General features: G+C 39.5%; 1 protein-coding gene and 1 pseudogene across 1 annotated transcript; both read right to left on the bottom strand.

Annotated features, from left to right (window-relative positions):
- Positions 1-65,826: 65,826 nt before the first annotated feature.
- Positions 65,827-251,859, bottom strand: LOC103287812 (dual specificity protein phosphatase 5-like; annotated as a pseudogene).
- A 7,481-nt stretch (positions 251,860-259,340) lies between these two features.
- On the bottom strand, positions 259,341-287,216 carry LOC129150793 (protein FAM200C-like). The gene is given in 6 exon segments (XM_054723503.1): positions 259,341-259,696; positions 259,699-259,993; positions 259,996-261,158; positions 261,466-261,574; positions 284,218-284,355; positions 287,157-287,216. Coding segments are annotated over 6 exon segments (2,121 nt in total).
- Between the last annotated feature and the right edge of the window lie 1,142 nt (positions 287,217-288,358).

Genomic DNA, 288,358 nt, shown 5'->3' with positions numbered 1-288,358 from the left:
AGTACTATGTTCAGTGACAGATGGCTGGGTCACTCAGTTACTAGGGGATATAAATATTTCAAACTGATTATATATGGGCCTTTAAATAAGAAGATAAGATATTTTTATAACCTAACATCCCTTGTATTATGCAACTCCCCTTAAATGTCCATAACTAAATGTATTCATCGAGGACATCTAAGCCCATTTATATTGCAGAAGAGTCTCACAAAATAAAAATAAAGCCACAATAAATCACTTTAATGGGTGATATTTTCAAGAGTGTCTCTAGAATAAGACATCATTTATTGGCACATTATAGGTGCCTACAACTATTCTATTGCTATACTATGGAACTTGAAAGAAAAGCAGTTGAAAAAGTTGAATGCAATGATGATGTGAGAACTGAGGGGAAAGGATTCAAGATTAGAGTCCCTTTCCCCACCATGGGAGCTACAACATAGTCTCTTGGACTTTGAGGTAACCTGTTAGTGAGTAGCTGTGTGTTGATGTGTGAGGGGTTCTGATAATATAGAAAAGCTTCTTATGTGGTTAAATTTGTAGGCTAAGAATAATATCAAAGACAGGTGTTTAGAAATACCTTGAATCTCAAGTCTCAAAGACTATTTTCCAAGTCCAGCGTTCCACCTGTTGTTTTTGCGCCATACACAGGGTCTCTTCTCCTTCCTGATGCTCCCTCCACTGGACCACATAAACCATCTACTCTCAGATGGGTCACCTCTTTGGGAGTGCTCTCTTCCTCCTCAAAGTGCTGGCTTCTCTTTGCTATAAAACCACAACTAGGTAACTATGAAAGACAAAAAGAGGCATCATCTTTAGATCAAATTCTTCTTTCAGTCCTAAAACAAACATTCCTAAGGATGAAATAAAGAGTCTTGCTTGAAGTAGGAAAAAAGGAAGACATATGGACAAATACTTTAAACTATTTATATTGTTACCCTACTGGAGTTGGATATAAGTTAAGGGAAATGGTAGGCTCAAGAGTGTTTACCATATATCTGGGTTGCGAGTCTGGTTGAGTGGCTGGGCTTCTACTAAGATGAAGCAGAGTAGCTATGAACCATATTTGGAAAAAATGATCAATTTTATTTTGTATATGTTCAATTTGAGATGATAGACAGCTAAAGGGAGATGCCAAGATGGCAGCTCTGTGATTGTGTCTGGAGCTCTGGAACAAAGTCTGGACTAGAGATCAATTTATGTCAGGTTTGCATTCGTAATGGTGATGGAGATGCCAATGGAAGCTTTGGGGAGTAGGTGAGATTATGTAGAGAGATGGTATATGGTGAAGAATGATTTAAAGGCTGTGTAAAAAGGGGTAACATGACAAAAATGATGAGTGCAGTCAGGCCAGTGTGGCTGAGCGGTTGAGCATCAATCTATGAACCAGAAGGTCACATGCACAGGTTGCAGGCTTGATCTCCAGTAGGGGGTATGCAGGAGGCAACCGATCAATGATTCTCTCATTATCGATGTTTCTATATCTCCCTTCCTCTCTAAAATTAATTAAGAATTTACTAAAAAGATGATAAAAGTGCAGAGAGTTAGAAGGAAAGTGAGAAGAGTATGATATCAGAGAAACTAAGGAGATAATATTTCAAGAAGAAAATGGACACTGGCATCAATTATTCCTCATAAGTCAAGTAAGGAGAGAACTCTAACCCATTTTAACCAGCTAGGCTACTTTTCAGGGATGCATTTGTGAGTTTCCTAAACATGCCATGATCTCTTTCTTCTCTGAGTTTCACACTGCTGGCTGCTCAGTATGCCAGAAGTGAACTTTCTCTCCTTATCACTGGACTAGTCATTATTCAGCCTTCAAAGTTTTGACTTAAAAGTTACTTTTTCATCTCTCCCCAACGTAGGCCAGGGATTCAATTTATAAGCTCATGTTATACTTTGTATTGTATTATTATTACTTAAAAAAACCCACTTATTCCTTCCCATTAAACTATAACCTCCATGAAGATTGGGATCATGCTTATTTTGTGTACTACTATATGTTCAGGATATAACAAATGCTTTTTAAATGTATGCTGAATTAATAAATAAATAGAAGAAAAGTTGTTTTGTGATTGTTGCTTTTTTTAATTAAAAAGTCATTCATCTTGACTTCCCCCCTCCACCCCCGCCCCCCCAGGCTTCTCTGATTCTTCTCTGAATGCTCCTTATTTTCTTTTGAGGCACCTGTAAGTCTGCTTTTAAATGTTGGTCTTCCCAGAGTTCAGTTCTTGCCCACCTTCTCATGTTAAACAATTTCCATACCCACATTTATGCTTTATTTACTATACTCTGATGAATAATATGTATTCATCTTTGACCTCAGTTCCTTCTTATGATCTTACCTAAATATCCTTCTGTTTATTAAATATTTTATTTTGGTATTTCACTGGCCCCTGGATTCAATATAACCAATAATATAAGAATAAACTCTGACATTCCTGTCTTAGTGCACCCTCCCACCATCATTACAAAATTGTAATTCCTTGAATGTGCATGTTGTTTTTATACCATTATGACTATGTCACCTACTTCCCCTCCTTGAAACAGCCCTTCCTGTGACTCTTGTCAAAACCAAACAAACAAAAACCTGAAAGAGTGATCAGGTTTTAATTTTTGTGTGTGAAGCATGCCACTCCCATATCCGGACAATAAGTCATTTCTGAGATAACACTACTTTCTAATTAGATTTGTTGTTACATTTTATCACTGAATTCTCATGGTTTCCTTACCTTTGTCTTTTACTTCTCTACTATATTGTAATCTCTTTTGCATTCATGGTACTAGAGCTAACTTCATATTTTTAAGGCCTACCACAATATCTATACACAATGTTTTATAAATTTAAATTAATCAGCTTCTCAAAACATAATTGTTAAGAGTTTTGAAACTGATTCTCATCCTGTTAAAATTCTGGTCTTTCTAAAATTAGTCTCATTTCTAAAGCAACCAAGCTACTGTATTACCACACTCAAAATTAATCAGTGTTCAATTTAGATCCATTTATGTCATAAGATATTGGCATATAAGTAGGAAGTATTTGTGTTGTTGGTGGTGGTGTTGCTAACTGAATTGATTATCTTGTTAGGAAAATATTAGAGGCATCATGTTTGTGCTAAACTAAGTAAAAATTTAGGAGTACATGACTTGCATTATATGTAAAATATTGGAAATAAGAAGATAATGCTAAACTATCAACTAGAAAATTATTTTAGTACTGTAGCATATCATCTTCTCATGCATGAATTCTATAAAGTCACTTATGAAAAATACTCTATAAACCTCTGTGGCAATGGGGAAAGGAATTAAAACTCAAGTAAAATTAAATTCTAGAAGATTAATATTGACTGTTTTGTTTGATGATAACAATAAACATAATGCAAATTTAACTTGCTTCTTTAAAATACTAGTTGATAACTACTTGTGTTTGAGTATCCCAAAAGGTAACCTGAATTGCAGTAATGAGGTGGTGCTTAGCTCATTGATGTTTTATATAATGTCTAAAGTAAAATTATAATTTTACTCTAAAGAAATTATTAGAGTCCCTAGAATATTCAGTGACTACATAAAAAATCTATTATTCATTTCAGGCTACTTTTCAGTGATACATTTTTTAGTTTACCTACACACCTATCTTTAATTTTATCTTTAATTAATTACTATTTCCTATTGGGGTATTAAGAATATATAAATAAGTCTTCAATTACACAATAAGGTCTCATAAGCAGGAGATGTTTTTGAAGATATGTTATGTTCACAAATATTGCTCAGTAAGGAGGGGGATGCCCACTCACTTAAATGAAGAGCCTTCCTTTATTTACTAGTTGAAATCAGGTAAATTCATCCTCCATTAACATGACAATTGTGAATCTGGTGTTATTAAGTTGAGCATCCTTCTGTGCGCCAAAGGGTTGCCACTTCAATTCCCAGTCAGGGCACATACCTGGGTTGCAGGTTCGAACTCTAATTGGGGCACATGCAGAAGGCAACTGATCCATGTTTTTCTCTCTCTCCCTTTCCTCTCTCTAAGCATGTCCTGATGTGAGGATTTAAAAAAAATTAACACTTTAGTGGAATCCTTCTGTATTTGTTTCCAAAACATGGTTCCTACATATACTAGTACATCAGCATCACCTTAGAACTTGTCAGAAATGAAACTTCAGAACTTCAAATTCAGAAATTTTGGGTGGGGCTCAGCAACCTGTGTTGTTTTTGTTTGTTGGTTTTTGTTAATCCTCACCTGAGGATAGTTTTCCATTGATTTTTAGAGAGAGTGGAAGGGAGGGGAGAAACATCGATGTGAGACAGACACAATATTGATTGCCTCCCACAGGAGCCCCAACCAGGATTGGGAATTGAGCCTGCAACTGAGTTATGTGCCTTTTGACTGGAATCAAATCCAGGACCCTTCGATCTGAGGGCTGATGCTCTATCCACTGAACCAAACCAGCTCGGGCAGCAATCTGTGTTTTAGTAAGCCTCTTTGATGATTCTGATGCAGACTAAAATTGAAGAAGCTCTACCTTCAAGTAGATGGGTTCATGGAATTTTGGAGTCTAAAGGAAACTTAAGGATTATTTCATTTTCTAAATGATGCCAATGGTGATAAAAAAAAAAAGAAAGAAAGGAAGGAAGGAAGGAAGGAAGGAAGGAAGGAAGGAAGGAAGGAAGGAAGGAAGGAAGGAAGGAAGGAAAGAAAGAGAAAAGCTCTAGACAGCTCCATAGCTAATTAAATTTTTAAACTCCTGGTCCTATGCAAGCTTCTAATCCTCAGGAGTCAAGCAAGCATAGAAGTACTCCTAAAACTGGAGCATGCACACACACACACACACAAACACACATTCACACACACTCATAGCTGCATGCATAAAGTAATTCTAGCATTTACTTCTTCAAGTAGTTTTTTAAATTTTTATTAACCTCTCAAATGAATTAGACTTTGTTGCTTTATAAGCAATAGCCAATTATTTCATATTTTAAGAGCTAGGTTTAATAAGGCTTAATATTCTGAGCCATAGATATGCCATAAATCTAGAAACAGCTTGGTCAATATCAATCAAATTCATTAAATGGTTTATATGTGGAGAAACAGTTAAGACAGAGACAGCAACTAGTCTCTTTCATCATAAATCATTCTCAAAATATATTTTAAAACAAAAATTTGCCTTCTAACCCATGTATATTTGATTAAACTCATCTATTTAAAGCAGAAACATCAAAATTTTGATTCTTTTTTTAAAGGCTTCACTGCAGTTGCAATCGTTATTTTATATAATAACTTTTTCCTAGTGCAGTCATATATAAAAGTACTTTCTTAATTTGTATATCTGTGTGAGTAGACATGCTATTCTTCAGAAATTAAAATGTTCACAGTGCAAAAGCTTTGTTTTCCTAAAGAAAAGGTAGGAGAAATGAATGGAGACAGATCCCCTATACAGAGTTGAAATTGCGCCAAAAGGAAATTGCATTTTCCAAAAAAGGTCTCATTGTTGGGGAAAACACAAGACACGGGCTAAATAAATCAAAGTCCTATTTCAATGAGCCCATCTGAACAAAACCGCAGCCCTAGATTCATTACCTTGGAAGATAGATCAAATCCATGGGGTTTTCCAAGGAGTTCAAGTTTGATTTTCAGTCTTATTCTGATTATTAATATGTTTGGACAAAGAGGGACTTTAAATATCTGCTTGAGAATAGTCAGCAATATGTATGTTATTGAAGGGGAACTCACTGAGGTGCTATATGACTCCAGCAGCAATGGTGCCTGGGAAATGTTGGACTCAACTCTCTGTCGCCTCAGGTTTGGCTGACTACCCAGAAATCGGAAAGCCGCCCAAACACAAATGCCATGCTCCCAGAAAGGAGGTTAAGATTTAATTAATGTACAGAGTGTGATCAATGCTGATGTTATCTGTTAACTTAGAAATGCATTGTCACTTCTGGTGACTGCGCACCGTAAGCTTTCACTGTTGACCCCTGTAGAAAAGAGACCCTGTCCTGGGAGGGGTATGCATTCTTCCCCGCTGGCCACCACTGGGAGCAGCTGCTTTACCAGTGTACATTGGTTTCTCCTATTAAAGCTCCTAGGAATCTGAATAAGGCTATGTGTCAGCTCTTCAGAATCAATCCTGAATTTAAGACTCTTAGGGCTTTCCCCCAACAGTTATACTTAAACCTATGGCCACCTCTTCACCCACTACCCCCCAAAAAAACTTCCAGTAAACAACAGCGTGAGCAAACTATACCGTGTTTTTGCATAACTTGCCATTCCATATCAAATCATATACATACAGGCTGTAGATAGAATGAGCCAGATAGTTTCCTAGAATTAGGTTAAATAACGCTGGAACTGCCAGTAGTAAATTAACACAACTTCTGTAGGGCCTACTTTGCTTTTAATTAGGTTAGCAGCTGTAAATCTGACTGAGAATGTTTCTCCTTGAGCCCAGTTAGGACCTGTCACAATATCCTAGGATTCTAATCTGATTTTTATTTAACGAGAAAGGAGTAAAGGGAAGACTAGATAACATAGGCATGCCATTTGTACAGCTTTTCTAGAAAGCTTGAGGTTAACACTCTCCAAGTCTGATCCCCACTGATTGAAGGGGGAAGGGACTGGACAAAGATAGTTTAGACGCATGCCCATTAAGGTCTGAGTAGCATGGGAAGGCACCTACCTGCCTGTCAATCACACCCGGGAGCAAGTCGTTGGCCAGAATGGGCGTGGCCACTGCGAGGATGCAAAACCTGAATATTTAAACTTCTGAAGCCCCATAATGGACTAATGGACTTTTAATTATGCCAAATGCTGAACTGGACCTGGCTGCAACATGGAATAGACCTGGCTGGCTTTCCTTTTGGCTCTGCTGAACTCCGAGCTGCTCCTTTTTCAGGACTGGTTTAAGGGGCATGGCACTTTGCAACCCAAGTAATGTAACTCCACGCAGATAAAGCCTTTTACCACATCTCATTCTCCCGTGGGGGCTTCTGAAAAGCCTTATTTCAGCAGCACCCCAAGAGCCACCCCACTCCCATGGGTGAGGCAGGAATCTGATTCTCCGGTAACACTGTGACTGGGCTTCCCTTTAGTAAACCATGATGGGAAAACTCTCTAAAAGTTTTCAGAAAATTTGAACCACTGTTTTCTACATCTAGTAATGCACAGCACTGCAACTAAAAATAGTTTGAATTCAAGTATTGAAGTTAGAAGTCAATTATGTCCCACTTCGAGATCAAACCCTTAGGATAATAATATATTGGTCTGATGTGGGATTAGATCTTGTCATTCTTAAGACTGATGGGATCTATAATATTATAGTTTCTCATGTAGTGTAACACACCTAACTGAGTCTATCTCAAAGGCAGACTTTGTCTAGTACCTCACAGGGCTGCAGATGTTTGAACAATAAAATAGTATGCATTAACTGTTTACAATGAAACTTTTAGAATTTATATCATGTATTAGATAGAAAATATGTATAAAGAAAAACCCTGTATATTTCCTCTTCTTTAGAAAGAATGTAGTAATTTAAACTTTCTGCCTGTATATGGTCCCATAAAATTTATAGAGAAAGAAATTAAATGTATAAAATGATTTATAGGTGGATTAAAAAAGCTTGCAAGTTTGGGATTCCATACATCTTCATGAAAACTGTTATAAATCTCTGTAACTTATATTGCTTATTTTACCTCAACAGAAGCAGCATAAATAGAGCAAGCAATTATCTGTAATAAACTTTTTCTTTAATATTGCAGCAATCCCATTTTTTAACACATTTGTCATAATACATCTTGTGCTCAGAAACTGCTCGTATCTTTTGCAGACACTGTAGTTACTGTGGGTAAGTCAATGTGACCATAATGTTGACAGCAGATTATTAACAGGCATGAAATCTTAGCTTTTGAGAGCTAACCTTTTGCATGAACCAACTCTTAGTTTTAGCATTTATAAAAAAAAGTCAAGAGTAATATGTTGTTTACAGTTTTAAGAACATTTGTTAAATAAGTTCCAGATTCTATAGAGCATTGTATACAATCTGAGATATTAAATGAGTTGAACAATATCATAAATATGAACCAGTGATAAAAGTGTACAGCCTGTGTTGCGAAAAATTAATAATAATCTATTATTTTAAGTTTGAAATTTAAAAACATTAAACTATTAAAATGACACTAATTTTAATGATAAAATTCCATTGGCCAGTCTGCAACAAAAGTTAGAAAGTAGAGGGTTAATCTAACCACATACATCTTTTTTTTAAGGAGTACAGGCATACTTGAAGATAGTGCAGCTTGCTTCTGGACCACCACAATAAACTGAGTCCTTATCTTTTTGCTGATGAAAGGTCTTGCCTTCACTTTGTGAAAAATGCAGTATCTGTGAAGTGCAGTAAAGTGATGCTCAGTAAAATGAAGTATGCCTTGTGTTTAGGTAAATTTTAAGGAAATTTAAAGATGTGTGCAAGGAGATGATATTTAGTAATGGAGACTAGATTTTTCAATATTCTGGAAAATTTAAAACTCCATATTTAAGTTGTATGCCATGATTTTCCAATGTTCGCTCAATTTAAAAACACAATAAAACAAAACAAAAAACGTGTGCTGGCCTAACAACAACAAAAATTCTACCTATATTTTCTAGTCTCTGAGCTAGTCTCAGCCTCCTTGGGGCATACAAGTGACATTTTTCTGGCATTGTGCACTGTCATTATATTCTAACTAGAAGCCCGATGCATGAAGATTCGTGCTAGAATGGGCTTTCCTTTCCCTGGCTGCAGGCGCCTCCTTGCCACTCTGGCCCAGCCCCTTTCCACTCAGTCCCCGGAGCCGCCTCTTTCTGCTCCAGCCCCACCTTCCCACACTGCCCAGAAGCCCTGAGAGACCAGGGGTGGGGTAGAACGCCCCCACCATCTTTGTTGGGTTAATTTGCATGTCACTCCTGATTGACCGGTGGCATTACGAAGTTACGGTCAATTTACATATTTGTCTATTATTAGGTAAGATGAAATTTCCTTTAGATCAATACCCATTAGTGTATTCACACTCATACTGAGTTGGCCCTGAATCTAAAGGCTCTTTAACAACAATAAGCACTTACTGTGTGTATGACGTGATTCTTGGTGTTATAGTTGAGAACAAAGAGAAGCTTTAGTATCTGGCATTCAGGTTGAGAAGTTTAATGCGTAGCTGTGAGCCATAGATCAATATATATGTTTTACGATTATAAATTATACACTAAATATACCAGTACATGCAATGTCTTTTCCCCTTTTTCTTTAAGTGGTTGCCTGTATTTTATAGATAGAGTATTATCTTTGGTTAATCAAAACACAAAATACTCTGTAATCACACAATAATGTATATGAAGTACCTGCTTTACCTACTAGCAGCAGTTTATCTATATTTAATAAACCATTTTAGCTTCCACAATTCACATAATAATATAGAAGAAAAGTAAAGAGTTTTGGAGTAAATGATTTATGTCACTATTTAAGACTGCTGTGTGACTTTGGGCAAATATATTCATTTCTGAGCCTTGGTTATCTAAGCTCTTAGGTGAAGCCATATCTCTCTTTCCTAATATGAAACAGTAGAGATGACTATTATTTGTCAAATGTACAAAACTATGAAAATATCCATTATTATCTTAAATAAATCATTTAACAAAAACTCTAGAGAAAACAAAAATTGAAATGAATGTGTCCATTGACTTTAAAAAGATAATCTCACTGGAGAAGAATCTGCAAATCTTTCTGTCAATTGTTTTCATAAATATATTTTTATTGATTTCAGAGAGGAAGGGATAGGTTGAGAGGAGTAAAAACATCAATGATGAGAGAGAATCATTGATTGGCTGCCTCCTGCATGCCCCCAACTGGGGATCGAGCCTGCAACTGGACCTCTACCCTTAACTGGAATAAAACCCGGGACCCTTCAGTCCCCAGGCTGATGCTCTATCCACTGAGTCAAACCAGCTAGAACCTGTCAATTGTTTTTTAAGTATAATTAGCTTTCTGATCTGTCCTATGCCATCATTTTGGGTAACTTTTTAAAATCTATCCATAATTCTTAAAATTACTCCCTCAATATTGACTAAATAATTTTGTGGAATCTTCACATTCTCTAAATTATTATCTAAATGTATTTACTATAAATGACCATTTTTTTTACATTGAAGAGAAGAAAATTAACTGAGTTGAATGCACTACATAATCCTCAGGCTTTTTCCCTTATCTCTTTTTGTGACAAAATTAATTAAGTTCTTATTACTCTGCTTTTATAGGACCATTTTAATCTACTTTATGCAGAACTTGGCTTCAGATGTATGAAACTGATTTGAAAAGCTACAGTATACAGACTGCTATGGCTCATTCAGATTCAGCAAGATGTCAACTCAAAACCATAACAATTCATACATCATTGCAGACAATGTTACTGACTCCATATGGAGTTTAATAGGCCTTCACTCTTAGCCTGCAAATCACTGACATCTATCTTCTCATGTTTATAACTTTTAAAAAAAGGAAAAATTAAATTGAAAAAGGTGTTTGAAATCATTTTTCTTTCACCAAAGTGTATAACAGAATAGAAATTGTGCATGACAGTTTTAGTTCAACAAAAATTAATATTGATATGTGATAAATCACTGCAGACTGGAACCTTCAATAGAAAGCAGTGAAGGATTTACTATCAGCTCTTGGCTTTGTATAATTAGAGGACTAACCCATCCAAAGGTGGATCTGGTAGTTGTCAAAGTCAGTAGCTACATGACCTGAGAATATCTGGAGATGATGGATTGTGACTGTTTTTCAATTCAGGTGTTTGGTGTTAGTTAGGGAGCAACAGAAAGGTTTTGAAAATATACTGAGTTCTTCAGGCTAGAATTTCCTGGGTGATTCAAATCAATATTAGCAAATTGTTCACCCTAGACGCCTCTCTACTAAGTGAGGAGAAATTACTGGTGAAATCATGTGTAGATTTTAGCTACTCTCGCCTAAAGAAAGCAGCCTGGTTTAGGTTCCCAAAGCTGACATTTACCAGCTACAAAACCATGGATAAATAATCTCTCTGAACCGAAATGCCTTCAATTCTAAAAGGGGAGAATAATAATAATAATAATAATAATAATAATAAAATACATAGCTCAATAGGCTATTTAGACTTAACAATATAATTTGCAAAAAGTGTCATTCAATAGTGCTGGCTAGCCGAAACCGGTTTGGCTCGGTGGATAGAGCGTCGGCTTGCGGACTCAAGGGTCCAAGGTTCGATTCCGGTCAAGGGCATGTACCTTGGTTGCGGGCACATCCCCGGTGGGGGGTGTGCAGGAGGCAGCTGATCGATGTTTCTCTCTCATCGATGTTTCTGGCTCTCTGTCCCTCTCCCTTCTTCTCTGTTAAAAATCAATAAAATATATTTAAAAAAATAGTGCTGGCTATATGGCAATGTATTATCATTGTTCTTACTCCCAAATAGAGCCAATAATTAGAACTAGTCCTAACAAGTTCTTCATCATAATTTACCACAATTACCACAAAACTCAGGCATTTCAGTTCACTTTTGTCTTTATGACTCTGTCTGTATATTTTTTAAATTGATTCAAACTGCCACCAATTGGACTCTGGCAGTAAATGTTCCACTGAGCCTTATAGAACCCATGGCCTATCATGGACAAAATTCCCTATATCATCAGTGTAATGAGCATCTGAATTCATTGTTAATGTTCACTAGCCTTCAGGAGCCACACCTCTGCCTTTCCCTTTGCACCACAACTGACAAGATGGAGTAGGGCCCAGTTGCTCCTTCCCCCTGACACCAGCATGGAAATGCAGACCACTCAAATCCCCACCCAGTGTGGGCTCTGTCGGCCAGTCCCAACCCCCGCACTCCCCTCAGCCCCCACCACCCACCACCACAGTATATACCAATGTCATCACCTCTCTCTTCACTTAAGTTGCTAAGGATCTGCTCGCTCCAGAAAGTTCCATTTGATAAGCAATAAAAAGTTTTTAAAACTTTTTGGTGCATGCGTGGCATAGTCTTGGCATTCAAACAAATTTATTTTATTTTTTTTGTTGTTGTTAACCCTCATCTGAGGATATTTCTCCATTGATTTTTTTTTTCTTTTGAGAGAGTGAAAGAGAGGGGAGAGACAGAAACATCATGTGAAGGAACACATTGATTGGTTGCCTCCTGCACGTGCCCTGACCAGGGCCTGGGATTGAGCCTGCAACTGAGGTATATGCCCTTGACCAGAATCGAACCAGGAACCCTTTAATTCATGGGCCAACACTCTATCTACTGAGCCAAACCTGCTAGGGCTCAAACAAATGTTATGTGTATGTTTGGGGGATGTTGATCCTGCCCTTCATGGGGCACCCACAAAATGCTCAATTGCCTCTTTATTGTTCCATCATGTTTTTGCTCTAACTAAAACTTGGCAATTCGTGAATCCTAATTCAATAAATCCTTCTCAAGTGGTGGCTGTTCTTTGCCTCACAGTGTCTTACCACTGGAGATGGAATTGTGTCGTAGATACGCTTCAGTGCCTCATATAGAATATTGTTTCTTATCCTCCCTAAGAAGAAAAGGAAGAAAAAATAAACAAAGAAACTAAAATCCCTCCAGATCCTGTCACTTATCTGGCAAAAATTATATCAACTTTTTTCCTACCACTATCTCCATCAATATTTCTTATTATGTTAACAGTAAAAGGTATTATCCCTTCGCATTCAATGGCACCTATAATCACTCAGTGGCTCAGGTTAATAACATTGGTATTACTTGCACTCCTTTATAACTGTCCATCAACATCTACATCTATTCACCAAAGAATGCACTCCACATTCCAAAAATAAGTTGCTACAAATAGTCCCCCACCTCCTCCACTATTTCCATTTGACTTGGACTTCCGCAATAGCTTTCTGAGAATTTTATTGTGGTGGTCTGTATAATGGCCCCAAAGATATCTATGTCTTCATTCCTGGAACATGTGGATGTTATCTTAGATGTCAAAAAGGACCTTGCAGGCATGATTAATGAAGGATCTTGACATGGGACAGTATCTTGGGTTTTTCAGGTGGAATCTAAATATAAGCACAAGGGCCCTTGTAAGAGAGAGACAAGAAGATCATAGGAGGAAGTAGGAGACAATGGAAGCAAGAATTTGGATTGATGTAAGGAAATGGGCTATAAACCAAAGAATGCTGGTGTTTTTAAGAAGCAAGAAAATGGATTCCTTCCTTTTTATTAACCCCATGGAACTGATTTTGCATTTCTGGTCTCTAGAACTGTGAGGATTAATTTTTATTATTTTCAGGTGTCAAGATTTGGCAATTTTGCAGCAACAATAGAAAACTAATACATTTGCCTTCGTCGCACTTCTACCCTACAATTCACTGGCGGTAAGTTATACAGTGTGTTCCTTGTAACATGCAGATGCTGTCATTCCACTTCTCTGCTCAAAATGCTCCGATAACATTCCATTTCAGAATAAGATCTGAAGCCCCTACCATGGCCTTTAAGGCCTCAGATGGTTTGGCTACTTGTCTTTTATTACTCTACACTCTTTCAGGCCACTCCAGCTACACTGGAGTCCATGCTATTCTTTGGACTGGTCAATACTGTGCTCCTGCCTCAGTATTTTTTCTTCATTTCATTCATAGCTCAACTGTCTCTTTCTTAGAGGGCGCCTCCCTGACCGGACATCCACACAGTAGCCTCTATCACTGTCTTTGACCAGCTTTCTTGTGTGTCATTTCCTCTTTTATTTTTTAGCTTAAGTTGCTATTATATTACTTATTAATTTGTCTGTTTTCTTCTTTATCTTCTAGAATGTAAAACTCTAGGATGAGGTGAGGGGCTTCATTTTTTAACACCTCTACCACCAGCACTTAGAATAGTGTTTATCTTATAATAGGCAATCAATACATACTATATGTTGTATGAATTACTTAAGCCCTTATAGTAACTACTGTCTGTATTTTTATTTATCTCACATGCTCCTTGTGATGTTCTACCAGGGGTGGGGAACCTTTTTTTCTGCCAAGGGCCATTTGTTTTTTTTGTTTTTTGTTTGTTTTTTTTTATGACGAAAGCGAGACTTTTAATGCGTTCTGGGGAGTGGGTGTCTGTCTGGTTGTACAAGCACGCCAAGGGCCATTTGGACATTTATAACGTCATTTGCGGGCCATACAAAATTATCAATGTAAAAATTATGTTGCTATGAAAAAAGTTCCTAAATGTATTGAATTTCGAGTCCCATCTGTGGCAGGGCCAGACCAAATGATACAGCCTAAGGGCTGGGTATTCCCCACTCCTGTAAACACTGTTTATATGCCTTAAAAATGGAAGATTATTTAATCCTCATATGAACTCTATGAGGTAGGTACTATTTGTTTTTTATTTAAATTCTTTTTTTATTTAAATTCTTTATTGTTTAAAGTATTACATGATTCTCCTTTTTCCCCTATTGACTTCTCCCTGGCCACCCTCAGCCCCCAAGCACATGCACTCATCCCCCTAGTGTCTGTGTACATTGGTAATCCTCATATGCATGCCTACAAGTCTTTTGTTTGATTTCTTACCCCCTTACCCCCACCTTCCCTCATAGGATGGACAGTCTGTTCAATGCTTCTGTGTCTGTGGTTCTATTTTTGTTCATCAGTTTATATTGTTCATTATATCCCACAAATGAGTGAGATCATGTGATATTTATCTTTCTCTGTCTGGTTTATTTCCCTTAGCATAATGCTCTCTGGTTCCATCCATGCTGTTACAAATGGTAAGAATTCCTTCTTTTTTTACAGCAGTGTAGTATTCCACTGTGTAGATGTACCACAGTTTTCTAATCCACTCATCTGCTGATGGGCACTTAGGCTGTTTCCAAATATTAGCTATTGTAAACTGTGCTGCTATGAACATAGGGCTGCATATATCCTTTCTGATTGGTGTTTCTGTTTGTTTTTTTTTTTGGAATATATTCCTAGAAGTGGGATCTCTGGGTCAAATGGAAGTTCCATTTCTAATTTTTTGAGGAAGCTCCATACTGTTCTCCACAGAGGCTGCACCAGTCTGCATTCCCACCAGCAGTGCAAGAAGGTTCCTTTTTCTCCACATCCTCAACAGCATTTGTCATTTGTTGATTTGTTGATGGTAGCTATTCTGACAGGTGTGAGATGGTACCTCATTGTCATTTTGATTTGCATCTCTCTGATGATTAATGTCTTTGAGTATTTTTTCATATGTCTCTTGGCCATCTGTACCAGTATGTCCACTTTGGAGAAGTGTTTATTCAGGTCCTTCACCCATTTTTAAATTGGATTGTTTGTCTTTCTTTTGTTGAGTTATATGAGTTCATTATATATTTAGGAAATTAATCCCTTATCAGATGTATCATTGATGAATATGTTCTCCCATACAGTGGGTTCTCTTTACATTTTGAGGATGGTTCTTTTGCTATGCAGAAGCCTTTAGTTTGATGTAATCCCATTTATTTATCTTTTCCTTTGTTTCTCTTGCTTTAAGATGAATTGGTGAAAATTTTGCTATGTGAGATGCCTATGTTTTCATCTATTATTTTTATGGTTTCATGACTTACATTTAATGATGTGTAGGCAAATGATTCAGGTTGAAAAGCTGTTCCTCCTTCTTAGCTCTACAACTTCCCTAAGTCATAAGGCCTCCTTATACACTGATACTTGACTTTGCTTTTCCTCTCACTTTTTAGAAAGTGGTTATGCCAGTCTCCAGGAAGCTATGGCTTGTTTGCTTTATAAATACTTGTTTATTTTATCTCTATGTCGTCAAATAGGTGTTACTCTTCTCCTCAGCGAGTTCAATGTCACTATCATTTTACCTAGGCAGGACACCTCTCCTCGATGGCTAATAGAGCCTTTTCCCTTGCTGTGTGATATTTCCAAGTCGTCTACATGTGCAGCTCATAACCAAGAAGTGAAAATATGTGATTCAATATAGGTGGTCACTTAGTGACATGTTAAAGATTTTGACAGAGGATGTTTCTCAATATGGGTACTTACCCACTGACTTCACCATTTATGTCTTTGTGCATAAAAAAATGATTACCTTTAAAATATTTAAAATGCAGATTTCGCTGCTGTGCATTCAAATATTTATATTCAGTACCCCGGTGTTGGGTTGGAGAAACTGAATTTTTTAATTAGCATCTGGATGAGTCAAACTTCCTATGAACCTCTGCCAGGAGTGACTTTTTCCTTGCAGTCCCAGGATGTGGGCACAGCTGATGAGCATGAATGGGGACAGCTAATATCCCTCTGCAGGTACTGATTCTTGAAAATGTGATGTTATCAATTTGAACCAATTGAAAGGATTATAATTGAGATTCCATTAATGATCTGATCATAAACTGGATGAGCTGTTTTGTTATTAGCAAAGAAAGAAGAAATTAACCTTCAAATTATTTTCATTTTGGTCTATAAGGTAGATGTCATTCAACTCATGCTCATTATACCTGATTTTTAGATAAAAGCTAACATTTCCCCAAAAGATATAAAAAATGTTAATTTAATATGTTCAGCAATGGATAATGCAAAGATGTCAAAATATCCCTGGAATAGAAAAGTAACTAATGTGTATACCAGAAGTATTGAAAATAAGAGGTGATTGCTAATGGAAATTTGCATGAACCTGAATCTCAAATAGTTCTTCCTGTGCTAAAGCTGCTCTCTAAAAAAGGCAATATGAGAACAGAGAACAGGGCCCCTGTGAGGTCTTATGCTAAATTAAACTAATTAATCATTAATTTTAGAAACACAGATCCAAGATAAATCCCTTATTAGAGTAGTACTGGGTATGAAAACTTTGTGACTATGTATCAATCACCAATTGCTCTGCAAATAGCCACTTACAAATTAATGGCCATTCAACCAATTAAAAATTATAATTAACATTTTTCAAATATAGTCAATCCACACATTTTATCATTATTATAGCTAGACATAAATTTAGAGTTTAAAAAAAACCCTTTTATGAATAAAAAATAAATTAATGTTCTTACTTTGAGTGCTGTGAAGAACTGAATGAATAACTAATATGAGTTAAATAAAAAATAACATTTTTCTCCTTTCAAGTTTATTTTAGAGCTATGTTTTTCTTGTGTTGATTTCTGCAGATCAATTATGTACAATTCCACAGTGATTATAAAATATATTTCATAGTCTAGTTGGTTGATGGATGAGAGATTTAATGATGGTTTTTGTTCATTTATTTATTTTTAGAATTTTAGAAAGAAATTATTTTAAATGAAATAAAAATCATTGCTATGGAGACTATGAAATAAAAATATACATATAACATTTAACCACATTTTTATATGCTAAATGCTTTTTATTACAAAAGTCAAAATTCCCCTTTTTTAATTTAAATACAATTATCAGAATACTTCATTCAATTAAAATGTAGACTTAAAAAAATTGCTGTCACTCCAAGGTAATAGGGCTTTGAAGAAAAGTTATCACTAGGGAAAAAGAATTGCTCAGTAGGTTTCAAGGATAGCAAGTCAGTAAAGCAGGACAACAAAACAATTAGAAATAGGAATAATAATACTAATAATTAAATGCTTTGCCAATACAGTGAGCAGCCTATGGTATTATACTTAGAAAAATCATTAAAGGAGCTATTCTCTATCTGATCTAATTTCTTCATCTAATCTCTCAACAAACCTATTATTATTTCCATTTTTCAGATAAGAAAACTGGAGTCCAAAGACATTACCTAACTTTCCCAATTTAACTGTTAATTTGTGAGAGAACCAAATGTTGACCCATATTTATCTGATCAAAAAGTTCACATTCTTTTTTTTTTTAAATATATTTTATTGATTTTTTTACAGAGAGGAAGGGAGAGGGATAGAGAGTTAGAAACATCAATGAGAGAGAAATATCAATCAGCTCCCTCCTGCACACTCCCTACTGGTGATGCCCAAAACCAAAGTACATGCCCTTGACCAGAATCCTGTCAGGGCCAGCCTGACAGGTTGAACTGGGCTGAGGTAGGGAGGTGGGAATTAAGAAAAGAAAGAAAGACAGGACAGCAGGGTTGGGAGGTCTGCAAGCCCTCGAGAGACTGCAGTGAGTTTATTAACTGTGTAAATACTGAATAGGAGTTCTGTGAAGAGGACTGTATTCTTTGTTCCTCTTAATCTCTAAGGGAGAGACAGAGCAGAAGGACAAATTCTTGGTACATTCTCAGTACAGCAAATCAGGCAGATTCTCAGTACAGCAAATCTCAGTAAATAGTTACAGACTTCTTGGCAAGCCATGAATGGTTGCTCTCATTCTACTGATAACTGCCATCCAAACAGGCCTGGGAAAACTGTGTGGGTAGGGGGCCAAGCCTTGCTAGCCCCTACAGGTGCAAGGACCGTGTCAGCTTACACCCAGCTCCAACAGATCCCCCTTTTTTGTTTTTTAGGCTACTAATAATAAAAGTAAAATTTAAATATTAATAATAAAGCTCTAATATTAAAATAATTGTAAACAATGCCAATGTAAAATTAAATTACATACATGTTATCATTTTCAAAACTTGAATGTCAAGAGTAAAACTCTGGCTATTAAATAATAACAAAACAATAAGAGAGAAATCAAAACTATGGACATGTTAACATTTTTAGCTACTAAATGAAAGAAAGTCTCTTGTGCTGCTGGTGTATATTTACTTAGAGTCCTTGGACTTGGCTGCGCAAGACTTTGCAGAAGACTGGCAGCTAATAGATGCTAGCATGAGCAGGAACATGGTTGAAGAAGTAGCTTCAACTTCTTGCTTTTCTATAATCTGCTGCACCTGAGTCGTTAACTTCTTTAGATGACTCTATGTTGGCACCTCAGTCCCTTGCGTAGCTTTTAGTTTTCTTCTTCCTCTACTTTGCTGTCATTAGGGCAGTACTTAAGTCCTTTTGAGTGAAGGGACACAGGAGCTTGTCTGAGTCCATTGTGGTGATACACATAATGCTCCGGCACCCAAATTGGCTGTATTTCTCCTTCTGGAAAGATATAAAACACAACCTCTTCCCCACATTATTACTGAATCTGATAAAACTCTTTTCTGGTTTATGCTTCCTTCCACCTACCTGACTTAGTGGAGGCTATTGTACAGGAGGCCTGATGCCTTTCACCTGCTGTACGATCCTCTGCATCACAATTTAAAAAATATTTTTAAAGTATAAAAAGCATGACTGAGCTTCTCTTGAGGTGACACATAACAACTGTCTCCCCCTTTTATGTTTTTTAGTAAATGATTTTAAGAGTATGATTGGTTCTTTCTATAATTGAGTGACATTTATTTTGCCAGATTCGATTAGGTTTAAGTTCTCGGGGATATACCCCTAAAGTTGGTACAGGAAGTTGGATAATATACTGAGAATATTGCTTCTAATAAAATATGGAAATTTGTTGTTCACAAATAACATTTTAAAGGCTGAAAATTAAATGAAAAGTTCCTCTGAATTAGTGTGCCCTATAGTAGCTGTCTTAATAATTTTTGCTATACTTACTATATAAGTACTATTACTATAGGTTGATGGGCTCCGTAGTAAAATCTGTTAAGGTATAAATAAGAGCTTGTATTTCTACTGAAATATAAGGGGTCTGAAGGACCTTTGTTCCTATGCTGTAGTAGATCTAGCTTTTCTAGAACTGGATCTATCTGTAAAAATGGTTAATGCCTGAGGTAATGATTCTTTTAATGTGGTAGTTAATATTATTCCCTATGTTAGAAATAAAGTAAGTCCTTAAGCCAGGGGTCCCGGTAGAATACAAAATATTAAACATTTTGACTTTTAGGTAGAAGGGTGTGTACATATGATCTGGAAGCATGTATACTGACCTTCCTTGTCCTTGGTCCTGGGCAACCTGTAGTAATGTACAGGTGCTGACTGCTAGTATGGCAAGGTGTCTTTACTATATTTATTTATGTACTATTTTACCTTTGTTCTTGTGGGCCACTGCCCACTCTGTGGCTGGAACAGTTCTATTAGGTCCTCTTTGGGATCCATTGTTGCAGGAATCTATTTGGGCTTTTCTGGAAATATACAAACATATTCTCGACCAAAGGTTAATAAAGAAATATTTTCTGTAAATTAGATTTGGGATCCTTTTGATTTTTGTCTAAATGATTTTCCTTTGACTTATTTTGATACTATAAGATTTTATGGGTTTTGTGTTATTAGTATTATAAATGAAAATTAATATTTGAGTACAAATTTTAAAGTAATTAAGGCTTGATGTAATTTACTTATAGGATATTTCTTTTAAAATATTATTCTATTAATCTCTTTTTTGTATTATTATGAGGTTTTTGTAAAATTTTTAATGTAGTCTTGATAATCTTTTATTTTTAATTTTTGTATAGAAATATGATTGCTTTGGATTCACTGTATGTTAAGTAATTTTACTATGAGATGAAATATCAATAAAGTTTTGTTAATACTTTAGGAATAGTTTTTTGTCTAGTACAATTAAGTTTTTATGAATACTTACTTATTTTAATTAGCTAATTTAAATTAATCTGAAATAAAGCTTAATTTATTTATTAACTTTACTTGTCCTAAATTATGGACATTAAATGACATTAAGTTTCTGCTATTAATCTTTAATTTTATATAAAACTCATTAGAGAGGAAAAATATAAATTATTTACCTTAGTTTAAAAGGCTAAACATATAGACTTTTAATTATAATTCCTATAACATTTGAAGGAAACCTCTTTATTTTCTTCTAGAAATAATTTTTAGGCTATAGAGAGTTTCACTTAAGAATCTTTGTCTTTCTTTTTACAATAGGTAACCTGTGGGGCTGTAGTTTGAAGGTTAAGCCTATAAGCGACTAGCTAGCTATAAGTACTTTTATAGTAAGGCTGACTACTAATTTACTTTTAAATTTAGTATTTTAACAACAATCTTAGTTTACTCTGTAAATATTAATGCAAAGAATTATTTGCATCCCTGAGAAAGCCCTGAGCATTGCTGGTGTTAGGCTGGATTTAGATATAGGGCAGCTGCTGTTAGCCACGTCTCTGTTATCTGGGTCCCGATCTGAGCTGGGCCAAGTCTCTGTCTGTTACCTGGGTCCAGATCTGAGCCAGGCATGGGAAGCGCGAAGCAGCCATGGGGCAGGAGACCTCCCTCAGAAGGGGCGAGGGTTTAAGCCTCTGCAATGTTGGGGGGTGAGGATCTGTGCCCCACCTCTGTTGACCCCCAAGTTCTCTCCTGATGGCCCCTCCATGACTGTGCCTGTCTTAGGTTGTTCCTTCCCTGAGGAATCTTAACTGTCTCTGGCTAACCAGCCATCCTCCAGGGCCAAGCAGGGTGATGTGAGGTTCAGTTCTGTCTTCTTGGTATTCTATGCCCCTGTGGACTCCATGACTAGCACCTGCCTTGGGATCCCCTCACCTGCTGGTGGGGCCCCGGCATTGATCCCATATCTTGGGGAACCCAGGTTTCTTCTCCAGGGAGGACAAGCTCACGCCATTGGGCGAGAGACAGATCTATGGTACCAGCCACCATGAGGCTTCAACCTCAGTATGAATAGAGAGCTCAGGTAACAGCTGTGGGCAATTGGATTGTGAGAAGAGGATCCCTCTTGGCAAAAAGGGCAAGAGAGGCCAATATAGAAAGATCAAGTGCCCTCCCAGGGGGCCTTCCACACAGTGGACGGGATTAAATCCTTTTATGTCCTTTTAAATTGCTGCTAAATATTCAAAGAATTAATTTGTAAGTTTGTTTGGGATAAATGTACAATATGCTGTTGTAAAATATCAAAAATAATAATGACATTGTAGAATAATATTATGTAAAGATATTCTTTGCTCTAGGTATGGCAATTCAATTTCAAACTGGCTGTTTCTGGTCTTTATTAGAATTGTTTATAAAAATATTGGCTTTTTATTTAGCTGAAAACCTTGATTATAATTTAATAAGCTAATTTATTTAAGTAATTAAAGTAGGTATCTTTATTTAAAATAAAGCAATTTTACGTCTGATTTTATAAGCTGTAAATGTTGCCCCGCCTCTATCTTAATGCAGGCGGCTATATAAAGTCAGGTAGTAAATGATGGCTTCAAATCTGTTCCTAGATTTTACTTGGATTTAATTATTTAAATATTGGTTTCTTATGTAACTTAATTTATATGAGAGCTTGATTATATTTTAAAAGGCTAATTTATAAAGTAACTTAAATAGGTATCTTTAATTAAAAAGTAAAGAAACTTTTTTAGTAAAATGTATAGGTCTGATACTTTATTGGTCTGATCTAAAAGTATGGCTTTTGTCTTTTTAGAAATTCTACTGCTGTTGAAAAATTTGGCTATATTTAAGAAATATATTGTTTTTGCCCTTCTTATAGGTGAAAACCTTTATAGTATTTAATATATATGTATAAGTAAAATATATTAACTTTTATTTGATAAAGCTTTCTATGTGATTTCAAGTATTAATCGGTTTAATTAAAAAATTTATTTTAAGAGAGAACAGACTTTTGAACATTTCGGGGCCCATGAGATGCTCAAAAGTCACTCTCAGTCTTGAAATAACTTGGAAAGATTAAACATATATATATGCATATATTTATATATATATATGCTTTAAAAATTATATACCTAAATTATCTTAAAGAATATCAATTATATTTAAGCTGGATTATAGAATTAATCCTCTTTAAAATTAGACCAATAACTAATATATTTTTAATTCCTAGTTATTAGAGAAAACATAACTTTTTATTTTCTTAAAAATAAGTTCTTATACTTTAGGTATATGATTACTATAACTATATAATTTCTCCTAATTTAATATGTACTTTGAACTTTTAAAGCTGGCAAGTCAAATATATTTAGTAGTTTTTAGATTAAGAACACTTTATATTTCTAAGAAAAGTACAAGACATAATCAATTAATAGATTTAATTCTGTCCTCTAGATTTTTATGAGGTAAATTTAGATTAATATTTTAGTATATATATATTTTTTATTTTAAAATATCTAGATATTCAATAAACTTTTATTATGATATAATTAACGCAGACCTTTAAAATTTTAAGCTGCCAACCCTTCTTTTCTTAAAGATGGTAAAACAGGTTTGGTTTATTTAAATGTAAATTACTATATTCCTTAAGATGGTTACTGGCAGGAAACTATATTACCTGTCTGCTGGGGGGAGGGCATCTACCCCTTCCTCTATTAACAAAGGGCGTAGCCAGTTACTTGGGCTACTTAGATCTTTATAATTAATATATTATTTATCTATATTGTAACAATTTCTTTGAGATTCTAGAGTCAATTATAATTATTTTAAAGCATTACTTTGGATAAATTCTATGACAGAGACAAATTTACTTATATTCTTGTAGGCTTTAAAAGTTAACTTTGTAACACCCTTTATTAGTATTTTAAAAACAACTCTTTATTATGGAAATGTGAATCCTGTTGCTGGAACCAGCTTGAATTTCTTTCCTTTAAATTAAATTCGCCATTTTATTCTCTCTCTCTCTCTCTTCTCTTTTTTTTTCCCCCCCTTAGGAAAAAACTAGTCTTGGGTTTTTCATTTCTGTAGCCCTTGTAAAGAGTTAAGTCTAGTTCAAGACCTATCTAATATCCGAAATCGGACCGTGTGCACATCCTGTCTTATACTAGCTTTCTCTTTACATGTGTACAGATATCCCAGACGTATTTCTAAATTTTTAAAATGTTTTTATGACGAGAAAGAAAACTTTTAATTTGTACACTGGGAGAGTGGGCATCCATATTGGATCGTCACGTGTCCCTCTCTTCCCCCACATCCTGCTTACTTCAGGGGAAGCATTAGCAATAGATCTGGCCGAATTTCTTTTCATGCTTAAAAGATAGACAGATCTTAAATTTTTTCTTTCTTTTTCGCTTTCTGAAGTAATAACTCATACCCAATTTGGCCAAGATTTGCATTTCCCTCCGAGTTCTCTTATAATTTTTAAATATAACCTTAAGTAATCTTATTGCAAGTAATCTTATTGTGGGAGAGCAGATAGCCCTGCTCCCTCCTGACACCTTTGAATTTCTCTGCACCAGAGGCAGTTTCAGCAGTGGAGTTCCACTTATTACAAATTTTAAATTCCATAGACACACTAAGATTCTAATTTGAACAAGAAACAACATTATTTTGTGATCACATAAACTTCAACATTTGCCTCTAAAGGGCATTTTCTCTTTCTCTAATTTTCTCTAATTGTCCCATGCTTTACTCTCGACTATCAATAAATTGCTCGTCCCTTACCTTATCGAGTGCACTCTTTATCTGGAGGAGATCCTCACCGTCTGCTTCCCAAGTCCTCAGGTCCCTGGTTTCGGGGGCCAATTTGCCAGGGCCAGCCTGACAGGTTGAACCGGGCTGAGGTAAGGAGGTGGGATTTGAGAAAAGAAAGAAAGACAGGACAGCGGGATTGGGAGGACTACGAGAAAGTATAGTGAGTTTATTAACTGTGTAATGCCTTTTATACACAAATACTGAATAGGAGGTCTGTGAAGAGGAATGTATTCTTTGTTCCTCTTAATCTCTAAGGGAGAGACAGAGCAGAAGGACAAATTCTCGGTACAGTAAATCAGGCAGATTCTCAGTACAGCAAATCTCAGTAAATAGTTACAGACTTCTTGGCAAGCCATGAATGGTTGCTCTCATTCTACTGATAACCACCATCCAAACAGGCCTGGGAAAACTGTGTGGGTAGGGGGCCAAGCCTTGCTAGCCCCTATAGGTGCAAGGACCATGTCAGCTTACACCCAGTCTCTAACAGAATCCAACCTGGGACCCTTCAGTCCACAGGCTGATGCTCTAACCACTGAGCAACCGGCTAGGGTTGTTGTTTATATATATATATATTGCTTTCAGAGAAGAAGGAAGAGGAAGAGAGAGAGATAGAAACATTAATGATGAAAGATCGGCTGCCTCCTGCAAACCCACAACCTGGGCATATGCCCTAACCAGGAATCGAACCATGACCTCCTGGTTCATAGGACCATGCTCAACCACTGAGCCATGCCGGCTAGGCTAAAAAGTTCACTGTCTTAATCACTAGAGGGCAATTGAAAAAATCTATTCTTGAACATTCCTTAAATCTCTTACTAAATATACTAAATTGGAAGTCAAAATACCATTTTTATTTATTTATTTATTTTAATCCTCACCCGAGGATAATTTTCCATTGATTTTTAGGGAGAGTGGCAGGGAGAGGGAAAGGCAAAGAGAAACATCTATGTGAGAGAAACACATGAATTGGTTGCCTCGTGCAGAAGCCCCAACCAGGGCCCGGGCTGGGGAGGAGCCTGAAACCAAGGTATATGGCCTTGACCGGAATCGAACTCGGGAACCTTTGGTTCATAGGCCGAAGCTCTATCCACTGAGCCAAACCGGCAAGGGCCAAAATACCGTTTTTAAATACTAACAGCCAGACAGTATTTCCTTTGTATTAGATAAGAACATCAATCATTTCTTTTGTGGTGGAAGGGGTGGGTTTCTTATTGGTCTTTCTCCTAGATAGACAAATAGATATATCATCAAAATTAGCTAGTTTATTAATATTAATAATAGGAAAAGAGCAAAGCGGAGCCCCGACATTATAAGCATGGTCACTGGCCAGCTTCACCAGGAAGCTGCAACTGCATACTCCCCAGGGAACTACCAGTCCATTCCCTGAAGATCACTGGGGGAGATGGGCACAAGCATAGTGAAGTCCGGGTGATATAAGGAAGGTGCTAGCCTGTCAGTTTAGCCTGGGAATGATGGATTGCCTAGAAAGGTGGAGCCACTGGCAGCATGCAAAATCTTAGAAGGTTAAATTCCCCAAACAAAGAGTTCCCTCTCTTTTAATTCTCTCTTGTTCCATGAGCGCACTGGCCGTGTGCTATCATGTACTCCCTCCACAGCTGTGTGGCCTTAAGCAGTCGCATGGCCCAGGGCCATGTGAACCTTATATCCAATGGTCACAGCTGGGAACACAGGCCAAGCTAGCCAGATGCTTAAATATGGAGCAGGAATTCTGGGCAGTGGCCTTAATTCTGACCTGGCTGAAGACATGGCTGGACTTCTTCCATAATGGATGAACATAGATGGGACCTTAAAGGGGAACTTCCTTAATTTTACATCATCAATAAAGCTTTCCACAAAACCCATCCTCCCATGGGGACCTCTGGAAATTATTTTCCTTGCAGCACCCCAAGAACTCCACTTCCAGAACTCTACTTCCACTGATAACAGATAGATGATAGATAGATAGATGATAGATAGATAGATAGATAGATAGATAGATAGATGATAGATAGATAGATAGATAGATAGATAGATAATAGATAGATAGATGATAGATAGATGATAGATAGATAGATAGATAGATGATAGATAGATAGATAGATAGATAGATGATAGATAGATAGATAGATAGATAGATAGATAGATAGATAGATAGATATAGATGATAGGTAGATGATAGATTAGATAGATATTTAGAATCACACACTGTATAGCAAAATGTTCACATTCTGGGAGTCAAGTGCAATCTGAGGCAAACTATAGGAATCACAAGTGAACATCTCCCATCACATGCTTATTCTGGGGTTGAATGCTCATTAAGTGCTTATCAAGAGAATTCACTGGCATTAAGTAAATACTTCCTTCTCTCCTTAATACCAAAATCCATTTGTTTCATTGGCATACATTTTATACCCATATAAAGTATTTCTACTAAAGCCTTTATTTGGAGCACAATACAAAGCACCAGAAATAAGAGCATGCGAGAAGAATCTCATGCTAAGGCAAAGCTCTGACTTGCCTAATATTTGTAAGAAGCTCAACAATACATTAACCAACTTCTGTATTCTAGGTAATGTCCAAGGTACTGGCAATGTAGTCAGATAGTCCCTATTTTAAGAGACAACTTAGTTCAAGTGACAGCTAGATAGAAAAGATCATTTCAAGTTCAAAGTAGTAAAGTCTATAATAGGAATCTGTGCATGGTACTAAGAAAGTACAAAAGAAGATCTCTTTTATGTGGGGTGCAATATGCCTTCCAGAGTTGAATATCACCATGAATATTTCAAAAGATAAAGGGCGAGAGGCATGCACTTTCTGTTAGGACAAGAATCAGTCCTGAAACTCAGGTACTTAGTGATTATATTGATTGTACTTTAATAGAAAGGTATATAGGTTGAAGCTGTGGGTAGTATGGGTGTATGGAAGTTAGTGATTAATTCTGACTAAAAAGTGATTAAAATATTATTTCAAATTACGTTAAAAATAATATTTTGAACACATTATTTTGAACATAATTTAAAAGTAATAATGTAAAGTGGATTGGGAAACACATCCAAGTGCTTGGGAGGGTATCCAGAAAGGGCATGAAAGTTCCACTGATCCCTCTCCCCCTACACCTTGCCCTATATATATCTGCCATTTGGCTGCTCCTAGATTCTTGTTTTGTTTTGTGTTCTTTGGGGAGAGAGGAAGAGAGAGGGAGAGAGAGAGAGAGGGAGAGAGAAACATCCATGTGAGAGAGAAACATCGATGGATTGCCTCCCACATGCGCCCCAACCAGGGATCAAACCACAACCTGGGTATGTGCCCAACTGGGAATCAAACCAGAGACATCTAGGTGCTCAAGTAACTGTGCCACACAATCCAGGGTCTAAATTGTATTCTTTATAATAACGGTAAGGGGAAGTTTAAAAAACTCTCCTTAAGTTGCCAACCATATGAAAGTATTGCTTATGGAGTTTATTTTGATCAGAAAGTATCAGTGTCAGTATAGACTCAATCTACATGCAGAGTATAGTACTAGCCCTGACAAGAGGGGTCAAAAAAACATAGCAGTAGAAATGCTTCTATTTATTCAAGTATCAATGAGGGGGAACCTCTTATCAAAGAAAAGTAAAATTCCCAAAACTGTGCTACAGGAACCAAAGCCTAGTTTATAGTAAACCACAAAATTGCTTTGGTGTGTCACTGACTGGAGAAACAAATGGAAATATAGGTTTCTTCTTGCCAGTAAATACATACTGTATATATTATGTATTTACCTATCCTATATATAATAAAAAGCTAAAATGCAAATGGTTGTAGCGCCCTTGCACCCTCGTGCTCTCGCGCCCTCGAGTCAGGGCCAGGGGACCTGAGGCTGTGCCTCCTGCCCTGCGGGGCTTTATGGGGGTGGGGCCAGCCTGGTCTGGGTCTCGCACAATTTCAAGGCGTGCATTGGTGGGTGGGGACTTGGCTCTGGGTGCCGCAGCGCACCCCAGACTCTGACAGGAGGGAGATTTTCATATACATTTTACTAATTTTCTCTCATCTCTGTCACTTCTATTATAGAGAAAAGGCAAATAGCAATATTAAAATATTTCCTCTAATTAATTCCCTTTTAATATGCACAAATTTCATGCACCAGGCCACTAGTATATATATATATATATATATATATATATATATATATATATATATATATTAAGTATATATATATATATGTGTATATATATATATATATGTATATATATATATATACTTAACATATATGTTAATTTACTTAGCTGTATTTGCTATTAAATGGTACCAAACTAGGCAAATTTTATAAAAGATATTTAATGGTTAAGTTCTATTGATGCTTTGGCTTTCTTTATTGTTTCTTCTCTCTCTATTCCTCTGCATCCCCAAACTAATGCTCTCTTTGATGACTCAATATTTTATTCTGTAACTGAAATGGCAGTATTTTTCTGCCAAAAATGTAGTCAGTGGGCTCATTGTGGATTAAGTAGCTTTCGAATTCCAAGATTAATTAAGAATGCAGTCAGTAATCAGTTTCATTCCTCCCAGCAGTGTCAGCTTCTATCTCTACAGAGGCCCAAATCCTACAAAATGAATACTCTCTTCTCTCATTGCCTTTACAGATTCATGACAGCCCATCCTTATCTAGAGCAGTGCTATCATACAGAAATATAATGCAAGCCACATAGGAAATTTTAAATTTTCTAATTGTCACATTAAAAAGTAAAAAAAGTCATAGGTGACATTCATTTAAATAATATATTTTATTGAATCCCATATAGCCAAAAGAGCATCATCTCAACAGGTAATCAATATAAACAATTACTAATGAGATACTTTCCTATCTTTTTTTTTTTTTTAACTCAGTCTTCCGATTTCAGTGTGTATTTTTCCCTTCCGGTACATCTCAGTCAGACCAGCCATGTTGCAGGCACTCAATAGTCACATGCGCTGATGACTCCCGTACTGTACATCACAGGTTCAGAGCAGCCTCATATTCTTGGAGAGCAGTATTCCCATTAATTTAAGAAATGCATGAAATCCTATATTTTCAAATCATCTATATATATAAAAAGCCAGCAACCAGAACGCAGTAACAACTGGAAAGACCAGTCGCTATGACTCCCACTGCAGCCAGTGAACTGGCCCAATCGGGGGTGGGGCCGGCCAACCAACCTCCCAGGGCCCCTCCCCCCAGCCACCTGCCCCTGATGGGCCTCTCCCACTCTGATTGAGGGCAGAGTGCAAGCCAACCTCCCACTGCCCTTCCCCCTAGCCCCCTGATCTCCACCCATAACCCAATAGGAGGTGGGCCAGCCAGACAACCTCCTTCAGCCCTGCCCCCCAGCCAGCCCCACCCCTGATCACCCCCCCACCCCAATAGGGGGCAGAGCTGGCCACCCAACCTCCTGCAGCCCCTCCCCCCAGCTGGCCCCACCCCCAATGGGCCCAATCCATCCCGATCAGCCCCCAGCCCTTCCCCCCAGCCAGCCCCACCCCTGATCACCTCCTCAAACCAATAAGGGGCAGGGCCAGCCAGCCAACCTCCTGCAGCCCCTCCCCCTGGCTGGCCCCATGCCAATGGGCCCGACCCACCCCATAGGCCCACAGCCCTTCCCCCTGGCCAGCCCTGAGCCAGATGGGCCCCCACCAACCTGATCAGGGGCAGGGCCAGCTGGCCAACCGCCTGCGGCCTCTCCCCACAGCCAGCTCTGTCTCCAATCAGCCCCGCCACTCTGATCAGGGAAAGGGCCAGCCAGCCAACCACCCATGGCTCCTCCCCCAGGCCTCTGGCTCCCGATTGGCCCCCCACCCCATTCAGGATTGGGGCCAGCTAGCCCACTGCCCACAGCCACTCCCCACAGCTGGCCCCACCTCCAATCAGCCCCTACTACCCTGATCATCCTGCAGCCCCTCCCCCCAGCCGGCTCTGCCCCTGATCACCCCTCCCACATCAATCGGGGGTGGGGCCCACCAGCCAATCGCCCATGGCCCCTCCCTCCAGCCAGCCCAGCTATGATCAGGGGGGCTGACTGGCCAGACTCCACCTGTGTACAAATTCATGCACTAGGCCTCTAGTCTTCCATAAAATTATAGAACTTAAAATAACAGCAAATCAGATTTATTCTATATATCTAGTACATGCCCATATGTATAGGGATAAGTACCAAAAAGTGTTCAATAATTCAATAAGAGAAAAAGAAAATAAACAAAAAAACTAAACCCAAAGTGCCATTCATTTTAAAAAATATATTTAGTACAAAACAATAAAAGTAATAGCATTATGTTATGATATGTCATCTTTCTCTCTCAGACTTTGTTAATTACTAAAAAATTGTAAATAACACACTTTGAAGTTAATTGTTATAAGGCCACATGTACTTCTATTAAAAAAAATTTTCCCTCACATTAAACATTTATTCTTTCCCTCTCCTGACTCTAACCCTTCTGCCACCACTCCCTGTATTATTTCTGTTTTCCTCAAGCAGCAGTGTGGGCCCAGAAGATAAGGAAGACAAATTTGCAATTAAGTCTTTTGTGAAATGGATAGCCACATCTGTGACAGAGAGAGAGGGAGAGATGTTGGTACAGAGTTGTTCATGTTAGTCAAAATAGATATTTTGTTTGCATTGGAATTCCCTGGTAATTACTTTTTAAATGCATATAATTGTTTTAAAGCGGTGCTACCACTCATTCATGGAGAGAGTAGTAACTGCACAGGATGCATGAAGCGTCTGAGAGCTACCCAGAGCTAGCTCAAGAGATGCTTTTATCACATGAATTCAAAGGCTGTTTCTATAAGACCCTGAAGCAACTAATCTGTTACTCCCACTGACCAGCCAAGTCAGTGGGAGGGGAAGTCAGTTAAATTAATTGTTTGACTGAATGGAGTGAGTGTTCATAGGCATAATTATGGCTTCAGCTATAATGTGATTGACAGTATCCACAGGACAGATGCTATGGAAAAGGGGAGACAAGACACAATTGGATAGTTCAGATTTGCCAATACATTCATTGGAAACATTTGGATAACTGGGTTAGGATGCCCACGTAGGTTTGTGGGAGGTGGGAGGGGTGGGAGGAAGTATCCAGGGGGCTGTGAACTTCAGTGAAAGAGGAACCAAAAGCCAACAAAAGAGCAGAAATGAAAATACATCAGCGCAGAGAATGAAAAGCAAACAGAATGGACCAGAATAGTTTAAATTGAAGGAAAGGTCGATAGCATTGAGGTGACTGGTAGAAAAATAACATACCTGTTTCTCCAAATTTTCTCTGCCTCTTTTCTTTTTTCATATTATTTCCTTTACTTTCTAGATTGTCCATAGGATATATAAGGCAAACAATTCAGATACAACCTCCAAGCCAATAATTTATGCTAGAGTGATTAGTATTTCCCAAGGTTTTAGTTTTAATTCTGCCCGAAACAGTTTTAGAGAAAAATTCTATAAATGTTCACATATAGATATTCTATTAATAATTAACATTTTGAATAACAAAAAATTATATCTATCCATCTGCCTATCTTTCTCCTCAAATGTAAATATTGTTTGATAAAATAGCCACTTCAGAGGTGTTTTATTTAAGAGAGAAAGAAGATAAGTCCACTTTGAATAAACTGATTCTCAGTTTTGGTTGCTTTTTCCAAATGTTAAAATTAAGGACCACACACTTCACATCAACTATCAAACCTTCATTTCTTCTAATAGATTCTACTCTCCCATTAATATATGGCTTAAATATAAACAAACAGTTTGTTGTTATTTTCATAATTGGAAATAAATTAATTTTGCAAATCTCATCCTAACTATATGCAGGACCTTTTAAAATCTTTCTAGACCTCAATTTCTTTACTTGTAAAATGGAGGAAATATGTACAATACAGAGTTGGGGTCAGGACTTGGTGATATTCAGTAAAAAACACATACAATTGCATGGCTATTTACTGGTTTTTGGTGCTCACATGAATCTGGAACATTCTGCCCTGTGCTATGATTATTTGTTATGTGTCTCATCTTCCCCACACATAAGCTCCCTGAGGGCAGAGACTACATCTCAATGGTGTGTTTGTGCTGTATGCATTTTCCTAGTATAATTCCACAGCCTAACTGTCTCCTCTGCCTAGAATTGCTTCCTCTTACTTTGCATGTCAAACACTCCTTTTCCTTACTCCAAAATCACCTTCAGCTCCTTTTCTATGAAACTCTTAATTCTCTCAGCAACTGAGGCACTCCTTGCACTATGCCTCTATTTTACCTCGTCTATACCTCCATTATACACATTAGCCATGTGATACATTGGTACAATTTTCCCACAGTCTTTTAAAGCTATTTAAAAAATATTTTAATAGAATGCTATCTAATAAAAGAGTAATATGCAAATTGACAGTACCCCCGCTACACCCACAAGCCACGCTCACCAGCCAATCAGGAGTGAGTATGCAAATTAACCCAACCAAGATGGCTGCAGCCACTGAGCAGGAGGCTTGGGTTTCCCCAGCAATGGAGGAAGCCAAGCTTCCTGCACACCTTGGCCAGCCCTGGACCCCACTCAAGTCTACAAAGTTTCAATTATAGAAGATAAATAAATTCCAGATACCAGGGCCTCTGCTTGGGTCACTGGGGGGGCGTGGCCAGCCTGCAAACCACCACAGGCCCCTTGCCCAGGCCACCCCATGCCCCAAGGGAACCCCCAGCCTTATCCGGGACACCCTTCAGGGCAAACCAGCCGGCTCCCACCCATGCACCAGGCCTCTATCCTATCTAATAAAAGAGTAATATGCAAATTGACCATCACTCCAACACGCAAGATGGCTGTCCCCATGTAGACACAAGATGGCCGCCACAAGATGGCTAGCAGGGGAGGGCAGTTGGGAGGGACCAGGCCTGCAAGGGAGGGCAGTTGGGGGTGATCAAGCCTGCAGTGGAGGGCAGTTAGGGGGGACCAGGCCGGCAGAGGAGGGAAGTTGGGGGCAACCGGGCCTGCAGGGAAGGGCAGTTGTGGGGGACCCAGGCCTGCAGGGGAGAGCAGCTGGAGGGGACCAGGCCTGCAGGGGAAGGCAGTTAGGGGTGACCAGGCCTTCAGGGGAGGGCAGTTAGGGGTGACCAGGACTGCAGGGGCGGGCAGTTAGGGGCAATCAGGCTGGCAGGGGAGCAGTTAGGCATCAATCAGGCTGGCACGGGAGTGGTTAGGGGGTGATCAGGCTGGCAGGCAGAAGCGGTTAGGGGCAATCAGGAAGGCAGGCAGGTGAGTGGTTGGGAGCCAGCAGTCCTGGATTTTGAGATCGGGCCTAAATGGGCAGTCAGACATTCCCTCGAGGGGTCCCAGATTGGAGAGGGTGCAGGCTGGGCTGAGGGACACACACCCCCATGCACGAATTTCGTGCACCAGGCCCCTAGTGAATTTAATAATACTAAAAAATTAATAGCTAATATTTACATAGTGCTTGCTAAGTACCAGGTACGATTCTAACTTCGCAAGGTAAATTACTTATTCCTAATGCAACTCAGTGATATGAGTATTGTTATTTCTATTCCTATTGCAGAGATGAGAAAACTGAGGACTAGAAAGATTAAGTAACTTACCCAAGACCACACTGTGAGTAAGTAATGAAGCTCATCTCCATGGTTTGGATTAGGAGCCCTGGTTTCCTACCTCCTCAATCTAATGTTTCTATTTTTTTAGTACCTGTTACATAAGATGTTTTATATATTTTTTATTGAAAAAATAAGTCAAAGCAAGGAGTTATGAGTGTTTTGGCACAGCCAGCTAAAAAAGAACTCTGCCCTGATATGGTGAAAAAGTCCAGAAAAACATGCTCAATATGTGGTTGAGGCAAGACACAACTGATTTCATTGTGCCTTGCCAAACGTGTGGGAGCATATCTAGGATGTCATATGGTCTTTCTGCTGCTTGCTAAAATCAGTTCTGACAAATGGAAGCTCAAGAATGTCAAGTTGAGGTGAGCCAGGAGCCAACAGTGATACATACAGAGGAAATCTGGTTTATTGTTGTATAATATTGAATCTGAATCTCCAACGATTTCTGATGGTTGTGTATTTATGCCTGTTCATGTACTTTACTATACAAAAGTTTTGTTTTTCCTGTTCTAGACAAAAGAAGAAAAATTTTGTTAGAGACTATTAATCCATTAATGTCTATCATTGACCTAAAGGGTTTTATAGTATAACAAGAAAGAGAGTAAATCATATGAATCAATTGAAAAATAAATTAAACCTACAGCTAACTTACGTTATGGAGTCTGATTACAAACACAGAAATAGATCAGAGGAGAGATGAGTCTTCTAGGAGAGATAGTTTTAAACTGTCCCTTAAGGATGTGTCACGCTGGGTCAGGGAAAAGGTTGGTGGGGACAGGTGAGAAGGAAGTAGTGACAAGGTTGCTTGACAGGTTTCTGAAAGGAAGCAAAAGCACTCATGAAGGCAGAATTCTATTAATTGAGGGCTACAGGTATTGGAGTCTGTGTTTGATAGTCAGTAGCCAGACTGTTTTCATGACATATTTCACAGGTGTTTCTCAGAGAGAGTTGCAAAGAGGTTGTCTATCACCATTGATGCTAATTATAATAACAATTCTGCATAAGGCCCGCATTTTGAACCCAAGTCACTACATATGTATTTCCTTTCCATCATTTTGAAATGCTTTATTTCCTTTCTCTTACACTCAGACTTTTTAAAGCAGTTATTAAATGAATACAGATGGTGCAGGCAGGTTCCTGAGTGCTTGTGAACTAGATGGCAATTTTAAAATCTTCCTGCAATCCAGCCAGTGAAGGGAAAGGAGGAAACAGTGATCAATAGTGACATAATTTTACAGAGGCCTAACTAAAAAAAAAAAAAACAGACTAGACATACAAAGACATTTCTTGATGGCCAGGGAAATTAGACACTGAAATAGATATCAGTGCAGCTAGTGGAATCTCTATTCTGGGAACTCATTGAATACACCATATGCTCCAAGGAGTTTGTTCACTGAGTTGCCTGGAACAGGTGGTAGACCTCTTGGAAGCCAAGCATCTGTGGTATGACCAGATTTCACATATTGGCTGAGAGAAGGTTCATCATTTTACTTAGTATAGATTCTCACATATTCTGATTAAGTAGCAAAAACTGTGCCTGATTGTTTCATTTTAAACAGAGCTAACTATTATATAAGTATAGATGCAGATATCCTAATATATAAAAATCCTGGATCAAAATGACCAGTAATGACCGGAGGCTGACCAACTGGAAGTCAGTGCTGGTCCCGCCCCCAAGCAAATGGTAAGGGGCAACCAGGCAGGCAGGCAGAGGAGTTAGGGGTGATCAGGTAGGCAGACCTGTGGTTAAAGGTGATCAGGTAGGCAAATGGCCCCTCGCTGGGCTGGCCCCACCCCCAAGCAAGTGGATAGGGGCAATCAGCCAGGCAGGCAGAGTGGTTAGTGGTGATCAGGTAGGAAGACCAGCGATTAGGGGTGATCAGGTAGGCAAACAGCCCCTTGCAGGGCTGGCCCGCCCCCCAGCAAAGAAAGAGGGAGGCCCAAGCCAGCCAAGCCATTGCACCCCAGCCTGTTGCCTGCAGAGGGAGGCCACCAGTGGCAGGAGAGGGGGGGGCAGCGCTGCACAGATGGCAAGCATGTAGTGCAGGGAAGGAAAGCCCCAATAGGCCCTGATCTCAGGCCAGGCCTAGGGACCCTACCCACGGGGTCCCAGATTGTGAAAGGGTGCAGGCTGGGCTGAGGGCCCCCCCCCCCAGGTGCACAAATTTTTGTGCACCGAGCCTCTAGTAGATATAATAAAATTATACATACATATATATATGTGTATATATATATGTATATATATTCATACACATATATATTCTTTTGAATGAACAAAGTAATATTTATAACACAATAAATATTAGTTTATTTAGATAATTTATCATAAAGCATAATTTCAGACACCTTCAACCTTGGTTTGTGTTTGAAAAGATTGAATAAGTATTTAACACCTACCAAGCTCTCGGGGCTAATGGAAAAACAAAATATGACATAGATCCTGCTTTAAAGAGTATTTTAGACAGATTCTTACAATGTTGAAATGTGTGTATATCAAAATGTTTAAATGTAAGTAGTTATATTTTGGTTCAACTTCATAAAACCTAATGAAGGGGAAGTAAGACAAACACACCCAGAGCACTTAGTTCATTTGTGATAGAAGAGAGCACATGAGTGAGCATTCTATTGAGTATTAGAGACAAGAGTGCTCAGAATTTGGAGAAGGAAGAGATCCATGTGGCCTCTAACATTCTAGGTAATAAATGCTCATTGGTCTGAATTGATTCAAATTGTTTGTCCAGTTCTGCTAAAAAACAAATCTCTCTTTCCTCTTTGGGTCACTATCTCTCCCAGCTCAATGAGGGTCATCTAGATCCCAAAGTGAGTAATAATGTGGCACTTGATTCAGTGAATTCTTCAACAAATACCCATGACTAAATACCCGGGAGAATATGAAAAGCAAAATAAGGTCTGATCTCTGCCCTTGAAGATCTTACAATTCTGTTGATTAAATAAGACTGAATATATGGGTCTAAGTAAAGAAACATTTAAATACTGTTGAGCAGTGTGAGTCAGAGAGTGATGCTGGAGTTTAGTGGGAGAGAAATCATTGTGGATTAACGTGATCAGGGAAGGTTTCCCAGAAGTTTGATTTATCTGGGTCTTGAAGAATGAACATAATTTAATTGACAGAGTGCAGGCAGCAGTGCCCTTGATAACTGAATGACGACAAATTTGACAATAACCCTTTTCTTGAAATAAGCAGCACATTTTCAAATTCTCATTATTTTTTACAAAGGTTGATGTAGTTGTACCATTTTTTTCCTATACAGATTTCTATGCAATATTCATTTACCCAGCTGTGCTGCAATAAAATTTAGTCAAAGTTCAGTCACACTTTTTAGTGAACTTAATTTTTTGCAGTGCTGTGCAAACATAAAAGTTCAGGTTCCAGAGAATTAGTTTTTGATGGTATTTTAAAAGTAATGGTATAGGATTCTGAATAAAGGTTTGTAGTCAGTAATGAAGAAGGATATAGGGACTACCAAAAACCAATTATGAAACAGCAAAGGAAAATTGGACAACTGATTAGATCAGGGGTCATGAATCTACAGGTATCCATTCAGGGCTCAAGATTGATACTAAGAACCTGGTTAAATCGTTGGTGACTATTATTTCAAAGGGATTCTATAATTACCTATGTCTCACTGAGGTTGGTCAGGACTCCACTGAGACTTAAATATTCAATTACATGAAGGAACAGAACTCCAATTAAAAAACAAAACAAAAAAAAACCCCACACACAATCAAATCAAACAAGAATTTCAAAAATCAGGAGGTTGGTAAGTGAGAGTTGAGTCCATGTTCCCTATTGAGGAAAGCCAGGAATCAATGCCGTCTGTGTGGCTCAAGTGAGTTTTTTGCTACTGGTTCCTCAAGGGCCTTCCACTTACCTGGGTTTCACGAATAATCCTGTAAGCCAGTTACATTTCAAATTCTAAGTGTGTATATCATAATTGCTTTCAATTTTACTTTTCTGAACCTTCCCCATGTTCTTTCCAACCATGCAGATTTCTTTACAAACACGTGTTATTTGCAAGCTACTCTCTTAGGAAATCCTTAGAGACAAGGGCCCACAGAATGCATCTGTAATCATGATTTTTTTGTTAAGTCTTTGTACCAAACAGTCACCCTGCGGTGCACACATACTGTTTATTGTATGTCCTTGCATATTTTAAATTAGTGCACATCCCCATGAATGTTTCTAAGACACAAGTTAGTTTCCTATTCATTTCAAAGCAGATGTAATTTAGAAATACAGAACTCTATTAAAGGAGTAGAATATTAAGATTTTTCCCCATTTTTTAAAATATATTTTTTATTCATTTCAGAGAGGAAGGGAGAGGGAGAGAGAGAGAAACATCAGTAATGAGAGGAAATCATCGATTGGCTGCTTCCTGCACACCCCCCAGTGGGGATTGAGCCTGTAACCCGGGCATGTGCCCCCGACCAGACTCGAACACGGGACCCTTCAGTCTGCAGGCCACACTCTATCCACTGAGCCAAACCGACCAGGGCCCCACTTTTTAAGGGTGAGGAAAATATGCTTTAAAAATGGTCTGGGTCTAACATCCTATACGCTATAATTAAAGGGCCCCAGGAATAAAGGTCAAAACACGGCTCTGTAGGCATACTGCCTGAGGATGTATGCAGCCCCTCCAGTTATTAGCTGTGCCTCCAGCTAGTTATTTAACCTCTATGTGATTTTGTCTTTTTATCCATAAAATGGGCTTAAAAGCTATATTACCTGTTTCACATGGTGATTAAAATAAGAAAATAGAAATAAAATACCTAGATTTTCTTAAAGTGCTCGGAATAGAGTAAATACTGACAAGTTACCAGTTATCATCGATGTCATTCAAAGTGCTGCTACTGTGTTTAGCAACTCCTCCTAGTTCCTTAGTCTTCAATGTGCTTTCAGAGTGGAGGGGCTTGGGGATGAGGTTTTGGAAACTGAAAAAGTGACAAGGATTAGAAAATCTTTTGAAAGAGTTAGCTATCAATAAACAAAAAAGGATTTGTGTTCCAATGCAATTTGTATCCTTCAGCATCCCTTAGGACCAAGGCTATGAAAGCACAGGCAGGTAATTATTAATAACACTGCAGTTGCATAGTGCTTTGAACTCTTTTTCCCAAGGAACCTGTTCAATTTTCCAAATGAAAAGTTATGAAGAGCCAGGCTGGCATGGCTCAGTGGTTGAGCGTCAACCTATGAACCAGGAGGTCACAGCTCCATGCCAGGTCAGGGCACATGCCTTGGTTTCAGGCTTGATCCCCAATGGGGGTCATGCAAGAGGCAGCTGGTCAATGATTCTCTCTCATCATTGATTTTTCTATCTCTCTCTCCCTCTTCCTGCCTCTCTGAAATCAATAAAAATATACATTTTTTAAATGTTATGAAGAAATAATAGAGTACACAATATTTGCTTCATATTTATATAGTGTTACAATGTAGTTCTAAATATATTACTTCCTTTGCATCTAACAGGTGATATTAAATGAGGTAATACATGAGGGAATACCTAGCACAGTGCTAGTTACTAAGTTCATGCTTTCTATGGTGATAGTTTTCTATATCTCTTTCTAGATGGAAGTCAGAGCCCAGAGCTCACACAGGAGGCACTGCACTTCAAAAGGCTTTTGTGTATGGAGGAAGGATAGCATGTCCCAATCTGGGGCCTTGTAGACATTCTAACTGTGCAGATGGTGCCACAGGTTTATATTTTTCATTAAGAAACTGAAGTTTAAATTTTATTCTATAAAAAAAGTCTCATGATTTTTTTCCAAAAGAAATCCCAAACTGAATTAGAAATGAGTACCTTGTGCATACAGCTACCTTATTATATTTTGTTATTTTGCAAGTGAAGCAACCGTGGTCCAGAATACTTAGAGAGACCCAGTAGAGTTGAAAGCTGTTGTCAAGAGGCACATGCCCTTCATTAGTTATTTGTATATTCAAACTATTCCCATTAATTTTGATGAATTAAAATAATTAGCTACTCTTAAAAATATACTATATAGCCCTGGCTGGTTTTGCCCACTGGATAGAGCGTCAGCCTAGGGACTGAAGGATCCCAGGTTTGATTCTAGTCAAGGGCATGTACCTTGGTTGCAGGCACATCCCCAGTAGGGGGTGTGCAGGAGGCAGCTGATAGATGTTTCTCTGTCATTGGTGTTTCTAACTCTCTATCCCTCTCCCTTCCTCTCTGTAAAAAATCAATAAAATGTATTTTATTAATATTATTATTAATATATATATATATATACATATACTGTATATCTGTGGGTATGAAATCCCTGTACCTTGTGGATAGAAACAACAAATAGTTATGTAGTAACCCAACATAATTCTCAATGCCACTATCTATGAATAAAAACAATATTTTTAACAATGTATTTTTATTTTATTTTATTTTATTGTTGACAGTATTACAGATGTCCTCCAATTTCCTCCCCACCTTCAGCTCCCTCCTCCCATCTCCTGCCCACCCCAGGCCTTCACTATTTCTGTGTCCATTGGTTATGCATATAGGTATATAGTTCTTTGGTTAATCTCTTCTGGTCTCCCCTCATTCCCTCTAAGATATGTCAGTCTGTTCCATGCCTCCATGCCTCAGGACCTATTTTGTTCGTCAGTTTAATATGTTCATTAGATTCTATTTATAAGTGAGATCATGTTCTAAAGATGTATTCTTAATTGTTATCAACAACAAATACAAATGTTTTTTGGGTACTGAATATATTAGAAAAGTTGCATTGTATGCCTTGACTTTGGGTGGTGGGCATACAGTGCAATATGTATCATGTATCATAGAAATGTACACTTGAAACCTACATAATCTTATTAACCAATGTCACCCCAATAAATTTAATTAAAAATTTTTAAAAAGAAAAATTATTTTTAACTAACAATTATCTTTTTAATCTATTTACAGATTCAAAACACTGGTCATATTTCCATATAGTCCTGCTACCATAAGATGTATCATAATCGTGTCTTGTTTCATCATAATGTAGGCTGAATTTCCAATTCTTGAAAAGTGTTCATACATTCATTTATCTGGTTCACATTCTTTGACTCTTCACCCTATACCAGGCATAGTCTTTTTTGAAAATGTTTAGCCATTCAGGTCAGAGCCTTTAAAACCCTATTTCAGTAAAGTTATTTCACAGAATAAATTTGTTCACTGCTGTCTTCTAGAGAGTGTTTGCCAGTAATATCAGGTCTTATCAAGTTAGTGCCTAAACTTTCATATCAGCACACCAGTGTATCTGATAGCAGGTAATGAGGGGATGACCTTGTTCTGCTAAGACTTCCTGAGGTGCCTATGCTGAAATAAACTGTAGCTTGGATACACATTTCCTTTAGGCAAAAACAAAACAAAACAAAAAACCCAACCTAGAAACAGATCTAAGTCTTTGGAGGCATGAAAGGAAAATAACTTGAAAATAGAGGTCAAAGAGTAGATTAAATATCATGAGAAAGACCTGACAGAGTCGCAAAGATGAAATACACCTGTGATTCCTTAAGACCTGACCTAAGGCTAGGTAGATTTTTGAGGCCTGGGGTATCTAACACAGCTATACGAAGTTGAGGGCCATTTCCAAGCAATGTCTCTCACAAGATTTTACTGTAAAGTTGAAATTTAGAATTGCAGGGGAAATCAAGCTATTACTATGTTGAACAATTGCTCAAATCCTGCTTATACACGAAAAGCAAAGATGTGTTGTTAATCATATGTCCTATTTATTCCACGAAGATTTATGATGAAGCAGTAGTTCTCAATAGTTACCATGCATGAGAATCAAAGAACTTGGTAACTGCAGATTTCTGAGCCCCATTCTGAGATTCTCTGACTCAGTAGGTCTGGGGAAATAGGGAATTTGACTTTCTAGCAAGTTCACAGGTGATGCTGACTCTGCTGGTTCAGGGAGGACACTGAGAAATACCAAAGTAAAGTAACAAATAGATTTCTCTAGAAATTGATTTCACAAGAGTGGGGAGAGTAGACATCCTTATCTTGTTCCTGATTTTAGAGGAAAAGCTTTCAGTTTTTCACCATGGAGTATGATATTGGCTGAGGGTTTGTCATATATGATCTTTATTATGTTGAGGTACTTTCCTTCTATACCTATTTTATTGAGTGTTGTAATCATAAATGGATGTTGTATCTTATCAAATGCTTTTTTTTTTTGCACCTATTGATGAGACCATATGCTTTTTATCTTTTGTTTTGTTAATGTTCTCTATTTCATTGTTTGATTTGTTTATGTTGAACCATCCTTATGCCCCTGGAAAGAACTTCAGTTGATTGTGATGTATTATTTTTCAATGTGTTGTTATATTTGATTTGCTAGTATCTTGTTTAGGATTTTTGCATCCGTATGCATCAGATATATTGGTCTTTAGTTTTATTTTTTGTGTGTTATCTTTGCCAGGTTTTGGTATCAGGATTATGTTGACCTCATAAAATGTCCTAGTAAGTATTGCCTCTTCACTAATATTTTGGAAGAGTTTGAGAAGAATAAGTATTAAACCTTCTTAAATGTTTGGTAGAATTCACTAGTGAAGCCATCTGGTCCTGGACTTTTATTTTTTAGGAGGTTTTTGATGGTTGCTTTAATTTTCTCACTGTTTATCAGTCTATTTAGATTTTCTATTTCTTCGTGATTTAGTCCAGGAAGGTTATATATTTCTAGGAAATTATGTATTTCTTCTAGGTTATTGAATTATAGTCTTTGATAGTATTCTAGTAGGACCCTTTGTATATCTGTGATGTCTGTGGTAACTTCTCTTTCATTTCTGATTTTGTTTATATGAGTCTTTTCTCTTTTTTTCTTAGTGAGACTAGTCAGGAAATTGCCAATTTTATTAACCTTTCAAAGAACAAGCTCTTCGTTGTTTTATTATTTTTTTTATATAGTGGAAGTTAGTAAAGGGTAAAAGGGGCCAAATAAATGATGACAGAAGATGGTTGGTCTTTGGTGGTGGGCACACAATGCAGTATACAGATCATGTATCATAGAAATGTACACTTGCAACTTATATGATCTTATTAACCAATGTCACCCCAATACATTTAATAAATAAATAAAATAAAAATGTAAAACAAGAAGTTAATTTCTACCATAGTAGAAATCAATCTGAAAAGTTGGAAAAATCATTTATTCTGAAGCCAGAAGAACCAGAACTAGATTTGTCATATTTCAGTTGCTGATGACCTTGACTTCAAAGAATGACAGTTACCTCACTGAAAATTAAGATTGCAGTGCAGACATGCCTTGAAGATATTGAAGGCTTAGTTACAGACCACCGTAATGAAGCAAATGTCACAATAAAACAAGTCACACAAATTTTTTTGATTTTCCAGTTCACATAAAAGTTATGTTTATAGTATACTAGTAGCCCTGTGCACGAATTCATGCATCAGTAGCTCTCTGCAGGGCCTGGCTGTTCCACGCCTGCTGCACAGAGGCTCTCTGCAGCCCAGAGGCCCATCCACAACCAGGCTGAGAACACTTGCCTCATTGCCAGGGCAACAAAGCAAGCATTCTACCAGGCCACTCACACTGCCCGCTCCTAGCGGCTGCTCCCCCAGGTCTGGGGGACTCCAGCAGGGCTAAGAGGACTGGGCACTGCCATCTTGTGGCTATGGGTGTCGCCATATTTGTGACAGAGTGATGGTTAATTTATATATTACCCTTTTATTAGACAGGATTACAGTCTATTAAGTGGACAATAGCAAGGTGTCTAAAAAATGTACATATGTTAATTTAAAAATATTGTACTGCTAAAAAATGCTAACCATCATCTGAGCCTTCTCTTATTGCAGATAGAGGCCCTTTCCTTCAGTTTGTAAAAAAATGCAGTATCTGTGAAGCACTATAAAGCAAAGCACAATGAAATGAGGTAAGTGGGTATTATAAGAATTAATTATATATTATTTTCAAAATGCCTGACATATATCAAGTGCTTAATACATGGTAGTTATGATTATTATGGTGGTTGTCATAATATCATTTTTATAAAATATGCATTAATCAGTTTGAAAATAGGTGGACCTTATAAATTTATGAAGAATGATTGTATCCTTTGCTACAGGTACAATAGGGCAGAGCCTATGATCCCACACATGCTGATGTCTGCCCTACCTACTGAAGGCTGTTACCTCTTATATATTTGCAACCTCCTAACATCTCCAGTCTGGAGGATCATGTTAGTCATAATGAAATCTTCTCTCCTCTTGTTTTTACTAAAAGTGGAGGTAGGAGGTCCATTGTGTTATTAATAACTTCTCTCCTTTCATCCCCATCTTCATGCAAAGCCCAAGATTCCTAGGTGTTCAGTCATCACATACACATTTACTCACATATGGCTGCGAATGTTATCTACTAAGACTCATCTACTCTCACCTTTCCTCTCCACACCTGTTTTACTATATCCTGAGGCTATATGTCTCTATAAAACAAATTCTGGCCAATTTCAGAACATATTCACCATCTAGGATCAACAGACTTCTCTACATCTGTAAACTGTTCTCTAAACATCTCTTTTCTAACTAATCATTAGGTCATTTCCTGAGATCTGAGCTCCCCCCCCCCCCCCATTTTTTTTGTTCCTTCTCAGACTCACTTCATGTACCTCAAGGCTTAGGCAAAACAGTTTTATACTTTCAGTTTTTATACTCAAATTTTCCTCTCATTTTCACAAATTCTTACTTATTTTGCAATATGTCCTCAGAATTTGCCAATGTTGTTACATCTGTGTCCTCTCCCAAGATTCCTAAGTATTTTTTTCTACAAAATCCTATAATCACTCAGCTTTGAATCACATGGTTTAAGAAGTAGATCTCTTTTTTTTTAATCCTCACCTGAGGATATGTTTTTATTGATGAGAGAGAGAGAGAGAGAGAGAGAGAGAGAGAGAGAGAGAGAGAGAGAGAGAGAGAGAGAAGCACTGATGTGGAAAAGAAACATCCCTTGGTTGCCTCCCACACATACCCCAACCTGGGATCACACCCACAACCTGGATATGTGCCCTGACCAAGAATAGAACCCGTGACCTTTGGGTGTACAGGACAATGCTCCAACCAACTGGACCACACAGGCCAGGGCTATATCTCCTGACTGCCTTAGAATAAGGCTTATTTCCTCTACTCCCACCAAGTCACCTGCTCACACGATGGCACCCTAGATCTTGTCAACACCAACAATGGCACCACACACAGAAAGTGTTTCCACCTTTTTATTTACCACCTTTTCATCATCCTCTCTCTTCTGTCCTGTCCATTTACTCCCATTCGTATTCAGCACTGAAGTTCTGTAAAAATAAATTTTATAAAAAACATTAAAGCTTTCTGAAGATAGAGCCTGTCCCATCTTCTTACTTAATGTTCCAACTGTGGAAGGAATTTGGGGGAAAAGCCAAGTTAATATGCAATGAGCTGACTTTACAAAACTCTTCTTAGTATTTTATGGGAGAGGTTTGAAAATCAGAAAATTTGTTTATGTTTTTAATAATAGAAATCAGGAAATTAGATAGTTTTGTCTCTGACTGTAAGTCCCTGCTTTGTTAAAAAAAAAAAAATTGCTGGCCAATTTTAGAACTTCTAGGGGAAAACAAGCAAAATAAATACTACCCATTAATTCTTCCTCTCTCCTTCCCTCTAACCCCCAACAGTAATAGGCCCTGACTGAATTAGATCAGAAATATCAATCACATAGGTGACTTTTAAAGGGAAGTTAAAGTAAATATTTTAGTTTCTTAAATTTCCACAGCTTACTTTTTTCTTTCTTTTTTTTAAATTCTTACCCAAGGATATGTTTTTTATTGAGTATTTGCCCTGACCAGGAATCAAACCGGTGACCTTTTGGTATAAATGACACTTGAACTAACTGAGCCACACCAGCCAGGATTCCACAACTTCCTTTTTTATACAAAGCTCTCAAGACTAACCATGGATATGATGGAAATCTTTACTGATTTAATTCAGCAATAGATCTTTAAATCATATAATTTCTTAATTTCTGTGACTAAATTAAACCATTCTACACATGGAAATGAGTTTCAGGGCTCACAGAGGAAGGTGTTCTTTCTCTTGCTGTTTATGCCAAGTATAGGTCCCATAGCCTTGAGCCAGAGTAAGTGGTCACAAAGATTTGCCAGAGAAAATGACAATGACTTTTCCTTTGTTTGAACATCTGGTTCAGACCACACACATGACCAAAGAAGAGACCAGCACTGCTTCTGAGGTTGCTGTGGAAGGAGGCTTTGGCGCAGGCCCAGAGGGTGGGTGATTAATGACTGGACCGCAGCCTCTCTTATTACCACCTAACCCCTTTCTACTTTTTGGCAAGAAAACAAACAAGAACAAAGACTATAGAAAAAAAAAATGACCTTAAAATGACAGTTTGGGGCAGCTAACATTTTAAAGCTGTATAGTTTCCTCAGGAAAAATTATTGGAAAAGAAAAATAAAGTTGTTTCTTCTTTATAAGAAGGGGTAGATCTGGGAACAGACTTTAAAGCGACCTCACAGACATACCTAGGAGGACAGGTTCCTAGTGGGAAACCACAAACCACAGCTCTGGCAGGGATTGATAGACCAGGAAGGGTATGTGGTGGTAGGTGGGGAGTGGTGGGGGGTGGAGGCCTTGCCCAGAAAGTCATGGTCAGGACTGAACCAAGGTCCTCCCTCTTTTTTTTCTCCCTGCCCCAAACACCCTGCCCCCACAAACCCTTAAACTTGGTTCCAACAGGGGAAAAGCAAACATGCACCACATCATCAGACACATCGCACACTCCTCTACTCCAGCTTCCCCATGCCATACCGTTTGGCCGCCATAAAGATTTCTTCCCTCTCCTCCCCTTGCCTCAGATTTGAGTCTCTGCCAAGTGCAAGCAGTGGGACGGGGCTGTGGCCTACTACAGAGCCTTGCAGTCAATCAGTAGTTCTTGTTCTCCTGTGGGTGATGTTGGTTTAACTCCTCACAGGTTATTTTGTGTGTGTGTGTGTGTGTGTGTGTGTGTGTGTGTGTGTGTGTGTGTATGGTGTTCGGGGAAAACAAATAAAAAAACAACAACACTCGGAATAAAAATTAAAAAAAAAGAAGAAAAGAAATACCTAGGAAGACATGCTTGGTGATCAGATTTGGTTTGGCGGACAATAGATTGTCTGGGTATATGCTAGGAATACTAAGTAGAACTCACTGCTGCTCAATAACTATCAAATACTTCACTGGACTGAGGGAAACCATACTGAAGAAATTCTAGAATCTATTACAGCTCATCTTAGATCTTCCAAAATAACCCATCCTTGAATTTAGCTGAGAGCAACAAAGAACTGTGCACCTGCATGGTATGACATCGCTTTTGCAACCTCCCTCCCACCCCACTGCTCCCACCACACTGCCTGGGGGAGCAGCCATTACCTATTCATGCTTTGGTACATTGCCCTTTTTCTCTGTTGAAAAATGTGAAAAGATGTAACCCCAAAAACATAGAATAACATCTAGTGTGAGGACACTGTTCATAGTGCTAATTATGAATATCCTTGGGAAATAAAAATCTTTTATCTCAGTGCCAAGAAAAGGTTTGCTTGTGTTGAGTCACTTATATTGTTTTTATATTTTGGATGTTATGGATCATGCAATGGGTTTTATTTTCCTTTTTACATAGCCTGCTAAAAAGCTTAGAATTAACTTTGATGCCTACCTGTAACAAGCATTGCAGAATTGCCTTACTTATTTAAAACATCTTTCTTGTTGTCAATAATCTGTTTCTGGTTCAAAAGAGAATAAAAGTATACTAATATTTTAAAATAAGATAAACTGTTTATATTGATAAGGAAAGTGTCTCAGGGTGCTATGCAATGAGATGAAATGATTTACCATCCCCTCTGTATTTCTACACAACCTCATAGGAGGTGGTCTGGCCTAATAGTTCAGAAATGTGCCTGGAATTGGACAGGATTTTGATTCCCAGATTCTTGATGTCTTGGATGTGTTATCTTGGATTGGTGCCCTATTTTTTCTAAGTTTCTCTTTCTAGAAAGTGCAGATTATAACTTGATTAAATAAGGATCTGCTTCAATGAGATTTTTAACAAATACAGAGTCAGGGCAAAAGTAAGTTATAGTTGTTTGTATTAAAATAATGCAATACTTAATAAATAATAATACAAGAATAAATTGTTTTGCATACTCACAAATGTAAACCTACTTTTGTCACACCCTATATTTGGTATCCCCTTCATTTATACATACATTTAACACAGTGACTGATACACATACACCATAGATTTAAATTATGAGATGATACAGGGTAAATAATACTATAAAATTATTCAACAAATGATAGCTTCATTATATTATTTTTCTTCTTTGCCATTGTCACTCTTCCATGCATGAGCACTGAGTGAGTTGAATCCATTCCCAACTCCTCCAGATGAAGCGCACTAAGGAAATGCAATCTTCATTGATGGGCAATTTTATTTATGTATTTATTTATTTTTATTTATTTTTATTGATTTCAGAAAGGAAGGGAGAGGGAGAGAGAGATAGAAACATTAATGATGAGAGAGAATCATTGATCAGCTGCCTCCTGCAAGTCCCACACTGAGGATCGAGCCTGCAACCTGGGCATGTGCCCTAACCTTTTTGGTTCAGAGATCGATGCTCAACCACTGAGCTATGCCAGCTGGGCAATGGCCAATTTTATATACAAGATAATAGGACAAGTTTTATGGGGAAACCACAGGTTATAAGATCAGATATTTTGTAAAACACTATACAAAACAAAGTAAAAACTAGTCTATTTTTTAAAAATATATTTTTATTGATTTCAGAGAGGAAAGGAGAGGGAGAGAGAACTAGAAACATCAATGATGATAGAGAAACATTGATTGGCTTCCTCCTGCACACCTCTAACTGGGATGGAGCTCACCTGTGCCCTGACCTAGAATCGAATCGTGACTTCCTGGTTCATAGGTCAATGCTCAACCACTGAGCCATGCTGGCCAGGCAAAATAATCTATTTAAGAAAATGCCAGATCTTTGGAAAAGATGGCGGCGGAGGTGAAAGGCTGATCTGTTGCCTCGCATGGCAGTTTCGGAAATACAACTGAAACATGGACTGCTGAGGGTGGCAACTGCTGCTCGCGTCTCCCCAGACCGGGCAGCTGCTCCTCTCAGTCAGTACCGCAGCCGGGGCCATGGGCTCGTGGGGGCCGCGGTGGCTGCTGTGGCGGCGGCCGCGGACTCGGCGCAGTGGCTCTCGGTGAAGGAAGAGACCATCTTTGTGCAGGAGGGGCTCACACGCGCCACCGACCTGGCCGAGCTGCGCACTGAGATCCTCGGGGCCCCGGAGGCCGCCAACACCGATTTGGAGGATTCATTGGAGTTCTCATCTTACATTCAAGTCCTCTAGCCATTTTGACGGAGGAGAATCAAGAAGGCGGCTAAGATAAACAAAGGAACTGCGAACGGCGCCGCGCACAACAATTTCAGGGGCACGACTGGAGGACAGAGCGTCTGCAGCCCAGAACTACAGGAGAGATGGCTGAACAGCAGATTTACAGCTAAGAGGGAAGAGGAAACCAGCGAAATCGGAGGGGACGAGGTGCGGAGGCGCGTGGGTCGGGCCGGTGGCGGGGGAAAGGGGCTTTTGTTCCAAACCTAGGGGAGATTAGCTCTCCATCATCCTGAAATCCAGCTTCTGGGGACCCGTGGGAGACCCAGATGCCTGCGGGGAGAGGCGGGACTCTTGCGGAGGTGCGCCCAGCAATCAGTGTTTGCTGCGCTAGAGTGCGGAATGAGGGGACTTAGAAACTTGGAAGGCAGAAGGAGCAGACTCGCAGCCATTGAGGCTCACCGCACCATGGCCTGTTGGCGCCCTGAGACCCCGCCCCGCCCTGGGACCCGTCACGCCCTGAGACCCGCCCTGCACGTTTTGAAGACCCGCCCCGCAAGTCTTGCAGGCACACCTATGCTCCAAGCAACGGCTTATGCATGTGGGTGGCCTGCCCTCTGGCAGCGGACCAGATGAACTGCTGTTCTAGTCGGACTGCTCCAGAGCCACTCAGACAGGAGGAGGAAACTACAGTTCTTGCTGTAATCCCTGCTGAGAGCCTAAGGCAGTGGCTGATCTACGCCCCATTGGGGACTCAGAAACGAGGGCATCTGGTGGTCTGTGGGAAATGACACCAGACTTCAACCATGCACATAAGGGACAAATCCAACAGGCAGATTCAGTGAGCGCCAAAGCATTGCTGCACCAAGACCCGGCCCATAGGAGTGTCTCCTGCACAGCAACTCTTCCTTTATAGACAAAGAGAGCCCTCCCGGTGGCACCAGCAACAATCAAGACTTAACTATACAAGGGAGGACCGGGATGGAGGCATAGGGCGGAGGCCTGGATGTTGCCTGCCACAACAACTTTGAGGCTGCGACGGGAGAGCGGAGCAGACACCACCCAAAACCACCGTAGGGCTGGCTGAGTGGATGCTCTGCAGCTAGAATAAGAGGGGTATGCGGGATGATGCTGATGCAGATGACCCAAGGACCACACTTTGGGAACTGCGGCTCGGGCGACGCAGTGGCGACCTGGAGCGTGCTCGGCGCGGTCCCCCCGGCGGTCTCCGGCTGAGGGGGCGGCTCCACTTGCTGCCGAGCACGGACAGACGGGCCCCTGTGAGACGTGGGGTGGGGGACTCCGCGCTTGCTGGCCTCCGAGTCCTTCAGGAATCTTGGTGCCCCGGGGGCGGCCGGGTGCGCATGCTCGGCGACCGGCCGCCGCTGCGGACCCAGGGGCTGGCGCGGCGACGCCGGACTGGCCCGCCGTCACGCACCGGGCGCACCGGAGCTTCGCCGAGCAGCCGCCCGCCGAGTTCTGCGGCGGCCGCCCTGGAGCTCTGGCAGGATGGCCGGGGGGGTTGCTGGGGGGGGTTGACCGACGGGAATTGGGATCGGGAGGACGGGGCCCCGCTGGGACCCGGGTGCGGGTGGGGTTGCGCGCCTCTGGGCTCGGGAGTGGTCGCGCGCCTCCGGGTATGGGTGGGGCCTCGCGTCCCTGGGTCTGGGTGGGGCCGCGTGCCCCTGGGTCCAGGTGAGGCCGGATTCCGGGTCCGGGTGAGGCCAAGCGCCCCTGGGTCTGGGAGAGGCCAAGCGCCCCTGGGTCCGGGTGAGACCATGTGTCCCTGGATCCGGGGGAGGCCTCGTGCACCTAGGTCCAGGTGAGGCCACGTGCCCCTGGGCCTGGGAGAGGCCACGCACCCCTGGGTCCGGGTGAGACCATGTGTCCCTGGTTCCGGGTGGGGCCACGTACCCCTGGGTCTGGGGGAGGCCAGGGGTCCCTGGGTCCGGGTGAGACCGTGTGTCCCTGGATCCGGGTGAGGCCTCGTGCGCCTAGGCCCGGGTGAGGCCACATGCCCCTGGGTCTGGGAGAGGCCAGGCATCCCTGGATCCGGGTGAGACCATGTGTCCCTGGATCAGGGTGAGGCCTCGTGCACCTAGGCCCGGGTGAGGCAACGTGCCCCTGGGTCTGGGGGAGGCCAAGCGCGCCTGGGTCCGGGTGAGACCATGGGTCCCTGGATCCGGGTGAGGCCTCGTGCACCTAGGTCCAGGTGAGGCCACGTGCCCCTGGGTCTGGGAGAGCCCAATCGTCCCTGGGTCCGGGTGAGACCCTGTGTCCCTAGATCCGGGTGAGGCCACGTGCCCCTTAGTCCGGGTGAAGCCGTGCCCCTGGGTCCGGCCGAGACCAAACCAGAGGGAGTCGGACCTCCGTTACCACCATTTGTCCATCATCCAGAGCTGAGGGGTCAGTGCTGACATGTACACATAAGGAACTGGTGGACATTGAAATTGGGTCTCAATAGAACTGTTGGTCCAGAAAGAAACTCACTACAGACTGATCCATCTGCCTGTCAGCATAACTATTATTGCCCGTCTCACATTCAGTTCTCATAAGTATATATCTAGTGACATATGATCTCGCTCATCTAGGGGAAATGATGAACAACATAGACTGAGGAACAAGAACAGAACCAGAAGCAAGGAGGCATCGATCGGACTATCAGGCCTCAGAGGGAGGATAGGGGAGGGTGGGGGGAGGGGGAGAGTTCAACCAAAGGACTTGTGTGCATGCATATGAGCCTATCCAACGGTTAAGTTCAACAGGGGGTTGGGGCATGCGTGGGGAGGGGGAGGGATGGGAATGGGGGGATGAGGACAAATATGTGACACCTTAATCAATAAAGAAATTTAAAAAATAAAATAAAATAAAAAATAAAAAAAATAAAAAATAAAAGAAAATGCCAGTGCTTTTAATATGTTAGTATGTACATGAATTCTTCAAACCAGGGACATAGAATACAGCTTTTAACAAATATATTTTATCACAATAATTTTTCTTTCTCTCTAGAATAATTTGGGGAGCTGGATTTCTGGAGAATCAGTTTGGGGAAATACTACGCTATTCTAAAATTTCTCTTTTATTAACTTATTAAGGTGCTTAAAATTCTCACTTTATTATGATAAATTGCTACTTGAAGAACTGATGAAGCACACCTATTTATAACAAAACTCTTAGGCATCAAGTGTAATCAACTAAGCAGTTTACAAGCTCCCATGTAGGAGAAAAAATAGACTCAGGCAGATGGAAACACCCCATGTTGTCCAGGGTAGGGGCCATGGTCAAGAGAGCAGATCCAGATGGAGGAACCACAGAAGTTGAAGCACAGCATGGGGGCACCATGGGAAGGAGCTGGTGGAAAGAGAGATGGGGAGGAGGTACAGAAGAAAAGCAGTAGATAGGAGTGTCTTGGGCAAACTTGATGAGTCTGCATGATAGTCATGGGCAGATGCGAAAGCTAATGTACCACATATTAGATGGTAAGGAAATGGTTAAACATCTATCCTTCATCTTTTGAGAACTCCTTTTCCATAAAAAGGGGTCATGGCATTAGTTTGAACTACAGATGCTAGGTGACAAGTAGGGAGAGTCTAAGATAGCAGTACTGAAGCCAATGTTTGTTACCTCAAGCTGCACATCATCATCACCCAGGGCACTCTGGGAAAGAACCAACTCCTGACTCCAGTCCAAGCCATTTACACCAAGATTTGGGAGGTCGAGACTGTGACCCTGATCATTTTTTAAGCTTCTTAGAAGGTTGTAATGTGCATCCAGGGTTAGAATTACTGCCTTAGAGCAAAGACCATTCAGGTAATAGTGGGAAGAAGAAGATAGTTTTTTTAAGCTACTACTTAGGGGCGAAGTTTCCTTCCCACCAAAAGCAGTTCCTAAAATAAATTAAGAATAAAGTTACCATATGACCCAGGAATCCTCTTCTGGGTATCTATCCAAAATACTCAAAAACATTTATTTGAAAAGATATATGCATCCTAAGTTCATTGCAGCATTATTCCCGGTAGGCAAGACATGGAGACAACCAAAGCGTCCTATGATAGAGGACTGAATAAAGAAGCTGTGGTACATAGGTCTGGGCAGGGCCTCTTTGGGGAGTATTATGCTAAGCCAAATAAGCCATACCTACATGTTCTTTTAACCAATGTTACTCCAATAAATTAAATTTAAAACAAAGCCTATCTATGATTGATAAATGCTTACTTAGGGCTAGTGAGAATTATGAAATTCTTTGAACTTATTCCAAAAGCCTTTACCTAGTTATATCTTACTTTTATTCTCTTACCATTGTCAAGGGAAATTTCTCTGTGGTGATTAACTATTTCCAGTCTCAAGCTCCACAATTAGGGATCTTACTTACCTTGAAACTAATTACTGGGGTGCAGATAGAATTTCTCCCCAGAATTTTGGACAGATGTGAAAGCTAATGTACCACATATTGGATGGTAAGGAAGTTGACTCAGCCTTGCATGAGTCAACTTGTTTGATTACTCAAGTTGATTACCAAGTAGCTTCAGTTTTATTTCAGATCTTGCTGGATTTTTTCTTTCCTTCTCCAGATAAAGTTGCTATTTCCACTAAGAGCACCTTAATGGATTTGGGGACAGTATTCAAGTGGTGATGAGTTAAGGTAATAGGCACAGGTAGGAGGAATGGGAATCTCTGTCAAATATAGGACCCTTTTTGCAAGCGTACCTAAGGCTGTCATCAGGGCTGATTTACTTTATCAAACCACCCAAGGGGAAAGGGGAAAAAATATTCTCAAAGCTGAAAGCAATGAAATAGTCTGCACCATGATAACAGTCTTATGCCTATTATCTAGCTCAAGCATGTCAAACTCAAAGGCTAACATGGGCCAAATAAACAAGGTTTAGGTTTATATGGGCTGCAAAAAAATGAAAGCTTCAGTTTTCATAGAAATGTACAGACATGCTGAATACAAAGGGCTGAAATAAATGAGTAATTGTTAACATAACATGATAGAACATTTTAATAAAAATTAAATTTTTTCTTGAACATGAACTTACCAGACACTGAATAACTGCACAAATTAATAAGCATAATGCAAATAAGCCTATATTTCTTGTTCTCCAAAGTGAAATATTTCCTGTGGCGCACACCAAACAAGTCAGTGCAAGACTAATGACGTGGCCATTGGCTGCTAAAATATTCTCTGCTAGTATTAGTGGAGAGAGATGGTGCGCCTACGCATAAGGGAAATGAATGCAACACGATTATAGTAATCAGTCAGCGAAAGTTGTAGTTCGTTATTAATAATTATGTGTAACAGGATATTGTAAAAATTAAGTTATGAAATTTTTATTAAAACGTTTCTTACATACAGTTATATTGGCTGGGCCACAAAAATATTCATTATGGGCCACATATGGCCACGAGTTTGACATGCTTGATCTAGATGAATTTTGATGTGCTGGGTTTCCAGTCAACTATAGTTGAATCTGTTCTCCCTGCACCTCCCCCTTCAACCTGCAGTGAGAGAAAAATAGCAAAGATATAACTATACAGAATCCTATTACTCAAAATTTGAATAAGAGAAGTATATTTTTTCCACTTCAAATAGTCATAAAACTTTATTCAGGCAGAATATTCATTAATTTACTTCACTGAAAGTTTGCACCATGTCCTTTTATTTTTCTTCTGAGTGATTCCGACCATGGCAAGTATTTCTCTTTGGGAAATGGACAGAATGTCAGTATAAATACTACATTAGTTGATATTAAAAACATTTTTACTTGGTATTAACATAAATGACAATCAAGTGCAGAATGGCTCCTTTGATAATTCCTAAGTAGCCATGCTAACACAGAAAGTCCAGTGGCTTGTTTTTTCCCCTTTAGAATTATCTTCAAATCTTCCTTATTTTAACATGACCTCTTCAGTCTCTTGGCAGCAAAGTGGCATGTTCTATATTAATAAGATGTGGCCAAGCAAATCATTTCATTAGTATGCTCAGACAATTCAAATAGCATTTCTATCTAGGCTTCTCATTTTTTATTTTTATCTTAGTACTAGCACCCATTTTATCGGACTGACAAGATACTCCCATCATTTCACTGGCTGTGATTTTAAATAATAAACATTTTTCTCTTCCTGTTAACAAAAGCAGAGACATTAAAGGAGAGAGAAGCATGATGATACAATTACTTTCTCATCTTTCATTACAAAGCACTAAAATGGTATAAATCAATTCAGAAATATTTATTAAGAGCCTATGACATACTTGGTACCATTTAAGGTCCTGGTTTCAAAGCAGTGAACAAAATTGACCAAAAATGCCTTCCTTTGAAACTTACTTCCTGGTAGTATTTTTCTGATGGGAGATAAAGTTAAAGGAGTTGAAGATAACAGGTCTCAAGAGAATTATTGAAGTTAAAAGTATTATGGTGATGGTATAATCCCACATTTTAAAAGATGATAGCATTGTCAATAATAGTCAACTGTTATTTAGTACTTACTGTGGGCCATGAATTGTTGAATGTTTTTTATTTAATACTCACAACTTCTTATGAATTTGGTACTTTTAAATTCCAATATTACAGATAAGAAATGTGAGAGAGTTTTAGTAACTTGCCCATAGGCACACAACTGAGAAGTGGTAAAGCTCGGACCCAAAGCCATGGAGACTGGTCTCCAGATCTGTGCTCTTCACCCCTTCGCTTCATGCATCTCTTGTACACAAGATCATAACCAAGATAAAAAACTAAGTATTTCAAAATTAGCTGTGTTTCATCTTCAGTGCCAGATCTCAGTTATTGAAAAGTTAACAGTAGAGTTCTTCTTAAAAATTTGATGACAGATGAGGATATGGGCAATTAGATAAAAGGTTCATATATTTCACCCCTAAACATCAAAGAAATGCCTAAATTATTGTCATTATTTTATGGAGTCCAATAATATGACAGACAGCACAAGTTTTTTATACAACTTAGTATCACATGAAATAGGCTTACTCTGTTTTTTACATTATTATTCAACTTATAATCCAAATATTAATTAGGACTGTGAATTAAAATTGATTAGTATTTATATTTCCAATTTGCACCTTTCAGATGATATTGTTTCTTCCTGCTATTTACTTGCAGAATGAAGTGAGGGAAAAATTATAAAATGATTATGATTTATGTAATAAGTTGCCTCTGCTGGGCAGCCCTGCTGTTAGCCAATTCTAGTATTTAGCTCAAATTAAACCCCATTTTATTTTTCCTACTGGAAATTCCAAACACTCCCACACTTATTTAGCCCTCAATCTAATTTCTATCATTGTTGTTCTCACCAACATCATTAATTGAAGTCATCTGACATAAATCATAATCCATTTACTTTGAAAATGTTTTTTAAATGCATCACCTTGCACCATCTTCTGTTTGACACCACATTCTAACTCTTCTCAATTATTTTCCCCCTAATTCCTTTTCCTTTCTTTCTTCTTTCCCTCCCCCACCTTCTCTCTCTCTCTCTCTCTCTCTCTCTCTCTCTCTCTCTCTCTCTCTCTCTTCTCTCTCTCTCCCTCTTTTTCTTCCTGATATTTAAACAGATATTGGTGGAGTTGCTCTCATTAAAGTAAAGTAAACGGATATTGGTGGTTCTGCCTCCCTGGACACTTTCTTGGACACCTTCCATCTTTCATACTAATCACATGCTCTCGAGTCATTCTTATAGAACCCTCTGATGCTGAGGACCAGAGTTTGAACACTACTGCATCAGACCACACTCAGATGTAATCCAATAGGCTTACTCTAGCTTTTCAGATGGATCACAGTATGCAGTAAATACATTATGAAGGGCACAGTGACAAATTCTGGGGATGAGCAGGAGTCCAATCCAATTTCCCAGGAGAGAGCATCCTAAAACAATCCTGTCAACAGAAGTACTCTATTTAGGAAGCTCAATCTTTCTATTTCTCTACTATGTGCCATTTGATTTTCAGAGCTGAAATTCTGCATGGGTCTTCTCCATTAGAATGATCATTTAGAAACCAAGCTGAAGTCCCCTCAAAATAGCTGGAAAAGGTATATGTGAACACAGCAAGGGGAGGAACTATTTAAATTATGCTTGCCTCTTGCTCTTCATTCTGAAGTTTCTGAAAATTTGACTGCTACAATCCCCTGCATTTGTATAAACCACTTCAGGTAACCAAGTAGATTTTTAGCTGCTGGTTAAACTGATCCTGTGAGATAAGCAAAGCAAAGGACGAAACCAACGTGAAGTCAGTAAATGTTGCCATTAACTTGGAAGCAGGACTCTCTGTGTTTATTCAACTCAGTGCTTCTGCCTCCACAAGAAAGAACTGTTCTTGTTGGCACTTGCTCATCTCCACAATGATGTTTTTCTTGCTCACTATCACTTTTCTGGTGCCTGGGCTTTTCTGGGACATTCTATAAGCAAGTATTCTTATTAGAGTAGAATACCATTATACATCACTGATGGTTTCAAAATGAGACTAAATCATTAGAGAGAATAAATATGTTTTTTATTTATTCTCAAAGAAGGAGAAATTATATGATACATATTTTAAAAATGAACAACATTTTGGCATTTCAAAAGGAAATCCTCTTTTCCTTGAAATGCATTTATATGAACTTCTATATTGCCTAGTAGCATGTAAATGAATTCTATCCTTTTTCATATTAATGATAAGAATAATAGTTGCCATTAACCACCAACCCTTACAATAGGCCCAGAATTCAGTATTAATGTCATTGACTTACAGATGGAGCTTGTATTTTTCTTAATGTTTTTCTACAAAGTTTTTGTTGGTTTTATTTTTGTTTTTTTGTGTGTGTTTTTTTCTTCATTTTTCTCCAGTTTAGCTTCCATAAACTCTTTACTCCTTGGCCTAAGACACAAAAGCTTTTAAAATCAGACTTTATGCTAAAATATCCTTTTCCTGATTCTACTTCACTTTCAAATGACTTCCTCCTTTATTGCCAGTGTCTCAAAACAGGACCATTTCACTGTGGTTTCACCATCCACTCAGCCACGCCACAATCTCCTTTCCCACAGCTCTACTCCACAGATAATGCTCTGCCAAAGGTGATTAGTGCCCTTCTAATGGGCATATTTAAGACTTCAATTCTTAAAATTATTGAACACCACCTTTTTCTTTTCTTTCTTAATGCCCATAGGCATCAAATTTTTCTACTCCTATGACTATTCTTTGGAAGATGCCTTTGTTGCTTCTTCCTCTAATTGCTTAAGTGTGAGTTCATTCACTAGTTGAATACCAATCTTGTCTACGTTTGCTTAACACTTTCCCCTTGAAAGTATTTACCTTCAGAGTTTCAACTTTCACCTTTAAGTTCATGACTCCCAAGTCCACACTATCAAGCCTTGATGCTTAGCTACTTTCTAAACATCTCAATGTAACCATGCTGCCAGCTCCACAGTCAGCCCAGGAGTGACCTCATTATCTCCCTTTCCCATGCTGCTTTCTGCCTTTACGTCGTTTTGAGTCACCATCAGCTTTTCTTTCTAATCCACTTCTTAAACTCTGTCACTTCTATCTTAACCATGCTGCTTGTTTCCACGAGTTTTCATCCGTTCCCAATGTTGCTGAACCAACAGTCCTGAACTGTGTGCTAGGACTATTGCAATAACTTCCTGATTGATGTATTGACTTCCAATCTTTCATTTTTTTTCAATCTATGATTCCTATCACCATCACCCTTCCCTTCCTAAACAAAGACTGCATAGTAATTTCCTTTATGAAATGCCTACACTGCCCTCTATTATAAAGAGAGTGAAATACAAACTCTTTAGCCTGGTATTTTACTTACCAAGTCACCAAAAACCTCACTACACATCTAACTTCAGTCATCAGAGTCTTTAACCATTAGCCCTTATGTTGCACCCACTTTCCTACCTTACTGATTTCATTTACAGACATGCCCTGGGTAAGGACATTTTGGTCAACAATAGACCATGCGTATGACAATGGTCCCATAAGATTATAAAGGAGCCAGATTTCCTGTAAGAAATGGAATGATGTGTGGCTCAGGAAATTGTTTTCTTCTTTCTGATGGGAACAATATCTGTGGGACTCGGCAATGGATTGTCTCTCACTCATGGCACCTCAGTTTTGAGTGCACAAATCACATCCTAGTCAGTCAGCCACCAACCTGCTCCAGCACAGAGGAACCTACTCCTCCAGGGCCACCTTTTCAGAGGGGGCTCCAGCCCTCCCAGATCTAGCCTATGGTCTTCAGAGTATATGGCCATAAATTTTTCATTGAGGGCCTAAGATCATATGCAATAAACAGGTTCCCAGAAAGCTGCCTTTACAAGCATTAAGTGTCACTGTCATTTTAGTAAAAGCTTTCTGTGGTAGTGTGATGCTTGCCTGTCCCTGTACTTTAGACATATTTTTAGATCGTAGTGATGTAAAACACTTAAGTTTATTTCTTCCATCAATTTAAAACCAGAGAGAGCCCTTTGTGCCAGATAGGGTTAATGGAACAAAATAACAATTTTCAGAAACATAATATTGGGTCCTCAGTTCTATACCTTTTCCATGTTTAATGCCCTCTTTTTAAATACCACGAATGTCCTTAATCTGACCAGTACTCCAACATGTAATAGCTAAAACCAAATTGCCCTGCCAATCCCCTGTGTTTCTTTGTCTCTCCATCTTGATTATTTTATTCCTACTGAGCCTCAGGCCACCTTTCACTTACTCTTGACAGTCTCTATTACAGTGACCTATGCCTATCCATTCAGTGTCTCCTAGCTATTTCCAATCAATCCAGCCTACATCCCTGTGAACAGAATAATATCGACAGTTTTGATGGTCTATTTCTGATCTTATCAGAAAGAAGCCATGGGGGAGGTTTGTGGGATAGTGTTTTTAAAGTTCTCAGCAGTGTCCAGCAATGTCTAGGCCAGTGGTCGGCAAACTCATTAGTGAACAGAGCCAAATATCAACAGTACAATGATTGAAATGTCTTTTGAGAGCCAAATGTTTTCAACTTAAACTTCTTCTAACGCCACTTCTTCAAAATAGACTCACCCAGGCCATGGTATTTTGTGGAAGAGCCACACTCAAGGGGCCAAAGAGCCTCATGTGGCTCGCAAGCCACAGTTTGCCGACCACGGTCCTAGGAATTCACATTCACTCACCCCTCACTCAGTAACTCACTCAGAGCAGCTTCCAGTCCTGCAAGCTCCATTCGTGGTAAGAGCCCTACCTTTTATATGGTATTTTTACTGCTTATTTTCCTGTTTAGATATGTTCAAATATAGAAATACTTACCTTTGTGTTGTAATTGCCTAAGTATTGGGTACAGTAACATGCTGTACAGGTGTACAGCCTAGAAACAATAGACTATCCATATAGCCTCGGTGTATAGAAGGCTAGACCATGCTGGTTTGTGTCAGTGCACTGTGTGATATTTGTCCAATGCGGAAACTGCCTAACAACATGTTTCTCAGAACAATTGTCATCATAATGAGACATATGAATGTATGTTATTTTCTCATATGGTTTTATTCCCTTAGCTCTTCTCAATTTTCTGTCATACCTTTCTCATCTTGTAAGACCTAGTTAAAGCTCTTTGACATTAACTCACTTTTGACCTCATCATATTTCATATTTTGTTGAATAAAATTGAACTAAAAAATTCTTGAAAACATTTTGAACAGTGAAATATTTTTTGTCAAAGTGATAAAATTATCTAGAGGTTAGTTGACAATGAAACAGTTGTGATTTTAAAAGCAGTTTAAGAGTAACTTGAAGCACTTGAAGCCTTATATTACTACAATTAATAGTTCATAACAAATAATTATTACAAATGTGTTAATTTTTAGGTACTGATGTGAAAAATGCAGAGAATGAAATTTAAAGATTATATATATGCAATTAAATATTTCTATATATAGTTGTGATATATTTAAGATTAATAATAATATTGCTTTATTATAAAACCTAAATTTATGTTAAAAAGATTGTTTTCTACACTTTATTTTATATGTATATATTTTTATTAATATCAGAGAGGAAGGGAGAGGGAGAGAGAGATAGAAACATCAATAATGAGAGAGACTCATTGATCGACTGCCTCCCACAAGCCCCACAACCTGGACATGTGTCCTGACCAGGAGTCAAACCTTGATCTCCTGGTTCATAGGTCAATGCTCAATCACTGAGCCATGCCAGTTGGGCTGTTTTCTACACTTTAAAACTGAATTTAAAATTTTAAAAGTCGAGCAATTACATGCTAAGATAGAGTATACTCTGAAGCAAAGTTTTGTTTACCACAAAAACTCAGTCTATCTTAAGTTTTAGTAGAGCTAACTCTGTTGTACTTATGTTCCTCACAAATCACAGAAATACATGCAGTACTTTTATTATTACAATTGTAGATAGATATCACAAACAATAATTAAGTACAAGTAATCAGCACAACTGGAAATATATTCACTAGCCTTCCTTTTTCCTCTTACCGTTAGGCAATTAAAATTAATAACACCAAATAAATAATTCTTTCCCCTAAATTTTATCTCCATGAATAGAGATTCTCTATTTACTGCTTTAATCATTTTCCTCTGTCTTGCATTCATTTCATATGCATAGTTTTAGCTTTTTGCATAGCAGTCATAGTTTACAAGCTTGGGTTCTAATTTTAGATGTGTCACCAAGTTATTCTGAACAAAGCATGTCATTAGTCTGTATGTAGGTCGATTGCCTCATCTATGTTAAGTCAAATGTGAAGATGAGGCTATGAGGAATAAACTGGCTTCAGTAAAAGTCTTTAAAACATTAGTCAAATTGTGTGTGTGTGTGTGTGTGTGTGTGTGTGTGTGTGTGCGTCAAAGACAGAGACAGACACAGTCTGGTAGAGACAGAGAGAAATAGATGATAGGTGATAGATAGATAGATAGATAGATAGATAGATAGATAGATAGATAGATAGAGGCAGATAGATATCCGTTAGAAAGTTACAATAAAAAATGAGGTGTTTATAAAAGGAGATTAATCAGCTAAATTAAAAATGCATATCTAACAAGAAACACCTCTTAGTTGACCTTAGACATTCCACCAGTGTTTTATATAGTTACGCGAAGTCACACTCAAGCAGCTACTCTGTCAGATCTATCCTAGTTTGCCTTCTCATATAAATCATCACGTGCCCATTTTACACAGAGTCCCAGTCACAGTGAGATTAAGTGCTAGAAGTTGATTTCCATTCCTCATTTACTTTCTACAAGGACTGAAACCCACTGCTTTTGTGAAGCAGCTTCTGTTTCTTAGTAGCCTGGAGGACTTGCATGTAGCTATAAGTAATGCAAGCATTAGCTGACATTAAAAGGCACTCTGTGTGTTGTCTAAGCACAGTTTAAGTTGAAAGAGGGCTTAGGGAATAATCACAGTATGGACTATGTTTTTAGAAAATTACATTAAAAACTTTATTAGTACTTTAAGGCCAGAGTCATGTTTCCATTTGTCTTTGTAGTTCTATTCTCATTTATGAGAAGTATAATAACAATTTCCAGCATGGTCACTTTCAAAGAACATTTTCAGATTCCTCCTCTGCACGTTCTACTCTCAATCTCTTCAATAGCTCTGTTTGCCTTTCATGTTTTAAGAAAGTCATAACCCTATATTCTCAATCGCAAGTCAAGGATTGAGAATAGAGAAAATGAAGCTAAAAGAATTAGAAATGCATTCTCCTCAGTCTAATTTATACAATTGAAATTATTTCTTCCTCCAGTCATAATTTGTCATTATATTTTTTATGCCCAGAGTCATATATTTTGTTTTCTACCACAGAGTCATCAGAATTTCTTCCTTATTGTGTGCACTTACTTCTAACAATCTCTTGTCCCCATTCCCTGAGACAATGTTAAATTTTATCTGAGCAATATGCTCCCATTTATTGTGTGCCAATTAATGGCTAACAGCAAAGGATCACCCAAGCCTTTTTATTCCCAGATAAGACCCACTTTTATACTTCAGTAACTCATCTCCATCCATTTTCATGACTCCCATGACATTTATAGATGGCTCACTTTTTTAAAAAATATATATATTTTTTTATTAATTTCAGAGAGGAGGGAGAGGGAGAGAGGGATAGAAACATAAATGATGAGAAAGAATCATTGATCGGCTGCCCCCCAACCCGCATTGGGGATCAAACCTGCAACCTGGTCCTGTGCCCTGATGGGAATTGAACCTAGACATCCTGCTTCATAGGTTGGCACTCAACCACTGAGCCACCCAGCTGGGCAAATGGCTCACTTTTTATCTGCCTTTCTATAACTCTAGATCTCCGTTTTTTATTGTTGTTGATATCTTCCTCATTAATAAATGTTTTCCATATTGCAGTAGTCTGAATTACTAAGTGCAGCATTTGATCTTTTATAACTGCAACAAAGATAGATTTTTTCAAAAATAATTTTTAACAAAAGGTTGTCTAAACACATCTATAGCAAAAACATCTTTGTCTTTTGTCTTCATGAAACTTATTAGGCTGCTCTAATGGCATAAGAAAAAATTTCATTGAACCAGTAAAATACAGACATATGGGAAAACATATTTTTGCATATATATATTTGTAGCATTAGATAATCCTATGTAATAAAGAGGTAATATGCAAATTGACCATCACTCCAACACAAAAGATGGCCTCCCCCATGTGGTCAAAGATGGCTGCCCCCATGTGGACACAAGGTGGCCACCACAAGATGGCTGGCAAGGGAGGGCAGTTGTGGGCAATCAGGCCAGCAGGGGAGGGCAGTTTGGGGGGACCCAGGCCTGCAGGGGAGGGCAGTTGGGAGGGACCAGGCTTACAGGGGAAGGCAGTTGGGGGTGACCAGGCCAGCAGGGGAGGGTAGTTAGGAGCAATTGGGCAGGCAGCAGAGCAGTTAGGTGTCAATCAGGCTGGCAGGGGAGTGGTTAGGGGGTGATCAGGCTGGCAGGCAGAAGCAGTTAGGGGCAATCAGGCAGTCAGGTGAGTGGTTGGGAGCCAGCAGTCCTGGATTGTGAGAGGGTGCAGGCTGGGGGTCCCAGATTGGAGAGGGTGCAGGCTGGGCTGAGGGACACACACACCCCACCCCCCATGCACGAATTTTGTGCACCGGGCCTCTAGTATAAAAATAAGTAGATAAGAAAGTGGAAAGAGTGAGAGAAACTCACATATTAAACTAGTACACTATTGTTTGAAAGACATGTGCTATTTTTCTGAAATTAATGAGCTTTAGCAAGTATTAATGCACCTTGAACAGGAAAATTAGATGAAAATCTTGCTAACTATAGGGGGTTTATGACTTCTTATTCAATTCCTTTGTAGATTTCTGAAGCCCATCATGAATGTGAATGTTTATTAGACATTTTTTAAACCTAATATGGAAGAGATGATTTTGTTACTAATCCTCATTCAAGGATATTTTCCCATTGATTCTTTTCACTATTTTTATTTTACACTATAAAAACAACAACAGCCAATAATATACTGTTTTTCTTCACATTTGTATGATTTTTAGCAAATTATTGCCTTTTCCCCTGGAGAAATAACATACAGACAAAATATAAAATAGTACCACACTGCAAAATGCACAAAGCCTAGAAGTCAGCATCTTGAAGACAATCTCCAGGGGTAAGGGAAAAAAACAAATAAACAAAAAAAAAAAAGTCACAAGAGATGAGACAAGCACATATAAGGACAGCCAGCTGGGGAAAAGACCGTGTCAGTGACACTGAGCCAGATAGTAGGTACCCCTTTTTCTCCTGACAGCCATGGCCACCGCCTCAAACTGGTTTTTTGGTCTATGGTCTAAGGAACTCTCTTCAAAATGATACAAGAGTGGCTTTGAATCAAGGTGTAACAATCAAGATTCAAGTATGAGTAAGAATCGTGTCAACATCAAGCCATAGTCCACAGTGGAAAGGCAACCCAGAAGTGTCAACATCTGGCTACTTCAACAAACTGCCTCTGTGGGACCCAAGAGGGAATCTCAAAAGGATATGAGGGTTCAAATCAGCATACACATTGGGTCCCTACAAACGCCGTAGGGTTACTTTCCTGACTAGATGATCAGCTCATTCCCTGAAGCAACAGAGACAGACAAGGAGACTGCCGAAGTTTAAAAAGAAAGGTGGACATTGTGCTTCCTTCAGAATGAATTGGCTTCTAACTGCCTTTTCTCTCGTTCTAGCAGCTGCTTTCTCCCATGTTGCTGCAGGTGTTTACTGCCTTACACTTGAAATGAGAGGTAAACTTTGAGGTGCCAGGACTGAGCATTCCTGAGAGGGCAGGGGTTCTGGAGCACAGGCTGCAGTCTCATAATGGCTTGGCCTTCCTTCAGTCTGAGAACCTATCCCTGAGGTCAGTCTGAAGTTTGTTTGCAAGCCTGGGGACCCCTCAATATCCCACGGGGACAGCGGAACAGAGGGGGTCTTCGGTATTTCACAGGTATGACATGTCCACGAGTTGAAAAAAGGAAAATCACAGTTGTTCTTGGGGCTGGGTGGGTTCCCCATCCAGTTTTAGCAGGATGTGCCTGTGGCCATGGGGCCCTGCTGAGCTCTGAGACTGTGGATTGGGTGGGCACTGGTGCCAGCAATGAGGGAATGAGCAGTAGGAACCCTGCACATCAGGGCTCAGTGTCTACAAATGGGCTCTGAAGGAAGAGCTGGCTGCCTCCCCTTGGCAGGAGGGAGCCTGGGGAGTGGGCTGGAAGGCAGGGACTCAGATTCACATGCAGGAGCTGGCCCAGGAAGCCAGAATTGGGCGAGACGACACTCCTCCTCTGCTTGATGTAATGGAAGGCGTCCTTCAGGCCCAACTGCCTGGTCTTCAGGAGGTAAGCCTTGCAGATGGCGGGTGACCCGGAGATCCCAGCCTCCCAGCGGACCAGGACCTTGCCTCCCCTTTCCCTGACGCAGTCAATGGAGTCTATTGCTTCTTGAAAGTGGAATTAATGTCAGCCGTGTGGCTGTCTTCCACGGGGATCCATTTGTAGTGTAGGCGGCGCGTGCAGGCCTCCGAGGTCCGGAGGCATTCAGCAGGGCCTGATGTGCAGCTTGGCGAGGCACTCGCACTTGGATGCACTGAACAGAAGGATTTCAAATGGGCCGCCCTGGTCACAGGCTGGCCTGCAGCTGATGCTGAGCACAGGTTTCCCACGCTGGCTCATGAGGCTCTCTCGGTTTCAACCTTCTCTTGAGAAATGGGTGCGCCGCCGGTGCCCACTTCCAGGGTGCCCGCTGGCGCGATACAGGAGACCCTTCGGTCAGTTCATGGGCTGATGCTCTATCCACTGAGACAAACCGGCTAGGCTGGAAGAGATGATTTTATATTTAAAGCATGTATCATTAGTACTTGATAAAAAATAGGGGTTACTTCGATTGAAATAACCAAGTACTGTAGTTATCCATTAACTTCAGTAAATGTCAAGAAATATGTAATGCTCTTATTTCTCTTTCTAAAAAGGTATATCTAATTTGTCATGTGAAAACAGCCACCTGAGAATAGATTGTGTTTGAAGTAGCCTCACTGGAATTATACAATCACTAACAAAATTAAATTGCATTACAGCATTTAAGCACCTGATTGATATAATGAAAAGAGCCAATGTTTGAAGCTATCTATAAATTCTAATAGTCTTTAGCTGGATTGTTTCTGATATATTGTTATTGACCACCTATTATGTTCAGTTCCCTATATAAATATTCTAGAAACACCAAGGAAAATAAGAGAAACAAAATCCTTGTCCTTCATATTGAGCATTCAAAGAAACAATAATGGTAAAAAGGTAAACAATACAGAAGGGTAAGATGTTGGCATAGAATGAATTTGAGGAAGTGAATTGATACATGATATTGAATTTAAAGAACTGAGCAAAATGCCTGGCAATAGGTGAGTAGTCAATGTATGATATCTGAGAAAACCATCTCCTCATCCTACAAAGAACAGCGAGGGAGAAGGAATGCAAATGCTACTTTGCAAAAAAAATAAATAAATAAATAACTTGACTCATAAACTAAGAGGAAGCACCAGAAGAAAGTATCCTAAAAAAGTAAAAGTAGGAAGAGCAATGATATTGAGGAACAATGACTATAACTTTAACATTTAGAGGTTTTTAATTAAACCTCTGCCCTTCATTGTAGTTTAAGGTGAGCCATAAACCCATCAGCAACACTGAAAACTCACGCAGTGCTTCTCCAGGGAGTGCTTGGGTTTGAGGTGGACTTCACAGAGTAGACATGTAGCATTAAAATGACCCTGGAGATTCTAGTTCCTTTCTCTTGAAATTCACAGGATGTAGTAAACAGTTTGTAAGTTTAGTTGGAAATAAATGTGTATATGGAGGTGAAAGAGCATGAAGGTCAGTAGATATCCATCTAAAGATTGTGGGACATATTGGAGAGAGTCAAGGCAGGACACCAACTAGGAGGCTAGGAACACTAGAATTGTCTAAGACTAAACATACTCACCTGAATATTTTGACAGTTTATGACTGATAATGTGATTGCAATTTATAATCCAATTCTGGTGTTCCAGTTGCCAATTTCTGAGTAAGAAACCAGCCCACTATACTTAGTGATTCTGTAGTTGCGTATTCCAAAAGGGCACAGTGAGGACTCCGCTGGAAGGTTTTGAATGTCTTGGGTTGATAAAAGTTCTGAGATTTCCTAAATTAAATTACATTGGGCCTGAGAGTGAAAGAAAGAAACAATAGTTAATGAGTTAATAGCTGTGGGCCAACTAACAAAGGACAGCTCACATTCCTGAATGTATGTTAGAGGTTTGAATCAACTTCTGTAGAAATCACTAGAAGCCACCACATTCCACTTATGCTTGAAGTTTCAAGACTGTCGGCCACCCCAATCAAAAGTGGTAGATATTTCTTCCTAACAGACTGCATCTATCATAAAATTGTCCCACTTAAGCTCTTCTCTCCGACCCTGCTTATGTAAATTCTTTCAAAATAACTTATATCTTTATTTTTCTTTTCCATAATGCATAAAGTGCCTGTCAACTCCAGGATGGTGGTCATGTTGCCTTTTCCACTTAGCACTGTATTGGTGGGGAGAGGTCCTCATCCCCACCAGGTGCTGGGGGGAGTGGACTTCTTGCAATACCCCCCAAAAATTATTTTTTCTGAGACTTGAGGATGAAATATTGTAGAAAGCTTTATTTCTGTGGAATTAAACCCCTGAGGTCCCAAGGTCTCATTTCCCTTTGTCCTGCCGAGGAACAAGTCCCATTTGCCTTCAGCAGGGCTAAGACCAAAGCCAGTGTCCAGAGTTTCTGTTCTCTGTTGGAGCAGTCCAATCCTGCATCCGGGTGGCTTACTTTGTATTCCCCACTGCAGTCCCTCAATCCGTTGAAGGTGAGGTCTCCATGGCTACATGGCCATAGAAAGAACAGGGCAGAAGCAAAGCCAAAGGGACCAGAGAGTCAAGAGCTAAGGACCAAGAGTAACAAGTGAGATAGCTCCTTTATTTTGGGATTATGTATCCCCAAATTTTCACAGGGTTGTAGTGGCCCCATCTCCTGTGGCCAATGATCTCTGTTCTCAGGTTTGACTGACAGGCAAGTACCTTTCCTATGGCACCTCACTCACTGTGCATGTGTCTATCTCCCCTTTGTCCAGGCCTTTCCCCCAGTAATCTGCAAGGAATAGGCCAGTGGTTCCCTGGGGCGTGTGAAATTTCAGCTTCCTGGTGAAGCTGCCCAAGTGACATGCATATAATGTCTGGCCTTCCCTTTGCTCCTTTCCTGTTATTAATAACTAGCTGATTACAGTGGTATCAGTCCTGCTGCTGATGGCTCAGCCTTTGTGCCCTGGGACCTGGTCCTTCTCAGGCTATCATCAACTCAATAAGCCCTTTCTTTTAAAAGAGATTTTAGCTGTGAACATTTTTTTGTTTGTTTAACAAGGTGATTCAACATCTGGGGATAGGAATTCTTGGATTTTTAAAATTTATTTTGGTACCTAGGCTAGGATGACGGAAAGACTAGCCTTAGCTAGGACTGTGACCCAGAGAACCTAATCAAGGCCTGACCTCTTTTTTTAAAATATATTTTATTGATTTTTATAGAGAGGAAGGGAGAGAGAGAGTTAGAAACATCGATGAGAGAGAAATGGATCAGCTGCCTCCTACATACCTCCTACTGGGGATGTGCCCGCAATCAAGGTACATGCCCTTGACTGGAATCGAACCTGGTATCTTTCAGTCCGCAGGCCAATGCTCTATCTACTGAGCCAAACCAGTTAGGGCTTAAGGCCTGACCTCTTCATGCAACTGGGACTTCTCAGGATGTGAGATCCTGTGTACATGGATCCTGTGGGAAGGAAGTGAGCATTCTGAGAGGCCCAGGCAAAGATTCAAGGCTTCATATGATTTTATGTTGAAGTCAAAGTCATGCAACATGGTTTCTTCTGCATTGTATCAAAGCAATTACCAGATTCAAGGGAAAAGGGCATAGACATCACTTTTCAATGACAGTGTTACCAGGACCCCAAGTTTGCATCTGGCTGCCTGTGTGCACCAGCCCAAAGAAATGCACAAGCAGAAGTTTGCAGTTTAGAAATAAAAATAATTTAATATTGAATTTGCCAATCTGGAGAACAAGGAGCTCATGCTCTAAAGACCCCACTCCCGATGGTGTGCACATTACCAATTATACAGGGCAAAATCACTAAACACCAGAGGTTACAGTTGGAGGTTGTGCTGGGAGCTGATTGGTCAGAGGTGAGGTAAGGGTAATAAATTATTTTTCAGATCCTGAGGATAGTTCTGAGGTGTGTTACAGTGTTTCTCTGTCTGGTTTCATGGGAAAGTATCCAGGAGGTCATTCCATTTTTGGATCAGGAGCTGAGACATGACTTAGGTCAAGATGCTATCTTTATCCTTAGAGGTTTGGGCCCCCTAATCATCAGTCAGGTCTAGGCAATTGTCTTCTGCTGCCTCCTGGGGGTTGTTGATTACTGGGGGAAAGGTTAGGTCTCTGAGGTGAAGATATAGAGGGAAATATGCTTTCTAGATCTAGGACTTAAAGCTAAATTTAATCATAGTCATGTTTGAGGGGGAATGTCCAAGAATTTGAGGCTGTGTTTAACACTGCCACATCTTACCTAATAATAGAGAAACATGTAAATTGACCGTACCTCCACTATGCCAACAGCCAATCAGAGTGAGTATGCAAATTAACCCAACAAATATGGCAGTTAATTTGCATACATACCTGGGGCCCTGGAACCTCCTCAGCACCCAGGTCACTCCCAGCCGGCCATTGGGCAGAGGCTTTAGGCTTGGGAAAGGGCCAAGCCTGCGATCAGAGGTGCGGGGAGAAGGGACCGAGCCTTCGATCAGAGGGTTGGGGGGGCCCCCTTCCCAAGCCTAAAGCCTCGGCAGAGGCTTTAGGTTTGGGCAGGGGCCAAGCCTGGGATCTGAGGGAAGGGGAAAAAATCAATGGAAACATATCCTCAGGTGAGGATAAAAAGAAAAATAAAGAAAGACATGTCATATTCTATGAAAGACACATCTTGAAAATGCTTAAAGAAAGTTGTTGTTTTTTCACGGTGAAGAGACTGGAGTCCGTGTTGATGAAAATACCTTGGCGGCTCTGGTGACTGGCAGTGGCTGCAGCAGTGGGGTGATGGGGCTGGGCCCTTCCCCTGATCAGCCCGGTCGCCTCCCACAAAGGGAGGCCAGACTGTGGCTTAGGTCTGCTCCCAACAGGGAGCAGGCCTAAGCCATCAGTAGGACATCCTCTGAGGGCTCCTGGTGCGTGAGAGGGGGCAGGCTTGGCTGAGGGACCCCTCCACAGTGCACAAATTTCATGCCCCAGGCCCCCTAGTAGTGATAATAACAGAAAAAAACGTGTTCAATATGAAGTAAAAGCAGTTCTAGCAACTGTTTTCAAAGAACTTACTAAACATTAGATACTACTTATTTTTGACATTATTCATGCAATTACGTAACAGTCAGGATTAGGGGGCATATAATGGACATGAGATGTTAACAATACTGATGGAACAAAACCAGAAGCAGAATTGTTAATCAACAATGTAAAAACATTTCCAACTCAAAATGAAACTATTAGGAGGTTTAGGGTTAAAAGCAATACCAATAGGGTTAAAAGAGGGAAAGTTCTTAGAAATGCATGTTTGAAACTATGACTGGCCCTCAAATAAAAAATCACAGAGACTTAAAATGATGCAATTAATTATTCATCAGTGTTTTAAATGTCAGTGTTTGCTATTGCTCTCGCAGTATCAGCAGTCATTTGGTTTAATTTTTTTTTTCTTTACATTTAGGTGTTCTGAGTTGCAAATTTATGTAGCAAATGTTGATCATCCTTAAGACAGCCCATCACCATATGTTTTGTCTAGGCATGAAAAATGAGAATAACCTAAACCTTTGCCATGAGACAGGTAAAGGATTCCCACCAACAGCCATTATCTCTGAGTGATGGGGTTTTAAAGAGACAGCTTGTAGTGTTGCTCTTTAGGAACCTCGACAGCAATTGTGCTTTAGCTGCAGGTTTCCTGATCCAGCAGAGTAGCTTTGGCTCCACTGGCCCCTCGCCTGTGTCACCACTGTTTGAACCCCTCTAAGGTATCATCTGTTACCAATTCCCTTTCAAAGAGCATCTGCCACCAGTAGAGGCAAGCTTTTAATATGTTGATTTATCATTGTCAGGTACTTGGAGGGGGAGGATGGGGGGTTTATTGCGTTTATTGCTTGCATTGGAATATTGTATTTAAGGTGCTTTTGTGATTACAGATGTTTTACATATAAATTGCTTTATATTAGAAGAATCTTTTTTTCAGTATTTTTAAGGAAACTTCACATTCATGTGTTTTACATTTTAATATCTTCTGCATTGCTGAGCTCTTGTGAATTGCTTTCTGTCTGCACTAGCAGTTGGCATGAGCAGCAGCATCTGCGTTTGTTTCTGTTTCAAAGGAGAAAATTAAATGTGGGCATAGTTATTTCCAGGGAGACAGAACTTATTAATTACTAAGGGAGGCTTTGATTGTTATTTTACCCCCAAAAGGGACAGAATAGGTCACTGCATAAAAGTAGCTTCCCACTTCGTAACCTTTGCAAACCAGAAAACTATGTTAAGGTTTCACACTTCTCTCTCATTTGTTTCTGTAGTTTTAAAAAATTCTGTAAGTCTTTGGGACTGTATAGTCTTTGAAATAATAGCACCATCTACTGTCTGATCCTGGATTCATTTGTCATGCTAAGGAAATAAGGAAGGCCACATAGAAATTAGGGGGTTTTCTGAGTCATTTAATAATATGGACCTAAAATAACATAACTGAAAATTGTAAAAATTGTTACCTAATAAGAAAATAAAACTAATCATATCTGGACTTAGTCACATTAAATACAGAGTAAAATACTCATTTTCTTTAAGAAAGTCTATAATGTAGTATTAAAACTTACAAATAAGATAATATTGTTATACTAGAGGCCCAGTGCATGAAATTCGTGCACAGAGAGGGTGTGTCCCTCAGCCCAGCCTGCACCCTCTCCAATCTGGGACCCCTCAAGGGATGTCCGACTGCTTGTTTAGGCTCAATCCAGGTAGGATCGGGCCTAAACTGGCAGTCAGACATCCCTCTCACAATCCAGGATTGCTGGCTCCCAACTGCTCACCTGCCTGCCTTCCTGATTGCCCCTAATCACTTCTGCCTGCCAGACTGATCACCCCTAACCACTCCCCTGCCAGCCTGTTTGCCCCTAACTGCCCTCCCCTGCAGGCCTGGTTACCCCTAATTGCTCTCCCCTGCAGGCCTGGGTCCCCCACAACTGCCCTTCCCTGCAGGCCTGGTCGCACCCAACTTCCCTCCTCTGCCAGCCTGGTCACCCCTAACTGCCCTCCCCTGCAGGCTTGATTGCCCCCAACTGCCCTGTCTTGCAGGCCTGGTCCTTCCCAACTGCCCTCCCCTGCTGGCCTGATCATCCACAACTGCCTTCTCTTGCAGACCTGGTCCCTCCCAACTGCCCTCCCCTGCTGGCCATCTTGTGGCAGCCATCTTGTGTCCACATGGGGCAGTCATCTTTGACCACATGGGGCAGCCATCTTATGTGTTGGAATGATGGTCAATTTGCATATTATTCTTTTATCAGATAGGATTAGATAGGATAGAGGCCTGGTGCACGGGTGGGAGCCAGCTGGTTGGCCCTGAAGGGTGTCCCTGATCAGGGTAGGGGTTCCCTTGGGGCATGGAGCAGCCTGGGTGAGGGGCCTGTGGTGGTTTGCAGGCTGGCCACACCCCCTGGCCACCCAAGCGGAGCCCCAGATAAATAAATATCTGGGATTTATTTATCTTCTATAATTAAAACTTTGTAGCCTTGAGCAGAGCCAAGCCTCCTGCTCTCTCCATGGACGAAGCCATTTTTGTTGGGATTTATTTATCTTCTATAATTAAAACTTTGTAGCCTTGAGCGGAGCCAAGCCTCCTGCTCTCTCCACGGACGAAGCCATTTTTGTTGGGATTTATTCATCTTCTATAATTGAAACTTTGTAGCCTTGAGCGCAGTCCAAGGCAGCCAGGGCAGGCGCAAAGCTTGGCTTCCTCTATCGCCGGGGAAACCCAAGCCTCCTGCTCTCTCCGTGGCCACAGCCATCTTGCTTGGGTTAATTTGCATACTCGCTCCTTATTGACTGGTGGGCGTGGCTTGTGGTTGTAGCGGAGGTATGGTCAATTTGCATATCACTCTTTTATTAGATAGGATTGTCATTGTCATCATCATTATTTTAGTTTCCCAAATTACATTATATCCATTTCTTAAACTTATATTGTGTTCATTTAGGTAAAGGGGAGAGGTGGGTGAGATAGACTTAAAAAGAAATATTTAAAAACTATTCCCCACCTCTCAGCAATGCGTGACTATGTAAGTACAATTGCTTCATTTCTGCCTGGAGTGCCAGCCAGCTCACAGGGAACACCTCTCATAGTGGGCATTGCTAGGAGGCCTGATTGCTTCCTGTCCTCAAATTTTTTTTCCCAAAGGAGTAATGCTATTTCATTAAAGAAACTCAACTGTCTGGATAAATGATCAGTGAAAGTAGGTCTCGGGGCTCTCATAAAAATAAGCTACCAGCTATTTGAAGAACATAGTGTGAAATTTAGGACATTCTCCAAACCTCCTTCATGCTGATTTCTTTCAATGAGCAAGAGGGCAGTTGTCACTCTGCCTCACGCACAATTATTCCCTTAACTGTACAGCTCCCAGGGGACTGTTTCGCCTCCCACACATCCATTACAAACCGGATACGGCTCTTCCTTCCTCTGGAATTGCCATCAAGCTATTCCACCTACAGCTGGACTTTCATGCTTTCGGTCCAGTTTATCATCTTTTTAAAATCAATTTGGAAGGTTTATTTTCTATATCTTGCTTCCCACTCCCTTTCACCCTACTTCCATTCTACTTCCAGGTTTTCATTTCAAAATGAGGCCTGAATTTAAATTCCTTACTTTAAAAAGCTTTTATTCTACAGTTTGTTGTTGTTAATCCTTACCTAAGGATATTTTTCCATTGATTTTTAGAGAATGGAAGGAAGGGAGAGAGACACAGTGAGAGAGAGAGAGAGAAACATCGAAGTGAGAAAGGCACATCAATTGGTTGCCTCCCTCACGTGCCCTGACAAGGGTAGGGGATCAAATCTGCAACCAAGGTAGTGCCCTTGACCGGGAATTGAACCCTGGACCCTTCAGTCCGTGGGCAGACTCTCTATCCATTGAGCCAAACTGGTGAGGGCTGCAATTTTATTTTAAGTACAATTTCTATTTATTTTTTTCTCCCAGAGAACTTTTCTTCAGGCATTAAAGATTTAGCTCCTCACATGGGCTTTGGTGGAGGTCATGGGGCAGCAGCCACAGGTCTAAATCTGGGTGGGGGTGTTCGGTCCTTCAGGCTTCATCAGCACGATTCCTGAACATTTTGCTGTGAGTGGCACATACAGCAAAGGGGGTTTCACATACAGCTTGGGAAGCACATATGCATCGAAGACACTCGCTTCAGAAATGCCCCTAATGGCTGAGGCCTCTACTATGTTTCAAATGACAAACTTCTTTTTTCTTCTTCTAAATACAGTTTATTTTTTCATTTGTATTGGGTTGTCAAGTTTCCCAATACTTTTTATTCTTCAAGTGATCTTCAGATTTATTTATTTCAATGACAGTTGCCTTACAATAGTATATCAGTTTCAGGTGTACAACGTATTTTACGAAGTGAAGTGATCACCCTGGTAAGCCTAATACTCATGATACCATACATAGCCATTACAATATTATTGACTACTAGAGGCCCGAGGCACAAAATTCGTGCAAGAGTAGGCTTTCCTTCCCCCGGCTGCCAACTCTGGCTTCCCTCAGGCACCCGGACCTGGGCTTCCCTCCAGCCCTGGCTTCGTCTGGAAGGACATCCAGTCTAATTAGCATATTACACTTTTATTATTATAGATAATCTTTATGCTGTACTTCCATCCTCATGACGATTTTTATAACTGACAATTTGGATTTTTTAATCCCTTTCAACTTTTTCATCCCCCCCCCCAAATACTCTCTCCCATTGAATGACCATCAATTTGTTCCCTATACCTATGTTTCCTTTTTATTTGTTCATTTATTTTGTTTTTGATTCCACATATAAGTAAAACCATATTGAATGACAAACTTCTTAATGGCCTTGTCCTTGGGCACGTAGGGGTGCAGTTGGTGCAACAAATAGGAATGAATAGGCTGCACGTGGCCACGGCCTTTTTTGGCATGACCTCTATTCATTCTTTTCTTGGTCATCTTGGAAATGAGGACCCAAGAGCTATTTCTACAGTTGTTAATAGCGAATAGCCTTTGCATAAAATAGTTGGAGAAACATCTATTCTTATGATTGACTTTTCTTATTCTGGTCAACTTTTTTAGATGCCACAAAATATAGCAGATAGGATATAAACAATGCATCATTAAAATGTGAACTATGATCCTATACTTATCAGCCAAATATGTGTTAACTCTCCCTCTACCAAAATACATGAAACACAATCCTTACCTTCATAAGAGCTAACATTCAACTAAATATTTTCTTATCTTTTTGTCTTTTTAAAAGGATATTATTATCTGTTCATCTCCATTGTAGCAGCTAAATACTGGCAAAGAACTCAGTTTTCTACCTGCCTAACCTTATCTTAGTTATTATTGTAAAACTATAGAAGGCAGTATTTTGATATATTAATTGTGTTTTTATTCACTGGGCAAAAAATCATGGCTTTATTTTTGCAATGTATATATAGGGGGAGAATGGATGAAGGTGGCAAATAATAATAGTAGCAGTAATAATAATAATAATCTTTAATCTCATGAAAGAAAACAATAGTCATGAAAATCAATACATTTAATTCACAGGAGTAGGACATCTTTTTTCTTCTTTTTTTCTTTCCTGAATGAGGGGAAAGCATTTGAGAGTCAAAAAAAACAAGCTCCAAAGGAAGCGGAGTAGTGAGATCATCTATAACAAATGCAGGTAATGCTTAGGCATGATAATGCAAGCGCTGGTTTCCCACTCAAATGGGGTTATAGTTCACTGCCTTTGGGGAGGGAGGAGAAAATAGGCCATATGGCTGGGATTAGAGTGAGGTGAGCAAGGCACTCGCTTTGGGTGCAAAATGTAAAGGGGTATAAAAAAATCAGTAAGCAAGATAAGTAATATTTTAATGCAATTCTTTTAAAATAAAAAGAAATGCAAAAAAAAAAAAAAAAAGCCCAGGATGGAACAAGTAGAAAATTTTAAATAAAGACAGGACTATCTGAGTGCATAAATGTCACTGAAAGGACCATAAGTCATGACTTTATCCTAGGTGAGTCCAGGAGAGGGATAGTCATAATGGAATTTGTAGTTTGGCCTTACAGTCCCTTCTCATTCCCATCATAGTCCAGGATGCGCGACTGGTTTTGGAGAAGCCATGCATCGTGTAAAGGGCTAGTTTTTTGATTTCGCAGGAAGCATCCAAAAGATCCTCGCTACATCATCAGGAGGGTACACATCTGGGGCTTGATAAGGTCCAGAAAGGTGAGAAAGACCATATGAAACAAAGGTTCTGAGCCTGGGATGAGGAGGCCTTCAATAGGGTGGACCAAGCCACTGGCCTCGCTGCAAGGACACCAGCCTCAGCAGCAGAGGCCCAAGCAAGTCAAACCTGAGCAGATGTCATCAGGATACAGAGAATGGCATGCAAGCAACATGTAGACACATGTAAATTTCTCCTAACCTCAGAAGTGAAAACCCCCTTGCCGAGGAGAGAGAGAGAGAGAGAGAGAGAGAGAGAGAGAGAGAGAAGAGAGAAAAGATGAGAGCTATGCATTTGACTCAGTTGTTTCTGAAGGGTGGTGCTATATGTCACCCCACATATCCCTCTTTGACTTAGGGATTGTTTTCAGCTGATTATTTTGAGAAATAGCAGACACAGGAGAAATTTTAAAAACAAAGTAGAAGTTACCCTTTTATAAAGAAACTAGAGGCCTGGTGCATGAAATTCATGCATGGGTAGGGTCCCTAGGCCTGGCCAGTGATCAGGGTTGATCTGTGGGGCAACCAGCAGGGTGATCGGCGGGGGGGCCCCACTGGCACCTGCCTTGGCTGGCCTGGTGCCGCCCGCTCACTGGCCCTGCCCCCCATCGCCACCGCCAGTTGCTTCCCTCTGTGGGGCAACCAGCAGGGTAATCGGGGGGGGGGACCCCCGCTGGCACCCACCTTGGCTGCTGGCACCTGCCTTGGCTGGCCTGGGGTCTGCAGGCTGGGGGCAACTCCTGTGTTGAGCGTTTACCCCCTGGTGGTCAGTGCGCATCATAGCAACCAGCCGTTCTGCCAGCCATTCTGTTGGTGGTTCTGCCATTGGGTTGATTTGCATATTAGGCTTTTATTATATAGGATTTCACATTTATAAAGGAAATCTCCATTGATAAGGATGCCTCCCTCTCCTTACCAGGAAGATAGGTATGGCTAAATCAAGAAAAACTCCTAGCAATGGAGAAGGCATGGGCTTAAACCTGCATGAGAAAGCTTACCCTTGTTTTCATACTTTGCCTGGTCACCTTCCCATGACTGGACTCTCCTCATTTGTCTGTAGTTGAAGATGGTATTTAAGCCTGAATTTTAAGCCACTTCTGAGAGTTACTATTTTTTTCCTTGGTTATCTCCCATTAGTAGATGAGAAATACATATTAATAAATTTCTGTTTGTTTTCCTCATATTAATCTTTTTTATTACAGTATTTCCAGCTGAAAACTTAGAAGGGTAGAGGTAAAATAATATTTTCTCCACTACATTACCCAAAAGAGACTGAATTTTAAATTGCAAGTGGCTGTGAGTAGAAATGGGGTTTGACAAGCTACATTTAGTTTAGTTTTAGAAAATCTAAAGATAATTTTTCTATTTGCATTTAGTTACTCAAATGTGTGGTCCTTGTAGCATCAGTACATGCGTCACCTGGATGCTTATGAGATATGCAGAATCTTGGTTGCCACATGAAACCTGAAAAGAAGAATCTGCATCTTAGTCAGCTTCCTTCTGTAAGAAAAATAAAACCTTCTAATAAAAGAACCCTTCATACTAATATAAAACAAGAAAGAGAGAGAGAGAGAACATCATTTTAATATCGGCTCAGCATTATTAGAGTTTCACTCAAGTAAAGTAGGGTGTATGGACATAAGAGGAAAAATAACTCTTTCTTTACCCTTCTAGGTTCTTGGCTGAGACCCCATGAATAAAAAGACAGATTAACAAGAGTAAAACAAACAAATGTTTAATAACATGTATACCTCACATACACATGAGAGATACCCAGGTAAAATGAGTAAACTCTCAGAAATGGTCCAAGCCACCACTTCAAATACCATCTACAGCTAAAGATGAAAGAAAGATGTTGGGAAGTGGGGAAGCCAGTTAAGGGAGTTAAAACACACACACACACACACACACACACACACACACACACAGGAAATGAGACTAAGGTCTGTTATGCATATTTCATGCCTTATCCAATGAAAAACATTTCATTACCTGGTTTGGCTCAGTGGATAGAGCATCAGCCCACAGACAAGGGTCCCGGATTTGATTCCGGTCAGGAGCCTCTCTCACATCTATGTTTCTCTCTCTCTGTCTCGCCCTCCTCCCTTCTACTCTCTAAAAATCAATGGAAAAATATCCTCAGGTGAGGCTTAACAAACAAACAAAAAATCCCATTTCTTCAGATTTAGCCATCCTTCTCTTCCTGCTACAAAGAGAGACACCCTTAAGGTGGACATTTCCCTTATAAAAGTTTTTTTTTTTTCTTACAAAAGGGTAACTTCTATTCTGTTTTCAGAGATTCTCTTATGTCTGCTCTTTTTAAAAAATAATCAGCTGAAAATAATTCTTATGCCAAAGAACCATATTTTGGCATATTCTGCTATCTTTCATATAAAAGTGACCATAGCCCTGGCCAGTATGGCTCAGTTAGTTGAGCTCCCTCTTATGCACAGAAAGGTTGCTGTTTAATTCCTGGTCAGGGCACATACCCAGGTTTTTGGCTTGATCCCTGGCAGGAGGCAGCCAATCTATGTTTCACTTTCACATCAATGTTTCTTTCTCTTTTTCCCCTCCTTTCCCATTTCCCTAAAAATCAGCATCCCCATCCCCCCCCCAAAAAAAATACAGAATCTAGATGAAATTTTACACAAATTTATATAAAAAACAGGAAAAAGAACAATTAAAACTTTTTTACTCCATTGAGAAATAAAAGGACAAACTTATTAATGATGTCACCTATGCCTGTGAGAGACCCTGGAGGTAAATGTTCATAGTTCTAAGGGTCAAAAGGCCCAGAAGCTTACATTGTGTAATCAAAAAGCTAACCCTTTCTAACCACACCTCTTATGTTTCAAGGAAACACCTTAAGGCAGCAACTCCCTTCTCAAAAAGAATTTCATCATTCTCCCCTTATTCTTACACAGGTAGTGTTCATATTCGCATTTGAGAGATATTATGTTATATCAGCAAACTAAGTCAGCATCCAAGTGTATGTATGACTATAAATATGAGTTTGTGTCTATCATTCTTCTCACACAACTTCTGGGAGGTTTCCAATTACATCAATGAGACAGTGATTTAGGTCCCAGTCAACAAAATTTTTGTAAAGGGCCAGATAATAAATATTACATACCACAAATATGTTTTGCAGCTACCCAACTGTGCTGTTTCAGTACAAAAATAGACACAAGAATGAAGATAATTATGTTCTAATAAAACTTCATTTACAAAAATAGGCAGCATGCCAGATTTGGCCCCAGACGATAGTTTATCAAATCTTGTTCTAGAATGTTCTACAGAAGGCTCTTTTATCTATAGGGCAGTGGTAGCTAAGGAATAAGGTTTGTAGCTCCTCTAAGATCATTTCTTCATAATTCATAAATTCTCTCACAGTCTTTTGGCACATGGCCTCTGCTACTCTGGAGTCTTTCATCTCTGTGTTGTGCAGTCTTAGCACATAAGGGCATGGTTTGCTCTTCTCAACCCTAGATTAAGTACCCTTTTGCTTACGCTGAAAATGAAATTCCTTGCTGTCAGATTTTTCATGTTATTTATGGATTTGTGGCATCTGTAAAATCAATATAAAAATATTTCAGGTGTTAAATAAAGTGTGCCAATTGTAGAACACTTGAAAAAATATGAGCTTAATAACTTTAAATAATAAAGTAATAGTAGTGGTATTATCTTTTGACTATAAATAATTTTTTTTTATCTCTCCTTTGCTCCTCTGTCCTTTGATTGCTAAACAATTGGGCCAGCTAGATAGGAAAAATATTTCTGGAGCTTTGAAATATTAATAAGATGTTCAAGGTCACATAGCAAATGAAAGTTGGACCTTGGCTCAAGCCTACATTTCTACTTCCTGTTCTAGTGCACTTTTCACCACAATATAATGTCTTCAAATAGCAATAAGACTATATGTTAATATGGTTGATAAATCTGTAATTGGAACCCACAATACTCTTTTAGAAATGCCCTCAGATTCATTAATGACCTAGACCAGGGGTGGGGAACATCTCGCCCCAGGGCCATATAAGGCCCAGGAAATCATTTGGACTGGCCCTGCCAAGGCAACTGAAGGTGGGACTTGAAATTCAATAAATCTAGGAGCTTTCTTCATAGAAACATAAATTTATGTTAAGTGAATTATATTAAACAGATTATGTTATAAACATCCAATGGTTGTTGGCAGAAAAAAAGATTCCCCACTCCTGACCCAGACAAAACTGTTACATGCATTTCTATTCTTTTATCACACCCTATCTCATTGTGCATTTCCCCTTTTCAGAAACTTTTAAAATTTGTTTTCAAGAAACTATTATGTATATTTTATTTTTATAAACAAATACAATTGACCAATTTGTTTTCATTATCAATTGGCTAATAAGTTTTCCTCTTTGAATAAGTTATGTTCTTTGAGAAACTCACAAATTAATTAATTTGCCCAGTGAAGTCCAGAACAAATACTAGTCTTGAATATCTCTTATAAGTGTACTAGAGGCCCGGTGCACAAAATTCGTGCACTGGGGGAGGGGGGGTGGGGGGGTGTGCCCCTCAGCCCAATCTGCACCCTCTTCAATCTGGGACCCCTCAGGGGATGTCCAACTTCCAGCAGTCGGACATCCCTCTCACAATCCGGAACCGCTGGCTCCTAACCACTCACCTGCCTGCCTGCCTGATTGTCCCTAACCCCACTGCCTGCCTGCCTGCTCGCCCCTACCTTGATCTCCTGCCAGCCTGATTGCCCCTACCTTGCCCTCCCCTCTCAGCCTGATCACCCCAAACTGCCTGTGCCTTGGCCCCCAGTCTGGCCTCCCTCTGGAGGCACCACCCCCATAACCCCAATGCTGCTGCCACTGCAGCTGGTTATGGCTGCCTGAGCCTTGGCCTTTGTAGCCACTGCGGCTTTGTCTGGAAAGATGTCCAGAAGACAACCACTCTAATTAGCATATTACCCTTTTATTAGTATAGGTTTGGGGACCATTACAACCACACAGAACTTGAAGAAAACACATGGCCCTGGTCAGTTTGGCTTAATGGAGAGAGCATCGGCCTGTGGACTGAAGAGTCCAGGTTTGATTCTGATCAGGGGCACACATGCCTGGGTTTCGGGCTCAATCCCCAGTAGGGGGCCTGTGGGCGGCAGCTGATCAGTGATTCTTTTTTTTTTTTATATAATATATTTTATTGATTTTTCACAGAGAGGAAGGGAGAGGGATAGAGAGCTAGAAACATCGATGAGAGAGAAACATCGACCAGCTGCTTCCTGCACACCCCCCACCGGGGTATGTGCCAGCAACCAATGTACATGCCCTTAACCGGAATCGAACCTGGGACCTTCCAGTCCGCAGACCGACGCTCTATCCACTGAGCCAAACCAGTTTCGGCTGATCAGTGATTCTTATCATTGATGTTTCTATCTCTCTCTCCCTCTCCCTTTCTGAAATTCTAAAAATATATATTTTTTAAAGAAAACACATGATCTTCACTTTGGGCTTTGTCATCTTACAATATCCTTTGTGCAGTGTTTTAACTTCCCTCAACTTTCCTTTACCCACCTTTAAAGTGCAATCTATTTTGGGGAAGATGATCAGGAAAGTGATTCCAGTGGGTAGAAGTTTTTTTTGGAGGGGATGGGTCATGAAGATATTTAAAAATTGAGCATGGTGATGGTTGTACCACTCTGAATTTACTTTAAAAAAACAATTCATTGTACACTTTAGGTGACATGTACAGTATATGGGTTATATCTCAACAAAGCTTTTCTTTTATTTCTTTTTAAATAAAGACCAGTCTTATAATCAATTGCAGATGTTTTCAGAGGCCCCTCAAGATTTGCTTACCATGTCCCAAATCACAGCTGTGATTCCCAGTTGCCTCCAGTCCTGGTGGATCTGGATGGTGTGGTTTGCAAAGGAGAAGGTGGCAAGAGGCTTATGGAATTTCGGCAACCCTATTCCCCTGGTCTCCTCATAGGGCACCAGGGCCATTCCCACTGTGCCAGCTCTGCTCCCTTTAACCTGTTGGGCAAAAGAATCCTGCGTGCTCTGGCCAGAAAGTGCATTCTTTCTTAGGTGGCCCGAATGCTTTTTTTAAGGTCGTTGGGAAGCTGGCCTCGTGCTGGGGTTACGATGCCAGCGTACCCACTCGGCCACTATGGGTGCGATGCGTACCCAACGGAGGCCAACCTGGAGAACTCGGACCTGAGCTCTGCATCCGGCTGCTGCAGATGCCCTTGGTGGTCAACTACCACCCGCTCCTTCCACCGGCCCCATTGATCCCTCTCAGCACCAGCCATTTAGGCCAGGGTGGCGATCGCCCAGGGACCCCCGCCTCGGGAGCGGCTGGCTGGGCCCGGCCACGCCCCCCCAGGTGGCGAGCGCCCGGCTCGGCCCGGCCACACACCTCCGGGTGGCAATCAGCCCCGGGGACCCCCGGGGAGCGCCTGGCTTGGCCCGGCCACGCCCCCCTGGGTAGCAAGCGCCCAGCTCGGCCCAGCCACACACCCCCAGGTGGCGATCGGCCCTGGGGACCCCCGGGGAGCGCCCGGCTCGGCCCGGCCACGCCCCTCCGGGTGGCGATCGGCCCCGGGGACCCCCGGAACTAAGAGGATTCTGCGCCGCCATCTTGGTATTCTCAACTGCCGGATAGGACACCCGGAGTCCTGCCCGCAGCCTCTCGCAGGCCCAATCATGGGCATAGCGGAGGTGCGGTCAATTTGCATGTTTCTCTATTATAAGGTAGGATTTGACCTCTCCCATTTACACCCATCTATTGGAGATCATTTGACCTAATTACTTTGATCTTTTCTAAGCAAATAATAGTTGCACCTGAAAGTATATATTACTGAGTTTTAAATTCCATTAAGAGGGTTTCAATTTTTAATCTTTGTTCTCTTTCTTTCTTCAATTCTGCCTTACATATCTTTGGAAGATATTTAATAAAGTTATGAGAAAGAATTTTTTAAAAATTCTTGGCATGATAGTCTTCCTTCAGAAATTAGGAAAGCTTCCAGGCAAATAGGTAAATATGGATAAGGTATGCAAAGAATGACTGGGGTTTCTTTTTGTTTTGCTTCCTACTCCCTAAAATATTCTCAGTTATTTTAGGAAAAGAACAAGTAGGTACTGAAAATGACATTGCGATTCTTTTTATTTTATTTTATTTAACTTCTCTGTTTTTATTTTTTAAATTTTTTTCTTTATTGATTAAGGTATTATATATGTCTTTATCCCCCTATTTCCTTCCCCACCCCACTCATGCCCTTACCCCCCTGGTGTCTGTGTCCATTGGTTAGGCTTATGTGCATGCATTCAAGTCCTTTGGTTGATCTCTGATTCTTTTTTTTTCTTGTTAGCAATAGTGTGATTCTTTTGATACTTGCTTATAAAAGTCTTCCAATATGTTTTTGCTATAATGAATGGAAATGTAGTCCCTCAAAAACCTTTTAACTTTCTGCTTAATAGTAGGATTCAAAAGGAAAGTGAAATTGAAGACAAAGTGGAAACAGTAAACTAGAAATACAGGCACAGGTACACAGCTTATACATTATATTGAATATAGGTTGTATCACTGAAATGATTCAAGCTCTCTGACTTTATTGACTGCTCATTTTTTGTTATGTATTTTTGCTTTGTTTAAGAAAATATTTGAGGCATCTAAGAACTATAATGTGAATAATAAAATGTTGGCAAAAGTAAGTAAGAAGTAAGAATAAAAAATATGGTAAAATATAAGCAAAGTACATAGTCATTACCAGGTACAGTTAATGAGATGAGAATGTGGAAGGAACAGGAATGGCAAAGAACCGACCAAATCCATGCCCTCAGGTTTTATGGTCCACAGAGTTGTGATCATTGAACCTTCAGTTAGACTCCATATTTACTAACAACTAAAGCAAAAAGTAGTATAATTATGGTTATCATAGAGGAGAACTGCACTATTCTTCAGGTCATCAAAACTGCATTATGATACTAAGATCTAAAAGCAAAAGCAAGGTACCTTAATGTTATAGAGTGACTTGTGATTCCCCAAAATCTATATGTTGAAGCCCTAACCCACAACATGCCTGAATTTGGAGTCTTTAAATAATTAAGATTCAATGAGGTCATAATGGTAGGATCCTAATACAATAGAACTGGTGTCCTTTTGAGAAAAGGAAGAGATGCAAGAAGTATGTGTCTTGTAGACACAGATGCTGTGTCTCAGTAGTAGAACCAGGAGGTTGCGGTTCAATTCCCAGTCAGGGCACATGCCCGGGTTGCAGGCTCAATCCCCGGTGTGGAGCATGTAGGAGGCAGCCAATCAATGATTCTCTCTCATCATTGATGTTTCTATCTCTCTCTTCCTCTTCCTTTCTCTCTGAAGTCAATAAAATATGTCTGAAAATAGAGTCCCAGTAGGTAGATAGATAGGTAAAGATTACATGAATAGATCTTAAATGTTCTTCTCATCACAGAAAAAGATGGTGATTATGTGCTAGAAATGTTAACTGGCCCTAGCTGGTTTGGCTCAGTGGATAGAACGTCAGCCTGTGGACTGAAGGGTCCCTGGGTTTGATTCTGGTCAAGAGTACATGCCCAGGTTGTGGGTTCCATCCCCAGTGTGGGGCATGCAGAAGGCAGCTGATCAATGATCCTCTCTCATCATCGATGTTTCTCTCTCTCTCTCTCCCTTCTTTTCTGAAATCAATAAAAATATGTTTTTTTTAAAAAAAGAAATGTTAACTGAATCTGTATGAATCATTTTGAAATATATATGTATATCAAATCCTCACCTTGTGCATCTTAAACTTACACAATATTATGTATCAACTAGAGGCCCAATGCACGAAATTTGTACACTTGGGAAGGGGGCGTCCCTCAGCCCGGCCTGTGCCCTCTCGCAGTCCAGGAGCCTTTGGGGGATGTCTGACTGATGGCTTAGGCCCGCTCCCCCAGGGTATCGGGCCTAAGCCATCAGACTGAATCATTAACGCTGCTGTGGAGGCAGGAGAGGCTCCCGCCACTGCCGCTGCGCTCACCAGCTGTGAGCCTGCCTTCTGGCTGAGCGGAGCTCCTCCTGTGGGAGCACACTGACCATCATGGGGCAGCTCCTGCATTGAGCATCTGCCCCTGATGGTCAGTGTGCATCATAGCGACCGTTAGGTCAATTTGCATATTAGCCTTTTATTATATAGGATTATATCTCAAAAACTGAAAGACCAAATAAAATAATGTCAAGCAAAAATGATTAAATGTATAGATTTAAAATGTAAAATTTTTATCCAGCTTCACAAGTATAGAGAAAATTATTTTCTATATCATTACAAATGACATATGTTATTTAAATAATATAATAATATTATAAATTATAAAGTATATTAATAGTATTTTGTCTGTTGAAAAACTTATCAAATTTTTGAGGAACTGGAAAACTGCTTTTCAAAGTGGCTATACTATTTTAAATTCCCACCAGCAATGTATAAGGATTCTGATTTTATATTTCACTACTAGAAATATACCCAAGAAAAATGAAAACACACATCCATGCAAAAACTTGTACATTAATATTCATAACAACATTATTTAGAATAGCCAAAAAATGGGAACAACTTAAATATCTACCAACTGATAAAAGGATAAACAAGATGTAATATGAGATATTATTAATAATAAAAAGGGAATGAAATACTGATCCAGGCTATAACATGTATAAACCTTGAAACATTAAGCTAAGTGAAAGAAGGCAAATACAAAAGCCATTTTTTTGCCATGTATTTGAAATTCCCAGAAACAAATTCTGGAGATAGAATGTAGTTAGTGGCTGCTTAGGACTGGTTCAGGGGTAAGGGAATACTAAAAAATTATTGCTTATGGGACCAAGTTCCTTCATACTTTGGGGAGGTGACAGGCCAGAATGTTCTAAAATTGATTGTGATGACTGCACAACCTTGTAAAGAGACTTAAAAAACATTGAGTTTTACAGTTTTTAAATGGGTGAATTGTATGGAATATAAATGATATCTCAAAAAAGTTGTTAAAATAATGCTATATAGAATATCTAAAAATTTTATATTAAAAGTTAGCTGTAATTTCAACAAGACACAAGTAATCACTATTTATATTTAGTCTCATTTTTGCATACATAGATTACTTTTTAAAATTTAGATTATAACACACAAAACATTTTTAGCTTTTTTTCCTTTTTTATGAATATACTAAAAGAATTTCTGATACCCCTGACCATTCTTCTGCAGAAATTTATGGTGAATTTTTCAAAGAAATAAAAGAATCATTTGGAAGGGTAGCAATTCATACTAGTTCTTCATATTAAGAACTTCATTTCCCTACTCCCCAGGAATCTTTTTTATATGTATTTTTATTGATTTCAGAGAGGAATAGAGAAAGAAAGATAGAAACATTAATGATGAGAATCATTGATTGGCTGCCTCCTCCATGCCCCTCTTAAGGGATCGAGCCCAAAATCCTGTGCATGTGCCCTGGCCGGGAATCAAACCATGACCTCCTGGTTTATAGGTTGACACTCAACCACTGAGCCATGCCAGATCTTTTGGAAATACTTAGAAAAAAGCTGGAGAACCACTAAAGAATAATTATAGAGCATGGTTATTTTGATCAGTCTGTCTAGAGGCGTGCATGGAATTTACCAGTATTTGGGTGTCCAGACAGATGACACAATACACTCAATAATAAATATGAATAATATGTATTTAGTACTCAGTAAGCTGGATGTTGTCAGAAAGTAAGGAAGAAGGAAGGCAGGGAAGGAGGCAGGAAGGGAAGAGAGGAAGAAAGAAAGGAAGGAAGCTCAACCTCACCAAAGGTTAAATCTGATTTCTATTTTGATAAAAATAGAGCCCCTCACTCTTATAGTATAACTAGAGGCCCAGAGCATGAAATTCGTGTGTGGGTACGGTCCCTAGGCCTGGCCTGCAATCAGGGCCATCTTCCCCAGCTGCCCGCAGCCAGCCCCACTCCCCGCCGCCACCTACCCCCAGATCCCCGTTCACTATTGGGTGATCAGAGCCTGCTGGCTGAGGAAAGGGACCAGAGGTGGTCAGGGTGCCTCAATGTGACTGGTCCAGCGGTTGTTCTGGTCATTCTTCTGTTAGGGTCAATTTGCATATTACCCTTTTATTATATAGGGTAGAGGCCTAGTGCACGGGTGGGGGCCAGCTGGCCTGCCCTGAAGGGGGCCCCAGATCAAGGTGGGGGGTTCCCAGTGGGGGCAGGGCCGGACTGAGCGAGGGGCCCTGGGCAGTTTGCAGGCCAGCCATGCCCCCAGCTTTGTCAGGAAGGATGTACAGTCTATCCAGTCTAATTAGCATATTACCCTTTTATTAGTATAGATTTTACTCTTTTCTTTCTTCCAAATTTAATTATTATTCTCAAGTCCATTCTACAACCAACTAAATAAATAAAGGTGACCTAAAAAACTCTTGCTATTTGCCCCTTATACTTTATAAGTTTCTACCTTTTCCATCCCTCTATTACCACAATTTGCTAAAGGTCCTCAGGTCCCACAAACAATTCACAGGTTCCTTGGGGTCCACTGTGCCTTCTTTGGAGATTGAGCTCTCTGTGGATTAAATCTCTCTCTATATATATCTTTTCTTCATTTTTTCCCCATCAATCAAAGCTTGCTTTTCTTCTGACATATATTGAAGGGGTCATCTCTCAGCACCTTATCTTGGTGAGAAATGCTCTAACTTTAAACCTCTTCATACAACATACTGCCCTCTGGGTCCTTTGCCTGAAACAAAGGAAAGGATTTTAAAGGAGGTATTAGCTCAGTGCCCTTAACCATGCAATAGGAGATATTTTCCAAATTTATAATATTATCTGTGTGGGGTATAATCTATAATGCTGTTTTGCTATACAATAATCTTATAATAATAATAATAGCCACTATTTTTTGAGTATGAACATATAATAATATTATGTGTATGAATAATAATGAGTATATTTATATATCAATAATTGCAATTAGCTATTCTATACTAGCATTTAGGGTAAGTTCTTCATGCTTATTAACTCATTTAAAGTTCACAGCAACCCTGAAAGATAAGAATTCTCCCCACTTTATGTCTCTAGAAACCAAGGCCAGCAGAGATTAATTTGTTTTAACTAACATAGCTGATAAGTGGCAGTACTGGTATTTAAACCAGGGCCTTCCTGGCGCCAAAGCCCTACACAATACCAATGCAGGAATTTTAAGAAATCATTGGCCAACTGACCACACAAGGGCAGTAAACTCATTGATAAGCCTCAACACTTCCAATGTGTGGTACCCTCTCATAAAATATCTCAACTCTTTATTTTCCCCAGGCATTAGTCTAAATGTATTTGACTTCCTTCATAGCTTCTTTTATTTTTTTAAATATATTTTTATTGATTTCATAGAGGAAAGAGAGGGGGAAAGAGGTAGAAACATCAATGATGAGAGAGAATCATTGATTGGCTGCCTCCTGCATGCCCCACACCTGGGATTGAGATTGCAATCTGGGCATGTGCCCTAACTGGGAATTGAACCTTGACCTCCTGGTTCATAGGTAAATGCTCTACCACTGAGCCACACCAGATGGGCGGCTTCTCTCATTTTTTTGAGCAGGGATGTTCTGTTTACAAGCTAGACAATTCCACCCATGCATCACTGTGGCTATGACACTAGCCTTGGTTGGCTGTAGCTTATTTTATACAATTTGCTGCTGAGATGGTTCACTCTTTCAATTTATGTAAGGCCACTTCATTGTAAATTTTCATTAATCTATGTAGTTATGTAGCTCTTAATTAAAAAAAGAGAAAATTGGAAGTCTGATTCTAGAGATCATTACAAGTTGTATTATTATTATGAGTTTAAATCACTTACATTTCTAGTGAACACAATACTTATAATTGAGAATAGTTTTAACTTGCAAAAACTTCAGTAAAATTTTTTCATCAAAAATATTTGGCCCAAGTTTGTTAGTTTCTCATCAATTTTCTAAAGTTTTCTTAGTTATTGTTTTTGTTTTGTTTTTCCTGAATTTTGCTTTGTTTTGATATTTGTTTTGGGACAGAAATGTTTAACTTATGCTAATACATAAGCTAACGTTAATATGTACATATTTTTTCCTCAGGTTATGTTTCACACTTTGAAATGTTTTGAATTGGTTTTACCTGTTTATTCATGTTCTTTTTTTTTTTTTTCTATATTTGCTAGCAAAGTTACTATTTTGTCACTTCAGTGCAGAAACCAAACTAGTTGGTGTTTTTTAGAATCTCTCTTGATCTATCTATTAATAAACCAGTACTAAGTGGTTAAAATATAGGTTCTTTACTCTGTTTAGTATTTGGTGTTAGCTTCCTTCCCCCATTTCTCTCACTTTTCAGAGTTTGCTTATCTCTTCTTGGATATTTACTTTTCTATATTAACTTTGGAATTGAATTTTCTACCTCCAGGAAAAAAAAGAAATCTTGCTGAAATTTTTATTGAGATCAAATTAATGTTATGTACTGATTTGGAAAAACTGGAATACAAGCTAGCCTCTTAATCATAAAAACGTGCGGTAAGATCTCTTACTGTTTCAGAGGTAAGAATTCCCCAGCTAGCTCAAAATGGATGCTTTCACTGATAATCATAAAGAAGCCAATGCTAAGCAAGGTATTAATGTTTGTTTTTTTATCATCATACAAAACTAGAGAGCACTATATACTGAATTCCCTAGAACCGACCATCCAGCTTCGACAATAATTAGCAATGATTTATTCTCCTCTGCCCACATAGACTGTGTCCCTTGGGTGTTTTTGTTGTATTTTTTTTTCACTTTCATGCTATAAACATGTGACCTAGCTTTGCTAAAATATCATAATCTCTTTAAAAATCATCCAGGTTTTAGTCTTCTTAATTTAAATTATGCCTGTACTAGTCAAAATTAAAGTGCAAACCAGAGCATTAAATTAAAATAAAAAGTAATTGATTTATTGAATAAATAGTTATTTCCACATAGTAGATTAAAATGACCAGGTGTTGGGATAGATTACATAGATAATCCATTGTTTCAAATCCTTCTTAGAGATAAAATAAAATACAGATTACAAATGGAGGTCCTGTTGGGAGCCTTCCATAGATGTGACTACATTTTGCTTAGAGAAATGTCTTTTAACAGCAGGATGCCAATAGGGAAGCAGACATTTTTAAGAATGTCTTTGGCATCTATCTGAAATTTTGCATTTAAGCCAGCACTGGTTGTCTGAATGCTTATACTGAATTAATGGTGCTCATTGTTCTCAGAACCCTTTCCCCCTCTTGTTAGGTCGAGGCAGGGGGGAAGTCCACAGCCATGCAAGCATCTGCAAGGTAGATGGTGACAAAGATAACTGGAGCCTTCCCAGACCCTTGCCAGTATTCCCAGACCCCTGCCTGAGGCAGGAATTCCACACCTCTCATGCCCTCCACCCTCCCCTCACTAAACAGCTATATAAAGGAAGTACCTAAGCCCCCATTTTGGAGCAAACTTCCCTGGCCCACTCTCAGACCTGTGAGTTTCGCCCAGGAGCGCAAGATTAAAACCTCCCCCCTTTCCATCGCCTGGACTCTGTGTCTTGTTTCCTGCGTCACAAACCTTTCACTCGTGACCTCTGCTTAACTTTCCAGCCCATCTCATGCTACTGCCTCCTCACACTCTGTGGTCCTGATGTTCTGAGCTGCCCATGGTTCTCCAAACATGTTGGTCTCTATTTGCCTCTAGGCATTTAAGTGTATCCTCACTTTCCTCCCTCTCCTTCTTTTCCTCCACTTCTCTCATTTAATTTGACTGAACAGTTTCTCACATAAATGTCTAGATTGATATCATTCCTCTTGGAAATCATCCCTAACCCTGATATTCTGATTTAGCACATTTCAAGTGTCATTACTTGATATATATTTATATGTTTTCTTTTTCTGTCTTCTCCTTGAAGGAAGAAGGTGTACCTAAGTTATCTTTTTATTTTCATAGTCTAAGTACATTTTCATTATAAAATAGAGTTTGTAAATATATGTGTATAAACACTATAATGAAAACATTTTCTCTTTATGGAAATACAATGCATTGACTGAATCAGAGACTCTTGGCTGTAGCTTTGTCTGCCAAGAATGAATCCTGTGATTTACAAGGCATTTTTCTATGTGCTTTTGGTAGCTCTAAAATGATAATCCTAATATCAGTCATGCATAACATAAAATCACTGTGAGAGTTGGATGTATGATAAAATATAAATGTAAGAATTTTGGAAAACTCTAAGAGGAATGGTATTAAACCTTAACCTGGAAGGAAAATATATAGTAACCAACATATATGCCAGTTCATGTCCCTCATGTAACGCCTCACAGCTAAACTAATGTATTTAGAGAGGAAGTCACTGAACTTGCAATTATTGCAATATGCCTAAAAAACTCTGCTCCAATGAGCACACTTTATATGAAGGCTTTTCAAGGATAAACTTTAAGATGTAACCCCATAATATAAATTAGCACAAAGAAGCAGCATTAAGTTTTAATGATCTTTGAATAATTATCCAATATATTTGTACACATACAAATTATTTGGGGGAAAAAAATAGTGGGGGAGAGGAGCTTGGCATATATCGTTTGGAAAAGCAAAATATTTCATGGCTGTAGGTTTACTCCGTAGCTCGAGGAACTGGAAGAGCATTATCATGCTTGATGAAACAGTACGTCTCCTGCTCAAACAAATGTAAATCAAAATGAAAGTAAGTGGAGAGATTACTGCTTTTTAGATTAGTGTCTATTATCAATAAGCAGGGAACTTCAAGTGCTCTAGCTAATGTGATTTCTTTTCCATTAAGGATAATTTATTGTTCTATTGTATGAATAGTTGTCAAATCTTTATACAATGAGTCAGATAATTCTTTGCACAATATTTAGTACCTCTGTAAAAAATGAGATTTGAAATGTATTGAGCAAGGGAGTACCTTTTAACATTTCTTCTCAGATAAAATGCTTGCTGCTGGAACATTTGATACAGACATAATCAGGTAGTATCTGCATGTGGCAGAGTGCCCAGCAGCTATTTACATATGGCTGCCATCTTGTGAATTAATCACTCTTGATTAACATGAATTAATGCATCTGATATGACCAAATTGGTCATGTCACCATTACTACTATGAAAAAACAGGTTCAACAAATCCAAGTATTTAATTCTGGAACTGGCTGCACACACATTTTTCTGGCAGTGAGTAAGATCAATGGGATGTGTTAGTGTGTCTGTGAGGGTGATGCCATGAGGGTGAGCTAACCATAGATGCAATAGAAGCACGTAGCAGACCATGACAGCATCTTCTGGCTAACACTTGGTAAGAATGGTCCAGGCAAGAGATGCTAGAGTCAGGGAGATAAAGAATGAGTAACAGACTGTTATCCCAGAAGACTGGCTGAGAATTAGGAATACATGATGCAGAGGTTCTAGCAGGATCTGTTACAGAGCTTAAATTTTGGGTTAAACTTCTGAATCAAAAGCAAGGCTATCATGAGTAAGGCAAACCACAGTCTTATAGGAAATGTACATGGCTTGATACCATTGTATAGATCCATGAATAGAAAACACAAGTTTGGAAGCCGATTAGCAGTCCTAGGAATGGGGCAGGAGCTTCATGCATTTCAAGGAATAAATGGACAATGGCTTCTAACATAATCCTGAACTAAGAAAGACTTTCCCAGGGGTCTAGGTTTAGATGAATAAATCTAGATGTAAGATTTACAAAAATATCGGGAACCAGGTGAGGTATGCACAATGTTGAAGATACTCTAGCAAAACTTTGCTGATAAATGTTGAACATTTGTAACATTTCTGGTGTAAATACTCCCCTCATGACTGATTTCTCACTATCATCATGTCATCACCTTGCTCACAAAATCCCTGAAAATATTAACAATTGGCTGTTGTGATCCAGTAAATCTATTTCCACACTTACCATGGATGAGGCTTTAACAGACTAAGCATCAATTTATTGAACTTTTAAAAACGAAAATCACAATATTCTTGTGCTTAACTTATTTTGACATATCATATATACTGTAAACCCAAATTCTATTCTACTCCTTTCTTTGAAAGTAGAAGTTGGTTTTGCTGTCCTTATATCTAGTCTAGCATTAGTACTTGGTTGGCCAAACTTGGGGCCTGGTATGTCATAAACATTTAATAAATCACTGGTAAAAATGTTGTGTTTTTTTTTTGTTTTTTTTTTTTACTTGGGTCTCTAATAACATGCAATTCATCTCCAAATAACATGTAACTATTCATAAATTTTTCTGTGTATATGAATATGTACATTTTTTCACATAAACAAGCCATCCTGTTTATCAGGTTTTCATATTGGAATAAATAAAAAATAAAGTTTATTTTTATCTCCTTCTCTCTCCTTCATAGCATAAAAGCTGAAAGTAGTCTTCCATTTTTTTATATTTTCGAAGCATTGCATTTGCAATTTTATTGTAACCTCACTGTTTTAGAGCTGTGTAAGCCTGTCTTTTTCTCTCCAGGGTCTCCTTACTTTTTGGAGAGCAGTTTCCGTGTCTTATTGCCTCTGGGATCTCAAGCCTCAGCTTTTATTGGGGAGCCTCATACATAGTGTGAACTAAATAGCTTTGTCAATTTGATTTATAACTGCATGTGTACTACATTCCAATCTCTAACCAATAAAAAAAATAAAATATAAAATGAGTAAATGTGGTTGTCCGGTTGATGTGCCTTATTTTCTTAGACTTTTCACCACTTCAAATTATATTAATTTGATGGTGGTGTTCATACTCTGCTTGAAACATTTCTAACAGTTGCATATCTAGGATGTAAGCTTATATGAAACTGATATAAAGTTTTCAGGTAAGTTATTTAAGGAAATTGCATAAGAAAAACTTACTGAGATCAAATTGAAAATTATGAAAAAGTGATAGGTGGACTTTTTTGTATAAAGTTGGACCAGGGATTCAGTGATAATCTGTTACAGTGGAGACCCACTGATATGATCAAATCAACTTTACCAAAAGAATACAGGTCACCAACAAGAGGGAAGCTCTGGCCTTCATAATCTTTCTACAGCTCCACACACTATCTCTGCTAATGTTATTGAACTTTTGGTTACAGATTGATAATAACCTCTCACCCAGCAAAGCACCTTCATATTATAAATCAGGACATTACTTAAAGTCTAATTCTTCACACTGGTTATTTTCACATAGCTCTTTCAACTTAGGCTGAATAGAAGAGTCAATATCTACATATTGGAAATGACATTTTCCCTGAAGAGGTGATGATGGAAGGAGAAGATATAAAGGAACACCCCATCTTACAATTCTACACTTATTTCATAAAAGGTTAGATCAACATTTAGATCTTGAAGCTCTAGAGTTCAATTTTAATTTAAGCATTCTTTTTCAGTGACCTTTCCCTTTTACCACAAAAAGACAGTGTTCAGTTTGAGACTTTTGTTCTTCAAAATCTGCCTGCCTCTTTGACTTTTAAGAAAGATTCTGTTATAAGGTAGTCATTTCTTTTTCTTTCCTCCAGGGCTTTTCCATTGTCTTTATTGGAGTAGGCATTATTCGGCCTCAGGCAAGAATGTCCTAAGAGCAGTGTTTAAGGGAGTTAGATTATTAATGAAGAGAAGGGCATGGCACCTTGTCAGTGATGGGTCTACAACCTCACACTCCCTACTCCTTTCAAAGCCTGTCAGGTACCATCAGCCTGTTAAGCATACGTTCTGATAAAAATAGATGTTAATTTTAACTAACACATATTAATTTCTCTAAGGGGTGGAGATGAGTGACAAATTACTCAGTAATAGTTGCAGCATGTATATTAAATTTATGTTTTCCAAGGTATTGGGAATTTTCAGCAATTCAGTAAAATACACCATTAATTTTAAGGCAGACTAATTGGAAAATGTGAGTCCTTCAGTGCAACTACTACCAGTAAAATTAGTTAATACCTAGTCTAATAATGGCCATTAAATGTTATAGTTTGGGTTATCATAATGTGTTTTTCAAATGACCTCTGTATAAAGCACCATAAAATTAAAAAAATTTTTTCAAAAGTTTTACCAACAATATTAATATTGTTTAAAAATATTTTTTATTAATTTCAGAGAAGAAGAGAGATAGAAATATCAATGATGAGAGAGAATCATTGATCAGCTGTCTCCTGCAGCCCCCTACTGGAGTTCAAGCCCACAACCCGGGCATGTGCCATGACCGGGAGTTGAACCTGTGACCTCTTGGTTCCTGGATTGATGCTCAACTGATGAGCAACACCAAGGCTGGGCCGACAATGTTAATATTTATTTGAGTACAAAAATGATCCAAGACAATACTGATAAAAGAAATCACAATAAATATGATTGACATGACAGATGCTTTCAAAGCCATGTGCCCCTGATGCCAAAATAAGTTTATTCATCTGAATAAAACTAGTCATATTCCCAGAGGACTAGTCATATTCCCAGAGGACTAGTTTTATCTAATTTTGGAGAAGGCTGATTGGCCAAAAGGAAACAAACAAAAACTACATAGCATTTTTCCTATGGTGATGATTTTCTAGTAGTCTGTAAACATTCTTTCCCTCATTCTTCCTCTCCTTTTCTTCCCTCCCTTTAACAAATATTTAATCAATACCTAATATGTTTTAGGCATTATGTTAAATATTTAAAATACAGCTCCTGGCCTTATGGATCTACTATCAAGTTGAGATGGGATGGGGAGACCTCTTTGAAAAGAATATGTACTTGATTAAAATAATTACTTATATTAACCTCATTATAAGGATTTGAAGCAGAACAGTGGGGAAGTGATAAATTCTGCATGTGAAATGGGAGAAAGCTCTATAATGGTGTCTTCACTAATGTGTTCTGAGACATATATGGGAATATTCTTTCTCACCAGCCTTCCGTCCCATCGGGACTTGGCTGGGGCTTTATCTCTGTCCACTTCCTCACTCCCTTACACACACAGAAACCCCACCATAGCCTGAAACAGGCTTTTCCCCTGCAGCAACTTAACTACCCATATTTATTTTTCATTTATTTCTAAATATATTTTAATTGATTTCAGAGAGGAAGGGAGAGGAAGAGAGAGCTAGAAACATCAATGATGAGAGAGAATCATTGATCAGCTGCCTCCTGCACACCCCTTACTGGGGATCAAGCCCACAACCCAGGCACGTGCACTTGACTGGAATCAAACCCAGGACCCTTCAGTCCACAGACAGATGCTCTATCCACTGAGTCAAACGGTCTATATTCAAAGGTGCAGTTCAATTCTAATTAAGAGTTCTTTAAAGCTCACAGAAAATGCTGCCTCCATCTCTGTAGTTTCCTCTTAGATATAGCCAATACAATCTCACACTAGTTTTCTAATTGTTCATCTCATCAATTAGACAAGAAACTGAGTACATGAGGTGTCTTCATGGAGTCTCTTGGCTCTCCCAACAGGAAATTTAGTAGTTGATAACTACATGCAACTAGTTTTCTTTTCCCTGAGAGTTTGACAGATTCCTAATCATTTCTACTGATTCATTCCCTGCTCCCAATTGCCAAGAATCAATTCCAGCATGTAATAATTACAAGTGTTTCACCAAAAGGTTGATGAAGCTTGGGCAGCTCAACAAGGATGAGCCACATATGTAGTTTACGTGTTGGAAACAGCTAAAAGGCACTTCCCCAAAACCTGAATAGGATTGTTTGCTGCCAGACAGCTCAGGGCATTTTATTGCCTCCTATTGGCCAAACACCTGAACAGCTGTAGGCTATTCCCCAAACTGACAATGGTTCTGTAAACCCTTTGAAACCTTACTCTTTGAAGTGTATATCTCCACCTTGCCTTAGGACAAATTGTGTTTAATAAATACCATGGGGTCCTGAGACAAAAGAGTCTTTAGCTCCTTCAGCTGAAGATCCTCTGACCCCCAATGCCTTTCAAAATATCTTTCATCTCCGGACTCTTTAATCATCTACCTGCAGCCCCTTTCTCCAGAATGCTGAACCCTTTGTAAGGCTGGGAAAAGAACCCCAGCATTATGACGCCCAAACAAGGGACACCAATATTTATGGTGACCCGACCTGGGGCTTAATTCTGGAAAAACAAACATCAATGGAAAGCTTCTGGAGAAAGAAGGATTCACCGGAATGGTGGTAAAGTTCACTGTGCGTAGAGCCCATGTCAGCTTTAGAACACCGCGGATCCATAAGTGCATGAGTGACACTTTGTGTTTAAGTCAGATTATAATGGGAAAAAATTGGTCAAAAGGCAAAATTATAAAGAAATTGGAATATCAAAAGGTACTTTTAAAAATCAGGCTGAAAAAAGAGTGCCGTGGTCATCTTTAATGTGGTTTCTTGTTCAAATGAAAATCTTAATTTGTATTTGGAATCTAAAATCTGTATTAAGAAATGAAACCCTGCTGCCCAAACCACCTCTGGTTCAGAGAAATTCAAAGGTGGCAAGAAAGGGCAGAGCTATTAGCTCTCCTGCAATGAGATTACTTAAAGTTTTGTTTAAAAATTATAGAAGAACATCTTATGATAACCAAATTTTGGCCAAGATAAGCTTAGGTGCTAGTAATTGCTTTGGAAAGCCAAAAATAAAAAAATTTAAGATCTGTCATTATCTATTAAGCATGAAAAGATAAGCAGCCAGATCTGTTACTGAAAACTTCCCCCAAAGCAAGCAGTATGTGAGGGAAGGGAGAAACACATGGCAATCCAATATGGATGCCCACTCTCCCAGTATGCTAATTTAAAATTTCCTTTTCGCCATGAAAATTTTTACAAAATTTAGAAATGTGTCTGGGATTTCTGTGCTCGTGGGGAGAGAAGCTAGCTTGAAACAAATGTGCGCAACTGTCCAATTTTTGGACATATTAGATAGGTTTTAAGCTGAATTTGACTCTCTGCTAAACCTACAGAAATGGAAAACCCAGAACTGTTGTTTTTTTTTTTCTAAGAAAGATGGCAAATTTGACCCAGGAGAAGACACAGGCTAGTTCCAGCAGCCAGATTGGCATTTCCATAATAAGGAGTCGTTTTTAAAATGCTAATGAACCATGTTAAAGAAACCTTATTTTAAGGCCTTCAAGAAAATCAGTAAATTGTCTTTGTTACAAAAATTTGCCAAAGAAAATGCTTTAAAATAATTATAATTGACTCTAGAATCTCAAAGAAATTGTTGAAATATAGATAATGTATTAATTATAAAGATCAAGTAGCCCAGGTAAAGACTGGCTACACCCTTTGTTAATGGAGGAAGGGGCTGCTTGCCCTTCCCCCAGCAGACAAGTAAATCAGTTTCCCGCCAGCAGCCATCTTTAAGGAATGTGGTAATTTACATTTGAATAGACCAAACCTATTTTGCCATGTTTAAGAAAAGTAGGTTTGGCAGCTTAAAATTTTGGAAGTTTGCTTCCTTATGAAAAAATCTAGAGGACAGAATTAAATCTATTAATTGATTATGTCTTGTATTTTTGAAATTTATTCTTAAAAATATAAGGTAATACTAATCTAGAAATGTTAAATATTTGACTTGCCAGCTCTCAAAGTTCAAGCTTCAAATTAAATTGGGAGAAAATGTAATTGTGGTAATTAAATGCCTAAAGTGTAAAAATTTATTTTTGAAGAAAATAAAATTTTGTGTTTTCTTCTGAAATAATTAGGAATTCAAAATATGTTACTTTTTGGTCTAATTAAATAAGAAGGATTAATTCTGTGATCCCAACTGAAAATTTTAATATAAAGACCAGTTTAAATTTAATTGATAACTTAAGATAATTATAAAAAGTATATAATATTTAAATCATATATAGATATTTGTTTGATCGTTTTTCCAAGATAAAATTTTAAGACTTTAGCTGAGGGATGACTTTAAAGCATTTTCACGGGCCCTGAAATGTTTTCAAGAAGTTATTCTCTCTTCTTAAAGGAAATATTTTAAATTTAACCTATCTAATATACATGAAATTGCATGGAAAGCTTTATCAAATAAAAACTAATAACTATATTTTACTTATAAATGTTATGAAGGTTTTGGCCTCTAAGAAGGGCAAAAATAAGTAACTAAACATTTTTTAAAATCCAACAGAGGAAATTTAAAATAACAAAAGCCTCTAGCTGCCTGCATTTTTAAATAGGCCAGAGGTGGGACAACTTTTATGCCTTGTGAGTCAAATGTAAAAGTTTACTAAATTCACTTTGCTTTGCTTTTTATTAAAGATACCTACTTAAATTACTTAATAAATTAGCTTTTTAAAAAATATAATCAAGGTCTCATATAATTTCAGTTAAATGAAATGCCAATATTTTTATAAACAATTAAATTCTAATAAAGCCACCAGAAACAGCTAGTGAGATTTCTGTTTGTCTGCAATAAAATTTTGACTGTCTATCTTTTAATCTTTTGCACTCGGATGTCGAGTGTGACTCAACACAGTTGGCATCGGTAGCAGCTCTTTTTATACTCTTTGAATGTATCAATAATTTGAAATATAAAAAATCCAAGTAAATAAGTTTGTACGAAAAGAAACTCCAGTTTTTTATTCTACTGCCACGCTTTGTAAAATCTGGGGTATTTAAAAAATTAAATCCCGAGTAGAATAAAGGAATCGAGAAAAAAGCAAGCGAGTGCAAAGGGTTAAGGATTTTGGTTTGCTCTTCCCTTGTTTATCGTGAAAATAAACTAACCATCTTTTATGACAAAGAACAGTTTAGACAGCTGCTATTTTGGACTGCCTGACTTGGCAGCAGCCATGTTGGCCACATGGCTTGCCACTCCCCTGGGGGCCGCCATCTTGAAACAGCAAAGGCCAACCTCTTCCTTTGAATAAGCCAATGTCTTTGTAAGCAATTTGAAATTAAGTCTTCTAAGAAAGTTACTGAGACCTCCCATGACCCCTCTGTATATGCAAATTAGCCAAAGGGGATACTTTAAAAATATAATTCTAAATTTAATAAAAAGGAGAAATTTGAAAACTTTGAAATCTTTTCCACTAATATTTACAGGGTAAACTAAAGATTGCTAAAGTATTAAATCTGACAGTAAATTAGTAGTCAACCTTAATGTAAAGTTACTTGTAATATAGCTAGCTATTCGGCTGTACAAGCCAGGATTAAATAGCTGCCCTATAGGTTGCTTGGTGTAAAGATTTTTAAATGAAACTCTCTGTAGCCTGAAAATTATTTTAGAAGTAAATAAAGAGAGGTTTTCTTCAAACATCTGAAGAACTATAATTAAAAGTCAATATACTTGGCCTCATAAACTAAAGTAAGTAATTCATGTTTTTGCCTTCCTGGCAAAGTTTATGTTAAAGTACTCAAAGACTAATTTCAATTAATGTCATTTACTGTCCATAACCTAGGACAAGTGAACTTAAAAAATAAACTTTATTTCAAACTAATTTAAATTGGCTAATTGAAAAAAGTTAATATTCAAGAAAACTTAATTATACTGGACAAAAAACCTGTTCCTGAAGTATTAACTATTTTTTTTTATTATTGTTCATCTCATACTAAAATTGTCAAACATGCTATTAATCCAAAGTAGTCATATTTTTGTGCAAAAAAATTAAAATTAAGAGTTATCAAGACTGCATTATAAAATCTCCAAAAGCCTCCTAATAATTAAATAAAAAGGGGGGGATAGTAGAATTATATCCTGTAAGAAATAATGTACTGTAAGTAAATTACATAAATAAATTTTTTACTTTGAAAATTAATTTTCATTTGTAATGCTAAAGCAAGACACCAATGAAAACATACATGGTGTCAAAATAAGCTAAAGGAAAATTGTTTGGGCAAAAAATGAAAAGGATCCCAAGTCTAATTTATAGAAAAAATTCCTTTATTAAACTTTGGTCAAGAATATGTTTGTATATTTACAGAAAACTCCAAGACCATGTGGATTCCTGAAACAATAGATCCCAGAGAGGAATTGACAGGACTACTCCAGCCACAGAATAAGCAGTGGCCCCCAACAACAGAGGAGAAACAGTCCAGAAATTAAGATGGTGAAGATGCCTTGCCATGCTGGCAGTCAGCAGCTGTGCATCGCTGCAGGTTGCCCATGACCAAACCAGAGAGGGTTGGATCTGCATTGCCACCATTTGTCCACCATCCAGAACTGAAATATCATTGCTGACATGTACACATAAGAAACTGTTGGACATTAAAATTGGGACTCAAAACTATTAGATATTGAAATTGGGACTCAAAGAACTGTTGTCCCAGAAAGAAACTGACTGCAGGCTTATTCTTTTAATGCCTGACAGTAATTTAAGGGACTTGATAGAACTCTGTCCTTTCCATTGAATTTAAAAATCTTAAAACATACATTCTTGTTAAATTTAAAAATTCAAAAAGGGTGAGATACTTGGAACCAATTCCAGCATGTAATAATTACAAGTGTTTCACCAAAAGGTTGGTGAAGGTTGGGCGGCTCAACAAGGGTGAGCCACGTATGTAGTTTATGTGTTGGAAACAGCTAAAAGGCACTTCCCCCAAACCTGAATAGGATTGTTTGCTGCCAGACATTTCAGGGCATTTTATTGCCTCCTATTGGCCAAACACCTGAACAGCTGTAGGCTATTCCCCAAACTGAAGATGATTCTGTAAACCCTTTGAAACCTTACCCTTTGAAGTATATATCTCCACCTTGCCTTAGGACAAATTGTGTTTAATGAATACCACGGGTCCTGAGACAAGAGAGTCTTTAGCTCCCTCAGCTGAAGATCCTCTGACCCCCAATGCCTTTCAAAATTATATTTCGTCTCTGGACTCAATAATCATCTACATACAGCCCCTTTCTCCAGAATGCTGAACCCTTCGTAAGGCTGGGAAAAGAACTCCGGCACCCAATCATTACCACACATGTTCTGACATTTTATTTTAGGCATAAGTAATAATATTTCCAACCAATTAAAGAGTGCCATATATCTTTTTTTTGCATGAGAAGATATACAAAGAAAAAAGATGGAAATACACTGGTTGTTATATCACCAATTAAGAGTATGGTCTTGGTCGTTTGTAATTTAAATTACTTAAAAAACATTTTAGTGGAATTCATTCTCAGTGATAATAGAGCTTGTTTTGAATTTAATAGGATTCTTTGAGAATAAAATGTTAAAGACAGTCTGAAAGGAAGGTGATTCATACACAGAAAATACTGTTTGTATCTAGTCGTTAGACATCCCGTGTGCTTACTGGTTTGCCGAAGGACACAGAAAATATCCCCTTTCTGATGTATTTTCAATTTTTTATTTGGGCTTTTAATCAATGTCTTTCTAAAGTACAGGGAAGAAAAATTGTGAAGGATGTTTAAAAGGATGAAAAAATTGACTTTAGGTCTCTTTCTCTCCTAAAGTTGCAAGTCTTTTAATGATCTTGTTTTAAAATAGATGCACATATATTCTGCTAGGAAAACCCATGACATTTTGATATCATGTCCTTCCCACACCTATTTACTTCCCTAAGGAGAAAGTAAAAAAGGTTTTTTGGACTTAAGGGGTCAGTTTATGATAGTGTCTTTATCTCCCCCTCCTTCCTTCTGCCTACACTGAACACAAAGACATTTCCTCAGAAGTTTAGGAGGAAAATGACATTTCCTCTGGGTTGTCCTTGAGCTAACAGCTGCAGACTTCTGATTTTCAAGATAACTCATACAGCAGCACATGTAAGAAAGCAGGTCCTGCCCTTACTTAAAAGTTCAAAGGCTGTGGTAGAAAATGTGCCTGTATCAAGTGGCTTCTGAGCATGCGGAACCTGTACTGAGCTAACAAGGTTAAAGGTTGACAAATATTAGGAGGTTAGGGTGAAAAGACTCAATAAAGATCTACCATAAAAGTTGCACAAAAGAGAGATGATCTAAAGAAGGTCAAAGAAAGGAAGACTTGATCAGCATGAAACATAGGCAGTAATCCCAAATCAAAAAAGAGAGAGGAATTTCTGAATGAGATGTTAGCTGATTTTCCCCCTCAAGGTGTTAAAATGTAAGTATATAAATGGAAATAAAATATTTTTAAATTCATGTAACAATTAGCTATGTGAGTTCAATTTGTGTATGATTCAGGTCTGTTTTGTGCTAAGAAGAACCATCAGGAAAATGCAGCATCTTTAACTTGGGATCTATATCTTAGGGCTGCCTTTTGAAGCTCCCTCATTATTGCTTTTCTTTCACTGCTTAGACAATATCACCCCTGAAACATTAAAAGTAAACCTACACAACAATTTGTACTATGTCACCTAATAACATATTTTCAGCTTAATAAAGAGTTGTTCATTTCCTACAGCCCTTGAGGCACACTAATTACTTTATCATGTTGCTGTAAATATATTAAAACAAACATATTTTTAATCCTCCTCTCACATTAGAGAAACTAAGCCATGTGGAGCATTGAAGGAGGCCAAAATAAGTTCTTCAGATAGCTTTCAAAATGACCTCTCTAAAATTACATTTCTTATTACACTAGAGGCCTGGTGCACAAAATTTGTGTGCGGGTACGGTCCCTAGGCCTGGCCTGCGATCAGGGCCATCTTCCTCAGCTGCCACAGCCATCCCCAGCCCCTGCCACCACCTACCCCCGGTTCCCGTTCACCATCGGGTGATTGGTGCCTGACTGACGGGGGAAGAAATTGAGAGGTTGGTTGTTCCTTCCTGCTCGCTGGCCCCACCCCTGCAGCGGGTGACCATCAGGCGATCAGAGCCTGCCGGCTGGCGAAAAAGACCAAGAGGGGGTCAGTGCACCTCATAGTGACTGGTCCAGTGGTCATTCTGGTCATTCTGCTATTAGGGTCATTTTGCATATTAACCTTTTATTATATAGGATTATTGTTAGTGATACCTTCCATCCTCACTTTTTTTAAAATTCAAAATTCCAACAAATTTTATTTTAGACCTATAAAAGCAGTGCCAAATCATTCATAAAATGTTAAATGAGTAGGAATAATTAGGTCATATTAATAACTATTAAAGGACCCATGTGCAACCAGATATTAGTGTGCTATTATTTAACAGTAAATAAGACAGCATGGTACTGCTAAAGAGAGAAAGAAATAGGTTAATAGGTCAGAGTATGAAGCTATCCTTTTCATATATGGAAATTTAGTATAAGACAGGCTTAGCCTAGAAAAATCAGTAGATCAAGTTTGAACCATTTAACTAATGGTCCTGGTAACACTGGTTTTACACATGGAAGAGATAATATTGGATTCATATCTTATTAAGTATACACTGAGTGGCCAGATTATTATGACTCTGAACGCATAATAATCTGGCCACTCAGGGTATATCCTATATAATAAAAAGCTAGTATGCAAATTGTTCCCTCAACCAGGAGTTTGACCAGCAGGCAGTCCGGCCAACTGCCCATGTCCCCTCCCTCTGGCCAGGCTGGCCTGACCCTACCCATGCACGAATTCATGCACCGGGCCTCTAATATATATATATATATATATATATATATATATATATATATATATATATATCCTGAGTGGCCAGATTATTATGCATTCAGACATCATAATAATCTGGCCACTCAGTGTATATCAAATGGATTAAAGATTTATATGTAAAAATCAAAAGTTTTGGAAGAAAATATATGCAGACATATTTATGACATAAAAGTAGGAAATAATTTATTACACAACATGCAAAAATGCCAAACCATAAACAAAATAATGGATAAATGTGCCTACATTAATTAAAAAAAAGATAAACTTCAGAAACAATCTATAGATTTGGTAAGGTTTTATTTGTGCAACACACATATCTGATGAAATACTATTTTTCAGCCTAGAAATCAATGTATAGAGATGAAATAAAAAAGAAATATGAGTAATGAATATTATTCGACATTTCTCAGAAAAGTAATGCCAAGTGGCCAATAAACATATGAAAAGAAATTAAATCTAATTTGTATTCAGAAAAATACAATTTTAAACTAAAATGAGAAACAATTTGTCACATTTCAGGTAGGAAACATTTTAAAGCACAAAACACCAAATGGTTATGAAGATGCAGAGCAACTAGCAACTCTCATACTCTACTCAACCAGGTATAAATTGGTAAAATCACCATATAGAAAACATTTTTGCAGGATCTAATAAACTTAGAAAAACATATCCTCTATATTCTAGCAATTCCTCTTTAAATTTCCATGCTGGAGAAATTTTTACACATAAATTCAAGGAGAAATACACCAGAATGTTTACCAAAATGTTATATTTAATAGCCAGAAAGGGGGGGATACAGAAACCTACATCAAAGGAGAATGGGCACATAATTTGAGGTATATTCATATATCAAAAGAGTACTAAACAGGTAAAAAGAACTAAAATATGTATGAACATGAATAAACTATATGTCAAAAGTCAAATAACATTTATCAAAATTGGGGAGGAGTGTCATAGAATGAGATATACAACATAATACAAATACATTTCATAATCACAAAAGAATTCTGTATGTTATTTATGTATATCTATATACTAGAGGTCCAATGCATGAAATTCCTGCAAGAGTAGGCCCTTGCAGCCCTGGCCCTCGCAGCCACCCTGGCTACTGCCTTGGCCCTCACAGACCCAGCTTTGTCCAGCAGGTCATTCTGCTGGTTGGTCATTTTGTCGATTTGCATATTACGCTTTTATTATCCTATTATAATAAAAGCCTAACTGGTGTCACGCCTTTGCATGACGTTGTCACAAGATGGCCACCACAAGATGGCTGCCAAAAGATTGGCCAGGTGGCCGCTCAGTATGGTGAGGCCTGGGGGCTTGTGGCTCTGCATGGCGTGGACCAGGCTGGTCCCAGTGGCTCCACCACCTCGTGCGGAGGAGGCAGGTCCCGGCAGAGGAGGTGGGTTGTGGCGGGGAAGTCAGTTATGGGTGATTAGGCTGGCAGGAGAGGGCAGTTGGGGGCAATCAGGCCAGCAGCGGAGGGCAGTTGGGGGTGATCAGACCAGCAGGGGAGCAGTTAGGCATCAATCAGGCTGGCAGGGGAGGTGCTAGGGGGTGATCAGGATGGCAGGCAGAAGAGGTTAGGGGCAATCAGGCAGGCTGGCAGGTGAGCGGTTAGGAGCCAGTAGTCTCGGATTGTGAGAGGGTGCAGGACGGGTTGAGGGACACACAGCCCCCATGTACAAATTTCATGCACTGGGCCTCTATTTATAGATATAAAAGTCTAAGTGACCAGCCAGTAGGTATGACATGTACTGACCACCAGGGGGCATACACTCAATGCAGGAGCTACCGAGCAACAGCAACTTTGCAGAATGCCTCTCGTATTCTGGGACCCCTCAGGGCATGTCAGACTGCCCATTTCAGCCCAATCCCTGTACGCCAGGCCAAGGGACTCCACCTGCCGGAGGGACCCCATTCACTCCACAGATGGCCTTTGAGCCCCAGTGCTGCCCCAGGTGTGGCCGGCTGGGGAGGGACCACAGGAGGTTGGCTCCAGGGTGTGTTCGGCCCATCTCACCCAGTCCCGCCCTGCCGTCCACCTTCTAATTAATTTCCTTTGAATGTGCACAAATCTGTGCACTGAGCCTCTAGTGTGTAAATAAAATTGCATGGGAATAAGAGCTAGAACCTTCAGAATGATGATATTCCTGGGCAGTAGTAGAGAGCAAGGGAAAAGGTAGGAGATTTCAAAAATTTTAAACCATTTCCTGTAGTTTTTTTCTAAAGGATCTCAAGTAAACACAGAAAAGTGCTTTATTATGTGTGATGGGACCTTTGAATGTCTACTACACTATTTCTAAGCTTTTAATATTGAAACATTATTTTAATTTTGAAATTTAGTAACAGCAACAACAACATCAATAATAAATGTAAGGGTGGTATGGTATTCCTGGTTTTTAGTATCTTAACATCTTAAGGTTGAAGGCATTGATTAAAGGCTGCAAAATTCTGAATTCTCTTGTTATTAGAACAATAGAAATTCTATGATTAGCTATTTGCAAGTTGTAAAAAGTTATAATATTTATATGCATTCCAGAGTTTTAAAACATCAAATCTTTCATGTAACCTGCACTAAATATATTTTAATATTTTTCTTACTTTAAAGATGCAAAGCTTCCAGTGAGATTTCTTGTGGGCTATTTTCACTCTCAATTATATCATTTGACTTTATGAAAAAAATAGGTATCATAAAAAATAGCTAGCAATTTTAGTTTTATGAGAAACTCCAATATTTGGCTAAATGTTCTAGCGAAGTGGAAATGTATCTAAATAAAAGAAAGAATTTAATGAGGTTTTTTTAGATATTATAATCAATTCAACCAACAGGAATGATTATATTAACATTTCAGTATGTTCCTTTTCCTCATATAGAGACATTTTATTCAATTCAAGAAATATTAATGGAATGGAGAACTTCAAAGTAGGAAGTGATTAAACATATAGAGCTAAATTTATTCCAATCCCAACTCTCACTAAAACAACTATGAAGAGATTCTTCTAAAATGGCATTAACCTGTAAAAAAAAGCAAAGGGAGAATATGAAAGAAAGCAGTAACAAGAAAATTTTGGAAACTTGCAAAAAAATAGGGAATAACAACTAACTTTGCAGATTCAAGGAAGCTTAATCCAAAACCAATAGTGGAGAAAGCTGAGAACTAACCCAGTTTACATCATAAAATCCTCAAAAACCTCAATAATGAAGTGGAAGGCTAAAAGAAAGATGATAGGATAAAAAATGTTTGTGGAACAGATTCTTACACCCTATTTTCTTTATTAAACACCACAGTAGATGGTTGGATGTTTATCCTCTGAAGATAATAAAAGAGAAGAGCTTTTATATGAGGACACAGGGCTCAGCTGTATGTGTAGGTACAATATCAAAAAAGAAAGGTTTAAGTTGTTTTATATATTCTGACTGTTGAATGAATGTTAAGGTTCCACAGTTTTCTTCCTCTACTTGGATTCCCAGAATGCTGCAAAATGTTGTACTATATGCCTAATATTGGAAATATCTGACTAACTCAAAAAGACCTAAAGATGTTAATATTTTTATATTTAAAAAAATGGTCCAAGTGATTGTCAAACTCACTAAAACTCAAATGTCAGAAGACCCCTTTAAATGCTGAGTTTGCAATGAACTTTTTAGTTCCCCACTGGTGAACATGAGTGGACAGCCAAGATTCCTCTAATATGAATACCAGAAACTAAAACAATAGACAAAATCAGGAGAAACAATTATTTGTGAAGAAAAAAATTATGTATGTGTGTGTGTGTGTGTGTGTGTGTATATATATATATATATATATATATATATATATATATATAGAGAGAGAGAGAGAGAGAGAGAGAGAGAGATATATCTATATATATAAAGAGCCAGAGTCCATAACGTCCAAAACACTGAATGGATGACTGAATACCGGAAGTCAGTCAGTATAAGGTATAAGAAAGCAGTTCAATTTTTTAATGACCAGTTTGGCAGTATAGTGCATATGGCTGGCTATCTGTCCAGATATAGGGATTATGTATTCTTGTCTGCCAAGAGCATCTCCTCCTGCTGCAAAAGGCTTCCCCCCCCCTCATTTAAGCAATCCTATCCTATATAATCTATCTATACTAATAAAAGAGTAATATGCTAATTAGACTGGGTCAACTGGCCATCTTCTGGATGTCCGACTTCTTTCTGGACAAAGCCATGGTGGTGGGGGCAGAGGCAGAGGCAGTTAGGGGCAATCAGGTCTGAATGGGAGGGCTGTTGGGGGCGAGATCAGGCTGGCAGAGGAGGGCAGTTAGGAGTGATCAGGCTGGCAGGGGAGAACAGTTAAGGGCGATCAGGCAGGCAGGCAGGTGAGTGGTTAGGAGCCAGTGGTCCCAGATTGTGAGAGGGATGTCCCCCAAGGGCTCCCTAATTGGAGAGGGTGCAGGCTGGGCTGAGGGAACCCCCCGACCCTGTGCACAAATTTCGTGCACCGGGGCACTAGTATATGTATATACGTGATTTTGATGTGTAATGCATATTCATGTGTAAGCTTACATCCTTATATATATATATTACATATGTAAAATTACCATTAATCTCCCCAGAAAGATAAAATTAGATATATATATCCATTACAGAGAAAAGGTGCTAAAATATTCAGAAAACAAAATGACTTTTTAAGAAATTAAAAATATGATAGCAATAATATTCATTATAAGACTTGAAAAATATAATTGAGTAGTTTCTTTGAGAGTGAATCAGAAAATTAAAGAATGGATAAGAGAAATGTGATAGATTAAATATGGTTACCAGTATTTTGGACACTTTTCTCATTGAAAATGCAGTCTAATTTCCCTTGAATCTGGGCTGCATATAATGACTGTTTGACAAATAGTACAGCAGAGCTCATTGTGATCTATTAACTTTCTTTACGAGCGGCATGTCCCTGGGGGAACAATTGGATGCATTGCACCCGGTCTAATGTCCTGCACCTCTAGGTTCAGGACCTACTATTATTTGCTGAGAGGAGGAGACCCTGTGTATTGAAAGCCTTCAGTAGAATGTTCTCTAACTAAAAGATAACTTTTTAAAAAAAGACAAACTTTCAAATCTATGAGGTATGGTTTCTGGGAGAATGTCACATAAACATAACTCTCTGAAATGTAAGCTGGCTAAAACTCAAAAACGATTCAGCACTCTGGGAATCAATCAAAGATAAACAACAAGCCAAGATATTCATGGAAAGTACTGAATTTTAGATAAGAACAGCATGAATCTGTTGTATTTTTTGCCCAAGACTGCTCCTATGAAGAGATTACATCTATTATTCTGAATTAGAGGTGCATTTCTGATTCAGGAATGATTCAGAGGCGTACCCTTGATGCCTCAGACCTCTCCATATACTGCATGAGCCTTTGGATTGCCTATACTCTTGGCATGATTAGTGAAGCTCAGCATTGGGTGAGATGTTTGACTGATGTGAGTCTCAGTTAACAACTTGATCCTGTGCATTAGTTCAAGATATTGTACTGGTTTTCAGGCCCAAACCATAAGAAACAGACAGCTTCCCATTCCTATCTATTGGAGCAATCTCTGCACAGTAGTGAAGGGGGTCAAAAGGGAAAAAATAAAATATGTAATTAAAAGCATGCGTACATGTAGATGTATATAAATGTATGTAGATCGTCATCAGCTGTCATCCCCTTTTCCTTCCTGTCCCAAACCAGCTCTCAGCACAGCCAGTCTCATAAGGGGAAATTCCCAGCTGCTGAAATAACTGTTTATTGCCAGAACATTCAAGGTTTGGGTTTCACTGGGACTAAGAATATTTTCGACTGTGGCATCGCTGCACAGAGTGCACTCCCAGACTTGGGATGATCGGGGCCTTGTCTGAGAGAGCCAGTGTCTAACCTGCCTGGGAGCTCCAGTGGGCTGAGGGGTTTTATCTGGGCTCTGACTTCTTTACATTTACTTTGAAGTACCTGTGTGGGACCAGGCCCTGGCCTTGTCTCAGTTCTGAGACTCCAGGTAGAGAGCCCTTGAGGATTTATTCTTGCAGAGTGTTGTTCTCCTTGCTTCTCTTGATCTATTCTTTAAAGAGAAGCTAGAGTGATTTTGAACTAAAAAAAAAGAAGAAACAAAACTTTTAAAAAAGTTTAACATGGGTGAGGGGACACCATGACATTCTTAGATTTGGCAATGGTTTGTGGCCCCCAAAATTCAACCCTACAGAAAAAGGTCTTATTCTTGAGTGTTTAATTTCTTTTAATTTTTCTTCCTTGAGGGAGGTGATAATAATAATAATAATAATAAAAGATGGTTAGATGGTTGAGGAAATAAATGTTTAACATACTAGAGAGGAGTGCACACTCATTCGTGTAGTAGCAGATGGATTTTGATAGGGTGCACTCATGCATGCAATGGCCCCAGATCAAGCTGCAGAGCCTGACCAGCCCCTCCACTTTGTCCCCCCCCCCCCCCAAGTGCCCCTCCCAGCCCTTATCAAAGACTGCTCCGTCTGTGGAATTGAGAAAAACAGAGGTTCAAACTGATCTTTGGAAATTGATGACAATTTATTTGAGAATAAAATAAAAGATTCTTGAGAAAATTTCCTGTTTCAGCCTAAGTAGCCAAATAGTATTAATGATGAATTTAAGAGTGTTAATGATGAATTTATAGTATTATTGTAGCTGAATTGAATATAAGTTGAAACTTTCTTGTCAGTCATAGTTGTAAATGCAGTCTGAGGCACCACCACGTGAGTGAGCAAAAGGTAAGCAAGTCAAGGTTTAGAAAAGAAAGCTGATAAAAAGTTTAAGGTGATAATTTCTTCTAATACTTGCTTTAGCTAGTGTCTTTCATACTTTAAATGTGGTCTGAAAAATTTAAATCATATGTTATTGTCTTTTTAAATAGTATATTTTATTTCATTTTAAAAGAGAAAAGTGTGCTCAATTAAGTGGATTATCCTCTTAAAACCCATACCTAATTAAAGCACACACACACACACACACACACACACACACACATGCGTGCATACTTGTGTACATATGCACACGCGCGCGCGCACTCTCACACACACACACACACACACACCACTGTAGGAACATATCATTATGTAAATGTGGAAGCAACTTTTATTTCAGTTAAAATCTAGAAATATTTCCTTTTAGCGTAATAAATTCCAGAACATCAGTTTCCCTTGAAGACTGTGTATGGATTGGATAGAAATACTGTACTACTGTTAAACATGCCCACACTTTTATGAACAGGGTATAAAAATATAGCAGACTCAATAGCTATACCTCTGGGAATACTGCCCTACATTTAGAATGTGAACAGGTCCCATACCAATCCACTTGTGAAAGGATATTTTTACCTGAAATAGAATATCAATTTGGTTACCGTGAGTGAACTTTTCCTGCAAGATGTTAGCAGAGTACCTGAAAAGACAGAGAGCTGACTGGCGAGTTTTATGAATAAATTTGCATGTACTTGCTGATCAATGCCTATAAGTAAGAATTTATTCTAAGACTTGCCTTTTTGCTCCTTACTTGATTCTGAAGTTGAAGATAGGAGCTATTAATCCTCTCCTATCTTTAACTATTGGAAGAGTCCCAAATTCTACCAAAATCTCCCAAACATAATCCAGAAATTATAAATGACTAAGTTTATAAACATGCAACATGATTCTACCCTTACATTCCTAATCATTGGCTGTCACAAGTATTGCTAGCCTGGAACACACAGCGTGGCACCTATTACAGAAATACACCTGTCCTCTTCCCTTTCCCCACAGTAATCTAACTATATTTCCCCCAAACTTTCTGGCTCTCATTGATATCTGTTTGACCTTTCTTTATTTACTTCACTTCTTTAAGTTTTCTCACATCAAACTAAAGCAGAAAACATAGTGTGGGTAAAAACAGTATAAACATTAGGACACGTGGTAATATATTCAAATCCTGACTACACAATTTCCTAGACATGTGACCTGGGAAATTTACTTATAATACTTTGGTTATATTCTATGTAAAATGGACATAACTATGTCCAACTTACTTGAGCTTTCTGAGAAATAAATGCAAAGCGGTATGCAAAGTGCCTAGCATAATGATTGACAAACAGTACATTCTCTAAAATTATTGTTTACCTTGCTTCTACTTAAGCACAAAGTAAAAACTCAGTGAATACTTGCTGACTGATCGATATATGCAAAAAATTTTAATATAGATTAAATAATATTTTAACTTTGGTTAAACACATTTCATTATTACCTCCATTATCTTATCATAATTTTCATGTCAAATGATATGGCCTCCATGTGAATAAACATAGATCTGTGATTATTTAAAATCCAATTAATATTTTGGAAGAAGACATTGCCACCATCACAAGCCAAGTAATAAAAAAGAAAAAAACACACACACCAAAACCCCCCACACACACACACACAGATATGAATGACCAGTATTTTTTTCAAACACTTAATACATGCTTGCCCTGGCTGGTGCTCTCAGTGGTTAGAGCCTAGACCCATGCATCAGAGGTGACAGGTTTGATTCCTGGTCAAGGGCATGTACCTGGGTTACAGGTTCATTCCCTGGCCCCAGTCAGGATGCATGCGGGAGGCAATCAATCAAAGTGTCTCTTTCACATCAATGTTTCTCTCTCTCTCTTTCTCTTTCTCCCCATCCCTCCTTCCCTTTCACTCTCTAAAAATCAATGAGAAAACATCCTCAGGTGAGGATTAAAAACAACAACAAAAAGAATTATGTACTTAGTGTCATAATCACTAACAATAGTCAATATATTCTTTCTTCAAGGGAATATTCTCCTCTTGGTTGTTGTCATTATGTTTCTCAGCTAATTTCAAAAATGCAATAAAACTCTAGATATAAAAATTAAGAAATGAACCTATGTTAATTATACTAAGAAAATCAATTAAAAGAAAAAATAAATAATTCATATGTAATCAAATAGTTTAAATCACGTATCATTTATGAGAAGGCAAAAGAAAGAAAATGTGGAAAATTTTTACATTAACATCAACCTAATGTTCAAATATATACAAGCATATAAATCTAATGTCGAAAGAGCAAAAAAACAAAAAAAACAAAACAAATAAACACAGATTAGCAAAGTACACCACATTTCCAATTTGCTTTCTTGTTTAGTGGACCACCAGTCAACTATAGGCTACAGTCTACACCTAGCATCAGGCCAAAGGTTGTTGTCTTCAGAGCTAACACGTCTTTAGCCCTGACTGTTTCATATTCCCTCACTCACCTTATCTGTTTGTCATTCAGGCCCAAATTCAAGGAAAATGTAGCTGGGCATCACACCAGGAATGATAAGTTTGTGTCACTGGTGTGTGCTATTTCATCCGTTTGTGGCTACATCTTTGGAACTGACATCATGGGGTGAGAACGTTTATGTATGCATGCAGAAATGAATCACTTATTTGGCTTCCTTTTTATATATGTCTAAGCCACTTTATAATTTTTAATAATTTGCATACATTCACTATATATCAGAAATGATTAATTTTAAAAATTCCTTAAAATGAACCATTGTATTAAAATGATCAAACATAGGATATGTTGGTTATGATCTTCACTGTAGTTGAAGTTTCTATCAATTTTTGCATTCTGAAATACAGAATGCTGTGACAATCAACATACTGCAAAAATATTGGCATTGATAAAGCAATACTCAATACACAGAAAGCAAACTGGCCAAGACCAAACACACAGTTGGTGTAGAAGAGGAAAATTTTGTTTTATTGCCTATAGGCCAAGAACAGACTCTGTGTGCATGTGTGTGTATGTTAGGTGGTTTTTAAGTGGTATTAAGAATGGTACTTTAGTTGGTATACTAAAATATAAAATAATTCTCAGATCTCGTTAATGTGCTACCTTCCACAAAATTTAATGTAGAAATAAACATATTTAAAATACACCAGGTAAGAATCTATTTCAGTATTAAAGAATCCCTAAATGTTTTTGCCTGACTATTCATGACACCAGATCAATGGATCAAAACACTCTGGGGTCATCCTGGCCCATATGGCTCAGTAGTTGAGCATTGACCTGTCAACCAGGAGGCAGCCGATCAATGATTCTCTCTCATCACTGATGTCTCTATCTCTCTCTCCCTCTCTGGGTTCAAATCCCAATTTATCCCTTATTAGCTGCGTGATGTAGCAAACAGTACTAAAATCTCTCTCTTTTTCACATGTAAAATAAGCATAAGAGGAGCATGTGCTTCATGGAGTTTTTGTGTAGATTAAATGAGTCAATACCTATGATGTACTTATAACAGAAATGTAATGTAGTAGGTGCTTAATAATTATTGGCTATTATTATCATGGATTTATTGGCCTTTTCCAATAATAAACATTTCTCCTTATTAAAGTTAATTTGGTTTTCAGAGTAGTTGCAAAACAACTTCTTTCTATACCAATAGAATATGGCATTCCATATGAGTTGCTTTCAATCTAATATAGAAAAAATATATTTTATTAAGTATTCAATGTGTACCAATCAAGAGACTATGTATGTACACACATAGTAGGCTAATACTCCTTTAATTCACTAAATTAGGTGCTGTTATATGTCTCACGTTATAAAGGAAACATAACATTTTGCCCAAATGAGCCATGAAAAAGATCTAAGGTCAGTACTGTGCTCTTAACTACAACCATCAGTGAAATAGTATTCCACTGGAAAAGATATGGCTAACAGTTGACTTGCAAAAATTTATCTTTCTAAATGCTAAGAGTACTTGCTCTGTGCCTAACTCATTTTGCATATTCTCTCTTATATAAGATATAATCATGGAGAGTGAAAAGTCACACTTAATATGTAATTGTGGAATTAAATTATTTACATTAAGTGATATAGTCACTTCGACTTTTTCCTCCAAGTTCTTCATTTACAATTCTTTAATTACTTTTGTGACTTTTCTTGACCCTCTCCTATTTCTCAAAATCTCTCTTAAGGTGTGAAAACCAAAAGTAGATATGGTATTCTAGTAGAAGCATGGCTAATGCACATTCTAATAGATGTTTCCATTTTGAGGGGAAAAAAATTTCACTATTACATTTCAACTTCGTTTTTCCTATCTTTCTTGGAAAGCGTAGCCTTGCTTTAACATAGGAAGGAAAGTGATTTCCTACTCTTACCATCCTACATATATTTATCCTAATTTACAGGCAGCCAGTTTCTAAGATATGAGAGAATGCTTAATGCCACAAAATGTATTTGAGCACACTAGTCCCACAAGTTAGGTCTTAGAAATGGGTTTTAGGCACACAAAAAAATTAAACGAACTATATAGCTTTATATTTTGTGGAGTCCCAGTGCAAATTTAGAAATACACACTCCTTGGTGACAGAATTTTCCAGGTTGGTAGTCATAGAGACTTTTTTCCTCACAGCACCTATGTTCACCCACTACCATCTCTAACAGGAAGCATAGCTAATTTTTGGTCTCATCTGCTTTTTCTACCTCCTACCCTGCCAGCCCTGCTAACTCTTTCATTGCTAAATATGGGCACCTTACAGAGAAATTGAAGAGTTTTGGGAACAAGCATATCTATTTACTTGGCATAAAATATAATTTAACTTGTGACCATACTTGTGAGAACTAACATGGGTTTGGGATTTAAGATTACAGAAGAAAATGAGTTTCTAGTAAGTTATGGGAAGAAGTTTCTGGGTTATCTTTTCTCAGTCTTGACTAGTATCATGTAGGACTGGAATCAGTACTAGACTTTATTAGGGTTAATTCTTTTAAGAGGGGGGATATCATGTTAAATCTGAGTAAGTATATTTCATTAATTGTAAAGCACAGAATTGAGTTCTGGGAGGTAAATAAAAATTGATCAGAGAAAACATACACCTTTATAATATACACTAGAGGCCCGGTGCACGAAATTTATGCACAGGTGGGTCCCTAGGCCTGGCCGGGGATCAGGGCCGATCAGGTTCCCTGCCTCCCCGCCTCCTCCTTCCCTAATTGTCCATGTCCGCCGTCACCCAACCCCGGTTTCCCATCCCAGCCCAGGGCCCAGACCTAATTGGCCGATCAGGGCCTGCCAGCCAGGGGGAGGGGCCAACCACCACCGCAGTGGGCAGCAGTGGGCTGATCGGGGCCTGCCAGCTGGGGGGAGATAAAGGGGGAGGAACCAAGGAGGTTGGCTGGCAGGCCCCATCGGTGATCAGGGCCTTCAGGTTGGGGGCAGCTCCTGTGTTGGGCGTCTGCCCCTTGGTGGTTAGTGCATATCATGGTGACCAGTCATTCTGGTCATTCCAGTCGTTCCATTGCAATGGTCGCTTAGGCTTTTATATATACAGATAGTAACCTATCTGTACATTAATAACTAATGTATTGAAAATGCAATATGAACCATAAGAACAGTGTAAGTAAAGTGCTGAGATAGTTTAAGAAGAAAAGTCATTATTTTGTCTTGTTTTTCAGCGTCAAAGTTGTATTCAGAGACTGATTCTGTCTTTGCTAGCAATTTATTTAGCACAGGTTCACTGTGGGAATTACAACAATTTCACAAACCAATAGCATACAGAATGACATTTTTTAAAATATATTTTATTGTTTTTTACAAAGAGGAAGAGAGAGAGATAGAGAGTTAGAAACATCGATGAGAGAGAAACATTGATCAGCTGCCTCTTGCACACCCCCTACTGGGGATGTGCCCGCAACCAAGGTACATGCCCTAAACCGGAATCGAACCTGGGACCCTTGAGTCCGCAGGCCGATGCTCTATCCACTGAGCCAAACTGGTTTCAGCGAGAATGACATTTTTTAATAAGACAAATTTAGAAATAATATACTCTAAAGAAATGATGGATTGTTCACACTATTGTTCCAGGCAAGGGGAGATAAAAGGAATAATGTCCAAATTTAATATGAGGTGTACCTTTTCATATGAGTAGGCACTTGGGAGAGAAGGTTAGAACCAACCTTGAGCTGATGTCCAGCTGCCAATGAAAAAACAAAACTATCCCTTTTTGCTAATGAATGTTGCTAGGGAATGAAGGACATTGGTCGTATTGGTGGGATGGGTGGGGAAGTTGCTGATCACTTTCAAGTGCCACTGCCTCGTTTTTCACCACAGCCAACCAAAGAGTTGCCTTGGCCATGCAGGAGCTAATGCCCCCAAGAGAGTTTTTAAGTTAGCAAAGAGTCCTTGCCCAAACCAAAACTTTTGAATAGTCCTCATAAACTCTCAGTATTTATAGTCTAACTGTTCCCTTGTCCTAGCTGCTTTTCCACATCATTTCTCACGGTAAGCCTCCAGTGGAGCCCTCAACAGCTGGCTTCTGACTGCATAGCAATGGACAATAGATGATGACATCTTGGCACAGCTTACTTCATTCTTATAGAAAACAACTTTACTTCTAAAAACAACATTGTTTGTCTTGGTTCAAACAAGTGGATTAAGATGGCTTCACTTAAGTTATAAATTAGTGGATTCGACATCATATTAAACTAATAAGCACAGTAATGCTGTTGCTGGAGAAGTCAATGGGTTCAATTTCCCTGACACTAGTGGGAGTAGGATGGCTTTTAGGATAACTTCATAAAATGAATTTTCTAAGACTTGCATGAGAGAATGAATGGTTTTTATTGGCATGGAATTACATATCTTGGGCTGTAAGGTCCCGTTGTCTTTAAACCAGTCCTGGAAAATATGTAGCTGAGGCTCCAGCAAAGCCAAAAGTAGGGCCAGTGTCCAGAGCTTCCATTCCATGGTGGAGTTGAGTCCGGTGCAGCATCAGGCTAGTTAAAAGTCCATCAATCCATTGTGTGGCTCTCACATGGCCAGGAGCCATGTGGGTGAACATAGGGGAGTGTGCCCCCTGCAACAGGAGTCCCCGGAGCTCAAGCAAGCAGGAGAGCCAAGAGAGTGCATTTCCTTTGTTCAGGAGTTTAAATATCTCAGGTCTCGTGCCCTTGCAGTGGCCATTCCTATTCTGGCCAGTGACTTGCTCCCAGGTGTGACTGACATATAAGTACTTGACTTATGGGCATGCATTTATTGTCCAGTCCCTTCCCCCAGTGACCTGTGGGGAACCGACTTGGAAAATATTAACTGCAGCTTCCTGGCAAAACTGTAAAAATGTCATGTCTATATTATCTAGTCTCCCCTTTATTTTTTCCTGTTAAATAATAATAACAAGGTTACTAATGGTATTAATGCTTTTAATATCAATAATTGATAAGAGATACAATTTCAACTAGCTTATAAAGGTTGGGTAGAATTTTGATACACCAAAATAAAAATAACTTACTTTAGCTAGTAGAGAGGTGTTCCAGATAGTAAGGGAGAAATATAAGTAAAGATATAGAAACAAGCTATTAATTGGAACTAATGAAGAATAGTACATTAATGAACTATTCATACAGTTGAAATGAAGATTAAAGTAGATAATAATGGAGACTTCTGCTTTCAGTAATATCAGACAATGCATTTTGGGTCAACCATTCCACTTCAATGAAACAAACTAGAAAAATATTTTTAAAAAGTATAAATTATTTTGTTAACTTCCTATTTCTGATCTCACATGTAAGAAGCTTAGAAGTTATCAACAACAAGCAGAAAGCTAGACACACTAAAAATCAACAACTATTCTTACATTTAAATCATAGGGTAAACTGCTGTCTTCAAAATTCGAGGAACAAGCAAATATAAGAAATCGCAGTTCACCAGACTGGAATTTACACCCACCAGCAGCTCTCTGCTGCTAGGACCAGTGAGGGATCAAACAGAATGTGTAACTGATGAATTGCTGGAAGGCTCAGGGTGAGTAAGCTGGAGAATTAAAAACTTTCCTTCCTTGTACCTCCAGGAACTCCTCCAGGTACTCAGAGTCAAAGTCAAAGAAACATCCCTTTGTACTCTGGTGGGGAGGTGGGGATGAGGAGAGGAAGTAACCTTTCTGAAAAATGTTAGAGCATTCTGTTCACTTGAACAAAAGCTTATCCTCAGGAAAACTATTTGCCAAAGTTTTGGGCAGGTTGGGTTTTACTGGAGCTTAAGCGTCCTCAGGGAAGTTAAAGACCAAACTCCAGCCCCTCCAGCCTTCCGCCTGGAGGAAAGAACAGGCTCTCTGAAGGACGGAGGCATTCTGGAAAACGCAAACTATAGGCGCTGTAAAAAGACTGTAGTTTTGAGGTGTTTCTAGGATAGGAGGGAGGAAAAGAAAGAAGAGCATAGGGAATCTTAGGGCAGTGAAATTATTTCTGTATGAGACTGCAATGGTGGGTACATGTCATTATACATTGCTAACACCCATAGTATGTAAAATATCAAGAGTGAGCCCAAATGTACACAATGAACTTTAGTTAAGAATACTGTATCAATATTGATTCACCAATTATAATGAACTTAGCACATTAATTCAAGATGTTAATAAAAGGAAAGACTGTATATGGGATGGATGGGGTATTATATGAGAGTTCTCTATGTTATTTGTTCAATTTTTCTGCAAATGTAAAACTTTTCTAAAATATAAAGTTTATTAATTTTAAAAATAGCTAAATTATATGCTAAAAATCATCAAACTGCACATTTTAGAACGTTCAAATAGTTATATGTAATTTACAATTCAATAATATTGATTTTTCAAAAAATAGCTTTATATATATATAAGATACTTAAAATAACACTTAACAAAAACAATAAAAAATACCTGTATACTAAACACATGAAAACATTGATGAAAAAATGAAATGAAATGTAAATATATGGAGAAATATATCATGTTTATTTGCTAAAATTAAAATACGGAATATTTTTAAGATGTAAATTATCTTTAAATTGATCTATAGGTTCAATGCAATTATAATAATCCTAGCAGGTTTTGTTTTTTAAAAATAGACAAACATTCAAATGTTTGTGTGGAAATACAAAGGAAATGTAAATGTCTCTATTAGAATATACATACAACCTTGAGTTTAAAAAAATTTGAAGACAGTATAATGCCACTGTAATTAAGACAGAATGATTCTGGCATAAAGATAGACAAATATATTAATAGAGTTAAAAAGAGAACTCAGAAAGAATCCCTCAATTGTATGTTCAACTAATTCTCAATAAAGTTGCTAAAGCAATCCAATGAGAGAATGAAAGTCTATTTAATAAATCATGTAGGAAAGGTTTGCGACGCAGGAAACAAGACACAGAGTCCAGGCCATGGAAAAAGGGGGGAAGGTTTTAATCTTGCGCTCCCGGGCGAAACTCACCGGTCCGAGAGTGGGCCAGGGGAGTTCGCGCCAAAACGGGGGCTTAGGTACTTCCTTTATACAGCCGTTTGGTGAGGGGAGGGTGGAGGGCATGAGAGGTGTGGAATTCCTGCCTCGGGCAGGGGCCTGGGAAGGCTAGCAAGGGTCTGGGAAGGCGCCAGTTATCTTTGTCACCATCTACCTTGCGGATGCTTGCATGGCTGTGGTCTTTCCCCCATGCCTCAACCTAACATCCCAGCCTTTTTGGTGATAGGGGGCGCCGAAATCGTCCTGGCTACTTCCTGCTGACCAGGGGCGAAGAGGGTGGGGGATGTTAAAGGCCAGGGTCAGGTAGAGGCGGGTTGAGGGGCAGCCGAGTGTAGGGATGGAGCAGGAGCTGGTTTACAGTCACCGGAGACATTTCTGCGATCCGGGAGCGGATGAATTTGAGGAGGCAGGGAGCTAGGGAAAAAAAGACACAGATGAGAATTGGGGGCCCTATCAGGGGTAGGGTCCAGGTAGCTCTAAAGAGAGTTGTTCCAGGAGTGTCTTGCACGTAATTCTTCATTCAGCTCAGTCAGGGTCTGCACGTTCTGTTCCACCACTCCGGACTCGTTGATGTAGTAGCAGCATTCTTTCTGAAGGAACATGCAGGTTCCTCCTCTTTCCGCAGTAAGAAGGTCTAGGGCCCATCGGTTCTGCAGGGCTATTTGGGCTACCGATGTTACTTGCCGCTGCAGGGAGGCTGAGAAGGTAGTAGTAGACTCCAGGGCTATCTGGAGTCTGTCATTGAAATCCTGAGCAGAGATTATGCTGTTCCCGAGGACCCCCCAGCGAGGCCTATTGAGGCAGCAATACTTACCCCCAACATGACAGGGAGGAAGGCGGCCCTGCGGGCCCAGGGGTGGGATGAAGGGAGCAACCAGGCAAGCTCTCTCCATACAAGGTTAGCTGGGGAACTACTGTGACCCCGAAGCAAGGCCCGGGGTCAGAGGAGTTTATGCAGTTGCTCAAGGTGCCGTTGCACCAAAAGAAGGTACCCGGGCTGGCCTTGGTGGGACCGGCTGCAGTGTGGTTTTGGGTACAGTGCCAAGTGACCCGTCCCACAGTTACCGGGTTGCTGGTCTGGTAGCATATCCACGGGGGCAAGGTGGGCTCTGGAGTTTCGGGTTCGTAGAGGGGAATGCCAGCCAGGGGAGGCTGACATTCACCATGTCCTTGAGTTCCTGGAGGAGTCATGAGTGGGACGGCAGCCAGCAAAGGTCTTTGGAGAGAGACACATAAAAAGCAGTGCGAGACATTGGGCAGGGTATGGGTCTCGTTAAGGAATAATAGAGTGTGTTGGATAAATTGGAGCCAAGAAGACAGGACTTCTACCCGGGGCGGGATCAGGCAGCTTCCCTTTAAGGGAATTTTTGGCCTGTAGGATGCTTTTGGAGACCTGGATTTGGGCCTCCTGGGCCATGACATATTCCCGGGAGATGTAGATGGTCCCTGAAGGGGTTGAGCTCCAACCATCCCCATATAGTTTTCCCATAGCGCCCGCAATTCATCGCTGGTCCCAGGGGTCCCGGACCCTGATGTTGAAGGTCCCGTCCTTCCAGAAAAAGGGACCATACCTGACCTCATTGTAGGCATCATGGATGACACAGCCTGACCAGCGGCAACCCCCACAGGTGTTGACGTCTCGATTACACCTGCCTGGGTTCCGTTGGTTGTAAGCAGAGTAGGCATATGGTCAGCCACCATTGCACACTGACCGGAGGTCTACAGCAGTCAGGATCTCCGCCTGGCATCCGACCAGAGGGCAGTCCTGAGATCCTACCTGCCAGGTGACTTGTGTGCTGTCCTGGTCGTAGGTTTCATGGACCTTGAACCTCCACACATAAGCAGGTGTAGGAGGGTGTAGGTTGCCCAGGGCCGGGAGGAGGAGAAGGAAGGGGAGGGCGGCTAAGGCGGACCTTAGTGGGGCCCAACACCTCACATTTATAGAAGTCATGCTGCTCCGGGGTCCTCTCGAGTCTGGAGAGGTGGTGCCACGATGGATCTCCCAGTAGTTTGGCCGCAGTGGGGGTTGTGAGGATAACTGTGTGAGGTCCCGTCCACCTGGGTTCCAAGGCCTTGGGATGTAGATTCTTAAGGAGAACTGAGTCCCCGGGCTGGAGGGGTGGTCCTCGCGAGCCTTGGTTAGCTGGTTCTGGCCTGGGCAGAAACCTGTCAGCGTGTTCCCGGAGCAGCTGCCTGAGTAGAGACAGGTATGGAAGATAAGTAGCCAAGAGAGGAGGGTCAGTAGGGAGATGATGGTTGAGCAAGAAGGGTCTCCCATATAGGAGTTCAAAAGGGCTTAAGAAGGTGGGGCTCCTTGGTGTAGCCCGGATTCTGGTCAGGGCCATGGACAGGAGATCCGGCCAGGAGCTGTGAATTTCTAGAGAGAGTTTTGTTAGATGGTCTTTAAGGAGGCCATTGGCCCTCTCGACCTTACCCGATGATTGTGGGCGGTAGGGTATGTGCAGTTTCCAGGAGATGCCAAGTGAGGCGCTAACCTGCTGAATGACCCTTGATATAAAAGCCGGGCCGTTGTCTGATTGTATGGAGGTGGGGAGGCCGAACCTTGGGATTATGTGTGTTATTAGGGTCTCAGCCACAACCTCAGCAGTTTCCTTGAGGGTAGGGAAGGCCTCTACCCACCCTGTCAAGGTGTCTACCATGGTAAGCAGATATTTGGTCTTCTTGTGGGGAGGCATATGGTGAAGTCTACCTGCCAGTCCTGCCCTGGGAGGTGTCCCCTCATTTGATGGGTAGGAAAGTTGGGGCGCATTCCTCCCTGGGGTGAGCAGGAGGAGCAGGCACTTGTGGCTGCCTCTGGCAGTGCGGGCGAAGTGAAGAGGGATGAAGGCTGTATCCAGGGTCCGCTTGAGTTACTATCGCATAGGAGGCTTTCTGACGTCCCTGGGGGTCTAGACAAGAGCTTCCCATCCACAGAGTTAAGTCAGGATTAGAGAGAGGAAGATCTGAGAGTCCTGCCCGAGGTTGAGTGAGGGCCTCTGACGACCTCGGGGCAGGAGTACTTTGCTGCAGGTTGGGTGGAGGCAGCAGGAAGGAATGTGGCTGGGTTCAGGGCTGGGGACTGAGTTAGAGAGATGTCAGGACTCTCCAGGAGCAGGAGATGGAGTTCCTGCATGGGAGAGGGGGCAAGGAGAGATAAGGACCGGTGTGACAAGATCCTGGAGAAGACCTGTAAGGGTTGCTGGAGGCAAATCTTCTGGGCCTCCTTGGTGAGAGCAGCAGCTGCAGCCAGAGCCCGGAGGCAGGGCTGTCATTCCCGAACCGTGGGATCAAGCTGTATGGTCAGGTAGGCTGCGGGGTGAAGGCTGGAAGAATCCTACCAGCGGAGGCCAGCTGTATGCCTCTGAGACATGTCCAGGGAGGGGCTGCAGAGAAGGAGATCATCTCCATACTGGAGGAGAGTGCTGGGTTCTAATGAGCATTGTCGGAGGTCTCTGTTAGGCCTGGCCAAACAGATGAGGGCTGTCTCTGAGCCCCTGGGGCAGGACCGTCCAGGAGAGTGGGTCCTTTTAAAATCCTTGTCAACAGTTAACTTTAAAACTTCTTGGAACAGGCCTCTAACTGCTTGAATTCAGAACTGAGTTTCTGATAAGCCTGTGCTAGCAAGAAAGTTGTTCTCTAGGGAGGGAGGAGAGGGGGAGAGGGCGGGGTGAGAAGGCGCTGAGGCCAGAGCATGTTTGCCATCACTACCCATGACCGAGATCGTGGAAGGGGCAATGGCCCGGAAAAGGAGGGCAAGAACAGAGACGTAGCCCCTGTATGATCAGGAAGGAGATCTGCTTACCCACTACCTTGAGCGTTTACCTGGGGGCCCGGCGAGGGTGATGGGTCGTTGAGTCCTGGCATCTTCAGCCTTCAGCCGGTTCCAGCGTGGCCAGCGGCAGGTCATGACCTGGAAGGACGGCCCCTCTACGTTGAGACGCAGAGGGCCCGTCACTTTTCCAGTGGCCGCTTTGACCGCACGCCGGGCAAGGCTGGGCTGGAGCCCGGGGTTGGGGGCACTGTGGCCTTCGTTTCTGCACTGGAAGCATCCTCTCGTTGCACCCCCACCACGCACAGTCCCTCTTGGACCATGTGTGGCTGCCGACGGCCCCAAAGGTAGCAAGGTTTGGGTTTGCAGACTCATCTCCTGTTGAAGGCGGGCGTACTCTGCCTGCTCCTCATGGGCATTAAAAACCTTAAATGCCATATTCACCAGATCCTGGACAGGGGTCTGAGGGCCATCTGCCTTTTTTAACTTTTTTCGGATATCTGGGGCTGACTGCGAAATGAAGTGAGTGGCTAGAACTGTTGCTCCGGCCGGGGAACCCCAGGGTCTAGGCGAGTATATAAGGTCAGAGCCTCAGTCAGCCTGTTAAGGAAGACTGCAGGGTTCTCATCTGGTCCCTGAGTAACTTCCCTCAGCTTGTCAAAGTTAACTACCTTGTGGGAGACGGCCTGTAGGCCGGCTATTAGGCATCTGGTCGCAATGTTGGCGCCCCTCTCGCCCTTCCGGGGTATCTAGTGGGTACACCCAGCCTGGTTCCTGATGAGGAACGGCCTGGGGAGGTCGGGGAGTGAGGATGGGGGAAGGGAAGGAGAGGACGGCAGGGCAGAAGGAGGCAGGGCGGAAGGAGGCAGGGCGGAAGGAGCCCTGTTGCAGGGAGGCCGGCGAGTCGGAGGGGAGGAGGAGGAGGAGGCGGGACCGCGGACCCGGGGGCTCGGGGGTCCGAGCCTGGTCGCTGTCCGGGGCGTCCTGTGCCTGAGTCAGCGGCACTGCCCGCCCTCCCCATGCCTGCTCCCTTGCCGCCTCCGCTCCCCCACCCCGGAGCGCGGGAGCCAGCTGTTCGGAGCGGCGGGCGGGATGGCGGGCGGGCGGCTCTCCTGCTGTGCGGCGGCGATGGTTGCGGCCGCGGGGAAGAAAGCGCAGCGGCGGCCGCGGGAGGGAGCGGCGCGGTCGCGGTGGTGGTACCTGCAGCCGCGGAAGCCGCGGGTGGGCAGGTGAGGTGCTGCCAAGAAAGCACCTGCCACGGGGAAGAAAGGGAGCCGTGGCGAAGAAGGAGGAAGAGGAGGGGGCCGAAAGTGTTCGGCGGGAGGAAGAGGGGTGGAAGCGAGAGAGCAGCTGGATCCAAAGAGTCAGAGAATAGAAGGAGCAGAGGACAGAGTCAGAGAGAGCAGAAGGAGCAGAGGGAGGGACGGGAGCGCAGATTGAAAAAGGCCTGGACACATGGAACCTCCAGCCCCTTCCCAGCTCGTTGGCAGAAGTTGTTAAGGTCGGTCAGGATGTTAAAATCGAAGTCCCATGTTCAGGCCACTGTGACCTGTTGTCCAATTCATACTGAGGCCGTGCCACGGTACAGAAGCAAAGAGGCGTTTAGGACGCAGATCCTGGGACAGGCCCAGCTTAGCCAGATTGGTGAGCAGGCACCCAGCGGCGCCTGCGAGTCAGTTTTGGATTTCTGATTGCCCATTTTGAAACCTAGGGTCAGTAGCGAGGCCCAAGGATCAGCGTCCCAATCGTTGAGCCAAGGCTATGGACGGAATCCGAGGGATGGTGGGAGACGTCTCTCGCCGACCCCCTGGGATCAGAGTGAGGCCAAAAGGCCGGAGACCAAGGTGGAGTAGGAACGTCTTCACTACACCCCAGGGTCAGAACCTTTCCTGGAAAGGTCCGGAGGGCTATGCCCGGAAAGCAATCTCTGACGCGGACCGTGGTTTACGGACAGAGACGCCGGCGGAGGACCCTAGGAATCAATAGGGACTGGGACTCACCAACTGACGCTGCCGAGCTGGAAAGAAGCCTGAGGGTTCCGGGGAGACAAGTGGGGAGGGGTACCCCAAATGGGATACACACTCAATCCCCACCCGGGTTTCGGCACCAGATGAAAGGTTTGCGACGCAGGAAACAAGACACAGAGTCCAGGCCATGGAAAAGGGGGGGAGGTTTTAATCTTGCGCTCCCGGGCGAAACTCACCGGTCCGAGAGTGGGCCAGGGGAGTTCGCGCCAAAACGGGGACTTAGGTACTTCCTTTATACAGCCGTTTGGTGAGGGGAGGGTGGAGGGCATGAGAGGTGTGGAATTCCTGCCTCGGGCAGGGGTCTGGGAAGGCTAGCAAGGGTCTGGGAAGGCGCCAGTTATCTTCGTCACCATCTACCTTGCGGATGCTTGCATGGCTGTGATCTTTCCCCCATGCCTCAACCTAACAATGTAGAAATACTTAGAGCTTGAGATAAAAAATAAAATAATTTCAACCCTATCATATACAAAAAATTAATGTTAGGTTGATTATAGACTTTAGCATTAAAAATAAATGTTAAGCATTGGCTAGTGTTGCTCAGTGGTTAGAGGGTTGGCCCACTCAGCAAAGGGTCACAGATTCAATTTATGGTCAAGGGCATGTACCTGGTTGCAGGTTTGATCCCCGACCCAGTTGGGGTGCTTGTGGAAGGCAGCCAATTGATGTGTATGACTCTTATCGACCTCTCTCTCTCTCTCTCTGTCTCTGTCTCTCTCTGTCTCTCTCTTTCTCTCTCTCTCTCTCTCTCTTCCCCTCTCCCTCCCTTCCACTCTCTCTAAAAATCAATAGAAAAATATCCTTGGGTGAGGATTAACAAAAACAGCAACAAAAAATGTTAAGCTTTTTTTTTTTTTATGTTAGTTAAATTTTTATTTTATTTTTTATTTAATTTATTGTGGTGGCATTGGTTAGATTTTTAAGCTTCTAAAACTCAAAAAAAGAAGACAATATTATCACAACTCGGAGGTATACAAAGATTTTTTTCCAGAAGAGGCAGAAGGCCATAACAATAAAAGAGGGAGGAAAAAGCTAACTTAGATTTCATAAACGTTTTAAAATTCTACCCTCGTGCACTGCTGGTGGGAATGCAGACTGGTGTAGCCATTGTGGAAAACAGTATGGCATTTCCTCAAAAATTTAAAAATGGAACTTCCATTTGGCCCAGTAATCCCACTTCTAGGACTATATCCCAAGAAATTAGAAATACCAATCAGAAAGGATATATTTACCCCTATGTTCATGGTAGCACAATTTACAATAGCTAAGATTTGGAAACAACCTAAGTGCCTATCACCAGATGAGTGGATTAGAAAACAGTGGTACATCTACACAATGGAATACTATGCTGCTATAAAAAAGAAGGAATTCTTACCATTTGCAACAGCATGGATGGACCTGGACAGCATTATGGTAAGTGATATAAGCCAGTCAGGGAAAGATAAATATCACATGATCTCTCATTTGTGGAATATAATGAACAACATAAACTGATGAATAAAAATAGATACAGAGACAAAGAAGCATTGAACCAACTGTCAAACTTCAGTGGGGAGGTAGGGGAGGGGTGGGAGGTGGTAAGAGATCAACCAAAGGACTTATATGCATGCATATAAACATAACCAATGGACACATACAGTAGGGGTGTGAGGGCATGTGCTGGGAGGTGGGAGTGGCTGGGGAGAGGTCAATGGGGAAAAAGGAGACATATGTAATACTTTAATCAATAAAGAATAAAAATAAATAAATAAATATTTAAGAAATTCTATTTAATCAAAAGAGATACTTAGAAACTAAATAAGCATCCATATATGAGAGACAATATTTGCAAAGTGTATATCTAATACAGGATTTGAACCCACATACCTGTATCTATGTTTGTATATCCTATAACTCAATAATAAAAAGAAAAACTCAAATTTCAAAAATGGGCAAAATGCTTGAATAGTCACTTCAGAAAATAAGATATACTAGTACAAATGGCCAAGATATATATAAGGTCTTGAAATGGTTTCAACATCATGAGTCATTATGGAAATAACAACAATCATCAGAATTTCAGAGCAAACAAAGGAACAAAATCCTACAACACTAATGGTTGACAAAAATGCATAGTCACCAGACCTCTTTCTCCATTGTTTAGGAAAGTGTGAAACACCTTGAAAAAGTTCTGAAATTTTTTATGAACATAAACATGTGCCTACCCTATAAGGTAGCAATTTATTTATAAGTATTTACTCAAGATAGAGAAGCATGTGGCCACTAAAAGACTTTACAAGAATGTTCATAGCACCTTTATATCTGAGTAGCTGAAAATGGAAATATCTCAGGTGTTTATTGGTAGGAGAATAGAGAAACACAATGCTATATATATATATGTATATTAAATCTTTATTGTTAAAAGTATTACATATGTCTCCCTTTTCCCCCCATTGACCCCTTCTAGCCCACTCCCACCCCCCCCCCACACCCCAGGTCTTCACCACCCTATTATCTGTGTCCATGGTTATGACAATGCTATCTATATCTATAAAAGCCTAAGCGACCATTACAACCAAACGACTGGAATGACTAGAACGACCAGAAGACCAGCCGGTAGCTATGACACACACTGACCCAGACCTTGGTTCTGGGGCCCTGACAGCCCCGAATCTGGTTCACCTGCACCCCAGACCCAAACAGGAGGGAGGAGGGAGCCTGATTCCTCATGGAATTGGCCGCTGGTTAGCTTGTTGCTGAGGCCAACCTCCTGCAGCCCCTCCACCAAGCCAGCCGGACCCCCAATTGGCCCTGATTGCCTGCCAGGCTGAGGGACCCCACCAGTATATGATTTCATGGACTGGGCCTCTAGTATATTAATGAAATTTAATACTAATCAGCAAAAGCATATAGATGAATCTAAAAAACATTATACTAATGAAAAGTAGGCAAAGACTGATTTTATTTGCATAAATTTTGAGAATAGGCTAAACTAATCTTTGTATGCATGCATCAAAATTATTAAACAGTATGATAAAGGTCTTTACATATCATTATATGTAAACTAGAAGTCCAGTAGCTCTCTGCTGCTAGTAGCTTGTGCCCTGCCCTGCCCGCTGTGAGAGCTGCTGCTTGTTTGGTCATGACAGCATTACAGTATGATGGCCATGGGTCTTTTATATAAGAGATTGCACCCCCCCTGTAGAGGGCCCCCTGGGAAGGCACATGGGCATTTCTTTAATTATTGTCAGCTGAACTCAGGGCAACAGGCAGAGCCATGCCCTGGGAACATGCTTCCCCAAAAAGGCGGATGTGTTGTCAGTACTGACTTTTTACCTTTGTCCAGGTGCCGGGGAGCGGGCTTTGATATGTAAATCCAGTCAAGCACCAGGAATGCTTGGGCCTACTCAAGAATGCAAATAAGCTCCTTTGATCCTAAGTTTTGTTGATACTTCCTGGTATTTGGGGATATATAAATAAAACCTCTGTGTGGGATCCCGGTCCCTGTCTCTCCATCAGAAGAGGGCAGTGTCCCACCCAGCTCCCAGCTTTAAATCTATCTCTGTGTCTTCTTTCTTTCTTTCTTTCTTTCTTTCTTTCTTTCTTTCTTTCTTTCTTTCTTTCTTTCTTTCTTTATTTCTCAATCCCTGGCCGCCTCCACTCAGAACTGGTTTCATCTCTCTTTCTGTGCTGGATGCGGAAAAGGGAGATCCTCGCCATATCTGGTCCCCGCCACCCCCGCCCCCCAAACCCCCCAAAAAAAAATATAGGCATATATTAAATTCTAGTTAATAATATTAATGTTGGAATGTTTTGGGATAAAGTGTACTGATAACTGTAATTTACTTTGAAATACTTCAAAAAGGTGAATTCATAGATGACTGGAGGGAGAGATAGATATATGTGATAAAATAACCATAATAAAATGTTAATGTAGATTCTTGGAGGTTTAATGAATCATTCTTTCCACTCTGCAGTATGTTTGAAAATTTTCATAATAAAATAATGGGAAATACATAGAGAGTCAAGAAACTGACCCATGCAAAACTGACCCATGGACACTTGACTCACAGCAGTGGTTACACTGCAGAGCAATATCTTTTCAACAAAAGGTGATGGGTCAATTAGAGCTCATAAAGATGAAATGACCCACAATTCATACTGAAAACAGAAAATTAAATATATGTATTATGGATCTAAATATGAAATTTAAAACAATAAGTCTTCTAGAAGATAGGAAATGTTGATCTCAGGAAAGTAAGGGTAAAGATAAAGATCTTAGGGTAGGTATCTCAATAAACCAGATACCCAAATCACTAACTGTTAAAAAAAACAACACACAACAACAACAACAAAAAACTTGCTATATTGGATTATATTACTGAAAATTGAAAGATAACATTAAACAACTGAAAAATGCAAGCCAGAATATGTAAGATATTTGCAATAACTATAACTATAAAACACTCATATCCAGAATACATTAAAAATTTATTCAAATTATTAGAAAAATGAATGGGCAAGAGGGTTGAACAGGCATTTTACAAAATAGGATAGTTCAAATCAACCAACCAGTGAAACTATACTTATCTTCACCAGTAATCTGGGAAGTACCAATTAAAACTTCGAAGAAATCTCACTGTATTTCTATCAAAATGACCAAAATTTAAAAGACTTTACCACAATTTATTAAATGTTACTAAGGATGTAAAATTATGAGAACTTTCATACACCCATGATGCTAATGGAAGTATGTGTAATTGTTTTTTGGGGAAAGAGTTTGGCATATTCTTCCAAGGTTGAATATACTTATTTCCTACAACCCAGTAACTCCATTTCTAGGCATATAACTACAAAAATGCATGGGCACGTACCCCAAAAGAAATATACAAGATATGTACAACAGCATTGATTCAAAGGTATATCAAAGGTAAAATGGATTGAAAATGGCAAATCCGTGCATTGGAATACTTTATAGAATGGAATGAACCACAGGAACATGCAACCACAAGATGGATCTCACGAATAAAATATTGAGCTAAAGGAGTCTGACACAACATAATGCATACTGTGTGTTTGAATATACATAGATTTCAAAATCTTCATAACTCTTCTACAATGATTAGGGTACAAGTTAAACTGGTAAGAGTACAAATAAAACCCAGGAAATGTTTCCCTTAAACCTGAAATCAAGAAAGTAGTTATGTTTATGGATAGAAGAGGTAGTAGGGTAGCTACAGGAGTTTTAGCAATGTTGTATATTTGACCTGGGAGTTGTTTTGTGATGACTCAATGAATTATGCATGTTTGTAAACTTTTCTGTCTGTTGCTAATGTTTCATAATAAAATAAGTTTTGAAATAATAATGTTAAAAAAATAAGACATAGCTGTCATATGTAAAACACTTAGAACACTGTCTAAGAAGGCAATCTCTGAGGACAATTCATAGGTTCAAATCCTAGTTTCTCCACTTCCTTGCTGTGTGGTTTAGGGCACGTTTAATTGATTTGGCTTTACTTTCCTACTTGTACAGAGGGGACTGTAATTGTGACATTATAGCTTGAGGTTTAAATGAGTTAACCCATGTAAAGTGATGAAAATAGTTCTGGTACATAGATATTACATGTTAACATTGTCATCATCTTCATCATCATTTAGACATTAAAGTGCAAACAAATAAGACAATTTTGGAAATAAGTTTGACTAAATAAGGTGACGTTTAAAAGCCAATAAGAGCAGGCTATGAGCTTTATGCTGTATTCCGTGACAACGCAGCACTAAAAAATACTATTTTGAGATATTATCATATTTAAAGATAAGAAACTGAAGCCTAAAGGCATTCATTATTGTGCCTCTGATAGCAGGTGAAGAACAGGAATTCAAATGCGTGAGGAAGCTTGGTCAGGCAGTGGGTGTACAGTGGATTCAAAGGGGGAAATGTTAGCAGGCAGAGGGCAACTTAGAAGACTCTTTCATTATTCCATCCAAAAGAATAAGGGCTGTCGTAGTGGGAACAGAACATTGGGGATGGACGAGACTCAACAGGATCTGGAAAGAGATATCATGTGCTAACCAGGGAGACATCAGAGAGGAGCCCATGACACTGAGGGCTGGGAGCCTGGAAAAATGGTGGCACTATGAACAAAAATCGGGATCACAGGAGTAGCAGGTTTGCACAGAGAGATGAAAAATGTAATTTAGACAGAGTAGAATCATGGGGTCAGTTAGCACACTCATCATCATAATGAAAAACATTAATTAAATTCTGCATTATGCAAGCTTATGCTTCGCAGCACAGGCTAAATGGATCTGCCTGGAGGTAAACGCTGCAGCAGGAAGGCTGAGGGAAGAGTTAGACCAAAGCTTTCGGTGCAGGCCCTCACGGTGAAGGCCCGGGCAGTTTAGAAGCTCTTTGAACTCCACGGGAAACAAAAGGAAGAGGCGGCTTCTGGCAGGATGGAAAGAAGCTGGTGACAAATGTTGCCTGTGAGGCATCCTGTCAGAACTCCCTGAGCCTGGGCCAGCGTTTCAGAGCCTGGGCTCCATAGAGGGTGGTGTGGACCTGGCTACCAGCTGCAAGAAGGGAGCTCAAAGAGTTGTCCAGGAACAAAGCTGGAGTGAAGCGAGGCTGTGAGGCGAGACCAGGTGCGAGGCAGCGAGAGTGCTCTATCAGCAGGCGGGAAACGGGGAGAGAGCCGAAAGACCAGCATGTGGGCCAGTGCACGATGCTCTGCAGGTTCAGACCCTGTCTGTTTACTAGGATAGGGAGCTGGGACGTGGCTGGGACTAACAGCGAGTTTGTTACAGGATCTGAGCCTGTTTGCCCAGAACAAACATGGGCAGAGAATACCAGCGTGGCAAACAGACACACAGATGAAGGCAAGGAGTGAAAAGAATAATAATGAAAAAATAAGGAAGTAGAGCTCACATTGTTCTCAAACTGAACAGGAACCCAAAGAACACCTTTGAATATCCACTCCCCAACTTATTTTCTTTTTCCCTCTAACTGCTTTGTAAATCCCAACTCCCCACCCCCCCACCCCCCGCCCAGCCTTTTTTTTTTTTTTCAAAGAAAGCCTACCTGGAAATCCTATCTTTTACAAATGACACACTCTCCCACAGAGCTCTTTTCCAGGATTTGAAAGCTGGCATATGGCTGTGAGAGAAAAGTTGAGGCTGCCTCTGCCCTTATCATGTGCATCTCACAGATAACAGAGGACTTTCCACTCCCTGGCTGCCAATCTTCCCTCTTTCATCTGCACCAAATTCACAATGATGAGGAAGAAGGGAAAGCAATTTAATTCTCAATGGCACTTCCTATAGCGGCTGTAAAACATCATTTCTGCTTTACACCAAGCAAGCAGTCATAACATAGGAACACTGGAAATTGTCAGTTGGCTGGTAAAAATGGCAGAAGGAAAGTTTTACAGAATAAATCTGGGTAATAAGGAATATATATGCTACACTGGGACTTCATCAAGGATTCCTTAAAAAACCCTCTTATTCTCTGCAAAAAAAAAACTTGTTACAGCTCATTTTCTATCTGTGTGTGTAACTTCATCCCAAGATGAGCATCTGCCTCGCCTGGAAAGCACAACATGTATAATGGTGTTTTCATTCTTGAGTGAACACACAGAAAGCACAAAATCTAGTTAGAAGAACGTCAGTGCACGTGGCTTTTCTCGAAGCCTTTGCCATAGGCTCCCATACAGCCTTGATTATTTACAGCTACTGGTGGGTTTTGCTTCAAGGATTAGGAAAGAAGTAAAAGGAAACACTGACATGTCTGTTCAGGAGGCTGCAGGGAAGGTGTGGGAATGAAGTCTGTTACCTGTCTCTGTACAATCTTCACTTTCATTTTTCATCGTCTCATTACCTTCAGATTAGAAGCTGCAGTTCTAGTTTTCCTCAACCTGGAGTTCGGAATCCCCATGCCTGACGAGATACATTTCCCCTTATCCCAGGCAAAGGGCCTTGCTGTGGAGGTTGGACTCCGCGTTTGACTCCGTTTGGATGAGGATGCTGCTGGCTGGACAGTTCACCTTCTATGCTACGGCTCTAGTTGGGAATTTTAACACCATTACCCATCTTCATTCCCTACCTTCCTGTAAGGACCCACATACTCGATGATCTCTGTGTTGGCCTTTGAGATAAATGGATTCCTTTTCTGCGGCAGGTTGTTCATCCTCATGTTATAATTCTGAAGAAAGATATATCCTGAGACCATCTGTTGATTTAGTTGGAGGCCGGTGGGAAAGAGAGACAAGAGAACTGGTGCCTTCAGGAACATTTGCTCACTCCAGAAATGTTACTCAAAGTCTTTGGTAGTTACAACTTCGCCTTCGTAAGTGTTCTTGCCCTGCCCCTGAGCCAGCAGCAGGCCCACCATAATAGTGCTGCGGAGTACTCTTGTCAAAGAGCATGGGTGTGTAGTCCAGAAAACTTGACTTTGGACACCCACCCATCACTTATTAGCTGTGTGATCTTAAGCACATTGTTTCATTTTTTCTCAGCCTATTTCTTCATTGGAAAAATGGTGATAAAAATGGTGACCTAATTGGAAGTATTTTATGGCAAAAAAATGTGTTAATGGATGTGAGCAGCTACTTCAGCTGCATGAAATAGTCATGAAATAGTTGGCTCTTAACACATTCTATTTGTTGTATTAGAGTAGTAATTTAAACATATTTTGCTGATGTGCTAAGTAATTATTGCCTGAGATCAGAAATATTGAAAGTAGAGCAAAAATCAGGTGCAGGCCAGATTCTGTAACTCCTACCTACTCAGCATGCACTTATATCAAGCGGTATTTTCCTCCATTCATTTTCTACAGGGGTCCTTCAGGGCTCTGTTTTATTTTTCTTTGCCATAACTCAGGACCAAGAGAAAAAAGGCACTGCTCTCTGTGGAGAAACAGCTCAGAATTTCTCTTATTCTATTAGGTTATGTAAGACCTGTTTCCTGATAGCGATACTCATGCTTCCCTGTGATATGCCCAATACATTGTTTGCCATTCTGATTTTACTGAGGTGATTTAAAAAGCATTGTATGCAATCCTCAGAGCACTTTCCAGAGCGGTGCTTTGTGTAAACACCCAGTGAAGTCATCACTTCTCTTATTTGTCACTTCATTTTGGGTGGGCTGTTTCTCCCTAGAGCAGTGCATTAGTCTTGGCTGCACATTACAATCCCTGGAGGGCTTTTGCAATGTCATGTCCTGGCTGCACCCTGAACTGAGTATACCACAGTCTCCGGAGGTGAGCTGCAGCGTGGGTATATTGTAAAATCTTCCGGAGAGATTCTAATGTGGAGATAGGGTAAGAATCACCTTGTAAAGGGGATCAGCCTCTTTTTCTTTCTGGAATCATAGCTAACCTAGCTGACCAGATCAGCTTAACGGGTCACCTTAGGTAGACAATCTAAAGCGGCTGGCGGAGGTTTAATGGGATGTTTAAGGCCATGTGATAGGTGAGTAGTGTTTGTTCAGAGGCTGTATCCCTCCTTGCCCTTGTTATCCCCATCCCCCATATCTCTCAACACTGAAAACTTCCCTCTCAGACCTCATCTTCTAAAGGCTTAAGATTTGCTTCATCTCAGGAATCTGATCAACCAATTCACCCTAATAAAAAGGGGAAGGGAATGTAAACATTTTAATTGATGTTTTTCTGAAGATTATACCCATTTTTCTTCTTGCCAATATAGTCTAATAGTGAGAATTTCATAGAAATAAAAGAATAAAAATAGCTAAAGCAAGAAGAGATTCTGAAATACTGGAAAACCTGGCATGATTACTAATGAACAACGCATGGGCAATAGCCTCTACTATATTTTGTAAAGGAGGTGGAAGAGATTTTCTAGAGCAGTGGTTCTCTACGTTGGCTGCACACACAAGTCACTTGGGGAATTTAAAGAAATACCGATGCCCGGGTCTCACTTCTAGAGATTCAGGTTTAATTGGCCCACGGTGCAGCCTGAGCGCTGGGATTTTTAAGAAGCTCCCCAAGTGATTCTAATGTGCAGTCAAGACTGACAATCACTGGAGTAGAGGCTGAGGGTTACATGCACAAAGGCGCCCAAAGAGGACATTCTCCTATCAAGGCAATCCAGTGAGTCCCCAGGTACAGCTCTGTCTCTTTTTTGCCTTGACTCGGCTGCCCTACATTTTGTCATTTCTTTTTTGCAGAGCACTAAATTCCATTGTTCCTTAAAGGCAATAGTAATTGAAAAAGGATGATTTAAAAAAAAAAAAAAAGGTCAATGCATAGAATTTATAGGGAAAAAAAAAGAAACAAAATTCAAAGTTGGCTTTAATATAACTATTCCCTTCAGTAGACAAGTCATAGCAGCTCAGGGGAGAATGGACAGAACTCTACACTGATAGTTTTAACTTATTAATGTGAAAGTTATTTCCTTATATTCCCCAGTGGTGATTTTTATAGCATCTTTTTCATTCACTTTACCAGCGGCTGCTCATATTTAATCTGAGGTTACAGTGCTTTCAACATTTAATTCAAAAGAGAAGTACATTTTTACTTTCTCCAATTATATTCCCTCCACTAAACATGTGAAGGTATGTCTAGCACACTAATATCTATAAAGAATGAAATGGTTTTTTTCAAGTTCAAGGAGGGTTAAGTTTTTAGAGTGTTTTTTTCGCTATGTTTGAATTTTTAGTTAATAAAATGGATAAAAAATATCAATGTGTTTTCAATTTATATTTATATGCATCATTAGACTATCTGAGTGAAAATGTGCATAAGAAAGACATTGAAAAGGATGTAAACTGCCAATATTTAGAATCATTTGAGGATATGATTACTTACATTATTAAAATGGCTATATTATATATAGGTTGATTTATGAGAGATACAGAGTCAAACATTTAAAATTATCCAGTCACTGGCCAAAAGGAATAGATTCAGTAATCTTAGCTAATATTTATATAGCGCCAAGTATGTTCTCACACATATAGTCATTATACTGTGTAAGCATTAATATATAATCCTTACATGAATCCTATGAGGTAGGTACTTGTGTGCTCATTTTGCAAATGAGGAAATTGAGGGACACAGAGGTGATTAATAAATCCAAGCTCCCACAGTGGCTAAGATACAGAACCAGGATTACTACGCAGGCAGTGTGGCTGCAAAGTCCACACCTTAACCACACTTCCATCTTGTGCTAAAGCAGATGCTTTGCCTGGGAGCATTCACATACTGACTCACCCACTGATATTCACTCGGTTGAAAATACATTATGTACTTTATCGGATATAACATTGGCAAATATGTTCTCCCATGCAATGGGCTTTCTTGTTGTTTTGTTGATGGTTTCTTTTGCTGTGCAGAAGCCTTTTATTTTGATGTCGTCCCATTTGTTTATTTTCTCCTTAGTTCCCATTGCCCTAGGAGCTGTATTGGTAAATGCTACGACATATGCCTAATATTTTGCTGCCTATGTATTCTTCTAAGATTTTTTATGGTTTCCTGTCTTACATTTAAGGGCCTACTCTCCAAAATTTATAGGGAACTCATACATCTTAACAAAAGAAGATAAACAATCCAATCAAAAAATGGGCAAAGGACTTAAATAGACACCTTTTGAAATTTGACATACAGAAGGCCAAGAGCCCTATGAAAACATTCTCTAAGTCGCTAATCATCTGAGAGATGCAAATGAAAACAACAATAAGATACCATCTCACACCTGCCAGAATGGCTATCATCAATAAATCAACAAATGACAAGTGCTGGCTAGGATGTGGAGAAAAAGGAACCATCGTGCACTGCTGGTGGGAATGCAGACTGGTGCAGCCACTATGGAAAACAGCATGGATTTTCCTCAAAAAACTAAAAATGAAACTCCCATATGACCCAGTAATCCCACTTCTAGGAATATACCCCAAGAAATCAGAAATACCAGTCAGAAAGGACATATGCACCCCTATGTTCATAGCAGCACAATTTACAATAGCTAAGGTTTGGAAACAACCTAAGTGCCCATCAGCAGATGACTGGATTAAACACTGTGGTACATCTACACAATGGAATACTACGCTGTTATAAAAAAGAAGGAACTTTTACCATTTGCAATAGCATGGATGAACCTGAAAAGCATTATGCTAAGAGAAATAAGCCAGTCAGGGAAAGATAAATATCACATGATCACACTCATTTGTGGATTATAATGAACATCATAAACTGATGAAAAAAAAATAGATACAGAGACAAAGAAGCATCAAACAGACTGTCAAACTTCATTGGGAAGGCAGAGGAGGGGTGAGGGGGTAAGAGATCAACCAAAAGACTTATATGCATGCATATAAGCATAACCAATGGACACAGACACTAGGGGAGTGAGGGCATGTGTTGGGAGGTGGGGGTGGCTGGGGGGAGGTCAATGGGAGAAAAAGGAGACATATATAATACTATATGTAATACTTTGAACAATAAAATAAAATTTTTAAAAAAGAAAATACTTTATGTACTTTAAAAATCTGAAATGATCTGAGCCACAAATATTTTAATCTTATTGTATACTAGAGGCCTGGTGCATGAAATTCTTGCATAGGTAGGGTCCCTAGGCCAGGCTGGCGATCAGGGCCGATTGGTGCCTTCCAGCTGTTGGCCAGGGCCTCCCTATCCTAGCTGCCAGGGCCTTCCTCCATTCTGTGCCACCCCCTGGTGGTCAGTGCACATCATAGCAAGTGATCGAACTTCTGGTCTCCTGGTCAAATTCCCGAGGGGACACTTTGCATGTTAGACTTTTATATATAGAGATTTACTAAAGTTCATGATAATACAACAGCTGTCTCATAGAGGAAGACTGGCTGCCAGCTTTAGGCTGAGTCCTATATGATGACAATAGCTTGAAGTTGTCACCACACATACTCTGGTTCTCAATTTTACAGAAAACTCAATTTTGTTAGTGCATTCAGAGTTAATCCAGCTATCAGAAGCTGATTTATTAAATAAAGTTCCAGAATGACAATGTACCCATTATATATTAGAGGCTATATTTACAATTTCAAAGATCACAATATTCATGTCTTCTGCTTAGGAAATTTTCAGTGCTTCTTAGAAACAAAATCCTGTTTATGAGGATTCTTTTCTGAACATGAACTCAATAAGGAAAAATAAAAGAATGCTACATTCCAAAATAAGGATCTTTTCAATATAACAAAAATTACTTTTATTATAGAGAATCAGAATGTAAAATATATATTTCACAAAATTGCTACCCAAAAGGGCTACTATAAACAATTTATTTTATGCTAAAGAAAATAGTTGATATCATATATTTTAAATAATAAGTTAATTTTTACACATGTTCAGTAGAATTAATCAAAAGTAAATTATGTATATATACTTCTAAAGCTATTTCTAATTATGTTATAATTTTATAACTTTTCTGATTATAAAAGTAATACAAAAAGTAATAAATACTGATTATTAAAAAATAGAAATTTGAAAGAAGTATAAAGAGCAAACATTTCTTATAACTCAAACATATTGCTTCAGTCCACAAATATTGATTTTGTACCTGCTATGCGTTAAGCATTAGGTAATCAGTGGTGCAGAAAGCACTCAGAGAGATGTCGGAGAAATAAATGGTCAATGAGCATAAACAGGATGTGCTATTATGACATAATCATAGGATGCATGGGAGCACAAAAAGAGGAAACTAAATCAGAAAATGCTTACAATTCAGTAACATTCAAGCTGAGGCCCAAAGTTAAACAGAATTTTAAAAAATTAACTTATTGGAGTAACATTGGTTAATAATATATGCCTTTCAGGTGTACAATTTATAATATATCATTTGTATATTTCATTGTACGCTCACCACTCAAAGTCTGCTTCCTTCACCATGTTTGACCTAGTTTAGCCACTATATCCCCCTCCTATCTTCCTTCCTTGTTTTTGTTTGTTACTTTTGTTTTACTAGTATATCCCACATATGACTGAGGTCATATTGTTCTTTTCCTTTCTATCTGATTTATTTCACTTAACAAAAGGAAACAGAAAGTGATAGCAGTAAAGCTTAAGTTTTGTTTTGTTTTGTTTAACACATATAGGCAGGCATGTTGGGAAATAGTGTGGCAGTTCCTCACAAGGTTAGAGATAGAGTTATCATATGCCCCAAAAATTCCACTCCTAGGTATATAGGCAAGAGAAATAATGCCATATGTCTATGCAAAAACTTTTAACATGAATGCTCATAGCAGTATTATTCATGAGTCAAAAATAGAAACATCCTAAATGTCCATCACTTGATGACTGAATCAATAAAAGTTATTATATCAACACAATAGAGTATTATTTGCTCATAGAAAATAATAAAGTACTGATATATCCTACAATAGGGATACACAAAATACACATTACATTACACTATTTATGTAAGATATCAAGAATAGACAAGTCTATAGCAACAGAAAGTAGATTGATTCATTACCTGAGGCTAGTGGGGTAGGGATGGGAAAATAATAGGATTGGGGAGTGAGGGCTAAAATGTGTGGGTTCTTTTTTGGGCGTTAATGAAAATATTCTGAAGTTGATTGTGGTAGTTGTTGTACAACTCTATGACTGTACTAAAAACAATTGAATTGTACAGTGAATTGTATGATACATGACTATTTCAACAAAAATACACATACACACTTGGGAGGCAGTATCCTGTTAAGTGTACCTCACCATATAGGATTTTCATTTTTATGATCTTGACAATTCTCAAAATACTTCTATGAGGCATATTGAAAGAGCTGGGGTAGGTAAGCTGTGTTTCCAATATCCCCATTTATAATAAAAAATGGCAGAGCCAGGACTCATACTCAGAACTTTTGATTCCACAGCTTTCTTTTGAATTATTTGCAGGTGAACTAACTTACATCATTATTTAGTACAAAGAATATAGTGGTATGATGTTTGGTATATATATACATATATGTATATGTATATATTACCTCAAATATACATATACACACACACACACACACACACACACACACACACAAGTATTTAGTGGAGCTGAGATAAAAATTAGATTGTGATTGTTTTAATACTAAGCACATAGAGAATATTAGAACATCATTTTCTAAGGTATTGGGATTTTATTGACATGTGGGAGTTGGGGCATGGGATATGAGGACTACTGGCCAGGGAGAGAAGTTTGTTTCACCCTGAGAGACCAATTTAGGTCATGCTTATCATGCAAGAGATGAGGTCAGGTGGCAAAGGAATCTGCTTTAGATAATATCCAAGTGCGCCCTAACCGTTTTGGCCCAGTGGATAGAGCATCAGCCTGCAGACTGAAAGGTCCCAGGTTCGATTCCAGTCAAGGGCATGTACCTTGGTTGTGGGTACATCCCCAGTGGGAGGTGTGCAGGAGGCAGCTGATTGATGTTTCTCTCTCATCGATGTTTCTAACTCTCTATCCTTCTCCCTTCCACTCTAAAAGATCAATTCTATCTAATCATAGACAAATATGCAAATTGACCATACCTCTGACACACCACAAGCCACACCCACCATCCAATCAGAGCGAGTATGCAAATTAACCCAAAATAAGATGGCTACAGCCACAGAGAGCAAGGTTTCCCAGGTAACAGAGGAAGCCAAGCTTTCCGCCTGCCCTTGGCAGGCCTAAGCCTCCACTCAAGCTACAAAGTTTCAATTATTGAAGGTAAACAAATTCAAACAAATGGCGGCAGAATGGAGCTTGAGAGAGCAGGCCAGGGTTGCCGCCGGCAACAAGGGAAGCAAAGCTTTCCGCACACCCTGGCTGGGCCCACCCACTTAAGGCAACAAAGTTTCAATTATAACCCCAACACAAATGGCTGCCAGCCTCCAGGCTTGGCTCCGCTGCAGGCTACAAAGTTTCAATTGTAGAAGGAAAATAAATTCCAGATACCAGGGCCTCCGCTTGGGATGCCAGGGGACATGGCCAGCCTGCAAACCACCACAGGCCCCTCGCTCAGGCCGCCCCATTCCCCAAGGGAACCCCCACCTGATCCGGGACGCCCTTCAGGGCAAACCAGCTGGCCCCCACCCCTGTACCAGGCCTCTATCCTATCTAATAAAAGAGTAATATACAGATTGATCATCACTGCAACACACAATATAGCTGCCTCCATGTGCTCAAAGATCCTGCCCCCATGTGGACACAAGAAGGCCACCACAAGATGGCCAGCAGGAGAGGCACCAGGCCTGCAAGGGAGGGCAGTTGAGAAGGACCAGGCCTGCAAGGGAGGGCAGTCGGAGGTGATCAACCCTGCAGGAGAGGGCAGTTATGGGTGACCAGGCCGGCAGAGGAGGGAAGTTGGGGGCAAAAGGCTGGCAGCAGAGTGGTTAGGGGGTGATCAGGCTGGCAGGCAGAAGTGGATAAGGGCAATCAGGAAGGCAGGCAGGCAAGCAGTTGGGAGCCAGCAGTCCTGGATTGTGAGAGGGATGTCCGACTGCCAGTTTAGACCTGATCCCGGTGGGGTCCCATATTCGAGAGGGTACAGGCTGGGCTGAGGGACAACCCCCCTCTGTGCACAAATTTCATGCACCGGGCCTCTAGTAAAATATATTTAAAAAAATATATACAACTGGTATATTGGGGGGACATGGAGAAGAAAACAAATTACCTACTGAAGAGGAGACTTTTGAATGGATGGACCCATTTTTATGAATGGATAATTTTATATATATATATTCATATACATATAAAATCATAATAAAATATCTATATAAATGGAATATTATTCAGTCATAAAATTGTAACAATATTGATGGACCTTGAGGGTATTATGCTAAGTGAAATAAGCCAGACAGAGTAAGACAGATATTATATGATTTCTCTTATATGTGAATTCTAAAAAAGTAGAACTCATAGGAACTGAGAGTAGAATGGTGGTTGCCAAGGTGGGTTGGGGTAAAGAAGAAAATGTTGGGCAGACAGTTCAAACTTTAGTTATAAAATAAAAAAAGTTATGAAGAATTAATTGTGACTATAGTTAATAAGACTGTAATGTATACTTGAAATTTGCTAAGAGAGTAGATATTAAGTGTTCTCAACACACAAACACAAGGAAATAGTAATTATGTAAGGTGATAAATATATTCATTAGTTTAATTAGGGTAATCATTTCACAATGTGAACATATATCATATCTCTCAAATCAGCACATTGTACAGCTTAAATATATATAATTTTCATTTTAAAATTATAGCTAAATAAATCCAGAAAAAAAATAGAGAGGAGAGTTTTGGAGAATGAAAGAATTAGCTGTAATCTCTACTTTGCCACTTACTGACTTCACATGAGTCAGTTTCCTCCCTGAGCACACCCCTTTGTATACTGGAATTAATTTCTTACCTCATTGGGTTGATGTGAGGATTAAATGGCTTAATTTGATTAAAATCCTCAGAGAGACTAGTGCAAGGTACATAATGAGGGCTCAATAAATACTGTTGACTACTTATAAAATAAGAACTTCATATACTTGCAGGGAATTATCACCTGGGATTCTTACCCAATTTAATCTTGATTTTTCCTAGATATTTGTAGCTCATTTCTGTCTGTTTCTCTTACACAGTCTATAGCCCTTTTCTGAAAGGCTATAAACAAAGTCAAATCTTCCTCACTAAAAAATGCCAGGGTTTTGTTGTTGTTGTTAATCCTCACCAGAGGATATTCATTGAATTTTAGAGAGAGTGGAAGGGAAGGCAAGAGAGAGAGAAAAACATCAATGTGAGAGAAGACACATCAATTGGTTGCTTCTCACACATGCCCCAACCAGGGCCAGGGATCAAGCCTGCAACCTAGGTACATGCCCTTGACTGGAATCAAACCTGGGACCCTTCAGTAGGAGGGCCAACCCTCTATCTATTGAGCAAAACTGGCAAAAAATGCCATGTTTTTAACTTGCTTTTCTTGCTGTTGCCTTATCATACCTTTATGTAGTGTAATCCTCAAAATGATTATTCACTCCCATGTGAATAGTATGAAGCCTCTGCACCACTCCACTGCATCATATTAGCACCACTCCACTGCATCATACAGGGCACTGCCAAAAGCTGCCTCACTGCCAAATCTAATGTTTTTAATTTATTTCAGAGAGGGAGGGAGAGAGAGATAGAAACATCAATGATGAGAATAATTGATCGGCTGCCTCCCACACACCCAGTGCTGGGGATTGAGCCCACAACCCAGGCATATGCGCTGACCAGGAATGGAACCATGACCTGGTTCCATTCATAGGTCAATGCTAAACCACTTAGCCACACCGGCCAGGACTCAGTCCACCTCTTAATTTAATTCTCGCAATAAAACTGCTGACCACTCCATTCATCTCCCACCACTCTTTGATTGGCTCTTGAAAAAACAAACATTTCCTTGTCTCATTCCCCAAAGCTGGCAGGGCCCTCTCAGTGTTTTTCCCAGTATTTATTTCTTAAATACCCACATTCCCTAGGCCACTGCCTTTGGTCTTATACCCTTAATATGCTGATGTGTCTCCAACTGTGGTCTGAGGAGCAACCAGAATATTAGAATGATGGCTGGAATTGTGGACAAATTACTAATTGTGGACAGTTAGTAAACATGTTTAATTTCTGGACCCTCACTCTAAACCTACTCAATGGCAATTACCTGGTAAACAGCACCTTGTTTTTAAAGGTTTAGCTCATGGTCTGCGTCTCCTGGTAACTACTCTCTCATTTTCAAAGTTTAACTCATGATCTGGTTCTCCTCCTCTATGAATGCTTCCATCCTCCTTCTTCTCTCCCCTTATCTGTGGGGAATACACTCCATGATCTTCAATAGGTGTCTGAAACTATGGATAGTGGTGAATCCTATATACACTGAGCGGCCAGATTATTATAATCTCTGAATGCATGATAATCTGGCCACTCAGTGTGTATATATGTATGTGTATAATATATGTATATATATTAGAGGCCCGGTGCATGAATTCGTGCATGGGTGGGGTCTGGACAGCCTGGCCAGGGGGAGGGGACATGGGCGATTGGCCGGCCTGCCTGCTGGTCGAACTCCTGGTCGAGGGGACAATTTGCATATTAGCTGTTTATTATATAGGATATACACTGAGTGGCCAGATTATTATGCATTCAGAAATCATAATAATCTGGCCACTCAGTGTATACTGCATTTTTCTTATATGCTTATGGCCTCTCTTTGGCATATCTGAATTGCCAGCATCACTACTGTTCACTCTTTGGGGTCATGAACATAACAAGCACTTTGATACTTCAAAGGACCATCTGATAATGCAGAAGGCTAATGAGTGACTAATTGGTGGGGAGCATATACAGCGTGGAGACGCTGGACAAAGGGATGATTGTATCCCAGGTAAGACAGAGTGGAACTGCAAGACAGTTCACCACACTACTCACAAAGGCATGCAAGTTAAAACTTACTTTTTTTTTTATTTCTGGAATTTTTAATTTAATATTTTCAGATGGCTGTTGGACATAGATAACTGAAAGTAAAAACAGGGATAAGAAGGAGGGGGAGTACTATAGTAGTCACTAGCCACATGTGGTTATTTAAACTTAAATTTAAATGACTTGAAATTAAATAAAATTAAAAATTCAGTTTCTCATTTCAGGTGCACCAACCACATTTCAAGTGTTTAATGGCCGTGTGTGGCTAGTGGTTACCATATTGGTTAAAGTAGAAATAGAACATTTCCCTCCTGGCTGGTGTTGTTCAGTGGTTAGAGCTTTTGGACTGTGCACAGAAGGGTCACAGGTTCGATTCCCAATCAAGAACACGTACCTAGGTTGCAGGTTCTCTCCACACCCCCAGTTGGGAGGCAACCAGTTGATGTGTATCTCTCTCACATCGATGTTTCTCTTCCCACCTCCCCAATACCCTCTTTCTCTTTCACTCTCTCTGAAAAGCAATGGAAAAAATATTCTCAGGTGAAGATTTACAAACAAACAAAAAGAAATAGGATAGTTCCATTATGGCAGAAATCTCTATTGAAAAGTAGTGCTCTAGTGTTTGAGTTAACCACTCTTCCCCCCTGTGACCAGTACATACTTCTATTATATTATACTAGTTGCCCGGTGCACGAAATTCATGCACGGGGGGCTGGGGAGGGTGTCCCTCAGCCTGGCCTGCACCCTCTCCAATCTGGGACCCCTCAGGGGATAACCAGCAGTCAGACATCCCTCTCACAATCCAGAACTGCTGGCTCCTAACTGCTTGCCTGCCCGCCTGATTGCCCCTAACTTCTTCTACCTGCCAGCCTGATTGTCCCTAACTGCTCCCCTTCTGGCTTGATTGCCCCTAACCACCTCTGCCTCGGCCCCATATTTGGGACCCAGGATTCCCTCCTCCAGCCGACCACAGGCACCCGGGATCTGGGCATCCCTCCCTCTGGTCAGCCATAGGCGCCCAGGCTGGCTGCAGCCTCAGGGGATGGTGGGCAGGTGGCTTCGCCTGGGCTGCAGCCGCAAGTGCTGGTGCCCGGGACCACGGAATTGGGCGGCTTCTCTGTCTCCAGGGCCACAGCCAGCCACAGGTACTGGTGCCCAGGACTGTGGGGTGGGCGGCTTCTCCATCTACCAGTCTGTAGCCAGCCGCAGGTGCTGGTGCCTGGACTGCAGGTGGGTGGCTTCTCCGTCTTCCCTGGGATGCAGTGTGGGTGACTTCTCTGGCTGGCTGTGGCCTGGGATCATGGGGCAGGCGGCTTCTTCATCTCCCGGGCTGCAGCCAGCCTCAGGCACTGGCGCCCAACTTCTCCGACCCCCACAGGCCCTGAGCAGTGGAGGAGCGGGGCTGCCGCCATGTTTTCAGGTTAATTTGCATACTCTGATTGGCTGGTAGCATAGCGGAGTGATGGTAATTTGCATGTTTCTCTTTTATTAGTGTAGATACAACACTTCATACTCCTTTTATTCATTAATTTATAAACATATAGAGAGAGACCATATTAAAATGACATGTCTCTAGTTTCAAAATGTTAATCAAAGTAGGTGTGTTCCAACAGTCCCTAGGAATGTTCTGAACTGGGAGAGGCCGTGTAGCCCGCAGGGCAGTGTGGTGAAGCTTCACACCATTAATGAGTCACAGTAGCCCTGAGTGTCAGAGCCCTGGACCATGGGGAGCAGGCTAAGTTTGGGAGTATGAATAAGATTTCCTGGGAAATTCCGGAAATATTGGTAGTATACATGTGGGGATTTGCAGAAGACTGGGCCTTCTCTATGAGTAAATAGGTTTACCCCATAGGGCAATTCAGGTTCCATATAATTTCTTTCATATTTACACATATGAAATAAATTATATATATATATTCTCTGATGCTCAATTAGCAGCCATGGAAAACCATGAAAGTAGAATTTTAAGTTTTGTTCATTTTTAAATGCCAACAAAATGCTGATTAATAATGAGATAATGGTTGGGCCAGTAAATATTTTTGTGGTATTGAATTGTCTAGGTCCGTGGTTGGCAAACTGCGGCTCACAAGCCACATGCGGCTCTTTGGCCCCTTGAGTGTGGCTCTTCCACAAAATACCACGGCCTGGGCGAGTCTATTTTGAAGAAGTGGCATTAGAAGAAGTTTAAGTTTAAAAAATTTGGCTCTCAAAAGAAATTTCAATCGTTGTACTGTTGATATTTGGCTCTGTTGACTAATGAGTTTGCCGACCACTGGTCTAGGTTATTTTAATTCCCTAATGTAATTAATGATACCCATGATTTCCACTTAACTGTAAAATAGTGAAGATATAAAAAATATATGTAATGAGACAGTAACATTCAAATGGAGTGTACTTATCTAGTCTGCATACAAAATAGCAATGATTCAGTATAGAACATATAATGTGATTTTTTAGAAAAGAATTCCTGGGCAGCATTTTAAAAGCAGGAAGATAAAGGAATTTAAGGTTCTCTCATTTGAACATCTAAGGATTTCTCCCTCAGGTTTACAGGGCAGAACACAGGCAATGCCCTCATCCTTTTTATCTTCAAATATCACAGTTGCTTTCAGAACCCTTTTGAAGACTTGCCATTTTTATTAAGGTGCATCAGCCCCTCAATCAGAAACAAAGGTTTGCACCAGGAATAAACGGCTTTTTAACTCTCATAACAAAGCAAAAACTTTTCTAACTCAAGTTGCTTATTAAAGATATAAATGCATAGATATATTATACTTAATAGGAGATTCTAGGGAAGATTTGAGGAAGTTTTATTAATTTGGGGCAAATTAAGATGTGCATTTTCTTTCCCCCCTCCCCAAAGTCAAGTAGCAAGTAAATAGGATAATTTATTAAAGATGATCTTCTATCACGTTTTATCTCAGTGACATCGAATTTAATAAAATTCTTCATTTCCTCAAAAGTTCATAAGGAGAAAAGCTTTGCATATACCTAGCTCGGTCTCTCTTTGTAGTAGGAATAGATTGATGTCATTTTATGAATTGCTATTATGGAGAAGGTAAAGTTCTTTCAGTTCTGCTTTGAATATTTTTAAAAATAGTGTATGTACATTTTCTCTAAATTTGGTGATTAGGAGCTAGCTCTCCACAAAGACTTGTGTTATTCTGAGTTGACAGAAAAACTGAAGTTATTTCTTAATCCCTGCTTGAGAAGTTGGGAGATAGTAAATAAGTTTGTCATATATTTAACTAAAAATTCAGGAAGTCAACTGGAGGAAGTTTGTTTGTTGTTGGGTTTTGTTGTTGGTTTTTTTGTTTTGTTTTGTTTCGTTTTTTTTGTAACTTGGCTAGATACAAATGTCTCTCTTTTCAAGTATCGTCAAATATGTGAACTGTGTATACCTGGCACTTTATATGTTGTTGTTTTTTTGTAAGCCATACAGAAATTAATATAAGGGGTTTGCCTGAGTTCATGAAAATATACTCAGCTATAAAAGTAATAGAAATCACTATAGGACCTTTGGATGAAATCACGAATTATGTCCCCTCTTTTTACTTATCCTATTCTCACCTGACCACAGCATCCATAGAATATTCTAGAAAGCTGAGACACTATAGCATTTCACTTCCCAAATGAGGTAACATAAACTCTCAAAATATTGCTATCATAACATTTAATAATCAGCCTCTGAGATAAATGAACAATCAATATTCAGAGACCATCAAAGACTGGTAAACTGTGCCCCTTCTCTAAAGAAGAAAATAAATGGAGAGATTAGGAAATGTTTGCACAATTTTATGCCATGTTTCCAATCATGAAGCAGTAGCTTGAGGGTGAAATTTTATCTCATATTTCTCTTCTATATTTAATTTCCTGCTTGTTATTCCTTTAATGAACAAGGATTATGGGTTTAACATTGGAGTTGTAGAGGTGAATGACTCATGGGAAATAACATTAAGAAACGAGCACACATTTAGAAGCAGATGAACCTAAGGCAGTGATGGTGAACCTATGATATGCATGTCAGCACTGACACGCATAGCCATTTCTGATGACATGCGGCCGCTGAGGCGGCAGCATGCCAAGGATGAAACATTTGCTGCTCCTGAGGATGAAACATTTGCAACTAGAGTCAACTCCAAGACTCTAGTCTCAAATGTTTCATCCTCCCCTATTAGACACTCTGTGCCGGAGGTCTGTAGGCCAAAACAACAGAAGTCCAGCACAGAGCATCTAGTTCTGGGACTCCCGGTTAAGCTGGGATCTTTGCCCTCACTTCTGCCAGCAGAGCAGGGAGCAGTGGAACGCAGCGGAGGACGCATCTCTGGGGGCCCTGCCATTACCAGTAACCAAATAACAGTTAACCACAGCAACCATTATCTACTGTTCTGGGGTGTCATGGATTTCTAATCCATCATTACTGAGATAAGTGAGGGGGAGGCTGGGAGAGGCGAGGGTTTGTGGCGTGCTATGGCTGCCGTTTCCCACCATTAGAAATAGCGGCAGCCATTTTAATTCACATAAAGAATACCATCTTGCTCCATAGTGCAGCCTCCATTTCACCACTATTAATGTTGTGCATCCTTATTAACCCCTATTTCTGCTTATTAACCCTGCCCTTTCCTAAAAGACAGTTATATGCACCATTTTGTGGTTAGTTAAGCTAGTTAACCCCTAATTGCCTGCAGGCCTAGCAAGCTATCTATAATTCTATCTTCTGTCACTGCCCCCCTGATGGAGAACCCAAAAAATAAAAAACTAAGGTTAAGTAAAGGAAGTGGTAGTAGCAGTGGCCGACCCTTTCAAGAGACATGGACCGAGATGTATGGCTTTATAGAAAAAAAATGGCACATCATTTTGCATTCTCTGTACTGAAATGATAGTAAGCAGAACATGGAATATAAATAGACATTTGAAACTAATCATTCCCAGCTCTTGGAAAAAAGTGAGGATGAAAGGAAGGAATACATTTCCAGACAGCTACACCTTTATAAGAGCCAATCTAATTCCATTCTTAAATTTATGAAAGGCTCTACAAATTTAACATCTGCAAGTTTGAGCATTGCTCACTCTATAGCTCAGCATGGAAAAGCACTCAGTGAGGGAGAATTTATTAAAGAAACTCTCCTAAGATGTGTATCAGTTCTATTTCACGATATGCAGAATAAAGATGCAATTATAAAGAGAATATCTGAGTTACCACTCAGTAGAAATATCATAAAAGACTGAATAATGAGACTAAACACAAACGTACAACATCAATTAAAGAGAGACATAAAGAAGTGTAAATATTTTTCGATCTCTCTTGATGAAACTACTGATGTCACATCACATGCTCAGTTGGCCATTATTGGTTGATATTCTGATGGTCTCACAATGAGAGAAGAGTTGATAAAGTTAGTATCAGTGTCAACAAGTAAATAAGGAAGCGAAATATGTAAGGTTGTTATACAAACATTTCGTGACCTAAGCATTGATATCTCTAAAGTTGTGTCAGTGACAACAGATGGGGCACCAAATATGGTGGGGAAAAAAGTTGGATTTGTCAAATTGTTTACAGAAGCTATTGGGCATCCGATTGTGCCTTTTCATTGTATTATCCATCAGGAGACTTTATGTGCCAAGGCAGGATTCACCGACTTAAATGACTTAATGTCAGTTGTTACAAAAATAGTTAATTTAATAGCTGCTCGCCCCCTTCACAAGCGAGAATTTTCGGCACTTTTACTGGAGGTTGATTCCACCTACAGTGGACTGCTGATGTACAATAATGTAAGATGGCTGAGCCAAGGCAAAGTTCTTGAGCGCTTTGTGGAGTGCTTTGAAGAAATTAAGGTATTTCTTGACGATAAGGATCTGGGAAACTTTCCTCAGCTTAATGATGATAAGTGGGTCAACACCCTGATGTTTTTTACAGATCTCTCTGTTCATATTAATGAACTGAACTTAAAGTTACAAGGTTTTGGCAAAAGTATTGACGTTATGTTTGGATACATAAAAGCTTTTGAAAGTAAAGTTAAAATTTTCAAGCGAGATGTAGAAACTAAAACTTATAAGTATTTTCCTCGAGTAACAAAGTATTTTGAGAAGGCCAGTGCGGCTGTACAAAATGAAATGGAACTCTTGCATATGAAGTACCAGCATGTTTTAGACTCATTACTTGACCAGTTTAGTGATAGATTTAGTCAATTTAGAAGTCTAGAACAGACCATGAAAATAATTAAGTATCCTGATGTTGTAGTCTACAGTAGTTTGGAATTAAATGGTTTCCAATGGATGCAAATTGATGATTTGGAGATGCAACTTGCAGAATTTCAAGACAGTATCTGGGCTCAGGTGTTTGTCGACTTGAGGTCAAAGCTTGAGAATCTGGAAAGGTGCCGCTTGGAGAATCAAGACGAGTGCCACTACGAACAGGAAATTTGGAGTGCCTGGAACCGACTACTAGACACTTTTAGCACCCTGAAAAATATAGCAATGGCTTTACTCACAATTTTTCCATCTACATACTTTTGTGAGGCCTTATTCTCAGCGTTAAATAATATCAAAACCAACAAAAGAAACAGATTGACAGATGAAGTTAGTAGCGCTTGCTTGGGCCTGAAATGTACAAAATACCAACCTTCAATTGAAGATTTAGCCAATGAAATTCAGCAACAAAAAGTCACTAATAGGCAGGTTAGTTAAAGAATTCCCCCTCCCTGTCACTTATCTTTTCCAATTTGGGACCCCTCAAGGGATGTCCAACTGCCCGTTTAGGGATTGGGCCTAAACGGGCAGTCGGACATCCCTCTCACAATCCAGGACTGCTGGCTCCCAACTGCTTGCCTGCCTGCCTTCCTGATTGCCCCTATCCACTTCTGCCTGCCAGCCTGATCACCCCCTAACCACTCTGCTGCCAGCCTGTTTGCCCCCAACTTCCCTCCTCTGCCGGCCTGGTCACCCCTAACTGCCCTCTCCTGCACGGTTGATCACCTCCAACTGCCCTCCCTTGCAGGCCTGGTCTTTCTCAACTGCCCTCCCTTGCAGGCCGGGTGCATCCCAACTGCCCTCTCCTGCTGGCCATCTTGTGGTGGCCATCTTGTGTCCACATGGGGGCAGGATCTTTGACCACATGGGGGCAGCTATATTGTGTGTTGCAGTGATGATCAATCTGCATAGTACTCTTTTATTAGATAGGATAGAGGCCTGGTACAGGGGTGGGGGCCAGCTGGTTTGCCCTGAAGGGTGTCCCTGATCAGGGTGGGGTTCCCTTGGGGCATGGGGTGGCCTGAGCGAGGGGCCTGTGGTGGTTTGCAGGCCGGCCACGCCCCCTGGCAACGCAAGCGGAGGCCCTGGTATCTGGAATTTATTTTCCTTCTACAATTGAAACTTTGTAGCCTGGAGCAGAGCCAAGCCTGGGGCTCCCTCCGAGGCCCGAAGCCATTTGTGTTAGGGTTATAATTGAAACTTTGTTGCCTTAAGCGGGTGGGCCCGGCCAGGGTGTGTGGAAAGCTTTGCTTCCCCTGTTGCCAGTGGCAACCCTGGCCTGCTCTCTCAAGCTCCATTCTGCCGCCATTTGTTTGAATTTGTTTACCTTCTATAATTGAAACTTTGTAGCTTGAGTGGAGGCTTAGGCCTGCAACGGCTGTCAGAAAGCTTGGCTTCCTCTGTTACCTAGGAAACCTTGCTCTCTGTGGCTGTAGCCATCTTGGTTTGGGTTAATTTGCATGCTTGCTCTGATTCGATGGTGGGCGTGGCTTGTGGGCGTGGCTTGTGGGTGTGTCGGAGGTATGGTCAATTTGCATATTTGTCTATTATTATATAGGATTATACATTTATGTTATTTAAACTATAAATATTGCGAAATAATGTTTTTTTTCTCAAAGTGACACACTACCTGAGTTATGCTCAGTTTTTTGGCGAAGTTTGACACACCAAGCTCAAAAGGTTGCCCATCACTGACCTAAGGTAATGTAACAGCCTCTCATCTACTGTTGAATGGCCTTATTAAACCTCATTTTTCTCATTTGAAAGATGGAAATTAGAGACTTCTGATTGAGTTGGCAGAGTAGATACTTGCCTCTTCCCAAACACGATACTTGCCTCTTCCCACAATCACATCAAAACAATAACTAAACTACAAAATAGCCATCATTCAGAATTGTCTGAAATTGAGCTGAATGAAAGTCCTACAACTAGGGAATTAAATAAGAAGCCACATAGAAACAGGTAGAATGTGCTGAGATGTGGAAGGGCTGGTTCTCAACTGTGGAAGTCCCCCCTGAGGAGTGAGGGGTCCAAGTCCCACACCAGGCCCCCCACCCATCTCAGGGGTCCAGTGCCAAGAAGAGAGAAGTGACCATAACTTCTGGAGTGTACACCTGAAACTAATATAATGATGTATGTCAACTCTAATTGAAAATAAAATTGTCAAAAAAACAAAAATTAAAATAAATAGCACTGTCTTCAAAACGTAAAAAAAAGAAGATGGAAATTAAAAGTAATTTGAGCAAAGAGTAAATTGTACTCTTCAAGCTTCCTTTGGCTGGTCTAATAACTAAATATACATGAGACAGTTTAATATGAGGAAGTAACCAAATTTAATCGTATACTTATGTACGGAAACCCCACATACATGAGAGTCAGAGACTACACATACCTGAGAGGTTCAGAGACAGAAAGGGGAAATGAGGTATATGTGACATTATGAGCTAAGAGTGAGCTAAGGCACCTTGGGGCTTCAGAGGGGAGGAAGCCGTTCACACATTCACAAGATGATAAGAAGAGCAGATGTTCAGTAATTAGATGTTTGCTTTGTCATATATAACTCTTATTATAGGCAAGGTTCTAAATTTAAATTCTTTAGGGGAGAGGTGAAAATGTCTGATGAACCCACAGGGTATCAATTGCCATCAGCTCAAAATAACTCACATGCCAAAGTGGCACATCTTGGGGAGGCCTGTTCTGATCCCCTTTAATAGACATCTCAGAGGGTGGTATGGTGGGGGAATCAGGTGTTAAGTTGCAATTAGAATAAATAGAATAGATAAAGAGAAGTTGGCACCACATGGGGAGTGTGTTTTGCTATAAAGAGCTTGGATTTTATTCTTTGGGCAATGGCAGGTGGCTGAAGGATTTGAAAAGACCCTGGCATCTATATTTCCTTTGAAATTCAAGGCAGGTTGGCAGGTTAGAAAGCAAATCAACATGCTTTCAAATCACCACCAGATGCATCATAAAGCAAACACAGGCATATTAGTTAGATTACCCAATATTGTTTTACAAAGCTTTGCCACTGGTCCACTTCATTATGTGAACAGTAATTTTCAAACTGATTTTTCCCACAGAATCCTCTCTTTAGAAGAAATCTTAGCCAGGAGCATAAACAAATAAAAATACAATGATTCTGTGGAAGATGAGTAACTCAAAGGACTTTTCAGCTGCAAATTACTATTATCTTCATCCTATGAATTTCCATAGTACTCACTGTCTACATCTCTCTCCTCTCCTGCCAAGTTACACACTCCCTTGAATTTCGTTTTTATGTAACTCTGTAGTATCCCTTTAACTCAGTTGTGAGCTCTCTGTGACAGGAATCCCAACTTCTAAAGCTTTACATTCACCAACCCCTCCAGCTCCCTCCCACCCCGACCCCCGAACATTCAAAAATATCTTTCACATAGGAGGTGTTTCCTGCTATGTATATGTTTCCAAATTAATTAAACACGATGATGAATGTGTTTACAAATGAAAATGTAAATCATTTTTTCCCTACATTTTTAGGATGTATTCCCTTAGGTTCCTTAGATTCACAGAGTTAAAAAAAAAAAAAGTGATATGTGTTAGAAATATCAAAGTAATATATGTCATAAAAATGAACTGTGTGTAAATTTATAAAATGAATTTCTCAGAAAACTAATGCATAAAATCATCCCTGATAACGCTTTACATAAAATGTGAGCACATAAAAAATATAATAGGTGTTCCATTTAGATTACGGCTCAGATAAAATTCCATGTTTTTACTTACCTTTCACTGGGGGTAAAGCTGACACTGTCAAATCCCACCAATTTGTAGTTCTCTGAAGAGAGAGGAGGCCAGTACAAGCACTTAGTACAAGTAATCGGGGCTTGAACTGAGAGGATGGCAGTGAGGTTGAAAAGAAGAGGAAGATGCAATAGTTGTTTTCTTACTTATTTTTAGCTCCATATTGAACTAAGCTTGCCCTACATACAAAGAAATAGCCACACATACTCAGATAGAAAATCACCTACTGTTGTTGCAAGCCTTTCTATGCTAATTCCATTTTGTTTAACATTAACTTAAGGCTTTCAGTTAAAAGTACCTTGTGCTTATTTCAATTAAAATAGATACAATTGACAATAATAGCAGGAGCATTATAACAAACTATTCTGAATTTTAAACAATTTCCCCACAAAGAAATAGGTATGCGCGCGCCCACACACACACACACACACACACACACACACACACTCCTAGCTTGCCTGTACAGAACTTGAAGAAGCAATCAAATATGTGAAATCTGCATTTCATTTATTTTACATGCTCTTTGCAAGTGGTACTTTGCAAGGCTTTCCGAATAATTGCATGATTTAAGCTGGCAAACCTTTTCAAGTATCTTTTGAAAAGATTCAGTGGAAAAGTGATGACAATTAAGATGATTGTAGTTACATTTAATCTTTTGTTTATGCAAGTTAGTATCTTATAGGTACTTTATTCCATTTAAAAATGCTAATAGTAATCTTAAGCCATAACCACTTCTCAAATGTTTTCAGTATTTATGCAAGCATTCAGTAATCCATCTAGTAACATAGCTAAGGCATGTATTCCTTTTTTAAAAATTAAATTTATTGGAGTGACATTGGTGGATATAATCATATAGATTTCAGGTGGGGTTTCTATGATACAAGATCTGCACCCTATACCCACCACCCAAAGTCAAATCTTCTGTCATCATATATTAAGATCCCCTTTCCCCCCAACTCCCTGCCCTCTGGCAACCACCACAATGCTGTTTTGTGTTTTTTTAATTTCTTTATTGATTAAGGTATCACATATTGTCCTCATCCCCCCATTCCCAGCCCACACCCCTCCCCACACATGCCCCCACCCCCCTAACCGCTGGTTAGGCTCATATGCATGCACACAAGTCCTTTGGTTGATCTCTCCCCTTTACCCCCACCCTCCCCTACCCTCCCTCTGAGGCCCAACAGTCTGGTCCATGCCTCCTTGTTTCTGGGTCTGTTCTTGTTTATCACTCTATGTTGTTCATTATTTCCCCTAGATGAGTGAGATCATGTGCTATTAGAAATACACTTATAAGAACCGAAAATGAGACAAGCAATAACGGTTATGCTGATAGGCAAATGAATCAGTCTGTAGTGAGTTTCTTTCTGGGCCACCAGTTCTTTTGAGACCCAATTTCAATGTCACACAGTTCCTTATGTGTACATGTCAGCCATGACATTTCAGTTCTGGATGGTGGACAAATGGTGGTAATGCTGGTCTGACCCTCTCTGGTTTGGTCCTGAGCAACCTGTAGTGACGCACAGCTGTTAACTGCTAGTATGGCAAGGCGACGTCAGCGTCTTCCATCTCTGGACTGCTTCTCTTCTGTCTTCATGGCTGGAGTAGTCCTGTCGATTCCTCTCTGTTGCTGGAATCCACATGGTCTCGGAGTTGTTTTCTGAAAATATACAAACATATTCTCGACCAAAAGTTAATAAAGGAATATTTTCTATAAATTTGACTTGGGATCCTATTTCATTTTTTGCCCAAATGATTTTCCTCTGGCTTGTTTTGACACAAGACACCCATGAAAAACACACAAAGTGTCAAAATACAATGCTGTTTGTGACTTGTGTTGCTCCCTTGAATAGGCTAGAGATTGCAAACATAATTTGGATATCTTGCCTTTAAAATATGTGTATTTCTTGAGCCAACTTTGTTCTATAAGAGGATGTATATTATTTAAATTCTTCAGTTTTTGCCTAAATAGTTTGTAAAATAATATAAAGTCAGAGAGACATTTATGACAGTTTAATAAATGCTCCAGAAGTCTCTTTGCTCAGAACACTTTAGGGTAAGCCCCTCAAATATTTAGTGATATGAATAATTCATGATTTATTAGAACCTTTTATAAACACTTAGAAATTTCAAAATCAAATGGCCAAGACATATGCACCATTTCACAAAATATAATATGAAAACTTCCTTTTGAAATCCAATGACTCAAGTAAGGTTGTACAGTAATAGTTTCTTAAAGAAAACAGCAAAGTTAGATACAATAGTTTGAGTATTGAGACAAGTAGGGTAAATATATACTGAGTGGCCAGATTATTATGCATTCAGAGATCATAATAAAATAATTTGGCCACTCAGTGTATATGTATCAAGTAGTGATATAAACTATTTAGATGGAGAAAGAAGCTTCCAGACCAAGTGAACCACAGTGCAAAGCCCAAAGGGAGATGTGCTCACTCAGTATGTTGCAAACCAGGCTTTAAACTATAGCTCTGTGCGTCTGAGCTTGGAAAGATATCCAAGGTACATCCAAGAAGCAAAAGGGCTATCATGGATTATCATTTGCATTGCAATAAGTATTTTATGTCAAATCTATATGTTTATATGCCAATGCATGCAAGCATTTCTGAAGAGGCAGGTCAAATTATGACCTTGCCCTTAAAATTCCTGACATCTCTACCTTGAACTGCTCTCTAAATTCATTTCAGTTGCTGAGTCCTGATGTTGATACTTGTCTTCTGAATAGTGTATTATGTCACAAGGTACCTGAAGTCCAGCCGTTTCTGCTGCCTTCTAAATTTACCAGACTCTGATTTTATTTATGTATTTATTTAAATTTCAATTATAGTTGACATATAATGTTATATCAGCTTTAGGTGCACAGAATGATAATTAGACATTAATATAACTTACAAAGTGATCAGTCCCTTAAGTGTAATGTCCACTTAATGCCATACATAGCTATTACAATATTACTGACAATATTCCCTATGCTGTACTTTACATCCCAATGATTATTTTATAGCTGCCAATTTGTACTTCTCAAGCCCTTCTCCTTTTCTACCCAGCTCTCCAATCCCCCCTCCCAACTGGCAACCATCAATTTGTTCTCTATTAGTTTGTTTTTGTTTTTCTTGTTAGTATATTTTGGTTTTCTTAGATTCCACATATATGTGAAATCATATGCTATTTGTCTTTCTCTCTCTGATTTATTTTACTTAGCCTAGTATCCTCTAGGTCTATCATGTTGCCACTCCTTTTATGGCCAAGTAATATTCCATTGTATATATGAACCACATCCACTTTATCTAATCATCTATTAATAGACACTTATTTGTTTCCATATTTTGGCTATTGTAAATAATGTTGCAATGAACAAAGGGGTGCGTATATCTTTTGAATTAGTGTTTTTAATCTTTTCAGATAAATACTCAGCAGTAGAATTGCTGGGTAATATGATAATTTTATTTTTAATTTTTTGAGGAACCTCCATACTATTTTCCATAGTGGTTGTACCAATTTGCAATCCCACCAATGGTGCATGAGAGTTCCCTTTTTTCCACATCCTTGCCAACACCAAGGTCACCACACTTGTTTATACATCTCTGAATCCTCAAAGCTCACATATTTTTTTCTCTCGGCAAGCTCATAAATATCAGGAAAATTAGAGAATACACATGATGGTGATTGGAGTGTATGTCTGATCTCTTTATGATCATCACCTCTTACAAAATCATGTCCTTTTAGCATCATCAATTGTATTTCTGCAGGGCTAGGAAAAAATTCCATATCTTATGGCATAGGGTTGAGGAATAGGAAAGGCTTTATTGAGGAACTTGGCAGACAAGGTTTAATAAGAGGCACAGATTTTATGATATTCAATATTATCATCTAGGCTGGCATCATGCCCGGGTCTCTCTATGAAATGTAGTTTGTGTATGCATTCCAGGAAAGACACTCCATAAGCCCATTGCTCTCCCTCCTTAAACATCGATTGGCAAATAATTGTCCCAGACAGACAGGGTAGAAGTACCAAGGCTTTGCAGCAGTTGTACGGTTTGGTAGTGGCCTCATCTGTGAGGGGCAAGAAGCCATCATTTCTCTGAGAAAGTTAATGCTGATGCACCCATTTTTGATGGAAGAAGGTGTGAGTAGGGAGATAGGGTCAGGGTACAGAAAATTTCCTCTCAACTTCTAAGTTCTTCTAGCTGGACTAATAATCAAACTAACATGATTCAGATTAACAGGAGAAAATGTCCAAAGTTTATTTTCCAGATACACATTCAGGGGGCCCATAATATAAAACTGAAGAAAGGCATTTGGAAGTTGGGATTTATATGCAATTTTGGACAAAGGAGAAGGGGAGACACAGGCCTAGGATTTTGAAGGAGAAGTAGGCAATTTACAGGTAAATGAGAAAGAGTGAACACATGGCAAACATTCCTGTTAGGCAACACAGAAACAACAAGACACAGTGGGAAAACAGTTTTTTTGCATGAATCTTTTCTGTCTACCAGACTTATTCAAATAAGATAAAAGAAAATATTAAGGTGAATATGTTAAGATTCCCTTCCTAAAGCAGACCTTCCCCTTGAATTCCCTTAGGCAGAAAAGGGAGATGGTTAAAGGTTCTGAGTCTTTATTTCTTAATAATCAGCTTAAAATCAATACCCCAAAAGGGACATGTTGGGAAGGCAAAACTTGAGTCCCTTTCAGTTCCCAAATAGCTTAGTGTCCAGACAACCAGTGTGAGCTCTCAGGGTGATTTTCAGACAAATCTGCTTGTCTCTCCAGCACACTTGAGTTTCTATGATAGCCCAGCTGTCTCCCCTGCTATAAATAGTCTAAAAGATTGAATGAAATAATATCAGGCAGACAAGTAGGTCAGAGTAATTTTGTTCTGAAGTACAAGTTAACCTTTTAAGAACTGTGGATCACGTTAAGAATTAGATTTTATCCCTGAAATATGAATTCAGGCAAATATACCAACTCTACTACATTGCAAAATTTCAGAGGGAAATTCACACGAGAGTTTACATCTAAATTTCACTATGTACAAAACACACTATAAAACTCAAAACTAACTTGTTTATAGACTTATAGAGTCCCATGCTTTCTTATGTTTTCATTTTTCACTTAACACAACTCATTGTCATGTTATGTTAAAAATTATTACAAAGGAAGACCAAACTCATACATGGTCATGTGAAGTGAGATATAAGATTAAAGTTAACCTTGATAAAGGTTAATTGCAGTTTCTTATCAGATACATAGCTAGCAAATACTCAAATTTGATAAATCACTTTTGAAAAGAGGCTTATTGTGAGTGTGGTTCTTATTTCATTAATTCCATGGCAACACAGTAAAAAGCAATATTAACCTTCCTTATCAAATTAAGAGTTCATGATAATATATGTCAATAAAAACTGTAAAAGAATATGAAATAGACAAAATTGATTACTGGTATCTTGTTCAGAATACTCAGATTATTTTAGCCTTTCCTGGTTTTTAATCTATTTTACAACTTTGTAATGAAAACAACAATTAATTTTAGACAATAATAAAGAATAAAAGCTATTATGCTCAATTAATATTTGACAAAGGAGACAAGACCATGCAAAAGAGTCAAGACAGTCTCTTCAATAAATGGTGCTGGGAAAATTGGACAGATACATGCAAAAAAATGAACCTAGACCTCCAACTAACACTATGCACAAGAAGAAACTCATAATGGATAAAATACTTATATGTAAGTCGTGAAACCATAAAAATTCTAGAAGAAATTATAGGCAGCAACATCTCAGAAATCTCTTATAGCAATATGTTTGTGGATTGTAGGGCAAGGGAAACAAAGGAGAAAACAAACAAATGGAACTACATCAAAATAATAAAGCTTCATGAAATGAAATAAAGGTTCAGCAAATGAAACCATCAAAATGGAAAGGGAGCCCACTGTATGGGAGAACATATTTTCCAATGATACATATGATAAGGGGTTAATTTCGAAAATATATAAGAAACTCATACAACTTAAAAGGAAAACAAACAATTCAATTAAAAAATGGGCAAAGGACATGAATAGACACTTCTACAAAGTGGACATACAGATGGCCAAGAGACAAATGAAAAAATGCTCAAAGCCCAGCCGGCATGGCTCAGTGGTTGAGTGTCAACCTATGAACCAGGAGGTCACAGTTTGATTCCTGGTCAGGGCACATGCCTGGGTTGCACACTCTATTCCCAGTAGGGGGCATGCAGGAGGCAGCCAATCAATGATTCTCTCTCACCATTGATGGTTCTCTCTCCCCCTCTCTCTTCCTCTCTGTAATCAATAAAAATATATTTTAAAAAATGCTCAAAGTCACTAATCATCAGAAAGATGCAAATTAAAATGACAATGAGTTATCCCCTCACACCTGCCAGAAGGGCTACCATCAAGAAATCAACAAAAGACAAGTGTTGGTGAGGATATGGAGAAAAGGGAACCCTAGTACACTGCTGGTGGGAATGCAGACTAGTGTAGCCACTATAGAAAACAGTATGGAGCTTCCTCAAAAAATTAAAAATAGAGCCCGGCCCATGTGGCTTAGTGGTTGAGCATCAACCTATGAACCTGGAGGTCATGGTTCAATTATCATTCAGGGCACATGCCTGGGTTGGGGCATCCAGAAGGCAGCCGATTAATTACTCTTGCTCATCATTAGTATTTCTATCTTTCTTTCTCCCTTCCCCTCTGAAATCAATAAAAATATATTCTAAAAAATTAAAAATAAAACTGCCATCTGACCCAGTGATCCCACTTCTAGAAATATATCCTACAAAACCTGAAATGCCAATTAGAAAGAAAATATGAACCCCTATGTCCATAGCAACACAATTTACAATCACTAAGATCTGGAAACAGCCCAAGTGCCATCAGCAAATAAGTGGATAAAAAAGTGGTGGTATATTTACACCATGGACTACTATGCAGCTGTAAGAAAGAAGGATCTCTTACCATTTGAGACAACATGGAGGGACCTGGGGAGTTATGCCAGTCAGAGAAAAACAAGTATCACATGACCTCACTCATATGTGGAATCTAAAGAACAAAATAGATCCAGAGACGCAGAAGCAAGGAACAGACTGATGAAACTCAGAGGGAAGGCAAGGGTGGGCGGGTGGGGTGGATGGGAGGGTGGGTGGTGGGAAGGTATCAACCAAAGAATTTGTATGCATATATGCATAACCCAGGGACACAGACAATAGTGTGGTGCAGATCTGGGACAGGGGGTGCTGAGGGGTAGAAGGGTCAATGGGAAAAAAGGGGGACATCTGTAATACTTTCAACATTAAAGATAAATTTAAAAAAAAACACAAACAAAAAACAACAAAAAGGGACTGCAGCCTGGGAATACAGAGATTCAGGTAGCAACCTAAATTGTGTTCCACTGAGACAAAGGGGAGACCGCCTTTTACAGGGAAATTCCCAACAGGTTCCCAATTAGGTCTGTTTTACGTAAACGTGGTATCCAAATTGTGCAGATAGGATGGGGCAGGTCTTAGTCCTTTAGAAGAAAGACAAAGCCAGGTTTCCTTGCAGTGGTTGACTCAAATGGTACAAGCAAGCAGGGCATAGTGCAGAAAGCCAAGAGTTCAGTCTGAGGCTCCTGTATGCAGAATACATGAGGAGCCCTGGTCAGCCAATGGCCCTCGGGTGACCTTGGGAATTCCATCTCAGCAAATAATTCTTCCAGGTCCACATCAAATTAATCTTTCTCCTCAGGATTTCACAGTAAGTTGTGAAAAACTGGTACTAATGCAAATAATTATTATTTTTAGAAAACCAATTAATTTTGACCAGTGAATATGCAATTGATCACTGCTCTTATTGTTATTGGCTAAATCTGCATGCATTTGCAAATTCACTCTAATGTTTTAATTCTCTATACTTGTGTGTCCTTTGAATTTTCATTTGAAGCAGCTTTTACATCTTGCTGGTTCCCTCCAAATTATGATCTTGAAGAAAATCTGTGAAATATATTAATTTGGTAAGCATATCAAAATTTAACCTTAACAATATGTTCAACACATATTCTAAGTTCTCATCAACAATAAAAATGAAAAAAATTATATTGCATGGATAGGAGATTTTAAATATTTGTGTATAAAGATGCTCCACTTCCGTAGCTCCTATTTAGTGTCATGGACTAGGAAGATAAAAGAGAAAAATAAATATATTTATTTATCATTTTGAAATTTAAAACATGAAAGACCCTTCTCGAAAATGGTCGGATTTACCAGGACTGCCATCGTGAAGTTCTTTGCACTTGGCCAATTGCAATGTACTTTGCTATTGTGTGTATTATTTGCATGTAGGAAAGTTTAAACACAGGATTTATATTCTTCCAAATTTAACGGGACAAGATATTCGGGACAAACCTGTCTTTAAATATTATAACCTGAAGATGTTGCTGGTGGAAACAGGGTCCTTTCATGGAGTCATAAGAAAAGAATTTCTTAGAACCCACCTATGAGAGGATGAGATAGTAGTGAGATCTATTGGAATAGAAATGGAAGGCTGTCCCCAGGTTCCCGGTGGACCATCTCTGTGCATCCTACTGTGGAAAAGTCCAGACTTGTCTTTATCAGGCCCAGAAGTAGTGCCAATGTCTAGAAATTCTGTGCCATGCCAAAGCTTGGTCCAGTTCAGCCTCTGTCCCTGTCCAGCTAGTGTAGTCTCTTCCCAGCTTCGCTCGGCTGGTACTACATTGCCCTACTCAGGCTCGCTATTGGAGCCTGCACAAGAAGCCTACCCAGCTGCTGGCTGCAGGGCTGCTAGACCCACAGAATTGCTACTGAAAGGGAGTGCTGAACACAGGAGCAAACAGATGTTACCGATGTAGGGGGTGGGATAGACAGAGGAAGGGGAAGGAGGAATGGGAAAGAGAGCACAGTGTTAAGCTTGGATTATATATACTGCTAGAGGCCCGGTGCATGAAATTCGTGCACTCAAGGGGGGTCCCTCATCCCAGCCTGTGCCCTCTCACAGTCCAGGAGCCCTTGGGGGATGTCTGAATGATTGCTTAGGCTCTCTCCCCTTAGCGCTGCTTGGAGGCAAGAGAGACTCCCACCACTGTTTTTGCCAGCCATGAACCCAGCTTCTAGCTGAGCAGCACTCCCTCTGTAGGAACTCACTGACCACCAGGGGTCAGCTCCTGCATTGAGCGTCTGCCCCAGGGTGGTCAGTGTGCATCATAGAGACCGGTCGTTCTGCCATTCGGTCAATTTGCATATTAGCCTTTTATTATATAGGATCTTGGGCTTGGGAAGCACCAGGTGCTCTTTCAAACTAATCAATCATTTTCCCCAATTCTTCACAGGCTTCTACTGGGTCTTCCCCCTAACCAGTTAATTTCCTAGATCTTCTACAGTTTTGTGTCCCTTATCCAATGTGATCCTTTTCCCAAGCTAGACAGACAGGCCTCTATGGTTCCCCTCTTGGTTCCTACTTCTCATGCCTCATCCTGGAAGCATCTCCCCTGCAACATCTTGTTTTCTTCTGGGCATGCACCCAGCAGGATTTCCCCTTTATTGTCTACTAGAGGCCCGGTGCACGAAATTCGTGCACGGAGGGGGGGTTGTCCCTCAGCCCAACCTGTACCCTCGCCAATATGGGACCCCTCAAGGGATGTCCGACTGCCCGTTTAGCTCGTTTGTGAGGGACATCCCCCTCACAATCCAGGACTGCTGGCTCCCAACTAAACGGGCAGTCAGACATCCCCCTCACAATCCAGGACTGCTGGCTCCCAACTACTTGCCTGCCTGCCTTCCTGATTGCCCCTAACCGCTTCTTCCTGCCAGCCTGATCACCCCCTAACCACTCTGATGCCAGCCTGTTTGCCCCCAACTTCCCTCCTCTGTCGGCCTGGTCACCCCTAACTGCCCTCTCCTGCAGGGTTGATCACCTCCAACTGCCCTCCCTTGCAGGCCTGGTCCCTCTCAACTGCCCTCCCTTGCAGGCGGGTGCCTCCCAACTGCCCTCCTCTGCTGGCCATCTTGTGGTGGCCATCTTGTGTCCACATGGGGGCAGGATCTTTGACCACATGGGGGCAGCGATATTGTGTGTTGCAGTGATGATCAATCTGCATATTACTCTTTTATTAGATAGGATAGAGGCCTGGTACAGGGGTGGGGCCAGCTGGTTTGCCCTGAAGGGCATCTGGGATCAGGTGGGGGTTCCCTTGGGGTGTGGGGCGGCCTGAGCGAGGGGCCTGTGGTGGTTTGCAGGCCAGCCACGCCCCCTGGCAACCCAAGTGGAGGCCCTGGTATCTGGAATTTATTTTCCTTCTACAATTGAAAATTTGTAGCCTGGAGCGGAGCCAAGCCTGGGACTCCCTCTGAGGCCTGTAGCCATTTGTGTTGGGGTTATAATTGAAACTTTGTTGCCTTAAGTGGGTGGGCCCGGCCAGGGTGTGCGGAAAGCTTTGCTTCCCCTGTTGCCGGCAGCAACCCTGGCCTGCTCTCTCAAGCTCCATTCTGCTGCCATTTGTTTGAATTTGTTTACCTTCTATAATTGAAACTTTGTAGCTTGAGTGGAGGCTTAGGCCTGGCCAGGGCAGGTGGAAAGCTTGGCTTCCTCTGTTACCTAGGAAACCTTGCTCTCTGTGGCTGTAGCCATCTTGGTTTGGGTTAATTTGCATGCTCACTCTGATTGGATGGTGGGCGTGGCTTGTGGGTGTGTTGGAGGTATGGTCAATTTGCATATTTGTCTATTATTAGATAGGATTCCTCCCCACCATAGTATGGGTGAGTGGACTGGTTTGACTCTGGGGAGACTGGAAAGCTGGTCCTTCTTCCCTACATGGAGGAGGGAGTTGTGTTAATCCCCTTGGTGGGGCAATGCTATGATCCCGGGTGTCTGAAGCTGTAACCTCCAGACTTAATCAGGCTTATTGTCCCACTCAGCCCCCTGGTAGATTAGGCTTACTAATGTCTGATTCCCTTTGCTCCCTTCCTTTATTAATATCTAATTACCTATGCTAACAAAGAGAGTAAAAGTAAAATTATATTGATGATATGTTTTTGTTCATTGAAATATACATATATCACAAGATAGCATGCATTCTTATTTCCAGTGTTTTCATTACAATTGCATTAGTATTCCTTAGATAATGAGCATTCTGATCATTTGGCTAAAAATCAAATGAGGTAACAATTTAATTGTCTGATTACTGTGGAATAACTGCATCTTCTGGGAAATGGATTATGACAAAGTACAAATTTATTTCTGTTCTTTCCAAAAAACAAGCTTCAATTAAATGTTAGCACCCCAGGTGTTTTGCATCTCCTCAATGAAAACCTTATCACTGCAGCTGACACAAGAGGTATGTCAGAATTCCAGATGCTTCATATATTTCCTTTGGAATTCAATAAAGAAAGTTAAGGAAACTATCTGCATGAGAATTACTTTCGGCAATGGAAGGCATCCTGACACTGATTAATTGCCAATCAAAACCCATATTCGCTGGAATGACAGCTATATGCAAATAGCAAAGGCCAACTGGAGAAGGCCTGGATGACATTCCACTTACAAGAAATTTAATTTTCGGGAAATAAATGCAGCATACTGAGATAGTAAGGCTTGGAGAAAAATAAACCAATATAGCCTAGAGGTATAATTTTATTTTCCTCTTTTCAAATCATTTCTCACTTCATATGTCCATGAAAGTGATTTACATTTTTTCCCCCAATACAAGGTATTTTTATTGATCCACAGATCTTTTTCAAAACAGCCTTTAGAAATAGCTAAGATCTATTGTTTTGTCTTGGAGTGTGGAATGCAAGAATACACAGGCATGTTAAAGAGACAAACGAGATATTTTGGTACCTAAAATATAATGTGTCCTTGTAATTATAGGTTCTTTTGAGGGATGTGGGACTGACACCAATCTAGAGAAAAATATAACACCGGCACATAATCAAATGCTAGAATGTTCAAAAAGGGAAATTTCTGAGGAGGGTCAAAATAAGCCACCCCTAAACATGCCACTTTGGCATGAGGATTATTTTAAGCTGCAGACAGTTGAGAAATAGTAGACATAGAAACAACCCTATGCCCTCTCCCTTTCTGCCAAACAGTAGGGCATACATTTCCCTTTGTGAATGCAATGTAAATTTCCATTTGTGAGGATGCCCCTCTCATACCAGAAAGACTGTAGATGGCTCTCAGATGAGTCTGCATAAACAATTCTTACTAAAAAAAAAAAACAAAACAAACAAACATACAAAAAAACAAAAAACAAAAAACCACTCACCTAAGCAGTTATTTACCATGCATTCCTAGTCCTCTCACCACAATTTATATCCTTTTGTTAAAACGATATATAAGCCCCCTAGCCAAATCACTTCTTTGGTTTTTTCACTTCTTTTCTGTGAATCCTTGTACACATAAAAAATATTAACATTAAATACAATTTGTATGTTTGTTTGTTTTTTCCCCTCCTCTTAAGCCATCTTGTGTCAAATTAGTTCATACCAGGAATAACAAAAAACAAAACAAAACAAAAAAACAACTGAAGAGGGTAAAAGAAAATTATTTTCTTCCCTACATTTCCATGCAACCCAATATGTTTAAACAATTGTTTTCTATTACAGTCTTTTATCTGCTCTAGGAATATATGAAAGGAAAAGTCTGCAAGTGTTGTGGTTGGTTTTGGTAATGATGGAACTGCCGAGGGTAGTTTGGCGTGCCTGAAATGGAGTACAGGGAACACCGGGATTAGTTATGGCACACTCATGAGTTGGATCATGGCAAACCTTAGACTATGCAGTTTGGTTTTAAGCAGATCTACAGAAGTTTCCAGCCTGGACCGGAACCACTCATTTGCTCAACCCATACTTACTTGTTTATTTAACATGTATTTACTAAACACAGTGTATGTGCCTCTCACCATCAGGTGCTGAAAAACAACAACAAAATATCAGACAAATTCTCTGCCCGTAAGAAGTTTACAATAGATTGGAACTAATAAATATTTGTAGAAAGGTGACAGTACTGTTTATAACAGGAAGTGCTAAAGGGACATAGAAGAGCTTGGCATTTATCTTAACAATCTGGGGATAGAGATGCCACGGAAAACTTCCAGTAATTTAAAGCATTTATTATCTGTCTTCTTATCTGTATCTAAGACTTACTAGTACACATTATTAAAACAAGTTGCATGAATTTATTTTATCAGACCTTGGTGAAAATTTTGCTTTAAATCTGGCACAACAGGTTGAATCATAGGAATGCCAGCTGCATCACAAAATTAATCTACAACTTTGCTCAAAGGGTGGAAAACTGTTACCAAGGTAAACAAGAGTTCATCTGCCCAGGCACACAGACCAGAACAGCAGGAGTTTGCTGTGGAGAAAAGAATTAGAGTATTAGGATTGGTACCATCCGGAGAACTCTGAGTTCATGCTCCCAAAAACCTGGATCTCAGATGGCTGACAGACAAAAGGCTTTTTACAGCAAAAATCACATATCATCATGAGTAAGGAGTTTGGATTCGTGGGCGAAACTGATTGGTCAAGAGTGAGGTAAAGGCAATAACATATAATTTTATGCCTTGGGCTCAGCTTTGGCTTCCCTCGGTCTGGTTTAATGGGGTCATGGCCAGGAGGTAGTTCTGCATTAGCGCTCAGGAGCTGAAACACAAATTAGGCAAGTTGATCTTTAGCTTAAGAAAACCCAAACCTTGTGGCCACTAGTCAGGGCCTGGTCATCATTTCTTGCTGCCAGAGGGAGATATTAAATGTAAGGGAAAGGGCCAAGGCTCATGGAACATGATGTGAAGAAGCCGAATTGAGTGTCGCAGCTACATGTTAAATAGAAATTTTACACTAAATCAGGACCCAGGTTTCAATAGGAATGTTGTAGAACATGATGTCTGCAGGAATGTTGTCTCCTCCGTGATCTTGAATCTTCAGGCCCACGTATCACTGGGATGATGGTCCTAATGCGGTTCAGAAGATGCCGCCCCATAATGTGGAAACTTGCCATGATTAATATTTTAAGCTAAAGGAATCTGAGCAAACAGAGAAGCAGGAAGGTCACTATGACCTTGCCCTTGCCCTTATTCTGTTACTAAACTCAAGAGGCTCGCCACGTGGGGTGTTCATTCAAGAATCAGGCATGGTTTCACAAGGTAGTTTTATTTACTTGCATCAAGTAAAGGAGACAGGGAATTCACATCCAAAATGCTGTCTTCTGGAAGGGAGGGAGGCTTAGCCATTGCTTATATACAATGTTAGTCAATTTACATGTTGATTTTTTCTTTGTAGTCGGCTATACTTATTAGGGAGGGTTCTTGTCAAGCTCATCCTGTTTACAGCTACATCTGCAAAATACTGTGCTACATTTTCATGGTCAGCAAGAATGCATTTAGTAAGAACTGTCCATACCTTGAGACTCTTCATCTAACAGTTCCCTAAAAACACATCCTAAAACCTTCATGTGAGAGGTACCTTCCCTATACCAAGAGGAAAGGGGAATCCTTATCCCTGAACACAAAGACACCAAGAAGAATCCTAGCAAGCCAGTTTGCTAAATTTCCCCCAGTCAACTACACTTACTTCCCACTCTCTGTCATATTTTATAGGACTACACACTCTTCATTAAAGCTAGCATAAAATATGCTCAGGCAGGTCTAGCAGTTTCTTTGTGTCTTAATTTACTTATGGCACCTCCTGTGCCACATAATGTTAAATGTGTTCAATAAATGTGTTTAAAATAAGTGTGTTAAAGAAATGTATGTGCTTTTTCCCTGTTAATCTGTCTTTGTCAATTTAATTTTCAGAACCAGCCAAGAACCCTAAGAGGTTGAGGGAAAGTCTTTTCTTCCCTAAAGTACAATTGCTCTTAAAATAGTCAAGATTGTGTGTGTTGTCCAGAAAACCTGAGGACTGAAATGTTCTCTACATGGAATAGCTCTTCCAATAATCCAAAGAATCGGCAGGCTTTCCTGTAAAGTATTTATAGTGCTCCTATTTCAAAATTTATATTGTGTACTTTGGGATTCTTTTGGGTTCTTTTTAACCACAGGTGGTCTGTAACAAATATATTTCATTTATAAAAATCCAAACTCTCAAAAAATATGTGCTACTCTGCCTAAAATACCTCTCACATGCTGAATTGAATTTTTAATGCAAATAATTAAATAATGAGCAAACTCATTAGGCTATCCAATTTTGGTTATTTGAGTTTGTATAATTAATTGAGGATTTTACTGTATTTTACAATTACTCATTTTTTACTAAGTGAAAATATAAGAAAGAACCAACCATACATACTAATAAGAAAAAAGTTCATCCCCAAGATAAAACTGATACAAGATAGAATATAAAGCAGGATATCTGGAAATATTTCACTCAAATTATAATTTTGGCAAGGTTGTATTAGAGATTTTTTTTTTAATATTTCTTTTGTACATGGAATAAAAGACTTTTTATTCTATGTAAATCTGTTTTTCATCCCATAGATATTCAGAATACATACATATATTCAAAAAGGAATTATAAACAAAGGTTGAAATTGTCTTTTATTATGAATAACACTGCAGGGAACATATTTATATACAAATTGTGGGCTGCATCTCTGATTATCACAATGTCTAGAGTCATGCTGTCTGCACTACGCATAAACTTGCGAATATAACTCTTATTTATTGATTTCTAGAGAAAGAGGAACAGTGGAAGGGAGAGAGGAAGAGAGAGAGAGAGATCAATTTGTGGCTCTACTTATTTATGCATTCATTGGTTGTATATTGTATAGGGATTGAACCTGTGACCTTGGTATATCGGAACTGTGCTTTAACTGTGCTACCCAGCCAGGGCTTCAATACATAACTCTTTGACACCACCTCTCATTATGGTGGATTTCTTCAAGCAAGAGTTCTGGATAAAATGTATTGCCCTGACTGGTTTGGCTCAGTGGATAGAGTGTTGGCCTGTAGACTGAAAGGTCCCAGGTTCGATTCCGGTCAAGGGCATGTACCTTGGTTGTGGCCACATCCCCAGTGGGAGGTGGGCAGTAGGCAGCTGATTGATGTTTCTGACTCTCTATCCCTCTCCCCTCCTCTCTGTAAAAAATCAATAAAATATATTTTAAAAAATGTATAAATAACTGAAAGCTCTGGGTTACATATATTTTACTCAATTCTACTGGCAGCAGTGGATGAGAATGGGTTTTGACAATTCTAAAGGAATTTTTACATTTTAAAGTTATTTTATAGTTGATTTGCAAATAAAATACCTTCTTGTATTAATTTCCATTTCTTTCATTTTTTACAAACTTGATTTCTATTTCACGTGTTAATGAGCTATTTATTTATTTTCAAAAGTTTTTCTGTTGTGGTATTTATTTTACTTTTATTCATCTGCATTTGTTACAAAAGATGAAACTTCGTCATATTTAAGGCCAATATTTAAACCATCTATTTTTTTAAATAAGTGTATAACATAAAATCTATGCTAATACATTTTTCTGTTTGAATTTCTGTATACGTGGTGTCTCCCTAAACATCCCAAGATTTTTGTTGCCTTGGAGAAGCCAGAGTGGAGGTAAAAATGATTAAAAAGTGACTTCAAAAGGGAGAGTTATTCAAATTTTTAACCTAAATTTGGATTTTCGATTCTTTAGCAAGACAGACACTATTTTGTAGCAAGAAAGGCAAGATTGTTAAGAGAGGATTTCAGAGAATTTATCTTACATTTACCCTGGATTACGGGGTTCTGCATGGTGTCCAGAAAAGAAGGTGAAGAAGAAGCCTGCTCAGGGCAGCTATGCACTTTACCGAATGAAAATTCAGGTTCCCTCTTCAAAATTATTCAGAATATCAATCTGATAAGAGGTCAATTTCCAAAATATATAAAGAACTCATACTACTTAACAAAAAGAAGACAAACAATCCAATTAAAAAAATGTGCAAAGGACCTAAATAGACACTTCTCCAAAGAGGACATACAGATGTCCAAGAGACATATGAAAAAAATGCTCAAACTCACTAATCATAAGAGAGATACAAATTAAAATGACAATGAGATCCCACCTCACACCTGCCAGAATGGCTACCATCAACAAACGACAAGTGCTGGCAAATATATCCACTGCTGGTGGGAATGCCAACTGGTGCAGCCAGTTTGGAAAACAGTATGGAGTTTCCCCAAAAAATTTAAAAACAGAACTGCCATTTGACCCAGTATGTTCTAGGAAATACATCCGAAGAATCCTGATACACTAATCAGAAAGAAATTTGCCCCCATATGTTCATAGCAGTGTTATTTACAATAGCTAAGATCTGGAAACAGCCCAAGTGCCCATCAGTAAATGAGTGAATCAAAAAAGCTGTGGTACATTTACACCATGGAATATTATGCTAAGCGAAATAAGCCAGTAAGAGAAAGACAAGTATCACATGATCTCACTCATAGGTGGAATCTAAAGAACAAAATAAACTGACGACCAAAATAGATCCAAAGAATAGATCTATTCTCTGAAATAGACTGAGGAATCTCAGAGGGAAGAGGGGAGAGGGGAGCGGGAAGAGATTACCGTATTTTCCGGCGTATAAGACGACTGGGCGTATAAGATTTTCCTCGGTTAAAAAGTCGTTTTATACACCGGAAAATACGGTAGTCCAATATATCTAATCCATTATATCTAATCACATCAATATAGTCCAAATATACCGTATTTTCCGACGTATAAAACGACTTTTTAACCCAGGAAAATCTTATATGCCCAGTCGTCTTATACGGCAGAAAGTACGGTAATCAAAGAATTTATATGCATATGTGCATAACCCGTGGACACAGACAATAGTGCAGTGAAGGCCTGGGAGGGGGTGAGAGCGGGTTGGAGGGGATTAATAGGGGGAGGGGGAATGAGTGTACCTGTAACTTTCAACAATAAAGATACATTTTTAAAAATTAAGAATATCAAACAGTGACAAAAGAGCATGAGTCCTTGCCAGTGTGCTCATTGGTTAGAGCACTGGCCCGTGCACTGAAGGGTCTCTGGTTCAATTCTAGGTCAAGGGTAAGTACCTGGGTTGCAGGTTCACTCAGTTTCACTTGTGATGTCAACAGGATCTCTTCATGCCCCCAAGGGGCACAAAGAAGTTAGCTGAGCTGAGAGTTAGCAGGGCAGCTGAGACATCATCTGTATTTGCCAGAGGTAGAGGACAGGGTCTCAAGGTCTGGGAGGTCATAACCAAATCTACTCTTGTTAATTGCTAAAATGTAACAGTATTTCCCAGAGAAATGCAACTAAACCAGATAAGGTTAGCTAACTGCAAAGAAGAAATCAACAAGTAATTAACCAAATTCATTGGTTATAAGCCTCCCTCTTGCAGATAGACCTTGGGATGACCCCTGTCTCCCTCCCTTACTTGTTGCAAGAAAATAAAACTACCTAATGACAAACACATCTCCTTCTTGAATAGAACACCCTATGCAGCGAACCCCTTGAGTTCAGTAACAGGATCCTAGGCAGAGGAGAGAGTGGAGGAGTGAGCCTGCCAAGCTGCCCTGTCTCACAGCAGCGCAATGGAGGGGAAGAATCCCGCAGCATCATTTCCTGGTGAACTTGGAAGGCTCATGAGGAAAAAGAACAGACAATTCTCGTTACAAGGATTTGTCTGGCACAAACAGGTACTTTACATAACCTCTTGTCTTACATATAAGTGGTACCTTAGAAAAGAAATCAAAATTCTATCAGGAACTTCATGATGTAGCTGTCTTCTGGATAACAAAGTAGGTGCAAGTCCCAGGGTAGAAAGCTCTTTGCTGTGAGTAGTGTCAGTTGTCAACTTTGCAAAGTCAGGGAAATCGCAGTTTATTAACTTATTACAGAAAGAGCACATCACCTTAAGAGAGACTTAGTTTCTTAAGGGCATAGGTGGGGAATAGTTATACACGTGGGGTTTAATGCTTTGTCGGTTGAAGTCAGTGTTTAGCGGCTGAATCTGATTGCAAATGGACACCATTTTTGATATAATGATTTAGGATCTGTGGACAAAGGAAAGTGAGGGTCTTAACAAAGTTATGTTGCCAGTTTTCAGGTGAGGGATCGCTTTGCCCAGTTCAGCAAAATATTGCCCTGAGAAGAAGGCTGTCTACCTACACAAACTGTTGTTCTAGAAAGAGGCTGGCTGAGCATACTCCTTTCAGAAAATTGGTCTTGGGAACATTCCTGAAGCAAACAAATTATTTACTGATTTACACCTTTATCTTCCTGGGGAACAATTTTCCAGAATACATAAAAGTCATGTTGGTGGAGACAGCCTTCATTTTTCTGTCCTGATGGTTCGAAATTGGGGCTACAGCTTCTCTTTCTTCTCAGCAGACTCTCAAAAGTAACATCAAAAGCTGCTCCTTAGGAAGAATAAGATTTGATCTGGGAAGATCAACAGACACTCCTACAGTGCTGAATGGTCATTCGCAGGGACAGTGCTGGACGAAATTTTAAACAAAGTGCTACCACTTTGTAATCTTTCAATAACTTTGTAATTTTATTTCTCCTCACCCTCTTGGATTCCCACCTACGTTTCATTTATACCATTTCCCTCATGCGCTACATTCTTGGATACCCCTTCCCTAAGGTTTCCTATAAGAAACTGAATAGAAGTCAATAATCCTTCTTTTAAATTGGAACTCCTGGCTAGCTGTATATTTATTTGGGAGATGTTGTACTGCTTTAACCATCACTTCAGAAAAATATGCACATACATATTTACTTGCCACAATTTGTCCTATGAAACAGAAAGTATAACATGCAGAATTCATGTCATTGGAAGGATAAATTATTTAGTAATACAGAAGTGTACTTTTTAGAAATACTTATTAACTGTATAATGGAGTGAATACTAACTCCCTTCAATATATTCTTTTAAATTGATTTTAGAGAGAGGGAGGGAAAGAGAGAGAGAGAGAGAGAAAGAGAGAGAGAGAGAGAGAGAGAAACATGGATGTGAGAGAAACATTGATCGTCTGCCTCTTGCACTTGCCCCAACCAGGGATGGAGCCAGGGATGTGTCCTGCCCAGGAATTGAACCTGCAACATTTTGGTGTACAGGGCAATGCTCCAACCAACTGAGCCACATCAGCCAGCACTCCCTGCAGTATTTTTAAATTCTGTTTTGTGCCTTTTGTTTTCAGTTGGCTTAAATGAAATACTGAATTGGCGTTTTCAGACTAGTGTAGATTGGTTGTAAAATTACAGCGCATCAGTGGCCTACTTAGTACAATGTAGTAAGAAAACACTGGAGTGAGAGAGAGGAAATCTTGGTTCTAGTTTTGATTCTGCCACTAAGTGACTGTGGAACACCATATCACTTAATTACCCTAACTTCCAGTTTACTTACCTATTAATTGAAGAATTGGACTAACTGGTTTCTAAAGCTGCTGCAGTTCATCTTGAATGGGCGATTCGAAGATGTGCAGCATCTCCTGTGTGAGCCTAGACAGGGGATGTATTTTCTTTTGTGCATTTGTCATTTGTGCTACGTTTAAAAGGTCACTTATCACAAATGGATGGTTTATCATTGTTATTTCTGCACATCTGTTTAAAATATCTACAATAGCATTTCACAGCAGTCCACAAATTTTTAGAACACTCTGGGAAAAATAAGAAGCCTCATTTGCCAAGAACACATTGAGAACTTTCCTTAAATAATGATGATTTGGGAACTAAGCAGACACTGGTGATTAACACTTCAGATTAGCTACTCTGGCTCTTAGCAGCATCTTAGTATAGAAAACCCATTATAGAGCCCGTTTTCTAAAGTGGGAAGAGTTAATTAACTCCAAATATTACTGATTCTCAGGTCTGGCTCAGTGAGAATGACATTGCAGTGGCTTAAAATGGTTTTGTAAAAGTGTAAGGTAAGCGATATTTAAATGGAAAAATAGACCTACTGTCGTCATCATATAAATCTGCAATATTCAACCTGTGTGCCCCAATAATTTTTAAAACATGCAATACCTAACTGTTTTGTCAGACACACTGACCTCTTTTCTATTAGATTGTAAAAACACACACAAAATGACAACAGCCAACAAAGCAATAGCTGTTTGTTGAGAATGAATCAAAATTATATCTTTTTTTTTTTGGTTAGGTTGGAAAAATATATAATTTTTGGTGTGTCGCAGAATTTTAGTAATTAGTTTCCATGTGTTATGAGATGAAAAAGGTTGAAAATTGCTGCTATAAATGATTATTGTAAATATAATAAAACAAACGTTTCGAAACAGAAGCAAAATAAGCTTTAGATCTTTATTCTGCCACAGCCAGACTTCAGACCAGGAACAAAATAAAGGGGAGGGACGGGAGGAGAGAGGAGAGGTTTACCACTCCCCACTGCTTTGCACTTCCAGGCCATCTTTTGTGTTCTCTTGTTTGTATGTTGTCTCTCTTTATGTTTAGAGAAAAGGGTTGACTAGAACTAAACTCCCTGTGTTATTTAAGGAATATGAACTTGTAAGGGCATATAGACCTGAAGTCTACATATATACTGCATGCTGGACTAATTCTTTAAAAAAATGAGTTTCCTGCTCTGGGTATCTAAATGAAACTCTCGCACTCTCTGCCTTAGACCTTCTCACGGCTGCTGCCTGGACCACAAGGGAGGGTTAATGGTCAATGCTGTTGTGACAAGCATACCCGTCAGAGTATTTCACATCTGCTCTTTGAGCCAGCTCTGCTCCTGACAACCACAAACTCTTCCAGGGGTGGCCCACTTTGGTGCTGATTCTGCTGTTTTGTAGCAATAATCTCCTTCAGTCGTTTTCTTCTTTAATTCTTCAACTGTTTTGGACTTCCAAGGATTCTCACAGTTTATGGGCCAATGAGCTTCCTCCTTGACATTACTGCTGTGATTTTGGATTTATTGTCTTTAAAAAAAATGATAAGGATCAGGGACATAAGGGAGACAGGCTGTAGTATGTGTTCAACTCACCATCTTGCAGTCATGGTAATCAGTGTAAGGTAGATATAAAGTGAAAATAAGAATGAGGTTCAGAGCAAGCTAAAGAACAAATAGTCACACAAAAACATTAGTATCGTAAACAGAACCAATGTGTCAAGGCAAGGGGTTTAGAACACAGGACTGAGGGCAAAGTACTGTAATGGGTCAGATGGTTTTATGGGTATGCACACCCACTATCTGGCTCACCACACCTCAAATCACGACTTCACCCAAATGAGGAATGCTTTTAGTCAAACCACCTTAAATAAAATAATAAGAGAAAATAATTTCATAAATAAGGAACGGTTATTTCATAAATAATTTCCTGTTTAAACTGCAAAGTGTCCTCTTGCTCTCTGGTTATCTGTGGTTGAAAGAAGAAAGGGAAGAAAAGAAGGAAAGTTTTCCTTTTTTATTTAGTTGGAACTGGGTGGGGCTGATCATCCTATGTTTGCAAATCCTGTGCAATCAAACTGAGTCATTTACATGTCCTATTCACATTAGAATGTAATGTGAGTTTGGAGTCGCTCTTGAATTCCCTCTGAAGTGTGAGGAGAAAAAGAGAAGGTGACACTGTGGCTGGCTTCATGTCTGGGATACCTGAAAGGGACACACAAAGCACAGCTCCAGGGCCAGGGCCACAGAGCAGCAGGTGGAGCCAGCCTGGGGATGGCCCTCTGACTGCCACAGCCTTTGTGGCCTCAAGCGAAATGCTGAGGTTATTGAGTGGAAGAGTCAACTGGTGAGCTGGGGCTCCATCAGGGAAATGTATTGTCTAAAAATGTGGGCTGGATCACTACAGGGGCTTAAAGAGAGAAAGCTGCCCCCCAGGGCAGAGCACATCCCCAGGGAGCTTCCACCCAAGCCCAGGCTCTGGCAGAACTCCGATTGCCCTCTGATCTGTGGTACTTACCATTGCCACCACTGTGCCATAGGTATCACTATCAGTCATAGGTATCACCTGAGACAGGATAAGCAAACCAGTGGTGACAGCATTAGAGAAGGCATGCAGAGGCCACCAGAAATGTGAAACAACCCAGAAACGGGAAAGGAGAGAGACAAAGGGAAACATTTAAATGAGAATAATACTGGACTACAGATTGGAATTGAATGAGAGATCAATCACTGCACTGTACAGAAATTAAACCTAGAAATGACTAAATTAAATTGACCACAATAGGCAAGCAAGAAGCTCTAAGAGTTTAAGAAAGAAAAAATAGATACTTTTTCTTTCATAACCAAGTTTGTCACTGGGGCTGGAATTATTAAATACCTATACCTTTGTGTTTCTTAGAAAAGTAGATCACAAACTGAAATTTCAGTTCAGCTGCTTGCATCATTATACCCAACGCTGAATGTGTGATAATTTTTACAAATATAAGAATGTAGTGAGGAAGCCCACATCTGGCAGATTTTAATTTGAAGTATTTGGAGGTTTTTATGTGTCCTAATGCACAGTAGTGTGTGAGAACCATGGGCCATAAACTGAACAATGATAACCACAGAACCACTATAACTGGGGGATAATTCTATTTGTACTAACCATGAGAAAACCGAGCATATACTGAAAAGAGATGATGTTAGTGAAAGAGAAAGAGAAAGAAAGAGAGAGGGGCAATTTCACAATTAGAACAAAGCAGCACGTAGATAAAAGGTGAAGACTCAGCTTCCTGAAGATGGACAGCTCATGCCTAGTTTGAAAATTAATAACCCAGAGCTCCATTTTTCATTGTGCCTCAGAATGCTATTTCGTTAAATCATACAACTATGTAAACAAAACGATTCTCTCTTCAGCTGCTTCCAATAACCGATAAGAATGGAATTTCTATTTCCATATGTGGTAGGCCTTCTTACATTAGTAGAAATGCATATGTCTACTTTGCATAAATTGAGCCATACCTGTTTTACTGCATTAAAACACACATAACACAAACATTGTCATTTTAAAGTATTCAATTCAGTGCCATCTAATAAATTTACAATGTATACAACCATCACCACTATCTAGTTTCAGAACTTTTTTTTTTAATCATTGCAAAGGAAACCTTCATACCCATTAAGCAATTATTCCCTATCCCCCCTCCTCCATCCCATGACAACTACTAGTCTACTTACTGTCCTTATGAATTTGTCTATTCGGATATTTAATATAAGTAGCACTATACATTATGTAGGTTTACAGTTGTCAGTACATGAAACAGAGTTTATTCTTGAATTATTTGTTATTGTAATATTTTCCACACAAATAACTACAAATCTACACTTGCCCACTCCTGTATGGCCTTTTGTGGTTGGCTTCTTTTACTTAGCATAATATTACTCAGGTTCATCCATGTTGTAGCATGTATTAGTACTTCATTCCTGTTCATGTGATTATTATCCATGTGTATATCTTCTACGGAGAAGTGTCTATTCAACTCCTTTGCCCTTGTTTTCCATTGGATTGCTTGCATTTTTGTTGTTGAGTCATAAAATTTTGAAAATGAAAGAAAAATTGAGATCATCTTCACAAACACTCTAGTCTTACAAATGAGAAAACTGAGACCATGGGAAGTTATAAGACATGACCCAATTCACCCAGTTATTACTGAACATGAGACTCAGAGGCCGTGTCCTGCCCCCATGTGTTCACACCGTCCTAGCCGCATTCTTCCGTATGCTACACAGACACCAGAGGCTTACCCCACTGCTGGATGGGATTGGGAGGACAAGGCTTAATATTGAAACAATGATGACCACCTGAGGCCATCTTAAATATTTAGAAATATAAACACTTTTTCATTTTAAAATAAGATTTAAGGGTTAAGAATTAAAAGTATACATATAAAACACAACATCTAGATTCACCAAGTGAGTAAAATACATAGTTTGTGTGTCATTTTGTGTTGAAGACAGTTACCCCAAAAATGCAAATCATAAATGGGTTTTAGTGATTCCAACCTAAATACAAAGTTTAAAATATCCATCAGACAACATCAATTAAACTGAGATATCAATTTAGGCTATCACATATATAAGATATCCTTCTCACTTTTAAGATGCCCTCAAGCCTTTTGTTTGATTTATATTTAAATCTCAATGTGTTATAAAGCATAAAAGAAAGGCACACAATAAACAAAAAGCTTGAATTCACTGTTTAAAAAATGGTTGCTACTTCTCTGGAGACTAGACTTCTTTGGGCGATGTAGTAAGCAGAGTGCAGGGAGGCCAGGCCTGTCCTGCTCGGGGCTCTAACCCAACTTTGCCGTTCAGGATCAGTCGGAGTGTGGAGGGAACATCAGAAACAATGAAGCCAAAGGTCGAAAGCCACTGAAATGGGAGATAAAAGATGGAGCTAATTAGATGCTTAGAAGGTCCTGAAACCGAAGCATGAAAGCACTCAGCTGTTTCAGACACACGAGCAGAACGGAGCGTGACCTTCGAGCAGGGGAGAGAAGGAAGGCGCCAAGCCTAAAATTTCTCTGAGGTCAGGGGTTATAGATGAAGGACGGTTGATAAAAACACAACAGGAGTAAACTGCCTTAGTCTCTTGTGACCTGTGCGGTGTATTTGCCCTGCTATGCTTTCTTGTACAAGAGAGAACATTCTTGATCTCAGCCACCAGAAAGCATTCTAACGTTTTCTCTCAGTCTCAGTGTTTCATAACTTTAACATGATCCAAATTTGTTAAGAAAGTCTTAATAATTATTAGCAGTTATTCTTCATCTTGGACTTTTTAATAATTTCTCTTATAAAATTCTTTCTATAGATAAAGCAGATCATTAGTTTTAAACAATAGGCTATATTTCCTAAACATAAAATATGTTTCCATTTGATAACTGTCAATATGAAAACAAAACCAGGCATTTGTTGCAGAAATTAAAATATGAACACATTTCTTTTGCTATGGAGAGTGGTATAATTCATGCATATATTTTCTATGCTATCTTCTTGGGCATTCTTTTATTTGCAGCTTTAAGTAGTTGTCTTATGTCCAATTTACAGGATAAACTCGAATTCACAGATGTTATTATGTGAATATCCCTTCACCTTACCATTTGCCAGCTAAAATGTTGTATAATATGCAGCTTTCAAATAAGATAACGCTTGCCTGGCTGACATGGCTCAGTGGTTGAGTGTCGACCTATGAACCAGGAGGTCATGGTTTTATTCCCAGTCAGGGCACATGCCCTGGTTCAGGGCTCGATCCCCAGTGTGGGGCATGCAGGAGGCAGCCAGTCCATGATTCTCTCTTATCATTGATGTTTCTATCTCTCTCTCTCTCCCTCTCCCTGACTCTATGAAATCAATAAAAATTATTTAAAATTATATTAAAAAAAGGAAAAAGTAAATCCTGATTGTTCTAAAGTTCAGTTCTGTTTAATAGATATTTCTGTGACAACAGGAATGCTCCATTCCAATATACAGGATAGGGTAAAAGTAGGTTTACAGTTGTTCCTATGGAAAATAATACAATAGTTAATAAATAACAATACCAGAATAAACTTTGTATTCCATGTAATCACAATTGTGAACCTACTTTTGTCAACACCCTGTAGTAGTCATTAGCCTCATGGGGTTATTGAGTACCAAAAAATGTGACTGGTAAGATAACAAAACTGAATTTTTAATTTTACGTAATATGAATTTAAGTTAAATACATGCCCATGGCTACTGGCTATTGTATTGGATGACACAGCACAACTCACCATGGCAGTTTCATTGACATTGCCAGTGACTGGATTCACTTCAGGCATGTGACACAATGTTTGCCAACAGATGGGAAAAGAATGTTGCTGGCAAGACAACGGTCTCTTGTCCCATCAGACAGTGTCCTACACAACATTGTTGTATGGAACTCTGACAGTAAGCTTATTGTACCATGAATAGTAACATGGTAGAGCAAAACTGCTCCAACATTTCTTAGATTTCTATAAATGAGGTCATGAATTTTCATATTGCTTAATCCATTATGATTTCTGCATCCTGTTATTTGAAGAGGAAAGCATCATAACTAATATAAGCATCTTCCAGATTATTTGATTAAATTGTCAGAAGTATTTTTTAAACTTTGGTATTAGAATGAGCTATTGTTTGAATTTTAATAACGATGATTTTTTGTATATATTGTGTATCTTTGATATGGTAAGAGCAGAGTACTTGCCCTGTCCAGTGTGGATCAGTTAGTTGGTTGAAGCATTGTCCCATAGATCAAAAGGTGGCAGGTTACCCAGTCAGGGCACATACCCAGTCTGGGCATGTGGAGGAGGCAGTCCATCAATATCAATCTCCCTCTTTTCCTCCTACTCTACCTCTCCTCTCTCTCTTTCTCTCTTCTCTCTAAAAAATCAGTTAAAAAAAAGAGTAAGTACTTATGTAGAAACAAGAATAATAGTGAAGATCATAGTTTTAAAGTTTTCATATTTGTTGTCCAAATTGAAACTCATCTTAAAATCTTATGAATAGTTAGTAATATATAGTGAAACATACATGCTTTTGGAGATGAATAAATTGAAATTAGGAGAGATTATTGAGGTCAGATAGTTTAAGTAGTTGGGATATATTTCAATCTTGGGTCATTTTTTTTAAACAACAAATACTCATTTAAAAATATTTTTATTTATTTCAGAGAGGAAGGGAGAGGGAGAGAAGGATATAAACATCAATGATGAGAGAATCATTGATCGGCTGCCTCCTGCACACCCCACACTGGGGATCAAGCCTGCAACCTGGCATATGCTCTGACTGGGAATGGAACCATGATCTTCTGCTTCATATGCTCAACCACTGAGCAACACTGGCCAGGCCAAAAATACAAATTTTAATTACATTGGTTGTCTCTGTAGTTATCCTTTGTGTAAGTGGATTCCAAAAAGAATGTAAGACAGGCCATTTAATACTTGTATATGTAGTAATCTAGTTGCTTTTGCTTCCAATATATCTCTAGTTATATGAAATATCAACATCTTTTTGAGTCAAGCAGGTAGGGTGGAAAATGTCACATTGAAGAAAAGGACAATATCTTCTTTAATTAGTATAACCTATATATAATAGAAAGCTACCATATGGAAGATTCATAAACTATAGGGTATAAATATCAAACCAAATGTCTTGAAATATTTAGAGTCATAAATGGTAACCAATGTTTGTATTGGTTTTGGTGCAGCATTCTTATCACTGGGCCTAATTAACTTGTGTCATTTTTCTACATATTTGACAATATGAAAATTTATGTGTGAATTTTAATAATCTCTCACCTATTTTCCTGTAAGTTTCCTATGTTTTAGTAACAATATGAACTCAAATTTTTTGGCAGCTCAGGTTTGTTCCAATTTGACAGATAAATATGTTTGGGTTAGGAGGTAGGTCGTGCTTGAGACAGAAATGTAGTCAGATGTTTTTTTGACCATGGTTCATGGAAGCTTCACTGCATGGTAAAAAGTAGCACGACAAATTAAGTCCTGCGATATGGAAAGGCACATTATATCATGCAGTTTGATGAGAAAAGTGATTTTAAAAATGGGTTACAGATTATTTTATTTAAGTAGAAGAATGGGAGCTTTTCAGATTATAAATTTACATTAATATTTTAAATTAAATCCTATCTTTATTATTACAACACAGGTCTGAACTGTGCTGGTCCATTAATGGGTGGATTTTTTTCCATCTTGTAAACATAGAATGACTTGGCAGCTGCGGTTTGGGGTGACACACCCAGAACCAGAAAAGACGGAGCCCTATTCTAGGGTGTGTCACCCGAGAACTGCCCTCTCGCAATCCGGGATCCCTCGGGGGATGTTTCTTACTTAAAATGAAATTGTGCTTAAAAAGTACAACTTGTTTAATTTTTCTTTTGTAATAGTTTGACCTAGTCTATACAATGCAAGTATAGAATAATCCTATTTCTAAAATGTTTACACATTTTAATTAATATAAGTATGTTGATATGTATGAAACATTGGCTACAGACAATTCATTATCGCATCAGAAGTCATATAGGGGATTTGAAATGAGAGGAAAACTAGGGCATACTGCAGCTACAGTCATTTCCTTCAAAGAATCCCATGGTGCCCATCTGTGCACATACCCCAAATATTCAACATATTCTCATTTTGGTAGCCTTTCTGACAGACAAAATGGAGTTTCTATAGATCCTTCTTATAGTTTGTGATGAGGGGTTTGCATCATGCAGACCAGGAGTTGAAAAAAAATTTTTTTTATACAGAGCAAGATAGGAAGTATTTTAGACAACGTGATTCATATGTCTTCTGTCACAACTATACTCAACTTTGTAGTTTTAGTGCAAATTTGGTATAGACAGCATGCTCATGAAAGGGCATATGAGAAATGGGTGATTGGCTGCAATTTCCAGCTGTGATTCAGAGTCTCTACAATGACATATTCAATCTCTCAGCCCTTATGAGAGCCAATGTGAGGCCTTACTTTCCTCTTAGAAGATGTTGCAGAGTAGGTTATGACAGTGCTTTCCTCCAGAAACTCAATACTCAAGAAATACTTTTAAAGTTTATTGATTTTTTTTTAGAGAGAAGGAAGAGAGAGAGAGAGAAGAGAGAAACATTGATGTGAGAGAGAAACATCAATTGGCTGCCTCCTGCAGGTGACCAGACCCAAGATTGAACTCATAACCCGGACCTGTACCCTGACCAGGAATGGAACCTGCCACCCTTTTGTGTACAGGACGATGGATGCGCCAACCAACTGAGTCACACCAGCCAGCATGAAACCCAATATTCTCTTAGTTGTTCCACTTTGAAGAGTGTCTAAGTGCATCCATATTAGCTATTGTCATTATTAATTAATGAATAAAGACCAAGAGGGGAGTCTAACTGCTCCTAAGCCTATTCTAATAATATAGCAGCCTTCCTGGTCACTGATTAGTCTCTGCACCAAACTTCTGACAGATTCTATTATTATTGCTACAGGTGGGAATATTGCAAAACACAATCCTTTCCAAGTTATTTGAGTAGCTATTTTTTATTATTACTTGTTTGGTGGAACAACCTAAGAGTATCTTGACCTTAGAGATGACTCCAAATAGCCATATTCACTAGTATCCAAAGACCTCAGTGCTGGTTGTCCCACCATTGGTTGAGTTAGGTCAGTGGTCGGCAAACTCATTAGTCAACAGAGACAAATATCAACAGTACAACGATTGAAATTTCTTTTGAGAGCCAAATTTTTTAAACTTAAACTTCTTCTAACGCCAATTCTTCAAAATAGACTCGTCCAGGCCATGGTATTTTGTGGAAGAGCCACACTCAAGGGGCCAAAGAGCCACATGTGGCTCGCAAGCCACGGTTTGCCAACCACTGAGTTAGGTTAATGGCTCATTAGTTACCCTGCAGCCCTTTAGGTGATTCTGAAAGCTGAAAGCCTGGACTTTCCCTCATCTCATTCTCAACTATGCTCATCTATCATCAATGTAATGCATCATCTGTGGGCCTGTGGCAACTTCTGACACCTATTCATGTAAAAAATGCCACAGGAGAATACACATACTTATGTCTGAACTAGCAGAATAAAAGTCACAGCTATTCCTTCCTGATAAAAGCAAATTGTTTTTAAGAGACTAAGTATATGGAAGGACCAAGATAAATAACCTATTAACAGAGTTTATTACTGTACATTATAAAGGAGGTAATGTGCTTTCATAAGATTATTATACAACGAATACAGCAATGGTTATGGTATTGGTAGTCTATCTCAGACTTTATATCAATATTTTAAATCCAATGATGAGAAAACTAAAGAGGTGTTGACAAGCTTGATTACATTGTTCTATATTTATTTAATACTAGAGTACTGGTGCACAAAATTCATGCACGGGTGTGGTCCCTAGGCCTGGCCAGCCATCAAAGCATGAGCATCTGGCGTGGAAGGGTAGGTCCCAGCTGACCTCTGGGCCCTGGGCAGCACCTGGGTCCCCAGGCCCCTGCGTGTCCCCCTCTGCCTGAGTCACGGCACCTGAGTCCCCATGCGGAGATGCAGTGAGCGCAGCCAGACACTGCAGGCTGGGGCACAGCATGGGCCTCTGAGCCACCCAGCAGTGCTTCACATAAGCCGGGGGGGACAGCACACTCTCCCAGCTGGCCTCGCTGAACAGCTCCTGCACTAACCCACGGGGAGCCCGAGCGGCCCCTGCGATCCCCGCGGCTGTGGCACGGCTCACCTGGAAGAGGCTGCGCAGGTGCTGGTGGGCTCCTTGGGGGCACCTGGCACCTGAGCATGGGGGCTTCCCAGGTGCGTGAGCCCTGGCATCCCAGGGGAGGGTAGCAGGGGGAGTGAGAGTGAGCTCGGTGGACACCCTGCATTCTCACCACACCTCTGTCCCCGTCACTCCTACCCCCAGGTAGCTGGCGAGAGGTCGCAGCCCCTGCCCGAGTGCCGCTGGAGGTTGGTCGCCACCATCCATCCCCAGTTCCCCGACCCAGCCCAGGGCCTAGCCACGATCGGGCAATCAGAACTTGTCAGCTGCTGGTGGTCTTCTGTAGGGTGATGGGTCCAGGCTGGACCCCCTGCCTGGCTCCCTCAGTGCTTGGATGCTGGGTGGCAGTCCCTCCACTGCTGGTCACCATCTGTGGGGTGTATCAATCAGGCCCCCACTTGCACCTGCCTTGCCCTGGCACTGCCCACTCACCTGCTCCACCATCCCATCGCAGTCCAGTTCTTGTCAGGGCCCATCGGGGCTGGCAGTGCCTCCACTGCTGCCCGCTGCCATGTTCAGTGTCGCCCCCTGGTGGTCAGTGCATGTATTAGCAAGCAGTCGAACTCCTGGTCAAACTCCTGGTTGAACGACTGACAGAGGGGACAATTTACATATTAGGTTTTTATTATATAGGATAATGGCCTTGCTACTTTCACCAGGGTGGCTAGATTTGTATTTTAGAAGTTGGTTGAAGACCTATGGGGCTTCATTTTGATTACCAATTCATAGAATTCTCATACTGAGTCAAAAATATATGCAGTAAAAGTTACCATTATCTATCCATATCTAAATATTAGCCATTAAGAATGTTATGCATTATATAATAACAGCTATTATTTATTGTACATTCACTATAAATCAAATATGAACCTAAACAATTTATCTGTATAATCAAAAAATTCTTATAATTCCCTTTTGAGACATAGTCCATTCCTGTTTTTATTTTACAGCCTATAAATCTGGGAATTAAAGACATTCATAGTATTATCTAGAAACTAGTTTTTCAGACAATAAGTCCATGGTCTTTATCACTTTTTCATGCTATCCCTATTAATCTTTTAGATTATGAAATCTATTAATATTTTCTCTATTATTCAGATGTGAGGAGTACTGACTATAACATAGATATGTTAATGAGAAACAAAATATGCCTCTAAACATTTGTAAATCCTCATTCCAGCAACCGGGGCAGTGAATTCTCAGACATTCAGTCTACATTATTCCAGTTGAAATGTCAGCTGTGGGCTTATTAATAGAAAAACAGATAGGACAGAAAGAAGGGTCAATTAAAGCCAATAAGACCTGCTGCAGCAGCCAGATGGCTGCCCTTTCTCTGTATACCATGTCAGGGTATCCAGATTCTAATGTCCTGGTTTATCGTCCCACCAGCGAGGCTTGAGGGTAGTTGGCTTAGCCCTTGCCAGGATGATGCACTTTTCAACGTTAAGCCAGCTGGAAAGAGATACTCACAGTTCTGGACCCCAACACTGTGCTCTGAGTCAGGCTGTGAGGAGAAGCCAAGAAGCTCTTTTTGCATTGTGACTTCTGGGCCACAAACTGGACGCCTTCCCTCTCAGCATTGTTAAGCTGTTTTCTCACCCATAGCTATAAGCAATGTTTTTGAGCATGGACAGGAGGTATATTAGCTGAACATGTCATTAGACAGAAAGAAATGGTTACAGGCTCATGATTCAACTTGTAGGTTATCCACATTTACCATTTCTTCTATTGCTCTATTCTGAATGATCTTTTGACAAGTTATTTAACATTTCTCTATCTCTATCAGAGTGAAAATGCTAACTTACAAGAGCCCGGCATCTGTTAAAAAATAATAATGAAAAGACCCTTAGACAGATGTATAGTGAAGAATTAACTTTACCCAGAAAGGTGTAGGCTTAATCCTAGCTCCTGGGAGGTAACTTCTGAACCCGTGGAATATCCTGAGTGAATAGAATGTCTTTTTTACTTGTGGTGGGCCTCTTGGACATTTCTGGTAGCTTGTACTAACAAGATGGCTAGTGTTAAACTCCCCAGATCCCAAGTAATAGTTTATCCTAAAGAAATGACCTACTGTAGGGACTGGCTTTTCCAGAAATACCAACCATGTGATTAGAGAGTTGGGAGATTGTGCCACATCAAATCTGCCTGACCTTCAGGGGCTGGGGCTAGAGATTGAGTTGAACCAGGTGGACGATAATCAATCGTGCCTACCTAACGAAGACTCAATAAAATCTCTGAACACGAAAGCTAGAATGAGCATCTTGGCTTGGCAATATTTCATGTACATATTGCTAGGAGGGTTACATAGCCCATCCCTTAGGACCTGGAAGCTTTGCATTGGAACCCTTCCCCAAGTCTTATGTATACCCTATGTGTGTTTCTGCTACAGATTCTTTTGGAATAACAAAACTAACGGTAAGTATAGTGTTGTCCTAAGTACTGTGAGGATAATTATAAAATGTGATGATGGTCAGGGAAACCCCAAATTTGTAGCCAGCCAGTTTGAATTGTGGTGGCCCTGGGGACTCCCAAACTTGTGAATGATGTCAGAAGTCTTGGGTGGACTTGGTAGTATGCAGGACTGTGTGCTTTATTTTGAGTTTGGCACAACTCTGGGTAGCAAATGACATCAAAATAAGATTCTTATAATAAAGATGTGCAAATATGGCCATGGCCAGGTGGCTCAGTTGGTTGGAGTGTCACTCCATACACTAAAAGGTTGCAGGTTTGATTCATGGTCAGGGCACATATGTGGGTTGTAGGGTTCCATTCAGGTGGGAGCCTGTACAGGAGGCAACCAATCATGTACATCTATGTTTATTTCTCTCTCTCTCTCCCCCTTACTCTCTCTAAAATCAATAAAAGCATGTCCTCAGGTGAGGATTTAAAAAAATGTACAAAAGTGTACATAACCTTTTATATAGTAATTTTGATGCTAAAATTTTGTCCTAGGGTGGTAGGTCTGTAACTGTTATTATAAAATTATTTTTAACAATACAAATGAGAGAAAAATAACAAATTAATTCAACCTTTTCTCTCATCAATATTTTATTTAGAATTTATTATGCCCTGGGTACTAGGTTAGATTCCAAGGATAAAATATTGAAAAAGGTAGACACATTCCTTGTAGGGGACAGTATTTTATTTATTCAAATGAATAGATGATTTTATTATCCTATGATAACTTCTTGATCTCTGCCATTGAATCACATAAGAATGCTATCAACCCTAGGAGTACAGAGAAGGTTATTAAAATGAAGCAAACAGATTAGAATAGAGTTATGAATAACAAAGTATCTGATTAGCAGTGGTACAGAAATAAGTGTATTTAATTATTAGCCAAAACAATGATTTAAAATAAATATATATAATTAATTACAAAATAAGACAAGAAGTAGGTAATACCAGATTTGGAAGAAAAGCTCAGGGATATCAAGGAGCCAGTGATATGATAAAATATGCCATTCTGCTTTCTGCTCTGCCATCTTTAGCATTCTGAGGTTTCAATCCCGGAAGGATGATTTCTGCAGGTCTGAGCCGTGGCATTCAAGAAAAAAGAATAGAGTTGTTCCATACGTTTCCTCCTCAAGTTTTGTCTTTTTTATCAGGGAGCTATACTACCTATTTACCAGAATGATGATCCACAAGAGGATGATAATGTGAAGTTCTGACAGGAGGGACTGGGATTTCCATGTTAACTTAATCTCATAATGATTCATAAATTGGTATAGGTGGAGGGCCCATATCCTTTCTGAAATCAAGGGACTGCCACCCTTAATTTAAGTAAGATCATGGTAGGATTTGGTGGCAATTGGGTAATTTTTAGCATCAGCCACAGGAAATAACCTATAAACTAAAACATGGTAGATGAGTAGAATTAGCTAGAAAAGTAAGGGGATCAGAGGTACAAAGTGATAAAAACTTTCCAGATAGGGAGAATAACACATGTAATATTTCAGAGAGCTAAATATTGATAACTTTCCTAAATTAACAACAATTTGAGATAACAGTACAAAAGGTGATTGTTGAGAAATGAGATTATAAGCACTAAGAAAAAAATCAAATCATGAAATATCTCAAATTATTTACTTAAAATGGAATGTACTAATAAACCTGTAGGGAAGCACGGGACTTGGTTGGAAAGTCTGTGAGGAGGATTCTCCGAAAGGTCAGGGGCCTGTAGGGGGACCTTGCCAAAGGCAGCAGACCCTGCCTTGACTTTTCCAAAGTGAGCCCCCAGGTGTTTTACTGGAATCTTTATGTTTAGACCTTCAAAATGTCCTTGCTTAAAGGACACTACAGATACATATGTTTTCTCAAGGATGCTTACCCTACTGATAGTATCTAATAGTCAATTTTAGTTCAAGCTGTTGTTACAATAAAAGCCTAAGGAGGCAGGCCAACAGGGTTGTTTGGTTCCTAGAGCCAAGCAGTCCCTTAGCCCTCTCTTTCCCAGAAACACCATTCATTCATCGCTCAGGGTCTGCTGGTCAGCCCCGGCATTACCCAAAAGAATAATTAGAAATATTTATGAAACATGCGTATATTTCTTGATAACATTAAGGAAAATAAACTAAATATATGTACTTTTGTGGAATGTATACACAACAAGTGTGATAAATATAATATACAAAACACATAGAGTTGAGAGAAACTGGTAGGATTATGGCTGTGGGATCATTCGATTATTTTAAACTAGAGGCCCAGTGCACGAAATTCTTGCACAGGGGAGAGGGGGGTCCCTCAGCCTGGCCTACACCCTCTCACAATCCAGGACCACTGGTTCCTAACCACTCGCCTGCCTGATCGCCCCTAACCACTCTGCTTGCCTGCTCACCTGCCTGCCTGATCACCCCTAATCACTCTGCCTGCTTCCTGATTGCCCCTAACCACTCGCATGCCTGCCTGATCACCCTTAACCCTTCTGCCACAGCCCCCACCATTGCGGCTTCATCTGGAAGGACATCTGGAATGATGTCTGGCAGGTTGTTCGGCTGTCCAGTCTAATTAGCATATTATGTTTTTATTATTATAGATATGTTTAATTTAGTTGATCAAATTAAAATGCTAATTTATTTCTCAGCAGCACATATTTTTGCCCCTACTATCAATTTACAAAGTAAAATTGTCAAGTAAAATTTTATTTTCTTCAAAGTTCAAGATGCCACATGTTATACAGATTATGCACTGCATAACATTGCCCAAGAGGCAAGTGGTAGTTTTGATTTCTCTGCCAGTTGCCTTGGAGCCAGGTAGTACCGACCTGAATATTTTCCATTTTTAATTTCCTTAAAGTTATTGCTTGGGCTAGCCACAGCACTGCCCAGGTGGAAGGATACCTCATTATTTGAAATGAGATTTGAAGATAATTCATTTTCCATATTCTCTTCTCTCTCAACTAGCAGGGCTATTCAAAGGTAACTGTAAAACTCATGAACTTAAAAAAGAAGTGCACTTGAAGTTACACAAAGGCAGAATAGTAGCAAAGTTCATGGGATAATGAATACCAATCTTCTTATTGGGAATTGGGAAATCTTTTAAAGAAACATGTGTGTCAGGCAACTATGGTCCCTTGAGTGACCTCCAGGGATTCCTAGAGATGCTCTTTGCAAAGATCTCTTTTTCCGTTGGTTATTAAACTATTTTCTAAATTTCCCTCAATTCTGTATAGTGCTGTTTGATCTATGGTAAGGGTTTTGAAGCAGAAGTTTCTTTTCCCTTTTGATCAAATGAGAAGGGCAAAATGTATGGATATTTTTCAAGAAAGGAATGAACTTCTTATTATGATGAATCATGTGAAGAAAAGGACCAAAATATAATTTGTTTTCTGCTCTCCCTATTTAGTCCGACTAATTTTAGTCTTTGCATCATGTCTTATGTGCTTTGGTTTGAGCTGGTGGCATGACAAGCTGAGTACAGTCACCGTACATGGAAAATGTTTACTTGGAGTTCATGTAACAAAACAAGAGCAAAACTTTTTATGTAGTAGGATGAAAAACATCTCAGAAGATATGGACACTGTTGTTCCTGAAATAGGTGCTTTTTCTCCCCAAGGTGGGCCTTACCTTCTAAACCTGCCTTTATTATTCCTAGAGGGAAGTTTTAACCAAGAGGCCCTAATAAGATCAACTACTTAGCTGATCTGAATTAGAAATTCATCTCAAAAGTCAGCAATCCACCTAATGGCCTGAGCCAATTCTGTCCCTACATGGAAGAACTCAAATCAATAATTGTAACATTTATTAAGTGCATACTATGTGCTATGAGATATTTAAGCACTTTACATGTGTTGACTCACTGAATATTCACAAAGAGCATACGAAGTAAGGAATATTGCCATCTGCAATTTACAAAGGAGAAAATGGAGGCATTTTCCACAGTCAGCTAAATTTTAAGTGATGGAGTTAGATTCAAACCTAGGGGTCAGCCAAGTCCTGACCTATTACTTCTCTGTCATGATTGATTGAATGAATATTATATTTAGGACAAAGAATCATGGAAATGTATAGATTGTCAATGTCAATCTGCTAACTAGTGCTTGAATTGCTTCTGCATTGATCTCACTAAGCATAGAGCATCTCTAAGGATAAGAAACACTCTCTTGCATCTGGACGTTTTATAAAATCGGAAATAAATTAATCATGGCTATGTTCAGACTGCCTGGTTGTCTCTGGCAAATATAAGAAGAGAAGAAGACTGGTTGCTGGTGTCTATTCTTTATAATAAAGTAAAAAAATGCCAGCAATATGCTATCCAATCAAATGTCTGTGTTCATGAAACACATCTCATACAAATGAAAGGTTTTGTTGTATTATTTTCTGGAAACAGTTTTTCCCCCCAAGACTACAAAGGCGCCACATGCTTCAGGTTGCATTTGTGCAGTTTCATCAAAAGATTTAATGAAAACTCTTATTTTCACAAGAAAAGTATAAAAAAGGCTTTAAAACCCACCTGGGATATGAGGCGACCTATGCATTTGCAGGAATAATGTACTCTTTAGAAAAGCATGAGGCATTAATACTTAAAAATTTTTTATCACAGAAAAGGGTGTTGCTGCTAAGCAGATGTCAGCTATTATTCCAACTGGATGGGAAATGTGTCTTGGCTTAAATACCTTCTCCATAAAGTGAGTTTAGTTACCTCTCAGCAATAAGTCAATTGTTTCATAACAGATATTAGAATAAGTAGGCAAAACAACCCCCTACATAGACACAAACTCATAGCTTTATGAACTAATTTAACTGTTTCATAATTCTTAACTCCTGTTTTCATGTCCTTTTATTTCATGAGGCCTATTGTTTTAGACATCTAGTTAAACTCTGCCTGCAATCTCTGTCATGAAACCCAGCTTCCATACGTCTGTTTGAGTTGTTTCTGAATCCTATAGCTCACCTGATCATGTCAAAGCTAAAGACTTTCAATGGAAGCTTGATTGCTGATAGGATCCCACATTTTTAAGATGAATATCAAAAAGCTTTGCTTTTACTAGTAGCTCCAAACCTCTCCAGTTTTCGGTATCTAAAGATTCTGAAGTTTCTATTTTTTTCACTTCACGTTTCATCCAACAATATGAGGAGAGCAAGATAAGAAGGGCAGAAGATGGCTGCCGACGGGAAGGCAGGCTGCAAGATAGTGTGTGAGTGAGAGAATGAAAGGAGAGTGTGTGGACGCATGGGGAGTGTCTATTTGTGAGTGAGGGACAGCTATATTCCAAGGGACTGCTGGGGACTGCTGGATCGGGCTCCCCTGACCAGGCAGCCCCTACTGCTGCTGAAATCTCTCCCAGGTCTGCCACAGAGACTACACCATCTTGAAGGGGAGAGTGGCTGTGATCAGAAGCCTAGCCTTAACCTTCAACTGGGAAGAATCGGATAGCTCCCGGGACCCTACAACCACAACACCCAGGGACCAGCTGCGAACCCACAAACACTGGGTCTCAAGCAGCGGGAGTACGCAGACTCGGAAGAGCTCTGCACCTTCTCATGGAAAGGTCAGATTTCGCCCAAAGAAAGGTGAGGTTTGCAATCCAGGCTGGAGGGAGGAACCCGTGCAACAGGCCCCACAAAATCTGCGGCCATTGGGGCAGCGTAGTCTGCGAATGTGACAGAGCTGCTGGCAGAAGGGAACTCGAGAAATTAACCCATAGCTGGGCTGGGCACAAAAAGGCAGCCTGAAGTTTTACCAGTATACCGGCTGCGCTGTGCTGGGGGAAAAGACATGCACAGAGACCTGTGCAGAGTCACACGCAGTGCCAGGATGAAAAAGTCACGAGTTTGCGCCCTTACTTTGGCTCTCTTTTCTCTTTAAATCCTTGCTTTTGATTACTAAGCCCAGTACATGGGATCACCCAATTAAAAACACTCTCAGAGATTTCAGGGAAAAGTTATTTTTGTGGAACCTGGGGATCAGAGTGGGGAGAAACTATCAGAAAACCAGCTCTGGGGCAGCCCATTCCCCCAAACCAGTATTAAGTGTGGCAGGGAAAACAAAATCTAAATACTGGGTCAAGAGGATTTATAGCCCAGATGTCAATACAGAAACACTGCCACCCAGGGGTTGAATCACAAATTGACTCTGTGTAAATACAGCTAAAGGCAGGCTGAGAAACAAGGAAATACTGCCTGTTTGAAAACAGGATTGTGGTTTATGACACAGAGGAGTGGTGGAACGCAGGGAACTTCAATACTGTCCTGACTACCTGACAGAAAACAGTCATGCCAAACAGAACAGTAGAGAAAGTGAATGACCTTCACTAATGGACATTTTTATTTTTTATCTTTTACTTAAGAAACTAAATATTTATTTTATTTTTTTATCACTTGATTTTACCTTTTTAATTATTATATTTTTATTTTTTATCAGTATTATTACTACTATTGTTTTACCTTTTTTAAAGTTTCATTTTATTTCCTCTTTATTTTGGGGGATTAACGTTCTACATTTTATTATCATTTTTCCTTTAGCATCATTTTACTCTATCTCAACTTTACCTTTATGCCAACACTCTCTTCTTCACTTTTCCCCTTTTGTTGTCCTGTTCCTCTTACCCTATTTCTGCTTTAGATTTTCCCTATTCCTTCTTTTTACCCCCTGTTAAAAATTCATCCTACTTATATATCTAATTTCTGATCCCCTGCTCCAAGTCCATACACACTTCTCTCTTCTCTTTCTTAATTATCCACTTTTTTTCTCTCTTCCCTTTTTTTGTTTGTTGTTTTCTTTATTGTTTTTTGTTTTATTTTGTTTGGTTTTGCCCTTCTTTCTCTCTGTCCTATTGTTGTTGTTTGTTTGATTGTTGATTAGATTATTTTCTGTTTGTTTGTTTGTGTGATTTTTTCTCTCATTTGTTTTTTATTGTTTTTTTTTTGCTTCTGTTTTTCCTCTCCTCACTTGTTATTAGTTGTTGTTTATAGTTTGCATTCATCTTTGGAACAGAATAGAGAAACCAGAAATTGATCCAAGCCATTATACTCAATTAATATTTGACAAAGGAGGCAAGGACATACAATGGAGTCAAAAAGTCTCTTTAATAAATGGTGCTGGGAAATTTGGTCAGATACATTCAAAAAATGAAACTACATCACCAACTTACACCATACACAAAAACAAACTCAAAATGGCTAAAGGACTTGAATGTAAGATGGGAAACCATAAAAATCCTACAAGACTCTATAGGCAGCAAAATTGCAGACATATGTTGTAGTAATATCTTTACAGACACAGATTCTAGGGCAAGAGAGACTAAGGAGAAAATAAACAAATGGGACTGCATCAAAATAAAAAGCTTCTGCACAGCAAAAGAAACCATCAACAAAACAACAAGAAAGCCCACTGCATGGGAGAACATATTTGCCAATGTTTTCTCCGATAAGGGTTTAATCTCCAACATTTACAGGGAACTCATACAACTGAACAAAAGGAAGATAAACAATCCAATCAAAAATGGGCAAAGGATCTAAACACACTTTTCAAAAGAGGACATTCAGAAAGCCAAGAGACATATGAAAACATGGTCAAAGTCACTAATCATTGGAGAGATGCAAATCAAAACAACAATGAGGTACCACCTCACACCTGTCAGAATGGCTATTATCAACATATCAACAAATGACAAGTGCTGGCCAGGATTCAGAGAAAAAAGGAACCCTCATGGACTGCTGGTGGGAATGCAGACTGGTGCAGCCATTGTGGAAAACAGTATGCCGTTTCCTCAAAAATTTAAAAATGGAACTGCCATTTGACCGAGTAATACCACTTTTAGGAATATATCCTAAGAAAACAGAAACACCAATCAGAAAGGATATATGCACAATAGTTAAGATTTGGAAATAGCCTAAGTGCCATCAGCAGATGAGTGGATTAGAAAACTATGGTACACCTACACAATGGAATACTACACTGCCATAAAAAAAGAAGTAAATTCTTACCATTTGCAGCAGCATGGACGGAACTGGAGAGCATTATGCTAAGTGAAATAAGCCAGTCAGTGAAAGAAAAATACCACATGATCTCACTCATTTATGGATAATAAAGAACATTATAACCTGATGAACAAAAAGATAGATACAGAGGCAGAGAAGCATCGAACAGACTGTCAAATTACAACGGGAAGGCTGGGGATGGAGGGGGGGAGGTAAGAGATCAAACGAAGGACTTGTATACATGCATATAAGCATAACCAATGGACGAAAGACACTGGGTGGGTGGGGTGAGGAATGTGCCAGGGGGTAGGGGAGGCCGGGGAAAGGTCAATGGGGAAAAATAAGGAGACATATGTACTACTCTTTGTAATACTTTAAACAATAACAATAATAAAAAAAATATAAGAAGGGCAGAAAGTCTCCTGAAGGCTGCCAGGCCATGTGCGTTAAAAGAGGTTAGGTGTGGCTTCTTATAGGCAGTGAGTCATGAGCAGGATTATAAAAAAAATTGTAGAATTGTTGAAAGAAATGGAAAAGCAGAAGAAATTGAAATATAGAAACATGCCACTGGAGCATTCATAGTATAATATTCTATGGAAATTAGAAATTCTTTCTGAATTAACTGACACTATATGAAGTAGAGATAATACACCACTGCCTTTACGTGATGTCGGAGAGCTCAGCAAAGCTGTCATTTAAAGTCCAAATAATGGGTTTAATACTTTAAAAATCTTTTTCTGCGTGAAGCTGCAATGACTTATGAGGAAGTAAATGAGGATGAATCAAATGCCTTCATTTGCTTTGTGCACTAATTCACTTAAGATTTTAATTACTTTATTCTATTTTATCAAATAAGATTTAAATTTCAATCAAAACAAGTTCTAAAATGTCAATTAAAAAGTATACACATCAACTAACCATTGTTTTGAAACCTTTTTCATATAAGGCTAAATGCAAGATTTATTTTTCTCTATGGAAAATATATTGATTTATATCAACACCAGCAATATTTCAAAGGTCCTGTTTTAATACACTCTATTGAATATAATGTATTATCAAACTTTATGATCTTTGCCAATCTTGGAGATGAAAAATGATAACTCATGGTCATTTTAACTTCAAATTTTCCTCCAATAATGAGGCTGAACATATGGGTCATTAGTTTCAAATCCATTTTTATTTATTTTCTGTGGACTGTATCCTTTTCTTCTGGCCCTTTTCTTATCTAAGAGGACTTTTTATATAGTAAATATATCAGTTTATTGTCTACTACATGACTTGAACAAATATTTTTCTATTGTATCTGCCTTTGTTTTTTGTGGGGTTTTTTTTCTGTGTTTTGTCATGTTTATTGTTTTCTTTAATTTTACATGGTCAAGTTTATTATCCTTTTCTTTTTTATTTCTGGGCTGGGGATGATACTTAAAATATATTTGACATTAATCCTATATAATAAAGAGGTAATATGCAAATTGACCCTCACACCCTCACAATATGGCTGCCTACGACCAGGCCGGCAGGGGGTTAGTCGTTTAGATGACCAAACGACTGAACAAGCAGACTGTGTGGGGCAACCAGGCTGGCAGGGGGTGGGAAGTTGGGGGTGACCAGGCCGCCAGAGGGGAGCAGTTGGGGGTGACCAGGACAGCAAGGGGCAGTAAGAGGTGAATAGGTCCACAGGGAGGGCAGTTAGAGGTGACCAGGCCAGTAGAGGATGGCAGTTGAGGGTGACCTGGCTGGCAGCAGGGGGAAGTTAGGGGCAATCAGGCCAGCACAAGGAGGGAGTGAGGGTTGATCAGGCCGGCAGCGGGGGGGCAGTTAGGGGAACCAGGCAGGCAAGCAGGTGAGCGATTAGGAGCCACCTGTCCAGGATTGTGAGAGGGATGTCCGGCAGTCGGACATCCCCCGGTCCCAGATTGGAGAGGGTGCAGGCTGGGCTGAAGGGACCCCCCCCACACATGCACGAATTTTGTGCACCGGGCCTCTAGTATTATATGATTTTCTCTCATTTTTCTAGTACTTTTATGGTTTTATTATTTTATGTTTACATCTTTGATAATTTTTGAAATTTTCATGGTCTAATTTTTTAAATTTTAGGAAGGGTTTGGAAAACTTCAAACCATGAGCCAAATATTCACAGTAAGCCAAATTCAGCTATGCCAACTAGTTTATGAACTGTTTATGGCTGCTTTCACACTACAACAACAGAATTGAGTAGAGAGACAGAAATCTGCAGAGCCAAAAAAATTTACTATTTGTCCCTTTAAAAATTGTTTATTGACATATGTAATACAAAATAATATCTATCTATATATCTATCTATATATCTACCTATCTATCTATTTAGCTATCTATCTTAAGAAATTAAACACTATTGATTTCACCCTTTGTCTACAGGTTTGAATGCTACCATTATAAATGTACTAAATCTTGAAACATCTTTAGGAATCGAAGACCAATAGGCTATACATAATCACCCAAATTTCAGGTTAAATGGATCCTTTGCATTCACTTACATGCATGATTCTGGGGTCTTTCCTTCTAGGGAGGTATTCTGACCTGAGTTCCAAGTGTATGTGTAAAATTCACATTTTATTGAATCCTCTTCCTATATTAGTCAAATCCCAAGTATTTATCATAGAGTCACATTTTCCTCCTTTGTATACTTTATTAGTAGGGAAATGTGCATAATGTGCTACACAGACACAACTGGAAGAATGCCTCTCATACAATACTCTATTTGTTTTAACACATATTATCATTGCCATTATTTGTAAATTGAGAGAATTATATTTATTCTTTTTTAAAAATATATATTTTATTGATTTTTTACAGAGAAGAAGAGAGAGAGATAGAGAGTTGGAAACATCGATGAGAGAGAAACATCAATCAGCTGCCTCCTGCACACCCCCTACTGTGGATGTGCTCGCAACCAAGGTACATGCCCTTGACTGGAATCGAACCCGGGACCCTTCAGTCCGCAGGCTGATGCTCTATCCACTGAGCCAAACCAGTTTAGGCTATATTTATTCTTGATGTCAAAATAAACAAGGAATCACTATCCTCCAAGAAAGCACTTTTCATTTTTTTGTCACTAGTCTGATTGGATTGAAAAAGAACTATCAATGACCCTTTTGCTTGTTCCTCTTGAGATCTGTGACATCTATTGGTGACTGTGTATCTAAATTTGGAGACAAAGTTAGTATATAATGAAGGATCATTTTCCTCAGCGCAAAGATGTTTTTCATGAGATATTTCAGAAAAGTGAGGAAAAAGATACCTAATATACATATGCATGCATATATGTCTGCATTTGCATATATATGTATATATTTGTGTATAATTCAGAAAAGTAATTAATTGAAGTACATATCAGTGACCAAATTTATATCCTCACTCCTAGTTACTAGGAAATAGGAGTATGTCTATGAAATTTATGGTTAACATGGGGAATTGGGACTAACCTAATTTAGGAATAACCTAAACTTAAATCTACCCATGATCTTGTCATCATCAGTTTTCCAAGTTCAAGGTTCCAAGCATGAATCTAAATGATAATCAAATAAAGATGTCTCTTGGCAATATTTGACCCACTTTCTTTTGTACATGAATCAGAGGATATATATATATATATATATATATATATATATATATATACACACACACACACACACACACAGTATATAATTTTTAATTCTTTAAAATATTTAAATAAAGTACACTTTAGTGCCCCTTTGAGTTTTATTTATGGCAAACACACAAACAACTCAATGAACAACAATCCTCACCTCTGGGGGGAATAAATAAATGACATCAGTGATGTTTCGGCATCCACTCAATGCCCCACGTGTTGAGAAAGTGGAAGACTGGTAAGTGACTGACATGATATAAGGAAAAGAAGTGAAATTTAGTTCTTTAAATGAGCGGTGAAATCTGTAGTTTTCAGCTAGCCTAGGAAGTTTTAAATGGCTGCTCATTGTGAGGAACTCATTTCGAGTACATTTGAAAGGCAGAACATCTGAACGTGCGGTGGCCTTTTCCCACCTCTCAGCAACTTTGATTGGGCCCTGACTGCGAAGGAGAATGCAGAGAAGTGAGTCGCCGCCGGTTTCTATAGCACCCTGGGGTCCTTTGGAAGGACTCCTTGTCGTCCCAACCTCAGCCTGGGAGGGGCTGGAACAGTGACTCCTCCACGCAGGGGTCTAAGATAAACGACCTCCGGAGTCCTCGCTCAGCCTCGGGAGTCTTTGATTTTGAACTGACGAAGTGCAAGCCGACTTTAAGCAGGTCATCCGACCAGCTCACATCCTGCCATGCGGTTGACATGCACTAAATAATATGGCGCAGAGAGAGAGAGAGAAAGGTAGCAATGGATGTTTTTCAAAATAAAATCTACATATTTTTATTTTTCCTGGAGATTCTATATCATTCCTCCTCTGGGAAGCTGTTCAGAGTAGTAACACTGCTTTAGAGGATGAGTATGAGAATGAAACTATAGGTGATTCTTAGGGCACCCATTCACAAAGCTGCTGTGGAAAATAAAATAAAATAAAATGATGCCTGTCTTTATAATTGGTTGGTGAGGGCAGGTTGCATTTGAATTTCCAAAAAAATAATATTTTGGGCCAAATACTTTTATTGCAACCTGTAATTGTATCCTTGGATTTTTAAATGCATGGATTTAATTAACTCTGGGCCTCAGAGACTGATGTTTTCTTTTCCTTAATTCCATGATTTTCCAGCTTTGCAGCTATTTTTTCTTTCACTTTCCCCACAAACCCTCTTGATCTACTACCAACTACATTGTATACAAGAATATGATATAGAAAAAAATCAGATGCTCCTATTATTGATATCTTTGTAATTTCTATGATCTCTATAAGTACGCTTCTTTAACAACTTACATAATTTATGGAATCTTAAAATTAAAACAAACCTTTGTGATCACTTAATTCAATGCTTTCACTGGTAAAAATGGAAAATTTGAAATCTTTCCTTGTCAGTTTTTCTATCCCATGTACCAAAGCCATTGTCTTTCATTTAATCACAAAAGGTATTTTTAACCTTTATTTCTGATTATTTTACCAACAAAATTTCTTATCAAAGTAGAAGATTAGGGCAATTTCTCTTTCATAAATGTTCTTCATAAAAGTTAAAAATGTTCATCTTGAATAATACAGTATATATATATATATATATATATATATATATATATAGAGAGAGAGAGAGAGAGAGAGAGAGAGAGAGAGAGAGGGAGGGAGGCCCGGTGCATGAAATTTGTACATGGGGGGGGTGTCCCTCAGCCCAGCCTGCACCCTCTCCAATCTGGGACCGCTCGAGGAATGTCCAACTGCCCACCGGGATCGGGTCTAAATGGGCAGTCGGACATCCCTCTCACAATCCTGGACTGTTGGCTCCCAACTGTTCGCCTGCCTGCCTTCCTGATTGCTCCTAACCGCTTCTGCCTGCCAGCCTGATCACCCCCTAACCACTCCACTGCCAGCCTGATTGATGTCTAACTGCTCTCCTGCCAGCCTGTTTGCCCCCAACTTCCCTCCTCTGCTGGCCTGGTCACCCTTAACTGCCCTCACCTGTAGGCTTGTTTGCCCCAAACTGCCCTCCCTTGCAGGCCTTGTCCCTCCCAACTGCCCTCCCCTGCTGGTCAGCTTGTGGTGGCCATCTTATGTCCACATGGGTGCAGGATCTTTGACCATATTACTCTTTTATTAGATAGGATAGAGGCCTGGTGCATGGGTAGGGGCCAGCTGGTTTGCCCTGAAGGCGGGGGTTCCCTTGGGGCGTGGGACAGCCTAGGCGAGGGGCCTGTGGTGGTTTGCAGGCTGGCCATGCCCCCCCCCCCACCCCGGTGACCCAAGCAGAGGCCCTGGTATCTGGGATTTATTTATATTCTACAATTGAAACTTAGTAGCCTGGAGCAGAGCCAAGCCTCCTGCTTGCTCCATGGTGGCAGCCATTTCTGTTGGGATTTATTTATCTTCTATAATTGAAACTTTGTAGCCTTGAGTGGAGGTCACAGCAGGCCAGGGCTGCAGAAGCTTGGCTACTTTCATTGCCAGGGGCAACCCTAGCCTCCTGTTCTCTCCAGCTCTGTGGCTGCAGCCATTTTTGTTGGGATTTATTTATCTTCTATAATTAAAACTTTGTAGCCTTAAGTGGAGGCCTGGACCAGCCAGGATGTGCGCAAAGCTTGGCTTCCTTCATTGCTGGGGAAACCCAAGCCTCTCTTCTGCTCTCTGTGGCTGCAGCCATCTTAGTTGGGTTAATTTGCATACTTGCTCCTGATTGGCTGGTGGGCATGGCTTGTGGGTGTATCGGAGTAATGGTTAATTTGCATATTACTCTTTTATTAAATAGGATAATTTTTACTGTAGGAATAATTTAAATGGCTGAGTCTAGTCTAGTGTTTTTCTTTCCTTTTTGTTATACCTTAGTCAAAGTTGGCTTGAGTTGGGCTGTGCTCTAAGTTTCTTTCGGAAGAGAGCAAAGCTCATGGCTCTGAGTCAGTATAAAACTCATTAGCACATTGATTTAAGGAGTCATAGGCTCTGATTTATTTATTTTTCTCACACCAACCTCACTTTTGTGACTTTTTCAGGAATTTCACTAATATGAATACCATGGCTGACACCTGGTGAGTTCCTTATAGGGGCTCTTGTACTATTTGCCTTAATGAATATGTTCATGTGGTGGGATAGGAGAGGCTCCCTCTACATGACTAATGTAAAAAGTACACTACATTGAAGCAAATTTATACAAACCAATAAATCTGCAAAAGGATTTATTTAGAGAGTAAGGAATATTTTTTAGTTTTATTGTAAACTAGTAGCCCTGTGCATGAATCCATGCACCAGTAGCTCTCTGTGGGGCCTGGTCACTCCACGCCCACTGCCCAGAGGCTCTCCGCGGCCCAGAGGCCCATCTGTGGCCAGGCGCAGAATGGGCCTGGCCAGAGGCCCATCCATGGCCGGGTGCGGAACACTTGCCTTGTCGCTGGGGTAATGACACAAGCATTCCCCTCCCCCTAGCTGCTCTGTGCCCACTGCACAGAGGCCCTCAGCAGACAGAGTGGAACTCTTGCCTCGTCACCATGGCGACGAAGCAAGCATTCCACCAGGCTGCTCACACTGCCCACTCTCAGCAGCCGCCCCCCAGGACTGGGGGACTCCAGCGGGGCTGAGAGCACTGGGCGCCGCCATCTTGTGGCTATGGGCACTGCCATCTTTGTGACAGAGTGACAGTTAATTTGCATATTAACCTTTTATTAGATAGGATTGTTTTTAGAAAGAAGAAATTATCATTTTGCACATTTATTTTTGCTTTCTCAATGTAGACAAACTATTTCAAAAAAAGTTGGGAATTTGTAATATAATAGATTGAATAGCATAGTGTGAACAAAATAATATTTGGATTGTTTAGTAAAACAGTGTGGCTTTACATTTTTTGAGAAAAATTTATAGATTTCATCTACTTATAATGGTGACTCTGATTAGGCTTTGTGTTTTTCATTTTCTCATTATAACAAGTACTTACAGGTAATACAATTGTTTCTGAATCTACATTTGAAATATGTTATATGGTTAATAAGTTAAATACTTTGGTTAGAAGGTATTTTTGGTAAATCTCCTGCTTGCTACAGATATCCTAAGCATCATTTCTTAGAATTCTAAATCCTATTGGTTAAGTGATGGTGAGAAATAACAAAGGTGAAGAAAGCTGCCCCTCAAAGGTCGGCAGTTATAAATCTACTCATAATATCAGAATAAGTAGCTTAAGCCTACTGCCCTGAGATTACTAAATTTCACCTAAATAATTTTCATTATGTTGAAGCAAATTCTTTTATAATCATATTTATTACTTTTTACAAATTTTAAGTGGAAGCCTTTAACCCACTTGAAGACTATTTTGAATAACATGAATAGCCAAGTTTTATCCTGAAGGAAATACAGAAAATGAATATCCATCTAATAGATTATTTTTATTTTTTAAAAAATTTGTAAGTATCAAAGGCATGCTGTTTATCTTTTGTATCTCTGTGATAGTCAGTAGATACGTATCCATAGAGAAGGCCACCTCCTTTCAGAAATATAAAGGTTCCTACAGAAGCATGGCATGTGTAGAGTGGCACTGCCGACAGAAACAAAAATCATTTTGTTCCTACTTTAAGTATAAAATGCAATAGAAAGCTCAAGCATTTGAATATGCAAAGTGAATCATTCCCATGTGTTTAGGCAGCACATTTGGCAAATGCTAAAAAATTGAACCCTGATGATTTGTGATAACCAATGGTTACAACAAAGCTGTTGGAATTAATGCTTTAATTCATTCTTGGGAGTAAAAGCTTATCATGTTGGCCATGCACACTTGTTGATGTGCTGGCCATGCACACTTGTTGATGTGTGCATGGCCAACATGATAAGAACTTCTGTTCCAGAAGTCGTTTTTTTTTAAGATTAAAAAAAATTTATCTTAAGAGAAAAGTGTGGGGGGAGGGAAAAGGCAGATGGATAAAAACATTGATGTAAGGGTGAAATATCAATAGGCTGCCTCCTGCAGAGCCCCTACAGGGGATCAGGGCAGAACTGGACATGTGCCCTGACCCGGTATCTAACGGGCAACCTTCAGTGCACTGTATGACACCCCACCAACTGAGCCATACCAGCCAGGCCTGTTTTTGAACTTTAATTGACATTTTAAAAGCTATCCCAACATAACAATATAGAATTTCTTCTACTATCTATTACTAAATGCTTAAGCAGTGAAAAGTCCTCTCAGGATGAGTGATCAATACACATCCATTCACATCAAACAACTTGAGGGAAAAGAAACCAAACAAAAATATTTTAGACAATGAATAGAAGAAACTTGCACAAATAAATATAATGATTTTTTTAGAAAAGTTATATTCCTACTCAAAACCATACTAAAATTTTTAAAAGAAGGCATAATCATCCGTATTTCATGAATGCTTTGGTTTTCCTCCTCGGGAATGATAACACCTGGAGAAAGAATCTTCTCTCATTCCACAAAAGACATTTGTTGAATGCATGTGCATTAAAACTAAATATTTGTCAGACCCTCACTGAAAACTAAGAAGAAAATTGTGAGTAAGCATCCTGATGAGGCTTATACTTTAACTAAAATGAGAATGCAGTGAGGTTGATCCCAGTGAAAAATAATGCAGAACAAACATGCATCAAACTACCAATCAGTGGCTTTCCCTGATGAGTAAATTTTGAGGGGCTGTTGAAACGCCTTACAGCTAACGTTAGCTCTTGGAGGAAGTAGGACTGTGCTGTGTCTGTTATCCCTCCTGCCTAGCAGAGCACTACAGGATGGCTGCTGAACTGAAATGAACTGAAACCACCAGAGTGAAAGAGAGGTTCCATATTGTTTTTGCCATAACCGATATGAAATTTTTAGAAAAGATTTATACATATTTAACTAGTCAGACTTCGCAGGATTTTGTAGAATCCAATATTATTTTTATTAAGTCAGAGCCAGAGGTAAGAATATTGAACCAGTTTCAAGTACATTTGTTGGGGGGGGATTGGGGGGGATGTGATACAGGCTCAGAGAAAGTCAAGCTTAATCTTGGGTCATTAAAAAATTGATTTATCTAACACTCTTGGTCTTACTTATTCTATGTATCTGGGGAAACTACTGTGCATGCAATTTTTTGCTCAGGTCTCCAACAAGGTGGCAGATCTTGCTTCATAGAGCAGAGCCACCAGCAATGTAAAGAACCATTTTAAATAGCCTGTTAGTGTTGCTAGAATTCTATTTTCTTGGATAAACTCTGAATACATTTGGTTCATACTCATTAATTTAATCATGTAACTGCTCTGGAGTCACATTCTCAGTAAGAGAAACAATAGAAATTAATTTACATCAGAATGGAGCCCTCTGGGCTCAAGAATCGAAACACCTCAGTTCATTTTGCTACTCCAGGAAAACATTTGAAGGTGTAGGTTTAGTTGAGATTACTGGCAAGAAAGACACCTTTGTTTTCTTTCCCTTTTTCATTCTTAAACAGAGAAGCAGAAAAGGATAGTCAATAGTTATAATTACAATGTTCTTTTTATCAACTCACCAAATGCCTTCTTATGCCATCATTGCCTTTAAAAGATTACAACCTTTGCACATCCATGAAACATTTTTTTTTCTTTTTTCCTTACAAAGTATTTATCATTAATTTTGGCCTTCAAATACTACACAAATTAGTGAAATGGTGAAGGTAGCTATAAATAAGGTTTTAATAGTCATTGAAAGAAAATTATTTTATTTAAGGTAAGAATGACTTTCTAAATTAAAAGTGAAGGAATTAGGCATAAGAATATTTTTTTTCTGTTGTTACTGTATTAAAAATGAAATGTTGAATTTCGATTGTTCATAATTAATTAAAGCAATTCATTTTAATCTTCCCTGAGTCCTAATTCTTGAACACTTGCTGAGAATAGGTAAGATAGATAATGTAAAGCATAGCACCTGGCACCACATCAGTGGCACTAAAACATTATTTCTTTTCCATTTATTTCTCTTTAGTTCCTTCTGGTGGGGAACTCAACAAGTTAAAAATGTTCCGCTTTAGTTATATAGTCAGTAGGCTTGGTAATTAATGCAAGTAAAAAGCTATTGTTCCAGGAACGGAAATGTATGACCTAATCTACCCTGATGCCAGGAGATGAGCGAACAATTGTGCCCAGGAGGACTGAAGGCAATCAAGATGGCATGTGAGCCATTGTGCTCCTAGCATCCCCTGCCCAGGATGCAGATAAAGACTCACTCGTCAGCAGATGAAGCGATGCTAGGAAAATCGCAGGACTGCAGCTTTTACCTGGTAAACCTTTTCTCTGAATTCCAAACCCTTTACTGAAACTTCTCTTTTCCTTATAAAAAACGTTCGCTTCAGATGAGAAGTAAGACAGTGTTTAGGGTACATAACCCGCTCTCTCCTCAGATCGCCCATGAAGGTTCAATCCTTGCCTCTACTTATTGGCTCTGGTAGTGACAGGCAGCAGGAACGCTGACTTTTCCGGTTTCACTTCTACCTAATTTGAACTGATTCACTCATTTATTTAGCTAATTATTGATGTCACCTGTGTGTCAAATACTCTGAAAGGTACTTGGGATTCAACAGTGAGCAAAATGAAAATTTCATCACATTTCCTAGCGAAATTGACATCCACATCCTGAAAAGAAGGAACACAAGATGTCGAAACTTAATGGGCTCTGACACCCTTTGTATTTGTAATATCTGTCAATGCCAACACAAAATGGCAAAATTATTGTTGAGATTGTATTAATGAAAACCATTTGTCTGATGTAATTTAAATAAAATATTTAATTACCTGAATCAGCTTTTTACTTTATTTCTGACCACTTGAAAAATGTCATCATTTGGGAACAATACATTGTGAAGTGTATTGTTGCTATTGAATAGCTCCGTAGATTAATTATTCTGCATATGGTCTGCATCTGCTTGGGGAGGGAGGTGTGAAAGACGTAGTAGAAAGTTGAATGTTATAGATGAAAGAGGCCTTGGATAACACGTATCCAGATGTAGACAGAGGTCTCACATATTTGAGATGAGTCTCCCTGTGATCAAGCCAGTTAACATGTGCAAACGAAACTACTGGCTACACTGCTCATTCTTTTTTATATTAGTTGTTAGTTCTGAAAAAACAATCATTATTGTGTGTAATTGCATCCAGCTTTGTAGATTCTCCATAGATAAATTTATTTTCCATTGCAGCCAAATTAAATGTGAACCAGAATATATTTTGTAGGCTTCCTAATCAGATTTATTTTGTGTATTAAGAAATACTTTTAAGAGTACAGCTTTTAAATTAATTTTTAAATGCTTGCTTTTTGAAAATGTCAGGTTTTGAAGCAAACTTGTTCTCAGAAACAGGAATGACACGCTAAGATTCCCTGTTAAAGTGAAATGTTTTCACTGGGCTATTTGCAGATCTACCACTGTTACCATAGTAACTCATTCTTAGATGAGTAATAAAGCAGGGGGACTAGTTAGTGTATTGATAAATCTGACTCAATGATATTAGATAAGTCTTCACTCATATGTAGGAGGGGATAGTAGGAAAAGGGGTTTTTATCAAGGGCTGTAAACATATTGATCAGTTGTCTAGAACAGGGAAGAGTAAAATTGAGTAAAGTGTGTTTTGCCTTGTGTCTGAATTTTTATTAGATTACTTCTCTGGTGTTAGAAAAAGTTATGATTTTGATTTAAATAAGAAGAAAGATTTCTATAGAGTATCTTCTGCAGAAATGTTCAGAATCCTGGTAAAACCTAGGAAACTTCCACTTATTGATACAGTTTTACAAGTGTTGATCATATGTTAGGAATAATAACTAAGGATTTTATGAATCTACACTAATATTTGCCTCTTTTAATAAGATTGGAAGTTTCAAAAACATGAACCTATTGAAGGTCGGATACTTATTAATCTGTTGAAAAACTAGTTGGGTAGTGGAAGGTTAATGTGGTGGTGGGCGGGCAGGCTAAATAGCCACCTCAGACCGGTGATCAAAGAAAAATTGAATTTATTTAAGAAAAAGGGGGTGAGTGACGGGAATTTCCAAAAGGAAGGGCTACACAGACAAAAGGGGGCCTTGGAGACAGATTTGGGGGGTTAGCCCCGGGCGAGCTGCAGCTGCCCATTGCTCCCCTGATGGCAAATCTCGAGGGGTCCCTTAGAGGTTGGGGAATATGTGCCTGTGTGGGAATGGCACAGGCATGCTCCTTGGAGGGAGAGCACACACTAGATCCGTTGTCCTGAGTGTGTTTATCTCTCTCTTGCTGGTGGAAATCTTAGGGGAGGTCTCAGGGGAGAGTCTCAATAGAATACTCATCAGCTTTCCAGGTGTGCTCTTTCAGGGTCCTGGGCTCCACTGATTGGTCCATGCTCAGACAGGGGGTCTTTACTCAATGCAGCTGGTCCTGAGGCAGCCATGGTGTCACTTGTCTGGTTTTGCTGCTTTTCTGGGCCTGGAGCTGAAATACAGCTGAGGCCTAGATGTTATCTTTAGGGAGGAAAAAGTCAGGGGTATGCTAGGGAAGGATAGCTTACCCTGGGGGCGAGGTTCATGTTTTCTTAGTTTTGCCCCTTGCTAGGCATCTAGGGCTTTCTGCCCTGGTGAGTTTCTGTACCTGGCCCATAGTCCTTGCTCTGGGGATCTAACAGGTAGTTGTTGTCCATCATTTAAAAAAAAAATTTATACTAACTAGCTAACTAAAAGCAATTGCTTCTGAAATTTACCTTCAAAACTTAAGGGCACTCTTGTCTGTGCCTACATATCTGTGCCTGCATTTACTACAATTCTTTCTGCTCACAGCACTTCTTTTTTCCTAGAACCAGGAACAGGAAATGAAACATTTAAATATGTTCACTGTTTTTCTACAAACCTTACTTCCACTATAGGGAATTTTGTGTCCATAACTGGACTTTATTTTGTACCTCATATTGGACATAGCATATAATTCCATTTCAAACAGGATACTTTTTACTTTTATCAATTTAATTATATGATTGTAAGGTCTTTCAGCATTAGCTCTTTCTATATACTTTTAGGATGACCTGTACTGTAATTATTTGTGTAAGACTCATCTATCTAGTGGAGTTGAGACTCCAAATAGCTATGAACTCTATTCTCAAGCCCATCATCATCATCATCATCATAATAATAACACTAGAACTTAGTAGATCTCAATACGATATTTGATGGGTAGTGTGGAGGTGAGAAATAAGTTCCAGGATACTGCCATGGACAGCATGGTTCTTCATGAAGGTTAATGAATGTCAACTGATGAAGGACTAACCATAGGTTTTATCATTTTATATAAAACTATGTATTTTTAGCAAAGCAAAAAACTTTAAATTCATTTGGATTATTTTGCTTACTTTCTAAAACATAATTAAGAATATGTGATTATTTCTTAAGTACAGTACACATTTTATGTCACTATATGTAAAGATAGGGAGATATACTACATCAATGAATTCTAATTACATCTGTGAACTCTAATTCATCTTTGAATTTCATCAAGCAAATTAAAAACATTTTAGAGAACTAGACTCAATTCTATCTCTCTTTGTGTTTGTGTATATATATATATATATATATATATATATATGCACTTATTAAAAGAAAAACATTTTAATACTAAAAAATTAAGAAGGATCTAGCAAAATTTAGTTTAATTTTGCTACTTTGAACTTCATGTAAAATTCATTGCAGTATTATTATTAGTTAATCCTCACCTGAGGATATTTTTCCATTGATTTTTAGAGAGAGTAGAAGGAAGAGGGAGAGACAGAGAGACAGAGAGAGAGAAACATCCATGTTAGAGAAACACATCAATTGGTTGCCTGCCACACATGGCCAGAAATCGAACCTGCAACCGAGGTGAGAATTGTGCCCTTGGCCAAACCCTTCAGTGTGTGGGCGGACGCTCTATCCATTGAGCCAAACCGGCTAGGGCATTTTTTTTTTTTTAATATATGCTTGGAGCTTGGTGAAAATTTTATGAAAAATGCAAACTAAAATCTGAATACCACAAATTCTAACCTTCTATTAAGAAAAATAAATTTCTAAATATTTTGTAAACTGTATTTTAAAAACTTTTACATTATGTATGATAGCTTTGGAAAAGGTCAATGGCCATATTTTATATTAACTATATATCTTTCAAGATATAAATCAATTGATTTCACCTAAATTGTCACTTTCTTTAACAATATGTTTAAAAGTTAATCAGATGTTAAAGATAATAACTAAATGCAAGGGTTGGTTCCATCATTCTTTACTATTTCAAGACCTCTTCAAGAGACACTAACAAAGAAGAAGCCTTAAATTTATGACCAGGTAAATTGACTGAAACACAGATCTTTGAGTGTCTTCCTCTGGTAGGCTTATGGGCAAATTATATATGAGCAACCTAGACCAAAAGTTAAATATATGGCTGTAGAGCCTGCTAATTGGATTTAGAACATGACTCAGTCATTTGCAGTATAATCTTTAAAAGGAAAATTATATCTTTACAGATAGGATTAAATGAGAATTAAATGATGAACTAATGTATGAGGAATTCTTAGAATGGTTATTGGCATATAATGTGTTTAATAACTGATAGTATTAGTATTACTAATAATAGTCACTTGTACTTGGGCAACAGACTTTTACCTCTCTATATATGTTTCTTTTCCTATAAAGTAAAGATACCACTATTACCTATTTACAAGTTTGTAATGCGAATTAAGTAAAACAATACATATAGAGTGCTTAGCAAATTGTCTGGCACATACAATCAGTATATGTTAGGTCTATTTTATAACCATCAGTCCATAAATTCTTCTCTACCACACCGCTGCCTGTTCTAATGTTGTGAGCGTCTTTTTTTTTTAGGTTCTATATTTTTTTCTTTTAAATGAAAAAGTTGTTCCATTCAACCCAAGTTCAGCTTTATAAAAATGATGGGGGCCCTAACCGGTTTGGCTCAGTGGATAGAGCGTTGGCCTGCGGACTGAAAGGTCCCAGGTTCGATTCCAGACAAGGGCATGTACCTTGGTTGCGGGCACATCCCCAGAGGGGTGTGTGCAGGAGGCAGCTGATCAATGTTTCTCTCTCATCGATGTTTCTAACTCTCTATCCCTTTCCCTTCCTCTCTGTAAAAAATCAATAAAATATATTTTAAAAAATGATGGGCGAGGGAACCTATTGTGTGATTGATTTGCTGAGGTCTCCAGATCCTTCGGGGGAAAGTCCTGTGCATGGGCAATAGCATTTTCTCACAAAAACACACCTGTCCCTGACTCCCCAGCCTCCTTTTTTATGAATAATTCTATGCCAACTGTTGCTACTTTTTGGCTCATGGTCAAGATGAACAAAAATTGTATTGATTCAGAAGCCTCTTTCTCATATTTTTAAAGAAGTGTCCAGATCTCAATGTGTCAGTTTATTATTTTTAAAACAAAACTACTCTGTACCATACACCTCCTAATCTATTTACTTTTGAATTTTCAATTTCTTTTTTATTCATGGCCTATGTATTCAGTCATTGACAGACAGAATACCGATGTATTCTTCATAACACTTGGAGAGTTGTTGGCTCTATTTCTCTTCCTTTTATCTGCAAGAGAAGCCAAAGCTTTACTGTTCCTTGAACTACAGATGTCCTATGCTTGGTTTCTCCTGTGGGAACTCATTTGTTCTTTATGTGTCCCTACTGTCTGGCTCTTTTCCTCTCTAAATTTTTTAACCTTTTAGCAGTTTAAATATCTTGAGCTGATCCCTTGATTTTATAACCCAGGCAAATTTTATGCCCAACATATAACCTCATATTCTTAAACTTAATTCTTTATTACCCCCTTTGTTTTTGTTCCTAAACCCAAGAATATTTCAGTTCAACCTAGACCCACCCTCTTACCCTTATGCCAACCTGAAACAAAACTCTGCCTCTTGGGCCTCCAGAAAAAGTCCAATTTAGCTTTATGTGATGACATTTACTTGGCAGGTGAATCACATTGCAATGCCTTTGTCTGTCCATCATCTTGCATCCTACACCATGCGTTAGTGCCCCAAGCCACTCTTTCTGCCAGTGTCAGAAGCCATCCCTCCCAAATGAATCTCATCAACTATACACAGCCCCCAGAAAGTTCAATCCCTTATATTCCTTCCCTCATCTCGCCCTCCTATAATCTAGGAAGGTCAAATAATTCTCTATCCCGACAAAGGGAAAATTATGCTCTCCTCAGTTAAAGTTCTGTTAACCAGAAAGCAAGTGAACCAATTCAGTTGCACAGGTATTCAAATGAGTATTGGTCCTGTGTTGTTTAAACATAAGCATGTCCCTCTTTAGTTACACATTTATAGCACAACCAACAACTGAAACTTTCTATTCAGCATTCTTATTTTTACAGGTCTTTCTTAAAGAATACCAAAGGGATCTGATATAAACCAAGACTGTGCTTTTTATCATCTATCTGTTATCACTAGCTCTCAAATTTCACGGTGCCAGTATCCTCTATTCCTGTTTCATTCTACCTGTTCACCAAATGTTTTATTCAAGCATCCAGCTTGGGCTGTTCTTTTGTGCCCCTCCCACTCCCCCGTCGCCCCCCCCAGTTTTTTTTGTTTTTTGTTTTTTTTTAATAACAGAACTAATGAAAAGTCTTCCTTCCTTGATTTGTTTCTCAATTATATTGTCACCTCCATGGTCTGTCTCAGTTGCAGGGCCAGGTCACTCTAACTGTTGAAATTCTCCCAGAACCTCCATGCCTAAGAATGAGGCTCAACTTTTCCCAGATGCTGGATGGAAATTTTTTTTTTTCCTTTTTTTATACCAGTGTATGTCAGACCTACTTTCTTGTTCAAGAATGACCGAATAAATCATAATTTAAATGAAATATCATCTTCATTATAGGTGTGGCATGGTCCCCATGCTGGGAACCAAGGTATGTGTTGGCAGTCAAGGTCATTCATTTTTAAATGGCACCAGCGCAGAGACACTTGCACTACAGACCAGGTAACAACACAACCGGCTACTTCATTTATTTTTCATGTTTTTTCTTCAACAGGAGATAGAAAGACCAGGCCTGCATTTCCCTAAAACCACGATTCCAGCTTCAGAATACCTTACAACAAATGCTTAAACAAGAAAACAAGGGTATCTGTCTTGAGAAAAACAAAATAGCGTTTGGGCAGATAAAAGAATGAATCTTTTTCTTTTTTAAAAACATTTCTTTATTGATTAAGGTGTTACATATGTGTGCTTATTCCCCCATTACTCCTCCCCTTCCCCCCACTCATGCCCTCACCCCCCAGTTGTCTGTATCCATTGGTTAGGCTTATATCCATGCATACAAGTCCTTTGGTTGATCTTTTCCCCTTACCCCCACCCTCCCCTACCTTCCCTCTGAGGTTTGAAGGTCTGATCGATGCTTCTCTGTCTCTGGATCTGTTTTTGTTCATCAGTTTATGTTGTTCATTATATTCCATAATAGAGTGAGATCATGTGATATTTATCTTTCTCTGACTGGCTTATTTCGCTTAGCATAATGCTCTCCAGTTCTATCCATGCTGTTGCAAATGGTCAGAACTCCTTTTTTACCGCAGCATAGTATTCCATCGTGTAGATGTACCACAGTTTCTTAATCCACTCATCTGCTGGTGGGCACTTAGACTGTTTCCAAATCTTATCTATGGTGAATTGTGCTGCTATGAACATAGGGGTGCATATATCCTTTCTAATTGGTGTTTCTAGTTTCTTGGGATATATTCCTAGGAGTGGGATTACTGGGTCAAATGGGAGTTCCATTCTTAGTTTTTTGAGGAAACGCCATACTGTTCTCCACAGTGGCTGCACCAGTCTGCATTCCCACCAGCAGTGCACAAGGGTTCTCTTTTCTCCACATCCTTGCCAGCACTTGTCGTTTGTTGATGATAGCCATTCTGACAGGTGTCAGATGGTACCACATTGTCGTTTTGATTTGCATCTCTCGGATAATTAGTGACTTTGAGCATGTTTTCATATGTCTCTTGGCCTTCCTTCTCTCTTTTTTTGAAAAGATTCTATTTAGGTCTGTTGCCCATTTTTTTATTGGATCATTTATCTTTCTTTTATTAAGTTGTATAAGTTCCCTGTAGATGTTGGAGATTAAGCCTTTATCAGTGATAACATTTGCAAATATGTTCTCCCATGCAGTGGGCTTTCTTGTTGTTTTGTTGATGGTTTCTTTTGCTGTGCAGAAGTTTTTAATTTTGATGTAGTCCCATTTGTTTATTTTCTCTTTAGTTTCCATTGCCCTAGGAGCAGTATCAGTGAAGAAATTGCTTTGGCATATGTCTGAGATTTTGCTGCCTGTGGATTCCTCTAGTATTTTTATGGTTTCCCATCTTATGTTTAAGTCTTTTATCTATTTTGAGTTTATTTTTGTGTATGGTGTAAGTTGGTGGTCTAGTTTCATTTTTTTGCATGTTCAATTTTCCCAACACCATTTATTGAAGAGATTGTCTTGACTCCATTGTATGTTCATGCCTCCTTTGTTGAATATTAATTGAACATAGTGGCTTGGGTCGATTTCTGGGTTCTCTATTCTATAAAAGAATAAATCTTGATCTAGAAGAAAAAAATGCTTTAACTTACATGAGTATAATTCCACTGAAATCAGTCCACTTTATATTTCTATGTAGAATACCATATCACAATTATAATATCTTATTTTAGATTTCTTCATTGCACTTAGTTCTTAGCCAAGTAAACAGTATATAATTGCTTTTATTTTCACAATTAAAGGTCCTGTTAAAATGATAGCCCCAAAACAAAAACAAAAAAAATTTGAGACTTTTCATGCCAATTGGTTAGGATCCCATGTATATAGTTAGTTATATATATTGAATATATAATTATGTATGTAATTATATATTACATTTACATGTATATATTTATGTATATACATATATACACATTTATATATTTACTATTACATAATTACATTAAATTTAAGAACATATTATAAAGCCATTAATTAAGCTTCAACTATCATTCAGATCTTATCAGTAACAAAAAATATATCTTGGGTTAATTTTATTCCCTGTATTAAAAAAAAAATTTCCATATAGGAAAATCAGCTCTATTTCATATTCTTTATTAGTCGTTTCCATTACCATGGCCATTCACTGATGCTGCTTCTGAGAGTACCTTCTTTGGTATCTGCAGTGAACTGTGAAATTGGCATTTCTGCCTTCGATTCTCCTCCCCCAACCATCAACCAGAAAGCCTAATGTTTTCTGGATGTCTTCATCACAGATCCAGGGAGGAGGCATATATCCAGGGAGAAGCCAGTAGTTGATAAACCCTGAGACCAGCTCCTAGTCTCACACCAAACATATCTCTGCCTTGCTAATGTCTTGAAACAAGTGTTTGAGACCTTGATTGCATATTAAAATAAAAACGATTATACATGATGTATGTATATGAGTACATATATACTAGTATGTGTGTGAGTGTGCGTATGTGTGTGTGTGTGTGTGTGTGTGTGTGTGTGAGAGAGAGAGAGAGAGTGTTGATGCCAATGTTCAAGCCCCAGCTTAGAGATTTTTAATTTACTATTCTAGGTGAACCTTCAGGCATTGGGAATTGTAAGCTCTTCTTATTTAAGACTGATTAGATCAATCTAACAGATTGAGCAGTCTTTGTTCCCAGAGAGCCTAAACCTGGGAGTCCTGCCCTTAGCCATCAGCCCCATGTGTGTTGCAGAGAAATTTGCTCTCATGCCCCTCCGGATTGTAATAGGGCCCATTAGTTTACCTCCAGTGTCCCGAAGCAGAAAAGTTACAGCTGTCAGAAGCTTGACAGACTGTTGAAAACATGGAATCAGCTATGAAAATTAGGAATTACAAAATTACAAAGGCTTTTTTCCTATGACAGTATAGAATTTACAAACTTTTTATAAGGGTTGAAAATTCAAATAAACAGTCTGAGTGATAATGATTCCCTCTTCCAACCACTTAGCCCAAGTCTGCTCATGCTCCTTCATAGACCCTTCCCACCAGCCACTCCCACTGTAGTCAAGGAGAGCCTAATAACAATCAGATCAGCTACTGGACTCCACTATGAGCAGGCCCAGCTAACCAAGCTGTTCTCTTTGTTTATTTTGTCTTCCCATTTCTTCTTCTCTTCTTCCTGGTGCTCTCTACCTTTCTCCCAGCATGCACTGCTAATTTATGGTAACCTCTCTTGGAAGCTTTCTTGGCAAACCTGGTAATGGAGAATGGCTTTGCATAAAATCTGCATTCTATGTCTTACACCAGGTGTGGGGAACGTCCCGAGAAATCATTTGGTCTGGCCCTGCCAAGGCATTAGGGGTGAGTTAATTAAATGTTGGACCAAATACAGCAGGCTAATTTTTAAGTTGATAATTTTGTATGGTCCGCTAATGAGATTATAAATATCCAAATGGCCCATGGCAGGAAAAAGGTTCCCCACCTCTGCCTTAGGCTATGAACATGAGGCCTTCAAGCTCATTGTTTGTCATCGACTTAGAGGAGGGAAATTAATAGAATTGGATATAAATAACCTAGGTAAGCCACTTCTAATTTATGCAAATATTTAAATGTGAAATTTAATCATAAACATTTTAGTATTATCAGAAATCTTTTTATCATCCTATATTCCTTGTGCTAAACTTGTATTCTGTCACCTTCAGTCTGTCCCTTCTTCAAATTTGTCTAAGAGGCATTTGCAAAAAAAAAAAATGCACAACCAAACTATGTCTACTGATTTTTTTTCTAGAAGTGATTTAAATGGATACATCTAATAGTTACTAATATGGTGGTTGTCACAAGCCAAAATAATAGTAGCAGTAATCCTACCTAATAATAGACAAATATGCAAATTGACCGTACCTTCACTATGCCCACGATTGGCCAGGAGGCGCAAGGGGGGGGGCGGGACTCAGGGTGGCCAGGGTGGCCGATTGGGCTGGCGGGATGCTGAACTCGCGTTGCCAGCGGCGGCGCGAGCTCAGCGTCTGCGCCACGGCTGTGCTGCGGCACAGAAGGGGCCTCTGGGGCAGCAAGCTCACGTCCCACCGCGGACCATCAAAAGCGTGGGAGCTGGGTGCCTGTCCGCTCAGGCACCAGGCCTTTCAGAAGCCTCCACCGTTGGAGGCTTCTGAAAGGCCTGGTGCACCAGCGGACAGGCACCCAGCTCCCCAGTGATCGAAAGCGAAAGCGTGTAGGGGACCCTACAAGTGCATGATTTAATCATGCACTGGGCCTCTAGTAATAACAATAAAAGATGCATCAGTAGAATGACCATTATATACTTGGTCCCCTCTCTGTGACTATTTTATAACCACTTGGTTCATTAATAGCATGAAATGCAACAAGTAGAGAAGAGCACTGGCTCAGTTGGTTGGAGTGTGGCCTTATACACGAAAAGGTAGCAGAGGGTTTGATTCCTGTCAGGGCACATACCTAGGTTGTGGTTCAATCCCTGTTAAGGGTGTGTGCAATCAGGGTGTGTACAGGAGGCAACTGATCAATGTTTCTCTCTCACAACAATGTTTCTCTCTCTTTTCCTTCTAATCTCTCTAAAGTCAATAAAAATAACAACATATATCCTCAGTTTAGGATTAAAAAAAAAAAAAGCCAGAAGAGAAAATAAATGAATATTTAACCAAGAAAGAAAAAGAAGACACAAATTACTAATATCAGAAATGAAAGAGCAGCAATCACTCCTGATCTTACAGATATAAAAAGGTCAATAAAGGAATATTATAAAAAACCAGAAGCCTGGTGCACGAAATTCGTGCACTGGAGGGGGGTTGTCCCTCAGCCCAGCCTGTACCCTCTCCAATCTGGGACCCCTGGAGGGATGTCCGACTACCCGTTTAGGCCCGATCCCAGTCCTAATCCAGGACTGCTGGCTCCCAACTGCTTGCCTGCCTGCCTTCCTGATTGCCCCTAACCGCTTCTGCCTGCCAGTCTGATCACCCCCTAACCACTCCACTGCCAGCCTGGTTGATGCTTAACTGCTCCCCTGCCAGCCTGTTTGCCCCCAACTTCCCTCCTCTGCTGGCCTAGTCACCCCTAACTGACCTCTCCTGCAGGGTTGATCATCTCCAACTGCCCTCCCTTGCAAGCCTGGTCCCTCTCAACTGCCCTCCCTTGCAGGCAGGGTGCCTCCCAACTGCCCTCTCCTGCTGGCCACCTTGTAGTGGCCATCTTGTGTCCACATGGGGACAGGATCTTTGACCATATGGGGGCAGACATATTGTGTGTTGGAGTGATGGTCAATCTGCATATTACTCTTTTATTAGATAGGATAGAGGCCTGGTACAGGGGTGGGGGCCAGCTGATTTGCCCTGAAGGGTGTCCCAGATCAGGGTGGGGGTTCCCTTGGGGCGTGGGGCAGCCTGAGAGAGGGGCCTGTGGTGGTTTGCAGGCCAGCCACACCCCCTGGCAACGCAAGCGGAGGCCCTGGTATCTGGAATTTATTTTCCTTCTACAATTGAAACTTTGTAGCCTGGAGCGGAGCCAAGCCTGCTGCTCCCTCCATGGCCGGCAGCCATTTCTGTGGCAGTTAATTCACCTTCTATAATTGAAACTTTGTTGCCTTAAGCGGGTGGGCCCGGCCAGGGTGTGCAGAAAGCTTTGCTTCCCCTGTTGCCACCGGCAACCCTGGCTTACTCTCTCAAGCTCCGTTCTGACGCCATTTCTGTTTGAATTTGTTTATCTTCTATAATTGAAACTTTGTAGCTTGAGTGGAGGCTTAAGCCTGCCACAGCTTGCATAAAGCTTGGCTTGCTCTGTTACCTGGGAAACCTTGCTCTCTGAGGCTGTAGCCATCTTGGTTGGGTTAATTTGCATACTTGCTCTGATTGGCTTGTGGGCGTGATTTTGGGTGTGTCGATAGTGCGGTCAATTTGCATATTACCTTTTTATTAGGTAGGATGTATATTCCAAATTTGACAACTTAGGTAAAATAGACCAATTTCATGAAAGATACAATCTACAAAGAGAAATAGACAGCCCTAGCTGGTTTGGTTCAGTGGATAGAGCATTGGCCTGTGGACTGAAGGGTCCTGGGTTCAATTCTGGTCAAGGGCACATGCCTGTGTTGCAGATTTCGTCCCCAGTGTGGGTGTGCAGGAGGCAGCCGATCAATGATTCTCTCTCATCATTGATGTTTCTGTCTCTTTCTCTCTCCCTCTCCCTTCTGCTCTGAAATCAATAAAAAATATATTTAAAAAACAAACAAAATAGAAATTGATGATCTGAATAGGACCATTGGAGACATTGAATAAAATTAATGACCAGGCTCAGATGTGTTCACAGGTAAATTTTACCACACATTTAAAAAATAAATTACACTAATTCTCTAAAATATCTTGTAGAAAATAGCCAGAGGGGATACTTTCTTACACATTTTATGAGATCAACATTATCCTAATATCAAAAGAAGATAAAGACATACTATAAAAATTCTACTGACAGGAAACATAGTATTTCTCATGAAGATAGGTACAAAAATCTTTAGCAAAATAATAGATATAAAATTCAACAATGTATAAAAGCAATTATAGACCATGACCACTTAGTATTATCTCATATGTACAAATCTGGTTCAACATTTGAAAATCAACTAATATAATTCATCATATCAACAGGCTAAAGAAAATTATATCAGTAGATGTAGAAAAAGCACTTGACAAAATCCAACACCCATCCAACCTTATAATAGAGAAATATGCAAATTGACCGCACCTCTGCTATGCCCATGATTGGGCCTGCGAGAGGCTGGGGGCGGGACTCCGGGTGGCCTATCCGGCCGTTGAGAAGAGCAAGATGGCGGCGCCCAATCCTCTTAGTTCCGGGGGGTCCCGGGCGGCGATCGCCACCCGGGGGGGCGTGTCCGGTCCGAGCCAGGCGTATGCCACCCGCGGGTGCGTGTGCGGTCCTAGCCAGGCGCTGCCGGGGGTCCCGAGCCAGGCGATCGCCACCCTGTGGGGGCGTGTGCAGTCCGAGCCAGGCAATCACCACCCTGTGGGGGGTGTCCAGGCCGAGCCAGGCACTGCCGGGGTTCCCGGGTGGCCATCGCCACCCTGTGGGGGTGTGGCCAGGCCAAGCCAAGTGCTGCCGGGGGTCCCGGGTGGCCATCGCCACCCTGGTGGGGCGAGTCCGGCTGAGCCAGGCGCTCCGGGGGGATCCGGGGGCCATCGCCACCCTGGGGGGGGGGGCGTGGCAGGACTCGCCCAGCCCCTGCCAGGGTCCCTGGGAACATTGCAGGCATGTGGTTGCTGAGACCCAGACCAGGCCTCTGGTCACAGATACATAGCTTTGCGGAGACCTAGGGCAGGGATCTGCTTCATCTGCAGAGAGACAGAGGTTCTGCAGTGCCCCCAAGATGTGGGTGGGCCCAGCCAGGGGTCAAGGGGCATGGAAGGACTCTTGGCAGAGGGGCAAGGACCCTCACCCCTGAGGCGGGGGTTGAGGGGTGGAGCCACCTCAGTGAAGGGGTGCTGCACTGCAGGGTACTGGACTGACTGACGTGATTCAGAGAAGCTCCCAGTGCTAATGGGCCTCGCGCAGGCGGCCTTCACACTTCAGAGGCAGTGACTACTGCTCCTGCCTTCACCCAAAAGCAAGCTCGCTACACCCTGCCCCATAGCAGAGCATGTGAGTGGGAAGCCTTCCACCTGCTTCGGAGAAGGAGGGGCAGTAAAGAATTCGGGGAGAGGAAAGAATGTGGAGCATCCGCAATGAAGAGGTGCTTGAGAAAGAGGCTCGGAAGCCTGACTGGAAGGTTTGTTCTGTTTGCTGGGCCGCTGCCCCTTAGGAAGCGCAAAGAGCATGGCTCTGAGGGCTTCCTGTGTGCTCTGAGGGCTTCCTGAGTCAAGTTCCACAGCCAACTGGAATTGGCCTCAGTTTCCTGGTCTGTAAAATGGATGAAGCGTGTCCCAGTGCCTTCACTGAGCTTTGATGGCCAATTGAGATACTATATAAAGAAAATGAGGGAAGAAGTGAGAAAGAAAAGGAAGGACAAAAAAACACAAAAGAAAGATTGAAAGGAACCTGTAAACCCATTATCACTTAAATAGGGAATATAGTCAGTAGTGTTGTAATGATGGTATGATGCCAGGTGGGTACTAGAAATATCGGGGAACACTTTGTAAAGTATATGATTGTCTAACCACTATTCTGTAACTAATATAAAACTTGAAACCAATACAAAATAATGTTGAATGTAAAGAAATGAAAATTGGAGTGAAATTTTTATAAATTTCAAAGTTTAAATAAAAGCTGTAAAGGAAGGAAGGGGAGAATAAAAAGTGTTTTTCATTTTGCCACTTCATTAAAAAGACAGTTGTCTTTATGTGATGCTTTTGTACTTTTCTAAGTCATTATCTCATTTTAATTTCCGGGCAACTTAAAGACAAGATAAGTATTCCCTCCACTATTCAAAGAAAGGAAATCTTGGTGTCTGGTCCTAATGATTCAATCGTCAAGCACTTATTGTAAAGCAGGGTTAGTAAAATTTTCTGTGCAGGGTCATATCTATACTAATAAAAGCCTTGGGGGTGATCAGGCCAGCAGGGGAGGGTATTTGGGGGCAATCAGGCCCGCAGAGGAGCAGTTAGGGGTCAATCAGGCCAGCAAGGAAGCAGTTAGGGGGCAATCAGGCAGGTAGGTGAGCGGTTAGGAGCCAGCAGTCCCGGATTGTGAGAAGGATGTCCAACTGCAGGATTAGGCCCGATTCCACAGGAATCGGGCCTAATCCTGCAGTTGGACATCCCCCGAGGGGTCCCATATTAGAGAGGGTGCAAGCTGGGCTGAGGGACACCCTCCCCAGTGCATGAATTTCGTGCACCGGGCCTCTAGTTTGTAATAAGAACTCTCAACAAACTAGACATTGAAGGGAACTTCCTCAACTTCATAAAGAATTCCTTCAAAAAATATACAGCTGATATCATACTCAATAGTGAGAACTAGATGCTTCCCCCTAAGTTTAGAAACAAGAGAAGGATGTATCCCCTTCTACTCTTATTCAACATTGAATTGGATATTCTAGTTAATACAATAGGCAAGTAAAGGAAATAAAAGGCATAGAGATTGAGAAGGAAATAAACCTGTCTTTTTTCACAGATAGCATGATTGCATATGCAGAAAATTCTAAAGAATTGTCAAAATACTCCAGGAACTAGTAGGCGAGTACAGCAATGTTTTAGGATCCAAAGTTATACAAATGTTAATCACTTTCTTATATATAAGCAATGAATAATTGGAAACTAACATTAAAAATACATTAGCATTTACATTAGCACCCCCTAAACAAAATATTTAGGTATAAATCTAACAAAATATGTATAATATCTACATGACAAAAGCTATAAAACTCTAATAAAAAATATCAAATAACTAAATAACTGGAGAGATATTTCATGTTCATTAACAGGAAGTCTCCATATTGCTAATACCTCAGTTCTTCCCAACTTGATTTATAGGTTCAATGCAATCTTATTCAAAATCCCAACAAGTTATCCTGTGTACTAGTATAATGATTAATTTTAAAGTCCATATAAAAAAGACAAAAAATCAAAATTGCCAACATAAGATGGAATAACCTGACTTTAAGGTTTACTGTGAAGCTAATCAAGCTAACTTTAAAGTAATCAAGAGAATGTGGTATTGGCAAAAAAAAAAAAACAAACAAAAGAAAATCAGTGGAACAGAATAGAGAGCCCAGATATAGACCCACACAAACCCAGTCAACTGATCTTTGTTAAAGAAGCAAAAACAATTTAATAGAAAAAGGATAGTCTTTTTTTCAAATAGTGCTGAAAAACCTGGACATACACACACACACACACACACACACACACACACACACACGTGCGTGCGCGCGCGCGCGAGGTCAATCTAGATGGAGAACTTATGTCCTTCACAAAAACTAACTAAAAGTATGTCATTGACCTAAATATAAATCACAAAGCTATAAAACTTTTAGAAGATAACAGGAAAAATTTTAGGTTATGTCAGTTTTGACTATGACTTTTTAGATAGAACACATAAAATAAAGCATAATCCATAAATGAAGTAATTGATAAATTGCATTTCACTAAAATTAAAATTCCTGCTCTGCAAAAACATGGTTCAGAGAATGAAAAGACAAGCCAAAGACTGGAAGGAAATATTTGCAAGACATCCTATATAATAAAGAGGGAATATGCTAATTTGTCCTTTTATGTGTCTGAGTCACAACCAGTCAAAGGTGCACCAGGCCTCTAGTCTATATATAAAAGAGTAATATGCAAATTGACCAAACGGTGGAACTACCAGAACGACCGCTCAACCATTCGCTGTGAGGTGCACTGACCACCTCTCAGTCCCTTCCCCTGGCCATCAGGCTCCCTTTACCTGATGGCAAATGGGAAAGCAGAAGTGGGTGGCGGGGAACACGGGCAGCACCAGGCCAAGGCCCCCACCCCACTTGTCACCCCACACACAGAGGGCCTTGCAACAGAGGCAAGGCTGGTGAGCCAACAGGAACAGCCAACCTCTTGGTCCCTCCCCCTGGCTGGCAGGCTCGGATCACCCGATGGCAAACAGAACAGGGAACTGGGAGCAGGTGGCAGCGTGGGGTGGGGCCAGCTGCTCCCAGCTGGGGAAGATGGCCCTGATCCCAAGTCAGGCCTAGGGGTTGTACCTGCACATGAATTTCGTGTGCTGGGCCTCTAATATTAATATAATGGAATATTGTTCAGTGATAAAAAGAAATGACCTGTTAAGCCATGAAAAGACATGGAGAAAACTTGAATGCATATTGCTTTATGAAAGAAGCCAGTAAAAAACTACAACTTTATAACATTTTGAAAAGGCAAAACTATGGAGACAGTAAGATATCAGTGTTTGTTAAGAGTTTGGGGAAGGGGACCAGGGATGAAAAGCTGAAGCAAAGCTGACTTTTAGGGCATGAAATGACTGTGTATGACATTGTATGATAGGTATGTGACATTATGCATTAGTCAAAACCCATAGAACTGTATAAGACAGAGTGAGTACTAATGGAATCCTATCTAATAAAAGAGTAATATACAAATTAACCATCACTCCACAACAAAAATGGCGGCACCCATAGTCACAAGATGGCAGTGTCCAGTCCTCTCAGGCCCGCAGGAGTCCCCCAGTCCCAGGGAAGGCTGTGCCACTGAGAGCAGGCAGCGAGCAGCCCAGCCTATTGGCCTAGGAGGCGGCTTTGCCTGAAGCCCGATCCTCTCCTAGCCCTGAACCTGGCCTTGGGTCTGGGAGGCGCCCTTGCACAGCTGCCATGATCAGCTGCCCGCCCTGACCCGGGACGTGGGTCTGGGAGGCGCTTGCACATGGCCGCCATGATCAGCTGCCCGCCGCTGCGATCAGCTGCCCTCCCCAACCTGGGCCGTGGGTCTGGGCGGCGCCCGCACACGGCCAGTGCAATCAGCCAGCCACCGCGACCCGGGCCGTGGGTCTGGGAGGAGCCCGCACATGCCGGCATGATCAGCTGCCCTCCGCGACCTGGGACATGGGTCTGGGAGGCGCCTGCACTGGGCTGGCGCAATCCGCTGCCCGTGGAGGCCTGGGATGTGGGTCTGGGAGGCGCCTGCACACTCCAGCGTGATCAGCTGCCCTCTGCGACCCGGGACATGGCTCTGGGAGGCGCTTGCACATGGCCGGGGCGATCAGCTGCCCTCTGTGACCCGGGCTGTGGGTCTACGAGGCACCAGAACTGGGCGGGCATGATCAGCTGCCCGCAGAGGCCCGGGCTGTGGGTCTGGGAGGCGACTGCGCAAGGCCGGCAGGATCAGCTGCCCACAGCGGCCTGGGCATTGGGCCTGCGAGGTGCCTGTGCAGAGCCGGTGCCATCTGCTGCCTGTCCCAGTCTGGGCTGTGGGCCTGGGAGACCCAGGAGCTGCCTATACACCTCCTCCCCACCTCCCCACCCCCCCCCCCCCCCCTCTGAGATCAGCTCCCATCTGCAGCTGGGGGGTGTAGGCCTAGGAGGCAGCCGTGCCCCCCAGAGCTATTCCCTCCAAGAGGCAGCCTGGGGTGTCAGGCTGCACCCCCATGGAGTGATCCCCCACACACACTATAACCTTGGAACTTCCCTTGCCGCCAGCCCAGTGATTGGAGATGGACGGTGATATCTGGGCGATGCTGCCCAGCAAACCTCTCCCATTGGGTAGAAACTTCTGACCAGGTTAGGGAGGTAAATGGGTTTTGTTTAAAATCTTTAGAAACCACATGGAAATGTCTGAGGTAGGGTTTCACATCGGAAGTAGCTTACAACTAATTTCTGAAGGCAAACCTGGACATTGCAGTTACATTACTGGAGAGTACCCCGAGGTCCGGAGGTTGGCTCTGCAGTGGTGGTGCAGAGTGCTCCCTACCCTGGTTCCTCAGCACCTCTGGCAGGGCTTGAGCTCACCCAGGAAGGCCTTTTCCCCTACAGTTTTCACCAAGGCAGGGAGGTTTTGTAGACATGAATAACAAGTGCCCACACATAAGTCCTGAAGAAGCCGGGGCCGGCAGAAATGACAAACAAACCGGGAAAAGAGCAAAACCAGAAACACCACCGATCCCATCATAGATCATCTTTTTCTTCAGATGACTGTGTGTTTCCCTCTTCTTTGTCTTCTGGAAGCAAGACAAATTCAAGTACTGACAATTCTACCAATGGAAAAGTTAAGAGAAAGAGAGGACAGAAAAGGAATAAAAGGAAAAAATAAAGAAAGGACAAAAGTTGAAACATCAAGAAAAAGAAAGAAAGAAAAAAGGAAGAAACAACCACATCATATCACCTTTCTAAGGTCTCATGAAATTCCTGTTTAAGTTTATTTTATGACACTTTTAGTTTGGGTTTACATTTTTACTGGTTTGTGAAGACCACGGCAGGTCCACTGTCCAATATGTTAAAGAAAAAAAAACCCTATCTACTAAAGAGGGAATATGGAGGGGAGAGCATTTGGGGGTGACAGGGCTGTCAGGGAAAGGCAGTTGGGGATGACTGGGCCATCAGGGGAACAGTTAGGCATTGATCAGGCTGACAGGAGAGTGGTTAGGGAGTAATCAGGCTGGCAGGCAGAAGTGGTTAGGGGCAATCAGGAAGGCAGGTAGGCAAGCAGTTCGGAGCCAGCAATCCTGGATTGTGAGAGGGATGTCCGACTGCCCGTTTAGGCCCAATCCTAGTAGTATCGGGCCTAAACGGGCAGTCAGACATCCCTTGAGGGGTCCCAGATTGGAGAGGGTGCAGGCTGGGCTGAGGGACACCCCACCCCCGTGCTCGAATTTCGTGCACTGGGCCTCTAGTTTAATAATAATAATAATATATTACTATTGGTTCATCAATTGTAATAAATGGGCTACACTAATGCAAGATATTAATAACTAGTGTCCTAGTGCATGGACTCGTGCACATTGAAAGGAAATTAATTTGAAGAAATATTTAAATATCGCTATTCGCCCTTTATAATAGAAGTGTCAACCGAATTCACAATCGACAATGACAGATTGAAACACACACGAGTGATTGGCACCAGCAAGAGCTTTATATGTATTGTGCATACGTGAGTCAACTTAGCCTTTTATAGAATAAACTTGCTTAATTAGACCTGCTTTCTGATTTAGCTAAACTTTGTCCACTCCAGTGAAGCACCCCAACTTCTCTTTTAGGTAATTTTCAGCAACACAGCAGTAAATATCAACACAAAGAAGATTTTTATTGTAGATCATGCAGGGAGAACAAAGGGTAAAATATTTAACTGTAGCAGTGTTTGACTATATTCTGTGCAGTGAGAAAACCTGAAGTCATTTTCAAGTTCCACCATTTCTTACTTCTTTTCAGTCAGGTCAAGTTTCTAAACTTTCTAAATCTCCTAATAAAAAGAAAATAGGATTCTACCAAGTCTCCTATCTACCTACTCCAGGACTTCTGTGAGGATCAAATGAGATGAGGCATGGGAAAACGCTTCATAAATATTTGGCTAAAGTGTAACATGTTTGCACCTAGCTATAAAGCAAGTTGTGTTTCTGGGCTGAAGAATCTCCAAGGAGGCTAGTCATTAGGGAGAGGAAGCTGGGCGTTGCTACATGACATCATGACCCGATGCCCACAGCGACTGTTTCCAGGCTGGGCTGGGCTGTGGGCTGCATTTTGCACCATGGGGCCTTGGCAACGTTGGCTGTGATTTGGTGGGGTGTTGCTCCAGCGTGGTGGCGTGTTGGCGTGGCCTGTGTCCCATTTGGGGGAAGCCTAGTGTTGGTTTGTCGGTGCCAGATCCATGGTGCTGTTTCTTTTTAAATGGCCAGTGCGTGTCATAGCAGCTCCTGCTCTGAGCATCTTCCCCCTGGTGGTCAGTATGCATCATAGCTACTGGTCAGACAGTTGGAGGGACTCTTAGGCTTTTATATACATAGATAAGGAAAGCCAAGAGAGGAGAACAAGAGGAAATATGGGAACTATTTGCACTATTTGTTCAATTTTCTATAAACAAAAAGCTGCTCTAAACATAAAGACTATTAATTTTAAAAATAACAAAAATGAAGCAAAACAAAAGCATAGGGCTCCACCCACAGGTTCCAGTTGTTAGCATAGCCTACTTTCATTTCTTCTGAAGAATATGACTTCCTCATCAAGATATTCAATTACCACAGTTAATTAATAAGTAGTCTGGTGAACATTAGTTAATGGAAGACCAATAATTTGAAGATAGTAGAGTATGCAAGGACTCTGACCACCCCACCCCCCAAAAAAGAAATTATAAGGGATTTCATTTTTAAAAATATTTTAAATCTATTAAGGCAAAGAAGTTATTTCAAGTCCACTGTAGCTTGAAATTAGTGCTAAATAATTGGTGGTAGGACTGGTTCAAAGACAAACTCTTTTTAGAGACACAAAGTGAATCCCAATGTTGTGTACATCTGTGCTGGAAGTCTTGGAGACCTTAGGTGAGAGGGATGCAGCGCACAGTGTTAGTTTTCCTGTCTGGGTGAGGATATACCTGTCACTCTGATACAAAGTTTAATTAGATGAGCATCATTATGAGATTCAAAATAAATATGTATGTACATAAAAATGTGCATGCCTAGAGAGGCTATTTGCTTTTCAAAGTGACCCAACCATGTAAGCATGCCTCTGGAAAATAGCAACAATTTGATAAGAGCTAGGTGAACTACCTTTGATTGTTACCTAAGGCATGAGAACAATTGTCAGGTTGGAGATCTTGCCACAATGCCCTGAGTGACATTAGCTTCTGACTTCTGTCAATCATTGATAGCAAATGAGATTCCTTTTCATATTGTTCAAGAAGAGTCAGACTACATTATTTAGTAGGTATATTGTATATTCTGAGAGAGGAGCCCTCTTAGATATGGCTCTAGCATGTATTATCAAGTCACCCAAATATCACTATTATTTGTACAAAAGGAGCAAGAGCTGGAATAAAGCGGATTGATTATTTGGCCTTTCCCCTGACCCCTAATTTATAAATTATGATTTGCTTAATGATGTCCTAGTTTTCACAGAGGTAGCGTTAGTTAAAGGCATCATATAAACCTAACTTAGTTTTGTAGAAATAGTCTGCAATAGAGTTGACATCTGACCTCATTATTCTCCCAACTTCTCTAGTCAGTAAAACCAATTACATTTTTTCCCAAAGGAATATAAACTCTATTTTAAGGACAGGTAAAGCATACAAGAATAAGTGACAGATAGTTTGGATGTTTGTGCTATATATCCTAAAAAGGAAAAATTACAATATATTATCTTTTATTTTTAAAAGTGAAATAAGAAAACATATAACATTTAATCCACTCTTACCAGGTATGAGGCTCCTTCACATAATTTGCCACATATAGATCCTAATAGCATTTCTGTGTAAAATATCATCACCATTTCACTACTGAGGAAGCTCAAGCCTAGAAAGGTTGAATATCATGAAAAAGTTTTTCAGCCCTGACCAGTTTGGCTAAGTGGGTAGAGTGTCAGCCTGCAGACTGAAGGGTCCCAGGTTCGATTCCAGTCCAGGGCATGTACCTTGGTTGTGGGCACATCCCCAGTAGGGGGTGTGCAGGAGGCAGCTGATTGATGTTTCTCATCAATATTTCTAGCTCTCTATTCCTCTCCCTTTCTCTCTGTAAAAAAATCAATAAATTATATTTAAAAAAAGAAAAAAGTTTTTCAGAAAATGGAGTGGGAACCAGATCCTAACTGTAAAGTCCAGGTCATTTGAATAAACCACCCTACCTCCAATTGCCAATGAATTCACAGCCTTCTTGCCTTTATATTTCTCAATATCCGGTCCTCATTCCTTATCAGCCACTGCCTTTGGACTTTTTTTCTTTTCTTTTTCCACATTCTTTCATCTTACAAGCAGGATGGAGTTAAGCCAGTTAACCTTGCTCCATTTATCCCCTTTAGAGAGGTGGCAGGTGAGGACATGCCCACCCCCAGGGGCCAGAAACAAAAGGCATTTGACCAGGTCTAGTGATGTTTGATAGGAGGAAGAGACTCACGTGGGAAATACCCTTAAGGGGATCTCTCTGGCTACCTATTGTCTTTAGTAACTAAGACACAGGAACTGAGGCATGGCTCCAAAGAGATGCTGTGTAACCTCTACAACTCTCTTTAAATGCTTCCTGCTTCCTGAGGCACTCCACGGATCTCGCTAGAGATCTCATCTTTTCTGGGTCTCAACAGTTGTCAGGTTGGAGATCTTGCTACAATACCCTGAATGACATTAGCTTCTGACTTCTGTCAATCATTGGTAGCAAATGAGATTTCTTTTCATATTGTTCAAGAAGAGTCAGACTACGTTATTTAGTAGGTATGTTGTATATTCTGCGAGAGGAATATATCTGACTGTATATCTGACACAGGTAGGAAGCACCTAAGGAATCTGCCTTTGAAACTCAAGATTGTTTTTTGCTTTGTGTGTCTTTTGCCATTTTTAAATATAAAGCTTTATGTATATCTCTAATTTGTGTCTGAGTTGACAATCTTAATCTGTGTGTTACCCACAAAATTAACTATTGTTTGCATATCCACAATTCATAAAGTATGATTGGGAAGGACTAATGGATTAGGAAGTCTAGAACAGTTGTTCATGTACTATAACTATGTGTCTGCATCCCTGCTTCTGTGTCAACTCCTGAGACCAAGGCCAGATCTTTCGAAGTGTTTCTATTGCAATTGTGTAAGGCAGCAGCCACTGGATCGCAGCAAAAGAGACCGATGGTGTATCGCTATCAGCAGATGGAGGAAGAAAATGAACATTGTAGAGTTAAGTGCCAAGGGAGTTTTACTCAGGCAGGTTAGAGCTATTCAATTATATTATAGTGGGAATTGGATTCTGCCAAATATGATATGAGTAGACTGCTCACAACATGGTTTACCCTCAACAGCTCATTTCTGAAGGTCTGGTCCTCAAGTCTATTGCAAAAAGTTTCAGATTTCTAAGCCATAGCGGGAAACAATGATCTTGAGAATGAGAACTACTAAATATGTAAATAGAACTTAGACCAGCTTAAAATGTGTTTTTAATAGCATATTTGCTCATTATTTTACATTTCAGACCAGCTTAAAATGAGTTTTTAATAGCATATTTGCTCATTATTTTATATTTTCTAAAATAACATTAAAGTGAGCTCAACATTCTTGGCTCCTTTATCCTGGACTCTGAATAAGCACAGTGATAGCTTTAACATTTATTATACTATCAGTATCATTTGGATCCTCCGAGTAACAAATGCCAGCATGGAATGAGATGTGCAAGATGTTTATTGAGAGAGACATTAGGTAATTAAGTTTAGATGAGGTCATGAGGATGTAGTTCCCACGACAGAATGATGGTTTTTATTAATAAGCAGAAGAGAGACCAGAGCTTCTTTCCATTATGTGAGGATAAAATGAGAAGGCATTTCATTTGCAAGCCGGTAAGGGGGCCCTTTATTTTTAATTTTCCACCCTCCAGAAGTGTGAGAAATAAATTCCTGTTGTTTGAGCCACCAGGCTGTGGTATTCTGTCATAACAACCTGCGCAGACCAATACAATCAGGTAGGAAGAGCAACAGGCTGCAAAAAAGTCTAGAAAAGTGTCCTTAATGGTGATGGTAAATCACCAAGACAGATTTATCCATTAGAAGAATCCCTCACTGGGCAGCAGTGGGCCAGTTTGGTAACTGGTGGGCTCAGTCTTTAGCTGGGAAGAGCTTAGGAAAAGAGTAGTCATTGATTTTTGTATGGTTTACTTTTTCTTTTGATAATCAATGATAATTTATTGCCTCCACATTTTCGCTCCTGTATTTTTTTTATCCTATGTGTGTTGAAAGAATTGGCGATCCTGCAGTGATGATATTTTTCACAAGAAAGCAATTCCCTGTTCTCTGCCAATCAAGTAAGGTGATATGCTGGTAACCTTAACTGATCAGGAATTGAGCAAGGGTTGGGTTGCAGTTTTAATACGATTCTATCTACTCAGATTTCCCCACTTTGAGTCAGCCATCCTGGGTTTTTGTTACATGGGGTTTTGTTGAGTGCAATGGTTTCTCTCTCCTTAGCCACAAATGTTTCCAAAAGATTCAGTTCTGCTCTTTGGAAGTTTGGAGCTTAGCTTCTCAGTCTTCAGCCAGAACACTATGGACTCTGCCTCATGTGTCAGACAGACTTGATGTATTTGAAGCAGTTCCCCTCTTTTAGTGGGACATGGATTCCTAAGCACCACAAGATCACAAGAGATTCTACACTGCCCTTTTAGATGTTTTTGAGGCCTCGCCGTCCAGCTTTCTGCTCTACGGCTGATCTCAGCAGATTTCTCCTGGAGAAAGCCAGGTGTGCACGTGGGGCGCTTATAGTTAGTCTGTCATGCCAGCTTTCACAATCCTCACAAACCCCACGGTTTCTTTTTCCTAGCAGAGTCCCTCTACTTAGGTGAAGGCTAATCCTCAGCCCATGCTGACAAATGGTCCCAGTGAAGGAAGTGCTTGGCCATTTTCATCTCCTCTAGCAAGTTGAATTTCCTTTTTCTAGATGTTTTCTGATGGCTTTTAAATACAATTTTGGTGGCATATCTATTTTCCTCATTGTTTCAGAGAAAAATGGTCTCAGTAAATTTATTTACTTTATTCTGTTAAGCTTTCTGGATTCTGAGGCATAATTAGAAGTCTCTCTCTCTCTCTCTCTCTCTCTCTCTCTCTCTCTACCTCTCCATCATCATATAGGAATTGACCATGTTTTCTTCCAGTATTTCATAAGATTTATTATTTTTACATTAAAATTTTCACCTATTTGGAATTTATCCTTATGTACAATGTAAGGCATAGACCAAAATTAGTTTTCCAATGGCTATTCCAGTTGTCTCAGCACTATCTATTGGAGAAGAGCACATTTTTCTACCTGACTTGAGTAGCACTTTTATATTGTAGTAAGTAGCCATACAAATATTGACTTTTTGGGGCAATTGCTAATTTTTTTACAGTGGTTTTGTTGTTTAATAAAATCACCTGCTGTATTTTAATTTTGAAGCTTTAATGCATATACCAAATATCTGAAAGGTGCAGGCTCTTCCTCATTTCTCTTCTACTCCAGAGTTTTGTAAGTTTTGTTTTTCATTAGTTTGTTTTTCCATATGACCTATGCAGTTAAAAGAACAAAAATAACATCTTATTGGCATCTCATTAAACATAAAGTGACTTAAGGAAAATTGACACATTTATGATGATGAATCTTCTTATCCAAGAATATTGTATTTATTTCCATTTGTTTGGGAATTATTTTGTGCCCTTTAATAGTGCTTTAAATATTGCATATATGCAACTTGCACTTATCTCAGTTACTGTATTTCTTGGAGTTTGATTTTTTTAATGCCGTTGTTATGGCAAATGGTGAATTTTCTTTCACTTTATCTTCTAAATGGTATATAGACAAGTAAGTTATTGATGTCTTGTCAATTTAATACTTCATAACTAACTTGTTATGATTTCATGTCTGTAAAATTATAGAATCTAGTAATAAAAGTTTTAACTCTTTCCTTCTATCCTGTCTTTAATTTCAAATTTCATTCACTTGTCTGAATGTATTGTGTAGCAACATTGATAAAAGTTTATAAATTAATAGTGTCAGGCTCCAATTTAATCCCAGTGTTGGGGACCACTTTTCTTGTTTCTGACTAAACAGTAAATGTTCTATTATTTTCTCATTAACCAGGCTGGCTAGACAAGTGAGATAAATATATTTTATAGTTTTAGAAGAATTTATATATTTCTATTTCTTGAAAATTATCTTTACTTTTTATTATTGAGTATTACGAATATATAACGTACACAAAACATAGCTATACATACTAGTAAAATAATTACAACTAAATAAAAACTATATAATATCAGCATAGTAATGAAAAAGAAAAAGGAAAAGTAATGGCAAATTTTTTAAAAAGCATTGCTCATACAAATTCTCAATCACCTTTCCTTTGTTCCTAAAGTTAAATACTGTTCTCCATTCTACCTGTACAGTTTATTATTGCTTATAAGTCATTTATAAGGTTTATTTATTTCACTCGACATTAAATTTGTAAATTTTATCCATGTGGTTACATTCATTTTTATTGCTCTATAAAATTGATTATATAAATTTACTACAGTTTATATACCTCATTTACTGTTGATGGATATTTTAGATATTTTCAATTTGAAGATATTTTTAAAAATGCCACCATGAATATTCTTACATAAATTGCCTTTGTAGACATGTGAATGTTGAGGACACATCTGGGAATAGAATTGCGGGACCATAGGAAATACATATATTCACTTCTGTTGGTACACTTAAATATATAATCTCCCAAGGTGGTTGTAATATTTACTCCCACCAGCAATTTATGAGGATTCCTCCTGCTTCATGTTCATGGCAAAACTTGGTCTTATTGAGTCAACTATAAATTTTAAGGCTAAAAAATGGCATGAAAATGAAAAGTCACATTAAATAATGATACAAAGAAAAATTGTCAAGATTATATATTTATTTTGTATGTATCTTAATCATAGGAAGTAAATCTATATATATACATATATATATACATATATATATATTTATATACATACATATTCCAGTATATATATCTTTCTAACAATACATGTTAATCATAGGAAATAAAAATTGACAGAATTAATAGAGCTGATGAATTAGCCAGCATATGGTGATATTTTAGCTTACCCTTCATAAACTAATAGATTGCAGAGCTTAAAAAATGAGTAGGAGTATAGAAAATTTGGATAATGTAATTAATAAGTTTTGTTGAATAGACATATATAAAATCCTGTTACTAAAACATTGACATACACATTTTTCTCAAGCACATCTGGAATATTAACAAGTGAATTTAAAGTATCATATATACATGCCTCCAATCTAAATACTACATAATAATAATAATGAAGTAAAACACGTCCTAAGTGTAAATATTTTTATATGATCAAAGTATGAATTGAACTACAAAAGCAGGAAATGTTAGCAGTAAATAGTTCTCAGTTCCAAAATTCTGATTCTTTGGTGCTATTTTCAGTGGTGCCTAATATAAGTAGTTCTTAATGTATTCTTTCAAAAATGCATAATTTTATATGTATTAAGAAATAATATAACACATTATGTATTTTTATTGACTCTCTTTTACACAAATGTATCATACACAAATGATTATTCAACTTCTTTTTAACTAAAGATCTAGTATATCTATATCATCTACATAGACACAATCATCATATATACATATATATTTGTTGATATTTCAAGATATGCTAGATCTGAAGTGAAAAAGGAAGTTGCACAATGGGTCACATATATGTATACACACATTAATCTTTTTATAGCTGCGTAGATTTTCATTACACATTTGTGCCATCATCATTTAAGCGAAGGTGCTGTAAATCCATTTTGCCAGTTAAAACTTTTCTCTCTAAATATAGAAAATAAATACATTAAGGCATAGAATCAAGGTGACTGCCTTTACAAACTAATTCCAGTGTGAGAGTTTAGATAAGCTACTTACCTGTGATTGTGTGTGAAGTAGAGTCTATGTGATACTTGACACAGGACAAGACCATAATGTGTTGCATTAATTCCCTGCTTAAACTTTTCATTGAATTTCTAATGCAACTTGATCAAACACAAACTCCTTATAAGATTTTCAAAATAAAATCTGGCATGACTTTGTTCTGAATTCATGATAATCCTGAACCACATCCCTCTGGACCAATAAATACTATTCCCCTGGGTGCCCCATCCCTTTATGCTGCCTCCACAATTGCATGTGCTTTTCTCGCTGTGTGGACTGCCGGCTGGGAAACTTTCATCTTGACAGACTCCTACACATTCATACACACTTTTCAAGTGACCCTTGTAATGTCACCTGTATCAACTCTTTGATGTTTCCTCCCAAAGCTTGTCACCTCCTCAGATCTGCTCCATTATTATACTGTATTATTTCATTGTAATATCTATCTGCTCCATTATTATACTGTATTATTTCATTGTAATATCTCATTATTATAATTCAAGCTTTGTAAATAATTGCTTATCCTCCTCCCTTTATTCTAAGTCCTCACAACATGGGAAATGCCTCTTATTAATCTCTGTATCTGTATTGCCTAGCACAGTGCCTCACTAAAAAATTAACAGGACATGACATGGAATGAATGATTGAACACATTTACAGTTCTAGTGGAATATTTGTTCCTCAATGTCCTGCTCTTTCTTCAACTGTTATTGATTGGATGGTGTCCTTAATCAATCATAAAACAAAAACAAAAAAATCAGATTTCTGTAAAAAGCTTCTTACACTCCATACTTTAATCATAATATAAATCTAAACACTTCTGCAATAAGCACTTTTTAAAAAATTTAAATTCTTTATTGTTTAAAATATTACATAAGTCTCCTTTTTCCCTCATTGACCTCTCTCCAGCACATACCCTTTCTCCGCCCCCAGCCCCCACCCCCCGACTGTCTCTGTCCATTGGTTATGCTCATAGGGATGCATACAAGTCCTTTGGTTGATCTCTTACTCCCTTACCCCCCTGCCTTCCCTCATAGGTTGAACAGTCTTCTGTTCGATGCTTCTATGACTCTGGTTCTATTTTTGTTCATCAGTTTCTGTTGTTCATTATATTCCACAAATGAGTGAGATCATGTGATATTTATCTTTCTTTGACTGGCTTATTTTGCTTAGCATAATGCTCTCCAGGTCCATCCATGTTGTTGCAAATGGTAAGAGTTCCTTCTTTATTTATTTATTTTTTTTGCATTTATTTATTTATTTATTTGGCAGCAGTGTAGTATTCCTATTGTGTAGATGTGCCACCATTTTTTATTTATTTATTTATTTATAAAATATACTTTATTGATTTTTTTTACAGAGAGGAAGGGAGAGGGATAGAGAGTTTGAAACATCGATAAGAGAGAAACATTGATCAGCTGCCTCCTGCACACCCCCTCCTGGGGATGTGCCCGCAACCAAGATACATGCCCTTGACCGGAATTGAACCTGGGACCCTTGAGTCCGCAGACCGATGCTCTATCCACTGAGCCAAACAGGCCAGGGCGATGTGCCACCATTTTTAATTCACTCATCTGCTGATAGGCACTTAGGCTGTTTCCAAATCTTTGCTATTGTAAATTGTGCTGCTGTGAACATTAGGGGTGCATATATCCTTTCTGATTGGTGTTTCTGTTTTCTTAGGATATAGTCCTAGAGGTGGGATTACTGGGTCAAATAGAAGTTCCATTTTTAGTTTTTTGAGGAAACACCATACTATTTTCCACAGTGGCTGCACCAGTCTGCATTCCCACCAGCAGTACAAGAGGATTCCTTTTACTCCATATCCTCTCCAGCACTTGTCCTTTGTTGATTTGTTGATGATAGCCATTCTGACAGGAGTGAGGTGGTACCTCGTTGTTTTGATTTGTATCTCTCAGATGATTAGTGATTTTGAGCACGTTTTCATATGTCTTTAGCCTTCTGTATGTTTTCCTTAAAAAAGTGTCTATTTAGGTTCATTGCCCATTTTTTGATTGGGTTGTTTATCTTCCTTTTATCAAGTTGTATGAGTTCCCTATAAATTTTGAGATTAAAACTTTACTAGAGATAACATTGGCAAATATCTTCTCCCATGCAGTGGGCTTTCTTGTTGTTTTGTTGATGATTTCCTTTGCTGTGCAGAAGTTTTTATCTTGATGTAGTCCCATTTGTTTATTTTCTCCTTAGTTTCCATTGCCCTAGGAGTTGTATCGGTAAAGATATTGCTACAACAAATGTCTGCTATTTTGCTGCCTATGGATTCTTCTAGGATTTTTATGGTTTCCCACCTTACATTTAAGTCTTTTATCAGTTTTGAGTTTATTTTTGTGTATGGTGTAAGTTGGTGGTCTAGTTTCATTTTTATTGCATCTATCTGTCCAATTTTCCCAACACCATTTATTGAAGAGACTGTCTTAACTCCATTGTATGTTCTTGCCTCCTTTGTCAAATATTAATTGAGCATACTGGCTTGTGTCCATCTCTGGGTTCTCTGTTCTGTTCCACTGGTCTATATGTCTATTCTTGTGCCAGTACCAGGCAGTTTTGAGAACAGTGGCTTTGTAATACAGCTTGATATCTGGTATGTGATCCCTCCAACTTTGTTCTTCTTTCTCAGGATTGCTGCAGCTATTCGGGGTCTTTTTTTATTCCAGATGAATTTTTGGAGAGTTTGTTCTAGGTCTGTGAAATATGCCATTGGTATTTTAATGGAGATTGCATTGAATTGATAGATTGCTTTGGGTAGTATGGACATTTTAATCACTCCCCTCACTCCCTCACTCACTCACACTCTCTCCCTCCCTGCCATCCTCCAGGACACCCTCTTGGAATCCTGCAATACACACTTTTATTCTTCAAAACAACTTTTGGCTATTTTCTTTCTTAAAATGCTAATTGGTCCCCATCCTACATAATAAAAGGGTAATATGTAAATTACCATCACTCCGCTACGCCCACGATTGGGCCAGCGGAGGCTCAGGGGGCGGGACTCGGGGTGGCCGGGGTGGCTGGGGTGGCCGATTGGCGACGCTGGGGTGCGACGGATGGCAGGCAACTGGCGGTAGGCTCCTGTGATCCGTCGCTAGGATGCTGGGGTGCGGCCGAGCCCAAGGCCGGAAAAGCCTCCTGTGGAGGATTTTCCGGCCTTGGGCAAAAGCAAAGAGCCTGCGATGGATGGCAGGCAACTGGCGGTCAGCTCCTGCTACAACCAGAGGCTGACCAACTGGAAGTCAGTGCTGACCCCACCCCCAAGCAAGCGGTTAGGGGCAATCAGGCAGGCAGAGGGGTTAGGGGTGATCAGGCAGGCAGGGGTAGGGGTGATCAGGTAGGCAGACCAATGGTTAGGGGTGATCAGGTAGGCAGGCAGAGTGGATAGGGGTGATCAGGTAGGCAGACCAGCGGTAGGGGTGATCAGGTAGGCAGACAGACCCTCACTGGGCTTGCCCCACCCCCAAGCAAGCTGAGGGGCAATCAGGCAGGCAGGCAGAGGGGGTTAGGGATGATCAGGCAGGTAGGCTAGCGCTTAGGGGCAATCAGGTAGGCAGACAGCCCCTTGCATGGCTGGCCCCACTCCCAGCAAAGAAAGAGGGAGGCCCAGGCCAGCCAAGCCATTGCACCCCAGCCTGTCGCCTGCAGAGGGAGGCCACCAGTGGCAGGGGAGGGGAGGCAGTGCTGCACAGATGGCAAGCAGTGGCAGCGGCGGGGGTGGGGCCAGCTTCCTGCAGACCAGGGAAGGAAAGACCCGATAGGCCCTGATCTCAGGCCAGGCCTAGGGACCCTACCCGAGGGGTCCCGGATTGTGAGAGGGTGGTTGGGCTGAGGGACGCCCCCGAGTGCATGAATCTTCATGCACTGGGCCTCTAGTATCCTATAAACTGGAGTTACTTTTCTCACCTTACTATCAAAGTAATTCACAGTTTTCTTTTGGAAGGAATATCTGACCATCTTAAAAACATTTGCCACTCCAGTTTGTACATTCCCTGCTCCACTTGCTCCATGCTATCTCTGCAATGCCTTCTGATGACAAAATAGCTTACATTCTCCATTCAGTGAGATGCTTCTTTCTCCTCACAGCTTTCTCTTATAAATTAAAACCTGCATTTTTCAATGCCAATACAATTCTGTGAACACTGTGTATATTTAATTAATTTAAAATAATAAAAACCGTCATTTTGATCATTTTATAGAATGCTACAGTCACTTGGCAACACTTACTAAGAGTCAAAAATATTATCTTAGGACAGCAATCTAGCCTAAGAAGCAAACAGGCTAAAGGAATAAAGGCTTATATTTAGATGTTCAGTGAAGTGTTTATTGTAATAGTAAAATTTTTAGATAAAGCTCAAACATCCAAAATAGGGACTGTTAAATGCCAATTATATATATACAAACTAAAACATTGTTTGTTCTTGAAATATTTACCTGTAGGATTTATTTTTTTCTATTTTTCTTTATTTTTCAAATATTCTAGAGTAAACTTACACTTCTTTTATAACTAGAAGAAAATCTAACTGGCAATTTAAAAATTATATGAAAAAAAATGATGTCATAGTAAAAACACACAAAACAATCTTATATTTTTTTGGCCTTTAGATACACAATGCTTCCTTATTCATACTGTATGAAGATATTGTCATCAACATGCATATTCTATGGGCTGTTTTCTGTAATTATGTAGAAACTGCTTATCTCGCACTTTCCTTGTGATTTCCTTGGGTGTGCAGTGACAGTGGCAAAAGCCACCTTCATAGTGAATTAACTCTACATTAAAATTTCAAACTAGTGACTGTATTCAAAGACCAAACAAACATTTTCCAGTTTTCTTTCTTTTCTTTTTCTTTACCTTTCAAATATTGTTCAGTTATTTTGTAGCATCTTTGTCAAATCTGGTTTATTTTAGAAGAGTTCAATGTTTAGAGACAATTTATGAGTGGTCTTTATTTTAAAGCTACAAAAGCAGCAAAGAAAAGCCTAATTTGGTATCTAGCTATTGTTCAAAGTTGAAGCCTCAGAGCTTTTGAGATTTTAGAAATCGATTCCTGCAACTTTAAGAATTCTCCTCTAAAAAATGTGTAGTGCTTGTAGAAAGCTTGCAAGCAAGATAAACTCTCGTCCTTAGGCATACTGTTACTCAGTTACAGCTGAGACTTAATGGAGGTTAATGAATTATTGAGAGTTATTATTTACTAAAAGAAAACAAATCCCATGTACACAATTATAAAAGCCATTGATACTTTTTCCGCATACTTACTAAGATAGAAGTTAATATGTTTCTTGCCATTAAACCTAAGTTCATTTATATTTGTGTACTGTTCTTTTTCTAAAATAGATTAACTTCTGCCAATACTGTGTTCCAGTTATAAATTTCTCTGTTAGGATGTTATTGTTTGCTGTAAAATTCCATAAGATACAGAATTGCTAGGCTGGGATTTTGTCTCCTCCAAGCAGTAGAATCCAGATGGCAAATAGAGGAATTGCTACTCTATTATTAAGGAGAAATAGAAATTTGGTACTCACTGAATTTCCTTACAATTAGATTAGAGCCCTGTTATTACTTCTGGCCAATGAACTGTGAGCAGAATTGATGTGTCACTTCTTGGCAGGTATAGTTAAGAACCTCCCACATCTCTCTTCCCTTCTGCCATAACCTTGGAGGCGACATGCTTCAGATGTCAATGTTAAAAGTTGGAGAAAACCTAGCTAACTTACACTAGATTGTAGGAGTTTGACTCACAGCAGACCAAACCTAACCCCAATACATCTATGCTCTATAATTAATATGATCTCAGGTATTACTTATTCTAAGTGGTACACATTAAGGTAGTGACACGTGGTTACATTTAACCAAGGCTTTGCCAAGGGATTTGATTAGAAAAGTACATTTTAAGACAAGATGGAATAATTTCTCAAAATCTGATGTGAATATACATATCGTAGCAATTTTTTTTTAATTTTTAATACCCTGTCATTAAGAGTCCTGAACAGAGGAAATAGAATATAAGAAACTAATATGGCACTTATATTTGGGCACAAATGTAAATAGAAAAAAATGTGTCCCTAGTTTGATTTGTAGCTAAAACAAAATACCAGAGAAGGACACTGTTACAACCCAAAGGGAAGGAAAAGCTTTTGCAAAGTAAATGAACACAAAAACTTAGCAAAAAACAAACAAACAAACAAAAAACCCACAAAACATGCGGAATTTAAACTGGAATGCGTGGTTTTTCCTCTGGGCAGATTGCAAAGGTGATTTCCCGTGTTCTTGTCCAGGTGCATTTGAAGAATGAAGCCCCGGACAAAAGGTGGTATAGGAAAGATGGAAACCTATTGAGAAACAAGCACAGACTCCCACGTGGGGAGGGGGAGAGAGTCCCACCAAGTCCCTCTTTTCTAAGGTTTATAAAGGCTGCAGTTCTTTGTGTCCTAATATCCCCTGTGATTGGTCACTATAGGTGCTTCAGAGCTCAAACCCCATGTGGGGTTCCCCTCTTTTTCTCCCTTTTGTTTTTCTATTCCCTGAGGTCTTTCTCTTTATTCTGAAAATGTATACCTTTTGGCAGCTCCCAGACCCCCTATTCTGTGACCGTATGCCTTTCGGCAGCTCCCAGCTTTGCAGTCCTGTGGTTCTACCCAGTGGACCCCTTAATTCCTGAAACTCCCTAAACCTGCCTTTTTTTTTACCCCTAAAAACTCCTTTCAAAAAGACCACTGTTTTTTTTTTTTTTCCATAAATAAAGACCTTCAGGATCAGAGGAGTCTAGAAATTGTAGAAGATTATTCAATTATGAACTTATCAGAGTGCCTGACACATCAAGCTCATGATACTCAATGCAGATGAGCATCCTGCGAATCAGTACACGCCATGCTCCCTTGAAGTAGCAGGTGGGACTTCTGGCAAAGTGACGACATAAAACTCTGAAAGAGAACAGATGTGCAGTGGGAAACACGCTGTTTTTATCGTCACTCAAGTTTCTCTTAAAGTAAATACAGTCATTCAAAGCCTTTGAGCCCTGGCTGGAGAAGCACCGCATGGAGGGGCTGGAGCAATTATGAGTCCCGTGGGAAAGGAAAGAGGGGGAGAGGTCTCTGTGGAGCAAATCTTGAATATGCAGATTAAATTGTCTGCAAATAGCAGATTGAAACCTGTCTGAAATGGGTTCCATAGTAACAGACTTCTATCATATACAAAGTCTGGTCTTTGAGCAAACCTGATTTAAAGGGAATAAGAAAAAATAAGTCATTTTGAACCCCTCTAAAAAAAGTCATTTTAAGCTTATTTTTTCAATCCCCCATGAAATACATGCAATGTTACAACTTTTCACCAAACCCTCAATACCATCACTCTTAATATTTTTAAAACATATTTTTATTCATTTTTTAGAGGAAGGGAGAGGGATAGAGAAATAGAAACATCAATGAGGGAGAGAAACATTGACCAGCTGCCTCCTGCATGCCCCCTACTGGGGGCTGGAGCCCACAACCCGGGCTTGTGCCGTGGCTGGAATTGAACCAACGATCTCTTGGTGTGTGGGTCAATACTTAACTACTGAACCATGCCAGTCAGGCCTCTTTCTCAATTTAATATGAGTGGTTGGTTTATTTTAACTCTGCATGGCTAGTTCCATCACTCTGTGGACAGCTAAATGGGAAAGTTTTAGTGGCATAGTGAAAAAAATTACAACCACCCCACCTTTGAATTTGAAATTTAGTTCTATTTGTTATTTGGGTATATTGGGTAAGCCTCTTCCTAATTAGTTGAAGGTTATCTTTCAATCAGAAATACTAACTCCTTACTTTTAAGAATTAAAATGCAGTCAGATTTGTAAACTGTCAGCCACACACTAGTATCTCAATATTAGTTTTCTTCTCTTATGCAAAAGGCACCAGGAGTTAAGCCATGAAGTATCTTAAAAATTTAAAATTTGATCCAATACATGAATGTATTCAATGGGTTATAGCCCTTACTGAGAGATGCTTTGGGTATTACAGTCTTAAGGTATTTTAATATTTTATCAGAAATTTTATATTTAATATCAACCATGCTGCTTTTAGAGACTTGCTATATTTAACTTTTAAAATGGACATATAAACTTTTCAAGATGAATTCAAACACTGTTCTACTCGTGTCTTCACTTGGATGTCTAATAGATAGAATACATTTGAAATGTCTTTCCTACCTCAACAAAACTCTCCCCCCCCCCAATTTTTGTAAATGTGAACTCCATCCTACTAGTAACTAAAAGCAAAACTTATTTTTCCCTGTATCTAATGCTCCCAAACAAAACCAAAACTTATTTGTTCAAGTCCCCATGAAATACATGCAATGTTACAACTTTTCACCAAACCCTCTGAACCCCCTTAAGTACACGTCATCACTGAATTTTATGTGATTGTTGCTACTGTCCCCTGGGCAGTCTTGCTTCTACTTACACACCCCAGGTAATCTATTAGCAAAATAGAAAACAGAGTATTATTATTATTTTTTTAAAATATATTTTATTGATTTTTCCAGGGAGGAAGGTAGAGGGATAGAGAGCTAGAAACGTCGTTGAGAGAGAAACATCGACCAGCTGCCTGCTGCACACCCCCCACCGGGGATGTGCCCGCAACCAAGGTACATGCCCTTGACTGGAATCGAACCTGGGACCTTCTAGTACGCAGGCCGACGCTCTATCCACTGAGCCAAACTGGTTTTGGCCAGAGTATTATTTTTAAAGTATATCAGGTTACCTCAGGTCACTATTGAGAAGACTTACAGCTTCCCATCTTATCTATAATAATAAAAGCGTAATATGCTAATTAGACGGATGGCCTTCTGGATGAAGCTGCGGTGGCGGGGCCGAGGCAGAGGCAGCGGCTGCAATGGCGGGGCCCGAACACCTTGCACGGATTTCATTCATTGGGCCTCTAGTTCAGAATAAAAGCTGCTGTCATTACAATGGCCTACGAGATCTTTAATGATCTGGCTCCTCACTAACTCTAGACATCATTTTCTACCCAACTCTCCTCTCCTTTCTTACTCCAGCCATCATCGCCTCCTTGATGAACCTCAAACAAATGCGCTCTTCATCAGTAAAGTCCAGAATGCTCTTCCCCAGGTTTTCATATGGTTTACCCCCTTCCTTTCCATACTCAAATATTGTCGTCTCAGTGAAGCCTCCCACCAAACTTTATAAAATAGCAACAAAAAATAACCCCACCCTGGAAGCCCATCTTCATGACCCTACATTATTTTTCTTCACAGTGTGTATCACTGTGTAATATTCTGATTAGTCACTTGTTTATTTATTTACTGTCTTCCTCCCCTACAGTATAGTAGTTCACACCTATTTTGTTTATTCTATATCCTCAGTGTATAGAACAGTGCTTGGTCCATGTGATCTCAAAGAATATTAGCTGAAAGGAAAAAGGAGGAGAGCTGAGGATAAAATATTTTATTTCCTCCCTGGTGTGTTTGGCTCCTGAAGAGAAATGTACTCTGGAGGTCAGGATCCATTTCTGGCTCAATCTCTCTAAGATTTTTCTGCCCTGTGTCTTACAGAGAGAAAGTGAGAGTATATTCACTGTTCTCATAAAGCCTCAAGACTTTTCTCCCCAAAACATTTACAACAGCTTGAGCCTTGAAGGAAAATGTAACCTTAGTGGTTTGCTCAGCTCCTTGCTGATTCTGCAGAGCACATCCCACCCCATGAAGCGGGCACTGAAGGTTACAAGCCTGGATTACCTCATTGGGCAATAAATTCCCTGTCAAGTATATTGTGACTTTTGTGTCCTTAGAAACTTAAGGACCAGTAGTTAGTTACTCTTCTGTGAAATTTTTACGGAGCCCTTGGGACTTATTTATCTTGTCAACAGTAATCGATATTTGTAACGAATCAGTGGACACAGATATAAATGTGATATCAGCAGAACAATAGGTATTGTGGAAAGCAAGCGTTAGAAATAACTAGCTTATCTTTCCTCCGTGGCCTAAAAGAAGCACCATTATTTGCTGAGTGCCTACCGTATGATAGGCAATTCACAAATATTATCTTAATTCTCCAGCAACCCTGTGAAGTATTAGCGTTTCTGCTTAATGGGCGAAGAAACAGGCTGGAGGAAGTTAAGTGTTCGATCCAGGATTACACACAAAGTACACATTAGCGCTGGGAGTCAGTCCAGCGTCTATCTGAATTCACAGCCTGTCAATGCTCGAGAACATGCTCTCTCCTCTTGGGAGTCTTGCCTTGAAGCATCCCTTTAAACCCTGTGGAATAACTGGCCTGCCTTTGCAGGAGACGCTCTGAAAGTACATTAGAAAGTACATTCTGAACTTGCATTGTTTTGTTGTTAAAAATGAAACAATGTTACACTAATATAAAGCAAATTACAGTAATCCAGAGTCAGATTTCCCCGTGTGATAAATTAGGTTCAAAGGAATTCCACTTGCTGTCACAGTGGTATCTGCAGCATCACTTCCACTTTCATCACCCCTGAAATGTGAGAGTATGTAAATAAGTGAGGACTTACTAGTACCTCTCATTATTACAGAAGGAGGTTCCGCAGAGTTCACGCTGAACCAGAGAATGAACTCTGTGTAGCCCTCATTAATTGTAAGGGTTATTGCAATCATTAGTTTCTGTCAATTCACAATTGCTTTAAGTGAGTCGAAGGCACTTGAGTTTCCCAGGGTGTGTTATATCTACATTTGTCTTCCCAGGTCATGCTTCATCATTCTACCTGGCGGCTGTTTGGCTTTCCCCACACACAGCACTTGGCCGTACTTGGAGGAGTAGTAAGTCTTTTCTTTCAAAACAGTCAATTATCTCCTGATCTTTTCCGTATGACGGGTATTTCCCTATGGGGACTTAATAGACCTTTTAAATGCAATGGTTAGCTCTTAATTTGAAATTCCTTCTTTCTGATATAATTTACGTAAGATATAATTTATATGTATAGGCCAGTGGTCGGCAAACTCATTAGTCAACAGAGCCAAATATCAACAGGACAACGATTGAAATTTCTTTTGAGAGCCAAATTTTTTAAACTTAAACTTCTTCTAATGCCACTCCTTCAAAATAGACTGGCCCAGGCCGTGGTATTTTGTGGAAGAGCCACACTCAAGGGGCCAAAGAGCCGCATGTGGCTTGTGAGCCACGGTTTGCCGACCACTGGTATAGGCTATATCTCAGATAAAAACAAGACCTATCAAGCATTTTTATGCAAATTATATTGATCTTTACTGCAAGCTGTCTGTCAGCATTTTACTGAGAAAAATGCCTGCTGGTCTAATAGATTGTGACTTGGTCAGAGTCACAGGGCAGACTGATGGCGAGTATTCAAATTCACAGCTGGCTGCTCTAAACTTGCATTCACTGTCCTTCACTCATTGTCACTATGACTTGGCTTTATTTTTTATCCATCAGAATAAAACAATATCATTTTGTTCCATTCACAAGACTGGAGCAAGGCTACAGTTAAATGAAAAAGACTTCTATTATTATTATTTTTTTTAATGAAAGATGCAGTCACAAGGAAGCTACCAGCAGATTAAAAAAGGGAGAACCAAATTTATTAGGCCACTTCCAGAACATCTGATTCTGCTCAGTTCCTTTCTTCTCCCTGAAAACTGCCATCCCATTGCTGTGCAAACAGCACATTCCAGTGGGAGACCACATTTGGCAAATGAAACTCCTAGTTAAAAGCCTTCCTTTGTGAGAACAAACTCTCATTACGCAATAATGCCCTATGAGCAGGTCCCTGTTCTCCACACTGACTAGCTCCTGCCTCTTCCCAAATGACTATTTTTAAGGGTTTTGCAAGCACGGCAGAAGGAAGACTCCAGGTGAAGGAATGTGGTAATCGCAGGTAGGCAATGAATATCCATGACCAGCATATTGCTACCTCCTCTCCCCAGGAAGGTGTGAGAGCTAAACTTAGACAGTGTCACATATTGAAAGCAACGGAAATGAATTTCTTAGCATAGCAGAAGTTTTGAGAGAAAATAACTTGACTAAGGTCTCAAAATATTTCTAACCTGGGCTAGTGTATCATTTGAGGCCAAATATGAGAAAGTTCTAAGCATAATTTATTGTATTTTTACAATTCCAAGACTGGATAAAAGCATGGGAAAAGCAGGAAGTACAGAAGATAGGAACAGTCTAAAGAAAATATCAAGGAAAACAACTTTTTGAATGAACTTCAATGAGGCATTCTCATTGGGGAAATTGGGGTATCTTCTTCTCTAATGGATGCTGGGGGTGGGGTCCTTATGATATCTTGAGAAAAAGTATTTTCTGAGACTTTCATGGGAAGATGAGTGATTTTTACTTGTTGATACTCCATCCCTGGCTTTCCATAGTCCTATTCCTGTCACAGAAGAAATGTAGCTGGGCTTTCAGTAAAGCTAAAAGCAAAGCCAGTGTCCAGACTCTCAGTTCCATGCTGCATCCAGGTCCAGTTCAGCATCAGGCTAGCAGCAGTCCACTAGTCCGTTGTGTGTGCAAATGCCAGGAAGCGGGGACGAGAGAGCCCCACAAGCCAGGAATTAAGCGCAACAGGCCAAGAGTGAACTTCTCTGTTCAGGGCATTAAATGTCCCAAATTTCTCGCCCTTGCAGTAGCCACACCCATTCTGGCCAATGATCCGTTCCCAGGAGTGACTGACAGACAAGTAAATACCTTCCCTCTGTGGGCATGTGTCTATTCTCCTCATTGTCCAGTCCCTTCCCTCAGCATTCTGCAGGGCATAGACCGTGGCTCCTGGGGAGTTTAAAGCTCTAGTTTCCTGGTGAAGCTGCCCAAATGACCTTTCTATAATATTTGGCCTTCCCTTTGCTCCTTTCCTATTATTAATCACTAGGTTAATTACAATGTTATCAGTGTGATTTATGTACAGTATACTGCATTGAGAGGGCACAATTTGATGAATTCTGAAAGATGTATATACTCCTGGAACAATCAAGATACATAATCCTATATAATAAAAGTCTAATATGCAAATCAACCAAACAGCAGAGTGACCAGTCACTATGGCATGCACTGACCATCAGGGGGCAAACGCTCAATGTAGGAGCTGCCCCTAGCCCGCAGGCTCAGGCCAGCGAAGGCGGGTGTGAGCGGGGGACCCCTGATCACCCTGCCGGTCGCCCCACAGATTGGCCCTGATTGCTGGCCAGGCCTAGGGACCCTACCTGTGCACAAATTTCATGCATCAGGCCTCTAGTAGTTTATATTATCCCAAAAGTTTTTCTCATACCTTTTGTAGTCCATCTCTCCTTCTGCAAACTGACACAGCAAAATGTCCATTCGGTTTTTGTCACTATAGATTACTTTGCAGTTTTTATACTTCTATGTAAGTGGAATTGTATAGCACACATTCTCTTATGTCTGACCTCTTTCACTCAGCATCTTATTTTGTAATTTATTTATGCAGTTGTATCATTAATAGTTTATTCCTTTTGGTTGTTGTGAGAATTCAATAGATAGATATAAGGTATACATTTCTTGTTTTATTTCAGTACATGGTCATCATTTGATGAGTTATTTCACTTCTTAGCTATCAAGAACAAAGATGCCAGGAGCATTTATATGTGGTTTTGTGTAATTATATGTTTAAACTTATAGGGGGGAAAGTTTAGGTGTAAAATAACTAGATTAAAGAAGAGCTTAACTTTTAAGAAACTGCCAAATGATTTTCAAAAGTTTTTGTACAATTGTAAATAGCTACCAGCATTAAATGAGAATTCTCATGTTCATTATCATCATCAATACTTGGTATACTCAGGATTTATAATTTTTGTCACTCTAATAATTGTGTAGTTGTGTTTTTTTCTTTAATTTTTAAAAATATTTTTAATTGAAATGTAACATATATAGAGAGAAAATGCAAGAATGGTAAGTAAACAGCTGGATGAATTTTCCTAAAGTGTACAGATAGTGAAACCACTAGCTAGGTCAAAAAAAAGAAGGGAGAGTGTTAGGTTGTATAGAATATAATTTCTTAAAGTAATATAAAGCTAAATAGAGTGAGGGTTTGAAGGTTATAGGGGTGCTATTTTAATTCAAATATAATTCAGGGAAAGGCTCTCTAAGGATAGTACAGGCCAATTAGGGACACAGATAGATAGAATACCTTCCTAATTTGAAGTCTGGGATTCATTTAGTACAACTTCATACTCAAAGCAAATAATCATCAACACAACAGCCCAGAAAATGTAAACCTTATTCCTCCTCCAATGGTAGGGAGTTTGCTACCTCACAAGGTAGATTTTTTATTTCTTAGCAATGTCTTGTTATTTACCATGCACTTTTACAGAGTGGCCTGTGCTTGTGGTCACTACTTATTGCTTCTACAGCCAACCACTTAAACTCTATAGGACATTTTCTTTCCCTCATAGTCTCTCTCTGTGTGTGGTTTTTTTTTAAAACAACTAACATGACTTTAAATGTCTTCTGTTGGTCAGAGTAGTCACATAACAGGTTTCCAAATCCTTGTTATTAGTTTCACAGTCTGCATTTTATTTGTGTCTCTCTTACTAGTAAAATTTAACACAGACCCATATACATAAAACTAGGTATAGCCAGACCACTGCAGCATACAGTAGGATAATTACCTCCATTAATCTGGTCACTAAATACCTATTAATGTACCAGGAGCCAGCAGTAATTTTTATGATAATCACATTCTTCAGTTGATCCTTATTTTGCGATAGCATAATACGGTGGTAAGGCTATAACTTTGGAATTATGCAAACCTATTTCCCTGCTCTACTAGGTACTTGCTATGGGACAAATATTTTAGCTGAGTTTCATTTCCTTCCCAGTAAAATGGTGATAGTACCCAATACCTTATAGGGCTGCTGTATGGATACATTTAGAAGATGTATGCATTATGACAAACATATGGTGGCGGCTAAATAAATGTTAGTGAATTTTTCTTCTGCTTTAATACACTTACAAACAGCTGCAGTGAGCGCTCAGACAGATATTGATAAATAGGTTAACAAAACAAGGCCAGGCTCAGAGCGTTGGAACAGGGCATCAGACGGATTCCACCTGCCTGACACTGACCTATAAATCACCGCCCTGGGCCCGGGCACACAGCAGGTTCACGTCCATCCGGTGCGCTATCAGCTGGCCCACATTGCTCTGGCCTGTCCACAAGGACAGCTGAGAAGCTTGTCAAATGGTTCTCTAACATCCAGATGCATTGTGTCTAGGGCGTCTTTTCTCCTAGCTGTCTGCTACCTGCATCACAAAAAGGAAATACATTTAGTCTGTCATGTTTCTTTTACTGAGATCATGCCGAACCCGAATGTTCTGTGCTTCTTTTTGCAAGTGCTCACAGACCATCTGTTCTGTGATCTGGGAGTTTGCATTAGGTGGTATAACTCTGGCCATCCTTAGTGTTTACCTTTTTAGAAAGTGAGGAATTTATTCATCGGCAGGGTTCTGGTTCCTGGTCCCTTCTCCTGGTTTCTTGTCGGAGACTTCACACATTCTTCACAGCTTCTGAAGCTAGCGGGCACTTTCAGATGGAAGTTTTTCTTTTTGCAGAGAAAGTAGGAGCAAAATACAAGTGCTGTCCCTTTGCTGGATATCTATTGGCTATTAACATTGCCCCTCAAGCTCTGGGCGTATTATTTTCATGTTCATTTTATTCTAAACACAGCTTTCTAAGCCTTTTCATTGTTATTATGTTTTGTCATGGTTCATTCTGGGTATTAACCTTTTTGCCTACCTACTTTTACATTTCTACAACACTGCTTTGTGTGTGTGTGTGTTTTTTTTTTCTTGTTGTTTGATATTCCTTCCTTTTGAAGCCAAAGCTCACTGCAAAGCTTTCTGTAGCCAACATGATTCCTTTCACTCTAGCTCCACTTTCTCATGCTGTGGTCACTTGTGATGGTGCACCTGCTTTTATTTTACTTTCCCCTAGAGCGAGACACATTTCCTTTGAGCCTTAGTCCCTTACAAAGCCTCTGCCCAGGGGATTGCACCTTGCGTTTCTCCAAGAATCTTGACATTTATTTTTCTAAACTCACAATATTGCTCCTGAATAGAAGTAGCATCCCCTTGCCCGGATATTAAAAGTTCTCAAATGGCATGGTCATTCCTTTCTTTTCTAAAACGAAGGTTCCCTTGGCTTCAATTTCACCAGTGAATTCTTCTTAGTCAAGGTATCTGTATATAAATCCATTGCTTCACCAGCATACTGTAAGATGAGAGTAATAGATTATAATAATGATATTTATTGGAATGGACTGTTCCCTTCATGCCATAGATGCTTTAAGCATTTAACATATACAGCATTTCTACATATCTTCTCCCCTCCCTCTCAAAAAAGCCTCTATGAATTGTACTCTAGTTAGTTATGCTTCTTTCGGTCAACTGAGGCTCAGCAAGTTTAAACTTCACATACATGTTCTTGTTAAAGAGTCCATCATATTTTAGACCCTTTACTTTTTATAAATATTTGATGCCTCTCATAACCTCTTTTCTTTGCCCCTTGTACAGTTTTTAAACTTGAAAAATATTGCCCATATCCTCTTTACCTATTTCACAGTGTCTGTGTGTGTTATAACACATTATCTTCTGTTTTGTGACATACACAACTGCAGTTCATTAGACGGTTATCCATGTATTAGTTTGGTCTAGTGGTCTGACATACATTGTCTCATGCGAACAATCATATACTATTTTTCAACTCTGGGTCTAGATACTTCTTGCCTGATGCTCATTACACTACATTTTATAATACCCAACACAGCAGGGAGAAAACACCTTAAACTATTGACCAGTTTTTTTAAAAAAAAAAAAACATTGTTCTCATATATTTCCCATATCTTCTCCTAGATAGCTATATGTGAATGACATTTTTATTAAATTTTTAAGTCATCCTCATGAATTACATCTATATTATTATGTAGTCACTAGTATTGCTTCTATTTCAACATATGGTTTATCTGATATTAATATAGTTGAACTAACTTTATTTTGGTATGTATATTCTTATTTATACTTTTAATCTTTTATGTATATCTTTTAAACATAGTGCACAGGAGAATTTTGCTTCAGCACTGTCTGACAATTGCTTTAACTTTAGTTCATTACATGGGTTGTGATTGCTTATATTTTTGGATTTGTTTCACCCCTCATGCTAGTTTCTACTGAGCTATAATTTATAAAAAAAACTAGAGGCCCAGTGCACGAAATTCGTGCATGGGGGGGAGGGGTGGGAGATGTCCCTCAGCCCAGCCTGTACCCTCTCCAATCTGGGACCCCTTCGGGGGATGTCTGACTGCCGGTTTGGGATCGGGCCTAAACTGGAAGTTGGACATCCCTCACAATCTGGGACTGCTGGCTCCTAACCATTCACCTGCCTGGCTGCCTGATTGCCCCTAACCACTCTGCTTGCCAGCTTGATAGCCCCTTAACCACTCCCTTGCCGGCATGATTGACACCTAATGCTCCCCTGCCAGCCTGATCACCCCCAACTACCCTCCCCTGCAGGCCTGGTCACCCCTAACTGCCCTCCACTGCCGGCCATCTTGTGACAATGTGGGGGCATCCATCTTGTGACATGAGAGTGTGAGGGTCAATTTACATATTACCTCTTTATTATATAGGATATAGGGTGGGGAAAAGATAGATTTATAGTTGTTTATGTGGAAAATAATACAATAATGAATAAATAATAACACAAGAATAAACTGTTTCATGTACTCACAACTGTAAACCTACTTTTGCCCCGGTTCAAAATTGATTTATAAGCATTTCTTATAATTCTAGACATATGTTTTTGAAAAATACATGTGTTGTGAATACTTTAATACTTTTCCCTTCCCCTGTCTCTGACTTTTCATTTTCCTAGCAATGACTTTAAAAAATGTTAGAATCATTTTAAATTAATGGAAAAATTGCATAGTAGAGAGGAATCCCATATATCACACATCTAATTTCTCTGATGTTATTTCAAATTTATATCCTATTGTTGCTTAGTCTTTTAGTTTTATTTTGTTGATTATAGTTTGATACTATTATTAGTTTTATACAGTTTGATGCTAAATTACTATTAGTAGCAGTAATATCAGTCAACATTAGTTTATATTAGCTTGAGATACAGTATAGGCAAACCTGTTCTTAGTGAAATATCAATTTTAGGATCTTCTATGCATTTAGCATGAAGCATTAGTGCTAAATACATCCTGAAGGAGCAGTATTTAAAAAAATGCCTTAAACAATGTCAGAATAATTTTTTGATATGTTTTTGTCATTGTCGTTGAGCATCCTTAGTTTGAAAAAAGCAAAACAAGCAAACAAAAACACATTACTCTGCTCTGGCCAGGTAGCTCAGTTGCTTGGAACTTCACTTTATACACCAAAAAGGCTGCTGATTCAATTCCCAGTCAGGGCACATACGTAGGTTGTGGGTTCGACCCGGGTTGGGGTGTGTATGGGAGGTAACCAATTGATGTTTCTCTCTCACACCAATGTTTTTTTTTTTTCTCTCTCCCTTCTTCTCTCTCTCAAAATTCAATAAACATATCCTCAGGTTAGGATAACAAAAAAACAAAACAAACAAACAAAATATCCCTTCACATAATCCCTGGCTAAATTACCGAAAGTGGTCCTAAATATGTAAAAGATATTTTAAAAGACGAATAAAATACCCAATAAAATTATTGTTCTAGAAGATATATATTGTTTTAGTTTTAGAAGTCAGTTAGAAAGGGGGATATCAACTTCACCTAATTGAAGATCATAATTTAAATCTATACTATACAGAGAAGAAACCAAGGATCTGATAAGTTTACCCATCAAATGCATACAACTGGTCAGTGTCCAAGAATAGTATTTAATCTTTAAAAGCCATACCCTTTTTGTAGTTGTATTTATGTAACTTTTTACTGTAAAGTAATTGTAGACTTACAGAAGAGTTGCAAAGATATAGAGATATCCAATATGGATCCCTGAAATGAAAACTTACTTAACCAAAATATAATTATCAAAACTATGAAATTAAATTAAAACAATACTGTTATCTAAACTATAGAATTTATTGAGAGTTAACCAATTATTTTACTGTCTTCTTTCTATTCCAAGATACATTCCAAAATCTCATGTTGAATTTAGTTGAGATATTGCTTATATTAGACTTCTCAGGCTGCCATGACAAAATGCCACAGACTGAGTCACTTGAAGAACTGACATTTATTTCTTACAGTCATGAGGCTGGGAAGTTGCAGATCAAGGTATCAGCTAGGTAGGTTTCTGCTGTGGGCTCTCTGCTTGGCTTACAGAGAGCAGGCTTCTCAGGGTGTCCTCACATGATATGGACACTAATGTTATTTGATTACGGCCCCCCTGCTCTTACAACTCCATTAATCTTAATTACTCCTAAAGGCCTATATTTACATACCGTCATATTGGGGTTTAGGGCTTCAACATTTGCATTGGGAGAGGGATTCCGTTCATACTATCTCTTTTAGTCTTCCCCAATGTGATAATTTATTAATATTTTCTTTGTTTTATAACTTCACACTTTTTTTTTGAAAAAAGTAAGTTTTTATTGATGTTAGAGAGAGAGAAACATTGATGAGAGAGAAACATCTATCAGCTGCCTCCTGCACGCCCCCTACTGAGGATTGAGCCTGCAACATGGGCATGTGCCCTGACTGGGAATTGAACCTGAGACCTCTTGGTTCATGGGTCAACGCTCAACCATTGAGCCACACTGACCAGGCAAACTTCATACTTTTGAAGAGTACTGCTGAGTTATTCTGTAGAATGTCCCTCATTTCTTCTCATGTTTTATCATGATTAAATTCAAGTGTTTTTTATTTTTATTTTTGTATTTCCGGAAAGACTACCAACAAGATGCATATGATATCTTTCTACTGTAATATACCTAGAGGTATATTATGTCCATATGATATGAAACATTATCACTTAGAATGGTGTCTCCCTGTTTCCTCCACTGTACATTTGCAATTCCCCTTTTGTAATTAGTAAATATTTACTTTGGAAATAGTTTGAGACTACACAAATATTCTATTTCTCCTTAATTTTTTCTTTCACTAATTTCAGTCCTCATCCATTTAGTCAGTAATGGAGCAATTATTACTATGGCATTCTAATGGTGATTGCTATTTCCCTTATAACTTACACATCTATTAATTGGAATTCTTCCTTACAGCAGGGTTATTTCTTCTCTCATATGTATTACTATAGTCAGTCATTTATTTTTATCTGTATGGACTAAACTATTTATTTTATGTAGGGTGGAGAGTAAAATCAAATTTGATTGTTACTTATGTTGATTCTCGAATTGTTCCAGCTTTGGCTGTTGGGAACTGTTTCAGGTTGGTTTCTGTGCCCTTTTGACCTACTATTCTATTGGGTTTTGAACTCGTCTTTACTTTCTGCCTACAAAAAATGCTCTAGACCAGTGGTTCTCAACCTTCCTAATGCTGCGACCCTTTAATACAGTTCCTCATGTTGTGGTGACCCCAAACCATAAAATTATTTTCGTTGCTACTGTTATGAATCGTAATATCAATATCTGATATACAGGATGTATTTTCATTGTTACAAATTGAACATAATTAAAACATAGTGATTAATCACAAACACAACATGTAATTATATATTGTGAAATATTTATTTCTAATTACAAATAAATGAAATCTTGTCTTGAAGCATGGTGTAGCATGGGTAACAGTCTTAATATAACAACAGTAAACTACATTGCTACGTTTTGCAACAGTATGAGTAAAAAGCCAACATCAGTGTGAAGGTTGAGATTGCTTCTTTCTCACCAGATCAGAAATTCTCGGGGCAGTCTTTGCAAGAGCCCAACGAAGATCATCTTCCACAACAAGTCTACTTCTGTATTTAGACTTGATAACCAACAAGCTGGAAAACCCTGTTTCACAAATATATGTTGTTGGAAATGGAAGAAGAAGGCGCAACACAGTCTCAGACAGAACAGGATATGACTGCAAACACTTGATCCAGAATTTTGTAACTGGCATTGTAGAGAAATCAGTTCTTGCTTCATCGCTGTTAATAAGTTCAATGAACTCCTCTTGTGCTGTCTCAGGAACATCTTCAACTTTGACTGTGAATGGGCTTCTGGCAGTGCAAATGGAGTGTCAGGTGGATTTGGAAAGTATGATGAAATTTCGTCTGCAAGCATGTGCAAGTGTCCTTTCACAGAAATTATCATCGTAATCCTTTTGTCTGGTTCAATGTCATGTTCCTCAAAGAAAGCAGATAAGGTAAGCAACATGTAAATTTTATTTTCATCCAATTTTTCTTGCCAAAGATGAAGTTTCATTTGCAATGATCGGATCTTTTCAGACAAATCGAGGCATGTTGCATTTGGTCCTTGCAGTGATAAATTTAACTCATTCAAGATGATGTCAACCAAGTATGGTAAACTATTTTCTGCAGTTCACTTTTATCGCTGAAAAGTGCTTCGAACTGCGGTCTTGCTTTCTGATTAAAAATTGTTTTGAATTCATCACGAAGCTCAAAAACACGTTTTAAAACTTTTCCTCTTGACAACCATCTCACTTCAGTGTGAAATAGCAGAGCATTGTTCGGCACATCCAACTCGTTGCACAGTTGCGAAGACAGTCGACTGTTTAAAGTGCTTGCCTTTACAAAATTGACAGAACTTATGACGCTTTTCATTACTTCTTGTAATTCTTGTGGCAGCGTCTTCGTTGCTAATATTTGCTGATGAATCATACAGTGAGTTCCGATGACTTTTGGTGACTCATTCAGTACCAAACGTTGAAATCCAGATCGACATCCTAGCATAGCTGGAGCACCATCTGTGCAAACACCACAAACCTTTTCCCAAGAGATCGTATGCTCTTTCAGAAATGAACCAACTGTGTCAAATACATCACGTGCAGTAGTTGTCGTTTCAAGAGGTTTGCAAAAAAGAAACTCATCTTTAAAGTCGCCATCATTAATATACCTCACGTAAACCAGTAACTGTGAACAGTTTGCAACATCTGTAGATTCATCAAGCTGGATACTAAATATTGGAAGTGGAGCAGATTTAATTTCCTGGATTACCTGATCAAGAATATCAGCAGACATGTCATCTATTCTTCTGCAGACAGTGTCGTTAGATAAGGAAATTACACTCAATTTCCTAACCAATTCGTCTCTGATCATAACTTAAACAATGTCTTTGGCCACTGGCAACAGTAAATCCTCAGCAATGGTGTGAGGTTTCATAGCTCTGGCAATTCTGAGTGCCACCAAATATGAAGCTCCAACGGCTACTATGTTTTGTTTGTGGTACTTGCCACCAGTGTCAAGTCTGGCTTTCTTGAGTCCATCAGCTTTGCTTCTAAAATAGTTGGTATCCTTGCCGGCAAAGCTCGGATGCTTGCTATCAAAATGGCATTTTAGTTTGTTCGGCTTCATAGATTCAGCTGATAGAACTTCACAACAAATAACACATTGCGGTTTCTGAATTCCTGCTGTAATTATTGAGGTAAAACCATACTGTAAAAAATCCTCACTATATTTTCTTTTCTTAACGTTCTTCTCTACATGATCCATTGTCATGGGATGGTTTGCTAATGAAAATAATATATAACAATAGCTTTAATAATACAAAAGATGATACATGGCATAGTTCAGTCAATACAGTTCATTCAAGTTTCCTACGATTTACCATTCTCTGTGTTGTTGTTTTTTACATACCTGTTACTATCACAAGGGGGCAGGATTCACATCAACCACAGCTGAATATAAAAAGACTGATCAGCATCCAGATTAAGTTCCCATGGTACAGATTTTTTTTTTTTTTGCAGTAGTTGATGATTTTACAGTACATGATTTTACATTTACACAGTAATTATAATTCATGAAGTGTCGTTTTACCTCCAATACTGCTGTTTTCAACACTGTAGCTGCTTTTAACAGAGTAGCTGCTTTCAACACAGCAGCTGCTCTCTACACAGTAGCTGCTCTCTACACATGTGTGACTGGTCTGCATAAGTACATTAGGGCGCCAACCCTGTCACATACACCTGTATTTGTACGGGGTGTATGTGATGGGGTTGGCGTGATGATGTCATATGCCAGGTACTCATATGTGGGCGTATCTGCATGTGGCGGACCTGCCTGGAGACGGATAGAGGAGCGGCGTCTGGGTCCCTAAGACCATCGGAAATATGTGTTTTCCAATGGTCTTAGGCGACCCCTGTGAAAGGGTCATTCGACCCCCAAAGGGGTCGCGACCCATAGGTTGAGAACCGCTGCTCTAGACTCAACTGTATTTTCTCTAGCCAAAACTTGGAGTTAGTCACTTCTCCAAGGAACTCTCTTATTTTTATTGGAAAATAATATTTGGAATCTAGAATCTGAGTGCTGAGTGTGCTCATTGCTTGCTCCTTTCAGTCGACAGTGCTTCTAGGCCCCTCTCAAGAGATAGCGTTAGAAAATATGTGTACATACATTAACCCATGCATGCATCTACTTCTATCTACTGCCTATCTATCATCTTTATCTACCTAAAACATTAGTTCATACTGATAACACTGATTTAAATTTATATTTGGAGTTTATATTTATATCTGTATCTATATCTGGTACCACATAATTTATGCTAGCCTTTACCCTTTCTTTATTTGTATATATTTTTTTCTCTTTAGTACTCAGAATTTGTATCTCATATAGTCACTTTTTTTCTTCAATCATAGTAAATATAGTTATAGAATTGGTAACTCTTACTCCTGTGACAAACACATTTACCCAACAGTATATAACGTCTATGTACAATGCCCTTTGGTTGTAACCTTAAAGTATCTAGTCAAAACATTGCTTTCTGAAGTTACTTAGATTAGCTCCATTCTCCCCATTCCTGTCAGTGTTGTTATATAATTGATTTGTGCTACCATTAGATTCATTTGTCACTGTCTGCATTCCATCTCAAGTTTTTTCCACATCTTAGTGGTAAAAATTCACTTTGTGCTTCTGAGTCCTATGGGTTTGACAGATGCCTGCAGTGATATATCAAACACTATTGTTAGTTATGGCATGGTTTTATTGCCACTAAAATTCCTTTTGTAGTCAACTTTTACTCCTACCTCACCTCAAATTCCTGTCAATCACAGACCTTTTTATTCTTTCTCTACATTTTTACTTTTCCAGAAAGTCACATAAATATAATCAAATAATTTTGGAAAATATCTGGCCATTATTTCTTCTTTTATTTATTTTTTTCATTTTTACTCTTCTCCTCAGATTCCAATTATGCATATATTAGACTAATTTATATTGTCCAACAGGTTTTGGTTCCTCCATTCTCCCCCACTCTCTTCTCTTTTCTCTTGGTGTTTCAGTTTCAGTAATTTCTATTGGCCTATTTACATATACGTTCTATGTATGGTTGTATTAAGTGTACTGATAAACCCATCAAAGGCATTCTTCATTTCTAACACTGTTTTTAGTTTCTGGCATTCTCATTTGAACTTTTCCTGTCATTTCCATCATTCTGCTGAAATTACCTAAATGATCTAACAGATTTCTACCTTTTCCACTTGAGCCTTTAATGAATTATTGATAGTTAATGTAAATTCCATGTTAGAAACATTCCATATTCAAATATAAATATCATATCTAAATCTTGTTCTGGTGATTACTTTTTTGTTGTTTGTTTGGTTTGTTTTTGAGTGTTTTTTTTTTAATTGCATGTATATGGAAACCAAACATTTTGTGCAAAGCAGTAGAGACTGAGGCAAACAATTTTTACTCCTGGAAATGGCATGTTCTTCCTTCTTCTGGGCCTTATATGTAATCTGTTGAATTAGTTAGGAGGTGTGCTCTGTTTGAAATTTATTGTTGCTATGTTTGCCCTCGGTTCACCAGTAGCTTCAAGTTCTAATGGCACATAGTGGACTGATGGTTAATTTGCTAGAGACTTTTTTCCTTAACATCCGGTCCACCCTCAGCTTTAGGTGCTGTACCTCAGTGGGGTCTCTTTATACCCTTGTCCCTCTTCTTCCCTTTCTCAGCAGAATTCCACAGTTATTTGTTGGTTAACACTTGTTAGCCTGAATGTGTGTTGCCATTAGGTAGATAGGCACTGTGTCCATGGTGATTGGGACTGTGGCCTGCTCAGTTATCCTGTCCATCTGCCAGTGACTCCTCGAAGGTCATGCATATTCTTTTTCCTCTCACAGGGGGTACATCCCCAATCCCCCTTCTCCTCCTCCACCTTGCAATGGGTTTTCACCAGTATTCTTAGGTTGATTGCTTGTCCCCTGACAGATGAAAGCTTTTGCTCCAGAAAGAGGTAGAGGTGACAGGGTCTGGGTGCAGTTGACCTTTTCCTCTCCTAGGACTGCATCACAGGGAACATTTTGCCACTACTTTCTGGTCTTTTCTGTGAGTGCTCAGTGGGGTTTGTGAAAAATTCCTTTAAAAGGCTCAGATTCCCCAAGTTCTGTCAACCCCAGGGGCTCACACTTCCTTGTGAGTACACAATGAGCTTCTACCAAAGTCTGCATCCTCTAGATAATAAACTCTTGCTATAAGTGTCTTACTTTGCCTATCCATAATAAGTCAGTGTGCATGTCATGTGTCTAAATTTTAGTGCCTGCTTCTCCTTAGATTTTGAACCAGTTAGCTTCTAATAATCTAAGACTTCATGAACCTAAAAATCCATGATTTTGAATTTGTCTAGCTGTTTTGTGTCTTCATATGGGTGGATATGATTCTTTTGCCAGCTCTAGATCCTGAGAGGAAATCAGGAATCCTCCCCAACCCAGGCTTTTATCATTCGAACAAGCTGCTTTCAAGAGTCTTTAAATCATTGACTCTGAAGGACTAAATGAGTCATGCTTGATGCAATGCTCTGGACTTAAAAAATGTGTTAGAGGAGTTATTATTAATATTATTATTTGCCTACTAAGAAGATTTTTCCAAATTGGATATAAGTGAGGATTAACATATAGGTGATATTTTAAAATACACATGCAAATGAATCTATGTATAGAATTGGAAATGGGAGATATATTGCTCAGCTTTATCAACTAATCATCAATTGTTATGCCAAATGATAAAATGAATGAACATTTAAGTGAAAGACAAGGTACTTGGCCCTTTTTTCTGATTTTACTGATATTCACATTTGTTAATGTGCTCTCTCAGCTTCTGCTTCTTCATCAGTCAAAATATGTTTCATTGATTTTAGAAAGAATGGTTTGTGTTTGGAAAATTGGCTTTAGTAATGCCAAGGAAATTCAGGAATGACTAAGATTGGCAAGGTCACTGAATTGGCAGAGATTCCATTTTAATTATATAGAGTTTTTGAATTAAAAAGCAAATACATATGGTTTTATTTGAAAGAATTTAGAGTGATTAATAAAATAAACTTGTGTAATTGCTAATGTTTAGGATTACTATTTTAGTTACTCACAGAAGGGCTCTTGGGTAGGATGATATTTGAGTTGGAGGACTAAATGGGTGAAAAGAGAAAAGCATATTATTATTATACATATATAAAACTAATAAGATATGGACCATGACTGATCTGTAAATAGGGGAATACATTCTCCATTTCTACCCCAAGTCATTTAAAACTATCCAGGATAATCATTCAACCTAATCAGGAACCTATAGTAATAGAAGCATATTATGCTAATTAGACTGGACAGCCAAATGACCTTCTGGATGTCATTTTGAACATCCTTCCGGATGAAGCCACACAGGCGGGGCGGGGTGGGGGCAAGACAGAGGCATTTAGGGGTGATCAAGCAGGCAGGAGAATAGTTAGGGGCAATCAGGCAGGCAAGCAGAGTGGTTGGGGTGATCAGGCAGGCAGACAAGCAGTTAGGGGCTATTAGGCAGGCATGCGAGTGGTTAGGGGCAATCAGGCAGGCAGGAGAGTGGTTAGGGGCAATCAGGCAGGCAGGCAAGTGGTTAGGGGTGATCAGGCAGGCATGCAGAGTGGTTAGGGGCTATCAGGCAGGCAGGAAGCATCGTTAGGGGCAATCGGGCAGGCAGATAAATGATTAGGAGCCAGAAGTCCCAGATTGCTAGAGGGATGTCCAGATTGTGAGAGGATGCAGGCCAGGTGGAGGGACCCCCCTCTCCCAGTGCATCAATTTCATGCACCAGGCCTCTAGTATGTTATAATATAGTACAATCTGCAGAATTCTGTTTTTTCCACATAATTTTAGTGTGATTTTCACAAAGTAAGGCAAATTAAACTCAACTTCTTTGTGCAATTAGAAAAGACCTAAGATGTTCCCATCAATCAAAGCACTTGATCGCTCTTTATTGCAAGAGGGGAAAGAAATGTAACTTCATGGTTCATTGCTAATGGGTTGTTCCACTGTTGTGGTTAATAGCATGAGGTTCTTCTACATCTAATTTAAGGTTTCTGAATTAAATAGTTTAAAAGATTAGTGGGAGCTCAATGATGTATTAGCATGTGTGCAACCAATTATGTCTCTTTTTAACTTAGTTTTATCACAGTTTGATTTTGTATTAGAAAACTTTTGACTTGGCTTGGGAAGGTCAATCTTCACATTGCTTATGGCACAACAGAATTATTTCATGAAATAAATTTCTACTGGTTCTTTTGATATCCTTAGTTGGCTCTCAATAGTAGTGCAGATTATTCAAAACAAATAGAAATAGAAAGGCACTAATTGTGGATATTGGGGTTTTTAATTCTAATCCAATGCATATTTCCAATGAATTAAGTGTCTTAAGTTATTTGATATTTCCCAGTTAATTTCCAAATTATTTATTAAAAGTACCAAAATACAGCCCTTGCTGGTTTGCCTCAGTGATTAGAAGGTAGGCCCATGGACCAAAGGGTCACAGATTTGATTCCAGGACAAGGGCACATGCCTGAGTTGCAGGTTAAATCTCCAATTTAGGTCAGGGTGCTTGTGGGAGGCAATCAATCAATGTGTCTGTCTCACATTGATGTTTCTTCTCTCTCTCTCTCTCTCTCTCTCTCTCTCTCTCTCCTTCTACCTTTTCTGTCCCCTCTCTCTCAAAAACTCAAAGGAAAAAAATATCCTTGGGTGAGGATTTTTTTTAAAGTACCAAAATACCTTTTACCTTTATCCCACTAAGTATTACCTCTAAGAATCTGTTTTGAATTAAATATTTTAGGCTCTGAGGCCTTCATATAGTCAAAGCTGAGAGAATGTGTTTGCCACTTGAAAAACGATATGTTGTGGGAGATTGGTAATGTTCTTATCCATACCTGACTCAGTTCTTATCCAGACCTGACAAATATTTTTATAAAGTTTCAACTTATAATAAAGTTCCATTTTTTTCATCCCTTTACAGTAATTTGAATGACATAAATGTGGGTGGGTGGCAAAAGGTATTAGTAGGTAACTTGCTTCTATAAGCTTTGCCTGGGAAATTTGATATTCCACAGAGTCATAGTCAGAATCTTTGACACCCCAGACCCTAAACATTCATTTTTAATCTTTCTCAACTTATAGTCAATTAGCCCTAAGTGAAAGTAACATAGAAAAGCCATTATGCAGATATATCCATTAACAGTCATCTTTCCTAAAGGCCAACGGGGGCAGGAGAGTCTGAATTGGCTGATCTTACAGTTCTGCTTATAATTAATGTCAAGACTCTTATTTTTATTCTTATTATATAACTCAACATCTCAAGGTTTCAGATTCTGTGCTAGTACAATTCTTACTTAATACTTAATATTTATAGAACAACAACTATATGTAAGACCCTTTGTTTATAGAACTTGTGCTTGTCCTATTTCAATTATTGACAGTCATTCTTGGATATTAAGATGTCATCTATCCAAATAATTCTGAAAAGTATCCAAGTACATAACAGTCCTTAGTCACTTCTGTTGTAAACTTTAGTCAGTTGTTCAGATCTCTGAAATTTTAGGTATTTCTGGTGTAAAGTATCTCAAGAGGTCTTTTAACTCAGAAATTTAAGAAAATGACAAAAAGGATTATTTGAGAAGACAAAACAATTGTAAGAGAAATGACTGACACATAAACTTAATTAACTGCTGTAATCTTTTTATTATGGCATAAACCTGACAAACAGATTTGACTCATTTAGTCAGCAGTTCTGCCTTTCAAAATATTGGCTGTTCTTCAGTCATGGGTACTTAGAATTAAATACTGGTTGACCTAAATCATGGATGGCTCCTTTCCTATTACTTACCTTTCTTTTTTGAGTTTGTTTTTATACTCAAAGATTCTCAACTTCTTTTGAAAGATATTTCTTGTTTTACCATTCTGCAAAGCTATTTTTTTTCAATTTTCTTTATTCTCATTCTCAGTGTTCTCCTTCAGAGAGATTTATTAACTCCATGTTTTGACTACCACATATATGTTAATGACAGTCACTTGTATGGTGATTACTCTCAAAATTGTATCATCAAGTCAGACCTCTCTCATAAGCTTCAAATCCGTTGTACCTTATGCATATCCTTACATGGATGTTCAACAGACATCTCAGACTCGATAAGGATTTCTTTTCTTTTTTGGATTGATCTTTTTTGTTATTATATGATGTTCTTCTTTATCTCTTGTTATGACCTTTGTGTTAAAGTCTATTTTGTCAGATATAAGTACTGCTACCCCAGCTTTTTGTTTTTTTCATTCCCATTTGCATGAAGTATCCATTTGTCCCTTTACTTTAGTCTGTGTGTATCCTTTGTTCTGAAGTGGGTCTCTTGTAGATAGCATATATGTGGGTCCTGTCCCCCCTCAACCCCCATTCATCTATCCTATGTCTTTTTTTAATTATTATTATTTTATTTTTTATCTTGGTGAATTCTACATCCCTGCAATAACCATCCTAACTATTACACTTCACATTTACTATTGCCTTAGACTTAAAAATAGATTTTCTTAGGCCCTTCTCTAGTTTAACTGTTGTTGTTTTTTGAGACCCTAATTTACTCTTGTTGGACCATTGCAATAATCACCTAACTAGTCTTTTCATTCTTAATGGCACAAGGCACCACAATGCCGCTGTTGACCTTTACAAAATAAAAACCTCCTCATGTTAATCATCTGCCTTAAATCCTTCAGTTGTTTTCTTTTCTTCTTGAGTAAATTCCAAATTGTTTTCTGTAATACCTTGGCTTATTAACTTGTTTTTAATAAAGTGGGGCATTTATTTTATATAGCTACTGACCAAGACTCTAGGGACATAGTGAACAATGAGTATGATTCCTATTCCTAGAGTCTACTCTCCAGCCATGCTGAAATCTCCATTATTCCCAGATAGCCCCACTACCTCCCCTAATGATAACTATATTCTAAGATTCTTCTGAACTAATGTCACCTCCAGAGAGTCAAGAAACTTTGACATGTTGCAAAAGGAATGGTGGAAGAACCTTGGGTCTCCTAGGCTAGTAGAAGGCAAACTCTGTCCTTTGTGCTTCTCTAGAATTATGTACCTTCTGCTATTGTGGCATCTTGTGTCAGGAAAAACTACTATTTCAAAGGTGTTTAAGAAGGGAGGAAGTTTATTTGACATGAAAACATAAAACAATGGTGGGAATAATCAGAATCAGGGCATGTCTTATTTCTTTAAAGAGTTGCAAAGTGCTAGGAAATCTTTCCTCCGTGTGTTCAAAGCCAGGCACACAGTGTGTACAGAATACCCTGACAGAGCACCTTTGAGGCCTTTTTAGGATTTTATCAACAGCTGAGTACATTCACATTAACAAAAACTATGTAATAAAGGCTGTTATGAAAATCTTTTAGCTCTGAGTATGCACTCTTGGTGTTCATTATATAACACTTAAATATTGCACTCTCACATCTCTACTGTTGTGTCATTTTGTGTCTTCAGATGACTGATCATCTCTAGGCTTCCGTACTTCTGGTTGACTTTGCAAGGCTTCATTGCTCCACTCCAGCCACTTGTAATACTTCCTTGATCTTATTCATTCACATTTACTACTCTATCTTCTACTCTTAAATTGTGAGCTCCTTTTAGTCAGAGACAATATCTTATTAGTCTTTGTAATCATGACGCCCAGCACAAAGTCTAGAAAAATACATGAAGCCTGATAATATTTGTTGGATAAATGACTGAACTCATCTGTCAATATTTATTGAGAACTAATTATGTCAGTCTCTATATTAGGTGGTGGGTATACAATAGTGAAAAAACAAAATTCCTGCCCTCATGAATCTTACACTTTGTGTTAAAAAAATATAAAGGCAAATTTGCACCATGGGAGTTTTGCTACAGCTACTACTTCAGTCTCTTGTAAATTGCCCTTTGATCATCCCTAAAAACACTTACGTTTTTATTACTTTAATCTGAGCTTGGTTTTGTTTATTCTTTGTACTCTGCTCCATTTTAGATTTGCCTTTTCTCAATAGGAAGCCTCTTGCTCCTTCCTAAGCAGGGTCTTCACATTCACAAAGACTTGTGTCCTGATTGGCACCTGGAAGTTGTGAAAGTCATCATCCAAACTCATTAACTTAGCGGACTATCAGACTCACTGGGGGAGCTTACAATGAGACTCTGAGGCTCCACTTCTAAGAATCTGATTTGGTAAGCCTGCAATAAAACTGGCTTTGTGATGTGTTTTAAGGTTATCCACTTATCCCCTTCATCCCTCCCAAATCCTCATTTTATATTTAAATTGTCTACTGTGTTTGAAAACTACTGCTTTATGCCAATGATGATTGGTTCTGTAAGAGAACTCTCTTGAAAAATCACCGCATCAGTTCTAGCTATATTGTGTAATACTTGGTTGCAAGCCTAAACTGCCTCTAATAGGAATTTAAATTGGCTTTACTCTCCATACATCTATCCAAGATAGAATTCTCAGAGTCATCTTTAACACATTTTTTATGCCCCAGTCTCTGTATTTAGTCATCAAGCCATGGGACTTGGCCACCATTGTGAATATCTAAATTTTCCTTTCATCTAATTTCTCACAGCCCCTGCCCTGGTAATTCTGAATCATGTCTCTCCAGAATTCTCAATTATCTTTTCACAGCTCTCTCTGCTCTACTCCATTGGCCCCTCTAATCTAGTTCCTACACTTCCTCGTGAGCGATTTATCTGAAAGACATACCAATCACCACTCCAAGCTTAAAAATATTAATTGGCTCCCCACTGTAGATAACATTATGTCTAAACTACTTAATCTGTCTCTATTTTTCTGTCTCTAAATATTATATTTGCCCTGTATTTTGTCCACTGTTAGCTATTAGCTGGTCCCTAAACACATTATGTATTCTCCTCATTCTTTGTGTTTTTTTGTTGTTGTTGTTTTTTTAATTTCCTCTGCCTGAATTCCACCTTCTGTCTTACATTTTTTCCCCATTCATCAGGGGACAATTAAAATGTTACTTTCACATCTATGCTCCAAATGTTTTTGCAAATTTTTGGTATAATAATGTAGAGTTTGAGAGCATGGGTAAATGTTCATAATTTAAGTGTTAAAATAAAGAAGTATACAAAGCTATAATTACTATACTGATGAAATTATGTAACAATTTTACTTACATGCACACACATACACACACAAATGATGTGGTGGACTGTGTTATATCAATTTGGCTAAGTTGGGAAATATATAATTCCAGTTGTTTGGCAAAAAAAAGGAATTTTAGCAACTTTGGAAAACAGAAGTAAAATAGCCATTCCTCTCTGCAATTCTTTTCGGATCATATGCAATAATCGATAGGAAGTGGTTTGCTTGGCAGTTTTCTGATTGGTCTCTCTCCTCTGCTTTTTGTTCAGCTGCTCCAACACCAGACACCTGCTTGTGAACCCACAGAGGCAGTAGCTGTACAGACTCCGGGCATCCATAGCCCTCTCCACAAGTTCTCACATTGCTGGGCTGTTTCAGTAGCTGATCATACTGGGCTTCTCAGTTTACAGCTTGGTGACCCCTCTCGAAACCTATAACATCTCATTCTAGACCTTTAATTCCACAACTTCTTCCTCCCTGTCCCTTCACACACTCATATTCACTGTTTCCATAACTGATCTTGACAACACACAGCAAGAGAAGGAGGGAGGGAGTGAGGAGAAGAGAGAGTGAGAGGGAGAGAGAGAGAGGAAGAGAGAGAGAGAGAGGGAGAGAGAGAGAGAGAGCAAGCAGTAGATAGGGGGGTAGGGAGGCAGCAGTAAAATTTATATACAGCAAAATATTAAATGCACATCTCTCAGAAAAAGCCAACAGACACATCAATTCAAAGGTAGTAGTTCTGTGAACTAGATTGATCTATTCTCGTGATGCATAGGGGCTTCTATTTCCCATTAGGCAGCCTTTATGCCTGACCATTCATTTGTTTTCTGATTATCTTAAAGGACTACTTCCACCAGAGGACCACCAATGATTCCTGCAAATTGGAAGTTTTGCCTGCCTTCTGGCCATTTGGGGATTCTTCAGAGACAGTACAAACAGGTAAAAAAGGAGATTACCTTGGGCTGAGGTGATTGATTGTGATCATCAAAGAATGAAGTTTGTTAATACACAATGAGAGGAGAGAGAAGAAGCAAGAAATGAGCTAATCCTCAGAGTGCCTTCTTGTGCCACACTTCCCTTAGCCAGTCAAGATTATTGAGTATTTGCAGCACTCAGCAATTAACGTTGAGTCATTCACCAGGAAAAAGACTCCGAGCAACTGAGATGTGAACTGAAGGGAAGGGACTGGGTACATAGTAAAGGATGTAGTGGATCAAGTCATAAATACAGCCTCAAGACCAGTGGCAAAAATAACAACTTTAGTGCTACACAGTTCCATTTTATTTTCAATTTATTTCACCCCTCATTTTCCACATTTTTTGTGTGTGTCAGGTGTGTTGTGTTGATGGCAATTATCCCTGCAATTTAACCAGAAAAGAGCTTATGCAGTTTTGAGATAGCATCATAAAACCAAAAGAGAAATGGGTGAGTCCAGAGCTTATGGGCACTGAGTTGTACAATGATCTATTTCCATGGGGGTTTTGTCCCTTTGGAGATGGGATGAATGTGCATTCAGTTGCACCTAGAGATAGGACAGGCCATTATGTGTTAGTGGACTTTTTTACCCTAAGGTCTGACAGTGATAAGAAGGGTGTGCATATGTTTGGGAAAAGTAGAAAAAATGAACTGTCGAGTATATTTGTCATTCTTTCAGTGCCCCTTAACTCCCATCTTAATTTGAAATTAATTCTTCATCATGTGCATCTATGGAAGCCAATGAAGAGAGATCCTCCATAAATCCTGGGAGTGTGAACAGGGCATACAAATCTGATTTTACCAAGAGAATACTTCTACCAATGACTTTTTAAACTTCACTGAATAATAAATCTGCTTTAAAAGTTTATACTTGATTTACCCTAGGCTGGCCATAATGGCTGCACCCAAAAACCCAGCAGCAATGGTGTCCCCAGGCCCTGTGGTGATAGCACCAACAGGAGGGGCCTGTGCAAATCCTCCTGACTGCTGGCACCAGCTGTGGTGTCTCTTTCCCACTTTTCATGGTTTCCTGCCTGTATTCCAGGGAATCAATATTCAGTCTTCCAAACATTTTGTGGGATATCTCCTGCTTTTCAATAAGTACTTTTTCTATTTATGTTACCCCAAATAAGTCTCTTGCAAAGAACTTTGGACTACTTACATATTTGCAATCCTTCTTATATATATGTGTGTTTACGTCTTTCTCAGGCACTTCTTTTGAAAGCTCTGTCAGTGATTGTCTGTGACTAGTAAAATATCTTAAACTTTGCATTTTAAAAAGTATGATTTAGTCAAACATGAACTATTTACTCAACAGTGTTCACTGTGTAATTACCACTAAAAGGCCATTTAGAAGAAAACACACATGAATAAGATGTACTCTTTGCTATTGACATTTTTAGTAAACTGAAGAAAAATATTACTAATGTGTATAAATAACAAACATAATTGACATGTTTGAGAAAGTCAGGTACAGTTTTGGTTCAACATTTTCATGTCTGTGTGTGCTTTTAGGGCAACATCAGTACATATTTAATATATTCTTAAACTAAAAATAAGAATTTAAGTTTTAAATTCTGTGTTAGACACCATTTATATATTATATTATGTGTACAGCCTCTGAATTCAAGAAACATAATACATATTTTTTCAGAAAAATGAAGTTGAGAGATTACTAAGAATCTTATACAGCAGATAAACACCATGCAGCAGATGGGAGAGAACAATGGGTCCTACAGATGTTCACATGTGGTAAAAGCTCTCTTGTCTGAGCTCATCAAGGACAGGTAAGGCTTGGAGAGGGTCCTTGAAGCCTGAATTGGATTTTGGAAATCAGAATAATGGAGAAGGTAATGACAGAACTAGCAATGCATAAAACAAAACACTACAGATAAATACCCATGTAAAGAGTATGAAATTCAATAAAATTCTGTTTTTTCTCCTCCTTCCTCATAGTTAATGTTTGTGAATTAAGATAGTGGAAGTTTTTTAGTAATTATTTCTTTAAAAATAATAGGGAGTGACTATTGTGTACTTACTGTGCAACTGATACTATACAAAATGCTTTGTATTTTAAAAAATAATTCTTGTACACCCAGGAAATAGGGATTAGTATGATTATCTACATTTTTAGATGGAAAATGATGATTGAAATATAAAGTTACTTGCCCAGCAGTAAGTAAGTGGCAAAACTGTACTTGGTCCCTCTCAGTTCAACTCCTAGGTCATTGACCACCATCCCAGGCTGCTTCCTTTTAGTCTATATTATTATAAATCAAGACTCCCTTTATAGAAATGTAGCATCTTTACCACAGCTACTGAATCATGCTTGTTACCAGTATGCCTTCATCATTGTTTAATGTGGAAATATTACCAAATATCAAGAGGCTGTAATCAAACTAAGACTGCTTCCCAAATCACATGTTTATAATTTTAATAGGAAAACACACTTCATAGCCCCCAAATAAGTATTTCAGCTTTTCTCCTTAAAAAAACATCTCAGTATGCCAATACAAGTCCATTTAGTTTCCCTGAATGTAATCTTTAAAGAGTAATCTCATATCCTTTAAACTCTTGTGACATTGGATAAAAATGACATTCCCAACTCTCTCTCACCATTTAAAAATTGTATTGAGATCATTAATTGTTTTTCTATTACATTTGGTACGTAAAATTGTTTCCCCTATTGGCATCAGATAGTGGACTAAAATTCAGAAACCTATTTTCATTTGTCCCACTCACCAAGACTCCCATACTTCCCCTAATTCCTGTGCAGTGATGGTCGGGGGAGTTTTAGTGACCTGAGTCCTGGATGATGTCACATCCTCCAGCAAAGAAGCCAGGCCCTGGGCCCCATCAGGAGAGAGACTGATGGGCATGCGAACTAAGATTAAGTCTTTTTAAGACTGATTTGCTGAGCAAAGAACTGTTTTGAAAGAGGGAGCAATTGAAAATCCTTTAGAGTAGGAGCCTCCTGAACTGAAGAGAGGAAGGAAGAAGGTATGGCCCAGGCAGAAATAGGAGGTCAAAAATCTCAAACTTAATCTGATCATGTCCTTTACTTCTTTGAATTTAAACATCATCATTACCTAATAAATCAGATACGTGTGTGAGCTTCAAGATGGTGAGACTGTCCCTATGCTCGCAAATCATCGGCACTTCACAGCCCCCGCAGGAAGCACTGCTCTGAGTTAGAAATCCGACTCAGATGTGCGCTCCTTCGGCATCACCTTCTTTTCTGAATGCTCATAGCGGGTTCTTACTAAGGGAAGTGCCTCATAAACCTGTGCATCATATACTTGGAGACAGTTTTATAAAAGTGAGTTAGGGCAAGCGACAACCAGAGTTTCTGCTTTTGACTTTTATTTCAAATGTTTATCCCTATTTTTGAGACTCGTCCTTTACTTTTTACAAAGCCCTTGTGAGAACAGAGCATGGGAGCTATGACTGAAATCGCTCTAGTACATCACTGGGACCTTGAAGCTTGACAGGGATGTTGGTGTGTGGTGACCTTGGCCTTGGGCTTATCTGTGTGTGTTCCCTTTTAAGCATTTGTGGAAATCCTCAATCTTTTCTGAGGCTCTTCCATGAAAAAGTCTCTCCTGTTTCTCCTTTTCTTTTATCGCGTCCCCAAGTGTAAACACACAACTCCATAAGAACTACTTTTGAAGTATTTTCCCAATCCTAACTATTAGCAGAAGTTGACTTTAGCATTTGGGAAGTGGCATTGACTGTGGCTGCTCTCAGGGTTAGGTCTGAATATTTTCAGCCATTAAAAAAATCATTCTTTTAGACAAGGGCAGATTCTCTTTCAAATCCTACCTGCTGTGCGAGCGGACAAAAGATTGAATGTATGGGAATACACCGCAATGGTCCACATTCATCCTTTGACCTCTGAGCTCAACTGGCTGTCATGCACAAATTTGATTTTTGCTGGAAAGATTCATTTTCCCATCCCTCAAAGGAGAAAACTAATGAGACTGAACGAGTTGAAGAATTATTTCTTGAACAATATTTCACAAGTGATGTATAGCAAATCTGGAAGTTTTCTTTTCAATACATATTTTTCTTGGGCAATTTTTGGACTGAAGACAATTCAGCAAACTTTCTTGCTTTTGAAAATAAAAAGCAAGTTACAGAACCCAGCCCTCTGGGCAGCATGGTATCATGGAAGACATCTTAAACTCCGAGTTTGAAGACACAAGCTGAAGTCCTAGAATGCTGCCTGTCCCTCTTAATATTCATGTGTCATTTTTCATTTCACACCTCCAGTTTCCTCCTTTTGCCTTAACTGGGTCCGGGGACACAGCGGGTGCTCACTTCCCACGTGAGGAAGCTCGGGTGGAGGCCAGGCCTAGGATGAAAGTTCTGGTGACGATAACAAACACACACGCTCGGAGAAAAGTGTGGACGCAGGTGGCTAAGGAGGCTGGAGCAGTCACTTTAGACAGGGAACTGGAGGGAGCAGAGGCGTTTTCCTCTGTGGCTTGAAAGGCCACTATGATCTGTCTCAGCCAATTCTCACATCTTAATCCAGCTGCCAGTGGAAAATGGGTTTCTAAGTTCTCTACCTAATTTTGAATCCTTGGTTCTTTATCTGTTGCATTCCCTTAAACTGGTTTAGGCGGGACCTGCACAATGACAGACCAACAGGCAAACCCAGCCTAAAAATTGATAAAGACAGGGGGGAAAGTACAAATGACAGTTAATTATGGGTTGTTGAATGAATATATGGCTGAGGTCAGTAAAAGTGCCTGATGTCTTAACGGTACATTTATTTATTTATTTATTTATTTATTTATTTTCCATTGATTTTTAGAGAGAGTGGAAGGCAGGGGGAGAGAGAGAAACATCGATGTGAGAGACACTTCCACTGGTTGCCTCCTGCATGTGCCCGGACCAGTGCCAGGGATCGAGCCTGCAACTTGGAATCGAACCCAAGACCCTTCAGTCTCTAGGCCGACACTGAGCCATTTATTTTTAATCTGAGATCACATATTAGTTAGCTTTTGTTAAGTCATGCTTTGGTAACAAATGGCCATGACATCTCTGGATTTAGAACAGGACTTATTCCTACTCCCTTGCATGTGGGTCAGCTCACTTCCCTTGTGCTCTAACTCCAGGACCCACGGTGAAGGAGCATTCTGGTGGCAGAAGGCAGAGAGCCAAGGCCACGCTGAATGACCACTCTCAGTCTTCTGCGAACAAGACTGGTTGGTCAAAGAAAGTCATATGGGGCAAAGCCATGTACTTCTGCCACAGGGAGGCACCTCAAGTCACGTATCAATGGGAGTGAAGAATGATCCTCCTACCGATGAGGAAATAAACAATTGCAAGCAAAAATGCAATCTGGACAGACTGTGCTTTTCTGAATTCCACTTTTCTAAAAATTAACCTGATTCCTTTTCTCCATTTTCTAGTGAAATTGTAGCTGAAAACTGACATGTAATTTTCATTTTGCTGAGGTCACCTCTCTTTCACCACATCCAGAACTGCAGGTCCCCTCCTTACTCGCTTGCCCTTCTGTTCATCTCTCAGACGAAGTGGCAGGTCTGTGCTCATTCACTGAGTGCACACTTGGACACGGGTATTATGGGTATTATTGTTCAGAGAGTTGAATGGGCCTCACAGAATCCAGATGTATTGGTGAGATTCTTGGTGCTTTTCCTAATAAAAGGCATTGTGGCAAGCTTTGTGGTGACCTTGCATTGAAAGAATTGCCTTAAGTAAGATGCAAACTATGTAACGGAGAAATCAGTCAATGTCCAGGGTCTTTGCAAAGTAGACCAGCATTACTGCCTGACCCATGAGTGAGCTGGGTTTGCTTTTATTTTCACATATCCTTTCAAGCAGTCTCCATCAGTAGCTGGTGTTATAAAGCCAGTGTCTGAGACACCTTTGTTTTTATTGTGGCAATATATCTATGCTCTCTCTTTATCTTAAGTAATCCAGTACCCCTGAAAGATGATGCTGGGATTCTGAAAGAAAAAAGTCTGATAAGATAACAGCTTACAGTGACATTTATATAATTGCTTCAGTCAGAACTCATTTCCAGCTGCCTATGTGGGAGCTTACTTCAATGTTGTAGCTAGGAAACAGGAAGGCAAAGAGCGATTTCTCTTTGGCTTCAACCTCCTGAACTATTCGTGCTTAACAGAAAGTGTTTCATCCAGGAATCTTGTACTTGCAGTCATGCATACATTTACTTTTTAAGATACCAATTTTCTTTGAGAAAAAATTTGAGGAACCAAAATGTCCCTATTTAGACACAAGAAATTTTCTTTATAATCGTTAAAATTCTCCAGTTTGTCCCCTCCAATTTGTGTGTTATAGAGGTTTTCACACACTTTATTTTGATTGAATGTTTAATCTCAAGTCAGTTTGGTTCACACTGCAGTGGTAGCTGACATGTCTCTCATTGTAGCCAGCAGGAATTTTTTTTTTTATATTTAGCAGGACTTGTCTAGAAGCTGTTTCTATGAATTCCCATCTGGAGATATGAGGCAGCCTTTTCCTTCTCCTTTCTCCAATCCATGCTCGCTTCATTCTCTCAATCCAAAGACCTCTAGACTCTGCAGGAATTAAGAGTCTGCCTCAGTGCCCACCTTCAACCTAGAAAGACCCAGCCATGCATTTTGTCAGTAAGGAGGAAATGCAGCTTCCCATAATTGTTTCTAATCATCTTTCTAGTTCATTCTGATTTTGTTCAGTGTAAAGACTGACTTTATTCTTATGTTTTGTTCATCCTCTTATCCCCTGAATATCCTTTGTTTCCCTGGCTCTTGTGGGAATCTAGTTCTACTTACCTAAGGCTCTTCTGATCCTTGGAGCCTTGGGGAAAAGGCTCTCCCATGAGTTCTAGACTTTGAGAGCCAAACCCTAGCGCCAATTCATAGGGCATTTGGCCAGAGGCCTAGCTGGCTCACCTGAGAGCAAGCTTGGATAATATCCCTTAAAAAACTGAAGTCTCAATGAAAAGCAAACAGTTCCCTTTCACTCAGATGATCTCCACCCTGTCACACTAAGGCCAGTGAAGAAGTGAATTAGTCACTATTCTGGCAACCTTAGTGAGCGACTAAGACTAGCTGAGCTTTAAGGATTTTTCATTGCACTTTAGAAAAATATATTATTTGGGTGTGTGTGTGTGGGGGGGGGGGTGGTCATATAACTTGGCCAGACCAGGAATATATTCAGGTACCTTTGTGCACATATGATACATTTTCCAGGGTAATGTGAGATCTCAGGGGGCAGGAACTCTGTCTTAGTCATTTTTGGATTCACAATCTATAGAATAGTGCATGGGCCATAGTGACTGCTCAATAAATAGCAGTATAAGTAATAAATAAATTAATAAATTTAAAAAAGAATACAGTATTATACATTACTATAATACTATCCTATATAATAAAAGCCTAATATGCTAAGTGTCTGGTCATCTGGTTGTCCATTCAAACAATCAAAGCATAATATGCCAATGATATGCTAAGGCTGCTCAACCGCTTGCTATGACATGCACTGGCCACCAGGGGGCAGACAGTCGATTGGTCGACCAGTTGCTATGACATGCACTGGCCACCAGGGGGCAGACAGTCGATTGGTAGGTTAGCTTGCTGCTGGGGTCTGGCCGATTAGGACTGAGCAAGGTGGGCTGGACATGTCCTGGAGCCCTCCCTCAGTCCCTCCCCAACTGGCCAAACTTCCGCATCCCTTCCCAGCCCTGATTGTGCACTGGTGGGGTCCCTCAGCTTGGCTTGTGCTCTCTTTCAATCCTGGGCCCTCATGGTGATGTTGGAGAGCTGTTTTCGGCCCAATCCCACTCAATGCAGGAGCTGCCCCTGGTGGTCATTGCACATAATAGTGAGAGGTTAAGTGGCCTTAGCATATCATTAGCATGTTACACTTTGATTGGTTGAATGGCCGACCAGACGACCGGACACTTAGCATATTAGGCTTTTAATATATAGGATAGTATTATAGTAATGTATAATAATGTATTCTTTTTTAATTTATTCATTTATTTATTACGTATACTACTAGTTATTGAGCAGTCATTATGGCCCATGCACTGTTCTATAGATTGTGAATCCAAAAATGAGCTGGGCTCATGGTTGGAGAGTGTAGCGGTGATGGCAGGAGCCTCTCCCACCTCCACAGTAGCATTAAGGATGTCTGCCCAGGGAACCACCCCCTTAGTGCACAAATTTTGTGCACTGGGCCTCTAGTTAACTATAATTAATTATTTGCTAAGTTAAGAAACTGAAAAGTGTGAGAGGCTGGAAATCTATTATTTCTCATTGCATTGAATATTCTCAAACATCCTACAAGATAAGGAGTATTTTATCTTCATTTTGTCATTGATCATATTGAGGATGAAATTTTTACCTCACATGTTGTTGGTGTTCTGCTACGTAAATATTTATAAAGGAAAGGAAGTAAGGGATGAAGAAAGGGAAAAGTTAAAAATATTGTGTCAAATTACATAAATGTATGTATGTATGTATGTATGTACACACACAATTACTTAGGCATTTTTTTATATTTTTCTGATATTTTTTCCAATGAATATATTACTATCCTACAAGAAAACTCCCAATACAATCAAATGAGTAATACTCCATTAGACTCATAGGCAATAGTCACAATATTTGAAGAAAAATTAATGAAAGAATATGTAAATGAAAGATTTATGGTCAAAAGAACAAAGTCATACCATCTTGTGTTTATTCTCTCCCTCTTCTACCCTCTATGTCCATCTCCATTGATATGTGTCTCTTTCCTCCCCTCTCCCCCTGACCATATGAATAGCATATAAAGCCAATAACTTGAGAGATGTTGTCTTTCTGCTTGCAATTCAACTCCTTGCAGAGCTCCACTAATGGAAAATGAGTGACACAGAATTACTGCTACTGGAGTCCTACATTGAGGCTATTTGACGCCTCTGTTGAGGCGAAATCTGGTGTTATTATGTTAAATATTCTCTGTTCTGCATAGAGTTCCTATATGAGGATTTATTATGTTCATTTTTTATTAAAGAGAATTTTAAATAGACCCTCTGACCTATTCTATAAGAAAAAATATGTATTATCACAACCTTTATGACACCTTCAAAAGCTCTTTGGGATACCACCATGTGAGGAGCCTGTAAAACACTTAGAATTCTTTCTGACAGTATCAAATGAAACAACTCAGCCGTGGCTCTGGAAGCCAAAGGATAAGCCTCATGATTTCAAAATATGTGGCACTGGCCCTTAAATTGAAACATTTGAACTCTGAGATATATTTCATTTTCTTCCTTGTTCCTCTCTGAATCTAAGCTATCAAGCCTGCAGTCATTGTACAACTGTCTTTCCTTCTTTCTTTTGCCTTTCGTTATTAAAGGACCAGTTCCTTGTTCACTGAAAGAAGGTGCAATGAAAAGTGACTCCTTACCCTGGAAAAGAATAGGCCATATACACGTTTCTGTTCTTCTTCTTGCCTTATCTTAGATGAAAGTAAAAACATCAGATGCTTTGCAAGAAATAAGTCATTGACTTATATTTAAGTCCTCTTATGAAGAAATAATCTTACAAGAGCAAAGTAAATTCCTTCATTTCTGATGAGTATCGGGCAGCAGAAGAAATTCATAAAGAATGTAACAATTAAATGAATTAGAAAGCAGATATGCAAAGAAATAGGACCTTCACAGAGATATGCTGTGACATAATTGAAGTAATTTTCTTCCTAGATTATAATGCCTTTGGTTAAATATGAGCACCTATTTTCTTCCCAAGAATGAAGGAAAGAGCAAAATATTCCAGAATGATTCTCTGAAGAAATCTGATACTTAACTATTTTTTTTCTTACTGACATATTACTTCCTTCCCACTTTAAAACTCAGATCATTTGATTAAAAAGTCCTAATTTATAGTCTCAGTTGTTCTGTAATTTGCTGAATATGACCTGAAAGTCACATAAAGATTATTTCTATTTTAACAAAGCTTTATTTGATATGTTGGTTTTTTAAAAATATATTTTTATTGATTTCAGAGAGGAAGGAAGAGGGAGAGAGATATTGATCGATTGCACCCCGCACGCTCCACCTTGAGGTCTGAGCCTACAACCTGGGCATATGCCTGGACCAGGAATTGAACTGTGACCTCCTGGTTTGTAGGTTGACGCTTAACCATTGAGCCATGCCAGTTGGGCATGATGGTTTTTCTTTTAAAATAGATATTTATTTTTGTTTCTGCCCAGAATTCATTCACCCACCTTGTGATCACCATACAAATTTCCTCTGGAGAAACACACTTTCCTTTACACCTACCATGTTCTGCTAGGTTAGTTCAATTCACCTTTTGCTTCAGAGGTAGACATCTGACTGTCTGAGAAGCATATATTCCTATTCACACTGATTGTTCAGTGATAGGTACAAGATGTAATCAGAGAATATGAGAAACCATGAGGCATTTTCTGGGAATTCTGGGCATGAAATCCTTGTCTTTCTCATTGGACTTGAGGCTTAGAATTTTTAAAACCAACAGCCATTTTTATTTTTTTTTTAAATTGATTTGAGAGAGAGGAAGGGAGAGAAAAAGAGGAATAGAAAAATCAATGATGGGACCTAGCTGGTTTGGCTCAGTAAATAAAGTGTTGGCCTGCAGACTGAAGGGTCCCAGGTAAGATTCCAGTCAAGGGCACATGCCTGGGTTGTGGGCTAAATCCCAATAGGGGTGTGCAGGAGGCAGCCAATCAATGATTCTCTCTAATCACTGATGTTTCTATCTCTCTCTCCCTCTCCCTTCCTCTCTGAAATCAATAAAAATATGTTTAAAACACACACACACACACACACAAAAAAAAACACAACCATAAATGATGAGAAAGAATCATTGGTGAGCTGCCTTCTGCATGCACCCTACTGAGGATTGAGCCCAAAATCCGGGCATGTGCCCTAATTGAGAATCGAACTGTGAACCCCTGGTTCATGGGTTGGTACTCAAACACTAAGCAACACTGGCCAGGCAATCAGCAGCCATCATTAGAACATACTAGAGTGAAACTAGATTTCTAGGGGCTACCACGTGAAACCAGAGAATGAACTCAACTAAGTAGAAGAGAGACAAAACAAATCTCAATGTAATAATTTGAGTTTCTGTATCCACTCTTGCCTGAAGATAGAATATTTTAGGAAATACCAGCTGTATAAGCAGACAACTGCTTTTCTATGCTGAAGCCAGGGTATCAGTTTGTACAGTTTTGTATGCAAGAAAAAAATATTACTACAAATGGATTAAATACTAAACACAATCCATCGGCTTACATAGCTAAAAAAGTATGAAGGTAGGAAGAACTTTATGTTTGTTTCACTTAGCTAGTCAATTATGTGATAAAACCCACTTTCCTTTGATTTCTCTTCTCCTATTTTCATAATCATAGCTTCATATAAAGACTGTCCTACTCATATTAATAAAATGGCCAGTGAAATCTGATTTTTATGTTTCCTTGTCCAAGGAAAGAGTCATCTTCCTTTTGAGTAAATCTGTTAGAAAACCATCTATTTTCATAAAATTCCACCTTTCTGTTTTATTAACAATTTTTGTGCAATTCTGATTCTTATACACACCCTGTGGCCACAGGAATGGCAAGACCAATCAGCTTAGAAATAGATTTCCTAAAGTATTAACTGTGGCTTTGTGCTTTAAACAAATCTGAGCTTACCTACTCAGTTGCTGGTGTGGATTAATCTGTCCCCATTATATCTCATTATATGGGGAATACATAATAGGGGGGTGAAAAAGATGTTGGGGAGACAACTACAATGTCCATCACAGCCTAGTGGGTATGAGTTTTCTGTCACTTGCAGCTGCCAGAACAACTATTTGAAATTTGTAGATTAAATCTTGGGTGAAAACTGGAAACCCACACTTTGCTTCATATTTGCATTCCCTTCCTCTGACACCAAGCCTCAAGAAGCCCAGATTACCTAGATAACCTCTATACAGAAGGAAGCTTTCTGGAAAGTAGACTGGCAGTCCAATAAGGCAGGAAAAGTTTCTGGGATCCAAGAAATGAGGCCAACCCTTGGATCTACCTGCTCTCTACCCTCTCCCTTGTCTGATAGATCCTGGAACCTTCATCATGGTTTAAGGTAGACTCAAATCCTAGTAAGACTTGAAAGTGAACTTGTTAGCAGAGATGTTAGCCTTTACCTTTAGACCCAAATCATCTTCTACAATACTGCTATTGGGATGTGGGGTGTCCATCAGGAGGCCTTTTGTATCAGTTAACCTTAACTTCTCTGGACAGGGTGGGCTGGAATAAGGAACAAAGACACTCTTTATTCTGTGCTATTAGATACAGAGGAGATGAAATCATGATAAAGCAGAAATTACAAACTGCATAGAAAAAAAAACAATCTAGAAAAAGAAGAATGGAAAAGAGATACATAGAAAAGGAGGAAGAAGGGATCTTGAGATCCTGGAAGGAGGAAGATGGGGAAAGGGCCTGCCCAATGCCTCTCTTCTCCCTGTGAAATATAGTTGTATTAACGTCTCTAAATCCTGATAATACCTCCACTTCACACTATACATGTTTGCTAAAGTGCTTAAGCTAAATTAATTGACATCTTCTTTTAATAATGAATAAGCTTGATCTAGAAAAGCTGATAACAAATGCAAAGTATAAATATATAGGAGATTGATGTCTCTTGGTTCTTGGACAATCTTGAAGGGAAAAATAACACTAACAGAATGTAAAGAGTCTTAGCAGGGGAAAAGCTATAAAGTTATGTAACTGATGGTCCAAAAGGAACACAAATGCCAGTATTTATTTAGCCAATAACATTTTATATGACCTTATTCAATTCTCATAACAACCACATGGCATGTACATTATTAGCCTCATTTTCACAGATGAGAAACTAATAATAACTTGCACAGAGAAAAATGGTAAAGTAAAAAGTTCCTCCATGACACAGGAAGAGAATGGCTTTATACCTTTGCTCTTTCTCTTTCTGCCTTTCATGATGAAGACTAGGACTCTTCCTATACCTAAGCGTCTTTGTCAAACCAGATACATTTTGCGATTTTATTGCTTACACATGAAGTATGTAGCACCTAGGCAGAGGGAATAGCAAGTGAAATGCCCATAGGAGTGTGATGGCCTGGTATTTGAGAGAACTATACAAAATTCTACTTCTAGAATAGAGGGTTCAAAATAAGGAGCGGTTGCCAATAAAACTGGAGAGGTAGGAAGAAGGTCCTTTTTGGGTCCTTTTTATGGGATTCTAATGTTTTTAGATTTGTTGTACATGATACAAACTCACGTAGGGCTTAAAAGAAAGAGTAGAGAAGTCATCATTAAAAGCAGGAGTGTGCTGTCTCTGACCACATCAATCATAACCATACACCTATGGAGAGACAAACAAACCTGTGCCTAGGAAGTTTGACATAAGACAATAAAATGATGCAACACTGTCTCTATCCACTGAACTCTGTTTTGATATACATGGACTTTGGGGCATGGGCCCATACACATGTGATATTGTTACAATCTTCACATTTTTTTGGATAAATATTTTCTATGCTTTCATTACATTTCCTGACAATTTTAGGAAATGTGATTTCTGGCAGAATAAGGGCCCACCTAAGAAGCACGTATGAAAATATATTGTTCTAAATGAATGTGAAAATTCATTTCCCACCTAGTCTGCAAGCTGATTCCTTTCCTCTCTAGACACTTGCCGATAAGTGGGATAGATGGTGTTAATTTCAAGTGGGCAATCTAGTTATGCTGCCCCGAACTCTGCCAATAAGGTCAGACATTTGTAGCCCTCCTGTAACCCTCCAGGGGCACATATGTCTTTGTATTCAGTCTGGCATGGTCTTTCTAAACATTTCTTTAAAGAATTTCCTCATGTTTTAATTCTCTTAAATAGCTGAAAGACTCCTGACCTCAATATTCTCATCATCTAATCAAAATCAACCAATATTTCTTAAGCAGCAATTATCCACAGAAGAGCTCTAATTACAATGGGAAAATAAGGTCGCTGTCCTTAAAAGAATTTTGAATTTTGATGGAGGAGACAGACATTTACAAAATTAAATTATAATAACAATAGAAGTTAAAAAGCTACTATTGGATAGCTGTTTGGTAGAAACTCTATTCCCACCCAGAGTTTGCCTAAAATTCAATGGGAAAAAGTCATGTAAAGCAATAAAAAATTATAGCTAGTATTATGTTCCTTAATCCCACTGTCACCAACATGGAAAATGATGGAGGAAAGATTCACAAGTGATTCCAAGGTTTGGGGTTGGATGACGGAGTCAATTACTGCATTCTTCACAAAGATAGGAAGTAAACAAAGGGAGCTATTTTTGAAGGAAAAATGAATGTCTAAAAAATCCTGCTCACTCACCTACTCAAAAAAAAAAAAAATAAAATAAATGCTGTGACTTTGTTCAGCTCACTTAATGAGTTTGGTAGAGCAAAACTATTACCTGTACATGTTGCTAGGGAGTGGAGACACAAGACTTACTAAATTTTACTCTCTGCCCTTGAACTTGGTGTAAGTAGAGGAAAAGTCATGAGAATGGATGAATTCCTTGAGGAGAAGTGTGTGATGGATCAAGCAAAGATGAACTCCCAGGAAGCAAACACACCAGCCTTCTGGAATGGCATCAGTGGAGAAAACAGCCACGGGAGAGCAGCAGCAAGTGCAGTCGCGAGCCCGCTGTATCTCTCGCGTTCTGTGACAGCACATGGAGGTCTGAGCAGGTTGCACATTAGGCTCCTGCAGAGAAACCCTGGTCGTTGGTCTGGGGGCATCTGCACTTCGTGACTAGGGAGGTGCCAGCATTCCCATGGCATGATCAGGGACTGATCCAACAACAGCGTGATATGGCAGAGCATTGGCTCCAAGCTTCATCCAACATCTAAGCACTCATTGGCTGAGACAACACCAGAGCCCTCCCTCCTCTGGGATGATCAGAAAGCTGAGTTCCCAGCCTCACAATACAGCTGTAACACCAGCAGAATTCAGTTCTGTCACTCCAATATTCATGACTGTGGGAGGTTTAGCCCCTCCACTGGTATGGTCAGGGACTGGGGGTCAAGCCAGTGAGCATGTATTGTGGTTACAGCTACTCACCTGGTGGAACTGTTGCCCTGAACTGATGATGCATCCTCTTCCAAGAATGACTGCCTTCATGGATTCGGTGTAGCCAGCTGCTATGAAGCTTTGTAGCAGCCAGTCTAGAGAATCAGTCTTAAAAAAGTTAACCCTAACTTTCAATTGTCAAGAAAACAGAAATCTGATTTGGGAGATGCTAAATTTAGGAGCAGGAGAAGGCAGAACTACCCAGAGACAGAAAAATTATCCAGAAAAGCATAAGGTGAATGAGAGTATTCAGGGCCAGAGGAAAAGAGAGATGAATTTCAAGTAAAGATGGCTACTTAAAATGTTCTGTGCCTATTTGGAGAATGAAGTCTAAGCAAAAGAGGTAAGATTTCTTTTACAGGCTATATGAGTGACTAAACTTCTATAAAATTGTGCAATCAGAAGGCAAATTAAAAATTACTAAGAAATGAAGAAGTGACGAGAAAAGGGAAAAATGAAGGAATGATAGGAAATAGTTTGAAATAGGAAAAGCGTGATCAAAGATTATTTTTTTCTAACACAGAGATATCCTGAGCATGTGTGAAAGGGGTGTCTGAGGATTGAAAAAAGTTAGAGGGTTATAGAAGTTGTCTTTTCTGCCAAGTGGTTTCTACTTCTTATGGGTTACAATATGGTGAAATGAAAGGATACCAATGAGGACTACTATCAAGTGATTGCTTTCATATGATTAAGGCTGGTTTTATGACTCTGCAACTCTTAAGTCAGGAGAATAGAATAAGGGTGGGTTGTCAGTCATCAAGCCAGATCAAAGAGTTGCATTCTGGTTAAGGCACTTTTCTGTCCTCCTTCACATTTCAACTTTAATCTGCTCCTCTTCTTACATACTGGTTCTATCTACACAGCAGCATTCACATACACCTGTTCTTCTCCTGTCAGAACAATTGTGGCCCAAATCAGTAGTGGATACACTAGATGGGGATTTTTCTCTTTACCTAGGAATTATATATCTTGTGTCTATTCGTTACAAAGAAAAGAACCAAGGAAAATGAGGCTACATACAATACAAATGTAATATTAGATTTGTAATAGTTTTTGGTGTGTAATATTCAGATCCAAATGAGGAAACTGAAGTAGAGGAAATTTAAAAACATTTCAAATCACAAGAAAGGTGAATAACTATACCAGGACTAAACAAGCAGATCTTTCTGATTCTTTTTCAGTTTTCTAGCCTC

This window comes from Eptesicus fuscus, chromosome 11 (genome assembly GCF_027574615.1).
Source record: "Eptesicus fuscus isolate TK198812 chromosome 11, DD_ASM_mEF_20220401, whole genome shotgun sequence".
NCBI classification, from domain to species: domain Eukaryota; kingdom Metazoa; phylum Chordata; class Mammalia; order Chiroptera; family Vespertilionidae; genus Eptesicus; species Eptesicus fuscus.
This window is presented reverse-complemented; position numbering and strand designations above follow the sequence as displayed.